The sequence below is a fragment of the Panthera onca genome, chromosome A2, assembly GCF_046562875.1.
Source record: "Panthera onca isolate mPanOnc1 chromosome A2, mPanOnc1 haplotype 2, whole genome shotgun sequence".
Taxonomy (NCBI): Eukaryota; Metazoa; Chordata; class Mammalia; order Carnivora; family Felidae; genus Panthera; species Panthera onca.
Genome location: NC_138340.1, coordinates 6,531,076 through 6,819,433, shown reverse-complemented (window position 1 = coordinate 6,819,433; position 288,358 = coordinate 6,531,076). Strand labels below are relative to the sequence as shown.

The window sequence follows — 288,358 nt, the reverse complement described above, 5'->3', positions numbered from 1 at the left end:
GGGCAGGGTCTGGCATTATTGGAGGCACTCAAAATAAAAGAAAATTATTATTTAATCATGCACATATTGAGCAATTGTGTTTATGCCTCCTATATCTCGGATAAGATGCTGGGTGCAAAAATGAACAGACATACAGTCTCTGCTCTCATGTCTTAGGAGGGCAAGGTCTGTGTCTTTTCACATCTTTGTCCCACCACTCAGCCCAATCAATAATTGTTGATGGAATTGGTAGAATAAATGAGTGAATGAATGGGAAAGTGAATAAAAGTGATATGGTCACAGGTATACTTCATGAGAATTTATCTGGCAGTGACTTCAGGATGGTTTGGAAGATGGAGAATGGATGCATAAGGACTAACTAAGAACCAGAACTTGGATTAAGGCAACCCAGAACTAATGGAAGCCTTGATTTACTCTCAAGTAATGGCAGGAGGAGGAGGTAGATGGAAAACGACTAGAAGAATGGAACGTTCAACTTCTGGAAGATGTGGTGGCTCATTGATGAATTGGCTTTGGCAGTGGAAGCAATGAGGGAGGAAGAGTCAGTTTCGGTCACAGTTGTCTAGAAGGACGGTGATTTCATTCACAGAAAGAGAGGCTCTAGCAGAAAATAGACTTTATTTTTTTTATCTAATGAACTTGCCATGCAGGATGGAAAAGAAAGGGCTATCACTGCTTATTATAACCATTCTATTCTGTGTCAGACACTGTAGATAATTTTATGTGCATGTCTCATTTAATCCTCGACCATTACCATCATTCCCTTTTGACAGAGACAGTGAGGTTTTAGTGGTTAGGCAATTCACTCAAGGTCACTTAGCTACCAGGTGGTGAGCCCAGGAACCATCTAGGTGTTTCTCTTTTCAAAGTCCTTCCTTTACATATCAGGTGACGCTGCCTGATGTTGACTGAGACCATACTGTGATGCTGAGCACTGCTTTGGTCACTTATCATGGGCTACCTCACTTCAGCTTCTAAGAAAACTCAGAGGTGGATATTATTTCTCCCAAGTGTATAAAGATACAGAAAAAGAAGATTAGAGAAGTTACTAGTCACTTGGTTTAGAAGCCAGGGTTTTAATTCTAGTCCATCTGGATCCAATTATCTGCATGCTTCCCATCATTCCACTCTACATTCATGCAAATTTTCCAGATGAGTTGGCAGGCAGCAACTCAGGTCTGGGTGTTGGAAGCCTGGAGTTTTAAGTCTGAGAATCACCTCTGAAAACTAGCAGACCCTCTACAAAGAAAGTTTTGAAAACTTGGATCCTAACTTGGAGCTGAGGACGTTTTATGAAAACCCTGAAATAGTATGCGAAGTAATGTCAAGGTATATATTTTCGGGGGTGGCGGGTGGGGGAAGGCCTATAGTTTAGCAGAATCTCCAGAGGATCGTGGGACCAAAACTGTTAAGGAAAAGAGAGCCAAAGTGAGAACACTTAAGATCTACCCCCTCAGCAAATTTCAAGTATATAATATGGTATTGGTGCACATTAGATACCCAAATCTTACTCATCTTCTGCCTGTAAGCTTATACCATTTGACCAGTAGCTCCCCAGTTCCCCAAGCCCCTGGGAACTAACCACCATTCTACTGGCTGTTTCTATGAGTTTGACTTTTTAAAAAATTCCCCATATAAGTGAGATCATACAATATTTGTCTTTCTCTGGCTGGAATATTTCCACCTAGCATAAAGTCCTCTGGGTTCATCCATGTTGTCACAAATGACAAGATTTCCTTTGTTCTTGTGGCTGAATTTTATGTATATCCTACAGCTTCTCTATTCAGTCCCCATTGATGGACACTTAGGTTGTTTCCACATCTTGGCTATTGTGAATAATGCTACAATGAACCTGGGAGAGCAGATATCCATTTGAGATACTGATTTGGTTTCCTTCAGATACATACCCAGAAGAAGGATTGCTGGATCATATGATAGTTCTGTCTTAATTTTTTTGATTTTTTATTTATTTTTGAGAGACAGAGTGCAAGTGGGGGAGGAGAAAGACAAAGGGGGACAGAGGATCCAAAGCAGGCTCTGCACTGACAGCAGCAAGCCCAAAGCGGGGCTCAAACTCATGAACCATGAGATCATAATCTGAGCCAAAGTCAACCAACTAAGCCACCCAGGTGCCCCTCTATCTTAATGTTTTGAGGAACCTCCACACTCTTTTCCAAAGTGGCCACACCAATGTACCCTTCTACAAAAAGTGTACAAGGATTCCCTTTACTCCATATCATCACCAACAGTTATTATATATTGTCTTTTTGGTAAAAGCCATCTAAAAGGTGTGAGGTGATATCTCATTGTGATTTTTATTTGTGTTTCCCTGATATTGAACACCTTTTCATGTACCTGTTGGACATTTGTATCTCTTCTTTAGGGAAATGTCTATTCAGTTTCTTTTCCCATTTTAATCAGATTATTTGTATTTTTGCTATTGAGTGGTGTAAGTTCCTTACATATTTTGGATATATCCTCCATCAAATATATGGTTTGCAGATATTATCCCCCATTCCATAGGTTGGCTTTTCCTTTGGTTGATTGTTTCCTTTTGCTATAGTCTTGCCTGTTGATTTTTGCTTTTGTTTCCTATGCTTTTGGTGTCATTTATTTTTAAAAAAAATTGCTAAAACCAATATCAAGGAGCTTTTCCCCATGGTTCTCTTCTAGGAGTTTTATGGGTTCAGATCTTATATTTATGTCTTCAGTGCATTTTGAGTTATTTTTTGTGAGTGGTGTAAGATAGGAGTCTGCGTTCATTCTTTTGCATGTGAATATTCAGTTCCCACAACACCATTTATTGAAGAGAACATCCTTTCTCCATTGTGTGTTCTGGGCACCCTTGTAAAAAATCAGTTCACCGTCTGTGTATAGATTAATTTCTGACTCTTTATTCTATTCCACTGATCTCTATGTCTGTTTTTATGCTGGTACCATACTGTTTCGATTACTAGAGCTTTGTAATACAGTTGAAGTCAGGAAATGTGATGCCTCCAGCTTTGTTCTTTCTCAGGATTGCTTTGTGGTTTTTTTGCGGGCGGGGGGTCTTTTGTGGTTGCATACAAACTTTAGGATTGTGTCCTTTATTTCTGTGAAAAATGCCACTGGAATTTTGATAGTGATTGTATTGAATCTGTAGCTCACTTTGAGTAGAATGAACAATTTCACAATATTAATTATTACAATTGGTGAACACAGGGTATCTTTCCATGTATTTGTGTCTTCTCCAATTTCCTTCATCAGTGCTTTATAGTTTTTTGTATATAGATCTTCCACCTTTTTGGTTAAATTTATTCCTAAGTGTTTTACTTGTTTTGGATGCTATTGTAAATGGGATTGTTTTAATTATTTCTTTTTCAGATAGTTCATTGTTAGTGTATAGAAATGCAACTAATTTTTGTGTATTTATTTCATATCCTGCAACTTTACTGACTCATTTATTAGTTCCAACAGTGTGTGTGTGTGTTTGTGTGTGTGTGTGTGTGTGTGTGTGTGTGTGTGGTTTTTTAGGAATTTCTATATATAAGATCATATGCATGATTTTTTTTCCTTATTTTATTGAATTATCTTTCTATAGCTCATTGAGCTTCCTTAAGACATCTATTTTTAATTCTTTATCAGGCAGATCATAGATCTACATTTCTTTGGTGTCACTTACTAGAAAATTATTGTGTACCTTTGGTTGTGTCATGTTTTGTTGATTTTTAATGTTCCCTGAAATCATGCATTGATGCTTTTCACATATGAAGAAGCAGTTACCTCCTCCAATCTTTAAAGACTGGCTTTGGGAGAAAAATCTCTCTTTTAACCCTCCCAGGGATTCTTAGGCTCTTCAATGGATTCTTAGACTTTTTCAATAAATACACCTGCTTCACACTTCTTGTTTCCTACAGTGGGTGGAGGGGACATTCTTAAGATTGTTTGCCTTCTCTTGATTCTGAAAAGCCAGGCCAGGGGCTGACAGCCTTCATTTTATTTTCCTTAGAGCGGTGCCCTGAAATGCCCAAGTTTGTGTGCTTTCTCTCAGTTCCTCAGAGTTGGACTGGTTTTCTACACTTGCCCACTAGCCCTCTGCAAGTGCCCATACTTGCTGCCCTTGGAGGCATACATGCACAGGGAGCCAGCCATGGCTTGGTTGGTGTTCCTGGGTGAGGCACACATAGCACTGGGAGTACCTGCTGGAGACTTGGGAGGGTCAACAGGTGAGAGGCATTCCCAGTGGTGTGTGGGCTGGCTTCCTGATGGAATCTGTGGAATCATTAGCAGGATCTGTGTCCCTTCAATGCATTCCAAGCCCTCCCTGCTCTGCTCCCAGCCTCTCCCTTCCCTCAGTCATGAAGCTCACCTCAGTGTTCTGTATGGGGTGAGAAAAAGGTGGGTCTCTTTGTCAGCATCCTGTACAGCTGGGGGTGCTCAGACATTCACTCACACACTCTCACTTTCCCCCATGGGAAAAATCAAGGGCTGAGGGTATTTCCTTGGCACTGAGCTGTGCTGCCTTGAGGGATGTGTGATATTGCTGAAGTGAAGCTTTCCTTCTTACCCCCTTCAAAGTGCCAAACCTCAGGTTGATTTTGCTCCAGTTGTGTGCTGGAACTTCCCCGCTGGACCCCGAACTCGTACACACATACTCTCGTTGATGGGTAATCGTCAGACTTGGTGTTCTTTGTGGGGGATAGAAAACCATTCTGACATCACCCAGAAAATGGTCATTAAAGGGATACAGGATTATGAACTGAGCACATATGATTATGTAATCTGTCCAGGTGTGTAAGTCTTCTCTTATGACTTTCAATAGTTTTAAAGTTTCAAGCTTTCTTTTCTACATTGTGCTTTTAAGAACATGAATTTACCTCTACGTACTGGTTTAGCTGCATCTCCTTTGATGAGGTAGGTTTTTTTAGTATAGTTGATACACAGTGTTATGTTAGTGTCAGGTACACAACATAGGGATTCAACTTCTCTAGACATTATGTTATTCTCACCACTGGTGTAGCCACCATCTGTCACCATACGATGCTGTTACATCATTGACTGTATTCCCTATGCTGTGCCTTTTATTCCTGTGATTTAATTCATTCCATAACTGGAAGCTAGTATCTCCCGCTCCCATTCACCCATTTTGCTGATTCCCCCCACCCTTCCCTCTGGCAACCATCAGTTTGTTCTCTGTGTTTAGAGTTCTGATTTTGCTTTTTGTTTGTTCATTTGTCTTTTTTTTTAATTTTTAAAAATTTTATTTATTTTTGAGAGAGAGAGAGAGAGAGAGAGAGACAGAGTGTGAGAGGGGCAGAGAGAGCTAGAAGGAGACACAGAATCCAAAGCAGGCTCCAAGGGTCTGAGCTGTCAGCACAGAGCCCGACGTGGGGTTTGAACCCACGAACTGTGAGATCATGACCTGAGCCAAAGTCGGACACTCAACTGACTGAACCACCCAGGCGCCCCTGTTCATTTGTCTTTTTTAAGATTTCACACATGAGTGAAATCATATGGCATTTGTCTTTGTTTGACTTATTTCACTTAGCATGATACACCCTAGGTCCGCCCATATTGTTGCAAATGGCAAGATCTCATCCTTTTAAAAGGCTGTGTAATATTCCATTGTGTGTATCTATATTTATATGGATATAGATAGTTAGGTTTTTAAAAAAAACTATAAATATTACTGGTTTCAATGGTGATGTCTTCTTTGATGCATACATTATTTTAAAATGTGCTTTTAATATTTCCAAACATGTAGGAAGAAGTTGATTATCTGTTATTAGTGATTTCTAACTTTATTACATTATGATAATTGAACAGGCTCTGTTTGATATGTATTCTCTGCTATTAAGATTTGCTTTATGGCCTAGTTTTTACAGATATATGTCCTTGAAAATGTGGATTCTCTAATAATTTAATGTAGTGCTCAAATCAAGCTGGTTAATTGCATTGTTCAAATTTTCTATACCCTTACCAAAATTTTACCCCCCTAGTCTATCAATTACTAAAAAAGATATGACAAAATATCTTAATATGATATGATTTATCATTTTTTCCTTACATTTCTGTTAGCTTTTTTCTTTATATATTGTAAGTCTATGCTATTAAGTGTATATTAGGAGTTATTTGGGTTTTTTTTTTTTCCTTTTCTGGTGAATTGTTCCTTTTATTATTATATAATGACTTTATCTCTTTTAATGTCTTTGCCTTAAGTACATCTTATCAGTAAACTACTCATCTTCATTTGGGTTAGTATTTCTTCATATACTTGTATTATTCCTTTATAGCCAACCTTTCTGTGTCATTACAGTTTAGGTATATCTCTTGTACACATGAGATAATAGAATTTTGTTCCTTTGTCCAATTTGGGATTTTCTGTTTTTAAAGATTAGTTAAAGCCATTTAAACATTTATGCATTGACTGATGAATGGATAAAGAAGATATATATATACACAGTGGCATACATATACAATGAAATATTACTCGGTGATCAAAAAGAATGAAATCTTGCCATTTGCAACAATGTGGCTGGAACTTGAATGTATTATGCTAAGTGAAATAAGTCAGTCAGAGAAAGACAAATATCATATGATTTATGTGAGTTTAAAAAACAAAACAGATGAACATAGGGGAAGGGAATGAAAAATAAACAAAGATAAAAACAGAGGGAGGCAAACCATAGGAGCTTCTTGAATATAGAGAATGAACTGAGGGTTGCTGAAGGGGAGTTTGAGGGGGATGGGCTAAGTGGGTGATGGGCATTAAGGAGGGTACCTGTTGGGATGAGCACTGGCTGTTATACATAAGTGATGAATCACTAGGTTCTACTCCTGAAACCAACACTATACTGTATGTTAACTGACTTGAATTTTTTTTTAAAAAGCACTCAGTTTTTATGCACACACACACACACACACACACACACACACACACAGCCATTTAACACTTGTAATTACTTATATATTTTGTGATTTTTTTTTTTTTACTTCTTTATATTTCCTTTCCTGACTTAAAGTAGTTTGATCAAAATCTCTTCAATTCTGTTGTGTCCCTACTATAACTTACAAATTATAAATTCTGTATCCATTATTTTAGTGGTTACACCGAAACTTAAATCATGTAGAAAGTCCAAAATACTCAATATTTCTCTTTTCCTGCAACTCAATACAGAACCTTTCAACTGTTATTTTAATTCCTCCTCTTGAGTATATGTAATCGTTACCTAATATCTTACTCCATCTTTTTCATACATTTTCTTCTTCCTTTTTTCTTCTCTTCCTCCTCCTCCTCCTCCTCCTCCTCCTCCTCCTCCTCCTTCCTCTTATTATGATTTTAAATATTTTTAAGTTTATTTATTTATTTTTGAGAGAGAGAGAGCACAAGCAGGAGAGGGGCAGACACACACACACACACACACACACACACACACACACACAGAATCTGAAACAGGCTCCAGGTTCTGAGCTGTCAGCACAGAGCCTGACACAGGGCTCGAACCCACAAACCACGAGATCATGACCTGAGCTGAGGTTGGATGCTTAACTGACTGAGCCACCCAGGCATCCCTTATTATTATCTTAAAATTCAACATTTTATTTTTTCTGCATATAAACAAATTGCTTGGCTGTTCATTGCTTCCTGGATATTGCTTATTTTTAATTCAATTTGTTTTATCCTGAAGTAAATCCCTTAGTAGTTTTTTCAGTAAGTTTTCATGTATGGTATACTCTTAATCTTTCTCTGAAATGGGAATATCCATGGGAGGGTCCTACTACCAAACCTTGACATATGAGTTGCCGTAAACTTTTCATCAACGGTTCAAGATGTAACATGTTATACGTAGTCTGGATGGGAAATTGGTTGCAATCTCATGTGATCTTCCAGAATCATTTCTGTAGTATGCATGTAACTTCCCCTTTCAACACCTCCAGAGAAATGATACCCATGGAACCAAGGAACCAAACCAGTGCATTCGAATTCATCCTCCTGGGGCTTTCAGAAACTCCAGAGCAGGAGACCCTCCTCTTCGCTCTGTTCCTCTGCATGTATGTGGTCATGGCCATGGGAAACCTTTCAATCATCCTGGCAATCAGCTCAGACTCCCACCTCCACACCCCCATGTACTTCTTCTTAGCTAACCTATCTTTGGTTGATTTCTGCCTGGCCACCAACACAGTCCCCAAGATGCTGGTGAACATCCAAATCAGGAGCAAGTCAATCTCCTATGCCTGCTGCCTGACCCAGATGTACTTTTTCCATTTCTTTGGCATCATGGACAGTGTCCTGATTGCCGTGATGGCTTATGACAGGTTTGTGGCTATATGTCACCCCTTACACTATACCGCCATCATGAGCCCACGCCTCTGTGGCCTGCTGGCAGGTGGCCCATGGGTGTTTTCCTGCTTCATCTCCCTCACTCATATCCTCCTGATGGCTCGTCTGGTTTTCTGTGGGAACAATGAGCTACCTCACTACTTCTGTGACCTCACTCCCCTTCTCAGGCTTTCTTGCACTGACACGTCTGTGAACAAGATCTTTGTGCTCATTGTGGCTGGGCTGGTGATAGCCACACCTTTTATCTGCATCCTGGCCTCCTATGCTCGCATCATTGTGGCCATCATGAAAGTCCCTTCTGCAGGAGGCAGGAAGAAAGCCTTTTCCACCTGCAGCTCCCACCTCTCTGTGGTTGCTCTCTTCTATGGGACCACCATCGGGGTCTATCTGTGTCCCTCCTCTGTCCGCACAGCTGTGAAGGAGAAAGCCTCTGCTGTGATGTACACTACAGTCACCCCCATGCTGAACCCCTTTATCTATAGCTTGAGGAACAGAGATCTGAAGGGGGCCCTGAGGAAGCTTGTCAACAGAAAGATCACTTCATCTTCCTGACCACAAGGACACCTGGAAACTTCCAGGAAGTAGGATCTCAACATCTAGGGTCTTGGACACAAGTATGGAATTGCACAGTTTGGGAAAACAGCCACTTTGGATTTTGAATTGCAGAACTTTAAAAGGAAATCTCAAGATGGCCCTATTCCTATGTTCTCAATTACTGGGACCAGTAAGAGTCCTTTTGGATATGTCTGATGTTGCCTTCCCAGGAAGATCAGTCTAGCCCTACCAGTTTGGATTTGTCCTGATTCAAAATCAAGTTAGCTCTCCACAGATATTTAAGTATGTATTCTGGACTTGATGTAGGTGCTGGCCATGGAGTGGTGGAGTTTATAGTTGCATGTGGGAGAAGATACTGGGCACTAACTCTAATAGAATGAAATACACACATGAGGGCAAGGATAGGACAGAGTAGGAACACCCAACAGAGTCTGGAAGGGGGAATCAGGGAAGGTTTCCTAGGAGAGATGATTCTGCACCTCAAAGGATAAGATGATGTTTTTCAGGAAAATATGAGGAGAAAGAGTATCAGAAAAAGGAAAAAAAAAACCCAGTATGTGAAAAGATCAGAGAGCAAGAGAAAGAGAGAGAAAGATACATTTTTGAAGTGAAAAACCAGTTACGGTGAATGACTTGGGTCATGCCAGATCGAGGACTTTGGGACCAACTCAAGAGTTTTGCTTTTTCCAGAGAACCAGGCAGTTAATTGACTTCCAGGGACCAAAGTCAGGGAGCATGTGAATGAATCATGCACCCCCCTGCCCTTCACTCCTATTCTGTCTTCTGGAGGAAAAAGATGGCATGAGCTAGATAAAAGTTGTACAAGTCACAAGGGAAAAAATTCAGACCATGCATTAAGGAGATGAGGAATGGTATAAGGCTTTCAAAGAGAAAAATGCCAATCAATTGAATCATGATTGTCTAAGCCAGAAGGAAGCTAAGGCATATCTCCATCACCATATATATGCCTGCGGAATGCGTATGAGTGGTAACACTGCTTACAACAGAAGTGAGAGCTAGGTTTCTAGTTTTCCTTGTATCTCATTATCATGTTTCTTTGCACTATCTCATTTCCCCATTCTATAGCCCCTATGAAAGCAATATGTCTCATTTATGTCTATTGTGAAGTAGTTCTAGTCTTTATACGGAGATTACAACAAAAATGGAACGAGCAGTGACTTTGGGCTCTATTTCTGGGCTGACTGAGCAGTGAATGGGGCCAACATTTTTCAAGTGGTGCTAAAGAGCTGACATTATCTTAAGTGGAATGACTTTGAATAATCACACATCTAGTTTGCTTATGTTACTTTCCTTCCAAGAGAATTACATTAGACTTTCTCTGTTGAACAAACAGACCACCAGACCTGGCCCTGTTGTAGGCTGGAAAGATGATGCTTTCTGGGAATACTGTGGTGAAGAAAACTCAGAACTTAAGGCTATTGGAGTTTGCATTGGGCAACCCATCATTCTGGTCAGGGATTTTCTGGAATAACCAAAAACTAGGTGATGGCTGAACCACAGCTCTCTTTCCTTGTAGATCCCCTCCCTCCTCCTGCCATATGCATGCAAGTGGTTACAGTGATGGTTGGGAGAACGGATGCAAAGGGGAATGCCTGGTGCCAATAAAAACGTCTTAAGGTTCTGTCAGCCAAACTACCTCTGTCTTGTTTTATGTTAAAAAGTTAAGGCCTCACCTCCAGGAGAGATTTATCCTGGTAGTCCTGACAATATCAACTTCCAACATTTCCTGGCATCAACATGTGTTTAATTAATTCATTCAACAAATATTTACCAAGTGGCCTTTGTACCAGCTGTTATTCTAAGCACTGGCAATAGAGCAGTAAGCAAGACAGAAAAAAAAAAAAGCCATTTCCTATGACTGCAAGGTTTAGTACAAAGGAGATTTTTAAGGAGTGGAACTGTTCTGTATCCTGATATCAGAGCAATGGCTTTGAAGGTATGAAAAACTTTAAATAGTGTTCTATTTCCCCAGACCCCACAAATCTATACATGGGATGAAATTCCAAGAACCGTGCACCAGAAAAAAAGTTAATTTTACCAAAATGATTTTTTAAATAAAATTAAACACTAGAAAACAAAGCAACCATTCCCATTTCAGCAGAGAAAACAATAAACAAAGAAATAATCAATGTGCCAGATAATTACCAATGCTGAGAAGGACTTCAGAGGTATAATGGAGGGTATATGACAGAGACAGATGAGGGGGTATTTTAATATGGGCATTTCTGAGGGCATTCTGTCTCTGTGAAGATGACTTCTGAGCTTAGACCTGAATCAGGCCAAGAAGAATGTATTCCTATAAAGAAGGTGGGAATAGTGTGTCAGAAGAGGGGAACTGGACACACAAAGTCAGGAACAAGTTGGTATTTAGTTTTAAGGAGATGTTTATGTTTTAAAAATGTATCTAGATTTGTCTAAACAAATTAGATTTTCAGGAACAAAATCCTACAAGCATCATATAACTTGGCTTCAAACAACCAACAGTTATTATCCTGTGATTTCTGTGGGTCAGGAAATTGGGAGTGGCTTAGCTCAGTGACTTGGCTCAGGGTCTCTGATAGGGCAGTAGCCACAATGTCAGTGGGGACTGTGGTCCTGTCCTGTCTTGACTGGATCAGGGGATCTGGTTCCACCGTCACTCTGAGTGGATCTCCATTCCTTACTGATCAAAGACAGCAGTTCCTGGACATTTGGATCTCTCCATAGTGGAGTGAGAGAGAGAGAGAAACAGAGAGGGAGAGACTGAAAGGGAGACAGAAAGAGACTGAGAGGTAGAGAGAGACAGGCAGAGAGACAGAGAAGGAGAGAGAAACTGAGGGAAGGGGAGAGGGAAGGAGGGAGAGACAGAGAAAGAGGGGAAGAAAGAGGGAGGGAGCAGCAGGGAGAAGCAATAGGGAAGGAGAGAGGGAGGGGTGGAGGGAGCAAGAATGAGGGACGATGAGTAAGAAGGAGTACAATACGAACAAGATGGAAGTCACAGTCTCCATAACCTAATGCAGAATGACTTCTTATCATTTTTGCTGTATTGCATGTGTTGGAAGTAAGTTGTGCATCCAGCCCACATTTGAGGAGAGGGTATTACACAGGCGTGAATGCCACGGGGCAGGAGTCTTTGGGACCCTAGCCATCTTAGAGGCTGCCTGACACACCAACATCCTCTCAGCTCCTGCCTTTCCAGGCGATCTGTCCACAGTCCAGTTCATGGGATGTTGATGAACTTCTCAAAGGTGGGTGTTGCCCCCGTCTGGGCACTGAAATCATGCAGTTCCAATGTAAGACACACGGGGGCAGCAGAGACACCCAGCTGGTGCCTCATCCTCCCACCTGGGCAAGAACTGAATTTTACAGGGAGCCTCTCTGTACCAGGCACAGACCTCCTGCTAATCCTGGTTCCTGACCCCACCTCAGCCCCGTCACCACAGGGAAGCCACAAACCCGCGGCTTCCTGAAGGCATCCCAAGTCAGGGTGCATTAGGAGAGTGGCCTTAGTTGGGGCGCCTGGGTGGCGCAGTCGGTTAAGCGTCCGACTTCAACCAGGTCACGATCTCGTGGTCCGTGAGTTCGAGCCCCGCGTCAGGCTCTGGGCTGACGGCTCGGAGCCTGGAGCCTGTTTCCGATTCTGTGTCTCCCTCTCTCTCTGCCCCTCCCCCGTTCATGCTCTGTCTCTCTCTGTCCCAAAAATAAATTAAAAACGTTGAAAAAAAAATTAAAAAAAAAAAAAAAAAAAAGGAGAGTGGCCTTAGTTGTTTCAAATTCCCCATCCATCCCACCCCCAGGACTCACTGAATCTTTGCTCTCTTTTCCCACCCCACCCAGGAGTGAGGCTGTCTGGGGCCCAAAAGGGAGGGGGAAGGTCCACAGGCCTTTGTTCTTTCTGAGGCAGGGAGAGAAAGACAGAGGTGCTGGGGGGAGAGAGAGAGAAAGGTCCCGCAACTGTGATTAAAAATAAAACAAGAAAAACAGCATGTGTGTATGGAGTCCCAAGTTCAAAGGCAGACTTGGGACAGGTGGGATGTAGGTCTACTTCACCTGAGGGGCAGGATCAAGGCGGGATTAGAGAAGAAGGCCAAGGGGTAGGCAGAGAGACAATATTGACAGAACAATTGGAAGTTTAGGACGCTCAACATTCCCTTCGCAGATATCCCTTGGGTGCCTATGATGTCCCTAGCAAGTCTCAGGCCTGGGGATACAATGGATTAATTGGTGGCCTGCCAATCTCTGCCCTTCAGGAGCTAGCATTCTAGTATCAGAGTCCATGAATAGAATTAATAAGCACATCAAGGAAGATGGGAGATCACATTTATTTGAAGAACAGAGTATGGGTAAAAGTGGAGGGGTATATTATAGTTTTCTTTTTAACAGCTTTATTGAGATATAATTCATATATCATACATTTACCCATTTCAATGGTGAAAACGAAAAAAACAAAGTATGTAATTCAGTGATTTTCAAGGTTCACAATCAATTTTAAAACATTAAAAAAATTTTTTTTTTTTAAAAAGGTGGGTGGGGGGTACCTGGGTGGCTTGGTCGGTTAAGCGTCTGACTCCAGCTCAGGTCATGATCTCGTGGTTCGTGATTTCCAGCTCCGTGTCAGGCTCTGTGCTGACAGCTCAGCTCACTTTCCATCTTCTGTCCCCCCCCCCGCCCCTCCCCCACTCTCTCTCTCAAAGATATATAAACATTAAACATTTTTTTTAACATTTTCATCACCCCAAAAGAACCATCATACTTAATCACAGTCCTCATACCCCATTTCACCCCTACTCCTTAACCCCCAGCCCTAAACAACCACTAATGTATTTTTCGTCTCGACAGCTTTGCTGATTCTGGACATTTTGCATACCGGAATGTAGAGTGTGTGGTCTATGTGACTGGCTCCTGTCACCAAGCGTAGTTTTCAAGGCTCATCAGTGTCGGAGCATAGATCAATACTTTATTCCTTTAGGTGGCCAAGTAATATTCCCTCATATTGGATGTATGGGCAGAGACACCACATTTTGTTTATGCATTCATCAATTGTTTCCACTTTTTGGCCGTTATGAATAATGCTGCTACCAGCTTTCGTGTACGAGTTTCACACAGACAGGATTGGAGGGTTTTTCATTATTTTTTCTATTGAGATATAATTGACTTACAACATTATATCAGTTTCAGGTGTACCACACGTTACAATATTTTTAGATACTGCAAAATGATCGCTACAATCAGTCTAGTTAACATCTGTCAGCTCACAGAGTTACAAAACATTTTTTTCTTTAAAAAAACTTTTTTTAATGTTCATTTATTTTTGAGAGAGAGAGAGAGAGAGACAGAGAGTAAGCAGGGGAGGGGCAGAGAGAGAAGGAGACACAGAATCCAAAGCAGGCTCCAGGCTCTGAGCTGTCAGCACAGGGCCCAACGCAGGGCTCGAACTCACGGACCATGAGATTGTGACCTGAGCCAAAGTCGGATGCTCAAACACTGAGCCACCCAGGTGCCCCCCTAAAACCTTTTTTAATGTTTATTTATTTTGGGAAGAGAGTGGGAGTGTGAGTGGGGGAGGGACACAGAGAGAGAGGGAGACACAGAATCAGGAGCAGGTTCTGAGTTGTGAGCACAGAACCTGCTGCAGGACTCAAACTCATGAACCAAAGCATGAGGTCATGACCTGAGCTGAAGTCTGACAGAAGCTAAACCGACTGAACCACCCAGGTGCCCCCACAGGACTCTAGTTGAAACTAAGTAGTTAGGGAAGGCCTCACTGAGAAGGTGGCATTCAATTACTCACTGCAAAGGTGAAGGGTGGGCCCATTTGGATGGGCACAGGGACAGCCAGCTCAAAGGCCCTGAGGTGACAGCAGGCTGGCCCGTTCTAGGAGTCACTGCGTATAGAGATTGGACCATGTTAACACAGTTAAATAATGGGTCAGTGGAGGTTCCACCCTGGGGTCAGAGCCAGCTGGGTGGGGCGGAGTGAAAGCTGCAAGACCTGTGCTTTAGAAAGTGAATCTGGTACCGAGCCCCCTCCCTGACCTGAGCTCCCCGCAGGGAGTTGGAAACAGCTCACCACTCCCCCGCCCCCACCCTCTTCAAAGCCTGAGCTGTAAAGGCCTCCTTCCCTATGGAAACCCCCTCCCCAGCAGAATGCAGGTCTCAGGTGTCATTAACACCGGATTTGTTGAACAAGTTGAATGAGATCAGATTTCCCTGGTAGGCCTGACGTCATTGAGGGAGGGATCCCACAGTCTGTCCTGCTGGTTTCTGTCCCCAGTGCCCCACAGACCTAAAGAACAGTCAGTATTCACTGTTGACAGGCTTTCACTTGCTACCTTGGGGTCAGGGAAGGGGCTGAGGCTTCCTCAAAGTCCATGAATAGGTTTCAACTATCAGGAGAGGGTTAGAGAACAAACTGAGGGTTGCTGGAGGGGAGGTGGGTGGGGGGATGGGCTAAATGGGTGATGGGCATTAGGAGGGCGCTTGTTGGGATGAGCCCTGGGTGTCCTATGCAAGTGATGAATCACTGTATGTTAACTAACTTGAATTTAAATAAATTTTAAACAAATTTTTAACGTTTATTTATTTTTGAGAGACAGAGCATGAGCAGGGGAGGGGCAGAGAGAGAGGGAGACACAGAATCCAAAGCAGGCTCTAGGCTCTGAGCTGTCAGCACAGAGCCTGATGCGAGGCTTGAACGCACGAACCGTGAGATCATGACCTGAGCTGAAGTCGGACGCTTACCTGACAGCCCCCCAGACACCCACCCCTTAAATAAATTAATTAAAAAGAAAAAAAAAAGAGGTTTTGGCAAACCTAAGGAATGTCCTCCAGGGACAAAAGGTGCAGGAAAGGGAAGAAGCTTTTCCTTTAGAACAGAGCTGATCAGCAGTAAGGTGTGCAGCCCCCTCCCCAGGCTTTGGGAGGGAAGGACAGTGGGACAGTGGGGAGGGGTGTGTGGAGAGTGTCCCAGACCCTACTGAGAATCAGACAGTGGCAACCAGGAGCCTCCTCCCTGGAGAAATGCACGTCCGTAGAACTTGTGACATTTCAGTGGTTCAGGGCAGACTCTGGGCTTCAGCTGCCTGAACTAAAATCCCAGAACAGCTCCTTGCTAGCCGGGTCACCTTGGGCAAAGTCCTTACCTCTGTATGCTTTGGTTTTCCCTCTATAAAATGGGGAAATGGTGATAATCTTTTCTGCCTCATTGGAGTATTAGATGATTAAACACGACAAGGCATGTGGAGGGTTTAGGGCAGCATACAGCGACCAAAAGTACTCAATTATCATTATTATTACTGATGAACCCCCTCTGTCAGTTTTCTAGGAGTACATGTTGCTGCTTATGTCCGTAAAGATGCACAGGTTTGGGGAGGGCGATTCAGAAAATCTGTGGTTATTCCCTTATTTGGCCTCAGGCTGATTTCCACAGAGACCAGTGGTGAATCTAACAGGTGCCTGGAAGCAGGAAGTTAGGGGACACCTTAAGGGCAGCAGGAGGTTGTGGTTTGTGGGCTTTGGGGATGAGGGCGAAGATTCTAGAGTGGACCCCCTTCCTCAAAAGCCTTGGGAACCTAAAGTCTCCAGCAAATACCATGTGGTTAATGAATTTTCTCCTCTTGTGGGAATAAAATCCAGCAAGACTAATTGGTAATGTCTGTCTGGGCCTGAGCAAATGAAAAGTGTGGTGTGTGAGACAGGCCTCATTCATTCCTTTACAGAGCACCGATGAGGTCCCGGAGAATGTGCTAGGGGTAAACAGGGCCCTGTTGGGAGCGGTGCCCATGGCCTGTGCAGTAGGGGTCCCTCAGCCCAGCCTGAATGCGGTGGGGGGTCCCGGGGGAGAGGAGGCAGAGAAGGCTTTCTGGAAAGATTGTCCCCTGAGCTGGGTTAGCCAGCTGAAACGGGGAGGGGCGGGCACACGGAAAGGGCATTTCGGGCGACGGTGCACGCGGAGGCCAGAAATGGCACTGGCTTTGCCTGGGAAGCTGGTAAAAATGCCAATAGACTCTACAAGACAGGTGACTTAGAAATTTCTAAATATGTTAATTTAGCTTTAAACCTGCAAAGAACATAGGTGCATAGGTGCTTGTTGGTTTTGCTCTCTGCAAAGTGTAAGCCTCAGGAGGACAGGAACGCTGTCTTGCTTCCTCCTGTAACACCAGCAGGGAGAGCTGGACCCAGGCCAGGGGTGCTGGTAAAGGCTTAACAGCTAGTTCTTGGGGCATTGGGGAGGGATCCTGATTTCTAGTTCCTGTGGTTTAGATATTACTGTCCCTGGCTGATTTCGCATGACCATTGTGACACCACTGAATGTGGGGTTGGAAACGGCGATGCAGGAGCATGGAATTCGCACCATAAAGGTCCAATATAGACTTAACATCAGGGTCATATAACAGCAACATGTAGTAACGACATACAGTGGCAAAATGTGGGAAGTGATGAGTTTTGAGTATTTATTTATTACTTTTGTTTTTAATAGACTATATTTCATTATAAGTTTATATAATATATTTTTTAATGATGCCTCTATTTAAAAACTTCACTCACAGGGACACCCGTGTGGCTCCGTTGGTGAAGCATCCGACTCTTGCTTTCAGCTCAGGTCATGATCTCACCGTGGTCAGATCATGCCCAGCGTTGGGCTCTGTGGTAGGCATGGAGCCTGCTTAGGATTCTCTCCCTCTCTCTCTCATTCTGCCTCTCCACCCCCCCTCTCAAAAAATCAAAAAATAAGACGCCTGGGTGGCTCAGTTGGTTAAGCATCTGACTTTGGCTCAGGTCATGATCTCACGGTTTGTGAGTTCAAGCCCTGCTTTAGGTGAGCACGGTTTTTCTCTCTCTCCCTCCCTCTTTCTCTCTCTGCCGCTCATGGGACTCTCTCTCTCTCTCTCTGCAGCTTGCTCACTTGCGCCTTCTCTCTCTCAAAAATAAAATAATATAATAATACAAAATGAATTAAAATCTTCACTCACAAAACTGACAATTCGATAATCGCTCTTATGAGCTGGGATGAGCTGTCTCCAGAACACCAGCTCATAGCAGATGTTTGATAAATATTTGTTGAAAGGATGAATTAATTCACCAAAGTAGTGCATGCTTGCTGAGAAACATCCAGACGATACTGAGGCATGTTTAGGAAGAAGTGAAAGCCTTCCCTTCCTCATGTACTGGGGTGGCCACAACACTTTGTTGTGGATCTTCCTGGATGTTTTCTATTCACAGACATATACATAAAGGTCAGTGGATGATGTTCACTTTGTTTTATTCCAGTGGATTCTTTTTTTTTATTTTAATTTTTTTAACATTTATTTATTTTTGAGACAGAGAGAGACAGAGCATGAACGGGGGAGGGTCAGAGAGAGGGAGACACAGAATCTGAAACAGGCTCCAGGCTCTGAGCTGTCAGCCCAGAGCCCAATGTGGGGCTCGAACCCATGGACCATGAGATCATGACCTGAACCGAAGTCGGACGCTTAACCGACTGAGCCACCCAGGTGCCCCTTGTTCCAGTGGATTCTTATCAAACATGTGGGTTTCCTCTCCCCCTTTTAATTCTATTTTTATTATTATTTTTTTTATTTTTAAGCATTTGTTGTTTCTTTAACAACGCACCCTGGAAATTATTCTGGTTAGCCCACCACCATCTACCTGTCTTCATATTTGCTGCTTCCAGAATCTTCCACCGGGTGGATCAGAGCTCTGCTGACTAGTTGCGTGCAGCCTCTGCACCCTTGAAATGCGACTACTAGGCTGCAGAACTGAACTTATAATTTTGTTTAATTTTAACTTAAATTTGAAAACCGAGACTCTCAATTCAGTGATTGGAAAACCTCAAAGTACATTTGGAAACAAGTTGGGTATCGGCATCTGCTTTTTTAGCTGTAAATTTCATGAAGCTTAAATACAGATCAAGTAATTTTGATGAAAACTTAGCATGGGAATTGAGGTGTCCTATACATGTAAAATACCACTGGATTTTGAAGAACTGAGTGTGAAAAAAATGTAAAATATCTCAATAATTTATGTTGATTATAGTTGAAACAGTAATATTTTTCATTGAGTTCAATAAAACTCAAGGACTTAAAGATAAAATTAATTTTATCTGCTTCTTTTTATTTTTCAAGGTATGGCTACCATACCCATGAGTTGCCAATAAAACTCAAGGACTTAAAATTAATTTTATCTGTTTCTTTTTATTTTTCAAGGTATGGCTACCGTACCCATGAGATGCCAGTAACACCTTCTCCTCCAGTTGTGACAACCAGAAGTGTCTCCAGGCACTGCCAGGTATCCCCTCCAGACATTGCCAGATGTTTCCAGAAATTACCCAAAATTGCACATGCATGTGCACACACACACAAACTCACACACAGAAACTCACACCATTGCGATCCATTGCTCTAGGCTTAGTTCATCAAACTCTTGACTTCTGTGGTAGGAATGATCTTTACCTTGCAGATAAGAAATTGAGGCTCAGGGGGGTTCAGTGACTTGCCCAAAGTCACACAGCAGGATTGGAACCCAGGCCTTCCTGCCCTAGTCCACAGCCCTGAGTATGGCCCTGGACACTGCACCCCACTTTGCTGTCACTAGAGCAGCTCTCCAGAGTGAGTGTCATATACCAAATTCTCTGGGCACCCGCCTGGCCCTCTGAGGCACCAGCATTCACTGGCCATGTGCCTATGAGCTCTGAGCATCAGTTTCCTTATGTGCAAAATGAGCTCGCACTAAGCCCTGCCTTCCCTTGGTGCGATAAGAATCAAATTATATTCCTAGGAATAAGGGCAGGAAGGGCAGAGTTCAAGGTTTCTCACTTACTCCTGCTTATATTTACTGAAACACACTCACAGAACAGGCCTGCTATGTACAGGCCAGTCCTAACTGTTTTACATAGCTTCCCTTTGAGGCGCTATCTTTCCCATCCTTATCGGCAGGCTCAGAGAAGTTGAGTAACTCACCCAAGGTCACACAGGTATCAAGGAGCCAAGTCAGGATTTGAACTCTGGCACTACCTCCAGAACCTTCGCTCTTAACCACTGGGCTTACCTGGGGGCCGGTGTGTGTGGCAAACATATCAGCATCTGGGGACACAGACCCAAACCTGGAGAATCCGTTCTCTCTTAGCCTGACCCTGGGGTCCCGGTTCTGCTGGACCCAGACCCGGATCCATTTATATCTTGAGGAGCTGAGCAGGGTCAGACCCCCTCCCCTGCCCTCCTCGGCATTTCCCTGGTCACATGGGAGGAGACAAAGGAGCTTAAGGACAATGGGGCAGCTCAGTTACTAAAGCCACTTCTGGGCAGGGTTCCTGCATTCCCCAGGTGGGGAGAGGGAACTGGAGGACCCAGGAGCCAAGATCCCTGCTCAGATCTTCTGGGCTCTGGGTCTGGGTCTGGTTTGGCTACAAAACTTACCCATGTTGAGGGATACTGGGTGCCCCGAACCCCAGGGGGCTGCATTTGAAAAAAGGAACCTGGTAGGCAATTTGTAATCCAAAGGAATCAAGTGCCTCCTCTGGGTGGTCCTCCCTGACCACCCCCCTCGCCCCCCATGTCAACTCCATTTTCACTGAATATTTCCACCCATCCCTCCATGTATTTATTCACTCAGCAACCGCATTGTATATTGCTAGGTGCTGAGATGAGCAATGTGGCAGAGCCCCGTCCCCCTTAGATCTTGCTCCCATGACACCATGTCTGTGTGTATCTCCCTCTCACTCCATGTTCTGCAGCCACTCTGGCCTCAGGCACATTCCCACCACAGGGCCTTTGCACTTCCTGCTCCCAGCAATGCTCTCCCCCAGGCATTTTATGCGTTTGCATCTTTCTCTGTATGTATCATACCCTCAGCTGCCATCCCAGATCACCCTGTCTAAAATTCCCCTCTGCAGCCCTCCCGCTTCGATGAATCACTGTCTCCTCCCCCAGGAGGGGGATTCCACCAGCCATTGGCCCAACAGAACCCCCATTCTGAACTCTTCCTCCTCCCCTCTGCCCACCTCATCCATCACCCCCTCCACCCCCCCCACCCCCACCCCGCCAGGTCCTCTCTGTCTCACCCACCTAGCTCTGTTCCCTGCCCTCTGTCCCCACCACTGTGATTCAAATGACACTTCCCGGACTTAACTCCAGCAGCCCCTCACTGGATTTCCTTTTCCAAACCTTTTTCTAGAATCCCAACCTCACCCTGCTACTGCTCTGTTCAAAAGTCCTCTCAGCACCTGTCCAGAGCCTTTGGAACAAAATACAAGTCTTCTGCCCAGTGTACTGGCCCTTCCTGATCAGGCTCCAGGTGAGAATTCTGCAGAGCCCAGCTGTCAGGAGACTCTCTGATCCCTGTGCCCATTCTAGCCCTGACCCTCGCTGGCTGGCTTAGCAGCACGAGTTAGTCTGCACGTTTCAGACAGAGCTTCACGGCAGCCTGCTAGTATCCCCATTTTATTGGTGGGGAGGCTGAGGTTTACAAAAGATCGAGCTGCCTGAGATAACGCAGGCCCTCTACACCTTCTATTCTGTTCTGGCAGGAAAGGAGGACACAGGACTGCGATGAAGTGCACGTTCTCTGGCAGCCTGCGTTCAGAGCAGCTGTGTGACTTTGGCAAGTAACTCAACCTCTCTGTTCTTAAAATGGGGTCTTCAGTTACACAGGTTTGGAAAATGCTAGATTTAATAGGATCGCTCATGAGAGCCGACTCATTCTTTAGGGCTGGAACCCACAGTGCCTGGGACCCACGATACCTTCAATGGCCCACAAAAATGTTTTCATCTTGTAAAATCAGAAGGGAGGGGCGCCTGGGTGGCTCAGTCAGTTGAGCATCTGACTTCGGCTCAGGTCATGATCTCGCGGTCCGTGAGTTCGAGCCCCGCGTCGGGCTCTGTGCTGACAGCTCAGAGCCTGGAGCCTGCTTCAGATTCTGTGTCTCCTTCTCTCTCTGCCCCTCCCCCGCTCATGCTCTGTCTCTCTCTCTCTCTGTGTCAAAAATAAATAAACATAAAAAAAATCAGAAGGGAGAAAAAGATACTGCGAATGACATTTACCTTTATACCAAAGCAGTTGAAAGATATAATTAAAAAAAATATTTTGTTATTGGAGGAGGAGGCTGAAAGGCAGAAGCTCCTGTGGCCCCTGAAAGTCATGATGTTGGGTATGGGGACTGCACCAGAGAGTCACTGCCTGGGGCAGCCTTTTCTGACCCCCCCGAGGCGAGCCTGTGACCTCCCCCTGCCTCCCTTGCCCATGGGTCCCTGTCTTCCTGGGAAACACACAGGCTGAACCAAGGGCCCAGGGAGCCAATGGGGGCCTGGGAACAGACAAAGGGGCCCTTCCCAGCCCCACCCAGACTCAGAGGGATTAGGCCAGCTGGGCATATGATACCTGCGGGAGCTCAGCCACCTGGCCGCTGGGCCCCGGAGTAGGGGTACTGGTCATGTCAGTGGGCTTGGCTTGGAGGCTGCACCAAGGACAAGGAGTGGCCCCCACACTTTCCTGATGCCTTGAATGGCTGGCCCATGGCAGGGCCCCCCTGGAGGCCAGCATTGGCTCCTGGTACTGCTGGCACTCAGATCCCTGCTGCCCACAGGTAAGGGCCTCTCCTGATCCTGATCCACAGGAAAGAGGGGACATGGGAGCAGAAGGGCCCGGGGCTCATTCTCAGGCAGCCCTGAGTGTCAGTGGCTCTGGTCTCCCTTTGCTGTCTGGTCTCTGCCCAACCTCTTCCTCTCTCATGTTTCCAAACACCTCACCAAGAGACCACTCTCCCTCCCTTTCTCCCCTTACTCTCCTGCTCTCTACCTGTCATTGTATTCCACCATTACTTATTTACTTGTTTGTCTATCTCCCCCTCTAGCCTGTGAGCCCCATGAGGGCGGTGACACTGTTCTGTTCACTGATTTGCCCCCAGTGCCTGGAATGTTGCCTGCACATAGTAGGCCCTTCATAAATATTCATCTCATAACCTAGTTTAGTCTGGCTGGAGGTGGGAAGCATGGTGGCCGAAGGCTTGGGTTGGGCGTTGAACCCACCTTCACCATTCACTGGCTGTGTTTCCTGAAGCCACTTGACTTAGCCCGTCTGGGACTCAGTTTTTCCATCTGTAAAACAGACATGATGGTGAGAACAGCACAGTTTGTAGGGCATGTTAGGAGGACTCAATGGGGTCATGGAGACAATATCTGGCATGGTGAAAGGTCAGTGAGTAGAAGCAGTACTATTGTGAAGGGGAAAGGGCATGCATGGGTGGAGAGGGGGCTTGGGGCTTGAGGCTTGAGGAGAAACAGCCCGTAGGATTTATGATCACACATGGAGCTTAGAGATTCGGTTTATCTGATGACTCCATTCTACTGAGGAGAAAACTGAGGTTTAGGGAGGTCAGAATTTGCCCAGAACCACACAGCAGGAGAGGCGGGGCCAGGTCACCCAGTTACTCAATGGACATTTGCCTGCTGAGTCCCTGCTGTGCACCTTTGCAGGCTCTAAGGACACAGCCAGCCCATGACCCTCACAACAAGGGCAGGTCGGAAAGATAAGGGTTTTGGAAGTTGTCAGAGTTTCCTGGGGCCTTCATAGCAAAGTGCCACAGTTTAGGCAGTTGAAACCACAGAAACTTACTGTCTCATAGTTCTGGAGGCCAGAAGCCTGAGATCAAGGTGTTGGCAAAGCCGGTTCCTTCTTAAGGGCCTCAGAGGGAGAATCTGTGCTAGGGCTTCTAGCTTTGGGTCGTTGGCAGGCAATCTTCGGCATTCTCTGGTTTCTGGAAGTCTCCCTCCAACCTCTGCCTTCAGCTTTTTACTTTTTAAGTTTTTTTTAATGTTTATTTATTTTTGGGAGAGAGACAGACACAGAGATGGAGACAGAGAGACAGAGTGTGAACAGGGGAGGAGCAGAGGTATGCTGAGTGTGGGGTGGGTGGGGAGCCTTCCCCAAGGAGGAGGGGTTTCTGGTGAGCCCTAGAAGAAGGCTTGGTTGGCAGACAGCCTCTTTCACTGGCCCAGCCAGAGGCAGGTGCTAGGGATCCCAGTCCTGGGGGGTGAGATTTAAGTCAAAGGAGTCTGCCCACCCACCACCCCCAGGACCCACATTTGCAGACAGAGAGATGAAGTGAGGGAGAGAAGGACTCTCTTTACTCCAGTGGTTCTCAGACTGGAGGGCATGAGAGCCACCAGAGGGCTTTTTATTTTTTTAATGTTTATTTTATTTTTGAGAGACAGAGAAAGACAGAGTGTGAACGGGGGAGGGACAGAGAGAGGGAGACACAGAATTCAAAGCAGGCTTCAGGCTCTGAGCTGTCAGCACAGAACCCGATGCAGGGCTCGAACTCGTGAACCGTGTGATCATGACCTGAGCCAAAGTCAGACACTTAAACCTACTGAGCCACCCAGGCACCCCACCCTAGAGGGCTTATGAAAACACGGTTTCTGGGACAGTAGGTCCAGAGAGGGGTGGCATGGTTTACAAAGAATTAGCCCTCTACTTCACATCCATTCAGATGACTACTCTAAAAATAAATATATACATTATAAAAAAAAAAAAAAAAGTGTTCCTAAGGAGAATCTGGAGTCCTCGTGCTGATGAGAATGTAAAATAAGGTGGCCACTATGGAAAATGGTATGGTGGTTCCTCAAAATATTAAAACTAGAATTACCATATGATCCTGCAGTTCTTTCTTTTTTAATTTTTTTAAGTTTATTTATTTATTTTGAGAGAGGCAGAGACAGAGACAGCATAATCAGAGAAGGGGCGGGGGGGTGGGGAGAGAGAGAGAGAGAGAGAGAGAGAGAGAGAGAGAGAGAGAGAGAATCCCAAGCAGGTTCCACACGTCAGCACAGAGCCCAACGTGGGGCTCAAACTCATGAAACTGTGAGATCATGACCTAAGCCGAAATCAAGACTGATGCTTAACTGACTGAGCCACCCAGACACCCCTGATCCTGCAGTTCTGATTCTGCAGACAGTGAAAGTTTTACTTCTTCCTTACCAATTTGGATACCTTTTATTTCTTTTTCTTGTCTGATTGCTGTGGCTTGGACTTCCAGTACTATGTTAAATAAAAGTTATGAGACTGGATGATGTCTTTCAGTTTTTTACTGTTGAGTATGCTAGCTGTAGGTTTTTCATATATGGACTTTATTGTGTTGAGATATGTGCCCCCTAAACCTAATTTGTTGAACGTTTTGTCGCAAATGGATATACTTTGTCAAATGCTTTTTCTGCATCTATTGAGATGATCATATGGCTTTTATCTTTTCTCTTGTTAATGTGATGCGTCATGTTGATTGATTTGCAAATATCGAACCACCCTTGCATCCCTGGAATAAATCCCACTTGATCATGGTGAATTTTTTTTTTTCATGTATCATTGGATTCAAGTGCTAATATTTTGTTGAGGATGTTTGCATCTATGTTCATCAGAGAGATTGGCCTATAGTTGTCTCTTTTTTTGTAATGTCTTTTTCTGGTTTGGGTATTTGGGTAATGCTGGCCTTGTAGAATGAATTTGGAAGCTTGCTTTCCTGTTTTATTTTTTTGGAATAGTTTGAGAAAATAGGTATTAACTCTTCTTTAAATGTTTGGTATAATTCATCTGTGAAGGCATTGGGTCCTGGACTTTTGTTTGTTGTGAGTTTTTTGATTACTGATTCAATTTCATTGTTAGTAATTGGTCGGTGAAAATTTTCTATTTCTTCCTGATTCCATTTTGGAAGGTTATATGTTTCTAGGAATTTATCCATTTCTTCCAGGCTGTCCAATTTGTTGGCATATAATATTTCATAATATTCTTGGGGCACCTGGATGGCTAAGTCAGTTAAGCATCTAACTTCTGCTTAGGTTGTGGTTAGTGGTTAGTGAGTGGTTAGTGAGGTTGAGCCCCGTGTTGGACTCTGTGCCGACAGCTCAGAGCCTGGATCCTGCCTCAGTTTCTGTGTGTGTATGTCTCTCTGCCCCTCCCCCTATCATACTCTGTCCCTCTCTCAAAGAATAAATAAACATTAAAAAGGTATATATATTCTCAGGGTACCTGGGTGGCTCAGTTGGTTAAGCGTCTGACTTCAGCTCAGGTCATGATCTCGCGGTCTGTGAGTTCGAGCCCGTGTCAGGCTCTGTGCTGACAGCTCAGAGCCTGAAACCTGCTTCAGATTCTGTGTCTCCCTCTCTCTCTGCCCCTCCCCTGCTCATGCCCTGTCTCTGTCTCTCTCTCAAAGAATAAACATTAAAAAAAATTCTCTTACAATCTTTTATATTTCTGTGGTGTCAGTTGTTATTTTTTCCTTTTTCCTTTTTGATTTTGAGTTCTCTTTCTCTCTCTTTTTTTAATTTACAAAAATTTTTTTAATGAGACTGGCTAAAGATTTATCAATTTTGTTGATCTTTTGAAAGAACCAGCTCCTGGTTTCATGGATCCGTCCTATTGTTTTTTTAGTCTCTATTTCATTTATTTATTTTTCCAATCTTTATTTATTTCCTTCCTTCTATTGGCTCTGGGTTTTGCTTGTTTTTCTTTTTCTGGTTCCTTTAGGAACTAAATACTACAATACTACAAAGCTATAATATTACAAAGCTGTAGTAATCAAGACAGTATGGTCCTGGCATAAAAATAGACACATAGATCAATGGAACAGAACAGAGAGTCCAGAAATAAGCCTATGCTTTTAGGGCCAGTTAATCTATGAAAAAGGAGGCAAGAATGTATAATGGGAAAAAGACAATCTCTTCAGCCAATGGTGCTGGGAAAACTGGACAACGATATGCAAATAATGAAACTTTGCTGTGTGTGATGATATGGACAGAGCTAGAGGGTATTATGCTAAGTGAAATAAGTCAGTCAGGGAAAGACAAATACCATATGATTTCACTCATATGTAGAATTTAAGAAACAACACAAATGAACAAAGAAAGCAAGAGACAAACAAACAACAACAACAACAACAACAACAACAACAACAACAACAACAAAACAGACCTGGGGCGCCTGGGTGGCTCAATGGGTTGGGCATCCGACTTCCGCTCAGGCCATGATCTCACAGTCCATGAGTTCGAGCCCCGCGTTGGGCCCTGTGCTGACAGCTCAGAGCCTGGAGCCTGCTTCGGATTCTGTGTGTGTGTGTGTCTCTCTCTGCCCCTCCCCCGCTCATGCTCTGTCTCTCTCAGTCTCAAAAATGAATAAATGTTAAAAAATTAAAAAAAAAAAAAACCAGACCCTTAAATACAGAGACAAAACAGGTAGTTGCCAGAGGAGAGGTGTGGTGGGGGGATGAGTGAAGTAGGTGATGGGGATTCAGAGTGCACTTAACTTACTGTGATGATCGCTGGGGAATGTATAGAAGCGTTGAATCACTATATTGTACACCTGAAACTAATATAACACTGTATGTTAATTGCACTTGAATTTTTTTTTTTAAAAAGGAGGGAAATGCTAACATGTGCTGCAACATGGATGGACCTTGAAGACACTGTGCTCAGGGAGATAAGACAGACAACAGGACAGGTACTATAGGAATGTACTGGGGCACCTGGGTGGCTCAGTTAGTTGAGCATATGGCTGAGGTCGTGATCTCATGGTTCGTGGGTTCAAGCCCCGTGTTGGGCTCTGTGTTGACAGCTCGGAGCCTGGAGCCTGCTTCAGATTCTGTGTGTCACTCTCTCTTTGCCCCTCCCTGCTTTCTCTCTGTCTCTGTCTCTCAAAAATAAACAAACATTTAAAAAAAAAATTTTAAAAGGAATGTACTTATATGAAGACCCTACAAGGGCAACATTCATAGAGACAGAAAGTAGATGCTGGGAGCCAGGGGCTGGGCCGGGGGGATGGGGAGTCAATACTTAATGGGGGCAGAGTTTCAGTTTGGAATGACAAAAAAGTTCTAGAGATGTGGATGGTCGTGGTGTTTGTACAACTATATGAATGTGTTTAACACCATTGGACTGGACACTCCAACGTGGTTAAGGTAACAAATTTGATGTCATGTGTATTCTACCAGAATTGCTGTTAAAAAAGGAATTAGTCCGGTGTCTCCCATATTGGCCAAAACTAAGTGTCAGCTTTTGTTGAGAATGTGGACATCATTCCATTGTTATTAATACTGGAGTTTGAAATGGTGCTAACCCAGTAAGCACAAGCAATCCTAAAAGCATGGTGGTATTATGATTAACTAAAACTGTTTGCTTTGTGCTGGGATTTGTGCTAAGCCTTTTGGCCCGTTAGTCTTGCCAATGACCCTCAGAAACAGGTGTTATCATACATAACTCTGACTTACCAAAGGGGAAACACGGACACAGAGCAGTTGAATGCCTTGTCCAGACCCGCACAGGATTTGAACACAGCATTGATGTCAGAGCCCACTACGTTGCTATGAAATTATAACAAACTGGGCCATCCTGGCCGGCTATATAGCTTAGAAAAAAGTAGGAAGTGACATGCAGATTTTGGGGAAATATAATTCTAAAAACCCCATTAAATCATAAGCATTAAACCAGAATGTGCTGCACTTAACAGGCAATCAGCTCAGAGATTGAATGCCTGGCAGAAAGGAACTCTACCTTTCTACGGAGCCAAAACATGCAACTATTACCCAGATGGTTTCAAGAAAAACGATAATTAGTCCTCAAGCCAGAAGACTTGAAATACCATTTATTACACCATAGGTCATCTGAGATTCACCCTGGTAATTGGGGTGACCATCTACACTCCCTGACTCTATCCACAAGAAGGCCAAACTTCTATCTTAATGACAGGACGTGATTTTGAAATTTGGAGCAGGGTACCCGCTGAAGTTAGTCTCCTACCCTCCCACAAAGACTGGGAGACAGGGAGATTTAAGCCTCTTATTTATTTATTTTTTTTAATTTCTTAATGTTTATTATTTTTAAAATTTTTTAATGTTTTTATTTATTGTTGAGAGAGAGAGAGAGAGAGAGAAAGAGAGCATAAGTGGGGAAGGGGTAGAGAGAGAGGGAGACAAAGAATCCAAAGCAGGCTTCAGGCTCAGAGCTGTCAGCACAGAGCCCAATGCGGGGCTTGAACTTGTGAACTGCGAGATCATGACCTGAGCTGAAGTCAGACACCCAACCGACTGAGCCACCCAGGTGCCCCTAATGTTTGTTTATTTATTTATTTTTTTTTTTTTTAATTTTTTTTTAACGTTTATTTATTTTTGAGACAGAGAGAGACAGAGCATGAACGGGGGAAGGGCAGAGAGAGAGGGAGACACAGAATCTGAAACAGGCTCCAGGCTCTGAGCTGTCAGCACAGAGCCTGACGCGGGGCTCGAACTCACAGACCGTGAGATCATGACCTGAGCCGAAGTCAGACGCTTAACCGACCGAGCCACCCAGGCGCCCCTGTTTGTTTATTTTTGAGAGAAAGAGACAGAGCAAGAATATGGGAGGGTCAGAGAGAGAGAGGGAGGGAAACACAGAATCTGAAACAGGCTCCAGGCTCTGAGCTGTCAGCACAGAGCCTGACGCAGGGCTCAAACTCACAGACCGTGAGATCATGACCTGAACTGAAGTCAGACACTTAACTGAGTGAGCCACCCAGATGCCCCTTAAGCCGCTTTTTTTTTTTTAATGCTTTGTTTATTTTTGAGAGAGAGAAACAGAGAGTGAGCAGGGGAGGGGCAGAGAGAGAAGGAGACACAGAACTAGAAGCAGGCTCCAGGCTCTGAGCTGTCAGCACAGTGTCCAATGCAGGGCTCAAACTCACGGACTGTGAGATCATGACCTGAGCCAAAGTTGGATGCTTAACAGACTGAACCACCTAACTGCTCCAAGCCTCTTATTTTTAATTTTTATTTGCCCTGACACAGATAAATCCAGGATATGATGTCAAAGGAATGTAACACAGAAGCAGAGAGAGGGGCGCTTTGCCTTGTTTTTGTCACCCAGGGGACTGCAAAAGAATTCACAGGAATTAGGTCTTACAGGAACAAGAGTGAAAAGGGCCTGGGGTGAGGGCAACTGGAGCCTGAAAGGCACCTGGGATGCTTGTAGACCACGTCCCACTTTCATGGTTATGCCCCCAGGCTCTTGTCCTCCAGATAAAATGCTAACTTCTCACCATGTGTGTCCTATAATCGGGTCCATTCTGCTCTTCTGCCCCTCAGCTCCTTCCTGCAGCTACATCTGGAGAAGTTTGGGCCACGGGGCCTTTGCACTTGCTGCCCATTCTGCCTGAGTGCTCTCTGTCGTTCTCCCCGAGGCTGGTGTAGCTTATCAGAAAAATAATACAGGAAAATACCCTGTTTTAGAGTCTTCAGAGCATTTAAATATCTGAAATTACCTTGTTTGCTTAATGATTCTGTTTCCTGCACTAGACTCTACGTTCAGTGACAGTGGTGAGCTGCAGGGTGGTAAAGAGTGCTGGTCTGAGGCCACACAGCTGAGGTTCAGATCCTAGCTCTGCTGCGTGACTTGAGGCCTCCCTGAGCCTCCACCAATGGGGAAAACCAAAGAGCTTCAAGAAGGATTAAATAAACAACTGCTAGGACATGTAGGTGACACAGAATAGGGACCACAAAGGGGTTTGCTGTTTTTGTTGTTATGATAGTAATAATATTCGTCTACAGGAGCTTCCCCCTTATCCGCGGTTCTGCTTCCCGAGTTCCTGGTGGGCAACCATGGTGGGGAAGCAGATGATCCCCCTTCTGAGGAATGGTCGGGAGGCCAGTGTCTGTTGTGGCCTGCCCCCTGCCCCCGCCCGCCCCCCACCTCTGCATCTCATCAGTATGCATTTTATCATTTCCCATCATCACAGGAAGAAGGGTGAATATAGCACAATAAGATACTTTGAGAAAGAGACCACATTCCCATAACTTTCATTACAGTATATTAGAATTGCTCTGTTTTATTAATGTTGTTGTTAATCTCTTCCCGGGCCTCACTGATAAATTAAACTTTATCATCGGTACGTGCATCCGGGAAAGCACACAACACGTACAGGGTTCGGTTCTACCTGCGATTTTCATGTCAGGCATCCACTGGGGGTTTGGGGACAGGTCTTTCCCACCCCCCCCCCACACCCCCCTTCGCCCCCCCCACCAGATAAGGGGGGACTCCTGTCATCTTTAGCTTCTAGCATAGAATTTAGCACACATTAGACACTTGGGCACTTTTATTGGATGGGTGGACAGGTGGTGGGCAGGTTTCTGAGCGAAGGATGGTACTAAGCCCTTTCCACACTCCTGATGTGGTTTCTATCAGGGAGCCTTGGGTGGAGAGGGGATGGGGATGGGGGGGGGGCTGCCCTGGGCTGGGCTTCTCATACCCCTAGCTCCCAACCTCCCCACTTCAGAGTTCAAAGGTCAGATCAAACAAATGGAGAGAAACACTGTCAGGAAGGGAAATCTCGTGTGTCTTTGAGGAGGTGAAATCTTGAAAACCAAGTTTGCTCTTCAAGGAGCCCCCGCTGACTCAGCTCTCTGCTGCCTGAGAGAGAGAGAGAGAGAGAGAGAGCGAGCGCGCGCGCGCGCGCGTGCGCGCGCACAGCCCTTGGCTCGCAGCCAGAAAATTACCATCATAAAGCTTCTATTTGTGCTAGCCCTTTTTATTCCCCATAGATTTTGGAAGGAAGAGAAGGCTCCCTACGGTGCAAAGCGTTGCAGGGGGAAGAGGGGACCCCCCCATTTGTGTCAGTTCTATCGTTTTTTCCCAGGGCTGCTTTTGTGGTCTGGCAGCAGGAAATTATGCGGGAGGTTGCCTGCAGCTCTGCAAGCCTCGTGACCCCGATCCTGTTTGGTTAGGATTAAAGAGTGTCAGGACTCCTCGGCTCAAGCCTTGGGAAGACGTGCCAAGAAGTCATTTATCTCCTTCAGGCCTCTAGGTGTGTCGGGGCTCACAAATCATCGAGAATGAAGAAGGGACGACCGCAAATAGGGGCTTGTGGTCTTTCCCTTCGGGTGACAGATAGGCGTGACAAGTATAAAAGGGGAGAGATAGAGACAGAGACACAGAAAGATACTGAGAGAGAGAGAGAAAGAGAGAGAGAGAGAGAAAGAGAGAGAGAAGCGAGCTACCTGTTTCCCTGCATTTCTGTCCCATTCATCAAGTGCCCACTTAGTCACAAAATGTGGCACAGAGACAGGCAGCAAGTGGACCAAGATATTTAGATCAGTGGCTCTCAAGCCCGACTGCATATCTGAATGCTCTGGAAGCTTTAAAACACAATCCTGTGTCAGCACGGCGCCCCACGCTGGTATTTTTCTTTAAAAAAAAAAAGCTTCAGCAGATTTTTAACTCACAGAGGGGTCAAGACCCATTGATATACATCAGAGGTTTCCAAATGATGACCTAGGGCTTGACTCAGGCCTAAGGAGGTGTTTGTATTGCTACACAGTGTCTTAAAAATATTTGTATTTATCATCAATATTTTATTTATTTTAATTTTTTTAATGTTTATTTATTTTTGACAGAGAGAGAGAGAGAGAGCGCATGAGCCGGGGAGGGGCAGAGAGTGAAGGAGACATAGAATCTGAACCAGGCTCCAGGCTCTGAGCTGTCAGCACAGAGCCCAACGCAGGGCTGGAACTCACAAACCGCAAGATCATGACCTGAGCCAAAGTTGGATGTTAAACTGACTGAGCCACTCAGGCGCCCCTGGGATCAGAATTTCTATTTGTGTAGTTTTGTAGTTGAAAACAAGGCTCAGAAGGATTTGACAACTTGCCCATGGAAATGCAGCCAGTAGGTGATAGAGGGGAGCTTAGGGGTTTAAGTCTGGGGGGTCCATACCACTCTTTGGTAGGCTGAAGTGTTTTCAAGGAAGGAGAGAGGAGTAGGGGAGAGCATTTGGGCATGGCTAAGGGGAGGCGGATGATCCAGGGTGAAGGGAGAGACAGGACAGGAGACAAAGATTGGAACAGAAGCCCTTTTTCATTCTACAAACATTTATTGAGCACTTACTGTGTGCTAGGCACTGCAATGGGGATGCAGTGTTGAGCAAAATGGACATTATCCTTGCCTTCTTAGAGTTGATGTTCCAGAGGAGAAGGGGCCAAGAAACAAGTGAGGATATGTATCATGTCTGAGGGTACTAAGTGCTATGGAAAGAAGAGAAGAGAGAGAGTAGGTGACGGGGGTGGCATGGGGGTAGGGGTGGTCCTTGAAGAAGTGACATCTGAGCAGATGAATGACTGAGGGGACAGTGGGACCATATAGATATTTGGTGAAAGGATTTTCCAGGCAGTGGGACAGACAGTGCAAGGGCCCTGAGGCAGGCGTGAGTTTGAAACAGCACAGAGATCAGAGTGACTGACTGCAGGGGAGAGAAGGGATTAGGGGAGGGACATGAGGTGGGGTGGGGGGACATACAAACAGGTCCTCATCAGGACTTTGGCTTTTTCTCTGACATAAATGCAGGGCCATAGTGCTTTGGCTGATCGTGCTCCGTTCTTATTTTTAGCAACCTCCTTCTGGCTGCTGCTGCGTGACAAACAGACCAGCAAGAGGAAGGGGAGGAAGGCAGGGAGGCCGGTCGGAGGCTACTGCCTCATCCGGGAGAAAGGTGATTGCAGGAGACTAGGTGTGTGGTGAGAAGCCGTCCACTTGTGGGTGGATGTTAAAGACCTTGAAGGGTGTACTAACAGACTGGCTTTTGGGAAAGGGGGCAAATGCGTCACAATTCAGGGATTCAGGTGGTTGAGAATGGAAATCAACAGTGCCTCGAATTAGTATTTACAGAAAGGTATAGGGTGAAAACCCACAGTACAGAAAAGGAACAGCTCATGCTCTGTATCACTTTCACAGAAGTAGGGAAAAGGCTTTGCTCTGGGGAGATGGGAAATGGCCTAAGTCTGGGTCACATGGTCCGACAGCCTTTTGGACTGAGAGAGGGAAAGTTCTGGGGCCAGGTCAGTGTGGTGGGTGAAGAGCTGGGGCATTCTGGACCGTCTAGGGTGTGTGGGGTCGGGGAGGGGTCGGGTTAAGAACCACAACCACAGCTGCCCTTCATCAAGCGCTAATTAGGGTTGGGCCATTCATGGAAGGATGTCAGGAAGACATTAGCTCATTTAATGCTACCCCCGAGCAGTATGGGAGCCACACTCATTTCCATCTTCCAGATGAGTAAACTGAGTCAGGGCACGTAGGAAGTGCACCCAAGTTAACAGCCTCTTTCTGGCTCAACAAAACAGATATGAATCTGGAGCGATGGAGGTGGGGGGCAGGGGAACAGACAGTAAACAAAGATGCAAATAGATAACGTCCGGTGCAAGTCAGGGATGTGGAAGGAAAGAGAAGCGGGTGGTGAGTGATGGAACAGACCTGGAATGAAAGCAGAGGAACCACAGAGTCACGGGATTTCTGACACTTCCTGCCTGAAGGTCTGCAGCCGGCAGGTGCTAGCTCCTGGCAGGAGGTAAGGACAGACCTGGTCCTTAGGGTGAGTGCTGCTTCACACCCAGTAGAGAACAGAGTGGAAAGATCCTTTCCTTCTGGCAGTGACCCAGTGCTCTCGGCTTGCTGGGGGCCGGTCCCTCTCTTGCCAGCTCACCTGGTACCCCTCGCTCCCCCCGATGGCCCTCGTGTTCTTTCTGGGCTGCCCCTGAGGTTTGGGTCCACTGGCGAGAGCCGCAGCGTCTGCCCTGGCAGCCTCCAGCTTCCAGTGGCCGCTCTGCACTCGCTGGTCCAAACTGAGAGGCACCAGAAGCGTAAAGCAAAGGCTTAGTTAAAAAAAAAAAATAGAATGAAGGAATGTAAAACTTCTCGCTGATATATTTTTTAATGTTGTTTATAAGGCAAAATGATAATGTTTGGGGGGCATTGCATGTGATACAATACAGCATTAGAATTAACATCTTCTAGGGGCGCCTGGGTGGCTCAGTCGGCTAAGGGTCAGAGTTCAGCTGAGGTCATGATCTCACGGTTCGTGGGTTCGAGCCCCCCGTTGGGCTCTGTGCTGACAGCTCGGAGCCTAGAGCTGCTTTGGATTCTGTGTCTCCCTCTCTCTCTGACCCTCCCCCATTCTCTCTCTCTCTCTCTCTCTCTTTCTCTCTCAAAAATAAAAAAAAAAAATCAAAAAAATTTTTAAAAAAGAATTAACATCTGTTTCTTTTTCTTTTAAAAAAACGTAGCTAACAGTGACAAAGACTCTCTCCTTGACCAAATTGTTGTCAGACTCTTCTCATCAAGGCCTTGACCTTGGCCTTCTGCGTCCACTCTGTCCTTGATCAAGCCTGCCTACCCCAGTCTGAGCAAGAACACGGCTAAGTCAGCTTATGGAGAATCCCCCCATCCTTCACATCTTATCAGCTTCCTCATCCTTCGATGTGCAAATCCTTGACCTGACTTTAGTGGCAGAGTGGGTCAATTTAGTGAGAATCCCCAGCTCTGATGTCTGTTTTTAGTCATGTTCCATGCACAGACCCCTCACCCTGCCCCTTGGCTGTAAATCCCCACTTGCTCTGTTCTATGCTGAGTTGATGTCAGTCTCCCTCCCTTGCTGTGATTCCCCTACTGCAATGGTCTTGACTTAAGTCTTCCTCACCATTTCAACAAATGTCAGAATATTTTGTCCTTTAACCATAGAGAATTTAAAAATCATCTACATGGCTTGCATTTGTGGCTCGCATTATATTCCTAGCGAGCAGCGCTGCTCTGGGATTTGGCACAGAATCCTCCCCTCCTACCTCCGGGGTGATTTTCCTACACCTCCTGGACCTCCTTTCATTGCTGACTATGAGCTTGTGTTTCTTCCTTCCATCCATCAGTCTACCTCTGCAGTCTGCTCAGCATCCCTAGCTAAAGTTAATGGCTGGCACACTGAGTTTTGAAGCATTGCTCATTTATTCATTCATTCTGCCAGTGTTAAAAAAAAAAACAAAACATTTAATGACCTGAGAGTATGGAAAGGAAGACGTTATTCAAAGGGGTGGGGGACTATCAAGGTAGGTATAGGGACCATCATAGTGGGATTTCCCAGTTGAGGAGAGAGATTGGGCTCAACTTTGAAAACTTTACACATAGAGTTGGCATTTACAGAAATCAGTCTCTCAGTTCTTAGGTTTGCATGAAATTTTCTATTTTCTATCCTCAGGTTCCATTTCAGATTGAAATTCTTTCACGACTTCCAAATGGAGAAGTCAAGCGTATAGTTTGGTACAGGAGAATGGAGCTCAGTGGAGACTCGGTAGCAGAGCTTAGGGCTAAAGCCCCTCCCTGGCCCACCAGACGTGTGCACCCTGCCCTGAGCCCCATCTCCCTTCATCTGTCATCCTGGCTCGCTCCAGCCACAGTGTCACCTTTCTGTTTAACACAAAAATGTGATATAATGTCCATAATGGCTTTTTTTTTTTTCTGGCTCAGGATCTAGTGAAAGATCATGCATTTCATTCAATTGTCATGCCAATTTATTCTCCTTTAATCTAGAATAGCGTTCAGCCTTTGACTTTCATGATATTGACATTTTTGAGAGATCAGGACACTTGCTTTGTAGAACGCTCCTCAATGTAGGTTGGTCTAATGTTTCTTCATGATGAGATTCAGGGTATGCATTTTGGTGGGTACCATAGAAGCAATGCTGTGTCCTCCTCAGTGCATCATATCAGGAGGCACGGGATATTGGTTTATTCCATTCCTGGTGATATTAATTTGGACTTCCTGGTTAAGGTGATATCAGCCTAGTTTCTCCACTGTCAATTTACTATTTTCCTCTTTGTAATCATGAGTAATTTATGGGGAGACTCTCCGAAACTATGTCTTGTACCTCATTAAATCTTTACCCACTGGTTTTAGCACCTGTATTAATCAAAGTTCTCCAGAAAAACAGAATCAACATATCCATATATATTGAGACAGAGAGAAATTAATTTTAAGTAATTTGCTTATGTGATTATTGAAGCTGACCAGCCCCAAGATCTGCAGGGTGAGTAGGCAAGCTGGAGACCTAGAAGAATCAGTGATGTAGATTGCAGTCTGAGCCTGAAAGCATGAGAACCATAAGAACCAGGAGACTCTGGGGTATAGTTCCAGTATGAAAGCCAGCAGGCTTGAGATCCAGGAAGAACCAGTGTTTCAGCTTGAGGCTGAAGGCAGGAATGTCCCAGTCCAAAGGTAGTCAGGCAGGAGGAATTGTGTCTTAGTTGGGGGAGTGTCAGCCTTTTTGTTCTATTCAGGCCTTTGACTGATTGGATGCAGCACCCCCACATTAAGGAGAGCAATCTGCTTTACTCAGTCCACCATTTCAAGTGTTAATCTCATCCAAAACACCCTCACAGGATAATGTTTGACCAAAGGCTTGTGCTCCCTGCAGCCCAGTCAAATTGACATGTGCACTTAACCATCACAGCATCCATTGGTGATTCCTGCTGAATCAGTTATTCCCATGATGGTTGCAAAATGTTGATTTTCTAGCTCTGTCATTACTTCAACATTTATTCACTGGCATGCTGCTATAAGGGCAGCTTTTTCCTCCCTCATTGAGTTATTTGTTTATGTAGATGCCCAAATTATCCCAGGCTTGGCCAGTGGGGGGAGCTTTTTTGTCCTATCGTGGTACCCTATTTATCTCTGAGCATCTTCCTTATTTTCTGGTACAAGATATTCCAGACTTTTTATATATTTTCCAAGAGAGAAATCTTTGTTTTCTTCAGTGATGTTTATTTTTCAATTTAATTTGATTTTCTTTAGAGAGAGGGTGCAAGTGAGTGAGGCTGGAGAGAGAGAGAATTCCATGAGGGGCAGAGGGAGAGAGAGAGAGAGAAGTGGGGCTCACCTGAGGCAGGGCTCATGCTCACCCAAAGCGGGGCTTGTGCTCACCCAATGTGAGACTCGAACTCACGAACCATGAGATCATGACCTGAGCCAAAATCAGATGCTTAACAGACTGAGCCACCCAGGCACCCTTCAGTGATGTTTAAATGTTTAAAACAGGGCCTGGTACACAGTGTGTGGCTACTCAGTGTGTGTTGGTTGAAGAATGAATGAATGAATGAATGAATGGTCCCTGGCTAGGGCTTGAGAGGCATCAGGACACTCCCTGCTTGTCTACACTCTTGGTGTATATTTATGTATATTTGTTTCTTCACTAAGGTCTAGATGTATCAATGGGTAGCTAAGGGTGTGTGTGGGTGTATCTATGAATTGGTATGTGTCGATATGTACACTTCTGTATGTCTTTGTGGTTAAATCTGTGGGCAGGTCAGTTGGTAAGTGGTGCTACTGTCTTTCAATTTGGGGATCAGTTCCTGGTGCTGCATGTTTGTGGGTATATGTTCAGGGAGCTGTGGGTGCTTGTATATAGGATCTGCTGGAAAAATGTTTTGATTAAGGGGACTGAATGTCTGCACATACATTTGAGAGTGAAGAGTTGTTTATTTTTTCTTATTTTTTTCTCGGAATTTATGTTTTATTAAAATTTTTTTTAATGTTTATTTATTTTTGAAAGAGAGAGACAGAACGTGAGCGGGGGAGGAGCAGAGAGGGGGAGACATGGAATCCGAAGCAGGCTCCAGGCTCTGAGCTGTCAGCACAGAGCCCAACATGGGGCTCGAACTCACAAAACTTGAGATCATGACCTGAGCTGAAGTCGGATGCTTAACTGATGGAGCCACCCGGGTGCCCAAAAAACTTGTTTATTTTTAAAACTGAGATATAATTGACATACACCATGATTTTAGTTTCACATGTACAACATAATGACTCAATATTTGTATATATTGCAAAATGATTGCCAATAAGTCTAGGTAACATCCGTAATGAAACATAGTCACACGTTTTTCTGTGATGAGAACTTTTAAGATCTAGTCTCAGCACCTTTCAAATATACAATACAGTACTGTTAACTGTAGTCACCATGCTGGACATTATGTCCCCAGGACTTATTTAGTTAAGGGGAAGTTTGTACCTTTTGACCTGCTTTACCCACTTTGCCCTCCCCCGAACCCCTACCTCTGGCAACCAGCAGGCTGTTTGCTGTACTTATGAGCTTGTTTTCTCTTGTTTTTGGATTCCACGTATAAATGAGATCATACAGTATTTCTCTTTCTTTGTCTGACTTATTTCACTTCGCATTATACCCTCTAGATCCATCCATGTTGTTGCAAATGGCAAGATGCCATTCTTTTTTATGGCTGAGTAATATTCCATTGTATACATATACCACATCTTCCTTATCCATTTACCCACCAGTGGACACTTAGATTGCTTCTGTCTCTCGGCTGTTGTAAATAAGGCTGCAATAAACATGGGGGTGCAGATATCTTTTCGAGTTAGTGTTTTTGTGTCCTTTGGATAAATACCCAGAAATGGAATTGTTGGCTCAGAGGGTAGTCCGATTTTTTTTTTTTGAGGGACCCCCACACTGTTTTGCATCGTGGCTGCACCAGTTTGCATTCCCAGCAACAGTGCACCAGGAGAACCTGTTTACTTTTGCTTGTTGGCATCATTACTGCTATCTATTGCTATGTTTTTTTAAAAAATGTGGCAGCTTAAAACGACAACCACCTTTGGCTGAAGTGAGAAGTCTATGTGTCCACGTTGTGTTGACTGAATCTGCGGTCGTGTAAAGGCTGGGCTGGGCCATGCCTTCAGGATGAGAGCATCTGAGTGAGAGCGTTGCTGTCCCCTTGGTGTGGCTTTCCCCAGCAGGGCGGATCGTGGGATCGAGCCCCACGTCAGGTTCTGGGCCACCGAGCATGGAGCCTGCTTGGGATTCTCTTTCTCTCTTCCTCTGCCCAGCTCCCCACTTGCTCTCTCTCTCTCACTCTCAAACACAAATAAATAAACTTTGAAAAAAAAAAGTCGCAGGACCACGCCCAGATTCAAAGGGTGGCGAAATAACCTCCACCTGTTAACAGAAGGAGAGGTTTGCGGCCGCCCCACCCACAGAGGTTCTTGCCGTGACCACACTTCACGAAAGTGACGATGCTTCCTTGATGTCCTCTTACACCCAGTCCACGCCCAAATGTCCTGGTCATCTCTGATAGGTACCCCCCCCCCCCCCAGTTTCTTTTTAAAATTTTGACTCCTGTAGTTAACATACTAGTTTAAATATTAGTTTCAGGTGCACAATTTAGTGATTCAACACTTCCATTCATCACCCGGTGCTCATCACAAATGCACTCCTTAATCCTCATCCCCTATCTTTTTTTTTGAAAGAGAGAGAGAGAAGAGGTGCAGAGAGAGAGGGAGACAGAGAATCGCAAGCAGGCTCCATGCTGTGAATGCAGAGCCTGATGCAGGGCTCGAACTCACAAACTGCGAAGACATGACCTGAGCTGAAATGAAGAGTTGGACACTTAACTGACTGAGCCACCCAGGTGCCCCAATCTTCATCCTCTATTTAACCCATCCCCCCACCCACCTCCCCTCTGGTTACTATCAGTTACTCTGTAGTTAAGAGTCGGCTTCTTGGTTTGCCTCTTTTTTCCACACCATGATCATTTGTTTGGTTCTTAAATTCTACATATGAGTGAAATCATACGCTATTTGTCCTTCTCTGACTTGTTTCACTTAGCACACTACTCTGTAGGTCCAGCCATGTTGTTGCAAATGGTAAGATTTCTTTCTTTTTTATGGCTGAGTAAAGAAAAAAAACCTTGCCATCTGCAACAATGGGATGGAAGAACACACACACACACACACACACCACATCTTCTTTATCCATTCATCAGTCTATAGACACTTGGGTTGCTATTGTAAGTAATGATGCTATAAACATACGTGTGCATGTATCCCCTTGAATTAATATTTTTGTACTTGTTGGGTAAATACCCAGTAGTGCAATTGCTGGATTGTAGAATAGTTCTATTTTTAACTTTCTGAGGAATCTCCATGTTGTTTTCCACAGTGGCTGCACCAGTTTGCATTCCCACCAACGGTGCAAGAGGGTTCCCATTTCTCCACATCCTCTCCAGCATCTATAGTGTCCTGATTTGTTCATTTTAGCCACTCTGACAGGTGTGAGGTGACATCTCATTATAGTTTTGATTTGCATTTCCCTGATGATGAGTGAGTTGAGCATTTTTTCATGTATCAGTTGGCCATCTGGATGTCGTTTTTGGAGAAGTGTCTCTTTATGTTTCCTGACCATTTTTTTTTAATTGGGTTATTTGCTTTTGGGGTGTTGAGATTTATAAGTTCTTTATATATTTTGGATACTAGCTCTCTATCAGATATGCCATTTGCAAATGTCTTCTCCCATTCCATAGGCTGCCTTTTAGTTTTGTTGATTGTGTCCTTCGCTGTGCAGAAGTTTTTATTTTGATGAGGTCCCAATAGTTCGTGTTTGCTTTTGTTTCCCTTGCCTCCAGAGATATATCTAGAAAAATGTTGTTATGGCCAATGTCAGAGACATTACTGCCTATGCTCTCTTCTAGGATTTTGATGGTTTCTTGTCTTCATCCATGGAAGACCATCCAAAATGGTCTTTCATCCATTTTGAGTTTATTTTTGTGTATGGTGTAAGAAAGTTGTCTAGTTTCATTCTTCCGCACGTCGCTGTCCAGTTTTCCCAACACCATTTGTTGAAGAGATTGTCTTTTTTGCACTGGATATTCTTTCCTGCTTTGTTGAAGATTAATTGACTATATAGTTGTGCGTCCATTTCTGGGTTCTCTATTCTGTTCCACTGATCTATGTGTTTGTTTTTGTGCCAATACCATACTGTCTTGATGATTACAGCTTAAAGTCCGGAATTGTGAAGCCTCCTGTTTTGCCTTTGTTTTTCAAGATTGCTTTGGCTACATGGGGCCTTTTGTGGTTCCATATACGTTTCGGGGTTGTTTGTTCTAGCTCTGTGAAGAATGCTGGTGTTATTTTGATAGGGATCTCATTAAATGTGTTGATTGCTTTGGGTAGTATAGACATTTTAACGATATTTGCTTTTCCAATCCATGAGCATGGAATGGTTTTTTTTTTTTTTTTTCCATTTCTTCATGTTGTCTTGCATTTCTTTCATCAGTGTTTTATAATTTTCAGAATACAGGTGTTTCACCTCCTTGGTTAGGTTCATTCCTAGGTATCTTATTATTTTGGGTGCCACTGTAAATGAGATCATTTTCTTAATTTCTCTTCCTATTGCTTCATTATTAGTGTGTAGAAATGCAACAGCTTTCTGCACGTTGATTTTGTGCCCTGTGACTTTACAGTTGGTTTCTTTGAATAGAGGAACACAAGGTCCACACATCCGGTGGGTGTTTTTCCTGGGTCTTTACTGTGTTACAGACCTGGGGTGACTGTGGTCTGTGAGGTAGCCTGAATACTTACGAAGAGTCCTGCGGGTCTGTTTCTGATTGTGTGTTTCCCGGGAAAGGACGCAGTTGTAGAGGCAGATAACAGTGGCAGTATGTTTCTAGGTGGGTGGGGCAGGGTGGTCAGTGGGTTTGCGTGAAGATCCTGTTGAGGTATGTGAATGAGCTCCCATGTCCCTGAGGGAGCATGCCAGTGAGGGGTGAGGACCCGAGAGTGGCCGAGTCTGGGTGTGTACTGCCTGTTTGGAGTGGGTGAGTCTGGGTGTGGATTGTCTCTAACCGCAGGTCAGTTTGCTTTAGTGACAGGTGAGTGTGGCTTTAAACAGAAGGTATCTAGAGGCAAAGACAGTTGACATTTCTCTTCCAGTTTTTTCTGGGGAGGCTAGTAGTTGAGGTCCCAGGAAAGGTCCTGAGTCTCAGTGACTCTGGCCAGCTGAGGACCCTTCTGCTTGGGACAGGTGTTCCGGGAAGCTGGGTGCTGACCTTGGCTCTATCCCCAGGGCCAGCCACACTCAGAGAGAGACACACACAGAGAGAGAAAGAGAGAGAGCTTTGTTTGCTTTAAACCCAATCATCCGCAAACGCAATTGTGTTTTGTTCCATACCTCACTGTTTCTTCCACCGGGTGCTCACAAATCTTTCCCTCTTGGTGTGTTATGGGGCTCAACATGAGGACGACCGAGATCCGCCCTGGATGGAAATCTGTAGGGGAAAAGACAGACAAGCCCAAACGTGTTGTTCGACTTCAGCCTTTCTCTGTCCAGGGCAGACAGTCTTGGTATCTTGGTGCAAGGGTTCCTTCCTTGAGACGGAGGGTGGGGGCTGGTCTCTGCCCCTCAGGTACTCCCTTTCCCGCAGACTTCACCACTGATATATGAGGGATGTTGGGGCCAGGACAGTAGCTAAGTGCCCTGACTTTGCAGCCACATGCTTCGGATTCAAATCTGACTCAGCTACTCACTAGCTGTGTTACAACAGACATGTTACTTAACCTCTCTGTGCCTTGATTTGCTTCTGTGTAAAATGAGAGTGATTATAGTATGATACTGTCCGATAGAAATATATTGCGGGGCGCCTGGGTGGCTCAGTCGGTTAAGCGTCCAACTTCAGCTCAGGTCATGATCTCACGGCTTCGTGAGTTCAACCCCCCACATAGGGCTCTCTGCTGTCAGCAAAGAGCTCACTTCAGATCCTTTGTCCCCTCTCTCTGCCCCTCCCCCACTCACATTCTTTCTCTCTTCAAAAATAACCTTAAAAAAAAAAAAAAATATATATATATATATATATATATATATATATATATATATATATATGTATATAGTGAGCCTGTGGCCCTTAAGTGTTTGGAGATCAGGGAAGGGGGAGCCTTTTGTAGTGGCAAAGATTGAAGAATTTAGGCAAGAGGCGAGGTCAGGGTTTCAGCCCCGATTGGACTGATTTTAAAGCCCGAACCTAATTCTCTGAGAGGCCGGGAGGGAAAAGGCAGATGCACCCCTCCCCCACAGAAGGGACAACCCCGCCAAGCTCCCCAAGTAACTGGAAGGGGGTCCTCTATGACACCCGCCCCAGCCTGGGGCCCGCTACCCGGGGGAGAAAGGCCTGGGCGCTGCGGCTGTTGGTGACTCTGATTTTGCTACGTCTCAGTCACCATGAGCCTCCCCTTTCTCTCCACACCCTGGAAGCCTTCGGGTTTGTGGTTCTTCCCTTTCCTGGGCTTTACGGCTTTACGGAGCTACAATGGACCTATAACATTGTGTAAATTTAAGGTGCACATGTGCTAATTTGATACAGGATGTGCTGCAAAACCGTAAAGGCCCAGCCTCAGCCAGCACCTCCATCACGCCGCGTGGGGCCGTTTCTCTTCTGCGGTGAGGTCACTTGAGACCTACTCTAGCCAGAAAAAAAAAAAAAAACAACAAAAAAACCCCCCAAAAAACCAAAAACCAAAAAACAAATGATCTGATTGAAAAGGGGGCAAAGAAGCTGAATGGACATTTTTCCAAAGAGCACATACGGATGGCCAAGGCACGTGAAAAGTTGCTGGACGTAACTCATCGACAGGGAAATGCGAATCACAACCACAATGAGGGGTCACCTCACACCCTACAGCTAAGTGTTGGGAGGATGCATGTGACCCTCAGGGGACATTATCTGTCCCCATTCCTTCTGCTTTCTCAAGAACCTGGACCCTGGAGAGGGGGCATTATCTTGTCCCAGGAACTGTACTTCCAAAGTTAGTTTCTTTTGAAGTTTATTTAATTTGAGAGAGAGAGAGCACAAGCGGGGGAAGGGACAGAGAGAGAGCGGAGAGAGAGAATCCCAAGCAGGCTCTGCACTCTCAGCACAGAGCCCGACGTAGGGCTCAAACTCACAAGCCACAAGATCATGACCTGAGCCCAAGACGGACGCTTAACCGACTGAGCCACCCAGGCGTCCCCAAAGTTTAATGTTTAAAAAGGCTCCTACTTCAAATTGGGTTTTACAGCTTCTCAGTGTCTGTAAAACCCAGTAACTTCCCAGGCCTGTGTGTGAGTTGCTTATCTCCCGGGGAGGAAAGTGGTGGGATGGTCGCCTGGTAGGAAGGGGCCACGGCAGGGGGATGGAGGCGTTGTTCTAGAATAGGTCCTTTCTTTCTGGGCCCCCACACCTGTGCTTGCTCCCCGCAGGGCTGTGCCAGCCCCGAGCCAGGTGGGTGGCTGTCCTGTCTGGGAAATCCTTTTCCTCTGGTTGCAGGGAAGTAAGTCTCGCTGACTTTGAGACGTGGGCCCCAGATCCGTTCCTCACAAGGCCGCATGTCTCCTGCCTGGAGGGCCTCCTGTTTCTGCAACTCTTACGCCTTCCCGGGGATGTGAACATGCAAGAAACAGCGTGCTGACACAGTGTTGTGTGCCCCTGGCACGTCTTCCCCAAGCTTCGGTTTCCTTCCCTGTGAGGTGTCCCTGGGTAATGCCCATCTACCTCTCTGGGCGGTTGTGACGATTATTATAATTAAGTGATAAGAATAACCTCTGCCCAGCTTCTGCTCTCCAGCATCAGAAGGCTGTTTAAAATTTTTATTTATTTTTATTTGCTTATTTTTTAGTGTTTGTTTTAGTTTTGAGAGAGGGAAAGACCGAGTGTGAGCTGGGGGAGGGGCAGAGAGAGAGGGAGACACAGAATCCGAAGCAGGCTCCAGGCTCTGAGCTGTCAGCACAGAGCCCGATGCGGGGCTTGAACTCGTGAACCGTGAGATCATGACCTGAGCCGAAGTCGGACGCTTAACTGACTGAGCCACCCGGGTGCCCCACAGACTCTGCCTTTTAGTAAGTGATTCCCAAGTGGATTCAAGTTTGAGAAGCACTCCCGTTAATGTTAACCAATACTGATAAGAGTTGTCATAAAGGGTGGGAGCCAGCACGATCAGTGCACGCTGGCGATCCAGTAAATGATAAATGATAGGGCCACGGTGTTCCGTGTGTATGATTGCAGCTTCCAGAACGGGGCTGATCCTGGGCTAGCCGTTTGTTTGCAGGGATCTTTTGCAACCAGGGGTTATTTGTTACTCGGGGACTGTTCACAGAGGAATGCTTCTTCCAAAATACATTTGCGGCTCAGAATGTTCTAAGTTACCAAAGAGGTAACACGGGCTCTCCCCCATCTCTGTGTTCTTTATACATTTCAAGAGAGCCAGTGCACCCTGGCTGGGGTTCTCCTGGTCTGGCCCCACCCGAGCCCTTCCTGGCAGTCCTGCCCAGCTGCCTCTGTGGTCACTTGAGATTAGCAGCCTGTCATGGTGTTACCTGAGCCCGCTGACACCCACAGGTGTGGCCAGGAGACCATGAAGAACCATAGGGCATGATGGTCACTAGACCAAGCGGACGGCGGGAGGGATTCCTCCTGGCAGGCGGGATGTGCCCCCCAGCCTCTGCGAGGGGTAGAGGAAGTGCAGGCTGACCCCCGCCCGCCCAGCCAGCAAGAGCTGGGCAGGCTTGTGGTGCCAGACGTGAGGACACGTGGCTCTAGATCCCACTCTTACTTTGTTTTCTAACTCAAAGCATCAAGCAGATGTGTCGCCTTTGCAACAACTTCATTCACTCAGTCACACAATTGGCAAGTATTTATTGAGCACCTGCTTTGTGGCCATGCTCGTGCTGAGTGTGAAGGGTACGCAGCAGGCAATGCAGTTAAGGTCTCTGCTCTCACAGAGGCAGAACATCTAGAAGGTTACAAAAAAGCGAACAGAGGTCCGGGTGAGCAAGGGGCTGGAGGCAAGTACAGGTAAGGTGGTCACTTAAGAGGTGACATGTGAGCTAAGACTGAAAGGGTGAGAGGGATCCTGCAGGAGGAAGGGCATTTCAGGCAGAAGGAACAGCCTCTGCGGAAGCCGTTCTTGGGAGAGAATATGTGTGGCATGTCCGGGGGCTTTAAGAAGGCTGGAGTGGCTGGGGTGTGCGAACCAGGAATCAGAAGAGGTCAGCAAGGTAGGCAGCGGCCAGCTTGGGTGGGGCGTTTGTCTCAGGCATCTGTTGGTACGTGACAAATTACCCCACCTCCAAACTTAAAGGCTTGAAACATTTGTTACCCCAGTTTCTGTGGGTCAGGGATCTGGGTGCAGCTTAGCTCCTCCATCGGGCTCCCACAGGCTGTAGTCAGGGTATCATCTCAAGCTCACCGTTGGCAAGATTCAGTTCCTTGTAGCTGTTGGATTAGGGACCCTCAGTTTCTTGCTGGCTTTTGGCAGGAGACCACCCTCAGTTCCTCACCCCACGGTCCTCTCCCACATGGCCATTTGCTTCATCAAACATGCAAGCAAGAAAGGCAGCAGAGAGGGTATGACAAGAGAGAAGCCATAATCTTGTGTAACCGAATCACCAAAGGGCCTGCTGTCACACTGGCCATATCCTGTTCATCAGAACGGACTCGTTAAGTGCAGCCCACACCCAAGGGGCTCCACAGGACGTGAGGGGGGCCATTGACAGCCACCGTTGATAGCTGCCTACCGCAACTTCCTCAGCCAGTGTGTGGCATTTGGATCTTAATCTGGGTGCAGTGAACTGAATAGACGCTCACATGTACTATTTTGCAATCTGCCTCTGGTTGAAGAAAAAGCAAGAGATTGCATGTTGGAAGAGACAAGACTTTGTAGCTCTAGCAGTCAGAAGGAAGTTATCAACAGAGGGAAGTTGTCATGAATGATCATGAGAGTTCGGATTACTCATGCGAGTTGAAGAACGTAGTGAGCTCACCATCACTGGAGGCATGCAAGGAGAGGCTGCAAGTCTCCACGTGGGGAATGTTGCAGTGGGGCCTTATAGGTAAGGAAAACCCAGGCATTTTCACGTAATTAAAATCTGTCCCCGTGGCACCATCGAGAAGACCACTCTTGGGAAGTTCCTTCCTGAAAGAAAACAGTATAGTACTGAATCCCTCAGTGATCACCTGAGAGGCCTCAACCTGAGGTTTGTGCCCCTTACCCCCACCCTTGCATATCGGGGCTCAAGGTCCCCTCAAAGATTCCCTCCCAGACGTGTCACTGTGGCCACCTCCTTGGAGGAAGGTCCTTGGAGCAGGACACAGCTGCAGCAGGACATCTCAGCTGCAGGATCGTGGGTGCTTTTCTTGGCCCATTCATGTATGCTAACAAACACTCAGTGAAATACACTGTGGGGAGTGCACGTGTGCAGGCTCTGGGCTTGGACCTGCCCGGGTTCAAATCCCACGTTGGCCTCTGTTTCACTGAATGAGCAAGTTGAATGATTGCTCTGGGCTGTGGTTTCCACATCTGTGAAAAGGGCAAAATAGCCCGTGACTCTGAGATTTTTGCTGTGAGGTTTAAAGAAATGAAACAGGATCCTGCTGGTAAATGCTCAAAAAGGGTGCTGGTGGCGATGGGGACAAGGGCTGCTGGCCTATCTGTTGGTTCATCTATGCACATAGCCCCCTCCCCCCGCCCCCCGACTGGTGCTGTGAAGTCCGTCCCGACCAGCCCATGATGTACGAGTTTCCTATGGCCACTGTACCAAGTCACCACAAACTTAGTGATGGGCAGAATCGGTTCCTTGCCTCTTCCAGCTTCTAGAAAGTTGTCCACACTCCTTGGCTCACGGGCCCACCCTCGGTCTTCAAACCAACAAGTGGAGCGGCTTCAGATCTGCCTCTGACTCTGCTTCCCTCATCACATCTCCTTGGACTCTGACCCTCCTGTGTCCCTCTTAGAAGGACTCTGTGATGACAGAGGCCACCGGGTCATCCAGGAGTACCTCCCCATCTCTACCTCCTTAAAACTCAAGTACATCTTCAAAGTCCCTTTTGCCACCTAAGGTCACGTTCACGGGTCTGGGAATCAGGATGTAGACATCTTGGGGAGGTCATTATTCTGGGTCCACCTGGGTCCATGGCTTCTGGGCCCTACCACCTGTCTCTCCAGATTCTCCCTGGGCCTTTCTCCCCCGGAAGGGAACTTCTGTCCCAGCTCACTCTGGCCTCTGGTCTGGCACGCCATACTGTCTGCCTACCCGCCCCTCTGCCCTCCTTTTGTCCATTACTCACCCTTCAGGTCTCCACCCCCACCCCCGGGTTTCAGCAAGCCCCAGGCTAGATTAAGTCCCCACCTTGCAGGTCACCGGACGTCACAGTGGCAAGCACCCTATTCCTTCTTGCCTGCCTCCTTCAGTCACTCTAAAGTCCCCCTAGCAGTGGGGCTGTGGATCTTGGTCCCTGCTACCCACTCCTACCTGCCCAGTACCTGGCACATGGAGGCTCCTGGCAAAAACCTGTCAGGTGTTTTTTTGTTCGTTTGTTTTTCATTTTATCTTATTTTCATTCCAGTGCAGTTACCAGCCAGGGTTATATTAGGTTCAGGTGTACAAGATAGTGATTCCACACTTGCACACATCACCCAGCGCTCATCATGACAAGTGCACACCTTCATCCCCATCACTTATTTCGCCCATCCCCCCACCTCCCTCTGGGAACCATCAGCTTGTTCTCATAGTTGAGAGTCTGTTCCTTGCTTTGTCTCTCTCTTTTCCCCTTTGCTCATTTGGCTTGTATCTTACATTCCACATATGATTGAGATCATATAGCATTTGTCTTTCTCTGACTTATTTCACTTAGCATTGTCCTCTCTAGCTCCGTCCATGCTGGTGCATCTGTAGAGGAATGGATAAAGAAGATGTGGTGTATGTATACAATAGAATGTTATTCAGCTGTAAAGAAAACCTGTCAGTTTGAATTTAATCTTCGCCCCCTGCCCTCTTCGCCCCGCTTCCTTGTTGCTATTTACAGGTGTATTCCTTTCCTAGGCTTCCTTGTTGCCCTGCTTCCTTGTTGCTATTTACAGGTGTATTCCTTTTGTAGGGCTGGCTTGTAACAAAGTGTCACAAGCTGAGCATCTTCAACAAGAGAAATGTATCACGCTTCTGGAGGGTAGAAGTCCCCTGTCAGTACCCATGTGTTGACAGGGTTGATTTCTTCCCAGAGCTTTGGGAGAATTCATTCCCCCCACCAAGGGATTGCAGAAGGTGTTTTGTCTCACTCATGCTCCCAGATAAGCACGCTTAATGTCATCTCTTGGTGTCGCTTGCTTGTTAAGGGGCACAAGACATCACATTTCAGCCTCAATAGCAATGTGGTGAGGTAGGTGCTGTCATTGCCTGTATGAGATGCACAGGAAGAGAGGTCATTGTCCAATATGACCTGACAAGTGGTGGAACCGTGATTTGAATCCTGTGTCCGACTCGAGAGCTGGTACCTGTAAACTCACCTCGATAAATCACCACTGCAAGTTGATGGGAGAGAAAGCAGGTTCAGAGGGAGAAAAGGCACAGCTAGGCCAGAGGTGAATCTGAACCCACAGCCTTACAGACTCCTATTTTGTCCTTTTTTAAGGAATTAGAACTTAGGCACATCGACAGCACAAATTGAAGTGTACATCCCAAGGCATTGTTTTCCATCATCTTGTTATGGAAAATGTCAAAAATACAGCAAACTTGAAAGAATGTTGCTGTGGACTCTTTAATACCCAGTGTGTAGATTCTTTTTTTTTTTTTAATTTTTTTTTAACGTTTATTTATTTTTAAGACAGAGAGAGACAGAGCATGAGTGGGGGAGGGGCAGAGAGAGAGGGAGACACAGAATCTGAAGCAGGCTCCAGGCTCTGAGCCGTCAGCACAGAGCCTGATGTGGGGCTCGAACTCACGGACCATGAGATCATGACCTGAGCTGAAGTTGGACGCTTAACCGACCAAGCCACCCAGGCGCCCCCCCCCCCCCCCCACTGTGTAGATTCTACATTCACATTTTGTCTTGTTTGCTTTATCTCATATCCATCCATCTTTCTATCCACCTTATCTAACCATCTTATTTTTTATGCATTCCAAGGAAGCCGTATTATCAGTACCCTTCCTCCATAAATAGTTCACCATGCAGAGAACTAACTAAAGTTTAGTATTTGTGTGTAGATCTTTATCTTTAAAAAAATTTTTTTTAAATGTTTATTAATCTTTGACAGAGAGAGAGAGAGACAGGCCACGAGTGGGGGAGGGGCAGAGAGAAAGGGAGACAGATTCTGAAGCAGGCTTCAGGCTCCATCTGAGCCATCAGCCCAGAGCCCAACGCGGGGCTCGAACTCACGGACCGCGAGATCATGACCCGAGCCGAAGTCGGACGCTCAACCGACTGAGCCCCCCAGGCACCCCTAGATCTTTATCTTTTGATACAAAATTTACATCAGTGAAATGTACAGATTTCAGGTATTTTTTTAAGTTTTTATTTTCATTTCATTATAGTTAACATACAGTGTTAGTTTCAGGTGTACAGTATAGTGATTCAGCATTTCCACATAGTACCCCATGCTCATTACAACAAGTGTTCTCCTTAATCCCCATCACCTATTTAACCCATCCCTCCCACTCCCCTCCCCTCCAGTAATCGTCAGTTCCCTATAATTAAGAGTCTGCTTCTTGATTTGCCTCTTCCCTCCCACCCCCCTTTAATCGTTTGTTTTGTTTCTTAAATTCCACATATGGGTGAAATCATAGTATTTGTCTTTCTCTGATTTATTTCACTTAGCATAGTACTCTCGAGCTCCACCCATGTCCTTGCAGATGGCAAGATTTCATTCTTTTTATGGCTATGATTAATATTCCATTGTATATATATACCACCTCACCTCTTCCTTATCCATTCGTCAGTCAACGGACAGACACTTGGGCTATTTCCATATCTTGGCTACTGTAAATAATGCTGCTATAAACGTGGGAGTGCATGTATCCCTTTGAATCGGTATTTTTGTATTCTTTGGGTAAATACCCAGTAGTGTAATTGCTGGGTCCTAGGGTAGTTCTGTTTCTAATTTTTTGAGGAACTTCCATATCGTTTTCCTCAGTGGCTGCACCAGTGTGCGTTCCCACCAACAGCGCATGAGGGTTTCTTTTTCTCCACGTCCTAACACTTGTTTCTTGTGTTGTTGACTTTTGCCATTCCGACAGGTATGAGGTGGTATCTCATGGTAGTTTTGGTTTGTATTTGCCTGATAATGAGTGATGTTGAGCATCTTTTCATGTGTTTGTTGGCCATCTGGATGTCCTCTTTGAAGAAATGTCCATTTAGGGGCACCTGGGTGGCTCCATCGGTTGAGCATCTGACTTCGGCTGAGGTCATGATCTCGCGGTCTGTGAGTTTGAGCCCCTCGTGGGGCTCTGTGCTGACAGCTCAGGGCCTAGAGGCTGCTTCGGATTCTGGGTCTCCCTCTCTCTCTGCCCCTCCCCCACTCTGGCTCTGTCTCTTCCTCTCTGTCAACAGTAAATAAACATTTTTTTAAAAATTAAAAAAAAAGAAATGTCTATTTGTAACTTCTGCCCATTTATTTTTAATGTTTATTTTAGTAATGTTTATTTTAGGGAGAGAGAGAGAGAGAGAGAGAGGGAGGGAGACAGAGTGTGAGTGGGGGAGGGGCAAAGAGAGAGGGAGACACAGAATCCAAAGCAGGCTCCAGGCTCTGAGCTCTCAGCACACAGCCCGATGCGGGGCTTAAACTCATGAACCACGAGATCATGACCTGAGCCGAAGTTAGACGCTTAACTGACTGAGCCACCCAGGCATCTCTCTTCTGCCAATTTTTTAATTGGGTTATTTGTTTTTGGGTATTGAGTTGTATAAGTTCTTTATGTATTTTAGATACTAATCCTTTATTGGATATGCCATTTGCAACTATCTTTTCCCATTATGCGGTTGTCTTTTAGTATTGTTGATTGTTTCCTTCACTGTGCAGAAGTTTTTATTTTGCTGCAGTCCCAATAGTTTATTTTTGCTTTTATTTCCCTTGCCTCAGGAGTCCTATCTAGAATCAAGGATAATGTGCTAAGTTTGGACAAATGCAACCCAAACTGCTATCGAGATATAGAACATCAGCATCACCTTAAAAAGATATAGAATATTACCTTCCCTTTTTCTTTTCTATGGAGGTACAATTTATACCCAATAAAGCCCAAAAATCTTAAGTGGATAACTCAATGAATTTTTATGTGAACTGTAAGCTTTTAACCACTGAGCTGTAGAAGTCGTGACTATGTCTCTTCTTGATTTTGTCTTTGGGCCGGATTCTTTGGCATTGATATAAATCTGTGGTTCTCAATTAGGAGCGATTTTGCCCCCACAGGAAAGTTGGCAGTATCTGGAGATATTTCACTTGGCACCACTGTGGGGGGAGGGAGAGGGGAGAGGGTTGCTACTGGCATCTGTGGGAGGAGGTCAGGAATGTAGCATTTCCTACAGTCCATAAGACAGTCTTCCACGGCTGAGGATTATCCATCCCCAAATGTCAGTAATGCCAAAGTGGAGAAACCCTGATAATAATAGACCTCACATCCATCTATCTGTCCTCCACAATCACCCAGATCTGTTTTGGATTTGAGATGGAATCAGCTTAGACTCCATCACGGGGGTCCTATGAACCATATACAAAGAACTACCCACTGAGGTCAGAAGGAGGATGAAGCACCAAAGGGGTATAGAAAACACAGGGCAAACTGAAGGTTGATGGGAGTGGAGGGTGGGGGGGCGCGGAGAAAATGAGCGATGGGCACTGAGGAGGGCACTTGTTGGGATGAGCACTGGGTGTCGTATGTAAGTGGTGAATCACAGGACTCTACTCCTGAAGCCAAGACTACACTGTGTATGTTGTATATTCGCCAACTTGACAATAAATTATTGAAAAGAAAAACACAGAGCAGGTGCAGTGGATAGGTAGAAATTTATTTGCTTTTCCAGCCACATCTGTCTCATTCATCTCTTTATCCCCAGTGCTTAGTGTCTGGTGAGTGGTCAAAAAAATGAATGAATCAGTCAGCAAACTTTTGTTTGTTTGTCTGTTTTTGTTTTGCAAATCTCCTGCGTGTATCTGATATATGGTATTCATGAATCTGGGAGCTGTAAGAGATAGAAACACAGATAGAAGATCATGTGGTCAGTCTCTCTCCCAGAGGAAGATACAGAGCGGTGGGGGTGGGGAGTAAGCATTCTGTCTGTGGGAAGCAGGGGTGCTTCATGGATCACGGTCATGTAAGCAAAGCCTCTGAAGGAATGTGTCAGGTGAAGACTGGGAGGCCATCCTGGCAGAGGGAACAGCCATGAAGAGAAGCCATGTCAGACGTGGTGGGGAAGGATGGGTTTTTGGCAAGGCAGAAGGGCTGGTGTATGGGGAAATTGAATAGGGCCAGGTCTTAGAGCAAGGTGGGCCCGGGAGCCAGGTTGCAGAGTTTGGACTTGATCCTGAGGGCGATGAGAAGCCTCCAAAGAATTTAGACCAGAAGCGGGGCATGGCCAGTTTGCATTTTTGAAAGGTCACTGTGTAGTTGGGTGGAGGGAAACCCAGGGACGGGGGCATAGGATGAGTAAAGAGAGTGTTTCGAAAAGTCAGAGAAGACAAGGGGTTGAACTAAGGTGGGGTGGCTGGCAGAGAGTCAAGAATTATGTAGAAGTTTCCGCAGTAGGAAGGGAGGGGTCCGGGACAGCGTTTCACAGAGTGTGCCCCCAGAAGGCTGGTTCCAAGGCTGCCGTGACCTCGCATAGCTAAACTAAATGGAACAGGATTCCCTGCTCAGCCCCAGTGAGGAAATCTTAGCACTTTAATTCCTTTTTTTAATTCAACAAATGTTTGAGGGCCTGTTGTGTACCACTCATGGGGATACAGCCATGACTAAGGCAGACCCAGCCCCTGCCCACCAGGGGAAATAGAGGCAAGTGAACGCATGAATGATAAAATAGAGACTCAGAAAGCTGGCATGTGCTAAGGAGTAAATAAGGAGGATGGCCAGGTGGTGAGCGACGGAGAGGGCAGGGCAGTTTGGGGTGGTGAGGGCAGACTTCTCTGAGTGGAGGCTTGAGGAATGAGATGGAGCCAGTTGTGTAGGAAGCCAGGCAGAGGGAAGAAAGAGCATGTGCCAAGGCCCTGAGGTGGGCAAAGCTATCACGTGTGCAAGTTCCAGCACCGAGGCCGGTGTGGTAGAGCAGAGCAGAGAGAGGGGAACATCCAGAGGTGGCTGGAGCCAGACCCCAGGGCTTGGAGGTCACAGTGAGAAATTCACACTTTGCTCCAGCTGCAGTGTGAGGGCCTTGGACGGCTTTGAACACGTGAGCTGTAGAGAAGGATTTGGAGGGAACAGGAAGGCAGGCAACCAGCCCAGTGAGCAGGGCGCTGTCACTGTCCATGTGAGAAAAATAGTATTCAGACAGGCCTCAATTCAGCACCGCACTCTGCCGATCGTAGTTTTGAAATTTTAAGTTAATTTTTTTTATTTAAAAAAATTGCTTTTAATGTTTATTTTTTAGAGAGAGAGAGACAGAGACAGAGACAGCGTGAGCGGGGGAGGGTCAGAGAGAGAGGGAGACACAGACTATGAAGCAGGCTCCAGGCTCTGAGCTGTCAGCACAGAGCCCGATGCGAGGCTCGAACTCACAAACCGTGAGATCGTGACCTGAGCCGAAGTCAGACGTTCAACCTACTGAGCCACCCAGGCGCCCCCACATCTTCTTTATCCATTCATCTATGGATAGACTGTGTTGTTTGGCTATTGTCAGTACAGCTGCTACAAACATAGGGGTTCATGCATCCCTTTTTGTACTGTCCTGACCGCCATACTGTTTTCCACAATGGCTGCACCAAAGTACGTTCCCACCAACAGAGCACAAGGGTTCCCCTTTCTCTCCATCCTCACCAATAGCTGTTATCTTCTTTTTGATAGCAGTCATCCTAGCAGGTGTGAGGAGATATCTCATTGTGGTTTTGATTGGCGTTTCCCTGATGATTAGTGATGTTGAACACCCTTTCGCGCACCTGTTGGCCATTTGGGTGTCCTGTTTGAGATTATCTCTCACTTTTGATGCCAAATGTCCCCTGGGTGGGAGACAGAACTGGCCCCGACTGAGAGCTGCTGCTCTAGAAGTTTCCCTTGTGCCCCTTTTCCAGGCATTATTCCCATCCCCAGAAAATTATTTTGATTTCTACCCCCATCCATTAACTTTGCCTGTTCTTGAACATGTCGTGAATGGAAATGTATAGTGCCTCACTGCACGGTCTTGTACGAGTTATATGGTGTCTTTGTGCCTCAGTTTCTTCCTGTGTGCAATGGGTCAATGACCACATCACTTCATGGAGACACCATGAGAACCAAATGAACCATCGGGGTCCATGAAAGACAGGGCTCAGAGAAAACATTGCACAAATGCTACTTGTTAAATGCTGTGATTTAATGTTAGCACCCTTAGTTCCTGGCACCCTTCTTCCTGGTTCCCTGATGCCTGGCATACAGTAGGCGGCTAGTAAACATTATTAATATCGTTGTCATTGCCTTCTAAGCTGGATAATCTGGCATTCTTCTGCACAGAAACTCCCTTCTCAAACTTCCCTGATACCTTCTTCTGAGCTTCCTTTTTTATGATATTTGTCTGGGGAAGTTCTCCCTTGTCCTAGAAACCCACTCTTCCCTCTGGTTCAGTGGTGACACTGTGGGTTTCTTCGCTCACTTCTCTGACTGACGACCCTGTCTCTGCCACTAGCTTCCTTCCCTCTTTCCCCGGCCAGTCCAGCTACAGCGGGAGACAGAGGCCGTTTTGCTTCGTCTCTCATACTGCCTTTCTCTCCACGCACCCATGGAAAGGTGGGCAGAACTCTGGGAGAGGAGAGCACCCAGAGGCCGGCCCTGTCCATCCCTAATCTCCAAGCGGTCCTGCTGACATATCTACACACCCTCAGGGGCAGAGAAGGGCACATAAGTTCCACCCCTTCCCTGTCATTGGTGCAGGAACCACCCAGCTGGGCAAGACAGAAAAAAGAGAGGTGAAGGCATTTATAGTAAAGATGATTAAGATTCAGCAATTCAGGGGCACCTGGGTGGCTCCGTGGGTTAAGCGTCCGACTTCGGCTCAGGTCATGATCTCGCGGTTTGTGAGTTCAAGCCCCGCATCGGGCTCTGTGCCGACGGCGCGGAGCCTGGAGCCTGCTTCGGATTGATTCTGTGTCTCCCTCTCTCTCTGACCTTCCCCCGCTCATGTTCTGTCTCTCTCTCTCAAAAATAAGTGAAAATATTTTAAAATTAAAAAAAAAAAAAGTACACGCACAAGCCTGAGCTGTTCCAAGCCTACACACAAATTTTCCATTAACGGAACTGAGGATTGGTCTTTTAAATTAAGATGAAATGAAATGAAAGGTCAGTTCCTCATTTGAACTGGCCACCTTTCAGGTGCTCAAGAACCCCCTGTGGCTCACCGTGGGTGGCCCTATCGGGCAGCACAGGCATAGCACCTGAACATTATCCCAGAAGCTTCTGCTGGATGACAGAGCAGCCTTAGACCAGGGTTTCTTATCAGTGGCACTATTGAGATTTGGGACCAGATAATTCGTTGTCGAGGGGGCTGTCCTGGGCACCATACGGTATCAGCCAGCATCCCTGTCCTCTCCCTGCTGGAGAGGACTCCCCTCTCTAGTGTCATGACAACCAGAAATGCCAAATGTCCTCTGGGGGAAAAAAATCACCCCTGGACAAGAAGCACTGCTCTAGATCAAAGCTGAGTTCAAATCCTAGCTCTGCTCTGTGCTACAGCTCAGTGACTTGGGGTAAACCCCCAAGACTTGGTGTTTTCATGGAGCCATGGAACCATAAATAGCAACCCCTTTACAGAATGGCTGTGAGGGTGAAACCCAGCCTTAGTGTCCTGCTGGTGACTGGAAGCCATGCCGAGCACATAGCTGGGTGTGACGCATTAACCCCCGTGTGCCCCCCCCGGACCTTGATGGTGCTTGGGAATGCTCGTCGTCACATCCCAGAGAAAGAAAATTTGAACTGCTTAAATGAGAAGAGTTTGGGGGAATCCAGGGGTCTGGGGTGTGGTCCCAGCTCTGTCACAAATCTGGTGCTTTGGGGTGCCATCTCCCCCTCGAGGTGTGTGGGGGGGGGTTTATACAGTGATCCCCTTCCAACAGGACCCACTGGCTGGGCCTCTGTTTCTCTGTGATTGTTTTCTTAAAGAAGGTGCTTAAGTAGAGAACCCAGGTGGTTTCCTGCTTCCCCCTTCCTGCTGCCTCCAGTCTTTGCTAACACTGTGTCTTTTCTCCGGAACACTCCCTTCCCCTCTCCCTACCCTGTCTGGCCTAGCTGACTCCAGCTTATTCTTCAGGTCTTGGTGTAGGCGGCACTTCCTCCAGGAAGACTTCCCTGATTTCTTGCCCCTTCTGAGACGGGTGTCTCTTGCCAACCTCTATGCTTCTGCCATTCCAGCTTGATCACCTGCACTTGTGTGTGTCCATCGTGGCCACACTGCGTGCCCAGAGTGGAGTTGGGGCTCAGGGTGCACCTGTCCTAGAAGTACGTGAATGGGAGCTGGACGAGAAGACAGGAGCGTAAGGTTAGCAGAAAGTCACATGGAGCATGGAAGGATCTGGGGGTTTCTGATGAGTCTGTCCCGGCCACAGGTCCATGGAATTTGGTGCCGGATACAAGATGCAGGAGAGATGTGAGGCCCCGTAGGGCGTCCACTGCTCACCACCTTCACACCAGGCACCGACATGTGCCTTCCCCTCCATGAGAAGATAAATTCACCCATCAGGCTGTGAGAGGCTTGAGGGGTGGGGTCTCCCGAGTTCGACACAAAGGAGGAGTGGGAGCGGGGGGCACTGACAAAAGGAGTATGGTACCTAAGGAGGGCTGCCCTGGCCGTCGGTGCTGGGCAGGTGGCAGGGGAGAGGCAGTTTCTGGCACGGCTGTTGTACAGCCTGAGCCCTCAGCCTGGGGGTGATAAGAAGCCTGTGGACGCTGTGGGCTTTTCAAGGAGGAGGCAGAATTCCAAATCCCCCACCTGCCTCCCACGCCAGCTCCTCAGGCCCCCGGCAGGGACAGCTGCAGGGCTCGGCTCCTGTGCGGGTCCTCGGGGAGTGCGGGACTGCAGACCCCGTGATGGCCACGTGGGGCAGAGCAGGGGGAGGGGGCAGGGGTGGTATGGATGGAAGAGGCCCAGCCCTCGGCCCCCCTGGCAGCCGGGGAGTTCCCGCGTGGGAACGCAATCTCTCCTCTCCACTCCCACACATTCCAAAATGCTCCGAGCCAGCCGTGCCTCCCCCGGGGAGGGTCCACCCAGCTCCAGTCTGCTGGTACCAGGTCCTGAGCAGGAAGGTGTCCCGTAGACGCCCGGGGCTTCAGAGAGTACGGCAGGTCCATGCCTCGGTCCCTGCCCTCCTTAAGCCACGTGGACCCACGGACAGCAGACTCGGGAGCCAGGCTTGGCTGGGGGGGCGGGGGTCCCCTCCTGCCCCTCCTCACAGAGGGTGTCGGTCTGCAGGTGTTAGTCACTACGCGGGCACCAGATAATGCCAGCCGACCTTTGCCAGCAGCGAACCACTCTTCCCCCAGGGCAGGCCCTGCCCCTCTCGGGCAGCTCAGCAAGGCGTGTCCTCAGCACCCTCCCAGGAGCCGGGCCCGGCCGGCCGGGGTGAGCTCAGTCACCGGGACCTGTTCAGGCGGTGAGGAGCACAGCCCGGGGCGGCCAGGCAGGAGCATGGGCTGGGAGGGCCCGGCACTCTGGGGGTGCCAGCGCAGGCACCTGCTGGTTCTGGCCGTCAGCCTCCTCCTCACCCGCGGGCCAGGTAAGCTGGGCTGGGCTGGGGCCAGTAGAGGACAGAGCAGACGTGACACGTGCCTCAGGCTTCCAAGCCCCTCGCGGTCGGCGGAGGTCTTCTGCTTTCTGGCAAAGGCCCAAGTCACAGCTGGCCAGATGAGGCTGCGTGTTCCGAACTGACAGGCGAGTTCACCGAATCCCTGTGCCACGAATTCGATATCTGCCAGGCTCCGTGTGGAGACGGCCAGCCGTCCATTCCTTCATTCACGGGCTCGCTCACACCCTCACTGGCTGGTTCTGTAGACACCCGTGCCTGGCTCTCAGGTGGGAGATGACCCAGTCACAGCTTTGGGCTTCCAGAAGCTCCGGGCTGCTGGGCAAGGCGGGCAGCTGCCCAGTCATTAGGGGTGCACGGTTGAGCAGGAGCACTGAGGGCAGGGAGTTTCCCTAAACTGCAGGGTGGCATTGGGGTCGGCAGGGATTTCTCTGGGCACGATCAGTGGGAGAGAGGGAAGGGCAGGGAGAACTGCATGTGCAAAGGCCAGGAGGCAGGAAGCTGCCAGGTGTGTTTGGGTTAGTCCGGTGTGATGTGAGTGTATTTGGGCTGCATGATAGGGGGATGCGCAGGGGAGGGGTGGAAGCCGGAAGGCAGCCTGTGAGGTTTCGGGGAGCTGTGTTCTTCGATCCCAAGGGGTCTTTGCAGGCCTGTTGGTCATTTTGGAGGATTAGCTTGGGCCCTTGCTGCCTCGAGGAAGCCCACCGGCCTGAGGGAAAGGCAGGGGTCCAGCTTGGTGTGCTTGCATGCTGTGGGGGGAGGCCAGACTCTCTCCTCTACAGAGAGAAGCTCCAAGATTCTCCACATGTGGCCCCTGGGCTGTCCAGACCCCTGGACTGTTTTACACCAGCTGCTTCCTTGGGCAGGCAGCCTGGGCTTTCTAGCCAAACCTCTGGTGTGCAAGACATCCAGAGGCTGGTAAAAGGGGGCATCTGCCCTCTGCCAGGTGCCTAAGTAGCTGTTCCTTTACTCGTCCCAGGAGAAAGGACCGTCCTCAACATTTAGCTGGGAAACACAGGCCACCAGGGCCAAAGGGCAGTCGAGAGGGCCTTCCCCATCCTAGAAGGGCATGAGACCCTGGCAGCCTGGGAGCCAGCCCGCCCTTCCCTCACCCAGGCCAGGCTGCAGCTCCCTGAACAGGTGGGGAAGGCTCCCCAGCCCCCCAGCCCTGAGTCACCGAGGCCGGCTCTGGCCCCAGGGAAGAGCTTTGTGGTTAGACGTCATTGTGAGGCATCCACACAATGACCTGAATGGTGGGCGGGTTTGTACGGGACAATCCCACCACCTCCGATGGGGCGTGTCCCCCTGAGCTGTCCCCAAAGCACGTAGCCACAAACAGAGGCTGTTTAACAGCTTTTGTCCCCAAGGTTCACTCTGGGTCTGATGCAGGGGGCTGTTGGAGCTGGGTAGACTCCTGCTCCTGTCCCAGGGAGTACTGGTCACCTGGACTATGGGTTGACATCCCTCCCCACTGCCCCATCATTTCCATAGTACCTGGGACACATCTCATGGCAGGGATTCCCCTGGAATCAATGCAGACACCCTCCAGGACTTTTGACTTAAATGCCGGAAAGGACTCCCTTAATCCCTGGGCAGAGGTGAAAAGAAATCTAAATCTAGCACTTGACAGGCTTTGTGTTCTTGGGCCAGACACTTACCCTCTCTGAGTTTCCAACTCCTCAAAGAGTGATTTTTTTTTTTTTTTTTACAAACTCCAGAGCTGGAGGAAAAGCATTCCTCACTCACCTCTCCCTCTACGTTGGACCCCATCCATATTCTTCCTGTGCTCTCTCCCACCTTGCCCCTGGGGCTGAGACACCCCAAGATCCCACAGGACCTTAGTGACCATCATCTTGTATTGTGCACATCCTGTGTGCCAGGGTTTTACCTGCATTATCTCGATTGAGCCTGCGTGGGTGAGAACAGGACCACCGCTACCTCCCATTTGATGGAAGAGGAGACAGGCTCAGAGAGGTTAAGCCTTTTGTTTAAAGCCACACAGCAACGGTCCAGATCTCAGTGTCTGGATGATTCCTAAGCCCTGACTTCACCCTCTGCCTGGGAAGAGGGTTGACAAAGATCACTCGTGTCCTGGGAGTTTCCCGGCACATGGGTACCTCCCCCAGAGGAGATGAGCGGTTCTCCTCTGCTGACCCCTCCCAGCAGGGCTCCCCAAGGGCCAGCACAGCATAGAACATACAACGCTCTCTCTGTGCTCTGCTGAATGCCTTCCTGGGTCCCTGGACAGTGGCCAGAGGGTATTTGGAACTCAGATGTGGGCCCCTGAGTCTAACCCACTCTGGCCAGAATTTCAGCTCATTTTTCACCACTTATGACTCATCTCCCAGAAAAGAGGAAAGATTTGTTCATGTTTCCCCATGGATCCAGGCAGGTGGGGCAGCCCCGGGCTTCTTCATGTCCAGCTTGTCACTGGATGTTCCTGGGGCTTCTCCCAGGTGGCCAGTCTGAGCAGGTGAATGAGCCCCTCCCACCTTCTGGGAGAGTCAAGGCCAGACACAGTGGCTTACACAGGGCCCCCCACCCACTCTTGACGGTAGATTCAGTGGTCCAGGTTACCCTCCCCATTTCACAGATGAGGGCACAGAAGCTCAGAAGAAGGTCCCGCATGTGGCCGGTGGGGGGTGGGGGGGTGGTGACAGCTGTGCCTGGAAGCCAGGGTGTCTGACTCCAAGAACCACACTCTGCGTCACCTGCCACTATTTAGATCTGGCTTCTGGATGTGGCTACCAGCCTGGGTACCGGCCTCATCTTCTGGCTCCCTGCTCAGACCTCAGAGCTGTCCCCAGAGGCCTTAGTGCATCACAGGACAAGGGTTGCGGGGCCATGAATGCTGAGTCAGGAGGACACATCCCAGGAGGGCGACCAGCCAGCCATCTGGTTTGCCAGAGACTGAGGGTGTTCCTGGGATGTGAATCTTTAAGTGTTAAAATTGAGAAAGTCCAGGGCAAACCCCGACAAGTTGGTCACTGTCCGTCCTGGCCCCTCTCCTGTACTCACTCTGTTCCTGGCACATCTCCTCTGCCTCACTCATGAAGATTGGCTTCCCTGAGGACAGGCAGGAGGGAGAAAGCTTGGCCCTTATCCCTCTTCCTCTGACCCTCCTGACTGCCAGTCTACCTTCTCTGTCCACATCCGCACTGGGTCCCGGAGGCAGTGGTGCCAGTGGGTCTCAGCCTGGACCTGGCCATCAGCTCTGGCACACACAGGCAAGTTCCCTGCTGCTGGGGCATCTGGTGGGATGTCCCCTTGGTGGGAACCAGTGTAGACAAGAAAAGGGAGTTTGAGGCTGGAACTCTATCTGGGTTCTTCATGCTGCCCGCCACTCCTTGACCCTGGGCGATGGGTCTTCCCCATCCCAGAGTCTAATTTGTCCCCTATATTTGAGTGGCAAAGATGCCACATAGCAGGGCAGTTAGCAGTACAGACACTGGTGCCAGACGGCCTGGGATCAAATCCTGCCTCTGCCACTTCCTGGACAAGTGAGGTAGCCTCTCGGAGCCCCCAGACTTGCATCTGGAATGTGAGAATAAATGTGTGATTGAGTAGATGTGAAATCTAGATTAAGTTAGATGATGCCTCCAAAATAGTGGTTCTCACCACAGTGTGATGTTGGCCCTCTGGGGACATTGGCAATGTCCGGAGATATTTTTGGGTGGACAACCAAGAGGGCATGGGCTACTGACATCTGGTGAGTAAAGGCCAGGGATGCGGCTAAACATCCTGTTCTAGCTCCTTCCAGTCCATCCTTTTTGCAGGAAGACTGCTCAGTGCCTACTGTCCTCTGTGCTGGGCTTGTCGCGCTGGGGGCTGTGCCTCCTTGGGAATACTGGTCCCATCCACTTCTGTCAAGTCTTCTGGGATCATTTGTACCAGTTTCTGGCTTCTGAGATCTGCCACTGAGACCTCTCTGTGCTCCAGTCCCCCAACCTGCCTCCATCTCTTTAATTGCTTATAAGATGGTAACCTGACCTACTCGGTCCTAAGGGTTCCTTGCCTTCTAGGTCCAGCAAGCTTTCACAATCCTGATCTTTACTCTGTTTTGAGACTTCATTCCTTACCAATTGGAGGACAGAAAGCCTGTGTAGTCTCAGCTTTTGGACTTTATACCAGAACCTTCTCAAAAAGAACTCTCCGGAGAAAGAGTGAGCTGATGAATGTACCTTTGATCCTTATACCTTCTGTTGCCTCATGTAGAGACCATAATGCAAAGCTCAATTGAAGGAGGGAGTGGAGGGGTAGCTGGTGACACTCAGGTATTGGAGAGAGCTGTGTGTACCGCGGACTATGAGAAGAAATGATCTTGGGGCGCCTGGGTGACTCAGTCGGTTAAGCGTCCGACTTCAGCTCGGATCATGATCTCATGGTCCATGAGTTTGAGCCCCGTGTCGGGCTCTGTGCTGACAGCTCAGAGCCTGGAGCCTGCTTCGGATTCTGCATCTCCTTCTCTCTCTGCCCCTCTCCTGCTCATGCTCTGTCTCTCTTTCTCTCTCAAAATTAAACGTTAAAAATTTTTTTTTAAAAGTTTCTTCAGGTTGAGGGCTTAGTCCTATCAGACTGCCCCCCTGCCTGCTCCCCCACACCAGATGCCAGTTGCAAAGCCCAGGCTGTTAGCTGTCCTTCTGACCAACCTGCTACAAATCAGAGGTTCCAGTGACCCCCTCCAACTCAGGATGCCAAATGCAAGACCAGGTGGCTGCTTGTACTTCTGACCAACTGACTGTAAATGAGAAGTTCCCACAACCCCCTCCTTGGGTTCCATTAATTGGCTAGTGCTGCTCACAGAGCTCAGAGAAACCATTTACTTACTAGGTTACTGGTTTTTTATATAAGGATATAATTCGGGAACAGCCAGATGGAAGAGACACAGAAGGCAAGGGGTGGGGAAGGCTCAGACCTTCCATGCCTTCTGCAGGGGACCACTCTCCCATCCCCGTGTGCTCATCAACCCAGAGGCTCTCCCAGCCTGCCCTTTGGAGGCTTTATGACACAGAAATGATTAAATCACTGGCCATTGGTTGTTGAACTCAACCTCTAAACCCTCTCCCTCACCCTTTGAAAGTTCCAACCCCCTAATCACCTGGTTGGTGCTCTTCCCCAGCCCTCATCTGCCGCCATCATTAGGTGTGGTCCCAAACTCACCTCATTAGCACAACAAAAGACACCTTTATAGATCCCTTCACTTGGGCAATTCCAAGGGTTTTAGGAGCTTTTTGCCAGAAACAAGAACAAAGATCAAATATATACATTTCTTATTACAAATCACAATATCCCAGCTTCAGAGAAGACCTTCCAGAGGAGGAGATGATTGAACTGTTTTTAAAAGTCACTTTATAGAAGAAAAAATAAATGAGCAGTGATATTTATTCTCCTTCTCAGACTTCCCTGAAAATTCCAGTGGAAGTAATGTGGGCTCATTGTAGAACACTTAGAAAATTCAGTAAAGAGAAAACACGAGGTTGAACTGAATCTTTTTTTTTTTTTTTTTAGCTTTTTATTTGAGAAAGAGAGTGTGAGTGGGGGAGAGGGACAGAGAGAGAGGAGAGAGAGAAATCCCAAGCAGGCTCCACACTGTCAGCATAGAACCCAACATGAACTCAATCCCACAAACTGTGAGATCATGACTTGAGCTGAGATTAAGAGTCCAACGCTTAACCAATTGAGCCACCCAGGCACCCCTGGACCCCAGCCTCTTGACCATTGACGTCCAGTATTCTTTGCAGTGGGGCTGGCCTGTCTTATGGGGCTGGTAGCCGCGTCCCTAGCCTCTGTCCACTAGGTGGCACCAGAGCACCACTCATCGTAACAAACCAAACTTGTGGTCCCTTTCTGGAATATTCCCGGGGGCGGGGGCATCAGACCAGGTTGAGAACCAGCGCCAGAGGGAGAGACAAAGTGGATCGTTAAGGACATGACAGGCAAACGAATAAGATTCGAAGGAGGGGACTGATAGGGTCAGATTTTTATTTTAGGGAAATTCCTGTGGTTGCCACATCCTTTCAGAAAGGCTGCCCGATTTCCCGCAACCTCCCACGTGCACAGGGGTCATCTGGACCTAAGTGTGTCCGGCACAAGTGCAGAGATCCCAGTTACATCGCCCACCAGAAAAAACTGCAGGGAGCCCAGTGGAGGATGCCAGCAGCCGGCTTGGCCCTCCGAGGGCACATCTTAGACCCGCGTCCGAAAGGCAGATGCTGACGCATCCCTGCTTGGCCCCATGGGCCTCCTTGGGTCCAGTGCTCCTACCTTGTCCTGTAACACAGCAGGCGATAGTGCTGAAACCACCCAGGACACGCACGTTACCAGTTTATTACGTAAGGTTTCCGCAGCTGTGGCTACCGTGGACAAAAGTGCCCTGTCTTTTACTTCCCCAGCCGAGACCGCGACCAGTGTCTCTGCTCCTGGAAGAGAGACCAGTCTGACTATCACCACAGCCTCCAGCCCTGACAGCAGGGTGACAGGTGGGGCTCCGGTGTCCTCATCTGACCCAGAGGGGGAGCTCAGAAGCACGGCTGCCGGTGGGAACTCTGAGCCCTCCAGGGCACCCCTCTCCAGCACCCCAACAGCCGCGTCACAGACCCAGACAGGCTCCGTTCAGGACGCGAGCGAATCCCAGCGCACACGCTGGACAGAGACAGATCCTGGGGGGTCCTCAAGCATTGTGGTAACCTCTGTCAGCCCTTCCCCCACTTCGGAAGTCGCTGCAAAGAGCAGCCCCTCCAAAGGAACTTCACCCCAAGAAACCTCGACAGACACACTCTTCACAGAAGCCACAGGCGGCCCAGCCAACGATCAGCTGACTGTCGCCAGTGGGGTGGGAAACAGCAGCACCAGGAGGAGTTGGACCACAGCCCACCTCCCCACAGAACATACGGCTTCATCTGAGACACTCACGGGTTTGAGTCAGACCATGAGAAGTGCCCCAGTCACTCCAGCTGAGGTGGGGGCGGCTGGTAATCCAAGTACTCTGGGAGCCACACGCTTGCCCTCCAAGACGGTCTCTTCTACTTATCCCGAGACGTCATCTAGAGAGACTCCAGATTCTGGGGGGCAGAGGAGCCCAGGACTGCCTCGGTCCAACACGGAACATCACTTTGCCTCCCCTGAGCTTGGTTCTGAGGGAGACACCACGCTAACCCCCAGTGTTTCCCTGCTGTCACCTGCTTCAGATCTGGGTGATAAAGTGCCAGGCTCCAGCACATCCTCAGTGCAGACAGTTACCTCTTCCATGACCACGGGGATCCCAGGGAGCCCAGAGAGGACGGAGCCCAACTCAGCTGTCACATTTCCCATAACGGCAAGTAATCCAGTGGCAAGTGCTGGGAGGGTCAGAAGTGCCACCTCTGCCCTGGCCCGTCCATCTCCCTCAGGGGAAGAGACAGCAGGGAGCGTGCTCCCCCTCAGTGCCTCCCCCGAGACCCCAGACCCGCCCAGCCTCCCCGCAGCCAGGACTTCGGCTTCAGAACCGTCGGGTGGCCCTGGAACCCTCAGCATCACCAGTGTGTCCGGAATGAAGACTTCATTTTCTCCATCCCCCTCCTCTGCCTCAGAAGAGACCAACACCCTTTTATTTACTACTGGAGAGGATTCAAAGAAACCTTTAAATCCATCTGTGTCTCCACCTGAGATCTCTGTTTCCAGAGACAAGACCACCTTGGCCTTCACCTCTGTGCCCACGCAAGCCCTCTCAGCCGTGGACTCCTGGGCTACACGCTCAGGTGAGTACCACTCATCCCATATAGCGAATGCCTTCAGGACCACAAACAGCACCTCCATTGCACCGTCAGCCAACGCCACTCTTCCTAAAACTTCTCGGTTGACGAGGACCCCTGCTTTTATTTCTGCAGCCGCCGTGTCACACACCAACACTGCACTTCACAGCAATGCTTGGCCGGAGACCAGTCCCAAATTTGCAACAAGGTCGCCTCCGGCACGAAGCACTGTGTCAGCGACTGCCCCTCTTCTTTCTGCGGCCGGCGTGGTTCCTGGATTCAGTTCCCTAAAAACCAGCTCCGTGGAAGGAGTGTCTGTGTGGCAGCCTTCAACAGACAACCCAAGAGGTCCAGCCACCGTTCCTTCTGGACCTTCTACCAGGATGCAGCCCACAGAGAGAAATGGTGGGGAAAGGAAGTCGGGAACAACCCACCCACCCATTGGAACCGCATCTCCACCTGAGACATCCACACATGCCTCCCTGGCCAAGGAAAGCCGTTGGGTCTCAACGAGTGCATCTCAGTCCACTGGTGCTTCCAGCTCAAGGACTGTACGAAGGACAAGCCACTTGGCTGGACCCTTGTCTGGGGCCCCCTATGATTTGTCCTCTGGGGGGCTTACAGTTTCTGGGGATGAAACCAGCCCACCTCTGGCTCCAGAAACAACTGCAGTTCACTCGCCTGATAACTCGTCTTCATCTGCTGCTTCTGTTGCCCCAGTCCCAGTGGCCACCACATTTTTAGCCCAGAAGGTCACCGCAAGCACTGTAGCCGGCACAGCTGAGGCTAGCAAATGGGACATGCCCATATCTTCTAGGACTTCCTCATCACTTAGCAACTCCCCAGCCAGTGCAGACACAGGGAGGGGCGTCTCTGTTCCCCTGGCTACTCCATCGTCAGCCCCGTCAGTGGAGCCTTCAGAAGAGAGCGTCGCTACCTCTGGCACCCGCCCAGAACCAACAGACTCATCCGGCGTCCTCCTCAGAGAGGTGCAAACCAGTCCAGAGCATCACATGCCCCTTGTCTCACCCTCGGTGAAGGCCACCATGGCTGTATCAATAGCAAAAATGGAGACTGATGAAATCTCTTACTCTTCTGGGTCACCACCTGTGATGTCACTTCCCGGAAAAATCAGCACCAGTGGTACCCGGGCCTCTGCCACATACATCCCCCGCCCGGATCCCATGGTGACACGTTCAGCTCAGGTCTCTTCATCCCATTTGGTGAAGGAGCTCAGAACCACAGACACTTATGCAAGAACAGAGTCCACCAGCCCAGCTGCTCATGCTGGAAGTCCTCAAATCCCAAGGACACCCAGTCCCACTAGCCCAGACACGATGGCAGGGGCCAGCACAGACACAGCTGAACGCTTCACTGGATCCCAGGGCACAGATCTGGCAGAAAAATCCCCTGGATTCGGGACACGGTCAACCCTAGGGCCAGTGTCTGTCGTCGCCTCTGCCTCCCCTCCCTCTGGAAGCAGCACGTTGGAACTGACCTCTGATGCCTCAGGTGAGTCCTTGACCCTGAGCACCAGTAATGAGAGCACAATCACTTCTTGGCTCCGGGCTCTCAGTACGTCTCTCCCCATGGTAACGTGGCTGAGTACCAGCTCAACAGAGGAAAGCACCTTAAATGCTCCTGATGCTTCAAGTCCAAGTTCATCCAAGACATTTGCTACATTTACACCTTCTGTACCTTCCCAGGAACTTGCAGATCCAGGGGTAGACACCACTGTTCTCCAAAATACAGATTCGACCACCGTAGGCACGAGTGGGGACTTAACTCCTCCCACAGCCACAGCCTCCCACCAGCTCAGCATGAGTCCGTCCGCCTCGTTGATTCATTCACCCTCAGATACTACAACCGTAGCTATCACAGCCTCAGGGATGAGGGACAGCACCGATGTGTCCTCTTCCAGATTTCCAGGCCTCTCCAGCACAGAAGCCGGGCAGAGCTCATCTCGGCCCCTCCCCATTACCTCTCCATCGACAGAGCCCACATCCCCAGCAGCACTGACCACTTCAACACCCAAGAGAAGACTCACATCAGAGGCAACAAGACCAGCCGGCTCCGTGTCTCAAGACGAGACGAGCTCACCCCCAAGGCAGACTGCAGAGGTTCAGAGTCTTGCTGCCATGGTTAGCTCTGTGGAAACCAGCAGGGGGGTCGCTCAGACGTCTGACCGTGGAAAAACCACAGTCAATCTGAGAACAAGTTTAGTTGCCCAGTGGAATTCATCTCTGCCTTTAACACACAGCACTGTGGGGGTCCCGGCTTCGTCTGAGGCCACCACTCCTGAAAGGCAACGTGGCCCCTGGTCAGAATCATCAGTGACCACAGAGAGAGTTGGGCCAGAACCCTCTTCTTCAGTCTCCTCTGTGTCCCCTGAGGTGACCACTGCCTTGGACTCTGCCCCCACAATGCCGGAAACTGTGGGCTCCACCTCATCCGTCCCTAAGTTTAGGGAAATAACTACTGAGAAGGCATCAGCTTCCTCCCTGGCCTCTGTACTGCTGGGTGGAAGCTCTCCCCCATCTCCCCCAGAGGCCACATCTTCCGTGGGCACTGGGGAGGGCACAGGGACAAGTCCACTCATGTCACGGGCCAGCTCATCTTCCAGAAGGGAAATCGACTCCTCTTCTTACTCATCCCCCAGCATCAGCCACAGTGCTGATTCTTTTGATCCATCCGCCAGAGGAGTGACCGGGGCCTCTCCCCTAGACCCCACAGCCTCGAGCTGGATCTCCTCATCAGCACTTACTGACTTTCAGGCACAGACAAGCCAAACTTCTCCCAAGACTCTTTCCTCCTCAGGGCCAGAGCACACCAGCCTGGGAGAGGAGACTGGCCTGGCCAGGACCTCATCAGGAACATTTACCTCTTCTGAAGCCAAGGGAGAGCCCTCCTGGACATCTGTCTCTGTACCGTCAGAGGCTCCACCTGACAGAGGTGAGACTTCTGGGTCAGACCATCTGTTCCTGATCTGGATAGCTTGCCCCCATCCATGAGTAAGGACCTGCTCTTTCTGCCCTCTTGGAAATGGCTTTGTTCTCCTTGGTTTGGTCACTGAAGATGGTAAGAAATCTCCTCCCCTTTTTTTAACAGGATATTTGACTTGTCTTGCATCAGGATTCCGGCTTCAGGGAAATGTCCAATTGGCTAGGGGGCCACTAGAGCCCCTGGGTCTGGTTTTCTACCGGTAGTATGGGGTTGCCCTTCTATAGTGTGCAGTGTAGACTTCCTGATGAATCTCACATTTTTTAAAAACTTTTTTTTAATTGAGGTAAAATATACAGTTCAGTGGCATTAAGCACATTCACACTGTTGTGTAACCATCCCCATCATCCATCTCCAGAACTTTATCTTCCCCAACGGACACTTTATTCCCATTAAACACTAACTCCTCTTTTTCCCCTTCTCCTAGCATCTGAAATCACCATTCTACTTCTGTCTCTGTGAATCTGACTATTCTAGGTACCTTATATAAGTGGGATCATGTAATATTTGTCCTTTTGTGTCTGGCTTATTTCACTTGGCATAATGTTTTCAAGGGTCATCCATGTGGTAGCTCGTATCACAATTTCTTTCCTTTTTTTAATGTTTATTATTATTTTTTTTTTAAGGGAGACAGAGACAGAGCATGAGCAGGGGAGGGGCAGAGAGAGAAGGAGACACAGAATCTGAAGCAGACTCCAGGCTCTGAACTGTCAGCACAGAGCCCAGTGTGGGCCCTAAACTCATGAACTGTGAGATCATGACCTGAGCCGAAGTTGGCCGCTTAACCAACTGAGCCACCCAGGCGCCCCTCTTTCCTTTTTAAGGCTGAATAATAGTTCATTGTAGATATATAGCGCCTTTTGCTTATTCATACATAGATGGACATTTGGGCTTTCTCCATGTTTTGCCCATTGTGAATCAGGCTGCTGTGAACATTAGCGTACAAATATCTATTTGAGTCCTTTTGATTCTTTGGGGAAAAATACCTAGTAATGGAATTGCTACATAATATGGTAGAATACTAAATTCTTATGTTTAGATTTTGAAACTTCTTCTTGAGGTCACCTGTTCTCACCCAGATAAGAATCAGCCCATCATGACTAAGCTTCCCTAGGTATCTCTGATTGATGGTCCATCTCAATAAGACTAGTGGGAGGGCGCCTGGGTGGCTCAGTCGGTTAAGCGTCTGACTTTGGCTCAGGTCATGATCTCACAGTCTGTGAGTTTGAGCGCCGCATCAGGCTCTGTGCTGACAGCTTGGAGCCTGGAGCCTACTTCAGATTCTGTGTCTCCCTCTCTCTCTGACCCTCCCCCGTTCATGCTCTGTCTCTCTCTGTCTCAAAAGTAAATAAACATTAAAAAAAAATTAAAAAAAAAAAGACTAGTGGGAATAGAAGTATGTGGCTTCTGTGTCTGTTTTGTCTCCCTGAGATGACTGATCACATCGCCTTGGTCATCACTGGTTATAAAACAAGCAGGTTCCTATCAGGAATCTGACAGCCTTTCCTGACACTATCTGGCATATGCCCTCCTCTGTGTCCTATTAGGATATCTGACTTGAAGTCACCTGGACAGTCATCTGCCTCACTCTTTCACAAGCCCATTTTTTATGGACTAGACCAGCACTTTGATGTGATGTCCGTGATCCCAGACTTTATGTGGATTCTGTTGATTATGGGACTAGAGAGAGAAGAGGCTCAATTATTGCCCATTAATATCTTATTTCATCGTGCTTGTTCACGGCACAATTCTCACGCAGAGCTGGTGTTCCAGTCCCCCAAATCTGTGTTCTCCTGTCTCTAGCCTTTGAATAACATTTCCTTATAAATAAATGTCTTTGTTTCCAAACTGGGCACATATTAGTTTTTCTCAGGTGCTTTCCCTCTAAACTGACCAGTATCCATCCAACCCACCTGTCTCTCCTACAGGCACTGATGGGACTGTGGTGTCCGTTACTCACTTCCCCACATATGAAAGTTCCTCATGGCTGAACAGTGACCCTTCAACACCTGTGACAGTGGTTGATTCTGCAGGTATGACAGCTGCTGCTAAACTTTGTCTCTCTAGGAACCATGTTTTCTATTCTCTGGTAAGTTGTGTTTCTGCTAGAACTAGCCTGAGATGTTGGTACCACCTGGATTTCTCCTAAAAAATGTAGATCTCTTGGCCCTATTTCTCCAATATGGGACTTAAATATCTCCAAGGACACAAGAGACCATTCAATGTTCAGGACGTTTCATTAGTAGATGGCTCTTACTGAAAGAGGTCCAGAGCTAGCATGATAAGGATTGGTCAGGGGTGGTTGATAGTTCCTGGAATGAGCCCTACATGAGAAAAAGCCACTATCTTGGAGGATGTGATACCATGAGCAAGTCAACTCTGTGTCCTGGAGGTTTTCCTGAAAAGGAAATGGTTCTCTCTTGTCAGGTAGAAGCGATAGAGGTTTAGAGACTGACCTATCATTTTATAATCTAATCTTCCCTGCCCTTAGATTCTCTTTAAAGGCCAAATAGGAGTTTCCAAAATAAGAAATAATAAGATAATATACATATTAAATTATGCCCTAAATCTTTAGAGATAATATCCAGTAATCCAGGGCTTCAGGCGGGGAAGCAGGGACCACAGGCACTTGGTAAATAAGGGTCAGATATGGGGAAGGAGCAGTAGATATAGAAAAGGAAGGACAGACTCTCCCCCATTGGCCAGAAACAGGATTTGTTAAATGTTCTCTCCGAGCAAACTCAAAGAGATCAATCTAATAATCATAGAAACCTTACCATAATCACTAATACTTCCTAAAATCATGAGTACACGTTTTAGCAATGGAGGGCTTGGAGGGACAACTACACTGTATCATGTCACAGCTTCTCCTGGTGGCCAGCAGATGACCACTATGTTTGCTGAGACTTTAGGAATGAGTCAGACTGCTGAAAACCCTGAACTGACAACTCTACATTTCCATTGCTTCTTCTGAGAAGCCAATCACACAGCCTGATGTAAATGGTCCCTTTCTCTGCCTGGCCCTGTATATACCTTGATCTTGACAACTAGTGCATATCCATCATCTGCAACTATTACCAGGTCAACTTCTCAGAGAGACACAAGTTCTCAGGAACTCATTCTGGAGCCCAAAACCAGCCCATCCATCTCAGTATAAGCCTTCTCTTCAGGGTCCAGGACAGGTAAGGTCAAGCATCTTTGGGTGGTCAGCAGCACAGGAGTGGTCATCATGTCCTTACCAGCACCAGTCCTTACCAGCACCAGTCCTTACCAGCATGGAAGGCAAGCAGAGCCCTCCCTCAACTCTTCCTACAGCATTCACAATGTCAGGGCATAAGTACCCAGTAGCAGTGACCCCTCCTGAAGGAAATCTGACTCTAAGTACAAGTTCCAAGGGACAGAACTTGAAGTCTCCTACACTAGAGATGACAGTGTAAACCATTTTCTGAAGTGAGACACCACTGACCACTGAGATGACGGGGTCACTCACTGGGTCTAGTGAAAACCAGATTGCTGGTGGGTGTGAGCACAGAAATTGGGAGGAGTTCTCCAAGTTGGATCAGTACCTCAGTGGAGACACTGGCTGCTTCTGAGACCACTACAGACACAGAGGGAATTCATCCTTTTACAGTTTTACTGGTAGACTCTGTCTGGGCAACCAGTTCTGGGGCTGGTCATGTTCTCCTGTTCCTACCCACTCAGAATCACACAATGTCACGCCACCAATGGTTACAGCCTTCATTCCAGAGGCAACCAACCTTTAGACTTCAGCCTCCATTCTTCCTAAAACTGCAAGGACTGGGGAAGAATCTGGTTCCTCACAGACTCTTGGACTGAGGGACACTGGTATTTCTCAGGATTCTAGCACAGCCACAGACACAAAAGCATGATCTTTTCCCAAATGTTCAGTGATGCTACTACTGAAATCACTGGGACTTGAGTTTGCTTCCCAGTAAACTGTACCTATCCCAGGCTTTACTCAGTCAGTAGGTGACACTGGCATCCCCAGAAGAACCAACATCAACCGTTGTCTTGCCTCACATGGCTGATTCTTTACACATGACCTTCAACACACCAACAAGCCCATCTAGGACTGCAGCAAAGAGCACTCTTACTCTGGACACCACGACCACAGCCTCCTGGGAAGGAACCCCTCTGCTGAGACTCAGTTTTTCACTCTCAGAGATGACTACTCCTATGAGCAGAGGGCTAGAGGCTCCATCATAGACAAGACCTTCTTTTTTGGAGGTCTTGGAGGATCTGGAGAAAAGACCAAATCCCTGTCCCCTCTGGTACTTATTCTAAGCTCAACTTCAGCTTCTTATGTTTCTTCCAAGGCAGAGAAATCCAGAACCCCTAATTCTTCTTCACTTGCCTCTGGACTGACACTGTCTACATTATTCACCAACATTCAATTCCAGAAAACCACAGTTTTCCCAGGCACTGGCTCCCCAGAATATCCTTGGTGCCTGAGCATTACTGTGGGAGAATACAGGACCCTTAAGGTGATCTCTGTGGCCAGGCCACCAAAGGCCACCACATATGGTGCAGTTGTGACTCTAGCCACTGAGGAGAGCTCCTCTGATGTAGAGCCCAGCTCAGCTCCATGTGTAATACCTGTATCCCATTTACAAGTAAGAACCTAGTTCCTGACTTCTCTTGCACTGGGCATTCTGAGATTTGGTGGATACTATTCAAAAAGGTAAAGAGAGGATTCCTGCTGAGAATGTCCATCTGGTTACACATATCTAGTAGGATCATTCTACTTTCTCTATGTAACTAGTGACGCTTTTAGCATCCTTGAGTCCAAATTCAGTTCCTTCCAGTCTGAGCCTACCTTTACCCTCCCCAGATATGAAGTCTGCATGATGATAGTTATAAAAGAATGATAAAGGGAAATAAGAAAGTGCATAACCAAGACATATTATTTGCATATGTTTGCTAATCTGATATAATAATTTATGATATAATCCTTATTTTACTTATGGAGAGTCTAAAACATGGGAGAGAAAAATCAACCAATGGTGCATTCACATAGGTGCTAGAGACAGACTACTGCCAAATGCTTTTGCTTGAGTCCAATCAATTCAGCAGTCCCACCATCAACAGGAAACTCTTCTATAATTATGATGTAAGACACTTTATCAGTTTGATTTCGTGCCAAGAGAGTCAGTCCTCACCATGTGCCTTCTCAGAGACAGATGAGGACATGCTGAGTCAGTGCCTAGTGAGAGCATTTCTTGTGTGTTCCTATCTTGAAGGAAAGCTAGGCTGACGTGTCAATCCTCTTTTCCTTCAGGCCCTCAGGAGCCTCTGACAACCACCACTGGGGAGCTGAGTGAGGGGATGTATGGAGGCACCACGTGGTCAACGGGTGACCCCATGTCTCTGGTGACTGTAGGCAGCCTGGGTATGTATGATCCTCTGTGTACATTATGCTTAAGATTGGTCTTTGGACTAAAATAATTGATTTCCTGAGTCCCAGGTTCTGGTACATAATCAAAACTTTCTGCTGTTGTACCCAGAGGCTATTGGTAATATTTTAAGTGGAGATTTATTGACTTCTAATGACTTACTTCTCCTTAGTAATTTATATGTTCAAGAGCCAGTAATTTCAGCTTTAGGAACAGATATAATGTCTCTACAAAACAGCTGACCAATTGTGAAGGGCCTTCCTAATTCAGATACCATCACTAAGGTCAGGGATTGCCAAGAACAGGGAAAGGTAGACCTGAGATGCCATTGGTTTATTCTATGGGACAATTCATAATTACAAAATGATTATAACGCTGTCCACTGTTACAATGTTCTGCAGGTGAGAGGAGGTGTCCATTTAAGGTGCTAGGTGGATGAATACAGCTGTCCTGATTCCTGAAAGCAATACTTTGACGTGTCTTTCTATGCTGGAAGGTGGAAAGGTTCTTCATTTCACCTAATTAGAAGTGAAAGAATAAGAAAATATATAGGAAGTAAGGTGCCTTAATCTACCTCTTCCCTTAACCTGTTAAAAACCAAGCCACAGAAATTTTCATTAGAATCACAGTTTTGAGGTCTAGGGGATAAAGACAGATATTAGACTAAAAGAGATTGATTGAGAAGGCTGGACCAAGGTGGAAAAATGGAGAGGGAGAGTTTTTATCCACCAAAAGTTGGGAGAGTTTTTCTCTATTCCTGGGTAGAATCTTTACCCTCCACTAAGACATGAGATGTGGTATATAGATCTGCATGGAGGCCACACTGATATAAAAACCTAAGATGCCAGAGGGAGCTCTGAGAGCCAGTAGACCAAGCTCATGTACCCAACATTAGGCACAGGGTTGGACAATATGATTCCTGCCATCTAGAGGAACATATTATGTGCAGATTTGTAAGGAGAGAGGAAGGAGAATCAAAATCAGAAGAGCCCCATTTTTACCTCCTTGCAAACTTCCTAACTGAAGAGCTGTTTCAGTCACAGGCCTGCCCACAAGAAGCCCAGGAACATCTGAAGATATCCTAAATCCAAGCTCCAAGGAGCCCAGCAGCAGCCACAAGACCAGGATCACCGTGGGAACTTCTCTTAGGGAGACTCCAAAAGAGACTGCTCCTGTGGATACCACAGTGGGACTGGCCACCCTTCAGTCCCTGAACACAGGGAGTGTCAGCACCAAACTCCTTCCCTTGCCCACAGGAAACACGATGACAGCAGAATCATCCACAGAAATGGCAGTAGTTACAAATAACATCTCACACTCCACACATCCAGCTGAGGCCTGGGCTAGTACTTATTCTGGGACACCAGAAGAGACAAGCCAGTCAAGAGGAAAAATGTCCTCTTTCCACCCAGAATCAACTTCTGTAGGTGCCACAGGGAAGGTTCAGCAAGTCAGCTCAGGCTTGACTTCAAAGACAACTGAAATGGACTTGTCCACACGGTTTGGCTCCACCGAGGGGACTGCAGTGGGCACTCATTTCCCCTTGAGCACATCTTTCACTGGTCTTCAAGACTCTGCAACAAGTTCAGTTATCTCCAAGGTAGCCACAGGCTCAGTGGCAGATAAATCTGAACTTAAAACCATGCCGTGGGTCAGCACCGTGGTCATTCCTTCCACGGCCTTCAGTACAAAGGCAATGGCAGTTGAACGACAGACAGGTGGATCTGTGGGAAAGGCTTATTCATCTGGCCCGTGGCCAAAGCAGATACCTGGGAGTGACCCAATGTCAAGTGCCTCCCCTGTGAAGCCAGACACAGCTACCACCACCCTCACAACCCACATTCCTCCAACAGGACCTTGGACTTCTGACAGGTCAGAAGGCTCAGCCACTATCAGCCTCACCAGTATGGCAAAAGAGACAACTGGTTCCTCTATATCTGCTACTTCCCCTTTGGTGGGGCCCAATTCTAAGTCCATCACTGGACTGGAGACCACTGAAATGGCATCTCCACCTGGGGTCCCTTCTGTGACATCATATCCGACAGAACTAACAAGCAAGGGTGGGGCTCTCCCTGTGGTGATCATAACCTCCAGCCCCAGGGGAGCAAGGTCAGTTTCAACTATAATGACTAGCCCAGAGAGGAAGTCCAGGGCCACAGGCAGCACTCAAGCACCAGGGACCTCTCCATGGACTGTCACAGACACAGCTGTCCAGTCACATGTCACTGGTTTGCCCAAAGTCAGTTCTACAGGGAGGACACTTTCCTCCTCAGCAGTGGCTACTGGAACAGCTGAACAACAAACAAGTGTATCTGTGGGTGCGGCTTATTCATCTGCTATCACACGGTCAGACAAGACAACTGGGAGTGATCTGATTCATGGTGCATCTCTAGAAGCCACAGACACATTGCATCTCACCTCCAGAGAACAAACCACATCGGCAACTCTGACCTTTAAAAGCCAAGCCATCACCAGCCCTACCAATGATGCTTCAGGAGGAAAAATGAACTCTTCACCATCTGGTGTATTTCCTTCAATGGGGTCTAAGATGCTGGTGGCCGTCACAAGTGTAACGACTAGTGAGGCTGCCTCTATGACTGAGCAACTGTCACAGACCTCATTTCCTGTAGAAGCAAGCATGATGAGTACGACCACAGCCCCCCCTCCACGTGTCATCACCACTATCACCACTATGGGAACCAACCCAGTCCTGACTACCACGTCCAACCCAGAGAGGAGAGAGAGCACCATGGACAGCACCCTGGCTACAGAGACCAGCACATCTGCCATGGAACATCCTTCCACCTGGTCATCCACAACTGCTTCTGCCCCAACATCAGGCTCCTGGGCTATGAAAGACATAACTTCAATTTTGAAAGTCACAGGTTCTCCCAAAACAACTTCTGCAATGGGCACAACTTCATCCTTAGCATCAAGCACGGAATCAGGCTCTTTATCTACTCCCCATGGCATTATGACTGTTACTGGAACCAGCCCAGCCAGCCCATCTTCTCATGCTTCAGCTGAGGATATGAGGTCCACAAATATGAGAACATTGATTCCTTCAGACACAACTGCATCTATGCCCATTTCAACTTCTGGTATCGAGAAGATGAACACCTCACTTCCTGACATTGTAGACACAAGTTGGACTACCAGTAAAAGAAATACGGAAGTTCTGCCTGATTCAATGGCTTTCACTGACCATCCAAATACAAACACTGACCCCAATATCCTCCTATCCGTTTCACTGCCTGATTCTCTGCCCACACATGACTGGACTACTGGGAAACCTGTGTCACCAGCCACAACCACTACCTCCACTCCTCAAGGGGACACAACTCAAAAATTCAATGTAATGAACACGATCAGACCAACTACCTCATACATACCATTCTTTACAAGGGAAACAGGTATAGCCCCTTCGCTAGGTTACACTCCTACAAATGAAGAGAGAAGAACAGAGAAATACACCAATGACAAAATATCTACCCCAACACTTCCTCAGTCCATGAGGTCATCAGATACCACCAGGGGCCGTATAATGAAAGTTGTGACAAATGGTGAAAAACTAACCATGAGTGAACAGAATGGTACTACTAGGACTACATCTGAGGGCACACTAGCCTTGGGTACCTCAGCCATAGCATCAAGGGCAGAGATGCACTCGGCTGCGACTCAGGGTTCTAGACACTCAGAGACGACCACTAGCATGGACAGACATTCAGAGGACATGTCACACCCAAGCCCTTCCTCTGAGCAGGACATCAGCTCTCCATCTTCCCTGGTGCCTTTATCTTCCATGACCTCATCCTCTACAGTGTCCCCCACACTGCCAACTAGTAATCCTCCTTCTCTTGCACCTGTCACATCACCTCTCACCCATGGCCTGCTGAGAACCCACAGCACTTGGGACACAAGCTTGGAAGGTGTGATCAGTTCACCCTCGGGTCTGAGTAAAACCTCAGTAGACATTCAGGCCTCATCTGAAGACTCTACTGATACAGAGGCCACTCACTTTCCCCAAAACACAGCAGTGCCCTACGTAGGGACCCTCAGTTCTGCATGGGAATCTAACCGCTTGGCCCCAGCAGGCTTACAGCCAGCCACGGGCACATCTCAAGTCAAGACCTCCTCCATTGGTGGGGATGCCATGGCTTCCACAAAAGGGTCGGGCCTCTCTGGAACCACGGAGACTGAGACACCATCAAAGATGTCCCTGGCCCCGGACCCATGGGAAACCAACACGTTCCGGCACACCAGCTCAGCCACGGAGGAAATCACTGTCCCTTCCAAGGTGTCCACTGGTACTAATACTGAGGCCACCAGGACAGACGTCATGTTCTTTAGCAGGGCATCCACCCCGGGCCCTGTTCAGCGCACAATGTCACCAGACTTCCCCACAGAATTCAACACCAGGCTCTCTCTTTCCCCCATCATGACAGAATCTGAACCTATAACCATGGACACTATAAACATTCCCTTAGAGACTATACCGCAAGGAACACTAGTCTGGGATACATCAGCCACAGCATCAGGGGCACAGACACACTCAGCCATGACTCAGGGTTCTCCACGACCAGAGATGACCACTAGCGGGGACAGAGGTCCTGAAGATGAGTCACCCGCCAGCTCTTACTCTGAGCAGGACATCAGCTCTCCATCTTCCCTGGTGCCTTCTTTACAAGTTATGTCCTTGACTTCTGCAGTATCCCCCACACTGCCAGCCAGTAGTTTTTTTCCTTCAGACTCTGTCGCCGCACCTCTCACCACTGGCCAGCCGAGGACCCACATCACATGGGGTACGAGCTCGGAAGGTGTGACCAGTTCACCCTCAGGTCTGAGTCAGACCTCACTCGATGTATGGGCCCCATCTGAAGTCTCTACCACTACAGAAGCTATTCACCCTTCTGAAAACACAGCAGTGACCCACATGGGGACCCTCAGTACTGCATGGGAAGCCCACTCCTCAGCCCCAGCTGTCTCAGAGACAGCCACTGGCACATCTCCGATTGAGACCTCCCCCACTGGTGGGACCACAGTGGCTGTCACACCAATGCCTGGCTTCTCTGGAACCACGGAGACTGAGACACAGCCAAAGTCCTCCCTGGCCCCGCAACCACAGGAAACCGTCACATCCCAGCACACCGCCTCAGCTACAGAGGAAATTACCGTCCCTTCCAAAGTGTCCACTGGTACTATGTCTGAGGTCTCCAGGACAGTGTTCATCTCCCTGAGTGGAACTTCCATCCCTGTCCCTACTCGGGCCACAGTGTCACCAGGCATCCCCATGGGAATCAACACCAGGCTCTCTACCTCACCAGTCATGGCAGAATCTTCACCTATAGCCATGGCCACTGAAACCATTCCCCCGGAAGCTATATCCCAGGGCATGGTAGCCTGGGGCACATTAGCGACAGCCTTGGAGCCTCATACGCTCTCGGCTGTGACTCAGGGTTCTCCACCTTCAGACGTGACCACTAGCATGGACAGGCAATCTGAGGGTGTGTCACTCACAAGCCCTTCTTCTGAGCAGGACGTCAGCTCTCCATCTTCCTTGGTGCCTTTACATGCCATGACCTCGTCCTCTGCAGTGTCCTCCGCTCTCCCAGCCAGTAGTCCTTTTCCTTCTGACTCTGTCACCTCACCTCTCACCGCTGGCCTGCCGAGGACCCACATCACATGGGGTACGAGCTCAGAAGGTGTAACTAGTTCACCCTCAGGTCTCAGTCAAACCTCAGTCGATGTATGGACCCCATCTGAAGTCTCTACCACTGCGGAAGCTATTCACCCTTCTGGAAACACAGCAGTGACCCACAAGGGGACCCTCAGTTCCACATGGGAATCCCGCTCCTCGGCCCCAGCTGGCTCAGAGATAGCCACAAGAATGTCTCCGATCAAGACCTCCTCCCCCGATGGGGATGCCACAGCTTCCACACCAACGCCTGGCCTCTCTGGAACCACGGAGCCTGAGACACAGTCACAGTCGTCCATGGCCCCAGAACCACAGGAAACTGGCACATTCCCCCATACTATCTCAGCCACAGAGGACATGAGCATCTCTTCCAAGGTCTCCACTGAGTCTAGTGCTGGGGCCTCCAGGACAGACGTCATGTTCTCTAGCCAGACATCCACCCCTGGCCCTGTTCAGCTCACAATGTCACCAGACATCCTCACAGAAATCAACACCACGCTCTCTACCTCCCCTGTCAAGGCAGAATCTGAACCTATAACCATGGCCACGGAAACCGTTCCCCCAGGGACTACATCCCAAGGCACACTAGCCTGGGACACATCAGACACAGCATCGGGGGCACAGACACACTCAGCCGTGACTCAAGGTTCTCCACGCTCGGAGATGACCACTAGCGGGGACAGAGTTTCTGAAGATGAGTCACCTGCCAGCCCTTCCTCTGAGCAGGACATCAGCTCTCCATCTTCCCTGCTGCCTTCTTTACAAGTTATGTCCTTGACTTCTGCAGTGTCCCCCACACTGCCAGCCAGTAGTCCTTTTCCTTCTGACTCTGTCACCTCACCTCTCACCACTGGCCTGCCGTGGACCCACATCACATGGGGTACGAGCTCGGAAGGTGTGAACAGTTCACCCTCAGGCCTGAGTCAGACCTCAGTGGAGACATGGGCCACGCCTGAAGCCTCTACCACTACAAATACAATGCCCCCTTCTGAAAACACAGCAGTGTCCCAGGTGGGGACCCTCGGTACCTCAAGGGAATCCCACTCCTCGGCCCCAGCTGGCTCAGAATCAGCCACAGGCACATCTCTAGTCAAGACCTCCTCCCTCGATGGGGACATCAAGGCTTCCACTCCAGTGCCTGACCTGTCTGCAACCACGGAGGTAAAGGCACAGTCAATGTCGTCCCAGGCCCCAGAACCACGGGAAACTGGAACATCCCCCCATACCAGCTCAGCCCCAGAGGAAATCACCGTCCTTTCTGAGCTGTCCACTGGTAATAGTGCTGAGGCCTCTAGGACAGCTGTCATCTCCCCTAGCAGGACATCCATCCCTGGACCTGGTCGGCCAACGTTGTCACCAGACATCCCCACGGGTATCAACAACAGGCTCTCTATCTCACCTGTCATCGCAGAATCCTCACCCATATCCATCGCCACCAAAACAGTTCCCCGACCGACTACATCCCAAGGCAGTATAGCCTGGGACTCATCAGCCACGGCTTCGTGGGCAGAGATGCACTCAGTTGTGACCCAGAGTTCTCCACACTCAGATGGGACTACTAGCGTGGACAGGGCTTCTGAGGATATGTCACGCAGAAGCCCTTCCACTGAGCAGGACATCAGGTCTCCATCTTCCCTGGAGCCTTTCCATGCCATGACCTCGGCCTCTGCAGTGTCCCCCACATTACCAGCCACTAGCCCTTCTCCTCCTGCTTCTGTCACCTCACCTCTCACCCTCAGCCTCTTGAGGACATGGGGCATGAGCTCGGAAAGCGTGACCAGTTCAAACTCAGGACCGAGCAGCATCTCAGTGGAGATCCAGGCCACATCTGAAGCCTCCTCCACTACAGAGGCCATTCACCCTCCCAAAACCACAGCAGTGACCCACATGGGGACCCTCAGTACTGCATGGGAAGCCCACTCCTCAGCCCCAGCTGTCTCAGAGACAGCCACTGGCACATCTCCGATTGAGACCTCCCCCACTGGTGGGACCACAGTGGCTGTCACACCAATGCCTGGCTTCTCTGGAACCACGGAGACTGAGACACAGCCAAAGTCCTCCCTGGCCCCGCAACCACGGGAAACCGTCACATCCCAGCACACCACCTCAGCTACAGAGGAAATTACCGTCCCTTCCAAAGTGTCCACTGGTACTATGTCTGAGGTCTCCAGGACAGTGTTCATCTCCCTGAGTGGAACTTCCATCCCTGTCCCTACTCGGGCCACAGTGTCACCAGGCATCCCCATGGGAATCAACACCAGGCTCTCTACCTCACCAGTCATGGCAGAATCTTCACCTATAGCCATGGCCACTGAAACCATTCCCCCGGAAGCTATATCCCAGGGCATGGTAGCCTGGGGCACATTAGCGACAGCCTTGGAGCCTCATACGCTCTCGGCTGTGACTCAGGGTTCTCCACCTTCAGACGTGACCACTAGCATGGACAGGCAATCTGAGGGTGTGTCACTCACAAGCCCTTCTTCTGAGCAGGACGTCAGCTCTCCATCTTCCTTGGTGCCTTTACATGCCATGACCTCGTCCTCTGCAGTGTCCTCCGCTCTCCCAGCCAGTAGTCCTTTTCCTTCTGACTCTGTCACCTCACCTCTCACCGCTGGCCTGCCGAGGACCCACATCACATGGGGTACGAGCTCAGAAGGTGTAACTAGTTCACCCTCAGGTCTCAGTCAAACCTCAGTCGATGTATGGACCCCATCTGAAGTCTCTACCACTGCGGAAGCTATTCACCCTTCTGGAAACACAGCAGTGACCCACAAGGGGACCCTCAGTTCCACATGGGAATCCCGCTCCTCGGCCCCAGCTGGCTCAGAGATAGCCACAAGAATGTCTCCGATCAAGACCTCCTCCCCCGATGGGGATGCCACAGCTTCCACACCAACGCCTGGCCTCTCTGGAACCACGGAGCCTGAGACACAGTCACAGTCGTCCATGGCCCCAGAACCACAGGAAACTGGCACATTCCCCCATACTATCTCAGCCACAGAGGACATGAGCATCTCTTCCAAGGTCTCCACTGAGTCTAGTGCTGGGGCCTCCAGGACAGACGTCATGTTCTCTAGCCAGACATCCACCCCTGGCCCTGTTCAGCTCACAATGTCACCAGACATCCTCACAGAAATCAACACCACGCTCTCTACCTCCCCTGTCAAGGCAGAATCTGAACCTATAACCATGGCCACGGAAACCGTTCCCCCAGGGACTACATCCCAAGGCACACTAGCCTGGGACACATCAGACACAGCATCGGGGGCACAGACACACTCAGCCGTGACTCAAGGTTCTCCACGCTCGGAGATGACCACTAGCGGGGACAGAGTTTCTGAAGATGAGTCACCTGCCAGCCCTTCCTCTGAGCAGGACATCAGCTCTCCATCTTCCCTGCTGCCTTCTTTACAAGTTATGTCCTTGACTTCTGCAGTGTCCCCCACACTGCCAGCCAGTAGTCCTTTTCCTTCTGACTCTGTCACCTCACCTCTCACCACTGGCCTGCCGTGGACCCACATCACATGGGGTACGAGCTCGGAAGGTGTGAACAGTTCACCCTCAGGCCTGAGTCAGACCTCAGTGGAGACATGGGCCACGCCTGAAGCCTCTACCACTACAAATACAATGCCCCCTTCTGAAAACACAGCAGTGTCCCAGGTGGGGACCCTCGGTACCTCAAGGGAATCCCACTCCTCGGCCCCAGCTGGCTCAGAATCAGCCACAGGCACATCTCTAGTCAAGACCTCCTCCCTCGATGGGGACATCAAGGCTTCCACTCCAGTGCCTGACCTGTCTGCAACCACGGAGGTAAAGGCACAGTCAATGTCGTCCCAGGCCCCAGAACCACGGGAAACTGGAACATCCCCCCATACCAGCTCAGCCCCAGAGGAAATCACCGTCCTTTCTGAGCTGTCCACTGGTAATAGTGCTGAGGCCTCTAGGACAGCTGTCATCTCCCCTAGCAGGACATCCATCCCTGGACCTGGTCGGCCAACGTTGTCACCAGACATCCCCACGGGTATCAACAACAGGCTCTCTATCTCACCTGTCATCGCAGAATCCTCACCCATATCCATCGCCACCAAAACAGTTCCCCGACCGACTACATCCCAAGGCAGTATAGCCTGGGACTCATCAGCCACGGCTTCGTGGGCAGAGATGCACTCAGTTGTGACCCAGAGTTCTCCACACTCAGATGGGACTACTAGCGTGGACAGGGCTTCTGAGGATATGACACGCAGAAGCCCTTCCACTGAGCAGGACATCAGGTCTCCATCTTCCCTGGAGCCTTTCCATGCCATGACCTCGGCCTCTGCAGTGTCCCCCACATTACCAGCCACTAGCCCTTCTCCTCCTGCTTCTGTCACCTCACCTCTCACCCTCAGCCTCTTGAGGACATGGGGCATGAGCTCGGAAAGCGTGACCAGTTCAAACTCAGGACCGAGCAGCATCTCAGTGGAGATCCAGGCCACATCTGAAGCCTCCTCCACTACAGAGGCCATTCACCCTCCCAAAACCACAGCAGTGACCCACATGGGGACCCTCAGTACTGCATGGGAAGCCCACTCCTCAGCCCCAGCTGTCTCAGAGACAGCCACTGGCACATCTCCGATTGAGACCTCCCCCACTGGTGGGACCACAGTGGCTGTCACACCAATGCCTGGCTTCTCTGGAACCACGGAGACTGAGACACAGTCAAAGTCGTCCATGGTTCCAGAACCATGGGAAACTGGCACATCCCCCTATACCAGCTCAGCCTCAGAGGACATCAGCATTTCTTCCGAGGTCTCCACTGGGACTAGTGCTGATGCCTCCAGGACAGACATCATATTCCCCAGCAGGACATCCACCCCTGGCCTTGTTCAACTCACGATGTCACCAGACTTCCCCGCAGAAATCAACACAAGGCTCTCTACCTCCCCTGTCATCGTGGAATCTGAACCTATAACCATGGCCACTGAAACTGTTCCCCCAGGGGCTATATCCCAGGACACAGTAGCTTGGGACACATCAGCCACAGCATCGGGGGCACAGACACACTCAGCTATGACTCAGGGTTCTCCTCGCTCAGAGATGACTACTAGTGTGGACAGAGGTTCTGAAGATGAATCACCCACCATCCTGTCCTCTGAGCAGGACATCAGCTCTCCATCTTCCCTGGTGCCTTTCCCTGCCATGACCTGGTCTTCTGCAGTGTCCTCCACACTGCCAACCAGTAATCCTTCTCCTGCTCCTGTCACCTCACCTCTCGCCCCTGGCCTGCTGACCCACAGCATGTGGGGCATGAGTTCAGAAGGTGTGACCAGTTCATCTTCAGTTCTTACCAGCACACTAGTGAATATCCAGACCATTTCTGAAGCCTCTACCACTACAGAGGCCAGTCGCCTTCCTGAAAACACAGCAGCGACCCACGTGGGGACCCTAACTTCTGCAAGGGAATCATACTCCTCGGACTCAGCTGGGTCAGAGACAACCATAGGCACATCTCCAGTTGAGACCTCCTCCTTTGATGTGGATGCCACAGCTTCCACAACGATGCCTGGCCTGTTGGGAACCACAGAGACTGAGATACAGTCAACATCATCCCTGGCCCCAGAACCACGGGCAACCATCATGTCCCAGAACACCAGCTCAACACCAGAGGAAATCACTGTCCCTTCCAAGGTGTCCACTGGTCCTAATGCTGAGGTGCCCAGGGTACCCATCATGTCCCCGAGCAAAACATCCATCCCTGGCCTTGTTCAGCCCACGAAGTCACCACACTTCTCTACAGGAATCACCACCAGGCTCTCTACCTCATCCATCATGGCAGAATCTGCACCTATAAACTTGGCCACTGAAACTGTTCCCCTGGGGGCTACATCCCAGGGCACAGTAGCCTGGGGCACTTCAGCCACAGCATTAGGGGCACAGACACACTCAGCTGTGACTCAGGGTTCTCCACATTCAGTGGTGACCTCTAGTGTGGACAGAGGTTCTGAGGGTGAGTCACGAGTAAGCCCTTCCTCTGAGAGAGACATCAGCTCTCCATCTTCCCTAGTGTCTTTACCTGCCATGACCTCATCCTCTGGAGTGTCCCTCACGCTGCCACCTAGGAGTTTTTCTCCTGTTCCTGTCACCTCACCTCTCACCCCTGGCCTGCTAAAGATCCCCAGCACATGGAGCACAAGCTCGGAAGGTGTGATCAGTTCACCTTCAGATGTGAGTCAGACCTCAGTGGAGATATGGGCCATGCCTGAAGCCTCTACCACTACAAGGTCTATCCACCTTCCCGAAAACCCAGCAGTAACCCATGTGGGGACCCTCAGTTATGCACTGGAATCGCACTCCTCAGCCCCAGCTGGCTCAGAGCCAGGCACAGGGACGTCTCCAATTGAGACCTCCTCCCTCCCTGGGGATGCCACAGCTTCCACACCAATGCCTGGCCTCTCTGGGACCACAGAGACTGAGGCACAGTCAATGTCACCCCTGACCCCAGAAACATGGGAAACGGTCATGTCCTGGCATACTAGTTCAGCTCCAGAGCCTATCAGCATCCTCTCTGAGGTGTCCACTGGGACTACCACTGAGGCATTCAAGACAGATGTCATTTCTTCTAGCAGGACATCCATCCCTTTCCCTGTTCAGACAACAATGTCATCAGACATTGCCACGGAAGTCAACACCAGGCTCTCTACCTCCCCTGTCATGGCGGAATCTGAACCTATAACCATGGCCACTGAAACCATTCCCCCAGGGGCTACATCCCAGGACACAGTAGCCTGGGACACATCAGCCACAACATTAGGGGCACCGACACACTTGGCTGTGACTCAGGGTTTTCCACATTCAGTGGTGACCTCTAGTGTGGACAGAGGTTTTGAGGGTGAGTCACCCACCAGCCCTTCCTCTGAGCAGGACATCAGCTCTCCATCTTCCCTGGTGCCTTTACATGCTATGACCTCAGCCTCTGCAGTGTCCCCCACACTGCCAGCCAGTAGGCCTTCTCCTCTTGCTCCTGTCACCTCACCACCTCTCACCACTGGCCTGCCAACAATCCACAGCACGTGGGGCACGAGCACACAAGGTATGATCAGTTCACCCTCAGTTCTGACCAGCACGTTAGTGGACACTTGGGCCACATCTGAAGCCTCTACCCCTACAGAGGCCATTCACCCTCCTGAATACACAGCAGTCACCCATGTGGCAACCCTCCGTTCTGCCCAGGAATCCCACTCCTCATCCCCAGCCTCATCAGAACCAGCCACAGGAACATCTCCAATCGAGACCTCCTCCATCGGTCAGGACACCACGGCTTCCACACCAATGCCTGGCCTCTTGGGAACCACAGAGGAGACAGTGTCATCATCATCCCTGGCCCCAGAACTGTGGGAATTGGACTCCATTCGGCACACCAGCTCAGCCACGGAGGAAATCACCGTCCCCCCTGGGGTGTCCACAGGTTCTAGTGCTGAGGCCTCCAGGACAGACGTCATCTCCCACAGCAGGACATCCATCCCTGTCCCTTCTCAGCCCACAATGTCCCCTGACATCCCCATGGAAATCAACACCAGGCTCTCTACCTCCCTCATTGAGGCAGAATCTGCACATATAATCATGGCCACCAGAACAGTTCCACCAGGAGCTACCTCCCAGGGCACACTAGCCTGGTCCACATCAGCCTCAGCCGGGTGGTCTCATATACACTCAGCAATAACTCAGGGTTCTCCACGCTCAGAGGTGACCACTAGCATGGAAAGAGTTTCTGAGAATGAGTCACACACAAGCCCTTCCTCTGAGCAAGACATCAATTCTCCATCTTCCCTGGTGCCTTTTCATGCCATGACCTCAACTTCTGCAGTGCCCCCCACGCTGCCAGCCACTGGTCCTTCTCTGGTTCCTGTCACCTCACCTCTCACCCCTGGCCTGATGAGGACCCCCAGCACGTGGGGCATGAGCTCAGAAGGGGTGACCAGTTCACCCTCAGGTCTGACCAGCATCTCAGTGGTGGAAACTCGGGCCACGTCCGAATACTCTACTGCTACAGAGGCCATTTCCCATGCCGAAAACACAGCGATGACTCACACGGGATCCCTCAGTTCCACATGGGAATCCCACTCCTCGGCCCCAAATGGCTCAGAGCCAGCCACAGGAATGTCTCCAGTCGAGACCTCCTCCCTCAGTGGGGACACCCTGGCTTCCACACAAATGCCTGGCCTCTCTGGAACCACGGAGACTGAGATACAGTCAGCGTCGTCCCTGGCCCTGGAACCACGGGAAACCAGCACATCCCGGCACATCAGCTCAGCCACAGAGGAAATCACCGTCCCTCCTGAGGTGTCCACGGGTACTAGTCCTGAGGCCACCAGGACAACCATCATGTCCCCCAGCAGGACATCCATCCCTGGCCCTGGTCAGGCCACAGTGTCACCAGACATCCCCACACAAATCAAAACCAGGCTCTCTACCTCCCCTGTCAAGGCAGAATCTGAACCTATAACCATGACCACTGAAACTGTCCCCCTGGGTGCTACACCCCAAGGCACACTAGCCTGGGACACATCAGCCACAGCATCGGGGGCACAGACACACTTGGTTGTGACTCAGGGTTCTCCACGCTCAGAGATGACTGCTAGCATGGACACAGGTTCTGAGGATGCGTCACCCATCAGCCCTTCCTCTGAGCAAGACATCAGCTCTCCATCTTCCTTGGTGCCTTTACCTGCCATGTCCTCGATTTCTGCAGTGTCCCCCACACTGTCAGCCACTAGCCCTTCTCCACCTGATCATGTCACCTCATCTTTCACCCCTGCCCTGCTGACGATCCCCGGTACATGGGACATGAGCTTGGAAGGTGTGACCAGTTCACCCTCAGGTCTAAGCAGCACATTAGTGGACATCCGGACCCCATCTGAAGCCTCTTCCACTATAGAGGCCATTTACCTTCCTGAAAACACAGCAGTGACCCACGTGGGGACCCTCAGTTCTGTAGGGGATTCCCACTCCTCTGCCCCAGCTGGCTCAGAGACAGCCACAGGCACGTCTCCAGTTGAGACTTCTTCCCTCCGTGGGGATGCCACAGCCTCCATGCCAATGCCTGGCTTCTCTGGAACCACAGAGACTGCGACATTGTCAATGTCATCTCTGGCCCTGGAACCATGGGAAACTGGCATGTATCCCCACACCAGCTCAGCTCCGGAGGAAAGCACTGTCCCTTCCAAGGTGTCCACTGGTATTAGTCCTGAGGCCTCCAGGACAGCCGTCATCTCCCCTAAGGGAACATCCATCCCTGTCCCTATTTGGCCCACAATTTCAAAAGACTTCACCTTGAGAATCAACACCAAGCTCTCTACCTCCCCCGTCGTGGCAGAAGCTGCACCTAAAACCATGGCGACTGAAACTGTTCCCCTGGGGGCTACATCCCAGGGCACATTTCCTTGGAACACATCAGCCACAGCCTCAGGGGCTCATATGCACTCGGGTATGACCCAGGATTCTACAGGAGCAGAGATGACCACTAGTGCAGACAGAGGTTCTGAGGATGAGTCACGTACCAGCCCATCCTCTGAGCAGGACATCAGCTCTCCATTTCCCCTGGTGCCTTCCCATGCCATGACCTCAGCTTCTTCAGTGTCCAACACACTGCCAACCAGTAGTCCTTTTCCTTCTGACTCTGTCACCTCACCTCTCACCACTGGCCTGCTGAGGTCCCACAGCACATGGGGTATGAGCTCAGAAAGTGTGACCAGTTCACCTTCAGGTCTGAGTCAGACCTCAGTGGAAATACAGGCCACGTCTGAAGCCTCTACCACTGCCAAGTCCATTCACCCTCCTGAAAACACAGCAGTGACCCACGTGGGGACCCTCAGTACTGCATGGGAAGTCCACTCCTCAGCCCCAGCTGGCTCAATAACAGCCCCACGCATGTCTCCAATTGAGACCTTCTCCGTTGATGGAGACACCATGGCTCCCACACCAATGTCTGGCCTCTCTGGAACCATGGAGACTGACACACAGTCAATGTCGCCTCTCGCCCCGGAAATGAGGGAAACCATCATGTCCCAGCCCACCAGCTCACCCCCAGAGGACATCAGCATCCCTTCTGAGGTCTTCACTGGGACCAGTGCTGAGGCCTCCAGGACAGACATCATGTCCCCCAGCAGGACATCTGTGCCTGGCCCTGTTCTGCCCACAATGTCACCAGACATCCCTATGGAATTCAACACTGGGCTTTCTACCTCTTCCCCTAGTGTTGATATTGGAAAAGTCACCATCATCACCAAGAAAGGTACTCTATGGCTATATCATAGGATACCCTTACCTTGGACACATTAACTACAGTTGGTGGCTGAGTGACTCACATTTTAGTGGGTGAGAGAGGATCCATAGCACGCAGATTGTTGCAAGGATACATTAAGCAAGAGTTTCTTTTCTTTTCTTTTTTTTCTTTTCTTTTCTTTTTTCTTTTCTTTTCTTTTCTTTTTTCTTTTTTTTCTTTTCTTTTCTCTCTTTTCTTTCCTTTTCTTTCTTTCTTTCTTTCTTTCTTTCTTTCTTTCTTTCTTTCTTTCTTTCTTATAAACCCTGCTTTTGCTTTTTTGGTAGTGTTCCATGCTTCACCCTTCCTTTCTTTAGATTCTTTCACAATAACTGATATTAGAAAATTATTTCCTATTCCTCCCACCTCACCTCACATTTCTAGCTCTGACAGAGTTTTATTAGTCATAGTCTTGGGATCTTTAATCATTTTATCTCCATTATTGAAGAGCACCTCCTTTGAAACAATGGCCACCCTTGACATTACTGTAAATTAAAAGAATATAAGTTTCTTTTCACAACTATAGTTGTAATTAACGTGTAGACTAGCTTTTCTACAATGTGGCACCTTTCTCTGTCCTAACGAGCCTTGCAGAACCTCTTATCCAATGGGCATTATCTGTTCCATGGAGGAGACTAATATTTCCACTCCAATACTGATCTTTGGCCCCAGAACATTGAGGCAGGGCCACTTTCCCATCTCTCTCCTGGACTGCAGGAGACATTCATAGCCCTAGACTCTAGTTTATAGTCACCTTTAAACACACCTTTATCTCCTCTGTCCACTAATGTTTTTCTGTTTTGTTTTATTTTAGAGACAGAGAGGGAGAGAGAGAAAGAGAGAGTATGCACAAGATCAGGGGCTAGGGGCAGAGGAAGAGAGAGAGAGAATCTCAAGCAGACTCCACCCTTGTCACGGAGCCTGACATGGGGCTCGATCCCACAGCCCTGGGATCGTGACCTGGGCTGAAATCATGAGTCAGACACTCAACTGACTGACCCACCCAGGTGCCCCTCTCCACTCATACTTTCAAGGGTTCCAAGCCTGAAGTCACTGGGAAAATATGAGTTTTGGACCAGCCTTCATCTTGGCAGTGTGATGGAATTCAAGTCGATCTCTCTCTCTTACGCATCTCTCTCTTTCGCAGGGCCTGCCAGTGTAACCTCCTTCCCAGAACCCAAGCTTTCTGTGTCCGTATCAGAAAGGACTCATCACCTGAGCACAGTAATGCTGTCTTCAGCTGAGACCCTTTCAGCTGACACATTGGCACCTTCTCCGTCAGCAGCTACATCTGGAGTCCCAGGTGCCAGCTCAGCCGCCTTCTCAGCCAGTCCATTATTTTGGACGCAACCAGGCCCTAGAGATGCTCTGTCCACTGTGGCAGACAGTCTACCTTCAACAGTTTCAACGCCTTTCGCCTCTTCAGCCTCCACTACCACAGATGTTTCAACCAGCCCAGTCCCCCAGGGGAGCACTTCCTCAACAGCTACCCCACACACGGTGGCCACCAACACTGGGACAGAGGGTAGCACTGCTGAAGGACCCTTGGTTGTGGCCAGTACTTTGGAGACATGGACCAAGCCAGTCAGGACATCTTTATCATCCAGTGTGGATACCAGAATGACAGAGCAGATTCACTTAGGAACAGAGACGAGGGCTTCTCAACTTCCTCCACACTCAACACAGCTGACAAGTAAGGACCCACTGATCCTGTACTCCCATTATTAGGGGCTCATAGGAAATGGCTCTTTTCCTGAGAGGTATAAAGGAGTTATTAGGAGTTTATTACTGCACAGAAATTCCTTCAGCAAACATTTGTTGATCTATCCTCAGTTCTAGGCACTGGAGAAGCAAATATAAATAAGCAAGTCATTGGATGACTCCAGTACCATGATAGATGTTTTAACATTACTATGATTATGACAACGATAATGCTAATAACAATAGATTTTTATTTCTTTAATGCTTATTTATTTTTGAGAGAGAGACACACACACAAGCAGGGGCAAGCAGGGGAGAGGCAGAGAGAGGGGGAGACACAGAATCTGAAACAGGCTCCAGGCTCTAAGCCGTCAGCACAGAGCCCAATGCAAGGCTTGAACCCACGAACTGTGAGATCATGACTTGAGCCGAAGTCAGACACTCAACCAACTGAGCCACCCAGGCACTCCAGTAACAATAGATTTTCCTAGGGCACTTATTCTATGTCAAGGCACTGTTTTATTAAGTTACATAATCCTCAGGCACCTGAGTGGGTTCAGTTGGTTAAGCATCCGACTTTGGCTCAGGTCATGATCTCGCAGTTCGTGGGTTCCAGCCCATGTCAGGCTCTGTGCTGACAGCTCAGAGCCTGGAGCCTGCTTTAGATTCTGTGTCTCCTTCTCTTTCTGCCCCTCCCCCACTCTCTCTCTCTCTCTCTCTCTCTCTCTCAAATAAATATAAACATTAAAAAAAATTTTAAGTTATTTAATCCTCATTCCAACACACTTTTTTTAAAGAAAAGATGATTATAAGCTCATTTTACAGATGAGTAAACCAAGGCACAGAAGGTTAAGTGATTTGCTCAAGATCACAAAGCTAATAAGTAGTAAGAACTCAGACTATATGGCACTAGGAATCTATGCTTTTAATTATTAGGCTAAGCAGCAGTGGTCAGGAGGGAGTAGAAAAAGAAAGAGATTCTGGCATCACAGAAGCTATAGGAGGGGAGAGTTTTAGGAAGGAAAATTGTCAGTCCCATCAGATGCTTGATAGTCAAGTTGAAATGAGGTGAGTCCTTTGACAACGTGTGGGCCCTCAGGGACTCTAATGAAGGGAGTATGAGCGAGTTGAATAGAACTAGCAAAACAGCTAAATTACACATAGATATAGGCTCAATATCCCCCTTTGAAATGATTATGTTTTTATATTAAGGACAGAGTCAAACACAAGGGAAAAGTGAAGAAATTGGTGAGCAAATAAAAGATGATGGAACAAAGTATGTATGGGATGTGGGAAGGACTTGGGGCCTAGGAAGAGGTACACCCCCTCCAAGAGATCTGAAGATGAGGAAAGGAACCTCTTGGGGATTCCATTCCTCTGAAAAGTTGAATTTGGCCCCAACTTTTGTTTGGGAGACAGGTGCGCTAACCACTTTAGCACCTGCTTTGATGGACAACATCTATAGGAGGATGACTTGGTTACCTCTCAATTCACAATAAAATTGATTGGTACATTGACAGGTATTGATCCGGGTCTTAAAACATGGCTCAGTAGTTGAGTCATGGGTGTTCAGGAAGCAAGGGATGAGCAGGATGGTAAGAAGGTAGAAGGGTGGTTGGGGGAATAGGAGGATCAAAGGAAGAATGGGAAAATGGATAAATGAAAGAAGGAAGGATGGATGGGTACATATAGCAATGGTAGAAGGAAAGATGGACAAATCTATGGGTGGATGAATGGGCAAATGGACAGGGCTGGTCACTCGTGGCATATAGCCCTGGCTCAAGTCCTGGACTTGAGAAGAATTGAGTTATATAGTCAATGAAGTGGATTCATTTGAACAGTGCTCTCTCTCTGGATGAGATGAATTAACCCAGGTTTCTTCTCCACCCTCACCCACAGGGACTGATGGCGTCGTGGAGCGTATTACAAAGATACCCAATGAAGCAGCCCATGGAGGTGTCACAGGACCAGTCCATGTACATGTGGCACCCACATCATCTGCCAGTCCTACAGGTAGGTTCACCTTTGCTTACTTCCCTGTAATCCCACTTGTGACCTTGTTTCCTCTTCCAGAGAGATGAGATGTTTCTTAAGAGAAAGAATAATGTGGGGTGGTCATGGGCTTCCCTGTCTTAGCTGGATCTTTGTCTAATTGTTACCAGGTGGATGTTACCACTTTTCTTTTCCTCATAACATGCATAGTGAGTTTAGTTCAAGGGTGGATATGCCAATCCCACAAATATGACCCAGTTTAACTTAATTCTGAAAATGCGTATTGATCACTCTCTCTGTGTTAGAGACTGTGCTATAAGCTGAGGATGTGCAGATGAGAATCCTTGGGCATGGTATCCTCAGAGCTCTCAGACCCCCGGGGAAACAACAAAGGAACAAAATTCCTGTGATGCAAATGTAAACGTATGCAATGAAGATGTATTTGAACTATAGAAGGAAGGCTTCATGGGGGGGATAATATTTGAACTGGGTTTGAAGGGATGACTAGGGATTTACCAGAAAGACAAAGGGAGTTGATGAAGACATTCTGGATGGAGGGAACAGCCAGCCACATGCAAAAGCACAGAGAGGGGTAAAACTGGAAATATCTTGGAGGAACAAATAATTCACCTTTGCTAAAGTGTGAGGTAGAAGAATGGAGTGGTGGGAAATGATCCTGGAGACAGCAACAGAAAACAATATTCAGGAAACCTTCTAAGGCTTGGTAATGCTTGGATACCCTTTAACAAAAAGACAAAGAATTTTGTGGCAAAAAAAAAAAAAAAGTTTGGCGAATATGTTGCTCCTTCCTAAAGAACGATAGCATGCATAAATATATTAAAGGCTCTGAGAAATTCTACTGTAAAGAAATTCGTTTGGCTTTATTCAACCTAAGGTTTTACACCATTATTGACTGTGGAATCTTTCCCTCTAAAAGGCACCTGTTAACATTTCTCAGTATTATTGTTCTGTCTGAGAGTTTAAGAGGTGCAGGTGTATATGGCAAGGGGTCCTCCTCATTGTGTGGTTAAAAGGTAAAGCTCCCCATACCCATTAAGCTGTTCCTGAGATTTTTGGAGACCAGTCTATTTTACCAGTACATTTTGGAGTCTTTTTCCAAGATGCAGGCTTTGGACAGAGTCACTTCTACCCCCCAGTCAGGTTATTAGTCTTATCTTGTGACCAGGCATCTTTGATTGGGTTCCCCCAGAAGCAAACTTGAGTTAAGGATATGGGACAGGTGGTTTGTCACAGGTGGGGGATGGTCCCAAGAAGCACTGGAGAAGACCAGGAAGGGAAGTCAACGCAAGGTGCATTCATGATCAGGCCACAGCTACAGGCCACAGTGTCGGTCCCACTGGGGAACTCTGGGAGACAGCCTAGAACATCTCAGTGTTGTCTAATCTGAGGAATGAAGCAGCTGGGGCTTTTGTCAGCCAACTTTCTTCTGTCATTGGCTGTGGGATGCTTGACCCTGCGGTTATAACCCTCAGCACTTCCAGCCTGCCCTGCACCCCAACACACACAGGCTGAGTGAACGCCCTTAGGTGTGGAGTCACAGAGGCTGCATCAGGATCCCATCGGGGTCACTGTATAGGGTATAAGTGGGGCATTGACAGGATTGACTATGTCAGGTCACCAAGAAATGAATCACTGGGTTTCATTCAGGTGGTGACCAGTATTTAGATGGCAAAGCTTCTGAGGAATAGCTAACCGTATTCACTGACTGCTTTCAAAATAGAGTGGGGTTTCTCAGCCTCAGTCCCATCGGGCAAACAATTACTTGCAGGCTGTCCTGTGCACTGTGGGATGTTTAGCAGCATCCTTGGCCTCTACTCACCACATGCCAGTAGCACCCTCCACATATACACAGTAGCGATGACCAAAAAGGTCTCCTGACATCGCCAAGTATCCCCTGGGAGCAAAATCACCCCAGGTTTGAGAACCACTGAACCAGAGGACTCTTGTTTAACCTCTCCGGATGGACATTTTCTCCTTACGTCCTTCTCTTTTCATCCTGGCTCCCACAGGATCTTGAACTTCAGTTAGGGAATCATAGATTTCAGTGCTGGAGAGTGCTGGTTTAGCACTCAGGCAGAACGATGTTCAAATTTCCACACCAGTGGCCAGCAGCTGTGTGACCTTGGTAAATGATGAGCTCTGAGTTTCTGTCTTTCTCTTCTACAAAACTGCAAGAACAATATAATGTATATTAAGTGCTCTGATGAGGATCAAAGAGATAAAGCACGCTAGGTGCTTGGCAATTGTCCCTCCCCACCCCCCTCCTCATCAACACCAAATACATATAAAGCATTTTAGTATATCCACTCCCAGAAATGTGGGGTTTTTTTTAGATGGTCTTAGTAAAAGAGGGACATGGCTCCCCATCAGAGTCCAAATCCCTTTTATTTTGTTCCTGGACTAAGTCAATGGGCTTTGTGGTCTTTATGGAGAAGCCTCCCAATGGTCCTCCATCCTTCCCTCGGACCATTTTTTGAGGCCCCAGTCAGTAGCTGCTGTCTCGGCCAATGCAACTTTACTCGTCATCAGAATCTGAATTCCAGTCACCTTGGCCAGCTTTGGTCTAGCATGGTTCCTGGCAAATTCCGACTCAGCAAACATTTATTTTGTAGTGGAAATACAAAAAGTAGTAAAAATAGCAGTAATAACCCCAGTGAGGTAATAGTAGCCGAAGTAATGGTAATAATAAATAGGAGTTAACAGCAGTGATAGCAGGTAGTAGCAGTATTTGAGCCAGGCACCATGCTTGGTGAATTTTTATCAGCATTCTGAGATGGCCACTGTACTTATACCTACTTTACAGATGACAATATGGAAGTCCAGCAAGGTTTGGTAACACATCCATTTAGTGGGGGAGTCGGAATCTGAGTGCAGGACCACCTTCTAACGGAGCCCAAGCTCTTAAGCACAATGATATCTGATCTCTCTCAAGCCAGAGAAGACATCTCTCTTTGCATACCTCCATCTATGTATCCATTCATTCACTCGCTCATTTATTCAGCAAATATTTGTGGGCACCTACTGTATGCCAAGCAGTCTTCTGGCTACGAATAGCTCTTACCAAGCCAACCATGAGGAGTGCCACTGTGCCGATTCAGACATTAGGATAAGGAAATATCGACAAGGGAAAGATGAATTCTGACATGGATTTGTAAAGGTAGGTTCATGCTAGGGTTTGAAGAAGGGCAGAACGTAAGGAATCTGATGAATAATGGATGAGGCAGACAAGAGAAACAGCCTTAAGAAAACGCTCGGGGGCCGGAGAGTACAGAAAATGTTTGGGAACAAGGAGTGGTTAAGAATTCATGGAGTTACAGTGCCACATGAGAAAGGGAAGGTGCAGGGATGCCTCTGACAATTCCTTCTCCCGTTCCAGAAGCATATACCCCAGGCAGACACATTTCTCTCCGTTTCCTCATGTGGAGAAAAAAAATAGCTGGTGGCAGTCCAGTAAGCGGCCATTATTTTGTGCAAACTATGTGTCCATCCCCCAATTCACAGGACTACCAACAGACTGGATGGAGAGAGCAGAGACCACAGCTCTGAAGACCACCTCTACAGCAACTCTGACCACTACTGTCTCTACCCCCGCTTCGGGAACATGGACTCTCCTCAGGACATCAGGCAAGGTGACCAGCACAAGCACAAGAGGAACGATCATTTCAACCCCAGATATTTCCTCTGATGTTCTACAGATGACCGCCTCGTTGGCCACCATACCTGGAGCAGAGACCAGCACAGAGGTTCCCAGGACAACCCCGTCTGTTTTCAGTAGAGGCTCACAGACTACACCCTCACTGGTCCCTAGTTCTGATGCAGAGAACGGTCCAGCTTCTCCAACTCTGGCTGTTTCCCTTGGTGAGCCAGAGACCACAACCTCACGAGCCTTTCATTCTGCAGAGACCAGCTTGACTGGTTCCAGGGCAACCTTGAGTGTTTCCCGCAGCGAATCAGACAGCACACCCCCAACAGCTACTGGTTCTGGGGAAAAAGTCAGTTTAGCAGTTCCAACTCTGACTGTCTTTCCTGGTGTACCAGAAATGGTGACCTCACTGGTAACTAGTCCTGGGGCAGAGATGAGCACAGTTATTTCAACTCTGACTGACTCCCAAGATGAACCAGAGACCAACACCTCATGGGTCACCCAACCTGGGGCACTGAGCGGTTCATCTATTCCAGTTCCAAGTATCCTTCCTGGTGAGCCAGGGCTGGTTACCTCAATGGATACTAGTTCTGGAGCAGAGACCAGCCCAACTGATCAAACTACGACTACTTCTCCTGGTGAGCCAAATGCAGCAGCCTCATTGGTTACCCATCCTGGGGCACAGACCAGTTCAGCCATTCTAACTCCAGCCATTTCCCCTGGTGTATCAGGAGTGGGAATCTCACCAGTTACCAGTTCTGGAGCAGAGACCAATACAACTTTTACAACTCTGACTGATTCTCCACATGAACCAGAGACAACAGCCTCATGGGTCACCCCTCCTGGGACAGAAGCCATTTCCACTGTTGCAACTTCAACTGTTTCCCCTGGTGAGCCAGATGCAACGGCCTTGTGGGTTCATTCCACAGAGAATAGCACACCTGTTTCCAGAATAACTCCAAATTTTTCCCAAAGTGAATTAGACACCATACTCTCAATGGCCACCACTCCTAGGGTAGAAGCCAGTTCAGCCATTCCAACAGTGACTGTCTCATCTGGTGTACCAGCTACAGTGACCTCCCAGACCACTAGTTCTTGGACAGACACCAGTACAACCTCTTCGACTCTGACTGAATCCCTGCATGGATCAGACACAACAGTCTCCTTGGTCACCCATCCTGCAGTGTCCAACCCAACAGTTCCCAGGACAACCCCCAGTGTTTCCCATAGTGAATCATATAGCAAACCCTCAACAGCCACCAGCCTTGAGACAGAAGCCAGTTCACCTGTTCCAACTACACCTATCTCCCCTGACGTACCAGATATGGTGACCTCACAGGCCACTAGCTCTGGGACAGATGCCAGTATGGTTACTTCACCTCTGACTCTTTCTCCTGGAGAACCAGCGAACACAGTCTCATGGGTTAATCATCCTGGAGCACAGACCAGTTCTTCCATCCCAACTCTGACTGTCTCCCCTGGTGTATCAGGAGTGGGGACCTCACTGGTCACTAATTCTGAGGCAGAGACCAGTACGATTTTTCCAACTCTGACTGATTACCCACATGAATCAGAGACAGCCTTACGAGTCACCCATTCCTCAGAGACCAGCACACCTGTTTCCAGAATAACTCCAAATTTCTCCCATAGTGAATCAGGTACCACACTCTCAACAGCCACCACTCCCGGGGCAGAAGTCAGTTCATTTTCAGCTACAACTATCTCACCAGGCATACCAAGGTTGGTGACCTTAGTGGTTACCAGTTCTGGAGTAGAGACGAGTACAACTTTTTCAACTCTGGGTGATTCTCTGCATGAACTGGAGGCCACAGCCTCATGGGTCACCTTTTCGGAGAAAGAAGCCAGTTCAGCTATTCCAACTCTGCCTACTTCTTACCCTGAGGAGCCAGATACAGCAGTCTCATTGGTCACCCATCCTGCAGAGACCAGCTCAACTATTCCCAAGGCAACACCCAATTTTTCTTACAGTGAATCAGATACCATACATTCAATAGCTACCAGTTCTGGGGCACAGACAAGTTCAGCCATTCCAACTCTGACCATCTCCCCTGGTGTACCAGAGGTAGAAATCTCACTGGCCACAAGTTCTGGGCCAGAGACAAGTACAACTTTTACAACTCTGACTCTTTCTCCAGGTCAAATGGAGACCACAGGCTCATGGGTCACCCATTCTGAGACAGAGTTCAGTTCAGCTGTTCCAACTCTGCCTGCTTCCCCTGGGGAGCCAGATACAGTAGTCTCATTGGTCACCCATCCTGCAGAGACCAGCCCAACAGTTTCCAAGACAACTCCCAATGTTTCCCATAGTGAATTGTATACCACATACACAATGGCCCCCAGCCATGGGGCAGAAGCCAGTTCAGCTGTTCCAACTCCAACTGTCCCCCCTGGTGTACCAGATATGGTGACCTCACAGGTCACTAGTTCTGAGAAAGATGCCAGTACAGTCATTCCCACTCTGAATCTTTCTCCTGGTGAGCCAGGGACCACAGCCTCAACAATCATTTATTCTGAGATCCAGACCAGCTCAGCCATTCCAGCTCCAACTGTCTCCTCTACTGTGCCAGAGCTGGTGACCTCACTGGTCACCAGTTCTGGGGTGGAAGTCAGTACAGTGTTTACAACTCTGACTGATTCCCCACAAAAGGCAGAGATGACAGCCTCGTGGGTCACCCATTCTGGGACAGAAACCAGTTCAGCCGTTCCAACCCTGACTATTTCTCCTAAGGAGACAAATACAACAGTCTCATCAGTCACTCATTCTGAAGAAACTAGTCCAACTGTCCCCAAAACAACTCCAGTTTTTTCCAAAGGTGAACCAGACACCACACAGTCAATAGCCACCAGCCGTGGGGAAGAAACCAGTTCAGTGGTTCCAACTCCAACTGTCTCCCTTGGTGCACCAGATATGGTGACCTCTCACGTTCCTACTTCTGAGACAGATGCCAATATGACTATTCCAAGTCTGACTCTTTCTCCTGGTGAACCAGCAACCACAGGCTTATTGGTCACCCACCCCAGTGCAAAGACAAGTACACATTTTCCTGGTTCAACTGCTTTTCCTCATTTACCAGAGACCATAGCCTCACTCTCTGTCCAACCTGAGCTGGAGATGAGTACAGCTCCTCCAGTTCGGACTGTTTCCCTCGGTCTACCAGAGACAACATCCTTCACCACATCCATGACGGAGACCAGCAGAGTTGATCTGGGTCCAACAGTCTCACCTGGTGTTCCTGTAGAAACAGCCTCACTCTCCACCCATCTTGGCACAGACATCACAACTATTTCAACATCAACTCTTTCCCCTGTGTTATTGAAGACCACAGGCTTATTGGCCACCAGCCCTGCATCAGAGGCCAGCACAGGTGGCCCAACTTTGACTGCTGGTGTTCTTGGGCCTGTCAGTATCCCTGAAACCACTGGTGAGTCTCATACCTTAACTTCCTGGAGCACAGAACCCTCACCACCTGTGACCTCAGTTGAACTCCTGGAATTGTCCAAGACTGTGACAGGGGACACTGTGACCTTGATAGCATCAGAGACCCCAACACCACCTAAAACCAGTCACAGAGACGGATCGAGTCCAACTGCTATCTTGAAAACCACAACTCCTGAGACCACTAATTTAGCTGCCACAGGCTCAGGCCCCATCATGGCGGAGACCGCAGCCACCTTCAATACATCTGTGGCAAGTCCCTTTGTCCCTGAGACCTCACCTGGGATGTCCACCTTGACCTCTCTGAGTGTGACTTCAGAAACAAGTAAGAATGACTTTTTTTTTACGGTGGTAAAATGTGTATATAATATAGAATTGGCTATTTTAACCATTTTAGATGCATAATTCAGTGGCATTAATTTCATTCGCAGTATTATATGAATATTGTCCTTTTTCCAAAACCTTTAATCACTCCCAATGGAATCTGTGTCCCCATTAGCATTAGCTTTCTTTCCCCACTCCCCTCAGCCCCTGGTAACTCTAATCCACTTCTGTGTTCTTGAATTAGTCTACTTTAGATATCTCATGTATGTGGAATCACACAGTGTATTTGATTTTTTGTGTCTGACTTATTTCACTGAGCACAGTGTCTTCATGGTTCGTCCATGTTGCAGTGTGCACCAGAACCTCATTCCTGTTTATGGATGGATGACATTCCATTGTATGGATGGACCACATTTTATCTGTCCATTCGTGTATTGATGGACACTCATGCTGTTTCTACCTTTTGGCTACCGTGGATAGTGCAACTATGCACATGGGTATGCACAGATCTGTTTGAGTCCATTTCCAGTTCTTTGGAGTATGGTCGTGTGGTGTGCTAATTCGTTAGAGCAATAGCAGTGAGGTATCACACACCGGCTGCCTCGAATGGTAGAAATTTATCAGGTCTGGAGGCTGGAGGGGAACCCCAGGAGAATGCATAGAACGTGAACTTTGGAGTCCTCCTCTCTGGGGAGCGGGTTAGGGAGCTGGGATATGTATCCGCCAACCCCCATCAATCATTGCTAGCAGGATGCTCCCTGGGGCCTGTTCATTCCCTTGCAACAAAGAGATACAGGTGCTATTGCATGCTGAAACGGTAAGAGCCAAGGGGAAGTGGCAGGAGGGTGACCAGCTTGGTTTTCCCAAGTCTATATCACTTTTCCAGCTGGAAGTCAGCATCCCAGGAACCCAGATGGTCCTGGAAAAACTGGGATGGTCGGTCACCCTATGTGGGAGGGTCTTAAATGGTGACATGATGTGTTCTCAAAAAGGACAGCTTAGGCCAAGCCCCGGCTAGGTGCTGGAGTTAAGGTGTGTCCTCAGAGCCTCACCTCCCACCCCCAGCCCAGGCCTGACTTGGGACTGACCTCATTTTACTCTCTCCACCACCACAGCTGCAGCCCCTTTCTTGATGCCTTTTACTGTCAACTTCACCATCACCAGCCTGCACTACACCGAGGACATGGGGAACTCAGGCTCTGAGATATTCAATGCCACTGAGAGACACCTGCAGCACCTGGTGAGAGCCCCCCACCAATGCTCATCTCATCCCAAGACCTCCACACCCTGCCATCTTGGCCCCTCCGGCTCATCACTCTCTCATTTTTTCCCAGCTCAGGACTCTGTTCGAAAACAGCAGTGTTGGTTCCCTCTATGATGGCTGCAGGCTGACCTTGTTCAGGTGAGTCTTCTTCTAAAGCACCTACAGATACCCCGATTCTCTCCCTTCTTGGTCCTTCACGTCTCAGTCAACCACAGCCTTGGGCCTTTGCCAAGAGACAGTATATCATAGTGAATCCAAAGTTTCTAGGTTTGAACCCTTGATCTCTCACTTGTTAACTGTGTGACCTTGGGCAAGTTGCATAACCTCTCTGTGCTCCTACAACCAAGTGTTATAGACTAAAGCCATCCTAAATGAGCTCCACCCACCACACCTGCCCCCATCTCCCCATGAGATGGGGGCATCAATAAGATGATATTGCCCATACAACATGCCACCGAGAATCTACGTGAGGTACATGTTTTCGTTCATCTCATCTTTACGACACGATTATTATCCCACGTTGCAGAAGAGAACACTGAGGCTCAGAGTAGTCAAGTACTTGAGAGGAGCCAGGATTTGAACCCAGAGGTCCCAGTTCTTGAGTCCCTCCCTTTAACCACGATACAGCAGTGTTCAAGGTCATTGGGCTCAACAACCTATATCCTTAAAAGTACTCAGAACTCCAAAGAGCCTTTGGGCTTGGGGGTTGTATCTGCCAGTATTTACTGGATCCAAAATTAAGACAAACACTATATTAATACGTTCATTTATTTAAAATAACAAACCTATTATGTGTTAACACAAATAACATTATTTTTATGAATAATAGCCATGTTTCCCCTCTCCCCTCGCCCCCCCAAAAAAGCATAACAAGAAGAGGACCATTGTTTACATTTTTGTAGATATTTTTAATGCTTGTTTTAGTAAAAGACAGTAGGCTGTCTGCTTCTGCATTTTTAAAAGTTTATTTATTTATTTTAGTAATTGGTACACCCAACACAGGGCTTGAATCCATGACCCCGAGATCAAGAGTCATATACTCTTCTGATAAAGCCAGCCAGGCCCTCCTCTGCTTCTGCATTTAATCTTTTACAATATTTCATCTCATAGCCTCTGGAAAAAAAATTTCATTGTGTACTCCTAAGAGAATAAAAGTGAAAATAACGTCTTGGTATGAATATGAAAATATTTTTACTTGGTGGGCTTCCTGTAAGGGTTTAGGAAGCCCAGGAGTCCCTGAGCCACACTTTGAGAACCACTGCCCTACCCTAGATGAGCATCAAATGGGAATGCTTTGACTAGCGTGGGTAATAGTGAGAACTCCCAGACAAGGAAGAGAGGGGATCTCTCTTCTTGTAAAGCCCCCAGTCTGGATGAATCACTATAGATGCAGCTTAAATTCAGGACAAAAGTATTTTTGAACCACATTGCCCCTTATTACCTCTTATGTCATTTTCTCTGTTTTTGTTTTCCTCAAAATTTGGTTGTCTGCTCCAAAGGTGTTCCCAAGGGGTTGGCCTCAGCCTTGGGGTTCACCAACTTGAAACAAAGTCTTCCCTTCAGGCTCCATGATGACTGTTAAGACAGAGTCACAGCCAGACACAAAGGTGACTCACTCACCTCCTCCAAGGTCTTCAGTCATGCTGCCTGGGTTCAGGATTCTCATTTCCTCCCTGGGAGCTCCACACCCCCAATCCCATGGCCCAAGCAGGACTCCGCTCTTACTGGAGGGGATGTCACCTGTACTTACCTTCTTGAGTGGACAGGGACTGTACTGGCTCCTGGTAGTTGAAACAATGAGCATGAACCAATAAGGAAAAGATTGGGGAGCAAAAGCAGAAGACTAGGTATGGAGCAGCCCTGGAGAACAGTACATTTCAGAAGGTGAGGTGGTCCCCATATGAGACAGAAAAAGATGTGTTTGAGAAAGTAGATGAAACCCAGAGAAGAGTGCTAACATAAACATCAAGGGGTACAATTGAAGGAAGGAGCTGTCAAGAGTAGCCAACTCTCAAGTGTCTTTGCATGTCCCTATTCCTGTGCCCTTCCTTCCGCAGGGCTGAGAAGGATGGGACAAGCACCAGGATAGATGCAGTCTGTACCTACCGCCCAGATCCCACCGGCTTCAGGCTGGACAGAGAGCAGCTCTACCAGGAGCTAAGCCAGCAGACCCATGGCATCACTCAGCTGGGCCCCTACACCCTGGACAGGAACAGTCTCTGTGTCAATGGTGAGAACCTCTATGGCTGTTGGGGTCTCCTCCCGAGTCCCAGATGGGGTCTCCTTGCAGTGCAATTTCTCAGTACCCAGGTTCATAGTTCTGGGCCAACCTAGAATTTCCATGGGGGAATTCTCTTTCCTCAGAACACCTACAGAGCTTTCTTCCCTCCCTCTCCACCTCCCTCCCTTCTTTCCTTCTTTCCTTTCCTCCTTTCTTCTTCTTCTTCTTCTTCTTCTTCTTCTTCTTCTTCTTCTTTTTATAAAACTAGTATTTAATAACCTGTCATTTTAAATACTAGAAACTTTGGGGTGCCAGGGTGGCTCAGTCGGTTGGGCATCTGACTTCAGCTCAGGTCATGATCTCACGGTTCATGAGTTTGAGCCTCGTGTCAGGCTTTGTGCTGACAGCTCAGAGCCTGGAGCCTCCTTTGGATCTGTGTCTCCCTCTCTCTCTGACCCTCCCGCCCCCCTCTCTCTCAAAAGCAAATAAACATTAAAAATTTTTTTTAACATTAGAAACTTTGAGAACAAAACGTTTTTTTTTTTTCTTTTGGAAAATTCTTAGGACCTGCACTTGCCTTTTTCTCATCACATTATTTATAATACAGAGCACATCTTTTTCTGTACCAGGGTGAACTGTCATATCGCTTTCTAAGTTTCCATCAGATTCTAGCATTTTTCCCTGTGTGCTTTCAGTGTGGTAATTTATCTCTGAAAATTTCATTAATGTGAACTTTTGTCTGTGGATGTTACCTCCTTTAGATATTCTCACCTTTTCTGTCACAGCTTTTCTTGTGAATGCTGATAAATCTGTCACCACTACAGTCTTCTGGTTGCATAAACGGAGCCTCTCCAATATCAGCAGCGTGAACATCCATGTTCGTTTAATTCTTCTCTAAATCCTACTATTATTTGTTTTTATGCTTTTAATTTAAGTTTTTATTAAAAAAATTTTTTTAAGTTTATTTATTTTTGAGAAGGAGAGACCGAGTATGATCAGGGGAGGGATGGAGAGAGAGGGAGACACAGAATCCGAAGCAGGCTTCAGGCTCCGAGCTGTCAGTACGGAGCCCGATGAGGGGCTTGAACCCAGGAACCACAAGATCATGACCTGGGCCAAAGTCGGACGCTTAGCCGACTGAGCCAGCCAGGTGCCCCTAATTTAAGTTTTTATTTTAATTCCAGTTAGTTAACATTACAGTGTTACATTCGTTTCAGATGTACAGTGTAGTAATTCAAACTTACAACACCTTATGCTCACAGAACAACTTCCAAGGTCTGGAAATAAAGGCTCTCTCCATAGTCTCTCATTGCAGTGACCTTTCACAGAAACCCAACGTCAGAGAAGGAAGAGAACAAAGCAAGCCCGCAGTGGCTGCTGACGTTAACTCCTCCCCAACAGGCAATGAGTTCCCAAAGTGGGGACTGATCCACTTTTTTCTCTTTGTTATAACAGCTTGTGGCCCTTTACTCATCCTCCAGGGCCCAGGCAGAACTACAACCCACCTGAGAAGCAAACAATAAAGCTGTTAGCAATGTTTTTAGCAATAAATCCCTCTGCATCAACGTTCTTAGCAACAAAACCCACAGTAACGCCTGCACTAAAGGCTAATATTTATTGAGGGATGCCTGTGATCTGGAACATTGTGTGTATTGTGTCTTACTAATCCTGTCCAACACTCTGTGAGGCATTACGTACATTTTACAGAGGAGCAAACAAGGATCAAGGAAGGACATCTATTTATCCCAAGACCAGAAACCTTATATAAATGGTAACATCATGACGCAAACCCTAAATTGGCTCTAAGGCCCCCAGAAGGGACCCCAACTACAAGGCTACACTGCAGACTAACCCAGTTAGAACAAGCCTCAAATCTCAGGATGGGAAGGCATATCAAGGAGCCTCTAACACAACAATTTAAACTAAAGCTCAATCATGTCCCCTGTGGATTGCCTTTGACATTTTCTTTCTATCTGGATTAAAATCTGTATTGTATTTCAATAGTCTTTGAGAGTTACTTAAAGCTGTAGTTGACAGTGTGGGTTTGGGTGATTTACAGGTCTTTCTTTAAGTGCTGGTCCTGTTTTTTTGCTCCCCCTATGGCCCTGAAGTGTCTGTTTTTAGCATGGAATTTTTAAAACCCTCACCTAAGCTTATTGTAAAGGTCAACTGGGATAAAACCTGAGTAATGTAAGTAAAGCACAGGGCTCCCTCTACTGGGTCCGGTCTCAGAGAAGAGTTTCATTTCAAGAAACCTAGTCAGACCATCAGATATAAAATAAGTCTAAGTTTTACTTGCATTGCTTACCAAGCCTCAGAGAGGATCCAATCTATGACCCAGAACCATACTTATTCAAACCCTCTTTTCCCCACTCCCTCTTATTCTCCAACTTGATGCTTTTTGGTTGACTCCCCAGTCTGTCTGTCTATCTCACTCTCTCCCTCGTTCAACATTACAGAAATCCAGGAACTGTGTCAAAAATCAAGCTGTTTCTGAAAACCGGAGAAGTAGGAAAAACTCAGAGATCAAGGACAAAGTTATATTTAATTGGTGGAGAAAACACAAATAAGGCTGGAAACACATAAAGCTGTTGTTCCTATGACTCATCTGATGAGGTTGCTGTTGCTTCTGGCACCTCATGAAACCCCCACAAGGTGGGGGGTATTTTGATTATTATGGTCTTTGTGGTTAATGATACAGAGGATGACACAGTCCTGAGCATTGGAGTACCAGGCAGCTAACTCATAAAGAGCAGCCATCGTTATCTTTGATGAGTCTCAGAGAAAGCACTGGAGAAGGGTCTGTGTCCATGTTTCAAGTCCTATCCTCACCCTTTTCTCCACCTCCTCCCATTGACTTCCTCTTCCTCTCTGGCTCTCTCTGCAGGTTATAACCATCAGTACTGGACCCCCACCACCAGCAGTAAGTCACAAGGGCCCAGATGTCCCTGCGTCCCTGGGACACTTCTTCCCTGCACCCATTCCCAAGGGAGAGTACCCACGTATCCCACTCCCAGATTCTCAGCCCCAGAGCAGCTCCAGACCACCAATTAGAGACACAAGTTCCCATCAACAGCCCTGTCCTCTTACTGCTTCATGATTTATGTTGATGTTGTGTTTTCTTTCAGCTCTGGTGACCTCCACATTTTCTCCAGGGCCATCGATATCTCTGCCTCCCACCCCCAGCTCTACAGGTAGGAGTCTGATCTCTGAGTCCCATGAAACTTCAACTCCCATTCTGGCTGATCTCCAGCCTGTCTCCTGTGCTCCTCCATCTCTGGCCATACCAGCCTTGTTTCTGTTTCAGGGACCAAACATCCTCCCATCCTCAGTGCCTTTCCTCTTATGTAATGGGAACTCAGCTCTGTTCCTGATTTCCCGTTGTCCTCCAGATTCAGCTCAGCTGGCTTTTGCTCAGACTTCCTCCTATAAAGTAGCATCATGTCCCCATATCCCACACACAGGTGGGATCTAATCTCTACCTCTATGATCGTTTCCTTCATGGAAATTACTACCGTTTGGCTTTCTTGACTTCTCAAGAAATTTGTGGCCCATGATCTGAGCACAAAAGGTCTTGGTGCCTCCTCTTGCCACCAAAATGTCTGTGACAGGTCAGCCTTTGGGGACACTCTGGGATGAGAAGATTGAGGTTTCCTTTTGAGCTGACAGGACACATCTAACATGGAGGTCCTCCCTTGGCTGGCCGAGGAGGGAGGTATCCCAGATGGGATATCTCAGGCCTCACCTACGGGACACTATGGACAGAGAGATGGCACTAGTCCCTTCCCCCTAATGTATAGCTCAGGCCTATAATTGTGATGGGTCTCCTCTCTCTCCTTCCCTCCGGCTGCAGTTGTGGGCCCAGCCCTGGTGCCATTCACCCTCAACTTCACCATCACCAACCTGCTCTGCACCCCAGACATGAGGCACCCAGGCTCCATGAAGTTCAACTCCACTGAGAGGGCCCTGAATCGCCTGGTAAGAGCCCAACAATGCCTCCCCTGGCCTGCCTTGTCCTTACCCCACCCAGTCACCTCAGCCCCTCATGCTCACCTCTCTCTCCTTCCTCCCCAGCTTGGTCCCTTGTTCAAGAACACCAGTATTGGCCCACGGTACTCTGGCTGCAGACTGACCTTGCTCAGGTGAGACTCCCCTCCCTCACAACGGTTACAGGCAAGTTCACCTGGCGGTGAGGACCTAAACATGGCAACTAGAAGATGCATAAATGGCTTCGAATGGAATTCCAAGAATTCAGATGGAAGGCATCCCCTCTGGCTGAGTGTATCGGAGAGGGCTTCCTGAAAGAGGTGGCTGTCCAATAAAGGTCTTAAATTACTTGGATAAGAAGAGCCATGGAGCATTCACACTCACTGGTCAGAAATGAAATGAGGTACCTCAGGCCATGCCCTGTGACAGGTGCTAAGTGCACCTAGAGATTGAGTCATGGACTCTTCCCTCAAGGTACCCACAGTATGGAGAGGACAGCAGCCATATAAACTTAAACATAATAGTAACAGGGTTAGTACAATGATAAAGCACTACATGGAAGCCATAGGAGCCTGGAGGATGGACTTTTAGCTGAATGTGGGGGAGTTGAGTAGAAGCAGTCTGGCGAAGGTGATGCCTGAGCTGAATGAGCATTAGCCAAAAGAATTGCCAGAAGACATTTTGGCAGAAGTATTTCAAGGGTTGGCATATCTCAGATCAGGCGGGGATTCATGGAGTTTTAAGCAGAGCCTTGATGTAATGTCATTTATTTTAAGTAGTACACAGGTAGATATGGGTATGGGAAAATTTGATGTGATAATGGGACAGGAGGTGGGGAAATCAGTGAGATGTTGGGCTCACCTAGATGTTGCCTGGATGGGGGGACCAAGGACAGGGGAGGTCCAGGATGCCTCCCACATGTTTGGTTCTGGCCCCAATTATGGGAACATGGCAGAAGGAGGAGACTCTGTGTTTTTAGGGGGAATTAATAAACTTAATCTGGGACAAATGGAATATAATAAGTCTGAAGGACATCCTTGGGGCTGTTGGTGACATGGCACAGAGCTCAGGAGAGGGGTCTTGGCCAGAGAGTAAGATTGGATCTCATGAGAATAAAGCTGATAGCTGAACCAATGAGTATGAACCATATGACTCAAGAAGAATGAGGCCAAAAGAATAGAAGTTGGCTGAGGCTGAAGCCTTGGAGATTAACCACTTTAAGGAGTAGGAAGATACCTAGATGAGAAGGTCCCAGAAAAGAATGTGTGTGAGAAACCAGACAAGACCCGGTAAAGAGAAATGTCATAAGGCCAAGGCTGGGGGTGGGACAGGCTGAAGGCAAGAGGTGAACAAAGTATGTAACTCTCCCACATCTCAGGATGTCCCTATTCCTACGTCCCTACCGCCCTAGGACTGAGAAGGGTGGAACAGCAACAGGAGTGGACGTGATCTGCACTTATCATCCTGACCCCATGGGCCCTGGGCTGAACAGAGAAGAATTGTACCAGGAGCTGAGTCAGCTGACCCACGGTGTCACCTGGCTGGGCACCTACACCCTGGACAGAGACAGTCTCTATGTCAATGGTGAGTGTCTGTGCTGTAGTTGGTATCTCCCAGCCCCATGTTTCTCTCTACCAGTGCTCCTCAACTGGGGCGATTCTGCTCTCCATGGGACATTTGGCATGTCTGGAGATATTTCACATCATACCTGGAATGGTACTAATGACATCTAGTAGGTAGAGGCCAGGGTGCTGCTAAACATCCTACAGTGCACAGAGCAGCCCTCCACCATGAAGAATTATCTAGACCAAAATGTCAATAATGCTGAGTTTGAGAAATTGCTGTATACAAATTGATGGTTCCAATGCAAACCTAGCATTTCCTTGGAGACTCATTTTTGAATGCCTAACGCATCATGGGAAGCTGATTTCCTTTCCCTTTTCACCTCCTGGAATAACATTTTTCTTCCTCATTTTCACTGCTTCCCATAAGAGACCAACATGCAGACTCTAGGAAAAGAAGTGGGTGATAAAGAACTCTGTGGTTAAATTTTCCAAATGGGCAGCAGGTGACCATTTCAGCCTTCACCCCATTTCATTCTCTCACAATGATGACCAATTTACTAAGTGCCCACAGACCAGTCAGTATGACACAGTCTTCATGAGATAACATCACATTTAGCAAATAGTCCATGAATAATATCTACTTACACAACACCATTAGCAACAATGCCCCTAACAGCAATGCTAATGCTGAGAATAATAAGTACAATAGCGGCTCTTATCAAAAGGTTCTTATGTGCCAGGAATTGTGATAAAGTCTTTTATAGGTATTATCTCACATTGATCTTACTCACAACCCTGTGAGTTGTTACAGTCATTTTTATGGAGACAGCCATCATGCTTTCAGACAGGAAGTCATTTCCCTGAGATAATCCAGCCATCATGCCTGACAGGGTCAAGACTCAAACAAACTGGAGATTGAATCTAAACTCCAAGTTCCTAACTACAAGACAACACCACAGACCATCCAGATAGAGAAAGCCTCAAATCTCAGGATAGGAAGGGGCATAACTGATCTCTAGCCTAACAATCTAACCTAATGCTTGGTTAGTTATGTCCCCTCTATATCAACTTGGATATTTCCTTAAAACGGTGGTTGACAGTGATTGGCAAGGGACAGATCTCTGTTTTATGTGATGCTGGGCAAGCCATGCAACCTGTCTAGGCTTTAATGTCCCATTTACAGAATGGAATAAACATATATACCATGCAGGATTTTCCTGATGGTCAAATGAGATAGTTCACAGGAATAACCCAAGTAAATCATGGGGCTCCTCTGGGTCCAAAATGACTCCCACCCCTCACAGAACATCCAAGGAGATGATCATGACCCAGAGAAACACTGATGAAAAATTCTCTTCTCCCCAATTCCTTTCAGACTCCAATTTTTATGCCATCCATCTGACCTCCAAGTCTCTTCTCACGTTCATTATCCTAGCCCATTCCCAAAGTTTCTCTAATATTCCAAACCACATGTACATTCCCTCTCCTCCATCTTGCTTGCTTCCACAGACCGCTCTCTCTAATGGCCACAATTTTGTCACTTAAACACCACCCCCCTCCCCAGAAACTAAGCTAGAAAGATAAAGTCGTACTATCATAAAATTTTGTGAAGGGAGAGAAGCTGAGAGAGCAATGATAAAGTTGTGGATAAGCCTTGGAACACTCTTGTTTGTAATTACATTACCTTGTAATGTACTGTTTAGTATTATTTCTGGTGCATAGTATATTCCCAGTAAGCAGGGGCAGTTATTATTATTGTATTTTTATTTTGGCAATAATAATGGGAACGATGTTCATCACTATTTTCAAGGGATAAGCCACATGAGGGCACTGAATGAAATGTAGGAGCCATTATTGTTCATTTATAAATCACAGCAAGTTTGCTAATGAATTTCATCTCTGGGTCTACTGTCTACCCCTTCCTTAGCTCTTACCCATTATAACAGTCCTTTACTCCTTTCTACAGGTTATAACCACCGGTACTGGAACCCTACCACCAGCAGTGAGTATTCAAGACCGAAATTTCAATGCCCACTGGACCCTTATTCCCCAAAACACATTTTTCTGGAGGGAAGCTGCCAATTCTCCTTCCCTAAGTGTCTAGCTACAGACTCAGAAGAGCCCCTAACCCACCCAGGGTCTTGCCCTGAGTCAAGACAGAAGACCAAATTCTAATGAATAGCTTTAGTCCCCCATTCATTCAGGATGGGACTTCATAATTTTTCGCCTGTTCTTTTTTTTCTCAGCTCCAGTGACTTCTACATTCTCTCCAGAATCTTCCACATCTCAGCCCCCCATCCTCAGCTCTACAGGTAGGAGCCTACTCTCTGGGACCCATAAAACTTCAACTCCACACAGTCTGGTTCCTGTAGACCATCCACCCTCAGAATGTCCTACTCACTCCCTCCCTCACTCTCCAAACTTTGGCCACATCAGACACTGTCTGTTCTCTAGTGTCCTAACCTCTGGACTTTATATCAGCTCTTCCTGGAGATCCACTACACCTGGAACCTCATTGCTTTTCAGATCCCAGCGCAATCTCACCTTCTTTGAAAGACCTTCCTAGACCCTCTTATAGGAAGTAGCACATCTGAATACACACCTGGACCACAGGTTTTCACTATCCACAACCATGAGTATTTTCTGATGGAATTTACTGCTATTTGCTTTATTCAGTATTTATGTATCTGTCACCTTGGAGCTGAGCACCTAGTCTGCACTCACTTTATACTGATTGACTGGTTGAATGAATGAATGTAGCAATCTTGCGTATGTCCACATTTGTGGATTTTATTCGAATGTCCAGAAAATCATTCAGGATCCTAGTCCTGGACTTGGTTCTTGCTCTGTTTCCTCATCTGACCCAGATGTGGGTCTAAGGGCTCTTGAGTCCCCAGGAACCTGAAACAAGGTCTTGATTTATGTCGGGAAACTTGTCTTACTCCAACCCTTAAGATTTATTTTAAAATTTGAGTCTATAGGTAGTTTTCACACTTATGTCATGACCAAGACAGGGCATCCCTGACCTTTAATCCTGCCGTGTGCATCTACAGTTATGGGATACAAGCCGGTGAGCTATAATTTGAATCCTGCCTTCTGGAATTCTGGGTTTTATGAGTCAAGACACTGCAAACTTTGCTCAAGCTTTAGACAGAATGCACATTCTCCACTCCCTACTGTTCACCCTGATCAACTCAACCATTTCTGTAACAGGCTTAGCTCCTACAAGCTTGGCATGTGCTACAGACCAAGTCATTCCATGACTGATGACGTCATTTTTTCTGTAGATGCATTCAAGATTTCTTCTTCATCTTTGGTATTCAGAAGTTTGATAATGATGTATCGGAACATGGTTTTTCTTTGAGTTTCTACTATTGGGGATTTTTGAAGCTTCCTGAATCTGAAAATGTATGTTTTCAAGAAATTGGGGCAAGTTTTAGCTCTGATTGCTTTTTTTCCCCCAGTTATGCCAGTACCATTTATTTAAAAAATTTCCTTTCTCCATTAAATTATACAGGTGCCCTGGTTGAAAATCAATTCACCATAAATGTGAGGCTTTGCTTCTAGACTTTCAATGATATCCCATTGATCTACCTGTCCTTCTTCATGCAGTACGTCACTTCTTGATTACCGTAGCTTCGTCTACTGTAGGTTTTCTTTTCTTTTTGTTGTTTATTTGGATTCCAGTTAACATACAGTGTGGGAGTACTTTCAGGTGTACAATTTAGTGATTCGGCACTTCATACAACACCCGGAGCTCATCTCAGCAAGTGCCCTCCCTAATCCCCATCACCCATTTAACCCATCTCCCCGCCCACCTCCCCTCTGCCAGCCATCAGTCTGTTCTCTATAGTTAAGAGTCTGTTCCTGCCTGGTCTCGTTCTCTCTCTCTCTCTCTTTCTCTCTCTCTCTTTTTCCCTTTCGCTCATTTGTGTTGTTTCTTAAATGGTACGTATGAGTGAAATCATATGGTATTTGTCTTTCTCTGACTTATTTTGCTTAGCATGATATACTCTAGCTCCATCCGTGTTGTTGCAAATGGCAAGATTTCATTCTTTTTTTTCAGTTTTTAAACATTTTTATTTATTTTTGAGAGAGAGAGACAGAGTGTCAGTGGGGGAGGAGCAGAGAGAGAAGGAGACACAGAATCTGAAGCAGGCTGCGGGCTCTGAGCTGTCAGCATAGAATTCTAATATTCTGTGAATAATATTCACCTATTGTGAATAATGCTGCTATAAGCATGGCTGTACAAACAGAAAGATATCTACTTTTGAGTTAAAAAGGTATTGTAGGGGCGCCTGGATGGCTCAGTCGGTTGGGCAGCCGACTACAGCTCAGGTCATGATCTCGCAGTCTGTGAATTCGAGCCCCGCATCGGGCTTTATGCTGACAGCTCAGAGCCTGGAGCCTGCTTCGGATACTGTGTCTCCTTCTCTCTGCTCCTTCCCTGTTTGCTCTCTGTCTCTGTCTCTCTCAAAAATAATAAACATTAAAAATTTTTTTTAATTAAAAAAAAAAGGTATTGTAGCTGTGCTGTTCATTTGTGGGACTTGGGCAAAATTTACTTTCTCTGAGCCTCAGTTTCCCAGACTGTAAAATGGAACTGGTAATACTTGACTCTGAGGATTGTGGTTAGGGTAAGCTGAGACGCCAGAAATGAAATGCCCAGTACAAAGGCTGGCCCCCAATTGGTGCTCCTCAGATGAAACCTGTAAACGGTACTGTCACCCAGTTCAGACTTCTGGCATTCGATTCTTCACACCCTAACCCCAGAATGACCATACAGTGTTTTTGTGTTTGTGTTTGTTTTTGTCTTATGGGACACTTTTGACAAAGAGAGGGAGGGTTCTAATTAATATTTACATGCAAGCCACATGACTGTTCAGGGAAAACTAGGAGATGTGGTCAGTCCATGTAAAATCCACTCTTCAAAGACAGTTTAGTGAAACTGAGACAGGAGTCACTCTCAGGGGGAATAGACAGGCCCACTCAGCGGTTGCAAGTTCTCTCGTGGTGACGTCAGAAGACAATGGGAGACCTCCACCCCAGGGGGCAGCAGAGTGATTTCGCTTCTTTTCCTCCTACCCAAATGTCCACCAGCTGTTTTTCTTTAGACACACTGGGCTGAAGAGTTGAGGTTCTTTTTCCAGCTAAAATAATCCATCCAGGTTGGAGGCCAAGTGTGGCTGGATGCAAGGGTGACACAGATACGGTGGCCACCCTTGGATCTGCCACCTACAGCCATCCCCACCAGAGAGTCATAATGGAGCCCCTCTCGCCCTTTCTGGCTGCAGGTGTGAGCCTGTCTCTGGTGCCCTTCACCCTCAACTTCACCATCACCAACCTGCGCTACACAGAGGGCATGGGGCCCCCAGGATCTGAGATATTCAACTCTGTAGAGAGGATCTTGAATCGTCTGGTGAGAGCCCCTCCAATGCATGCCCTCCAGTGCCTACTTTTGTCCTTCCCAGCCCCTCAGACCATCCTCTTACTTCCATGTCTTTCATCCCCAGCTCAAACCCTTGTTCCAGAACAGCAGCATTGGGCCCCTCTATTATGGCTGCAGATTGACCTTGCTCAGGTGAGAACTCCAGAGTTCACATGCAGGCCATGTGCAGGGGGCAGAGGGACCATGAGCTGGACCATCATCCCAGAACAGCTGACCACCAACTGCCAGTCTGTCTCACATTGCATTCCTAACCAGAAAATGCAGAATCCTCTTGGACTGCCCTTCCCAGGTGACAAGGTTGAACTTTTCCGAAAGATCTTTCTTCTGGAACTCATCAAGAAAACAATTGGTCAGTCATGCTGGCTTTATCACAATGGAGCCATAGTTTTCAACCAAGAATGATTTCCCTCCCAGGGGATATTTGGCAATGTCTGGAGACATTTTTTGTTGTCAAAACTCAAGGGTAGGAGTTGCTACTGACATCTAGTGAGTGAGGCCAGGGATGCTGCTAAATATCCTACAATGCAGAGGATGGTCTCTCAGGGCCATGAACGATCTGACTCGAAATGTGCACGGTGCCAAGGTTGAGAAACCTTGCTCTAGGGGGTGCATAATTCTCTCTCCTGCTTATGTCACATTTTTGATAATGATTGGCCTGCCTATAACACCTAGCCAGCAGTGACCAAATCCTGCTTTCTGACCTCTCAGAGGTGGACTTGGGATCACTGAGTAGTAAAGTACAGTGGTTATATAGTGGGTTTTTTTAAGTTTATTTATTTATTTTGAGAGAGGCAGAGACAGAGATAGCATGAGAAGAAAAGGTGGGGTGGGGGAGACAGAGAGAGAGAGGAAATCCCAAGTGGGCTCCACACTGTGACCACAGAGCCCAACACGAGGCTCAAACTCCTGAAACCATGAGATCATGACCTGAGCCGAAACCAACTTAGCCACCCAGGTGCCCCTATGCAGTTTTATTTAGAGTCTGACAGGCCTACCTCTCCTACTTCAAGGCTGTGTGACCTGAACAAGTTACTTAACATCTCTGTGCCTCTACCTTCTCACCTGTCAGCTGAAGTATCTCAATTTGCTTTCTTGTACAACAAAGTTAGCCCATGATTCTGCTGGAAGATTCTCCTGCCTGGGTTGGCTCAGCTGATGTCAGATGAGGCTCATTCCTGTGTCTGCAGTCAGCTGCTGTCTGGGATACCTTCGTTCTCCTCCACATTGTCTCATCCTCCAGAAGGCTAGCTTGGGCTCATTCACACGCTCAGAGTTCCGAGAGCAGCAAGAAATGGCAAGCCCTATTGCACACCTGCCTTCCAAGCCATTGCTGGTATCACATTTGTGAACGTGCATTGGCCAGTTCCAGTTCTATGGCCAAGCCCAGATTCAAGAGATGGAATCTCTTTGCTTCTTTTTTTTTTCTTAATGTTTATTTATTTTTGACAGAGACAGAGATAGAGTGTGATCAGGGAAGGGGCAGAGAGAGAGGGAGACACAGAATCTGAAGCAGCAGGCTCCAGGGTCTGAGCTGTCAGCACAGAGCCCAATGCGGGGCTTGAACTCCATGAGATCAAACCGCAAGATCATGACCTGAGCTGAAGTCAGACACTTAACTGACTGAGCCACCCAGGCACCCCGAAACAGACTCCACTTCTGACTGAAGGAAAGAATTTGTGGTCATTTGTGTGAGCATAGTGAGGATTAAAATGAGAGGTGCTTAGTTAGCAAAAGAACTAACATATAAAGAACACACAGTAAATTATTCGTAACCTTGCCTAGACCTAGGTACTGAGAATAACTCTAGCATGTGGGAGCCCCCACATGTGCACTTGGCTCACCTTACTCTTTGTGTGAGATCTCCCAATCACTGACCTTTTGTCTGAGGATGGAATGCCCTCAGCTCTAAAGACACCACTGTCCTCCAGCCACAATGCTATGTCTTCCCCTTTCCGCTGGCCTTGAGATTTCTCTGGCTCTCAGATACCACACAGCCTCATGCCCCTCTCCACCCAAGGCTGCCTGCTGACCTCACTGTTTCTTTGAAAAGGCTCAGTCTCTCTCACTGCAAGGTCCATTCACACCAAGAACTTTGGCCCTATTAATGCCTAATAAAAATGGCTGTCTTCTACTGAGCATTTACTAGTGCTAAGTGCTGTAGGGTCTGTCCTATTACCTCATTTGATGGGTGAAAAAAACAATGAGCTACAGACAGGTTGAGAGACTTACTCAGAGTCAGCCAGCAACTGAGCAGCAGAGCTGGGGTTTAAGCAATTTGACATTGCCTTTTCTTACCTTGTCTAAGTCCTCTCCATCATGCATCTGTTGTTAGCATCTGTTTCAAGAATAAAACCCAGTGATTCATCACTTACATACAACACCCAGTGCTCATCCCAACAAGCGCCCTCCTTAATGCCCATCACCCATTTAGCCTATCCCCCACCCACCTCCCTCCAGCAGCCCTCAGTTTGTTCTCTGTATTTAAGAGTCTCTGGAGGCGCCTGGGTGGCTCAGTCGGTTAAGCGGATGACTTCAGCTCAGGTCGTGATCTCACAGTCCGTGAGTTCAAGCCCCATGTGAGGCTCTGTGCTGATAGCTCAGAGCCTGGAGCCTGCTTCAGATTCTGTGTCTCCCTCTCTCTCTGCCCCTCCCCTGCTCATGCTCTGTCTCTCTGTGTCTCAAAAATAAATAAAAACATTTTTTAAAAAGTCTCTTATGGTTTGCCTCCCTCCCTGTTTTTATCTTATTTTTGCTCTCTTTCCCCTATGTTCATCTGTTTTGTTACTTAACTTCCACATATGAGTGAAATCATATGATATTTGTTTTTCTCTGACTGACTTGTTTCACTTAGAATAATATACTCTAGCTCCGTTTTAAAGCTCAGCACAAGGCATCAGTATTTGGAGATGCTGCATATCCTCTGTGCTCAAGGACCTTGGTTGTCCTAATCATTTCCAACCCTCCTCCAGCACCAAGGCTGTTCCAGGTTGTCCACCAGCCCTTCTGCTTTCTCTGTCCCCTCCTTCAGTAGGGCTTTCCCGGGCTCCTACCTCGAGTCCCCACCTCCCCTTTCCCGTGTCTTTCCCTGCCCAGGCCTGAGAAAAAGGGAACAGCCACTGGAGTTGATGCTGTCTGTACTCACCATCCTGACCCCATGGGCCCTAAGCTAGACAGAGAGAAGTTGTACTGGGAGCTGAGCCATCAGACCCATGGTGTCACCCAGCTGGGCTCCTTCACCCTGGATAAGAACAGCCTCTATGTCAATGGTGAGCAACCTTTTTTGTAACCACAAGTTGAAGCTAAGGATCTGCCCCCCACCGCCCGCCCGCAAGGGATGTGAACTCTCCAGTTCATCATAGAACCCACCCTATGTGTTATTCTCCGCCTGCGTGATATCCCTTAATGAGTCAAGGACCCCCATAGGCCCTCCAGTTTGCAAATCCTTTTTTTCTCTTTGCAGCCCTGCATTTCAGGGCTGTGATTTATATACTTGTCTGGGCCACAAAGTCTTTATCCAGACTGATAAAAGAGGATATCTCTCTGGCTGAAGTCAATGGCTATTCAAAGATCTGGCCATCTCTGTTCCTGTCAATGTCTATCTCAAAATCCCCTCTGGAGCCTGAAAAGCACAGTTGACAACCCCATTTCTAGAAATGTTGGTGTATTTGTCTTCCCAAATAAATTGCAAGCTCATGAAGACAGGGGACTGGGTCTCTGATTTCTCAGCCTTTTAGAAACAAGGTAAAGTTACCCCTGAATCACAATTGCTGAACTGCATAGACTTGAAGTCTTAGTTGGGGGTAGGGACTGGTGGGCTTTGGGCTATATCATGGACCTCCCTTTCCTGCTTGCATCCCAGTTCTGTCTCCTTTTCTCATTTCAGGTTACACCCACTGGACCTCAGCCCCCACACCCAGTGGTGAGTACCCACAGCCCTGATGACTACATGCTGTGGACCCCTGGTGGACAGCCACTGATCCCCTGCCCCAGGGCCTGGGGAAGAGAAGTGGCTAGGAGACCTGACGGTCTTACCCAGTTCCTCCTACATTCAGTGGCTCTAGCTGGACAGGAAAGATGCCCTACTCTGAGTCCCCTTCTTACTCCAGACTATTCATCCTTAGCTCCTGTGACCCCTGTGCACTTCCCAGGGACCTCGATGGTGCCAGCCCACTTCTCCAGCTCCACAGGTAGGTGACTTCTCTCTCCAGCTCCCTGTGAGGAGTCTCAAATCTATATCTGGAAGTTATCAAGAAAAACCCTGGAGCTACCATGGGCTCCCCTGCTCTGCTCTGACCTCCTCAAGAGCAGAGAACGTGTCCTCATCTGTCCAGCTGCATTGGCCTTAGACAATTGACCAGCCCTCTCAGTGCCTCAGTGCCCTCATCAGCCAAGTAAGAATAATCATGCCTCATAAGGTCGTTGTGAAGGTTGAATGAAAATGTATGGAAGCACACAGCACAGGGACTACCAGAGAATTTAATACGATGGACATCACTGGGCACATGACCTGTGCCAGGCGGAGGGGAGAAGATGCTGAGCCAGGTGTGGTCCCTCCCCTCACCAAGTTGACAGTGTACTAAGACTGGAATTGAATGTGCAGTTACAATTGATAATAATTGTAAAAGATAACCATGGGGCCCCTGGGTGACTGTCAGTGAAGCATCCAACTCTTTTTTTTTTTTTTAAGTTTATTTATTTTGAGAGAGAGAGAGAGAGAGAGTGTGTGAATAAGCATGAGCCGGGGAGGGGCAGAGAGAGAGAATCCCAAGCAGTCTCTATGGTGTCAGCACAGAGCTCTTGGGCCACCTGGGTAGCTTAGTCAGTTGAGTATCCAACTCTTGGTTTCAGCTCAGGTCATGATTTCACAATTCATGAGTTCAAGCCCCACATTGGGCTCTGTGCCGCCAGTGCAGAGCCTGCTTGGGATACTCTCTCTCCCTCTCTCTCTCTGCCCCTCCCCTGCTCACGCTCACTCTCTCTCTGTCTCAAAATAAATAAATAAACGTGAAAAAAATTTAAGATAACCATGTTATTCAGCACATAAACATGCCACACTCTGTACTTCTGCTTCTTAGTTTTATTTTTCATTTTTTTGATAGGAAAAATATTTTCATTTATTTATTTATTTTAATATAATTTATCGACAAATTGATTTTCATACGACACCCAGTACTCATCCCAACAGGTGCCCTCCTCAATGCCCATCACCCACTTTCCCCTCTCCCCCACCCCTCATCAACCCTCAGTTTGTTCTCAGTATCCAAGTGTCTCTTACAGTTTGCCTCCCTCCCTCTCTGTAACTATGTTTTTTCCCCCTTCCCCTCCCCCATGGTCTTCTGTTAAGTTTCTCAAGATCCACATATGAGTGAAAACATATGGCATCTGTCTTTCTCTGACTGACTTGTTTCACTTAGCATAATATCTTCCAGTTCCATATTCACGGAAAATTGCAAAATATAGTAGAGTTCCCTGTATGCTTCATTCAATTTCTCCTCAGTGGTTACACCTTCTGTAACTACAGTATAATATCAAAACCAAGAAATTAATTATGAAAATCTATAGACCTCAGATTTTACTAGTTTTACATGGATTTCTGTGTGTGTGTGTGTGTGTGTGTGTGTGTGTGTGTGTGGTTTTATGCCATTCTATTACATAGGCAGATTTTCATAAGCACTGCTACAATCAAGGCTCAAAACAGTTCTATCACTGCAAAGGTGTTTTACAGGCATACCCACCCAGCATCACTCTGGCAACCACTAATCTGTTTCTCATCTCTTTAATGTTATTATTTTGGGAACGTATTAATAGCATAATACAGCATGCAATCATTGGGGATTGGCTTTTTTTTTAATATTTTAAAATTTTGTTTATTTTTGAGAGAGAAAGAGACAGAGCATGAGCGGGGAAGGGGCAGAGAGAGAGAGAGGGAGACACAGAATCCAATGCAGGCTCCAGGCTTTCAGCCGTCACCACAGAGCCCAACACAGGGCTCGAACCCACAAACTATGAGATCATGACCTGAGCTGAATGAGGCACCCAGGTGCCCCTCAATGACATTGAGTTTTAATGACAACAGAACAGGGGTGTCTGGGTGCCTCAGTCAGTTAAGCGCCCAACTTCAGCTCAGGTCATGATCTCACGGTTGGTGGGTTCGAGCCCCGCATCGGGCTCTGTGCTGACAGCTCATAGCCTCGAGCCTGCTTCAGATTCTGTGTCTCCCTCTCTCTCTGCCCCTCCCCTGCTCATTCTGTCTCTCTCTCTATCTCTCTCTGAAAAATAAATAAACATTAAAAAAATTGTTTTTAAAGACAACCGAAAGAAGCTGGTTTTGCCTTCTTGCTTTAAATATACTTTTGAATGAGGATATACTTGAGAGGACTTATTCATAAAATGTCTTATTAAATGAGTTAATTGGGGGAAAAATTGTTAGCTGACAAATTGTTCCTCAGGCAAATTTTCAAACGTGGCATTGAAGGCTGAACCTACCTGGGAGGGTCTCCAAAGGTGCCCTGGTAGGAGAAAGAAGCTGGCTGGAGCCAAGACAGTCTTAGGGTCCTTAGTTCTTGGTTCATCACCTGGTCTCATGTTCGTCCAACCCAGCCTAGGGGTTTTGAGGGATTTGGGCGTTGAGCAAAGAAAAAGATATGACCAGTAGATGGCAGTAGCGCACACAAACGTGAATGGGCAGCACGGGTTTGCCTGCCGGGGAGGAACCTCCGAGGGGACATCTTTAAGAGGTTAGGGCATGAGGATCCAAATAGAACATACCACTGCCTCCGCTCCCCACCCCCACTCCATCCCCAGCCTCAGATGAACAGAGAACGATACCCAAAAAACATCCCAGGTGAGGGTAGTCTCTCCCTGGCATCTCCAAGATGATAGAGTCCTCTGAGCAGGCTAGGGTCGTGTGTCCCAGTGGCCCATTGCCTTACAGCTGGTCCAGACCCGACTCAGTGCATAGCCTCTTCTCCTCCTTCCCCACTGCAGCTGCTGGTCCTGCCCCAGTGCCCTTCACCCTGAACTTTACCATCATCAACCTGCACTACACGAAGGACATGCAGCCGAGCTCGGCAAAGTTTAACTCCACAGGGTCAGCTCTACAACGCCTGGTGAGAACCCCCTGAAACCCATCCCTCTCTTCCAACGTCCTCCCCACCCTCTTTGAGTCTCCTTCCTATACTTCTGGAGGATACGGACGGCTGGAGGGGAAGAAAGTTTCTAGGTTCAAAACTTGGATCTGCCATGGAGAAGTGATGTGCCTTCGGAGTAGTGATCTTACCTTCTGGTACCATTTCTTCCTCTGTAAAACTAAGATCATAAAAGCATTGATCCCAAAGGGTTCTTCTGAGAATTAAGTGTTGTATCGAGATGACTGGGGAGCTGCTGTTTTATTTTTGAATATGGTGTTTTAAAATGACGGTTGCTTTTACGTCTATTTTTCATTCACCTTCTTCCTCCTTCCCAGCTCAAGCCCTTGTTTGCCAACAGCAGCATTGGTCCGCTCTACATTGGCTGCAGAGTGACCACACTAAGGTGAGACCTCTTCTTTTTTTTTTTTTTAATTTTTAAAAACATTGTTTTAATGTTTATTTATTTTTGAGAGGGACAGGGACAGAATGCGAGTGGGTTAGGGGCAGAGAGAGGGAGACACAGTATCTGAAGCAGGCTCCAGGCTCCGAGCTGTCAGCACAGAGCCCCATATGGAGCTCGAACCCACGAACTGTGAGATCATGACCTGAGCCAAAGTCGGACTGAGCCACCGAGGCGCCCCTGAAAACACTTCTTTGTCTTGCCTTAGGAGGCATAGTAAGGGATGGGCTGGTTGGGCTGGCCAGGACCTGGCCTGGGGAGGGAAGTAGGTGCCAAGGGCACAAAATTTAAGGAGGTGCTCCCCCTCAGGTGCTCACCCTGTGTCTGCACAGCCCCTGAGAGCAGCACTCCCTTAAATGTTGCATCCAGGCACCTTGCGTGTCTCACACAGTTCCCAGCTCTGGTGCCAGCCCTCTCTAGGTCATCTTAAATCCAATCCAATCATCAAACTTGCAAGGTCCGAACAGGTCACACTCAGACAAGAAATGGCATGCCAGCACGGCAAGCATCGGACGTTTCTTTTTTCTAAGAACCTTCTTGGAAGTCCAAGGACTATTCTTTTGGAATCCAGGTGACGGTTAATGTGCAAAGAAACATAACATCAGTGGATAGGAGATGGGGCCACTCTGGCTTACATGTTCCATGTCCCAAAAGGTAACCAGTATCTCTTGTAACAGTCCTGACACGTTAAGAGGTTTACCACGCCTAAGGAAGCCCAAAGCGATAGCTTCCATCAGGTATTGTTGTCCATTTTCGGCCCTCCCAGAAAAGATGCAGGCCGTCAACAAGGGGTCATTGTCACCATAAGCAGCATCACCGGTAAACACGAGTGACATTGCACCTTTAACAAGTTTCTAGGAGACCAGAGCTAGAAGCAGCTTGGCTCCAGGTCACTTCCATCCTGTTGAGGTGCAAGGGACACTCTGTCCGTCCCCAGTAATCTGGCAGTGCTACCTGCCCTTCAGGGTTAATTTTTCCTGCTTCCTTTGCCAGGGAGCTGGGAATACAAGAGGCAGGTGGACAGTGGGTAGGGGGTCTTTGCTAGGCAGCATCTCATGCTCAGGTGCTCAGGCCCAAAAGTTGGGTTAGATCAACTGCTCAGAGCAGAATCCAGTGCTCAGAGCTGCTATCCAGTGCTAGGGACTGTAAATGCTTGGTTCTGTGAATATTTGTTAAACAATTAAACAGTTAATTAAAGAGTTATCTGGCACCAAAGCTAGATATTAGTATCATTTCCAAACCCCATGACATTCTGAAATGATATTTTTAAATGTTTTTATTTATTTTTGAGAGGGAGAGAGAGAGAGAGAGAGAGAGAGAGAGAGAGAAAGAGAGAGAGAGAGCACGAGCCCAAGTGGGGGAGGGGCAGAGAGAGAGGGAGACCCAGAATTTGAAGCAGGCTCCAGGCTCCAAGCTGTGAGCACAGAGCCCGATGCGGGACTTGAACTCACGAACCATGAGATCATGACCTGAGCGGAAGTTGAGTGCTTAACCAGCTGAGCCGCCCAGGTACCCCCCAAACACCATGACATTCTAACAAAAGGGTTAGAGCATTATCCACACTGCAAAGATGGGAGAACCGAGTTAGACCCACTTATGTGGATTATTCAACAAGTGACGGAGCCAAGGTTTGAACCGATGGTCATCTGACTCTAAAACACCCACTCTGGTCCTTTGTTGTGTAAAGATGCCCCTTCTCTTACGATCAGCTCCTGTCTGGACAACAAAAAACAGGGAAGCAGGCATTCACATACAGGCGGGCTGATAGAATGATGTCCTGCCCGGGATGCCTCTCTGTCGCATACCCATGCCCAGGTCCTTCTCTCCCCAGGCCTGAAAGGGGTGGAACAGCCACTGGAGTTGACGCTGTCTGCACCTACCGACCTGGCCCTTCGGGTCTCCAGCTGGACAGGGAGCGCCTCTACTGGGAACTGAGCCGCCAGACCCATGGTGTCACCCAGCTCGGTTCCTACATCCTGGACAGGGACCGTCTCTATGTCAACGGTGAGCATCTGGTGGTGACAGGGGTCTCCTCCTGTACCCCAGATGGATTATTCTGTTGGTGCCCTGAGCTCTGGACAGAGGATACATCTCTGTCTGCCTCTAGACGCTTCTGTCCTCATTCTTCTTTTCCTTGTGAGATCCTCCTTCCCCACCAAGGGCTACATCATACACAGGGAGGTGGAGAGTCAGAGAAAGGTTATAGGAGGCACTACCCACTGTCTGGAAGGGACAAGACCTCCTGATGGAATCGGTCCTTCCAGCAGTGGCCCAGCCCCTTCATCCTTTGCTTAAACTTTTCAAACATCCCACCTCTCTCTTATCCACTCTCTGCAGGTTACACCAGATCACCACTGACCCCCATCCCCAGTGGTAAGTGCTCAAACCCTACATGGCTCTATGCCCCCACACCTTGTGGGAACAGCTGCTCCCTCTACCCTAGCCAGGGACTCATGGAGGAAGGAAGCCTTGAGGGGCCTGGTCACCCCCATACCCCTACCTCTACCTTCTGTGACTCGGGCTGGGTATCAAGGTCCCCTGTCTTCGGCATCTCCAAGGTTATAAGGCTGCATCTTTCTTATTTATACTGTTTGCTTCTCAGTTCCTGTGATTTCTACACCCTCAGGAACCTCAGTAGCTCCAATCTCCTTCTCCAGCTCTACAGGTAAGAGCCTTTTCTCCATGTCTCCTTCCTTCCCACCCACGTGCCTCTGTGCTTAGCAATGAGAAGGGCAAAAGGTATGTGCAGGCAGGTCACAACAAGGGGACAGTGTGGGGAGGATGATTTTTGGGGACCATGCCTTTGTAACAGACCAGTCCAACTCCATCCCTAGGTTTGGAGAGCTCTGTAACTCTAGGTTTTCAATCCCAGGCTAAAGCAGTGACTCCTTTTAATCCACTCTGCTTTCTGTGAAGGTGTTGTGTCAGCTAGGTTTTACTGCATAACAAATGACCCTCAAATTTACTGGATTAAAACAATCACATACTGCTCTGCTCTCTAGTATATAGGTCAGCTGGACAGTTCCTTGGGTCTGAACCAGGCTCCCTTATGTGTCTGTAGTCACCTGCCCGTAAGCTAGGTGACTCTGCTTCTGGAAGATAACTGACGGATGGCTGGGGTGCCTCAGTTCCCTTCATGTGGACTCTCATCATCCCATAGACTAGCTGTGGCTTCCTCATATGGTGATCACAGACTTCCTAGAAGCAAGAGAGGCCATCCCATTGGCCACAGCAAGTCACGGCCAAAAGTCAAGAAATAGGCTCTTGGCAGAAGGGGCTGCCACACCACACTGCAAGGGTGTAGAATCTGTGGTCACTTTTACAATCTACCTCAGGTGACCTGCCAGGGACCAACCTGTGACCGTGTTGGCCTTAGGGGACCCATGGGGGGTCGGTTAGTGAGATTAGATGCAGTGGTACATTCTGGAACAACTCTCAAAGCTTTACCTCCTGCTAGAGTAGAATGGAAATAGTCATGGGCAAATCCAGGACTAATTCCCAAAGGGCAGAGACGAAAGCAGAGAAAGCAGATGTAAGTAGCAACAGCAACAATGTCTACAAAGCAGTGACAGCACCATTCACAGCTTGTTTGTCACATCATGCAGACTCTGCTTTACGTGTATGATCTTCGACCCCAGCGGATGGACACTGCTCTTTCTCTGTTTGAGAGAGGCATAGACTGGTTCTTGCGGGGCTGAGTGTTTTTCTGAGGTCACACAGCCAGCAGATGGGCAGGACTCCTATTTAAGTCATTCAAGCTCTAGAATTTGGGCTTCTGTCCTAAAATAGCTGTGTGGCTTTGGGGAAGTGACTTAACTTCTCTGAAACTTGTTTTCATCCTCTGTCAACTGGGACTAAGTAAAAGGATTCACTTCCAGGGTTTGTTTGAAGACTACATGAGATACTGGATAGAAAGTTCTTAGCATAGAGGAAGCTCTTACCAAACATCAGCTCTCATGATTGCTGTTATTTTTGTTGTGATTATTAACATCATTACTATTAGTAGAATAACAAAATAAAGTCTCCCATTTGGGGAGGAGATATTCTGAGCTCTTGAACTAGATGTGAATATACTGGGCACCAGGGATGTGGATCCAGACTCTACCCCACCATCCCTAAATCCAGCTTAGACAGTGGCTCAGGGCATGACTTTTCTCCCAACCTCACTGCAGTCTCCGGCCCTGACCTGGTTCCATTCACCCTCAACTTCACCATCACCAACCTGCGCTACACAGAGAACATGCAGCTTATGGGTTCAGCCAAGTTCAACGAAATAGAGAAGGTCTTGCAGAGCCTGGTGAGAGCCCCGCCCACCTCATTCCTTTACCACTTGCTGATGCCCGCCTACCCACTGACCCCAGCCCCACCTACCTCTCCCATGTCCCGCCTACCTCCCCCATGCCCCACCCACCTCTCCCTGTCCCCCAACGGCTGCCATCCCCACCCAACTTGCCCCAGCCCTGCCCTCGTCAAGCTCAGACCTTCCGCTCACCTCCCTCTCCTTCAACAGCTCAGACCCTTATTCAAGAACACCAGTGTCGGCCCCCTCTACTCTGGCTGCAGACTGACCTCGCTCAGGTGGGACCCCCAGAGAAGATGGCCCAGTGAGGCACAGTGGAGATTCTTACCATGGTCCTCCAGGGCTCACTCCTCACTTTGGCCTCAGCCCTTTCCAGCTCCCAGCCTGGGATAACCACTGTCCCTTGGGCTGCTGGCCCCCAGGCCCTGCTCCAGACCTTCCCATCCTCCTGAGTCTCAAATCTCCCATGCAATATTTAATGGGAACAAAATGACAGATCATAGCAGCTGGAAAGTTGCTGGAACCGAATTCCTTCATAAAGGACCCATCCCTGATCCTTCACAAAGGCTATGATCCCCAGTCTACCATGTCCACACTACATGCAAATATTTCTGAAGGCTGACACACAGCAAATACTTAGTCAGACATTGGAGTTCTTGGTGTATGGTCACTACTGACATTCTGGGCCAGAGAGTCCTTGTCATGGCTGGCTGTCCTCTGCACTGTAGGCTAGTTAGCAGCATCTTGACTACTCGATAGATGCCTATAGTATCCCCACCCCAAAGTAGTGACGACCAAATCTGTCACCAGGCATTGCCAAATGGCTCCTGATCCAGAGCGTCCCAGGTTAGAGTCACTGGGCGAGATGCTTCCTGTCCATCATCTCCCTGGACTCTCTTAATGTCACTACTATTACCCCTATGTTATAGATGGGAAATCATCAAGGCACAAAAAAGCTAAGGAGCCTTCTCAGAGCCAGTGGCTGTCAAGTGGTGGGGCCAGGACTCAAGCCCAGCCTCCTCAGAGTCCATACCTGTTCCCACTAAGCTTCTTTGCTTCTTTTCTTTGGGAAGAACCATGGGTTCCCTTCCCTTCCCCATAATCCCAGCCTTCAATTCCCTGCTCCCTTCCAGTGCAGACATGTGCAACTCAGCCCCCCTTCACTGAGTGATGGGGCTTCTGAGCATGAGGGGGCCCTCTCCATTCCGAGGTCCCCTGGAGGGTTCAGCCTTGGTGGGCATCTCCCCAGGATATCTCCATGGCTCCAAAAATAGAATTTGAGAAAGGATTCCCTCCCTGCGGTGCTAAGATAGAGCAGGATGGAATGAGGCCCTCTTTCTTGGGGTCTAGCCCAGGGTACTGATGCACCCACAGCAGAAGTGCCCTCCTACCACTGCCCTGGCATTCTACAAATTTTCTTTGCATTCACAAGCATTGCTTGAGCACCTACTGTGTCCAAGCTCCATGCTGAGCTCTGAAATCTCCATGGAGGCCAAAGCATTGACTCTGCCATCAAAAAGAGGGTACCACGTTAATTATATGCAAACACATGCAAACATATGCACACAAATTAATTATATGTAATTATTATATGTGAATTATGTGATTAATGATATAAAAACACATAACTTAATGGTGAATAAAACAATAGTGGCAGATACTCCCCTAGCACTTAGGGATGTACCAGATACCGTTGTAAGCCTTATACTTACAACAACAGACTTAATCCTCACGAGACATACCTGGGTACCATGATTACACCCATTTTATAGATGAGAAACTGAGGCCCGGAGAGACTGTTGCAGTGCCGAGAGATGGGAAGTGTAGTGGGTCCAGGAGGAACTGAAGTGGCAGCTCATACCTGGAGAGGAGGACTCGGTGGCCAGGAGACATGGCTCCGGGCCAGGAGGAGTGGTTCAGGGAGAGGGAGCCACAGCTGAGAACCTAAGGTAGCCAGCATGCAGAGCAGACATTCTCACCCACAAGGGGGGAGGCGCGGGGTGGCCGTGAATGCCGTGATGTGTATGTTGGGACGGCACAGTGGGGCTTCATCCACAGGCAGTAGGGAGCCGGAAGGATTTCAGCAGATTCCCGACAAAGGCAGATTCCCATTTTAAGTGAGACTCGGCAGTGTGATGATGGTGCATCATAAAACACAGAGGGGCCCGGTCTCAGGAGGCGGCCCCGAAAGGAACCATTTTCAGCATGTGGAGCAAATTCCCTCAGTGGTGGATGACGAGCATCTCGGGGCCTGTCGACAGGAACCGCACCGCTTCCTGGCTTTCGCCATGGTGCCCCCATAATGGTAGCCCTCAGGGACCCTCTGCAGATGGATCTTAACCTTCTGCACCGCTGTGTCCTGCCCTCCCCAGGCCCGAGAAGGCTGGAGCAGCCACCAGGGTGAACACAATCTGCTCCTACCGCCCCGACCCTGCGGGCCGCGGGCTGGATAGAGAGAAGCTGTTCTGGGAGCTGAGCCGGCTGACCCGTGGTATCACCTGGCTGGGCCCCTACACCCTGGAGCAGGACAGTCTCTGTGTCAGTGGTGAGTAGCGGCCACCTGCCCTTGGCTGAGCTGTCAACCTCACGTTTCCCGCCCCCCCCCCAACCCCCAGGGCTTCTTTAGTCCTGCTTCACCTCAACACCTCCCCTCTCTCTCGCCCTCTGTCCGCAGGCTACACCCACCAGACACCAGTAACCGCCCCCAGTGGTGAGTACTCAGGGGTCTTCAGGAGCTCTACCCCCCCCCCCACCACCAGGGAAGGAGGCTGCTGCGGGCACCTACAGCTGTCAGGGAGGGAAGAGATCAGGGACACAGGCTGGGAAGTCATTGCAGTAAGACTCAGCTGTGCGTCACCTCTGTGCTGTTGGCTGGACACAGAGAAATGGCCACCACGTGGGGGTGGTCGGGCGGAGGGAAGGAAGTACCTGAACATGGGCTCGAGTAAATAAGAATGTCAGGTGGTAAACTGTCTCCTGCAAATCGCGCCCACCTTCGCCTGCATCATGTGATGGTCTCGTGTCCACACCGGTGGTTCTGAGATTAGGTCCCCAAGGACCCTCAGCCCTTGCTACAGTCCCCAGTGAGACGGCTGCTATTCCCAGGCCCTCGCGTATCCATCCCGGGCCTGACAGCCTGGCCTCTCCTCTCCCTCCCCTGCTGCAGCCACGGGACATCCCCTTGTGCCTTTCACCCTCAACTTCACTATCACCAACGTACACTACGCTGAGGACATGCAGCCTCCTGGATCCTTGAAATTTAACACCACGGAGAGGTCCCTGCAGCGCCAGGTGAGAGCCGCGCCCACCTCACCCTGCCAGCCCCGCCCACCTAGTCTCCATCCTGCATTCTGGTGCCAGCCCCGCCCACTCCTGCCCCATCCTCCGGGAGCTAGCCCCTCCCACCTCATTCTTGCCCCGCCCACCGATACCCATCCTGCCCCTGCATCACAGATCATCTATGTTTTTTAAATTTTTTTTTACATTTATCTATTTTTGAGAGACAGAGAGACGGAGCACAAGTGGGGGAGGGGCAGAGAGAGAAGGAGACACAGAATTCGAAGAAGGCTCCAGGCTCTGAGCTGTCAGCACAGAGCCCGACGCGGGGCTGGAACTCACGGGAGCCGTGAGATCATGACCTGAGCCGAAGTAGGACGCTCAACTGACTGAGCCACCCAGGTGCCCCACAGGTCATCTATTAAGTTTCCTTGCCCTCACCCACAGCTCGGACCCTTGTTCCAGAACACCAGTGTGGGCCCCCTGTACTCAGGCTGCAGACTGACCTTGCTCAGGTGAGACCTTACAGTCCCTGGCCAGGGCTGCCTTAAGCGCTTTCAGACCCTAGGAGTTCCCTCTGCTTCCTTCCTTCCCTCTCTGCCCTCAGCAGAGGTGGAATTCAGGAGGCACTGGCTCCAGGATCAAGGCCTCTTCTGATTGTAACCGCCTCCCTCCCCCCCCCCCCCAAACTGTTCCCAGATTCTGCAGAGCCCCTCAGTAGGATGGGGACCCTAGTCTGGTCATCCTTCTGAATTTCCTCCTGCCTCGATTTGACCAAAGAGGGTACTTCCTTGAGGTTTTCAGTTCTATCCCCAGGATTCCTCTCAAGACAAGCATGCCTTTTCCACTTGCTCTAATCCCCACTTCCAGCTCTCCGCCTGTCTCAAGTAGAAGCCCTCCCGTCCCCATGCCATGAGGCTGCAGGTTTCAGACTTGCGATTTAATAAAAATCCTCCCACCCATTGACAGTATGCATGGTCCCAGGCTGGCCAGAGGTGGGTCCCAGCCTCCTCGCTTCCCCTGGCTCCTTCCTGTCCCGCCCCAGGGGTCCCAGGAGCCCTGCCTGGGGACTGCATCAATTGTTACCTCTACCTGCCCTCCCCAGGCCCGAGAAGGATGGGGCAGCCACTGGAGTGGATGCCGTCTGCACCCACCGCCCTGACCCTACGGGCCCTGGGCTGGACAGAGAGAGGCTGTACCAGGAGCTGAGCCAGCTGACCCGTGGTGTCACCAGGCTGGGTCCCTACACCCTGGATCCCAACAGTCTCTACATCAATGGTGAGGGGCTGCCACCCATGTCTGCACTTCTCCAGGCCCCACATCCTCCTCTCCATCCATTCCTCCCTTTCCCTCACTCCTCCCCCCCTCACCCTTTCTCCCTCCACCTGTGCAGGTTTCACCCACCAGACGCGGGCCACCACCCCCAGCAGTGAGTATTCAGAGGCTTCAGAAGTCCCTGCAACCACGTGAGGCCCTGCCCTTAGAACAGAAAAGGCCAGGAGCCCACCGCCTGCCCTCCACACCCCTGCTCCACCCCAGCCTCGGGTGAATGGGGATCCATGCCCATTAAAGCCCCAGACATAGGCCCCCGGTCCCTGGCATCTGCAGGATGACGAGGTCCCCACCCCAAGCACCTGTCTCCTCCCAGTTTCCGGGATGACAGACTCTCCATCCGTGGTGCGGGCTGTGCCAGGCTGTGGGTCTCCTGCTCCCTGTGGGTTCTGCAGCAGCAGGCGCTACATGAGTTCAGACTTCCCCTGGGGCTCACATTTCCTGTGCTTTGGGCAAGGTTTTGGTCTCTCCGGAGATGTCTTCCCGATTGTCTTCCTTGTGAGGAATCATGGCTGGGATGGTCCAGCTGCCTCACAGCCAAGTTGCCCCTTCACGCAGGACCTCTCCGTTCCCCTCCTCCTCATCTTGCTTTCTCTTTGCAGGTCACACCCAACCGGCTTCAGCCACCACCCCCAACAGTGAGTATTTCTGACCTCGTGTGCCTGTGACCACCACCCTTCCCCTAAAGATGGGGACTGCTCAGTCAGCCAGGCCTTCCCTCCTGTTCCTCCCCTTCTGGACGGGAAGTCCAGAGGACATGTATGGAAATGCGGGCCGAGCTGGAGGTGACAGGAGCCGCCTCTCCCCCCAACACAACTGAGGACGATGCCCTGATGTCTCTCTGATGGGCAGAGAGACAAGGACACGATTTATCACAGGAGCCACCACTGTTACCACCATTCCCACACCGATGGAGCACACCTCTGATAGCATCCCTTGTGGTTTTCTCCCTCCGCTGCTGTCATCTCCACGTCCTTCTCTAGCTCCAACCCTCAAGCCCTCAAGTAGGAAGGTCCTACTGGTACCAAAATCATTTCTACGAAATCCTTCATTCAAGATCACTTCTTCTCTCGTTGCTTATTCAGCTTCCCCAAGGAAACTCATCCATTCTCATGGGTTTCAGGGAGCATCTAGCTTCTGTGGGTCCAGCTGCTCAGAATCCAAATCTCAAGTCTAGCCCACTCCATGATGCAGCTTCTGATGCTTGGTCCACCCACCCACCTCCTGGACATCACCGGGGCCCTTGGTCTCTGACTCTGAAGTCACAGTCTCCTCCCAAGCTTGCTCCCTTTCCTTATTACCGAAGGCAGGGACATGGGTGTCAACCTTGGCCCTCCCTCTCATTCACCTCCCACATCCATCCATCCATCACCAAATCATCTCTTCTCCCTTTGTAATATCTTGCAAGTCCTTTCTCTGTATCTGTGTCACTCAGCCTTGATTCAGGCCATGGGCATTTTTTTTTGCCAGGCCTAATGCAGTAGCCTCTTCTCTGGCCTCCTACAGTCCTCTGCACAGCGGCTGCAGCGTCCCTCCCTCTGTCCACATAATTGCTGTCTTGTTGATGATCTTTGAATGACTCCACCTTATCTACATGTCCAAACCCTGAGCTGCATAGTCACTGCCCCCCCTTTCTGGGCTCCCAGGACCCCTCCAGTCTCACATCTATACTTCCTCATGGCCACAATGAAAGCATTCAAGTCCCTTGAGTACAACTACCCTGTCCTCCTGCTGGGCTTGTGTCCAGAGGCTGATTCTTCCGCTTGAGTGCTCTTCCTCTTGCTCAGCTGACTCTTACTCATGCTCTTGGTCACATCTGAAGTGATGCTTCCTCCTGGAAGCTGTCCTCAGTCATTTGTTGGATACCCCTCTGGAAATGTACAGCCTCCGGGCTCCCCTGCAGCATGATGGTCTGGCCACTCTCCTGGCTTCAATATTAGCAGCCTATGCCCCACCTTGGACCCGCAGAGCCCAGCACAGAGCCTCACACACATGAGACACCCGGTACACGCTCACTGAACGAAATGAGTGAAGAATTCCATGTTCTCTCCTTCCGCCTCTGCAGTCCATGGCTGTAGTTAGGTCCTCTGCCAGTACTCTACCGTTAGAGCTCCAAGCAACCTTGGCCCTTACCGTGGTCCAAGCTGGACATTTTTCTCTTCCTCCTTCACTGCAGCCACTGGCCCCGCTCTGGTGTCCTTCACCCTGAACTTCACCATCACCAACCTGCACTACACTGAGGACATGGGGCACCCCAGTTCCTTGAAGTTCAACTCCACCAAGAGGATCCTCCAGCACCAGGTGAGAGCCGCTCGATGACCACCGTCAGCGCCACCAATGCCCGCCCGCCTAGCCCTTCAGCCCTTCTGCTCACCCTCCTCTCTCTCCCCACCAGCTCAAGCTCCTGCTCAGTAAGACCAGTGTCGGCCCCCTCTACGCTGGCTGCACACTTGCCTCGCTCAGGTGAGACCCCCGGGTGGAAGGATGTGTTGGGTCCAGTGGATCCTCACGCGCTGGCCAGCAGGGCTCAGTTCCTGGGCATGCCTTTGGCACAGCTGGCCTCCAGCACCCATCACAACACTTTCATGCCTTCTTCATGCCCCCGGAGTAGGAACGCTCAAGACCTAGAAGTGAGGCATCGTGCTTACACTTACAAAATCCAGACGATCATCTGTTTTAGATGAAAGCTTTCCTCTTGGAAGAACCACTAGATCTTGTCTGCCAATTCCAATTAAGGTGTTTTCTGTTCTTAGTTGTGAGGGGGTCATCTCCAACAAGAGACACTTAGGAGAGCCCCTCTGGCCTTCAGAGCCAGCCCTTTTATACCCTCTCCGCCTCCTGCCTTCTACCTTCTTGCTGTCCCCATCCAGAAGGACCCCTCCAACAGTATTCAACATCCCCGTGTCCTTCTTTCCCCAGGCTTGAGAAGGGTGGGACAGCCACTGGAGTGGACATCGTCTGCACCGTCCACTCTGACCCTGCGGGCCCCGGGCTGGACAGAGAGCGGCTATACTGGGAGCTGAGCCGTGAGACCCATGGCATCACCCGGCTGGGGCCCTTCACCCTGGACAGGGACAGCCTCTGTGTCAACGGTGAGGGGCTGTGCTCCCACGAGGGTCTCTTTCCCAGCCAGAGTTTGTGTTTCTCTAAAGGAAGCTGTGGCCCATCTCCTTCCCCTCTGCTTTGGGTTCATTCCAATGATGGTACCATGGGCTCCAGCCACCTCCGATCCCACTATTTGGACACCTCCTCCCTAAGCATCCCTCTTCTGCCTCTCCCTCTCTGCTTTTCCCACAAAGGCCCCTAAATCCTACCTTTCCCTTACTCCTTTATGCTCACCCCAACTCCCACTCAGCTCCTCTGGCCTTCTCTCTGCAGGTTACACCTATGGAGCCACAGCCCCAACTACCACTGGTGAGTATTCCTTGCCCTGGCTTCCTGGGTCTCATCCCCACTTTGGGATTGGGGAGCAGCTGTTGTCCTTTACCACCTGTCCTTGATGAGGAAAACAACTGGAAAGGACCCTCATTCATCCCTTCTCTCCCTGGGATCTGGTGGAGAGTCCCAGCCCAGGGCTAGAGCATCTTACACACAAGTCTGTCCCCCCACTATTCTGACCCCCACATGTTTTTCACTCAGATTCTCCTAAAGCTGCCCTGGTACTCTTTCTTTCTTTCTTTCTTTCTTTCTTTCTTTCTTTTTCTTTCTTTCTTTCTTTCTTTCTTTCTTTCTTTCTCTCTTTCTTTTTCTTTCTTTCTTTCTTTCTTTCTTTCTTTCTTTCTTTCTTTCTTTCTCTTAACGTTTATTTATTTATTTTGAGAGAGAATGCACAAGCAGAGGAGGGGCAGAGAGAGAGGAGAGAGAATCCCAAGCAGGCTCCTTGCCGTCAGTGCAGAGCCTGACTCGAGACTTGATCCCACAACCTTGAGTCGTGACCTGAGCCAAAATCAAGAGCCAGATGCTTAGCCAACCGAGCCACACAGGCACTCCCCGGGTTCTCTTCTCTTATCCTTTTATTCACCTCTCTGTTCATTGTTCTGAGTGTCTTGACATCAGAGTTGTGCAGTTGTTGGATTTTCAGTGAACACGTACTGAGGCTGGCTGCCTTGCAGGCACCGTGCTAAATTGCATACTGAATTAGTCAGCTCTGGCTGCCAAAGCAGCCACCACAGGCTGGGTGGCTCAGAGCACAGAAGTGTATTTTCTCGCAGCTAGAACCTGGGGGGTGCCAGCAGGGCTGGGTTCTCTGGGGCCTCTCTCCTTGGCATGTGGATGGTGACCTCTTACTGCCTCTTGGCATGGTCACTCCTTTGCACACATGTTCCCCATGTCCCTCTGTGTCCCAATCTCCTCTTCTTATACAGATAGCAGCCAGATTGGATTAGGGCCCACCCCAACAGCCTCCTTTTAACTTAATTACCTCTCTAAAGACCCTGTCTCCAAATACAATCATGTACTGAGGTCCTGGAGATTGGAGCTTCTCAAATTTCGGTGGTTGGGGGGAGACTCAATTCATCCCAAAGCACATGCACCTTATCCTTTCATTCTTGCTACAAGCATGTGACTTAGCTCCAATTTACAGATGAGTAAACCCAAGCCCAGAGAGGCTGCCAAGTCACACAGCAAATAAATAATAGAACCAGGAGTTCCTTGACTCCAAAAACTCACAGTCTCATTCATCTCTCAGTTAATTTTTTTACCATGACACACTGATTTTTGGTGCACACTTGTCTTGTTCAAGTTCATGGGCCAAACTCCCATTGCATCCCCAGCAAACCCTGGAATGAGGGCCTTGTAGCTTTTTCAAGAGTTAAATGCCCTTGCATCCGAGGTGTGTTTTTACAACCCTTGCAAACTCTTCATGGGTCCATCTCTGGTCTTTTACACCACACTATCCTCATTTGCTCCTTCCAACATCAGCAGGGTTCTGGGCTCCTCAGGTCCAATGAGAACCATATTTCCCCAAATGATAGGAGGAAAAATAAGTTAAATTCATTCAATTGGCTGTGGTTTGTTTATCAGTATCCAGTCCTTGGAATAGATTCAGAAGCATTATAGTCTTTTTTTTTTTTTTCAACGTTTTTTATTTATTTTGGGACAGAGAGAGACAGAGCATGAACGGGGGAGGGGCAGAGAGAGAGGGAGACACAGAATCGGAAACAGGCTCCAGGCTCCGAGCCATCAGCCCAGAGCCCGACACGGGGCTCGAACTCACGGACCGCGAGATCGTGACCTGGCTGAAGTCGGACGCTTAACCGACTGCGCCACCCAGGCGCCCCAAGAAGCATTATAGTCTTAATTCAATGTACATGGAGGGAAGGCAAGATGGATGGGTGGAGGGATGGATGGAAGGAAGAAGTGATGAACAGAAGGAGGGAAGGAGAGAAGATGGATGAGCAGATGGAAGGAAGAAAAGATGAGTGGAAGGGGAAAAGGAGGGAGGAACCATGTCTAAATAGATGGAAAAAATAGATGTGGAAGGAAGCAAATATGGATAGATAGAAGGAAGAAAAAGGGTGGAGGAAGGAAGCAAGGAAAGGTAGGTAGGTGGAAGAAAGTGAGGATACAAGGAAAGACAGACAGAAGGATGCATAATGCATAGAAGGTATGAATGGGAAGAAGGAAAGACTAGGAGTGATGAAGGAAGGAATGATGTATGCAAGGATGGTGGCTGGCTGGCTGGTTGGATGGGTGGATGTCATGGGTGCACAGATGGATGAGTGAGTTGATGGAGAGATGGAGGATGGATGGATAGAGAGATAGATGGATGGATGGATGGGTGAATTGATAGATGGAATATGGAGGATGGATGGATGGAGACATGGATAGATAAATTCATGGATGGATGTCATGGGTGCATAGATGGATGGATGGATGTCATGGGTGCATGGATGGAGGGAGGAAAGGAGGGAGGGATGGGTGGATGAATGGATGATGGAGAATGTATGAGTGGAGAGATAGATGGATGGATGTCATGGATGCATGGATAGATGCATGAGTGGGTAGATGAAGAGATGGAAGAAGGATGAATGGGTGGAGAGATGGATGGGTGCATAGACAGATGGCAGATGAAAGGAAAGAATGGATAGAGGGAGGAAGAACCAAAGATGGATAGAAGGAAGGAAGGAAGGAAGGAAGGAAGGGTGAATGCATGGATGAATAGAAAGTTGGAAGGAAAGAAGAAAGGAAGGATGGAAGGAAGGATAGACAGAAGGAAGCTTGGAAGGAGTGATGAACAGAAGAGAAGGAGGAAAGAAGGGAGGTCAGCTTTTCTTGCAGAGGTTTGTCCTAAACAGTTGACCCTGTGCTGCTCCCTGCTTATCTAGTCTGGAGTCAAACCACCAGGCCTCTGTTCTTACTTGCATCATATATTTATTTATTATACTTCTCCTGGGGTCTATGCAGGTCACCCCCACTATTGAACACTGGGCCAGCTGCATGTGTCTAGGCAAAAGCATGTGTATTATCAGGGAGTTCATGAGCAAGGACTCTGGGGTCGGAGAACCTGGGTCCAAACCCTGACTTTCCCTCCCTCCAGTCATGTAACCCTGAGCAGGAGATCATTTCTGTGCTGTGGTTCTCCTTTGTTTAGTGTGGAGAAGTCTAGTGCCCAGCTCATATTCATCTGGGTAAAAACTCCACTTGCAGTGAGTGATCAGGAAGTATTTGCTTATTTGTCTTCTATAATAAACACTCAAATAGGTGTTTACTCTGTGCCCAGCACTGTGCTTAAGCACTTTACAAAATTCGACTTGTTCAAACCTCATAACAACTTTTGAAGTAGGAATCATTATTATCTTACAGATGAGTAAATTGAGGTGCAGAGAGATTGGTTACAGCTGCTAGTTGTTTTTTTTTTTTTTTACACAATGCCTAGAAGATTGGCATACCTGGGTGTTATAGAGAGACAGAGAGAGACAGACAGAGAGAGAGGAAAAGAGAGACAGAGGCACGGAGAGATAAAGAGATAGAGATGGGGGAACAGAAAGAAAGTGAAGGAACATGTCTGGGGTTATCCTTGGTCCCACATCAGCATGGTAAGCTGGAGCCTTTCCTTCTGGGAAAGAACAAAGCCACCATCATTTCCACAGAACCCTCCCCTCCTGCACCTGGGTGGAAACACCATCTCCAGCCCCCAGATCATTAAGCCTGTCCTTCCTTGCTGCTGGAGTTGTCTCCATTAAAACGTGGCCCTCGGGTTTCCTGGGAGGAGGACAAGAGGCCCTTGGAAGGCCCACTGTGGGTGGATGTTGGGCACCCGACCTCCCACAAGCCTTGGCTCTCTCTGCACTTACCACAGCTGGGGAGGCCCGTGAGGAGCTGTTCACACTGAACTTCACCATCGACAACCTGCGCTACTCAGCAGACATGGGCCGCCCCGGCTCCCTCAAGTTCAACATCACAGATACCCTCATGCAGCACCTGGTGAGAGCACTTCTTCTGCCTCTGTGCCTCCATGACCCCCTCTAGGGGCTGTTGCCACCTCTGACCACACTGGCTCTCTCCTTCCTCTCCAGCTGGGCCCATTGTTCCAGAAGAGCAGTCTGGGTACCCGATATACAGGCTGCAAGGTCACCTCACTAAGGTGAGAATCCCCCACCCACCATGGCCCACCGCCAAAGGACAAGGACTGTGGGGGCCACTCCCGGTTGTGGTGGACTGTCTGGGAGGGTCCTTTTTGGCATCATTTTTTTTTTAATATAATTATTGTCAAATTGGCTAACATACAGTATGTAAGGTGTGCTCTTGGTTTTGGGGGTAGATTCCCGTGGTTCATAGCTTCCATGCAACACCCAGTGCTCATCCCATCAAGTGCCCTCCTCAATGCCCACCACCCATTTTCCCCTCTCCCCTACCCCCATCCACTTTCAGTTTATTCTCTGTATTTAAGAGTCTCTTATGGTTCGACATCCATTTTCTGATATTACGTTGTTGTAATTGTCATAAAATATCTATAGACATAAAACTAGCCATTCTAACCATTTTCAAGCATACATTTCAGTGGCATCTGTTACATGCATGATGTTGTCACCCTTCCCCACCATCTAGTTCTGAAACTCTTCATCACTCTGTACCCATTGGGCAATTACTCGCACTTTTCTGGGTCAGTGTGTGTTCTCTTGGCGTTTATGAAGCCCTTCTCTATCTGTATTTTCATTCCACTGCCATTGGTGGTGTGGCTCCTCTGAGGCAAGTGGTGGGTCCCACAGTGATGGGCAGACACTGCCCCTGTGCTCATCTAGTGGATAAAGCAGAAAATAAGTAGAAGGAGAGATATCTAAAGTGGTTTCAAATGCAGTAAGGTGATGAGCATAATACATAAGAGATGGGAAAACAGCTTTACCTGGGGTACTCCAGCTCTTTGTGGTGGTGATTTCTCAGCTGGGTCCCAACTGGAAACAAGGATTTGGCCCTGAAAACTGTTCCAGGCAGAGGAAACAGCATGGGCAAAGGTCCTCAGGTAGGAATGAGCTTGGCATGCTCGGTGAACAGCAAGGAGGCCAATGTGGCTGGAGCAGAGAGAGAGCAAGGGGCAGAGAGAAAGGAGGTGAATTTCCAGACATTTGGATTAGACTTTCCAGAGTCTTGTCAGGAGTTGTTGTTTTTTTTTAATTGTGGTAAAGTACACATACCATAAAATTACCATCTGAACCATTTTTAAGTGTCCAACTCAGTAGTGTTAAGTGTATTCATATTGTTGTGCAACCAATCTCCAGAACTTGTAAAACTGAAACTCTATACCCATTAAACAGAAGCTCTCAGCTTCCCTCTACCCCCAGATATTAACAATCGCCATTCTACTTTCTGTCTCTATGAATTTGACTACTCTGGGTACGTCATACAAGAGGAATCATATGATATCTGTCCTTTCATGTGTGGTTTATTTCACTGACCACAAAGTCCTCAAGGTCCATCCACGTTGTAGCAGGTGTCAGAATTTCCTTCCCTTTTAAAGCTGAATAATATCCCACTGTATGGATATGTCATATTTTGTTTATCCATTCATCAGGACGCTGGTTTTTACATGAACAGGCAATGTGAGAGGTACTAGGGGTTCAGTACAACAATGAGCTAGACTGTCGTCCTATTTCCTGACCTCATGGAGGCCACTGTCTGGAGGGAACAGGAACAAATAATAGATGCTCACACTGAGGGCAACCAGGCCTGTGATGGGGGAAGCATGAGGTACTGTGGCAGCCAGAACCCTCTCCTGACCCAGCCTGGGAGGGTTTTTGGAGAAGGAGGAGGTATCTAAGTTGGGACCTGAAAGATGACCGGAAGTTACCCAGGTAAGGAGAGACAGGGAGAAACCTCCAGACAGAAGCCACAGCATGTGCAAAGATCCTGGGGTGAGAGAATGTGGCCAGGTGGAGAAAGTGTGAATGGTTCAACAAGGCTGGAACACAGGATATGAGGTGTGTGGTGACCTCGGGTAGAGAGATGCCACGTGGGCTACAGTCCCCAAGCATCAACCTCTCCTTCCTCAGGTCCATGAAGAATGGCGCCAAGACGAGGGTGAACATCCTCTGCACCTACCGGCAGCACCCCAGCAGCCCGGGTCTACTTGCGAAACAGGTGTTCCATGAACTGAGCAGGCAGACCCGTGGCATCACCCGGCTGGGCCCCTATTCACTGGACAAGGACAGCCTCTACCTCAATGGTGAGTTGTTCTTCACCCACCTCACTGCTTCTGCTTCCCCATCTCTGGAAACGTTTCTATTAACCACAGGTCAGTTCTCTAGCGGAAACCTTGGGACAAACTCAGGCATGAACCTCAACTCCACACTGACCCCCATCCTCCTACAGTCATTCTGCAAGGCTGTCCTTGATCACACCTATTTTACAGATGTAGAAATGGAGGCTCTGAAAGATTAAGTAATTTGTCCAAGTGGGTGTAGCTGGAGAGGGGTGAAGCCAGGCATGAGCCCCAGCAGTCAGCGTCCAGTGCCTTTAACTCCTAGAAGAGTCTTTTGGGAGAGACATGGGGAAAGAAAATCCCACATCTGTCTCCCCTACCACCTTCTCACCCTTGACCATGGATGGTCTACTCTTCTGGGTGGGACCCCAATGCCGGAACTAAGGTGGGTGCTCTGAACATCTGTGGGGCCCGAGCTTTGGACACACTGGACATCAGCCTAGCATCCAGGAAGGGACAGTGCTTAAGAGGGTGAGCCTTCTCTGGGGTTCTAAGAGGCAGAGCATGGCTGTAGTGAAGTTCATTGGAGTAACTCAGCTTCTCTCCTCTCTGTTTCCAACTTGGGAATGGAGTTTGGCAACTCACACTTTCTTGTCACCATTGCCACGTCAGGTGAGCAGGGGGGACATCCTGGTCCTTTATGATGCCCATTTTAGCAAAGAGGGAGCTGGTACAGAGAAAGGAAGGGACCTGCCCATGCCCGCAGTAGGTTTGTGGCCAGTCTGGGTCTTGGTGTTCCGAGTTCATATCTCTTCCCTTCGCCTTGGCCGTTGCAGAGGCCAGGGTAGGATGTTTCCTCCTGGAAACGGCACAAGTTATGTGCTTCTTCTTGCTCACTTGGTCAGTATTTGCGAGCATCTGCTAGAAGCTAGGCACTGTGCCTGGCACCAGGGACACAGACAGGAGGCATGTGCAACCTGTCCTAAGATAAGCTCCAGAGGTGCAGAGACATTTTGTTCGGTGCTGTATTCCCCAAATGTGATGGAACTTGGTACATAGTAGGTTCTCAATAAATATTTGTTGGATGGAGGGATAGATTGGAGGGAGGATGGAAGGGCAGAGGGTGGGATGAATGGGTATGTGGGGGAATGAGTGTGTGAACATGAATGTGGTGAGAGTCTCATGGGGGCATGCTGGAGAGGTGGACAGGGAAGGGTTGTTTCTAACCGGAAGATCAGGAAATCCTTAATGGTAGAGATGACATTGGAGTCTGGTCTTAGAAGATGCATAGATGGCCACCTGGTACATAGAAAGAGAGGCATCCAGCTGGAGCACCACATGGACAAAGACATGGAATGTCTGGGATTGTTCTGTCCCCTCCCCTTATGTGTGACATTTCTGTTTCCAGGTTATAACGAGCGTGGTCCAGATGAGCCTCCCACAAGTATGTATCTTTGCACCTCATACCCATCTTGAGCCAAGCTTTTCTCCTCACTAACAAAGGGAGCTTGCCCAGTATTGGCTTCATAAACTTTCCACACACATCTGGGTTGGAGAAAGAAATTTGAGCAAGCATTTCCTATAGGGATGGGGGTTGAGGTCAGATAATGACCTTGTAGTTCGTGCCTCCTGGAAACAAAATCTACAAGGGCCACAAAAGGGGCGTCAATATCAAGCTGCAAATCGTGGTGGCCACTTAGTGGTTTGGCCAAATTTTCCCATTCACTTAGCCAATGGTCCCTTCATCTATCTTTTAACCCATCCATTCTTCCATTCTCCCAGTTATCCTTCTCTTAGACTCTTCCTTCCCTCCTTCCTTCCCTTCTTCTTTTCTTCCTTCCTTCAATCTTTCTTTCCTTCCTTCTTTCCTTTTGTCCATCAATCCATTAATCCATCATCCTTCCTTTCCTTCTTCCTTCTATTCTCTCATCCACCCATCCTTCCATCTCTCCTTCCCCCCTTCATCCATCCTTCATTCGTTCTGTCCTTCATTCATTCTTCCATCTATACATCTTTCATTCTTTCCTTCCTTTCATCCATTCATCCGTCCATTCATCCTTTCTTCCTTTTCCCTGCTTCCCCCATCCCTCATTCATTCTATCCTTCATGTATTCTTCTACCCTTCCTCCATTCTTTCCTTCCTTCCTTCCTTCCTTTCTTCTTTCCTTCCATCCATCCATCCATCCATCCATCCATCCTCTGCCTGTTCACTTTTTGTCCTTTCTGCCTTCTGTCCTTCCATCCATCTCTCTTACTTTCCTTCCTTGTGTTTATTCTTGCTTTCCCTTTTACCCTTCATTTGTTCATTCTTCCTCTGTCCATCCAGGTATGCCATCTGTCTGTCCACCTTTCTTCCCATTCGTCTCTCTGCCTTCTTTGCTTAGTCTCTCTCTTGTTCACCTACCCTTACTCTCTTGGGTTCATTTCATTCATGGGCTCTCTCACCCCTCTGCTCACACAATTCTTCCTTCCCTTGCTCTCATTTATGGCACACCTGTGAACTCGTGTCTTGGGACCACCATTGCTGGAGTCCAGACAAATGTGGGGAGTTTCTCCCACTCTGTGGGGAGCTCTGTCCCCTCCTGATAACTGCCCTTTCCACAGCTCCTGAGGCAGCCACCACATTCCTGCCTAGTTCATCATCATCTGTGCAACCAGAAGCCACCACAGGTATTTAGGGAATCCTTTTTCTTCCTAAGAGAAACTTTACAGCCCTCCACCTCTACCAGCCAGTTGTAACACAGGGGCTGAGAAGCCAGAGTGTAAAATTCTGGTTTAGGACAGTCATGCCAATCCAAAGATTCTACTGACAATTCAATCTAATGCATACCTTCATGGACCCCCCAGTATTGTGAGATCAACAGACCATTATAACAGTGTGAAATGTTTTGGGGAGAGGGATCTAACATAATTTGGAAGGTAAGGAATTTCTGGAGAAATTTGCACCCAAACTGATTCTTTAAGAATGAGTAGGAGTCATCCAGGCAAATAGGGGATGAAGAGTTTTCCTGGTGTAGGGAATCTGATGAGCAAAGGCTCAGTGGCCGGAAACAGCATAGTATATGGAGAGAATTGAGAGGGATTTAGTTTGCATGAACCATGAACCTTAACCTGGAATAGATGGAGAAGTGAAGCTGAAACACTGGCAAAAACCAGATTGGGAGGGACATTGAGTGCCAGGTCAAGAAGCTTGAACTTAGCACTGAAGGCCAAAGGAAGCCATGGGAAGTGGTGACTATACTGAGATTTTCACTTAAGAAAATTCTTCTAGGGTCTAGTCAGTTAAGTGTCCAACTCTTGATTTGAGATCAGGATATGATCTCACAGTTTAGGAGATCAAGCCCTTCATCAGGCTCTGTGCTGATAGCACAGAGTCTGCTTAGGATTCTCTCTCCCTCTCTCTCTGCCCCTCCCCCATGCTTTCTCTCTCTTTCTCTCTCTCTCTCTCTCTCTCTCTCTCTCAAAATAAACAAGCAGTTTAAAAAAATTTCTGGGACACCTGCATGGTTCAGTCCATTAAACATCCAACTTTGGCTCAGGTCATGATCTTGTGGTTCATGAGTTCAGGCCCCATGTCAGGCTCTGTGCTGACAGCTCAGAGCCTGGAGCCCGCTTCAGATTCTGCATCTCCCTCTCTTTCTCTGCTCCTCCCCTGCTCATGATCTGTCTTTCTGTCTGTCTCTCTAAAAAATAAACATTAAAAAATAAATTAAAAATTAAAAAATTAAAAAATTTTTCCGCTAGAGTTCAGTGCAGAGAACATTCTTTAGATGGGGCATCCAGCAAGTCTGCTAGGATGTTGGTCCAGGTGAGAGAGGATAAGACTTGATCTGGGACAGGATAGAGAGAGGGTGTGTGAGGACCATTCTGTAAGTAGAAATGGTGTTACTTGGAGGGGAGAGAGAAGGAGCTAAGCAACGTGCTGGTTTTGGCTTGGGTGACCACATGGCGGGTGGTGGTGACACTGGAAGAGAAGATGACAGAGTAGGACGAATGCAGAATTTTGATTTGGTCTCAGGCCAGCTGTCAGTAGTCACCGTCTCTCCCCCTCCTTCTCGTAGCTATGGGACACAACCTGAAGACCTTTACACTGAACTTGACCATCTCCAACCTCCAGTATTCAACAGACATGAGCCACAGCTCAGCTACATTCAACTCCACCAAGAGGACCCTGCAGCACCTGGTGGGACCCTGCTCCTAGCAGCTCCTAGTGGGATAAATCCCAGCCAGCCCCTCCTGCTCATCCTCCTCTTCCTTCCTCCCCAGCTTGGATCCTTGTTCCAGAAGAGCAGCCTGGGCCCCTTCTATTCAGGTTGCAGACTAATCTCCCTCAGGTAGGACTTCCTCCTGAGCATTTGCCAGTAGTGACCATTTTGGTGACCAACCCTTTCAGTCTTCCCACTGACCTCCCATTTGCCCTTCCCTCCTTTTGGCCCCCATACTGAGGTTTCAGAACCTCTCTTTAAGAGTTCCCACATCCCTCTCTCCCCAGGCCTGAGAAGGATGGGGTAGCCACTCATGTTAACGCCATCTGCACCTATCACCATGACCCCATGGGCTACAGGCTGGACCGAGAACAGCTTTACTGGGAGCTAAGCCAGCTGACCCATGGTGTCACCCAGATGGGCATCTATACCCTGGTCAGGGACAGCCTCCTCGTCAATGGTGAGTGATTTATAGCAATCATTATTTGTCTCTGTTCTATTTTATTTCTTCCTTAACAAGTCAGCCCAAGCTCTGATTGAAGGACACCCTCCCCAAACTCTCCATGGAGAGAGTCTCTCCTGTTATTTCAGGTAAAAAGAGTGAAATTCTTTGACCAAATTAATATAAATAATTTTAATTTGCACTCCAAATGTCTGACTCGTAGATCTCTTGGGACAGTATTTCTTCTATACAAGGTTCCTCCATGCCAGTGGTTCTCACCTGGGGGTAATTCTGCCCCTCAGGAGACACTTGGCAATGTCCGGAGACATTTTGATCGCCACAACTGGGGGAGAGTGGTACTGGCACCTAGTGGCTCGAGGCTAGGGGTGTTACTAATGTCCTCCAGTGATCAGGGATCCTCACTGCCAAGAGTTACATAGCTCCGAATATCAGTAGTTCTGAGAATGAGAAACCCTGCTCTACATGGGCCTCTGGTCCCTAGATGGGCACCAACTTATCACACGTTATCACAATTATTTAATTGTGTAAGAGTTATTTAAATGTAAGAGTTACATAGCTCCGAATATCAGTAGTTCTGAGAATGAGAAACCCTGCTCTACATGGGCCTCTGGTCCCTAGACGGGCACCAACTTATCACACGTTATCACAATTATTTAATTATCCAACTCTATGAAATTAAGGTCTCGTAGTCTGGCGATATACCCTCAGTTCTTTATGTGTCAGTACATTGTCATCCCCAATGAGTGAGTAAATGAGTGAACAAATGGGAGATGAGTATCTCAGCCCCCATATTGGGGGATCCACTGTAGTTCACATTTACGCATTCAACAGATGCATAGACAATACCATTCTGTCCCAAGCCATGTGCTGGATACAGAGATGGAACTCGCAGGTTCTCTCCCTGAAAACTAATAATCAAGAGAATGAATGTTATCTAGGGACACACAAACAAGGCAGGGACACTGTTATTAACAGGGTGCCGTGGAAGCACACAGGAGGAGCAAGTCAAGGAGGGCTTCTTGGAAGAGGATATTATGTACCCAGCACTGTAGTAGGTATGGGGACATGGCAAGAACAAGACAGATGGGTCCCTGCTCTCCTGGAGTCTCATCTCATCGAGGTCCTGAAACATGAGTAGGAGATTTCCAGAAAAAGAGGATTGAAAATATTCCAGGAAGCCAGAACTGCCTAAGCACAAGCAGAAAAGCTCAGCTCAGGAGAATCACTGGAAAATTCCAGTTTTCCCCCTCTTTGGGGTGACTTTCCACTAGGAACCCCCTGGCATGTGGGCCTGAATTTGGCTGATTCTGACAGCAGTCATCAGGCCTCTCTCTGTTTGAAAGGGTAAGAGTCTCCACCTCTCTTCTCTTCCTATCATTGGCTCCAGGCTACGCACCCCAGAATTTATCTATTCAGAATGAGTATCAGCTGAATTTCCGCATCCTCAACTGGAACCTCAGCAACTCAGACCCTGCATCCTTGGAGTACACAACCCTGCTGAGAGACATCCAGGACAAGGTGACATCTCTCTCATCTTTCCTGTCTCTCCTTGCCCTCCCCTCCCCCCCCCCCACCATTCCTCTGTCTGACTCACATCCATTAAGTGTTTCAACTCCTCACTTTACCTAATGTGTTCTGGGTTCTCTCAGTTTCCAAAGGTGGTGCTCTGATTGCCTTCTCCCCTTCCCAGATGGGCACACTAAGGCTCAGAAAGGGGAGTGGTGTGCCCAAGATCACACAGTGAGTTAAGGGGCAGAGCCAGGATTTGAACTCACGTCTCCTTTGTCCCAAAGCCTGTGTTCCTTCCATGACTCCAGGAGCTCCTGCCAGCCCCAGGTGATCTCCATCTTACCCTTTATTCTAGGTCACCAAACTCTACAGAGGCAGCCAGCTACAAGACATTTTCCGCTCCTGCCTGGTCACCAACTTGACGTAAGTTGAGGAGGTTGGCAGCACTGGCTGAGCTGGCAGCTTGTGGCTCTGAGCTACCATCCTGGCATACTCCTTGAGCTGGAAGTCAGTGGCATGGTGCCCATGCTCTCCCACGTCCCTGTCAGTTAATCCTACCATCTCCTTTCATAGGTCTTCGGTTGGTGGGGGGGGGTGGGAGGCAGGAAAAGGATTAACTTCCCGGGACCACCAACTCCATTAGCCACCACCTTCTCCTTTCTGGATGCTTTCAACAAATATCAGCCCAATAATAACATTTCCTATGGCCACACACCATCTATGACCATCTCCATTGTTCAGAGGGGAAGCTGAGGCTCAGAGAAACAGTGAACAGCCCAAGAATTGCCCAAGTTGGATTTTAACCCAAGTCTCCGAGGGATGGGTAGAGGAACTGAGACATCTACACTGGGGAGCAGGACAATCATGGGACACAGTGCCAACATTGAGTGTTTCCAAACTTCAGTTCCTTTGGCTTTAAGATGGGGATAATTATAATAATACCTTCCACTGGGGTGATGGTGAGGGAATGTGTATTCACTTCCTAGAGGTGCTCAATAGATGTTCGTTAATTTTATAGTTATTTGTTCTATTCCCAACTCCTAGAAACCTTGTATTTTTGGTCAGGGTCTCTTCTCTAGCCTGAGGGAAGAGGAAGCCAGGTAATTTCTTACTTCTTGCCTGTAGGTCTTTGGCTGTATAAAACGGGAACTCAGGAGACACTACTGGTGTTGGGTGCTGGCTAAGTTCCATGGTCTCTGTCCCTAGGTTGGACTCCATGTTGGTCACCATCAAGGCTCTGTTCTCGTCCAATGTGGACCCCAGTATGGTGAAGCAAGTCTTTCTAGACAAGACCCTGAATGTCTCATCCCACTGGCTTGGTGCCACCTATCAGCTGGCGGATTTGCATGTGACAGGTGTGAGATTGTGGGGTTGGTTTCATGGCTTGAAGAAATGGGGCTTTGAGGAGGAATGGGGCTTCTCTGTAGCAGTGGAATGGATGGAGGCTCTGGAGGGGAAAGGGGGTCTTTCTGGAGGCCCATGTTGATGGACCATGGCAACGGGTCATCCCAACAGGAGGAGGAAAGAAAACATGCAGCAACTGCACCCAAGGGGACAGTCATTTTTACATGTAGATATTTCTAACCCAAAGTGTGGAGTATCCTGCGTGTCCTTCTTAGGCCCTCCAGTTATGAGTCATGTACTGATTGACTGAAGGACTCATTCATGCATTCATTCAACGAATATGTCATGAAAGTAAATAGATGCTGATGATTCACTGTGCTAACTGCTGTAACCAGGTAATTTAAAGAGCCTGTGGGCACTCACAAGGAGAGACACATGGCCCATCTTGGAAAGTTTTCTGGAGGAAGTTATTGAAAAACTGAGATGTGATGGCGAACATAGCCTAGCCAATGGGAAGAGGTGGGGAGTTGAGCTAGCTGTGTTTATAACCTAGAAGATAAAATATTTGGGGAGACTGTAAGGAGTTTGGCGTCACTAGAGCAAACACTTTGGCATGAGAGAAGTGATAGGTAAGGCTATAGATGCAGGCGGGGACTTTCTTGGGTATTGGGATGGTTTGCAGAAGAACACAACACAGAGTTCTGCTTTAGAAAGCTCATCTTCTGAGTTCTGTGTAGAGAGTGGATTGGGAGGGGGAGAAAACCAGAGGCAGCAAGACACATTAGGAACCTAGGTCAACAAAGGGGTATGACAGATGTCCCCTGAGGTGATCGGCACCTACACTTGCCATCTGTGCGCCAGAGAAGCCCAGTCTCATCTTCCCCACATGCTAGTGAGCTCTCATAATGCTTAAGGAAGGGTTGGATGGATAGACAGATCAATGGATTCAAAGTGGCCAGGTAGATGGAGATCTTATGTATCCCACCTTTCAGAATCCAACTCAGGTCACATTGCCAAGAATAATTAGACTAGCTGGAATGACTTCTTTGCTTAAATCTTCACCTGTTGGGGACCTCTATACCTTCTTTTTATTATAGAAGTGGAGTCAACAGCTCATCTACCAACAGACAAACCAACAAGCAGTCCCACCTCTCAGCACTTCCAGCTGAATTTCACTGTCACCAACCTACTCTATTCCCAAGACTTATCCCAGCCCAACACCACCAAACACCAGCGGAACAAGAGAAGTATCGAGAATGCGGTGAGAATGGGTTTGTGTCCCATGTAGAGACAGACTGATGGGTAGTCAGAGGGTGATTTTTTGTGACAATTCATCCAGACAGGTTCTTTTGCCCATTTACAAATAAAGAAACAGGCACAGAGAGGTTCAGTAGCTACTCTAGGATCATATAGCTAAGTCACACCCTGGAATGGGATGTCCTTTGGTGCACATACCTGGGCTAGTATTTGTTGAGATAATAAAAAGTAGATGGGGAAGTATGCTCAGTGGCTAAAAATTCTCTGATGCCACTGGGCCTGGAATTCTGACCAAGGGAACATCACCCTGTTTTTCAGCTCAACCAGCTCTTCCGAAACAGCAGCATGAAGAGTTATTTCTCTGACTGTCAAGTTTTAGCATTCAGGTGAGTTCCAACTCGGGACCTAATCACTCTGGAGACTCCCGCGGTCCTTTAAGTAAAAGTATCCCCATGTCATGGTCTCAGTTTCTAGTTCTTATGGAAGATAGCCCTACGAGCATAAAACTGTTACCTAAAAACCAGCTTGTTCCTAAACCAATGACGCCAACTGGCTTAGAAACTCAAGAGAGCCAGTGTAGACCTCAGTAGACATGGAGGTGGCTGGTGCTGGGAGCCATGGAATATGGAGTGTAGCATCAATGAATGCCTTAAGAAATCAGCTGCTGGAGGGGCACCTGGGTGGCTCAGTTAAGCATCCGACTTCAGCTCAGGTCATGATCTCACAGTTCGTGAGCTCAAGCCCCATATCAGGCTCTGTGCTGACAGCTCAGAGCCTGGAGCCTGCTTCGAATTCTGTGTCTCCCTCTCTCTCTGCTCTTCCCCTGCTCAGGCTCTGTCTCTCTCTCCTTCAAAAATAATTAAAACATTAAAAAGAATTTTTTTTTAAGAAATCATCCGTTGGAGTCGGGATCCATAGAAGATGGGGGTGGGTAGAACCAGATGACTTAGAATCCAGCAGTCTAACCGGGTTACTCAGTAGTATAGCCACTAATCACATGAGGCAATCGAAATTGTTTATACATCTCTTGAGATATGATTCATCTATAAAATGCACCCTTTTGAAGTATACAGTTTAGTGGTATATTTATAGAGTGGTACAACCATCCCACTCTCTAATGGTAGGATGTTTAAAAAAAAAAAAGTCCCGTCCCCATTAGCAGCTGCTACCTATTCTTCCCTCAGCCCCATCCCCTAGCAAACAATAATCTACTTTCTGTCTCTCTGGATTTGCCTATTCTGAACATTCCATTTAAATGGATCAATACACTATGTGGTCTTCTGTGACTGACTTCTTTCACTGAGCATCCTGTTTTCAGGGTTGATCCATGTTGTAGCATGGATAGGTACTCTATTCCTTCCTCTGTGACTGAACAATGTTCTGTTGTATGGATATGCCACTTTTCATTTATCCATCCATTCACTGATGGACATTGGGTTGTCTCCCCCTTTGCCTATTATGAATAATGACCCTGGACCCTATTACGAATAATGAAAAACTTGTGTAAGTCTTTGCATCAGTTTGAGTTTGAAGTTCTTTTGGGCATATACATAGGACTGGTCTTGTAGGGTCATGTGTTAATTTCATGTTAACTTTTGAGGAACTACTGAACTGTTTGCCCAAGAGGCTCTACCATTTGCCATCCCCACAAGCAATGTATGAGGGTTCCAAATTATCCAGGTCTTCACCAACAATTGTTATTATCCTTTTTTTACTCTAATCATCCTAGTGGATGTGAAGTGGTATCTCACTGTGGTTTTGATTTGCATTTTCCTAGTGATTAGTGACGTGGAGCAATTTTTCATGTACTATGGGTCATTTCTGTACCTTCTTTGCAGAAATGTCTATTCAGGTCCTTTACCCAGTTTTGCATTGATTTTCTTTCTAATTGTTGAGTTATAATTGTTCTTTGTGTGTTCTGGATACTACACCCTTATCAGACATATGATTTGCAAATATGTTCTTCCATTTTAGTAGGTTGCCTTTTCACCTTCTAAGTACTACCCTTTGAAACACAATCATTCTTAATTTTGATGACTCTCAATTTATCAATGTTTTCTTTGGTTGTTTGTGATTTTAGTCCCATATCCAAAAAACCATTGTCTAATCCAAATTCACAGAGATTTATTTACACCTAGGTTTTCTTCTAAGGATTGTATCATTATCTCTTACATTTAGGCATTTGATTTATTTTGAATTAATTTTTGTATATGTTGTGAGGTACGGGTCCAATTTCATTCTTTTGTATGTGGATATCTAGTTGTCTTAGTACCATATGTTAAAATTTTTTTTAACATTTATTCATTTTTGAGAACAGAGAGAGACAGAATGCGAGCGGGGGAGGGGCAGAGAGAGGGAGACACAGAATCCAAAGCAGGCTCCAGGCTCTGAGCTGTCAGCACAGAGCCCGAGGTGGGGCTCGAACCCACAAACCTTGAGATTATGACCTGAGCCGAAGTTAGGCACTCAACCGACTGAGCCACCCAGGTGCCCCATCAGTACCATTTGTTAAATAGACTATTCATTCCCTATTATCTTGGCAACCTTGTTGAAAATCAATGTCCATGATTGCATGAGTTTTTTATGGATTCTGAATTCTATCCCACTGATCTATATGTCTATCCTTATACTAGTGGCAACTGTTTTTATTACTGTAGCTTGGTATAAGTTTTGAAATTGGGAAATCGAGTTCTCCAACTTTGTACTTTCTCCATATTGATTTACCTATTTGAGGTCCCTTGCAACCCCATATGGGTTTTAGAATCAGCTTATTAATTTCTGTAAAAGAGTCAGCTGGGATTCTGATAGGGATTGCATTTTATCTGTAGATCAGTTTGGGGAGTATTGACATTTCAACAATAATAAATCCTCAGTCTATGAACATGGGATACGTTTCCATGTGTTTAGGTATTTTAAAATTTCTTTCAACATGTTTTATAGTTTTCAATGTACAAATCTCACAATGTTTTTGTTAAATTTATTCCTACATGTTTTGTATTTTGTTCTTTGATGCTGTTATAAATGGAATTGTTTTATTTCATTTTTAAGAATGTTAATTGCTAGGGGCGCCTGAGTGGCTCAGTTCATTGAGCATCTGACTTGGGCTTGGGTCATGATCTCACAGCTCATGGGTTGTGCTGATGGCTTGGAGCCTGGGGCCTGCTTTGGATTCTGTGTCTCCCTCTCTCTGTGCCCTCCCCCACTCACTCTGTCTCTCTCTCAAAAATAAATAAACATTAAAAATTTTTTTTAAAGAATGTTAATTGCTAGTGTATATAAATACAATGATTTTTGTACATTGGTCTCATATCCTACATTCATGCTGAACTAATAGTTTTCAGCTATGTGTGTCTGTGTCTGTGAGTGTGTATTAGGATTTTCTATATTTAATAACATGTCATCTGCAAATAGAGATAATTCTACATCTTTCCTTTCCATCTGAATTTTTATCATTTCTTTTTCTTGCCTGATTATTTTATTAGAATTACATCTATTAAAATGTAAATAGGACATGAAATGAAGGAAGACAACACTGTCTTGTCCCCAATCTTAGGGGAAAACTTTCAGTCTTTCACCATTGAGTATGATTTTATCTGTGAGTTTTTCACAGATGCTATTTTTCAGGTTGAGCAACTTTACTTTCTATTCCTAGTTTGTTGTTGTTGTTGTTTTTTTAATCATAAAGGATGTTGTATTTTCTCATATTCTCCTTTTGGATGTGTTTGAGATTGGGTGGCATTTGTCCTTTATTAATATGCTCTATTTCACTGACAATTTTTTAAGATATTAAGCTAGCCTTTTAGCTAGAGGTGAGAGATTAAGGCCTACTCAAATATTTCCTAGGTATTCACACAACCCCACACACTTGTGACTTTCTAGATCCCCACAAACATATTGGAGCTTTTCAAAACCCCTCAGGGACATCTCATTCCCTACTTCTTAAAAACTTTTTGGCTCACCTCTTGCCTGCCTCAACTGTTACTGCTTCCTCAGGCAGCTGCCATGTTAAACAATAATCACTGATTGTTTTGGGCAAGTGCCCTGAGAATAGGCTTCCCTGACCGAAAAAGTTCGGAATCAAATAAAGTCAAATCTTGAAAATGGGGCTTTCTAAAAGGAATCTCCAGACAGGTCAAATATTGAAAAGTCAGTGGGAATGGGTTGTTTTGGGGAATTCCAAACACATTATGGCTACTAGGCTGCTGGTTTTCACAGCTACCATGGTTCTCATACTGCTGGTTTTCAAAGCGTCTAGGGATATTGTGAGAGCAGCCTGGAAATAATGCAAGTTCCAATGCCATGTAGCTTGCTCCTTTTACCAAGATTCAGCCATTTTTTTCCTCAACTAAATGATCCTCAGATTATTGCAAACCTTCGGTTAATGAAAAGGTTGATTTTGGCCATTCTTGCCAGTATTCTCAATGATTTTATGCAGTTTTGGAAGTCCTTAGTCCAAATGTTTCAAATGTGTTCTCCCCGTGGCTATTTATTTATTAATTCATTAAATTAAATTAAATGAGATATTCAGTTACTCACCCATAGTACCATACTTTAAGTGTTCAACAGCAACATGGGTCTAATAATGACTGTATTTTGATATTTAGGCACAAATGTTTGTATCATTGCAGAAAGTCCTTTTGGACATGACTTCCTTCTAGAAGCAGGGTAGAATTCAAGATACCCTTGTTCATCCCTTTTGCCCTTCCAGGTCTGTCCCCGACAGCAACCACACTGGGGTGGACTCCATCTGTAACTTTTCACCATTGGCTCGGAGACTGGACAAAATTACCATCTATGAGGAGTTCTTGAGGCTGACCCGAAATGGTACCCAGCTGCAGAATTTTACCCTGGACAGAAACAGTGTCCTTGTGGATGGTAAGGCATCCTGGTCATTGGGGCAGGAGTGGAGGGTTCCAACTTCCACACATGGGGCTCTTCCTGGGAATCTGGAGACCTGAACTTTTTCTGGAGCATTGAACTTTTTTTAGGCTGCCAGGAAATGGCATAGTCTCCCAGGCTTTATCCACCATCGAAGGAGACGAAAGGACACCCTGTGGGATATTGGAGATACTTGCTCTCTCGGAGATAGCTCTGTGACTTCAGGCTGGTCACTTCCCTTCTCTGGAATTCTGTCTCTCATCTCTGTACTGAAGTCACTTGGCAAGACAGTCAGTAAGGGCCTCTGGCTCCAAGCTGTGTGTGAGCCAGCCTTGACAGACATAGGGGATGGACCTCTTTTCTTCCTGACAGGCTGTATAAAAACAGCCAATGGACCTGACATGGCCCACGGGCTGTCATTTGCCAAGTTTTGCTCTAGATCAGCACCATGCAGAACTTTCTGCAATGATGGATTGTTCTATATGTGTGCTGTCTAGTACAGCAGACATATGTGACCATTGAGTACTTGAAGTCTGGCTAATGTGACTGGCTTTTACAGTTACCGAGTTTTAATGTTACCAAGATACCATATTTTTAATTTTATTTAATTAAAATTATTTTTTTATTTTAGTTAACATACAGTGCAGTATTGGTTTCAGAAGTAGAATTCAGTGATTCATCACTTACATACAATAGCCAGTCCTTATTACAAGTGCCCTTCTTAATAGCCATTACCCATCTAACTTATCTCCCAGCCACCTCCCTCCTTCAACCCTCAGTTTGTTCTCTCTCATTAAGAGTCTCTTGTGGTTTGTTGGAAAAAAGAAAAAAAAGAAAAATTAAAATTATTTTTAAGAAGCCACTTGTAGCTGCTCCATATTGGACAGCACATCTATAAGAAATTGGCTAGGGAGAGGGTGTATACTAGGGGGGCCTGAAACCTGCCCCCATGCCCAGTGGGTACTATGTGTCCCTACCCTCATGGGGTTTATGTTGCAGTTGGCAATAACAAGAATAGGCAATTGAAAATTATAAATTATTTAATGTGAAATAATTCATACTTGGGAGTGGTGATCAGAGAAGCCTTCCTGGAGGAAATTACACTGAAGGTGAATCCTGGAAAGTGGGTATAAAGCAACTTGGTAAAGGAGAAGGGGGTGAATGTGTTTGTAGGCAGAGAAGAGAGCATTTGGGAATTTACAAATTTAGAGAGATCCCTTGGGCTTACCAACTAGGATGACCCATTCTCCCCCAAACTATCATAAGATGGCTCAGCCCAATTTCGGTCCTCCTTGTCCACTGGTATGAATTTGATTTAATTAATTACACCCCTGTAGTGTGATAATAGCCTTGGATTAGGTAGCCTTTTTAGAGAAAAATGGGTCAACATCATAATTCCTACTTCAACATTTCAGTGAAAATATGAAGCAAGGGTGGTGAGTGCTGATAATTTATACATTGGATGAAATAATGTTTTAATCGGGTGAGATATGCATTGTTAAACCTAGGTGATGTATGTTCATGATATTCTATGTTTCTGTGCATTTGAAAAGTTTTATTTAAAAAGCATAAAACAAACTCACGTGCATTCTCCATTTCATTCACTTCCAGGGTATTCTCCCAACAGAAATGATGTCTTGACTGAGAATTCAGGTAAGCCTCAAAGAAGCTCCAACCCAGATTGGGGAGGGAATGTCTTGATGCTGTACCTGGTCAAAGAGACCCATGTACCCAGAGTCATAGATGATGATGAAAGGTGGCCAAGGCATGTCAGGGACTGTTAGGCACAACGCAGGGATGCCAGGAGCCCTGGGAAATGACAGGAGGAGGCTAACACCAGCCCTTGTCTCCCCAGACCTCCCCTTCTGGGCCATCATCCTCATTTGCTTGGCGGGACTCCTGGTACTCATCACATGCCTAATCTGCTGTTTCCTGGTAAGTAAGGAAGGGTTGCTTGTCTTTTTATCATTGGGTTGTAAGAATTCTTTATATTTTATAAATACATGTTATTTGCTGGGGATATGTTTTGTGATTTTTTTCTCCCAGTCTGTGTGTGGCTTGCTTTTTCCTTTTTTTTTTTTTTAATGTTTTTTTATTATTTATTCTTGAGAGAGTTAAAGAGACAGAGCACGAGTGGAGGAGGAGCAGGGAGAGGGAGACACAGAATCTGAAGCAGACTCCAGAGTCTGAGCTGCCAGCACAGGGCCCAATGTGGGGCTCAAAGTCATGAACCACAGGACCTGACCTGAACTGAAGTTGGACACTTAACCAAATGAGCCACCCAGGCACCCCAACTTTTTCCTTCTTTAAAACAACATTAGTCATTAGGGAAATGTAAATGAAAGTCATAATGAGGTATTGTGACACACAAGGGTGGCTAAAATTAAAAAGACTGACTATAATAATTGTTGGTGAAGATGAGGAACAACCGGAACTCTCAAATAGTGAGAAATAGCTTGGATGCATCTTTAAAGGTCACGTACACCTGCCCAGCCTTTCCACTCCTAGGAATTCATGCAAGAAAAATAATAAAATATCCTTTGGATAGGGGCGCCTGGGTGGCTCAGTTGGTTGAGCGTCTGACTTCAGCTCAGGTCACGATCTCGTGGTCTATGAGTTCGAGCCCCGCGTTGGGCTCTGGGCTGATGGCTCAGAGCCTGGAGCCTACTTAGCAGCACTCTCAACAATAGCCAAATTATGGAAAGAGCCTAAATGTCCATCAACTGATGAATGGATAAAGAAATTGTGGTTTATATACACAATGGAATACTACGTGGCAATGAGAAAAAAATGAAATATGGCCTTTTGTAGCAACGTGGATGCAACTGGAGAGTGTGATGCTAAGTGAAATAAGCCATACAGAGAAAGACAGATACCATATGGTTTCACTCTTATGTGGATCCTGAGAAACTTAACAGAAACCCATGGGGGAGGGGAAGGAAAAAAAAAAAGAGGTTAGAGTGGGAGAGAGCTAAAGCATAAGAGACTGTTAAAAACTGAGAACAAACTGAGGGTTTATGGGGGGTGGGAGGGAGGGGAGGGTGGGAGATGGGTATTGAGGAGGGCACCTTTTGGGATGAGCACTGGGTGTTGTATGGAAACCAATTTGACAATAAATTTCATATATTAAAATAAATAAATAAATAAAAATAAAAATAAAATATCCAAAATTCCAAAAAAAAAAAAAATCCTTTGGATAAATACCTAGTAGTACAATTGCTGGGTTATAGGGTAGTTCTATTTTTTTTTTTTTAGTAACCTCCATACTGTTTTCCAGAGTGGCTGCACCAGTTTGCATTCCCACCAGTCATGCAAAAGTGTTCCCCTTTCTCCACATCCTTGCCAACATCTGTTGTTTTCTGAATTGTTAATTTTAGCCACTCTGACAGGTGTGAGATGGTATCTCATTGTGGTTTTGATTTGTATTTCCCTGATGATGAGTGACATTCAACATCTTTTCATGTGTCTGTTAGCCATCTGGATTTCTTCTTTCAAAAAGTGTCTGTTCATGTCTTTTGCCCATTTCTTCACTGGGTTATTTGTTTTTTGGGGTGCTGTGTTGGTAAGTTCTTTATAGATTTTGGTTACTAACCCTTTATCCAATATGTCATTTGCAAATATCTTCTTCTATTCCATTGGTTGCCTTTTAGTTTTGTTGATTATTTCCTTTACTGTGCAGAAAATAATAAAAGAAAAGAAAAGAAAAGAAAATCTATACCAAGTCATGTACACAAATGTTCATAGTAACTTTTATTTTACTAGCCAAAAACTGAAAACAACCCAGAAGTCCATCAACAGGTGAATAGACAAACAAACCGTGATCTATCACCTGATGGAATATTACTCAGCAATAAAAAGGAATGAATTATAAATACATGCACTGACATGTATAAATCTCAAAATAATAATGTGGAGGGAAAGAAGCCAGATAACAATGAATACATAGTTTATGATCCTGTTTATAAGCAAATTGTTGAATGTAAGCTAATCTATAGGGATATCAATCAGATCAGGGGTTGCCTGGGAATGAGAATGTGCTTGCAAATGGCAAGAAAGGAGTGATTACAGAGGGGCTCGAAGACACTTTTGGGGATGAGGAGCACTCCTTGTCTTGATTGTGGTGATGGTTCAAATTATAATCAAAACTTATCAAATCATTTGCTCTACATGTATGCGTTCATTGTACATCAGTTATACCTGAATTAAGCTAGAGGAGGTGTGTGTGGAAGGAGAAGAAGGGAGAGGGGGTGAATGAGTGAGATGGAGAGAGGGAGGGAGAGGGTATGAATGGGATATCAGACAAAATGGTAGAAAGACAAAGTTAAAGGGAAGAGAGAAGATGAGAAAGAGATAAAAGAGAGACAAAGCAGGGCGCCTGGGTGGCTCAGTCGGTTAAGCATCTTACTTTGGTTCAGGTCATGATCTTGTGGTCCGTGAGTTCGAGCCCCGTGTCAGGCTCTGTGCTGACCGCTCAGAGCCTGGAGCCTGTTTCTGGTTCTGTGTCTCCCTCTCTCTCTGACCCTCCCCCATTCATGCTCTGTCTCTCTCTGTCTCAAAAATAAACGTTAAAAAAATTTTTTTTAAAAGAGAGACAAAGCAGTGGCACCTGGGTGGCTCACTCGGTTAAGTGTCCAACTCTTGATTTTGGCTCAGGTCTTGGTCTCGTGCTTCATGGGTTCCAGCCCCACATCGGGCTCTGTACTGACAGTGAGAGCCTACTTGGGATTCTCTCTCTCCCTCTCTCTCTGCTCCGCCCACTCATTCTGTCTCTCTCTCAAAAATAAATAAATGAACTTAAAATTTGTTTAAAAAAAGAGGGACAAGGGAAAGGAAAAGAAGGAGTAAGAGAAAATTATGTCGAGAGAGATATAGGAGGCAAGCCTCTGTGGCTTTGGCCATCTCCGTCCCCGGAGTCCCATGTAGCAGATCAGACCATTCTCATGCCCTCTCCTTGCCCTTGCAGGTCACCATCCACCTGCGGAAGAAGGAGGGAGACTACGAGGTTCAGCAACAGAGCCTGGGCTATTACCTGCCACACCTAGACCTGAAGTTGCAGTGAGCTCTGCCTGCGGCTCCAAGGGAGCTTGGCTGGAATAGAAATAAACCACATTGGTCAGACACAGCCTCTGAGCCCTTCTTGACTTGGCCCCTAACTAGTTCCCAGGGGACAAAGATGAAAGGTTTCCCCTTTCACTAAGTCCTCAAAGGGCAACTGCAACCCTGTCTTTTGGTTTTATGCCATTTTGTCCCTCAAGGGCACTAGAACTGGCAAAAAAAAAAAAAAAAAAAAAAAAATTCACAGACACTGTCATTGTATAAAATCAACATCCCACCTCAGTGTGAGGTTTCTCTTCCTAGAAACCTGGGAGCACACCTCCCCTTGCCTCTGTGCCAGCCATCACTGCCATCTCTGTTCCTCCATCTTGCCCCACCCCCAAAGTTCCCCTTACACCGCCTCATTCCCTGAAGCTCAGGTGCACCAGGACTTCCATACCAGTCTACCTCAGGGGCTCCTCTCCCATCATGGGTCCCCCATGATGGGAAATGGTCCAAGAAGGAAACGAGCGAGTCATAAATGACTCCATGATCAACTTTGGGACTTGGAGCTGGGATCACTAGGTATCCAGAAAGCCTCAGTCCCCAGAGTAATACCAAGACTGGAGAGAGATACTGGGTCTGCTTTGGATCTAAAGACAAATAAAGCTCATTGGGGAAAAAAATCTAAAGACAAAGCCAGACAGTCTTTCTTCATCCAACAAGATAGAGCAGGGGCTCCCCAGGAAGCAGCCTAGAGTGACGCAGGGTCAGGGAGCTATGCTGTCCTGCCTTGGGTTCGTGGGAACAGATGGCCCAATCTCTACGCAGTTTGCAGACGATCACGGCTGAAGACACAAGGGCTGAGAAGTAACAGTGATACCACCATTCGTACTTACTTGGTGTGAGGTTCACATCCTCAGTCCCAAGCAGTCTCTGAGAATGTCTTCTCTGGAGATTATAATAATAATAACAAGAGTATTGTTACTGACTACTTAATATCTACTAAGCAACATGACTGGCAAGCTCTGCGTGCACGATCTCACTTAAACTCACCATCCTTGACAGCTGCACTCCCATTTTATAGCTAATGATATGGACACTTGGAAAGACTAAGCAGCGAGGAAGGAAAAAATTACTAAGAACCTAAATTAAACACTTCACCACACTATCTTTCAAAGAAAAAGATAAAAGCACTTTCTGAAATACAGACAGACTCAACGTTGACCTGCCACAGGCCTTCAGTGATAGAACCAGTAGAGAATGTTCATCAGGAAGCAGAAATGTGAACCCAGAAAAATGTAACAAGAGTCATGAGGAAAGGAGAGAAAATCAGTGTATCTAAATCAGTTATTTTTTTAAATTTTTTAATGTTTATTTTTGAGAAAGAGAGAGAGAGAGAGAGAGACATAGCATGAGTGGGGGAGGGGCAGACAGTGAGGGAGACATAGAATCTGAAGCAGGCTCCAGGCTCTAAGCTGTCGGCACAGAGCCCGACACAGGTCTCGAACTCACAAGCAGCAAGATCATGACCTGGGCCGAAGTCAGATGCTCAACTGACTGAGCCCCCACCCAGGTCCCTCAAGATTCAATCTTAAAATAACTCCTTTTTAGGGAAGATAGAAATACTACAAATATTCTGTTATTTTCTATCAATTCATTCTCAGAAATTGATGAGTCCATGAGACAAAATAAGTAATGATGGAAGGGATTTGAATATTGCCACAGGTTAGTTGGGCAGACAATTAAATCCCAACAAGCAGTGGCTCACTGATAGAGTAAAGATGCTGAGAACAGTCCCTCTTGACATCATGATCCCCAAAATGGCACATCAATTTTCATGGATCAAATTTTCAACACGTACAGGTATTTAAAAAATGGGAAGTCTCTTATTTCTTCTTTCTGTTGACCTCTGAGTTCACATGCAACAAAGAACAGAAAAATAGAGACCTACAGACATATCTTCTTTGAGAGCATAGATATAACAGCTTTAATGAAATATTATGTTGGAATTTGTTGGAATATTACACAAAATTAACTAGGCAGGTTTTACTCTGTGAGGCCAAAACACTAAATAATCCCGTGACTTTGATAACTCGGTTGACTTGAAAATACAAATAAATGACACAGTAAAGAAAGTAAAGGAAGACAAGAGTACAATACAGAAAGGAAAGATCTCCTTTCTCCCCTCACCGGAAACCCAATCTCGCAGCTCAAAAAAAATCGCTGTCTCCATTGTGTCACACAATACAATTTAATACAAGGAAAGTATTGGTACATACTTAAGTTTCAGGGGCTCAGAGCACGAAGACACAATGGACACTGCAAAGAGACATTAATAAAGTGCTGTGCTGCATTCCATCTACACAGGGCTCTCCTTTTCTTCGTGGTGTTTTTCGAGATGTCCTTCTTGGCCCCTCACTTTTTCTGCCTCGCTAGCGAGTCTGTCTATAGCCAGTGCTGTAGCCAGCCTTTCTCTTGCCGCCTTCACTTTCTTTTCTTGTTTCTTGATATCCTCCTCAGTCACCAGAAATTGTTTGCACGTGAGCTGCGGGATACCCAGACCAGCTTCTGGAATCATCTTGGCCAAATCCGAAGAGCTGGCAAGGATGGGCATGGGGCTCGAGTTCGGGCCACCTGCAAGAACACCTGGCAGATAGCCACCTGTGCACTGAGGTGCGAGTTTTTGCAAGGCTTTGGCAAGGTCCAAAGTGCTTAATGGTTCCCCTGTGCTGCTGCAGGCCTGGAGACCTTGCAGTCTCTTTTGCCAGCACACCTGTTGGGGCTTGTCCAAGGTTCCCTCCCAGTGATGGCATCTGACCTCGTTGCCAGGATGGGCTGTGATTCTGGTAACTGGCGTCTTAAATACATAACTGGACATCCTCAAAGGGATTGAGACACTTAAGCGAGACTTCAGTTTGGATTGGTTTCCACAATCATGTTGCTTCCTCTGTGAAGTCTTGACCATCATACTTCTTTTCCTTTTGCCCTATAAAAATAAGTCATGATATTGGATTAAAATGATAAATGAGGCCTGCCTTCTTAGGAGCATTCTATTTGGTATCTTGTACATCCACCTTCCTTCTCTACCTTTGGGGATAGGTCTGACTTGTGTCCTGGGACATCATCAAATAAATTTGTGTCAGAACCAGAAAGTTCAAGGTTAAAACTCAGGATCTACTCCAGATCGTTTCTCCTCCATGGTTTTGTAAGATGCTCTCTGTTACGATTTATTCTCACTTGTGCTTGTCACTCTCAACCACACAATTCCTGGCCCTCCCTCTCTGGACACACAGTTACTTAGTCTTTCTCTAAGTCTCCAACCCCACCATCCTTCTGTGTTATGTGACTATTCATTTGGTCACCCATGGACCTCTTTGTTTTCATAGCTCCTTCAGAGCTTAAACCAATAATGAAATTATCATCTGCCCCATTCTTAGCAACTCGCTCCTATATCCCAGACATTTACGTCAACTGAAATGGTCATGACCAAAAATAAATAATTCAGAAAACATATTCACCCACCATAAATTCCTCATTTTCAGTTTTCACTCAAACACTCATACAATAGTTACCTGTCCCTCAAGATCGGAAGTGATGCCAGATCACCGTATCTTCACCTTACTTTCTCCCCTATCCCTATCACTCCTGGATTCCATGGTCTATGATCTCAATAATTCCCTTGGAATAATCCAGAATTCTTTAACACTTGTCATATCTGCCTTATAAAACTTCGAATCTGAAAGACCCTGTTTATCTGCTATGCTAGATACTGCTGGTCTTATAACTACTGAGAAGAGCACACATATTTTGGTACCACTATAAATCCAAAATCACCTGCCTCCCCTGCGAAGCATCCGTAATGTCTGGAAATTTTACTTTATTTTCATGTGTTGGCATTTTTATTCCCTGTTTTTTCACAAGGCTTGTTTCAAACATTCCCTACTTTTCTTTCTGCTTCATACCTATTTAAGATCCCCTAACTTGCCTGATATTTCGATAAGGCTCTTTCTATTCCTTCCCCTTTGTTGTGAGCTGCTGAGAAAAGGCCCTCTACATCATGTGCCTCTGGAGCCTCATCTTCAAGAAACTTCTCAGACTACCCCCACCCTTGTGTGTGCCCTCACCATTCTGTGGGTTTTGCCTTGGTAAGGTCACAATGACTCCTTTGTTACTAGACCCAGTAGGAACTTTTCAGTGTTCATATGACATGATCTTTAAGTGGAAAACTTTTAAGTATGTTTGCAGCAACTTACATACGGGACTCCTATTTCACAGCTGTGAGTCATTTACAATGTAAATATAGAGCAGGTACATCCAATAAAACTCAATTTACAAACCGAGGTTGTGTTGTGAGTGGAAAGTGCAAACTGGATTTCTGATAGCACACAAAAATACGTCAACTATCTCTATTAATTTCTACACTGATTGCATGCACAGATGAAAATATCTTGGCGATAATGTTTTAAAATATGCTATTAAGATTAGTTTCACGTGTTTATTTTTAGCTTTTTAAAGGTGGCTGCTAAATAAAAATTTCAAGTCCGTAGTAAAGAGTGCTTAACGGTCCTACTGACAGCACTTTTTAAGCCATGTGTAAAAATAAAGCCCAGAGCAAAATATCTGGGAAAAATTTTCCCAAGGAGAGGGGTCTACCTTGACCCCACAGCAAGATGCAGAACACACACACACACACACACCGAAGCAGACATCGGCCCCAGAATACCACCACTATTTCTCAAATGCCATGAGGTTTCCCTCCCACACAGTCCAAACTGGACTTGATCTCAAGAGAGACGTTGGAAGTTTACATAATTTACCAATTAGGAAGAGCCAAACCAGAGACTAAGCGTCAAGACTTTTTGTGACTTGTCCATCCTTGGCTTCTCTTATAAATTCAATAGGTTTGGAAATATTTTTCAGGGAGGGTCATTTTTAAAAACACACAGTAAATGTAAATAATAATTACTGTAGCCAATACTTGAAAATAAGAGGCTAGAATGCGAATATCATTAATATCAAATCACTACTGGGTTTGTGAGTCAGGGAACAGACAAGATTGGATTGACTTGGGCTCATTAGGCTGATGCTGATTGCGTTTGTTGACACAGAGAAGAAAACTTATAGTGTGCACAGTTAGCAGGGTCCAAGAAGCCCCAGTAATTCCTGGGTAGAATCAGAGAAGAGGACACAGGACAGAACAGGTATCTTAGGGTGTGATTTTGCTTGGGAATATCAGTAGGATGCTGTGTGTGACATAGGTGATGCATTCATCAATGTTGCTCGTTCATTTACCCATCGTTTGTTATTGAGTACTTTCTACATACATCAAGGCACTTGTTCCTGCCCTCTCGAGCTTACAGTCAGTGCCAGAAGAATTTATAAATGTTATGTATGATATACAGATATAGCACTTGAGATATGGCAGGTGTTCCAAGCATTTTTCAAACATTAACTCCTTTAATGGTCTCTATGACCTTACAAAGTAGGTACACGTGTTATCATGCCAGTGACAGATGGAGAAACTGAGACACAGATAAGGCAAGCCACTTGCCCAAGGTTGAAGATGTAGTAAACGGTAGAGCTGGAACCCAGGCCTGTCCTGAGAGGTATTCTGTGCCATGTCCCCTTCTTGTAATTCTCATCTCTGAGTTTATATATCAGACACACGGGCCACACGCCCACAGGTGTTGCAAATATTATCTTATATATCCCTGGTGATGTCAACAGGAAGTAGTTACCAGCATGAACCCCATCGTTGTTTGTTTGTTTTTTTTTAAGTTTATTTATTTTTGAGAGACAGACAGAGCGTGAGCTGGGGAGGAGCAGAGAGAGAGGGAGACACAGAATTGGAAGCAGGCCCCAGGCTCTGGGTAAGGCAGGAAATGAGGGGAAGGGATGCCTTCCTGGGCAGGAGCAGGCTGTTAGGTATAGGAAACCTGGCAATCCATCAGGTTCATACCCCAGGTCATGGCTGGCAGGATGGAAAGGTGAGTTCTCCATACCAAGCACCTCTACCCACATGTTCATCCCAACTCTCAAGGTGCCATCTTGTTCCCTCCCTGGCTGGAAGGTCTATGCAGATGCTTCTCTGTGTTGGGTCTTGGGAGCAGAACTGGTGGGCCCCATTTCCTCCTGTGGTGGTGTTCACGCAGGACACTGAAACCTCCTTCCAGTAAAAGCTTTCAGGATTAAAATAGGTACCAGTGGAAACAGGCATTCAGGTTTTATCTCCTAAATCTCTATCACATTTTTAGGCTTTTGAACAGTAAACCACTCAGATACATTATATGTTTACTCATTCAGATCTTAGAAAACAAACTGTTTTACTTCTATCAAGAGATTTTCTCCTCTCCTTTTAAGAGTCCCTGTCTACAATTACCCTCGGCCATCAAGACTCACAGATAAGTGCTCTGTCTTGGATTAAGGGCTGTCCTCAAGGATTTTCCTACTAAATTTAGCCATGTTATCCATCTTTGAGTACATGGCAAGCATATCTTCTATTGCTTCAGTCACTCCTCTAGCCTGGAAAGCTCATTTCCTAAGAACTTTTCAGCCCACCCTTCATTTACTTTCCATGTTTTTTTTTTTTTAATTTTTTTTTTAACGTTTATTTATTTTTGAGACAGAGAGAGACAGAGCATGAACGGGGGAGGGTCAGAGAGAGGGAGACACAGAATCTGAAACAGGCTCCAGGCTCTGAGCTGTCAGCACAGAGCCCGACGCGGGGCTCGAACTCACGGACCGCGAGATCATGACCTGAGCCGAAGTCGGCCGCTCAACCGACTGAGCCACCCAGGCGCCCCCTCCATGTTTTGTTTCATCAACTGACAGTATAAACATTCATATTCGGGTAAAATATCTAAGTTATGCACGCTTTATCTATAAACTATTTAGAAAAGTTTTTAAATTTAAATTTTAGCTTCAAAACTTTTTTCTGAACTCAGACATTAGCCACATTTTAAAAGACATAAATATATTCTCCTTAAACAATTTTAATCATTTTACAACTTATTTGAATGCTAACTTTATCAAATACTAAACTTCCATATATACAAGGGATTGTTTCTGGAACCTCCATATCCCTCTTCAATTTGATGGGGTTTTTCCTCCCACAACAAACTTTAGAGAATCTTTTGGTGTATTATTTTTCCATATCCTCCTTTGTGGTTCATACCCCCCACCCCCAGAAAAGTTCTTCTCTTTGAAATATTTTGCTTCCTTGTGAATTTGAGAACATCTCCACCATCCAAAAGTTATATTATGGTTCTATTCTAACTTTATTACATTGAATCAAATATTTGGGGTGAAAATGAGCTCTTTACAATATTGTGACCATTGATAAATACAGTATATTTGTATTTAATCATTGATTTTATTTCCTTTTTAATATTTTATCATTTTTTAAATTATCCATCACATTTGTTTTAGAATGTATAGATGTTATTATTGTCATTATTACCTTATTTCTGATTGCTTTGAGTTTATTTTCCTCTTTAAAATTTCTTGAGGGGCGCCTGGGTGGCTAAGTCAGTTGCGCGTCCGACTTCAGCTCAGGTCATGATCTCACAGTCCGGGAGTTCAAGCCCCGCGTCGGGCTCTGTGCTGACAGCTCAGAGCCTGGAGCCTGCTTCGGATTCTGCACCTCCCTCTCTCTCTGCCTCTCCCCCACTCACACTCTGTCTCTGTCTCAAAAATAAATAAAAACATTTTTAAAAATTAAAACAAAAAAAATTTAAAATGAAATTTCTTGAGGTGGGAGCCTAGATTATTGATTTCAGACATTTCCTCTTTCCTTTTTTCCCCCTAATGTTTACCCATTTTTGAGAAAGAGAGAGAGAGCACGAACAGGAGAGGGGCAGAGAGAGAGGAGGACAGAAGATCCGAAATGGGCTCTGCCCTGACAGCAGAGAGCCTGATGTAGGGCTCAAACCCAGGAACCATGGGACCATGACCTGAGCTGAAGTCAGATGTTCAACAGACTGAGCCTCCCAGATGCCCCACACCACATTTTCTTTATTCTTTCATCCAACAATGTACAATTAGGTTGTTCCAACTTTGGCTATTGCAAAAACTGCTGCAGTGTGTTTTCTCAAATGTTTTCCTGGAACTTAGTGAGATTGAAAAAATCTTTTTCTTATATACATCAGCTAATGTCATGAATTACTTTCCTAAATTTCTAGAGTTTAAATATTTGCCACTTTATAGATAAATCTTGCCTAATTGTGATTTGTGTTGATATTAGTTCATTAATAATTTAAGAGTTTTCTCATCACATATTTTTCCATAACAGCTTTCTGTGTGTGTGTTCAGGGAGCTTGCGTATGATATGGGGATTCCCTAATTCTTGAATATGTAGTAGCGTTTTCTAGTAAACTTTTAGGATAGGAAGTGTCTTCCTAGGTCTGAGGCAGAGAGCAGAAAAATAATGTGATTGCTCTACTTAACTATATTCAAAGAAAACTGTAGTTTTATTTAATCATTAAAAATCTTTTTTAATGTTTATCTTTGAGAGAGACAGAGTCAGAATGCAAGTGGGTTAGGGGCAGAGAGAGAGGGAGACACAGAAGCAGAAGCAGGCTCTAGGCTCTGAGCTGTCAGCACAGAGCCCGACGCGGGGCTTGAACTCACGAGCCGCGAGATCATGACCTGAGCCGAAGTCGGACGCTCAACCGACTGAGTCACCCAGGCACCCCTTATTAAATCATTTTTTACATACTCATTGTTTATTTGTTAGAATGGCACATATTATTTTATTAGTGAAAAGAGAATTCAATAAATAATTTTAAAATAAGACGCTATTGAGAACTTCTAAGAAATATGAAAATTTTAGCAATTTGCTACCATCAATTTCTTCATTTGTTAAATGGTGAGAGAGATAATAGCATCTTCCTTACAGATTTGCTGTGAAAATACTCAGGAGTGATGTACCTAAAATGCTTATCAGGTACATTGGAAAGTAATGCTCTCTTCATTTTTCCACAAGGATGATTATAGCTTTTTTTTTAATGCTTGAAGATTGAAGTTTTCAAAATACATTCTATTGTTGCAAAGTGAATCATTTTTATAAATTCTCCTTACAGTTTGATGACCACTTTGAAATACAAATTTAGGCTTCTGGCCTTGTGTGCATGTGTGTGTGTCTGGCTATATGCCTATGTCTTAAATAATACTTAAAGCCTTGTAATGAAAAGCTACCCTCCTCATTCTTTTCTGACTCCCAGAAACAACTTCTTTAGTTTTCTGGTTGTACCTCTGTATTTCTAAATGAGCTCCTTATACAGTGGTTTCATTTTTCAGCTTTTGACTTTTTCTAATTACTTATCTGAAAAATAGCATGTAGTTCTCTTACATATCTTAGGACACAATCCCCTTGTCCGATACAATTATTTAATGAATTAATACAAACCAAAATTCAACGTCTGTTGTTTTATCACATAAATGTTTAGCACTTTATGACATGTGAATCCTATCCATTGATATGCCATGTAGGATAATATGAAGACATTTCTTGTTTTTTCTTTTGACCTTAAATTTTTTTTAAAGTTCATTCATTTTTGAGAGACAGAGTGCAAGCGGGGAAGGGGCAGAGAGAGAGGGAAACACAGAATCTGAAGCAGGCTCCAGGCTCTACGCTGTCAGCACAGAGCCCAACGCAGGACTCTAGAACCCACCGTCCGTGAGATTGTGAGATCATGACCTGAGCTGAAGACAGACCCTTAACCGCCTGAGCCACCAAAACATCCCAATCTTTTGACGTTTTAAATGGTAAAATTCTCATTTCCTTTTCTTTTTTTCCTATCAATTCATCACTGGTTTATCCCTCTTCACCAGAAATTTAAGTCTCTTTTCAGTAGATCCAGATGCATGAGACGGTTTATCCATTTCTGTTGTTGCTTGGGGACATCCCTATTAGGCTTGAGCATATTACCTACGTGTTGGCGTTATTACTGAGGATGACCATTATACACAATGCTTGCTAGCTAAAATGTAACACGGGGATTTCTGGTCTACTGCACGTAGGCTTGGGAGGGGCGTGGGTCTCTTGGAATGTCCTGGGCCTGCGTAACCGGCCAGGGCCAGCCTTCCCAGGTGTTTTTGCAGTCCTTGCGGAATTCCGGAATTCCGTTATCTATACATTGTATACAAAGTTTAACAAAACAGTAGGACACATAACCCTTGCTGCTTATCTCTGATTTGATTTGTCTCTTGGGATTGTTCACCTTCAAGTCGTGCATCTTTTTAGCATGCCTGAAATGTTACACGCCCTCTGTACACAACAAGCCAGCCGAGATTTGTGATTGGCCTGACTCTGCAATAAATGAGAATACAAGTGAGGCGAACAGGATCTTGGTCTTCGTCTGCGAACGTTGACCTCCATGCCTTCTCCTCTTCCTTAGCAAACCGTGGAGTAATCTTTCATCCATCGGCGCAGGGTTTGCTGGCCATTCCCAGCATATATGCATATACACACTATATCTATAAAAATGGAAGAGAAGAGGACGTCTATCTCTGGGCAAAGGACTGAGAGACCGTGCTGGGAGTGAGGGTATTTTACTGCCTTGTGAATGTATGACCTAGTACCCTCCCTGTCCCCTCAAAATTCTTAAAATGGCGCTAAGGTAAGTTGTAGAGAAACGAATATACGTATGGTCTCATTTTTAAATAAACACAGCAAACATGTACAAAAAATTAAAAGCCCTAAATATGGGCACGTCGTTCTACAGCGTTATGTGAGGCTGTGTGAACCTGCAGAAAGGACTGCAGAAAAGTTGTTTCTTGGGCAGCCTCCTGCTAGTACGGTCTAGGCACCCACGGGAAGCCCCGCCTCCAGCCCCGCCCCTGGAACTGATTTCCTCCCACTGTCCCGCCCACCCGCCGAGCCTATTCCAGCCACACCCCTGCCCCGGGAATTGGTTTCCCTCGGCTACAACCCCGCCCACAGCCACGCCCCGGAACCAGTCTCCGCCCACCTCCCCGCCCGCCGTCACCCCGTTCCCGCCCACAGCCCCACCCACGGACCTGAACTCGGCCCGTCTGCCTGGCGCCGCCCACAGCCCGCCCCTAGGACTGGTCTCCGTCCCTGGTGCTGACGCAGCCCAGGGCCGTGGGGCCCTCCCTCAGAGAGCTAGAAACCCTCGCCCCAGGCTGGGGTGCGCGGCCGCGGCCCCCGCCCGCCCCCACCCGGAGCCCCTAAACGCCCGTCTCCGCCGCGGCTCGACAGAGACCGGAACTGGGGCGAGAGGCGGCCAGCCCGAGACCGGAAGCGGAAGCGTGGGGCGCTGCCGTGGAAGGAGCCTGCGGGGCTGGCTGCGTGGGGTGCGCCGTCTTCTTCGCGCGGGACCGGCTTCACGTGGTATGTTTGGCCTCAGCGCAACGGGCCGGACTCGGTGCGCGGCGGGCAGTCCGGAGGGTCCGGTAGGCGCCCAGGGAGGGGCGAGGGCCGCGGGCATTCCCGGTCACGGGCTCTGGCGTCCCCGCGTCCCCCCGTGTGTAACCGGAGCCCCGTTTCCTCCCTGGGCTGTTGCCTCCGGTCAGTCCCAGGCTGCGGTTCCTCCCGACTCCGGGCGCCGCTGCCTCCTCCTTTGAGGGGTGATTTCCACCTCCCCCAGAGGACTTTCAGCAATGTCTGGAGGCATTGTTTGGGTTGTACAAATGGGGGTGTGGGGAGGCCAGGGATGCTGCTGAGCATCCCACAGTGCACGGAACAGCCCCCCACAGCGAAGCGTTATCAACAGTGCCGGGGTCGGGAGATCTGCTCTAGGGCCTTAAAAGCTCTGAAGTCCTGATCAAAGTCAGCTGAGTCGCTTCTCGGCGCCCTTAAGTAACAAGCCCGTGTTTAAAGTGTCTGGAGTCACCGTAAAATCTTGATCCAGCCAGATGAGTTGAGCAAGTCACATGCACACCCAGCATGACACTGCTTTCTCCCACTTGGGGTGCAGATGGCTACGTGGAAATCAGGTAAATCCAGTCACGGCCAACGTTGACACTTTAAGTAAATGAAAACGAAACAAAGATGAATGGGTGGTCTTTCTATCCAAGAACGATTACTTCCTATCAAAAGGCCTCAAAAGCGGTCTTCGTGCCTTCTCCCCGCCCCCCCCCCCCCCAGTCTGTGTTAAAACCAGCTTCGAGATCCCACCAGCCTTGAAGTGTGCCATCCTCCCTGATCCGTGGGTTTCTGTGTGACCAGGTGAGCACCGCAAGGACCTTGTCACAACAGGTGCCAGCAACCTCCGCTATGCAGAGGAGAGCTCTTAGTGGGTTTTCATGCTGCTCTGGTTGTAAACGCAAAGAGCCACTAAGAGGGAGGGTATCCTAAGAAAAATTATTTGTCTGTTTGATAGATTACGTTCAAAGGAAGGATACTGAGGTGCGTGTGGTTATGTGTGTGGAAATAAGGCAGTAAATGCACTTATATGCAAATAAGTACACATTAAACAAATATGTAAATGAGTGTAACCGTAGAGAAATGCAGACTTTCTTGCATTCCATAATACTAGAAATTTCAGGATTTTATATAGAAACATAAATATATACATTTTTTACATGTACATTAAGGTTACAAGACATCCCACTAAAGATAAGCAGGACTACTCAGCCACAGTCCTTAGACCCATTCGGTTTGACCTCTCAAGCCCTACAAATCCTCCACAGAGGTTCAAAATATAGGCACATGGTGGGGTGGGGGGGAGTGCTTAGGACTTCTTTCTGTTAGTAATTAATTTAAAACCGAATTGACCGGCAACAAGATGTATTTTGAAGAAGTGATTTTCATTTCTTTATTTACTTAATGAGATTTACAATTATTTGGGGGAATATACAGCAACTTGTAGGTCGCAGGTTAGGGCACTAGTTTCCACAAAGATTACCCTCTCTACCTTGCCTTTTGGTGGACAAGGAATTAACTTTATTTCTTCAAACTTCTCTGAGATAACAGTCTGGCGATTCGCATCGTAGAGGATTCTGTTAAGTAATCTGTTTAATTGTTAGGTTTTACTAATTACATGTATGTGTGCGTGTCCCTTTTTTGTTCTCGCTTTCCTGTAATGTTCTGGAGGGGGGATGTTTATTTGTCACGCAGTAGGTATCCTTTGAGTGCACAGTTTATGGCGACCAACCATCCTTGTGTATTGGAGAGTAAGAGGATTGCCAGGACATAGGACGTTTAGTGTTCAAACCGGGACAGTTCTGGGCAAACCAGGATGGCTCAGCATCCCCGGGAGCCAGGCCCTGAGCCAGATGCATAGAGACCTGGGAGAACCAAGACCTTTTTCCATGTCCATGGAATTTACATTCTAATAGAGAATCGTGATTTTAAGTAATTAATGACCGGAGTGATGTGGGAGCTTGGCACAGAGGCCTCAGTGGCGGAAACAGGGAAGCCTTCTGGAGAAGGACGGATATTTACCTGGAGAGCTGAGGTTGGGGTCAGGTTGAACTAGCTGTAGGGTTAGCTGGAGCGAGCATGTGGGAGTGTTTTCAAGAGAGCGTTTCAGGCCAAGGGAACCGCATGAAGATAACCCCTGAGGCAGGAGAGAGCCTTGTGTGCTCCACGAGCTGGGAGGACAGGAATGGCTGGGCCGAGACAACAAAGTTGGGGGGCAGGGGGTGAGCCAGCCCAGAGCAGGGTAGGCTGGACCAGATCAGGTATTAGATTAGACTCTGTTCTAGGACCAGTGGAAAGACACTAGAGATGTGAACCCTGGGAGGATGTGAGTCACAGCTGGTCTATGCATGTGGGTTAAAATGGACTTCGGATTAAGAAGGAAGACTTGATGGGGCACCTGGGTGGCTCAGTCTTCAGGTTAAGCATTTGACTTCGGCTCAGGTCATGATCTTGCGGTTTGTGGGTTCGAGCCCTGCATCAGGCTCTGTGCTGACAGCTCAGAGCCTAGAGCCTGCTTCAGGTTCTGTGTCTCTCTCTTCTCTCTCTCTGCGCCTCCCCTGCTAGTACTCTCTCTCTCTCAAAAATAAATAAACATTAAAAAAAATTTTTTTTCAAAGAAGGAAGACTTAAGAGGCAAGACAGGGAGTGGTAAGAAGAAGTTTAGGAATAAGATGATTGTTCCCTAGGCTTGATGATGGTTGTGGAGAAAGAAAGAAATGGGAAGAAGAGACCCAGGAGCGTAGAACTGAGAAAATGTACGATGCTTTCATTCATGCTTGTATTTTGTGTGATGGGACAGGGCACGTACTATGCCCCTAGTTCCTGTCCATGCAAACCTGCAGGCTTCCCCTCACCCGAGTCCATGCTTTGCCCCCACTTTGCCACCCACAGGCCCCCTCCTCCGCATCCTGAAAGCAGTTGGGCCTGAGTGTGTCCACAGCTGCCCTGTCCATGGTGGTAGCCACTAGTCACCTGGAGCTATTTTAATTAAAACAATGGGAAGAGTTCCTTTTCTCGGTCCTACTGGCCACGTTTCAAGTGCTCAGTAGCCACACGTGGCTTGTGGCTGCCAACTGGACGGAGCAGAATTAGAGGACATTTATGTCATCACTGAAAGTCCCGTTGGGCAGCACTGATAAGTGACCCCTCATCCAGCACTGACATACATCCAGGAGCAGGAGTCACTGAATCTGTAAACTGAGCAGAGACCCCTCCTGCCTTCTTGTGAGGTTTCACCTGCCAGGAGACCTTGATGGGGGGACTCGGAGCCTAAAAGTGCCCCAGGCACCTTCTCAGTCTGCTTTTCCGCTTGGGGCCCTGGGGGTGGCTGGATCCCAGCCCTCTGACTCCTCAGCTCAGTGACTGGAACTCATCCTAACTGCAGATTGGTTCTCCGGTTGAGAGAAAGGAGACATCCTCCACCTGCAGAAGGTAAGGAGGGTCCACGGCAGTTGTCTGGGTCTGTTGGACTCACACCAAGCCTTAGGGAAGGTTTGGTGTGAGAGGCTGTATTCGTTTACTGGGGCTGCTCTCACCACTTGCCGGTACTTAGTGGCTTAAAGCAGCACAGATTTCACCTGCCGTTCTGGAAGTCAGAAGTCCGAAATGGGTCAGCAGGGCTGCATTCCTTCTGGAGGTTCTAGGGGAGACTCGGTGTCCATGTGTTTTCCATCTCGTAAAGGCCTCCTGCATTCCGTGGCTTGTGGTTCCTTCCTTCACTTAAAGCCAGTGGGTAGCATCCTCAGATCTCTCTCTCTCTCTCTCTCTCTCTCTCTCTCTCTCTCTCTCTCTGACTCCTGCTTGCATCACCAACACCTTCTTCTCTGACCTGACCTTCTTACCTCCCTCTGGTAAGGACTCTTGTGATGACATTGGGCTCACCTGGATACTCTCCCCATCGCAGGATCCTTACTTTAATCACATCTGCACAATCCCTTTTGCTATGGAAACTCACATATTCACAGATTCTGAGGAGTAGAATACGGACACCTTTGGGGCACGGGCATTAATCTGTCTGCACCCAGGCCTGGGAGGCAAAAATGCCCCGCAGCTCTTTCTTTCCACCCGGCCCAACCAGACTCTTAGTGGCCAAGGTTCCCCTCCCTGCTCATACAGACCTTTATCGCTTGTATCTTTTGGGTACAGGGAAGGCACACAGAGAGACCTCAGGAAGCTGGTTTTATGGAGTGACATTTGATTCCCTAACTCCAGAGAAAAGAGGTATTCATTCCCTTTTTATAAAAAGGAAACATTCCATATACACTGCTTTGAACATTGATTTTTTTTCCCCACTTACATTTATTGGAGGGGCACCTGGGTAACACAGTCGGCTGAGTGCCGACTCTTGATTTTGGCTCAGGTATTATGTCACGGTTCATGGGATCGAGCCCCAAGCTCCATGTTGTCAGCACAGAGCCTGCTTGGGGTTCTCTATCTCCCTCTCTCCACACCACTCCCTGCCGCCCCACCCCCCCCCGCCAATAAATAAATAAACTTAAATTTTTTTTTTAAATATTGGAGATAAGAATCTCTATCAATACCTAGGGATCATCTCTTTCTTTTTTGGCTGCATGTTTCTTCATTCTGTGGATATTCCGTAGTTTATTGCACTAATTCCCTATTGATGCTCAGTTTTATTGTTTCCAGTCCTTTGATGTTACACGTAAGGCCATTGTGAATAATCACAGCCTGCCTTTTAGTATTTGTGTATCCTTGAGATCGGTTCCTAGGAATGTGATTGGCAGGGAAAGGGTAAATGATTTTGCATTTTGCATCAAATTGACAATTTTCCTTCCGTAGGAATTGGGCCCCAGTCGCGTATGAAAGTGCCTTTTCAGACATCCTTGCCAATAAAAGATGTGGTCCACCAGGTCTTTGTCGATCTGGCAGATTAAAAATGGTGTCATCGTAGCTACAGTCTCCCATCTCTGTGGTTATGAAGATCAATGGTGATTCTGTCAAGGGTGGCGTCCTTGAAATGGTAGTGGTGGAAGCCAGAGTGTCCTGGGTTGAGGAGCCAGTGGGACGTGAGAAAATGAGACAGAGTGAAACACTTTCCCTGGGCTCACGGAGAGAGACTGGTACCAGAATGAAGACTGCCCTTACGATAGATTTATTTCACTACTAAAAACACTGCATGGGGTTTGAATGAGGCAGCGCCGTCTGCGCAAAGTGAGGGTGTGTGTATCTGTTGCCACCTAACCGATTGTCCCAAACCTCGGTGACTTAAAACGATGATGATCCTGTATCAGATCTCATGGTCTTTGTGGTTCAGGAGTTCAGGACCGCTTCGCTAGAAGGTTCTGGCTCAGGGACTTTCCTGAGTTCCTAGCGGGCTATCAGCCGGGCTGCAGCCATCTGGAGCCTGGACTGGTGCCGAGGCTTCAAGGCCAAGGCGGTTCGCTCCCAGGCGGGCACGTCAGTGGTGCTGCTGGAGGGAGGCCTCGGTTCCTCCCCAAGTTGGTCCCTCCATGGGGCTTCCCCCGGAGCAAGCGGTGCGAGAGACCAAGCGACGCTGCAGTGCCTTGGAGCAGCCAGCCTGGGAAGTCGCCCCCAAGGCACTCTTGTGACCCGGGTCAGCCCGACGCGGGCGGGTGTGGACACCAGGAGGCTTGGGTCATGGGGGCCAGTCAGGAAGCTGGTTGCCGTGGAGGGCGGAGGGGAGGGTGTGCGAGGGGTAAAGAGATGAGAGGCCTGATGGTGGGGAGCCGCACGGACTTACAGGATGTCCTGCAGGGTCAAGTCTGTTTGCATGTTGGTGACCGTGCTTCCCCAGAGGAGGCGGCATGACAGCCCTACCGCGGGGAGGTGCCCCGGACGCTGCCATGGAGCCGGCAGGTCATTGGAACCGGGCCGGGCGCAGCTCTGCTGGGCAGGGGCGCGGGCAGGGTGTGTGGATGAGGAATGTGTGAGTGAGGGGTGATGAAATCCAGGGGGGAAGCGTGAGATGAGAACAGGACGTGCCTGAGGCCTGATGAAGTAGCGGGGGCGGGGGAGAGTCCTCTGTGTGGTGAAAGAACACGTGTAAGGGGTGCCGGGGTGGCTCAGTCAGTTGAGCGTCTAACTCTCCATTTCGGCTCAGGTCACGATCTCACAGTTCGCAGGATCGAGCCCTGCATTGGGCTCTGCGCTGGGTGTGGATGCTGCTGGAGATTCTCTGTCTCCCTCTGCACCCCCGCCCCCAACTCACACTTGCCCTCTTTCTCTCTCTCTAAAAAAACAAACAAACAACAACAACAAAAAAAACACACGTAGGGAAAGAAAACATGAACAAGGACAAGGTTTGGGAGGCTGGATTCAGAGAGACCTTTCTCAGCTATTGTTTTAGGTGGCACAATAGTGTCAGGTGATGACAGGGTCGAGGGTGGCGCCCAAGGTGGAAGGGGACGAACTCGTTACACCGAGGGGTCGTCCTCACGCACCCTGACGTCACCCGTCATCTGAGGGCGGTGGGGCTGGGGGAGGCAGACTAGTATCAGCCGTCATCATCTCCAGTAACTAAAGGGTCGGACCTGGGAATGTGTTTGTGACAGCCACCTGCATGGGAAGAATGTGCCCTGAGACTCAGGGAAGCTGGGGATTTAGGTGGGGCGGCGGAGGCGTGTCCCGGTCGAACCGTTAGGACCCAAGAGGACGAGCTCTGGCTTCGCCAGCCCTGGTTCATCACCTGCTAAGTAAAGACCCAATACTGGGGACCCCACCTGCATGTTGAAGGAGGGCACAACGGGCAGGCTAAGATGGGTTGGTCCGCGGAAGCCCGCGGTGGGAGAGAGGCTGTGAAGGCTTCCTGTTGTCCCGTTTCCACCAGGGCCCGGCCTGAGCGCGCTGTGCCGACCAGAGGAGGAGCGTCCGGGGAAATTCCTGTCTGAGTCACAGGATGGCGGCCGTGGTTCTGCCCCCCACTTGTGGTAAGTCGGGGGGCCCTCAGAGTCCAGGCGTAAAGGCCCCTGCACCACGGAGCGGGAAAGGAGGGGCCGAGCGGTGAGGCCGGAGCGGAGCCAGATGCCCGGGGGTCACCGGTCCCCGATGTGGTTCTTGGGATTTGGGATTTTGGTGGTTTGAGTGTCTGTGGAGATGTCACCTGTGTGGTGAGTATGGGAGAGCCTCTGAACCGTATCTCTGATTCTTTCTATAAACTTGGAAAAATAACAGTGGTGTCCCTTGAACTTCAGTTTCTTCATCTGTGAAATGGGACTAATAATCTCTTCCTCCAGGTCAGTAAGACCCTTGGCCCTATTTCCTGGCCCTGGGTCCTGGGTGAGACCGGCCACTCTGACACGTGTCCTGTGAAAGCTGTGTGTGTGTGTGTGTCCACCCACACTGTGTGGGGTGGTCATGGGTGTGGCCGTGCGTGTGCGTGTCGGGGTGTGGTCACGTGCAGGTAGGTGGGGAAGCCCCCAGACTGGCGAGTGCTGGCATACAGAGCCGTCCTGGGCTCTCCTGACTCCTTTCTTCTTCTCCAGCTCAGCCTTCCCTGTACTCAGCCTCTCCTCGGAACGGACGCACGGAGGAGGAAGGGTTGGCTAAGGGCTTCCTGACAGGCTGGTTACCGGTGAGTCACTACTCTTTTTTCCAAGTCATTGTTCCTTTGACCAGAAGCTGAATTTGTTCTCCTCCAGTGACCCGGAGCCTCTTGGCCAAACCAGGTGTCCAGAGGGCCCCGGGTCTCCGGGCATCTGATGGAGGGTCAGGGGCCCCCCAGGCAATGTCGTGTTGGTCAACGTTTTCTACGTTGCCGAGGTTCCTCCAGGGTCACCGTCTCCATCACGTTCCGCAGAGAGGTTTTTAGGGGAGACTGAGGAAGACCTGACTGTGTCCTCAACTCAAGTACTTGGTGTCAGCTGTGGGGGAATCGCTCACCCATTTACCAGGTGTTTCTCTGATCTCCGCCATGTCCCCGGCCTATACTCAGCCCTGCAGATGGAGGGAGATCAGCTTGCAGGACTCCACAGTCTCACTGGAATAAGAGAATCACCTCTGTGTTAGGGGCACGTTCACCGTGGGAGCGGGCATAAGCAGACAGGGAGGAGCACCGCAGGCTGAGCCCAGAAGCGGTTGAGAGCAGAGCTCAGAACCCCGCCCACACATCTTGCGCTTTGGGTTCCCGGCCCCCGGTCCCATCGTCCTCTGCCCTTTTCCTGGCCACTTGGTGGGGATGGTCCTTGCCTAAGCCGTGATGTTTGTGACGGTTCAGCACTCGGTGACCTTCGAGGATGTGGCCGTGGAGTTCACCCAGGAGGAGTGGGCCCTGCTGGACCCTTCTCAGAGAACACTGTACAGAGACGTGATGCAGGAGAACTGCAGGAACCTGGCCTCGCTCGGTAAGCCTGACCTCATCCCTGCGTTTACTTAGTCCCGTAACGAGACTTTGTTTGTCGTAGACTCTGGGTCTAGAGTTCTTTCTCGTCCAGCAAGAGAGCGGGACACAGGATTAAAAATGCGAGAGAGATGGCTCATGTCCAGGAGAAGCCAAGAGCCCTGATTAAGGGTCCTTGCTCCATTTTTATTAGGATCAGAAGGCTTACAAACGTGGCAATGGACGTGCACAAGGAGACCGTGAATCTGTGAACATTAACTCATGGGCGTGAGGGAAACGGGGTCTTGAAGATATGCGGGGTTAGGGGTTTGGGTTGATACAAAACAAAGTCCTGGCACCTGGCTGAAGGTTGTTTACAGCAGATGTGAGGCCCCACCTCTGTTTACCTAAACTTGCCGAGGGGGACAAGACAGACAGAGCATGCTACCTCAGGGTCACCAAGGCACCTTTCTTTTGCTAATTAGCTCCGCTCTGGGCAACTTGGCCCAGCACTGGTCTAAAGTCCTGTTTTCCTGTTTTTACCCTTCCTTCCAGTGAAAGCAGCTTTCTGCTACAGTACTACCTTGGGGGGCGCTTCCGCCCTGAACATATAATCTTGTTTACCTCATACACCTTTGGTCTATCCTGGAGCCTTTGCCCCGCCCTCTCTATACCTATTTACCTAATCTTGTTTACCCAAACTTGGGTGTGAACATCCTATGGCTTTCTAATTCTTTCTGCCTTGTTAACCCATCGGTGCAAGCCCAGGGAATTCCTAAGCTTATTCCCCACAATATTCCCCACATTATTGTCCTTTTTTTTATTTTAAATTGAGGTGACATTCACATAACATAAAAGTCACTGTTTTAATTATTAAAAACTCCTTTAATGTTTGTTTATTTTTGAGAGAGAGAGAGAGACAGAGTGTGAGTGGGGGAGGGGCAGAGAGAGACACACACACAGAATCAGGCTCTGTGTCAGGCCCCAGGTTCTGAGCTGTCAGCACAGAGCCCGATGCGGGGCTGGAACTCACAGAACTGTGAGATCGTGACCTGAGCCAAGGACACTCAACCTACTGAGCTACCCAGGCGCCCCTGTTTTAGCTATTTTTTTTTTTTAATTTTTAAGTGTTTATTTATTTTACAGAGATTGAGAGACAGAACACAAGCAGGGGAGGGGCAGAGAGAAAGGGAGACACAGAATCCGAAGCAGGCTCCAGGCTCCGAGCTGTCAGCACAGAGCCCGACCCAGGGCTCGAACTCACAAACCGTGAGATCATGACCTGAACCGAAGTCAGATGCTTAACCGACTGAGCCACCCAGGAGCCCCTGTTTTAGCTGTTTCTAAGTGCACAATTCAGTAACTTTTGACATAGTAGTATTGTTGTGCAACCATCAACGCTATCTAATGTCAGAACATTGTCATCACCCCTCACCCCCTCCCCGGGAAGTGGCCAGGACCTGTTACCTTCCCCACAGCCCCCTGCTGCCAACCACCCATTTGCCTTCCATTTCTCTGGGTTTGCCTGCTCAGAACATTTCCTGCCAGCGGCATTGTGATCTCTTTGATCTGGCTCCTTTCAGGCAGCGGAATTAATGTTCGAAGGTCTAGCAGTGTTGCACCATTTTGTGGATTGGCCACGTCTTTAAAATTCACTCATGGGTTGATACACATTTGGGTGGTTTCCATTTACTGGCTGTTACAAACCTTGCTGCTGAGAATATTGGTGCACGGTTTGTGCAAACATGCGCTTTCGGCTTTCTTGGGTATGTGTCGGAGCGGAATGCTGGGTCATATATCAGTAGGTTTAGCTTTTTGAGGAACTGCTGAACTGTCTTCCCCAGGAGCTGCGCCAAGGTGGGAGGGTTCCGATTGCCCCACATCTGCCCCAACGTTTGTGCCTCTGATGGTAGCCGTCTTCACGGTTATGAGGCAGTATTTCTTTTCGTTGTCGCCCTGATTTGCGTTTCCCTCATGACTGATGACATTGAGCACTTTTTCATGTGTCGGCTGTTCTGGATCTTCTGTGGAGAACGTCTGTTCAAGTCCTTGGCCCGGTTTGAAATTCGGTTGCTTGTCTTTGTTCTTGGATTATACACATTCATTATATGTCGTGAATACTGGTCCCTTGTCCAGAATATGATTCGGAAATAATTTCTCCCAGTTGGTGGCGTATTTTCATTTTCTTGATAGTGTCCTTTGACACACAACAGTTTTAATTTTTTTTAAGTTTGTGTTTGAATTCCAGTTAGTTAACATACAGTGTAATATTAGTTTCAGGTGTACAGTGTATTGATTCAACACTTTCATACCACACCCGGTACTCATCACGACAAGTGTGCCTCTTAATCCCCATCCAAACCGCCCCCCGACCCACAACACACGTGCTCACCACCCTTCTGGTAACCATGAGTTTGTTCTCTGTGGTTAAGAGTCTGTTTCTTGGTTTTCCCCTCTTTCTCTCCTTGTCTCTTTTTTTCCTTTTGCTCATTTGTTTTGTTTCTTAAATTCCACGTGTGAGTAAAATCATGTTTTTCCAAAGAAGACATCCAGATGGCCAACAGACCCACGAAAAGATGCTCAGCGTCACTCACCATCAGGGAAATACAAGTCAGAACCATGATGACACACCACCTCACACCTGTCAGAATGGCTGAAACCAACGACACAAGAAACAACAGGTGTTGGGGAGGATGTGGAGAAAGGGGACCCTCGTGCGCTGATGGTGGGAAGGCAAAGTGGCGCAGCCCCCCTGGAAAACAGTTCGGAGGTTCCTTAAAAATAGAACTACCCCATAATCCAGCAATTGCTCTACTAAGCATTTACCCAGAGGATAAAAAAAAAATACTGATTTCGAAGGAGCACACACACCCCAATGTTTACAGCAGCACTATCTACAATTGCCAACTTACGGAAACAGCCCAAATGTCCAGGGACAGATGAATGGATGAAAAAGATGTGTGTGTGTGCGTGTGTGTCTACATACACACACGCGCGTGTAGACACACACGCGCGTGCGCGCGCACACACACACACACACACACACACACACACACACACAATGGAATATTACTCAGCCATAAAGAAGAATGAAATCTTGCCACTTGTAACGAAGTGGATGGAGCTAGAGAGTATTATGCTAAGTGAACTAAGTCAGAGAGAGTTTTAATTTTTATGAAGTCCAATTTATCTCCTTTTTTTTTTTCTTTTTTTGCTTGTCCTTTGCTATCATACCTCAAAAATTCTTGCCAAATCCACCAAGGCTATGAACATTTACCCCTGTGTTTTCTTCCAGGAATTTTCTAGTTCTCTTCAATTAGGTCTTTGGTCCTTTTGGAGATAATTTTTTATGTGGCTTCATTCTTTTATCTCTGTTTACCCAGTTGCCCAGCATTGCTGTAGAAGACTATTCTTTCCCCCAGTGAATTGTTTTGCTGCCCTGTCCAAAGTTGTGTGACCACAGACTTTACGAGTTTACACTCACTCAGTTCTCGTCCATTGATCTCTGCATCTCTCCTTGTGCAAGTACTGTAGTGTGTTCTTTACTATTGCTTTGAAGTAAGCTTTGATGTCAGGAGGTGTGAGAATTCCTAATTCGTTCTTTCTCAAGACTGTTTTGTCTGTTCAGCATCCCTTGCAAATCCATGTGAGTTTAAGGATCAGTTTGTCCAGGAGCGCCTGGGTGGCTCAGTCGGTTGAGCGTCCGACTTCAGCTTGGGTCATGATCTCACACTCTGTGAGTTCGAGCCCCGCGTCGGGCTCTATGCTGACAGCTCAGAGCCTGGGGCCTGTTTCAGATTCTGTGTCTCCCTCTCTCTCTGACCCTCCCCTGTTCATGCTCTGTCTCTCTCTGTCTCAAAAATAAATAAACATTAAAAAAAAAATTAAAAAAAAAAAAGGATCAGTTTGTCCATTTTGCAAATAAAAGCTGTTGGAATTTTGGTAACAATTGCACTGAATCTGTCGATTGCTTTGGTTGTATGGAAGCTATGAACCACGGGAATCTACCCCCAAAACCAAGAGCACACTTACATACTGTATGTTAGCCAACTTGACAATAAATTATATTTAAAAAAATTTACAATTCTGTTGTAATTGGTCTGTAATTGTTACATCTTCTAGATAATTTGACCTTTTAATCACTAAATAAGATCATTCTTTGTGTCTTGTAGCAGATTTTGTCTTAAAGTCTATTTTGCCTGAAATTAACATAGCTACACTCTCTTTTGCCTGCTGTTTACATGGAATCTATTTTTCCATCTATTGACTTTCAACCTCTTAGTATGTTTGTTTGTTTGTTTTTGCTTACCTTTTTTTTGTATATTAAATATAATTTATTGTCAAATTGGTTTCCATACCACACCCAGTGCTCATCCCAACAGGTGCCCTCCTCAATGCCCATCACCCACTTTCCCCTCCCTCCCACCCCCCATCAACCCTCAGTTTATTCTCAGTTTTTAAGAGTCTCTTATGGTTTTCCTCCCTCCCTCTCTTTTTTCTCCCTTCCCCTCCCCCATGGTCTTCTGTTAACTTTCTGAGGATCCACATATGAGTGAAAACATACGGTATCTGTCTTTATCTGCCTGACTTATTTCACTTAACATAATATCCTCCGGTTCCATCCATGTTGCTGCAAATGGCCAGATTTCATTCTTTATCGTTGCCAAGTAGTATTCCATTGTATGTATAAACCACATCTTCTTTATCCATTTGTCAGTTGATGGACATTTAGGCTCTTTCCATAATTTGGCTGTTGTTGAAAGTGCTGCTATAAACATGTGGTACATGTGCCCCTATGCATCAGCACTCCTGTATCCCTTGGGTAAATTCCTAGCAGTGCTATTGCTGGGTCATAGGGTAGTTCTATTTTTAATTTTTTGAGGAACCTTCACACTGTTTTCCAGAGCAGCTGCACCAGTTTGCATTCCCACCAGCAGTGCAAGAGGGTTCCCGTTTCTCCACATCCTCTCCAGCATCTATAGTCTCCTGATTTATTCATTTTAGCCACTCTGATGGGTGTGAGGTGATATCTGAGTGTGGTTTTGATTTGTATTTCCCTGATGAGGAGTGACGTTGAGCATTTTTTCATGTGCCTATTGGCCATCTGGATAGTCTTCTTTAGAAATGTCTATTCATGTCTTCTCATTTCTTCACTGGATTATTTGTTTTTTGGGTGTGGAGTTTGGTGAGTTCTTTATAGATTTTGGATACTAGCCCTTCGTCTGATATGTCATTTGCAAATATCTTTTACCATTCCGTTGGTTGCCTTTTAGTTTTGTTGATTGTTTCCTTTGTGGTGCAGAAGCAAATTACTTATTACTTATTACTTATTACTTTGGCTACTCAGGGGCTTTTGTAGTTCCATACAGGTTTTAGGATTGCTTGTTTTAGCTTTGAGAAGATAGCTGGTGCAATTTTGATTGTAATTGCATTGAATGTGTAGATTGCTTTGGGTAGTATTGACATTTTAACAATATTCTTCCAATCTATGAGCATGGAATGTTTTTCCATTTCTTTGTATCTTCTTCAATTTCCTTCATAAGCATTCTATAGTTTTCAGCACACAGATCTTTTACATCTTTGGTTAGGTTTATTCCTAGATATTTTATGGTCCTTGGTACAATTGTGAATGGGATCAGTTTCTTTATTTGTCTTTCTGTTGCTTCATCATTGGTGTATAAAAATGAAACCGATTTCTGTACATTAATTTTGTACCATGCAACTTTGCTGAATTCATGTATCAGTTCTAGCAGACTTTTGGTGGAGTCTGTCAGGTTTTCCATGTATAATATCATGTCACCTGCAAAAAGTGAAAACTTGATTTCATCTTTGCCAATTTTGATGCCTTTGATTTCCTTTTGTTGTCTGATTGCAGATGCTAGAACTTCCAACACTATGTTAAACAACAGCGGTGAGAGTGGACATCCCTGTCGTGTTCCTGATCTCAGGGGGAAGGCTCTCAGTTTTTCCCCATTGAGGCTGATATTAGCTGTGGGCCTTTCATAAATGGCTTTTATGATATTTAAGTATGTTCCTTCTATCCCGACTTTCTCAAGGGTTTTTATTAAGAAAGTATGCTGAATTTTGTCAAATGCTTTTTCTGCATCGATTGACAGGATCATATGGTTCTTTTCTTTTATTAATGTGATGTATCACATTGCTTGATTTGCTAATGTTGAACCAGCCCTGCATCCCAGGAATGAATCCCACTTGATTGTGGTGAATAATTCTTTCTATATGCTGTTGAATTCGATTTGCTAGTATCTTGTTGAGAAGTTTTGCATCCATATTCATCAGGGATATTGGCCTGTAGTTCTTTCTTGTTTTTTGCTGGGTCTCTGTCTGGTTTGAAATCAAAGTAATGCTAGCTTCATAGAATGAGTCTGGAAGCTTTTCTTCCCTTTCTATTTCTTGGAACAGCTTGAGAAGGATAGGTATTATCTCTGCTTTAAACGTCTGGTAGAACTCCCCAGGGAAGCCATCTGGTCCTGGACTCTTATTTGTTGGGAGATTTTTGATAACTGATTCAATTTCTTCGCTGGTTATGGGTCTGTTCAAGCTTTCTATTTCCTCCTGATTGAGTTTTGGAAGTGTGTGGGTGTTTAGGAATTTGTCCATTTCTTCCAGGTTGTCCAGTTTGTTGGCATATAATTTTTCATAGTATTCCCTGATAATTGCTTGTATTTCTGACGGATTGGTTGTAATAATTCCATTTTCATTCATGATTTTATCTATTTGGGTCCTCTCTCTTTTCTTTTTGAGAAGCCTGGCTTAAGGTTTATCAATTCTGTTTATTTTTTTAAAAAACCAACTCTTGGTTTCATTGATCTGCTCTACTGCTTTTTTGGATTCTATATTGTTTATTTCTGCTCTGCTCTTTATTATTTCTCTTCCTCTGCTGGGTTTGGGGTGTCTTTGCTGGTCTGCTTCTGGTTCCTTTAGGTGTGTTGTTAGATTTTGTATTTGGGATTTTTCTTGTTTCTTGAGATAGGCCTGGATTGCAATGTATTTTCCTCTCAGGACTGCCTTTGCTGCATCCCAAAGCATTTGGATTGTTGTATTTTCATTTTCATTTGTTTCCATATATTTTTTTTTTATTTCTTCTCTAACTGCCTGGTTGACCCATTCATTATTTAGTAGGATGTTCTTTAACCTCTTTGCCTTTGGAGGTTTTTCAGACTTTTTCCTGTGGTTGATTTCAAGTTTCATAGCATTGTTATCTGAAAGTATGGTATGCATCATGCATGGTATGATCTCAGTTTTTTATACTTATTAAGGACTGTCTGTAACCTAGTATGTGATCTATCTTGGATAGATGCAGAGTTCTAAATATATCTGTCAAGTCCATATGATCCAATGTTTGATTCAGGGCCCTTGTTTCTGTATTGATCCTGTGTCTAGCTGATCTATGCATTGTTGTAAGTGGAGTATTAAAGTCCCCTGCAATTACCACATTCTTATCAATAAGGTTCCTTATGTTTGTGATTGTTTTATATATTTGGGGGCTCCTGTATTTGGCGTATAAACATGTATAATTGTTAGCTCTTTCTGATGGATAGACCCTGTAATTATTATATAATGCCCTTCTTCATCTCTTGTTACAGCCTTTAATTTAAAGTCTCGTTTGTCTAAGTATGGCTACTCCAGCTTTCTTTTGACTTCCAGTAGCATGATAGATAGTTCTCCATCCCCTTACTTTCAATCTGAAGGTGTCCTCAGGTCTAAAATAAGTCTCTTGTAGACCGCAAATAGATGGGTCTTGTTTTTTATCCATTCTGATACCCTATGTCTTTTGGTTGGAGCATTTAGTCCATTTACATTGAGTGTTATTATAGAAAGATATGTGTTTAGAGTCATTGTGATGTCTGTAGGCTTCATGCTTGTAGTGGTGTCTCTGGTACTTTGTGGTCCTTGCAACATTTCACTCACAGAGTCCCCGTGAGGATCTCTTGTAGGGCTGGTTTAGTGGTGATGAAGTCCTTCAGTTTTTGTTTGTTTGGGAAAACCTGTATCTCTCCTATTCTGAATGACAGGCTTGCTGGGTAAAGGATTCTTGGCTGCATATTTTTTTCTGTTCATCACATTGAAGATGTCCTGCCGTTCCTTTCTGGCCTGCCAAGTTTCAGTAGAGAGGTCTGCCACTACCCTTATGTGTCTGTCTACCTTTGTATGTTAGGACCCGTTTATTCCTAGCTGCTTTCAGAATTCTCTCTTTATCCTTGTGTTTTGCCAGTCTCACTATGGTATGTCGTGCAGATGATCAATTCAAGTTACGTCTGAAGGGAGTTCCCTGTGCCTCTTGCATTTTAATGCCTTTTTCCTTCTCCAGGTCAGGGAAGTTCTCAGCTATGATTTGTTCAAGTACTCCTTCAGCTCCTGTCTCTCTCTTCTTCTTCTGGAATTCCTGTGATATGGATATTGTTCCGTTTGATTGCATCACTTAATTCCCTAACTCTCCCCTCATACTCATGGATTTTTTTTATCTTTTTCTCAGCTTCCTCTTTTTCCATAATTTTATCTTCTAATTCACCTATTCTCCCCTCTGCCTCTTCAATCTGTGCTTTGGCTGTCTTCATTTTATTTTGCACCTCACTTACAACATTTTTTGTTCCTCATGACTATTTCTTAGTCCCTTGATCTCTCTAGCAATAGATTCTCTGCTGTCCTCTATGCTTTTTTCAAGCCTAGCAATTAGTTTTATGACTATTCTCAACTCTTGCTCAGTTATATTGCTTAAGTTGGTTTTGATCAATTTGTTAGCTGTCACTCCTTCCTGGAATTTCTTTTGTGGAGAATTCTTCCGTTTCATCATTTTGGCTAGTTTTCTGTCCCTGATGAGTTTTAAAAGCTTGCTGTGTGCTTTGTACCTGCAAGCACCGCTATATTAAAGGGAGGGTGGTGGGGGGTCATACACTGTCCAGGGCCTGGCCCTTCAGGAGGTGTTTTTTGGAGAGTGTTACTTGCTCTCTCTTGTTGTGACTTTGGTTATTTTATTTCCCTACTCGTAGTGATGTTTTGGACCCTCTCCAGGTGTGCTTTGATTTGTTCCTTGGAATAGCCCTGGAAAGGAAAACAGGAGACAAAAACATGTAAACACACAAATAAACCAAAAGAAAAAACCCAAAACACCGACTACAAGTAAAGAACAGGGTGGAGGCGGTGCTGACAGAAGAGCAGATACAAAGAGAAATGACAGGAGCGGAGGAGAAAGAAAAAATAAACATTGACTAGGCAGAGAGACTAAAAGGCTTAATCCATAGAGAAAGGAAAATAAAGAAGGAGGCGGGGAAAATGAAACAAAGATAAAGTTACCCAGACAGAGAAACTATACAGCTCGATTATTCCAGAGAGAGAGAAAGGAGTGTAAAGAAGAAGAAGGAGGTGTAGAACATGTATCAAGACAATGGATTAAATATATCTGTTTAGACAGACCAATAACCAGAGTAACCAGCCTAGGGAAGGAAAGAGATAAGGAGCAGAAGTGGGAGGGAGAATATATCTCTCTCTCCAGAATTGACCTAGAGTTAATCCAGGCAATGCTGCATCACTTGTGGGGAGTAGCTGTCCACAGGGTCTGTGCCCCTCGGTGGAGACGCAGTTACCCAGTGCAAAGGGGCGTGGCTTGGCGTCATCTGGACCCACCTCCACTGTGGGCCCACCTTGGTGCTGGGGGGCGGCAATGGTGATTCCCCCAGTCTCTTCTCCACAGACCCCGACCGGTGGACTCAGTTTGAGTCTTCCTCACTGTGTCGCGGGTGCAGACGGGACGGTCCTTCTCGCTCCACCAACTCCGCTGACCCTGCGCTTGGCTAAGATTCACAGTCCCGTTCCCATGCGCTCCGGCACTGGGGAAGTGCCTCTCAGTGCAGCCCAATAGGTGGTCCCGGCTGGCTTTGTGCCACCGCACTTCAAGGAGGACTTCCATCTCCTACTGCAGACTGCGTCGGTGACCTCGCCACTGAGCCCCGGGGGTGGTGGACACAGGCAGGCTTTGTTCTGTCCCACCGCACTCTGGAGAAGTGGCCGCTTTCTCCCACTGCAGCCTGCGCCCCTGACCTACCACCGAACCCAGGGCTGGCTCCCCTCCTCCCCAGGTGCGTGAACAGGGAGCCGGCCCCAGTCCGAAGAAAGTCCTGCCGTCAGAGATGGGATCCCTCTGAGTCTCAGTACGAGGTCATTTTCCTGTGCAGATACAGTCCTACAGTTCCCTAGCCATTCTCTTCCCTTTGTCTCTCCGCAGAAGGGGACCCCTCCCCTCTGTGCCTACCCACCCTGTTCTATCTCCCCCAGTTCACAGTCACCCACCTATCCTTTCTCACGTTGTCCCATTTTCTTCCTGGTAGATTCAGTCTCTTTTCCTCCCAGACTCTTGGGGTTCAGAGTCCTTTGGCTTCAGCACTTCTTTGAGAGAGGCGGGAAGTAAGGATCCCTCTACTTCTCTGCCATGTTGACCCCTCCCTACCTCCCTCTTAGTGTGTTTAGATGTAAGTTGAGTCTCTTACGGAGAGCATATAATTGGATATTCTTTATCTGTTCTGCCCAAATCTGCCTTTTAGTTGGACAGATTAATCCATTAACATTTAAGGTTATTATTGATAAAGACCTACTTATGCCATTTTGTTATTTTCTACATGTTTTCTATCATTTTTGTTCCTCAATTCTTTCGTTGTGTGTGTGTGTGTGTGTGTGTGTGTTAAATGTTTTCTCATGGACCATTTTGATTCCCTGTCATTTCTTTTTATTTATTTGTTTTAATGGTTGTCCTGGGGATTACAGTTAACATTTTATTTTTTTTTAATTTTTATTTAATTTTTTAATTTAGATCCAAGTTAGCATATAGTGCAACAATGATTTCAGGAGTAGATTCCTTAATGCCACTTACCCATTTAGCCCATCCCCCTCCCACAACCCCTCCAGTAACCCTCAGTTTGTTCTCGATATCTAAGAGTCTCTTATGGTTTGTCCCCTTTCCTGTTTTTATATTATTTTTGCTTCCCTTCCCTTATGTTCATCTGTTCTGTGTCTTAAAGTCCTCATATGTGTGAAGTCATATGATATTTGTCTTTCTCTAATTTCGCTTAGCATACTACCCTCTAATTCCATCCACGTAGTTGCAAATGGCAAGATTTCATTTTTTGATTGCCGAGTAATATTCCATTTTTTATATATATATATATATATATATATATATATATATATATGTGTGTGTGTGTGTGTGTGTGTGTGTGTGTGTGTTATAATGTGATATATACATATACATATACACCACATCTTTATCCATTCATCCATCGATGGACATTTGGGCTCTTTCCATGCTTTGGCTATTGTTGATAGTGCTGCTATAAAGATGGGGGTGCGTGTGTCCCTTCGAAATAGCACACCTGTATCCCTTGGATAGATACCTAGTAGTGCAATTGCTGGGTCATAGGGTAGTTCTATTTTTAATTTTGGGGGGAACCTCCAGACTGTTTTCCAGAGTGGCTGCACCAATTTGCATTCCCACCAGCAGTGCAGAAGAGATCCTCTTTCTCCACATCCTTGCCAACATCTGTTGTTGCCTAAGTTGTTAATGTTAGCCATTCTGACAGGTGTGAGGTGGTATCTCATTGTGGTTTTGATTTCTATTTCCCTGATGATGAGTCATGTTGAGCATTTTTTCAGGTGTCGGTTGGCCATCTGGATGTCTTCTTTGGAAAAGTGTCTCTTCATGTCTTTTGCCCATTTCTTCACTGGATTATTTGTTTTTTGGGTGCTGAGTTTGAGAAGTTGTTTATAGATTTTGGATACTAACTCTTTATCGGATATGTCATTTGCAGCTGTCTTCTCCCATTCTGTCGGTTGCCTTTTAGTTTTGCCGATTGTTTCCTTCGCTGTGCAGGAGCTTTTCATTTTGATTAGGTCCCAGTAGTTCATTTTTGCTTTTGTTTCCCTTGCCTCTGGAGACATGTTGAGTAAGAAGTTGCTGTGGCCAAGATCAAAGAGGTTTTTGCCTGCTTTCTCCTCAGATTTTGATGCCTTCCTGTCTTCCATTTAGGTCTTTCATCCATTTTGAGTTTATTTTTGTGTCTGGTGTGAGAAAGTGGTCCAGTTTCATTTTTCTGCCTGTCGCTGTCTAGTTTTCCCAGCACCACTTGCTGAAGCGACTGTCTTTATTCCATTGGATATTCTTTCCTGCTTTGTCAAGGATTAGTTGGCCATACGTTTGTGGGTCCATTTCTGGGTTCTCTATTCTGTTCCATTTATCTGAGTGTCTGTTCTTATGCCAGTGCCATACTTTCTTGATGATGACAGCTTGTAATACAGCTTAAAGTCCGGCAATTAACATTTTAATTCATAGCAGCCTATTTTGATTTAATACCAACTTTGTTTTGATAGTATATAAAATTTTTGCTCTTATGTACCTGCGCACACACACACCTGCTTTCTTTTGTTTTGCCACAAATTACACCTTTATACCTTGTGTGCCCATTAACATAGATTTACAATTACTGGTGTAGGCATTTATCTTTTAAATCATATAAGAGTTTCAAACCAAAAAGATAAGCATTATAAACCAAAAATAGCCAATTACTATTGGCCTGTGTATTTTCAATTATCAGGTTATTTCTTTATGTGGATTTGCATTAATATCCATTATCCTTTCATTTCAGCCTGAAAGTCTCCCATTAGCATTTCTTGTAGGGCAGATGTGCTCGTGAGCTCTGTGCCTCTCAGTGTAACCTTATACTTGGGGTTTCTTAAGCTTCTTGGCTGTGTACATTTGTGTCTTTGTCAAATTTGGGGAAATTTTTGCCCGTATTTCTTCAAATATTCTTTCTACCTCATTCTCTTCTCCACTTAAGGAATTCCCATGATGTGTATATTGGTATGTTTGATGGGATCCCACAGGTCTCTTGGGCTCTGTTCTTATTTTTTTTCCTTCTTTTTTCTTTCTGTTCTTCCAGGGAGGTTATGTAAATCATCCTGTCTTCATGGTTATTGATTCTTCTGCCTGCTCACATCTGCTGTTGAACTCTCCTTGTGAACTTTTCATTTCAGTTATTGTACTTTTCAGCTCCAAAATTTCTGTGTAGTTTCTCTTTGTAATTTCTGTCTCTTTCACATGGGTTCTAGTTCATCAGAATTGTCACGGTTTTCTTTAGGTCTTTGAGCATACTTAAAAGAGTTGACTTAAATCCTTTGAGGGGCGCCTGGGTGGCCCAGTTGATTGAGCGTCTGACTTCAGTTCAGGTCATGATCTCTTGGTTCACGAGTTTGAGCCCCACATCGGGCTCATTGTAGTCAGCCTGTCAGTGCGGAGCCCAGTTCGGCTCTTTCTGCTTACACTCTCGCTCTCAAAAACTAAATAAAAAATTTAAATTCTTTGACTAGTGAGTCTGATGTTTGGGCTTCCTTCGGAGCAGTTTCTACTCATTTTTTTTCTTGCAGTGGGCCATACATTTGTTTCTTTGCCTGCCTCATACTTTTAGTGTTAAAACTGGGCATTTGGAACATTATTGTACAGCAATTCTGGAATCCAATTTCTCTCCACCAGAATTTGTTATCGTTGCTGTTGAATGTATGTTTAGTGATACCTGTATACTAATTTTGTAATCTGTATTTGTCACGTGTGGTCCCTGAAGACTGTTACGTTAGTTTCGTGGTTAGCTAGTGGTTGGTCAGAGGTTTTCTTGGGGGCCTGGAACAAAAAGTAAAACACCTGTAGTCTCTGCAGATGTGTTCTGTGTGGGTGTCCAGGGCCTACCTTCAAAATCAGCAGGCAATTGGCAACTCTCCATAATCTTTACTTTCTGCTTGTGCAGAACCTGAAGGTCAGCCAGAATTGAGGACTTAATGCAATTTCAGGTCTTTTCTGACCATGTGCCTAACCCTGGCTTTCTAGATTCAAAGAAATATGAGGGAAATTTTTTAAAAATTCCCCCAAACATCTTATTCCATAGTTTTCCTCCCAGGCTTCTTGGTTAGTTTTTTGTTTTCCTCTACTATTTCACTTGCCTCTGGTGGTGATGGCTGAGATATTTGCCTTTAAATGTGTTCAGCACATGCCTCGTGGGTAGACAGCTCAGCCCCTGGAGAGTGGGATTAGATAAATAAAGGCAATATGGAAACCAATTTGACAATAAATTTCATATATTGAAAAAAAAAAAGTAAAAGAAAAAGTTTATAAAGTAAAAAAAAATAATTAAAAATTTAAAAAAAAAGATAAAGGCAAGCCAGAAAAGTCAAATCAGACAACCACGGATCTTTGACAATAAATAGGTCCCCCCTGCTCCCTGCAGTACTAGGAATGTGGGCTGTCATCTGCAAGGTCACAGCCAAAGCAGTGAATAGATTAGACAGGGGTCAGTTAAAATGTCAGCTGGTTGTTGTCCTTGATTAAACATTTTCCAGTTGCTGTAAACTTTTGATAAGTTTCCAAAGTTCTGATAAAGTTGGTTCTGATGGTGTTCCCCAGTTTAGTCACTGTTTTTGTGGAGTTATGGACTTTTGGTTTAACAGCCCTTAATTTTCACTGTTGTCACTTCTCACAAGTCTTTCCGAGGCACTTCGATGTTCCTGGGTCTGTGCTGGGTTTAGGAATGTAGTGATGAATGAGACAGACGTGGTCCCCACCCTCCTGGAGCTTTCTGTCTGATGCCTTCCCTGTGAACTGAATAGCTGTTCCTTACCCTGACTTTATATTCTCTGTGGTTAAAAGCTTTAGAGCTTTTGAAGTATGTTATGTAAACTTGGACATGGACTTTGGGACTGTTTATATCCTGTCACCTGGACATTGAGGATGCTTGAATTTTTGTTTCTGGAGAGTTACTATACCCATTAGAATTTATGCGTGGTTACTCCACTGTTGCAGACGTCATAGTGGCTCATCTTCAGAATTGTTGGCTCCAGTTTCATGGAGTTGCTTGTCACCTGCACAGTCCCCCTACATCATGCGTCTTTTCTCCACAAATAGGGTGTCATGTTGATAAACCCAGTCTGACCTCCCAGCTGGAGCAAGAAGACAAAGTGATGACACAGGAGCGAGGAATTCTTCCCGGCACCTGTCCAGGTGAGCACCAGGTGGACAGGCGGATAGGAGTCTTCTTAAGGAATAGGTCTGGCCAGTGATTTGGGGCATGGGAATAGTACATTCAGGAAACGTCAATCAGGAACGTTTGTAACATGTCCTTTTTTCTGGCAGAGATGGTCAAGAACATTTGGTATGAGCTTCTTCGTGTATGTTCCTTCTTTTTACCTTTCTGTTCAACATCTCATGCGTTACCTTGGACTCAGAGGGGGGAAAAAAGACGTATCTCTTTTCCTTTGAAGTGTACTTAACATATAGTGTTATATCAGTTTCAGGTGCACAACGTAGTGATTTGATAAGTTTATAAGTTATACTGTGCTCACCACAAGTGTAGCTGCTGTCTGTCATCGGACAATGCTAATACATTTCTTTTCAAGTTTAAATCTCATAGGAGCACTTTATCCAATTCCTTCCTACTTTGCATTCCTGATAATCCCTTCTTTTGTAAATCTCTGATCAGTCTTAATCTTTCTAGAATCCTTTAATACCTATAGTTTTCATACTCACATCCCTTTCATGGCAAACTTCCTCAAAAACCCTGATCCCTCAGAGTCTGCCTTTACTCATGTATGTACTTTACTATTCCTTTCCTCCATCAACTTAAATTTCTTTTCAATTTGTTTCAGGTTTGGAGACTGTACTTAAAGCCAAATGGTTAACTCCTAAGAAGCACGTTTTTAGAAAAGAACATTCCAATGGTATTAAAGCGGTAAGACTAACCTGGCTGATTTCTGGTTTTTTACAGTAGGAAAGTAAGTTAGAAAAGTCACAAAGTAAACAGTCATAGTATCATTTACAGATGAGGAAATTTTGTCTCTGGAGAGATACTGTGAAAAGTTGTGAATTTGGAGAAAACCATAAGTTAGCTCCAAACTTGTTTCCTCACTGGGAGTTTCCACTTGTAAATATTTCCTTAAACGTGACTACGATATTGACCGTTGAAATATAAAGTGGTCTTAAGTTTATCAGAAGATGCTCTGTGAATATGATAAGGATTTGTGGCAAAGCATCCTTCTTTTTTAACTTCTAACAGCTCAAACTTGGCAGAAGCCACATACAAGCACTGAAAATAGCCAAAATGTCAATTGTAATAATGTAACAGAATTCCTGAAAAAGAGAATTCCTATGACATAAAATTCATTAAATATTAAAAATACTATAAATGATAGTTATCATTCATCTCTTAACAGGAAAGAAATCATCTTGGAGTGAAAGTCAATGAATGTAATCAGTGCTTTAAAGTCTTCAGCACAAAATCTAACCTCACTCAGCACAAGAGAATTCATACTGGAGAAAAACCCTATGACTGTAATCAGTGTGGCAAGTCCTTCAGCAGTAGATCCTACCTGACCATTCACAAGAGGATACACAATGGGGAGAAGCCCTATGAATGCACGGACTGTGGCAAAGCCTTCAATGATCCCTCATCCCTGAGGCTGCACGTGAGAATTCACACTGGAGAAAAACCCTACGAATGTAATCAGTGTTTCCACGTCTTCCGCACCAGTTGTAACCTCAAAAGCCACAAGAGAATTCATACGAGAGAGAATCACCATGAGTGTAATCAATGTGGCAAGGCCTTCAGCACGAGGTCCTCCCTCACCGGGCATAATAGTATTCATACGGGGGAGAAACCTTATGAGTGCCACGACTGTGGGAAAGCCTTCAGGAAGAGCTCCTATCTGACCCAGCACATGAGAACTCATACTGGAGAAAAACCCTATGAGTGTGATCAGTGTGGAAAATCCTTCAGCAGTAGCTTTTCTCTTACTGTGCACAAGAGAATTCACACTGGGGAGAAACCCTATGAATGCAGTAACTGTGGGAAAGCATTCAATAATCTCTCTGCTGTTAAGAAACACGTGAGGACTCACACTGGAGAGAAACCCTACGAATGTAATCATTGTGGGAAATCTTTCACCACTAACTCTTACCTTTCTGTGCACAAAAGAATTCATAATAGGTGGATATGAGTACAGTAATTAGGAAAGCGTTCATTGATCTCTTAACCCTCAGACAACTGAAGGTAACTCACTAGATGGGTGAGTTATCTGCTGCTGCCTAAAAAATTTCCCTCCAAAACACAGTGGCTTCAAACCTCATACATTTATTATAATTTCTGTAGGTCGGGAATCTGGAAGCGTCCTAGCTGTGTAGTCCTGGCGCAGAATCTGTCCTGAGGTGAGATCAAGATGTCTGCTGGAGCCACAATCATCGGAGTCTTTACCGATACAGAATCTGCTTCCAGAATGGCTCACTCACACGTCTAGCAAGTTAATGCCAGTTGTTGGCAGAGAATCTTCATTACTTCACTCTCCAGAGGGCCAAGTATCTTCACGACGTAGCATCAGGTTCCTCCCAAAGCATTTGATCTACAGGAGAGCTAATGCAGAAGCCACATTGTCTTTTTTGACCCATCCTCAGGAGGACATACTATCATTTCTTCCGTACTGTATTGCTTACAGAGTGGGAAGAAACAACACAGGGTATATATATAAGGAGACAGATCATAAGGAACCATCTGAGGAGTTTCCATGAAATCAGTGAAGAAAAGCCTTTAGCAGACTCTCATTCTGTCGATCTATTGTATATGAAGTAGCCCTCGGTAACTTATGTCAATTCCCTCTGGAGAGAAGCCTCACGAGTGCAATCTTTGTGGTAAGCTTTCAGCTCAAAGTCACCCTAATGTGCACAAAAGATTATGTGTGGAGAGAAACCTGAGGAGCGCAGTAGCTACAGGAAAGCCTTCAGTGATATCTCTAGGGAGTCACATAACAGTTCACACCAGGGGAAAAAACCTCATGACTATCCTCAGAATGCAAAAGCCTTCAGCGACACTCATCCCATAGAGCACATGTGAGAAATCACTACAGAGGAATCCTAAAAGGAATGTGGGAAACCCTTGAGCACAAGCGTTTGCGTTACTGAGCGAAAGATGGGGAGAGATTCCGAATACAATTACTGTGGGAAAGCCTCTAATGTTCTCTTAGTTTTTAAGAGGCACGAGGGTTTATTCTGGAGAGAAATTCCCTTCGACTGTCATCAGTACTGGAAAGTCATTTTTCCACATTCCTTAGGAAACTGAGAATTCACTGCAAAGACACTTGTGAATATAAAGACTGAGGGAATACCTTTGATGATACCTCTTACGTTAGGAAAAATAGGAAGTTTTCTTTGGAGGCAAAAGTTGTGAGTGTATCAGTTTGGAAAAAATCTTTCAGTGATTCTTTGTTGGTTTGTGAGAACTCCCATTGTAGGGAAACCCTAGAAAAGTGATGCCTCAGCTCTTTACTGAGGGGCCACAAAATAAGTTAAACTGGGAATGGAAATTATCAATTTGAGTGTGGGTTTACCTTTATCTCATCCTAAGATCGGGCCACTAGTTCATTAATTTTCAGTCTTTTTGTTTTAGTATAAACACGTCTATAGCCATACCTAAAATAAACCTTAAATTATGTTCCATAGTTTTGTATGTAACATGTTAACTCTAATTTACTCTTTAAAAACATCAGTACATAGCATATCCAAAAAGACATTTCTGAATATCTCCTGAGTGAATTAGTTTATCATTAGTGGAAATTAGACCGTATTTACTATATACTTTTTCTAGTTTAATGGCATTTTTGTCAGGTAAGCGGACTTTACGATGCTGATTGTTTTTTATCTTTCTCCTCTAGTATGGCATTTTGTTTAGCTTCTTTCCCAATGCCCATCGTCCCCCACTCATTTATGTAAAAAATGTTTTCGTTGTCATTCAAGTTGTCAATGAGCAGGATTAAAAATGCGCAACTTATAAGGCTTCTCTGAGGCCCAGAGAGGTATTGCCTGGCTCTGCTGACCATAAGGAGTAGGTAGAAGTCACTGGGGAGAACACCATCCGGCTCGTTCCCCACCTGTATCCTGTTCATCTTACCCGTACTTTCTCTTGAAAGTCGACTCAAGGCCAAGAGTCGGAAGCGCTCTATTTTGATCATGATGCCAGACACCATAGTGCAGCACAAAATGACAGTGACATGGGCTCCCCCGGACCTCTGATTGGCGGTCTCAGCTCTGGACTGCTTATGCCCAGACTACTCCTTACATGATTAAAAGTAACCTCTAACTGGTTGAAGCCAAAGTCTTTTTCTCGGGGGGTTTGTTTTTGAGGTGGTGTTCTGTTCATGTCCAGCCGAATGCAATATCTAACTAGGAAACCTATTAGTTGGTCCCATTTGATAAGTGTTCCATATTTCTTTGAAAATAATGTATATTCTCTAAGTTTTCGATGTAGACTATGTGCCCATTAACTCAAGTTAATTGTGTTTTCAGATATAGTATGTACATTCAGGTTTTTGTCCTCAAACTTATTTAGTGGTAGATGTCTATTAAAGTCCTCTTCTAAGGATATGGATTAACGGGTTTTGGTTTTTTTTTGTCATTTCTGTCATTTTTTTCTTTATATATTTGGATGTATAACTAAATACATTCAGGATTAGTTTTTTTTCCTTGTGAATTGTTCCTTTTTATGTAGGGGTCATTTTTTTTATAATGAAATATTTCAGTACATTAATAAATGACTAAACATTTATGTAGCCCTTCCTATAGCTGAGGCACTTTTCTGAATGTCTTATGAAAATACGAACTTATTGAGTACTCAGTATAAGCTTAAGAAGTATGTACTATTATTATTCCCATTTTACAGATGAGAAAACTAACATGATATACTGGTAACTTGCCTGAACTCACTGGCTAGTAAATAGTAGAGCCCAGGTTTGAACCCCATCTGTGCTCTTAACCACTAATCTATCTACTGAGTATATTCTATATGCCAGGCCCTGTTTGAGACACTGGTGTTTATAGCAATGCATGAAATGTACGTTTTGCTATTGAAGCACTTACATTCTAATGGGGGAAGACAGATTATAGAAAAATCAATAAGAGTTGCTATTTTAAGTGTTGATCAGAAAAACATGATAAAATAGTTAAGGGGGGATTGGGATCTTACCATTGTATATAAAATAGGAAGGGAAGGCCTCTTAGCCAAGAGACACTTGAGCAGAGACCTTAACAAGTTGGGACAGTGAGTCAAAGTGTGTGGCAAGAGCAGGCTTTTCATGCAACGTCCCGCCGCAGAGCAGCCAACGGAGATGAGCGTAGAACGAGCTGGGGGTGTAGTGAGGGTGTGATAGAGGATGATGTGGTCAGAGATGTGGTAGATCTTGATCTTGTTGGATTTTATTGTCCCATTAGGGCTTTTTCTTATACTTTGAATGAGCTGGCATGCCAGTCAGAGTCCCAGCAGGAAGCAACTGACACAGACTAGGACACTTCAAGGAGAGTTTTCATAAAGAGGCTACTCACAGAGTTGTGGACAGGATGGAGGAAAACCACAAGAAGTCGTTGGTACCCAGTAGCGGGTAAGGCCAGGGTTCTATTAACATCCCTACCCCTGAAAGGATAAGAGAAGGGGACAATTACTGAAATCCACAGACAAGAGAGGAAAGAACTGCATTCCAGGAGCTGGGGGGAGGGGGTCGGGGGTAGCATCCAGCTCCACGTTCTGCAAGAAATAGCCAGAGCTAGACGTCCCCTTCTTTCATCCTTCTGATTTCATGCCTAGGGTCCCCATTGACCAAACCCAACCAAAGGCCACAAGGCAAGGAATCCCACTGATGTAGTTCATATTGATTAATGTTACTAGACTCAAAGGTAGAGAAAGTGGGTCCACTGGGGCAAATGGAAGCTATCCAGAACTTTTCACCCCGTTTGCTTCTCAGAATCTACTTTTGTCAGTCACCTGCGTAGAAAGTTCACATACCTGAATTGTAGCAGCCGCTGTACCATCTGGGTATTGTCAAAGCACTGATGCTCCCACCCATAGTCTAGAACAGTTGCCTTCACACGTGTTCTTCATATAAGGTAGGTCAGGGGACTCTTGGGAGGAAATCACAAAAATAATTAACCTAAAAGCCCGAGTTACCAGAGGGCTTTTTACCAGCAAAGTAAGGGTCCCATGGAGCTTTATGACTGCATAGGTAACCCTATGCCAGCTGACGTGGGGCTTCTGTTACACAGTAAGGGCAGAGGACATTTGGCACTCAGGCAATCCTTTGGCATGTCTCTTACCCCAGGTTTTTGTTTGTTTTTGATAAATAAATGTAGCAGCTGTAGCCTGAGAAGGGCCTGTTGGCCAGATGTTCAGACTCCTCAGGGCTGAGGATCCAGACCAGCCCTCCAAGTCCAGCAGAGGTCGTAGTCACGGGTGAAGGGAATCGAGGATGGGATGGTAGAAGTGTGGCGATTAAGTATCCGTTGCAGCACCGCGAAAAGCTGCTGTCGAGAGCGATCTGTAATTTGTTCACCGATCTTCCTCTTGTAAGTTTCTCCAAGCAAGAGGACTAACCAGAATCCCGTGTGCGTTCACTTCCAAGAAGCAAGTGCCTCTGAGTGGCCTGAGTGTTGCGCCATAATGGAGACGGTGGAATAGTTCTCAGATCCTTCTTTCAGGACTCTTTAAGGCACTCATGCCCCCAGCTGCTGGAAGTGTTCTAATGGCTTGTGCCGCCATGCTCTCAGGAATTCTCTTGGGCCAAAGGAAAGTACCACACCTAAGGCTAAGTCCGCCCCCGCCCCGGGGTAGCCCACTTCCAATGACTGGTTCCTACGGGGAGTGCAAATGCCCAGATTCCTTTGCCTCGATTTGTGATACCCTGAAAGGCCACCTCAGCCCTGGAACTCCCCGTGAGATCAACTGTCATCTCCGTTTTGACCTTATCAGAGTTCAGTCTCTTGTCCTGCCCAATCTTGGTTCTCTCCTTTAGAGATGGTTACCTCAAGCAAGTGACAAACTTCTTGTCCCAAAGTTTTATTTCTTCATCTGTCAAATAGAAATGATAGAAGGCCTACTTTGTAGACTTGTATTAAGTATTCAATTAGTTAACATATGTAAAGCATTTATGGGGCTTCTAGTGTATATATATAGGAAACATTATTTTACCTTTTATTATAACCTAATTGAAACATCATAGGAATGTATTGAGCAAAATAAGCCACACACACAAAAAAAGAGTAAATATTATATGAGACTCTAAATTCCAAGAATAGCAAAAAAAAAAAAAAAAAAATCTGTGATAGGAAAAAAAAATCAGAATGGTGGTTGTATCTAAACACACTGAGATGTGACAGGAAGGAACTTCATGGAGGAGAATGTTCTATATCTCAATTGGAGTGTAGGTTACATAAGTATATGCAATTGTCAAAATGTATTGAATGATACACTCAAGATACGTACATTGAACTGTATGCAACTCCTGCCTCAATTTGATTTATTTTGCTAAGTGAAAGAAGCCAGACATGAAAAGCCATTTCTTGTATGATTACATTGTAGGACATTTAGTAAAAGGCAAAACTGTAGGGAAGGACAACAAATCAGTGGTTTTCAGGGACAAGGAGTAAGAGAGAGGGGGGAATGACCACAAAGGGGCAACTGAAAGGAATTTGGGAGTGATGGAATTGTTCTCTCGTGGCTGTGTTGATGGACACAGCTCTAGACGCTTGCCAAAACCCATAGAACTAGACAGCATAAAGAGTGACTATTACTGTCGGTTAAAAAAATCCACCAGGTAGCAGAGGGAATGCAAAATAGAATAAACTATAATACAGGAGCCTAACTATACAAATGAATAACAAAATCACAAGGAAGAAAACCAAATTTACTCTGGAAAACTGTATATTTTGACAAGAGATGTAAGGCTGACTATGAAAAGAACTGTCTGGAAACCCTCTGGTTGAAAATGGGTTTCTTACAATGGTGTGGATTAGCGATTGTGAAACTACTTTATGTGTGTACTAGAGTTGAACAAGTAAATATGTGGTAGATTATGAAAGCCAGTTTCTTACTCTCAAAGAGATAGGTTGCAAACAAGGAAAGAGAGAAGGCTAGAATAAACACAGTGGCGTTGGAGTGGATTGGAATTGGAGGTATCAGTATGAATTCATGCTTTTTGATAGGTGGATGGATAGGTGTTTGTGTGCGCGCACACGCATGTGCATAGGATAGTACACTTACATGTATTTTCAAGGCCTATCAGCTCAGGAGGCCTAGTAGCAATGAGAATATCTATCACCCACTGAGATCTTGGTTTCTAGAGTAATATTCTTAAAAAAAAAAAAAAAAAAACAAAAACAAAAAAAAGCGCTCTTTGGAGAAATAGGGGGCTGTCACAGGGAATATAGAACCTGATCCTAAAATGTCTGAATTTCTTTTCATGGAACATAAAGGTTGACAAAGAAGAAGCCCCAAAAATCTGCCTAAAAATTCCCCTCAGGTCTTTAAATAACACCTAAGCTGTTCATGTACAGAGAAAGACTGTAGGAGGCTTAGAAGAGAGTAGCTAGAGAAAGCTGAAGATTGTGCAGAAAATTCAGAGATCATACATGCCAGTAGTCGGAGGTTGGTTTTTGGACCCATCTGGAGTGGAATGATGAGAGAAGAAAAGAGAGAAAGAGGAGAAGGAAAGGGAAGATGAGGGGAGAGGAAGGGAAGGGAAAGGAAAGGAAAAGAGAAAAGAGGGAGGAAGAAAGGAAAAGAAACAGGGAGGGAGGGAAGGAAAGAGAAAAAGAGGGAAAAAAAGAAAGGTTTTTAATTATGCCCCTACAAATGTCACACCCTGACAGTAAGTACCATGCACTACAAGTAAGGACTGCATCTTAGAAGTCAGTGCAAAACTGAAATACATCTGTGCTTTTAGAGGCTAAAATCTAGACTTCAGAGGCTCAAGGTGGCCCATTAGTACCATAACTGCCTGCCATAACGAAACCTAATCTTTAGAGGAAGGTACCATAATTAAGAACCTCTACCAAGTATATTGTTCACAAGATCCAGCAAACAAGAGCAATAGACACGCAAAGTCTGCAGGAAGATGTTGTCAATTAAGAATATAGAAATCTAGGGGCACCTGGGTGGCTCAGTCGGTTAAACGTCTGACTTCAGCTCAGGTCATGATCTCACAGTTTGTGAGTTCGAGCCCCGCATTGGGCTCTGTGCTGACAGCTCCGAGCCTGGATTCTGTGTCTCCCCCTCTCATTCTGCCCCTCCCCTACTCTCACTCTGTCTCTGTCTCTGTCTCTCTCTCTCTCAAAAATAAACATTAAAAAAAGAAGAAGAATATAGAAATCCATAGGAGCAGGCCCAGAGACCAGATATTGGAGTTAGCAGACAAGGACTTCAAAACAACTATGAATAATGTTTTTTAAAAACGGAGAAAACGTGGAAAAATTGTAGAAAAAGAAAGACAAGCTGCAAATCTTCAAACCAACTGAAGAAAGGACATGTTGCCTTCAAAGGAGCAACAGTAAGACTGACGATTTTTCAAAAGAAACTATGGAAGCAAAAAAATAACATCCAACATCCAAAGGGTTGAATGGGGGGGGGGGGGGTAGGGTATTAACCACGAATGTAAAACTCAATGACCTAAGAAAAATATTCTTTGAAAATGCAGAAAATGGAAGACGTGTTCCAACGGCGGGGGGGGGGGGGGGGGGGGTGTTAAAAAAGCAAAAGCTGAAATAACGGCAGAACTGCACCTCAAGAAAAACTAAAGAGAGTTTTCAGGTGAAGGGAAATCAGTTCACGTGAAGACAAATAACTCCAAGAATCAAGATCAGCAGGAGACAAAATGTAAGTAAATATAAATGTATGTTGACTGTGTAAAACAACCCTGTATAGTTTCACAACTTTTATGTAAGCCTAAAGTTTTTCAAAATAAAATACTTTTAAAACACATTGAACTGATTGCCCAAAGCTAGAGATGATGTAAGCCGCTGCAAGAGAGCTCCCAGTCCGCCCCCACAAGACCAGACATTATGGGAACCCCAGCAAGTGCTGCTCACGGTCGACATCCCAGGCAAGACGACAGACGCCCTAGCCGAGGACCACCAGTTCCATCCCAGGACTAGAGACAACGGGACCTCAGATACCAACTGTCATTACCCAAACACAAATGACGGGGTCTGAGCAAGCAAGCCCCCCCCCCAGTCCCCTCAAAACTAGGAACGAGAGGAACTCCAAGTACCCCCTTCAGTAGCTTTAATTCTAGAAGCGATGGCAGCCCCAGCAGTGACTCCTTCAGCTGCTCAACACTAGACAGTGGGGATCCCCAGTCCACTGACCGCCCCCCCCCCAGTCTCTACCAACAGTACAGGCAAGGCGAGACCCAGAAAGTGACTCTTCTTGTTCTACCCCCAAACTGGATAAGAATGACCTATATAAAGACTCCCCTAGTCCCCATCACTAGAGATACATGGAATCCCATGCAAATATCCCCCTGATCCTCTCCTCACATTAGAGACCATGGAACCTCTTCATGGCCCCTCCCTGTCGCACCAACACTTGAAAAATGGGATCCCCAGGCAGGCAGTGACCTCACAGTCCCCTGGCACCAGACACAATAGGAGCCCCAGCCTCATACTTCCCAGTTACCTCCAGCATCATGAGGGTTTCATCTGATGATACAAGTCTCAACAAGTGATTCCCCCATATCCCTCCAAGATTCGTGATGATGGAAATCCCAAAAAGCAACTTGTAATCCCCACACACGAAAGGAGACAGGAGCCCCAGCAAATGCCTCACCATTCTCACTCAGCACGAGTCACAGCTTGCCTCCCTTGACTCCCCCAGACCAGGTAGACGAATATCCCCAGCAAAGAGCAACCCGTCTCCCCCAAGGGAAGCAATACCAGTTTCAACAGGCAAGACTCCAGGTTCTCCAACACAGGTGTCAGGCAGTCCCAGAAAACTACATCTATTCCCACGGTCACAAAATAAAGTTGATGGAAGGGTCAGCAAGCAGCACCCTCAACCGAATGAGGAGGGAAGCCCACAGTGTAAATCCCTCAAGTCCCCCCAGCATGAGATGACTGCCCCTGTGCGGACCCTCCTTTATCCCAAGCACAGAATCATCTGAGCCCCAGCAGGTAACTTCTCAGCCTCTTCGTGCAATACAGAGATCTCTGTCCCCAAGTTATAGTGGATAGGTAGAGCCCCATCAAACCAAATGTCCCTCATCTTAGGGAATGTTGAGGACCCGTCTCAGAACAAGGAAGACAATCAGGGCACCTGGGTCGCTCAGTTGGTTAAGTGTCCGACTCTTGATTTCAGCTCGGGTCATGACATCACAGTCATGCGATTGAACCCTGCATAAAGCTTCATACTCAGTGTGGAGCCTGCTAGGTCTGTCTCTCTCTCTCTCTCTCTCTCTCTCTCTCTCTCTCTCTTCTCTCTGCCTCCCTCCCTCCCTCCTCCCATATCCCCTCCTTTCTCTCTCTCTCCCTCCCTCCTTCTTTCCCTCCCTCTCCCTCTGCTCCTCTCCCCTTCTCTTTCTCCCTCTTTCCCTCCCACTCCCTCTCTACCCTTCTCTCTCTCTCTCTCATAATCAATAAACATTAAAAAGAAGAAGAAGGAAGGCAATCGTAGTCCTGATAAGCCAGCAGAGACCCCAAGCTCTCATTATCCAAGAGACAGGAGCTCAGGAAGCAAAACTTCCTCCAACATTTCCTGCCCTAGCGGACCCATTCCCAGCTGACCCTCAGATCATCTCCGCAAAAAGGCACTAGTGAATGAGAAAGGCTGGAGCTGGGGTCAAGGCTGAGAGGGATAGAGAGGGGAGAGGAGTAAAAGAAGTAAAGGAAGAAAGGAGACCTTCTAAGTTGGTCCAATGCCACGAGTGAATTCATGAGCTCCAAACAGCTACAATGACCAGAAACCAGGCTCTCAGGAGAAAAATGAGCAGAACAAAGAAATTCTGGGCTGACGAAGAGAAGTGGCCTAGAGGAGAGGTGGGTGCATCTGCTAGCCTCCAAGATGGCCACCAAGGGTCCTTGCACTTGGTACCCATGCCCTGTGCGGTCTCCTCCCACACTGAATCAGACGTGACCCAAGTGAGCAACACAACGGTACAGAAGTGACAGTATGTCATATCTGGGGCTATGTCCTAAAACACAGTGGAGCTCCCTCCTTAGTCTCCTAGGTTGCTTCCTCTATGGGAGAAGCCATCGGCCATCCCATGAAGGTACCCAAGCAACCCCAGGGAGATATCCACGTGAGAAGAACCAACTCAGTGGCAAAGAGCTAGCCATTCACCAAGCTGCGTTGAAAGATCTCCCAGCCCTGATTTTTGAACTCTGTGTGCTAAAATGTTTGGGGATGAAGTTTACTGCTGTCTGCAACCTACTTCAACATGTTTTTTTTTTTTTTTAATTTTTGTTAATGTTTATTTTTGAGAGAGAGAGAGAGAGACAGAGTGTGATCTGGGGAGGGGCAGAGAGAGAAGGAGACACAGAATCCGAAGCAGGCTCCAGGCTCCAAGCTGTCAGCACACAGCCCGATGTGGGGCTCGAACCGTGAGATCATGACCTGAGCCAAAGTCAAATGTTTAACCAACTGAGCCACCCAGGCGCCCACCCCTGCCTTTTTTTTTTTTAATGGTGGATCGATGGATGAGAGAGGAATGAAAGTAGCAAAGCACGTATAGAAAAATGCTGTAGAATCTAGGGGTGGATATTAGTTCATTAGGACCGCCTAAACAAAACACCACAGACTGGGGGACTTAAGCAACAGAAATTTACTTTCCCACAGTTCTGGAAGTCCAAGCTCAAGATGCCAGCAAAGTTGGCTTCTTCTGAGGCTTCTCTCCTTGGCTTGCAGATGACCACCCTCTTGCTGCCTCTCTGTGTGGTGGTCATCCCTCTGAGTGTGTGTGCTCCTGCCATCTCTTGGTCCATATGTTTTAATCTCCTCTCCTCATAAGGACACCCTAATGGCCTCATTTAACCTTAATTCTTGAAAGGCTCAACCTCAGAATATGGTCATGTGAGGAGGTGCCAGTGATTTGGGCTTCAACATGTGAACGTGAGGGGACAGAATTCAGCCCACAACACGAATGTTCACTGTAAAACTCTTTCAAATTATCCCCATACTTGAAATTTTTTCATAATAAATTGGGCGCAGGTGATGTGCTAAGTCACTAAAGGAAAAATGGATTGTTTTAAAAAATCATGTCAGGGGGACCTGGGGAAGATGGCGGCGTAGGAGGACGCTGGGCTCACCACGTCCTGCTGATCACTTAGATTCCAGCTACACCTGCCTAAATAACCCAGAAAACTGCCAGAAGACTAGCAGAACAGAGTCTCCAGAGCCAAGCGCAGACGAGAGGCCCACAGAAGAGGGGCCCTTCCCGAAGTGGATCACCGAAGGAGAAGCGAGCTGAGCCTGCCCCTCCCGCCCCCGTGCACCTTGCCGATCCACCCCAGCTAATACACCAGATCCCCAGCACCACAAGCCTGGCAGTGTGCAAGTAGCCCAGACGGGCCATGCCACCCCACGGTGAATCCCACCCCTAGGAGAGGGGAAGAGAAGTCACACCAGTCTGACTATGGCCCCAGCGGTGGGCTGGGGGCAGACATCAGGCCTGACTGTGGCCCTGCCCACCAACGCGAGTTATTCAAGACAGCACAGGGGAAGTGCCCTGCAGTTCCGCACCATTCCAGGGACTATCCAAAATGACCAAATGGAAGAATTCCCCTCAAAAGAATCTCCAGGAAATAACAACAGCTAACGGACTGATCAAAAAGGATTTAAACAATATAACAGAAAGTGAATTTAGAATAATAGTCATAAAATTAATCTCTGGGCATGAAAACAGTACAGAGGACAGCAGAGAATCTATTGCTACAGAGATCAAGTGTCTAAGGAATAGTCAGGAGGAGCTAAAAAATGCTATAAACGAGCTGCAAAATAAAATGGAAACAACCATGTCTCGGATTGAAGAGGCAGAGGAGAGAATAGGTGAATGAGAAGATAAAATTATGGAAAAAGAGGAAGCTGAGAAAAAGAGAGATAAAAAGAATCCAGGAGTATGAGGGGAAAATTAGAGAACTAAGTGATGTACTAAAGAGAAATAATCTACGCATAATTGGTATTCCAGAGGAGGAAGAGAGAGGGAAAGGTGCTGAAGGTGTACTTGAAGAAATAATAGCTGAGAACTTCCCTGATCTGGGGAAGGAAAATGGCATTGAAATCCAAGAGGCACAGAGAACTCCCTTCAGACATAACTTGAATCGATCTTCTGCACGACATATCATAGTGAAACTGGCAAAATACAAGGATAAAGAGAAAATTCTGAAAGCAACAAGGGATAAACACGCTCTAACATATAAAGGGAAACCTATAAGACTCATGACCGATCTCTCTACTGAAACTTGGCAGGCCAGAAAGGAATGGCAGGAGATCTTCAATGTGATGAACAGAAAAAATATGCAGCTGAGAATCCTTTATCCAGCAAGTCTGTCATTCAGAATAGAAGGAGAGACAAAGGTCTTCCCAAACAAACAAAAACTGAAGGAATTCATCACCACTAAACCAGCCCTACAAGAGATCCTAAGAGGGATCCTGTGAGACAAAGTACCAGAGACATCGCTACAAACATAAAACATACAGACATCACAATGACTCTAAACCCATATCTTTCTATAATAACACTGAATGTAAATGGACTAAATGCGCCAACCAAAAGTCATAGGGTATCACAATGGATAAAAAACAAGACCCATCTATTTGCTGTCTACAAGAGACTCATTTTAGACCTGAGTACACCTTCAGATTGAGAGTGAGGGGATGGAGAACTATTTATCATGCTACTGGAAGTCAAAAGAAAGCTGGAGTAGCCATACTTAGACAAACTAGACTTTAAATTAAAGGCGGTAACAAGAGATGAAGAAGGGCATTATATAATAATTACAGGGTCTATCCATCAGGAAGAGCTAACAATTATAAATGTCTATGCACCAAATACAGGAGCCCCCAAATATATAAAACAATTACTCATAAACATAAGCAACCTTATTGATAAGAATGTGGTAATTGCAGGGGACTTTAACACTCCACTTACAGAAATGGATAGATCATCTAGGCACACAGTCAATAAAGAAACAAGGGCCCTGAATGATACATTGGATCAGATGGACTTGACAGATACATTTAGAACTCTGCATCCCAAAGCAACAGAATATACTGTCTTCTCGAGTGCACATGGAACATTCTCCAAGATAGATCACATACTGGGTCACAAAACAGCCCTTCATAAGTGTACAAGAATTGAAATCATACCATGCATACTTTCAGACCTCAATGCTATGAAACTTGAAATCAACCATAGGAAAAAGTCTGGAAACCCTCCAAAAGCATGGGGGTTAAAGAACACCCTACTAAAGAATGAGTGGGTCAACCAGGCAATTAGAGAAGAAATTTAAAAATATATGGAAACAAATGAAAATGAAAATACAACAATCCAAATGCTTTGGGATGCAGCAAAGGCAGTCCTGAGAGGAAAATACATTGCAATCCTCAGGCCTATCTCAAGAAACAAGAAAAATCCCAAATACAAAATCTAACAGCACACCTAAAGGAAATAGAAGCAGAACAGCAAAGACAGCCTAAACCCAGCAGAAGAAGAGAAATAATAAAGAGCAGAGCAGAAATAAACAATATAGAATCTAAAAAAACTGTAGAGCAGATCAACAAAACCAAGAGTTGGTTTTTGAAAAAATAAACAAAATTGATAAACCTCTAGCCAGGCTTCTCAAAAAGAAAAGAGATAGGACCCAAATAGATAAAATCACGAATGAAAATGGAATTATTACAACCAATCCCTCAGAAATACAAGCAATTATCAGGGAATACTATGAAAAATTATATGCCAACAAACCAGACAACCTGGAAGAAATGGACAAATTCCTAAACACCCACACACTTCCAAAACTCAATCAGGAGGAAATAGAAAGCTTGAACAGACCCATAACCAGCGAAGAAATTGAATCAGTTATCAAAAATCTCCCAACAAATGAGAGTCCAGGGCCAGATGGCTTCCCTGGGGAGTTCTACCAGAAGTTTAAAGCAGAAATAATACCTATCCTTCTCAAGCTGTTCCAAAAAATAGAAAGGGAAGGAAAACTTCCAGACTCATTCTATGAAGCCAGCATTACTTTGATTCACAAACCAGACAGAGACCCAGCAAAAAAAGAGAACTACAGGCCAATATCCCTGATGAATATGGATGCAAAACTTCTCAACAAGATACTAGCAAATCGAATTCAACAGCATATAAAAAGAATTATTCACCACAATCAAGTGGGATTCATTCCTGGGCTGCAGGGCTGGTTCAACATTCGCAAATCAATCAACGTGATACATCACATTAACAAAAAAAAAGAGAAGAACCATATGATCCTGTCAATTGATGCAGAAAAGGCGTAACAAAATTCAGCATCGTTTCTTAATAAAAACCCTTGAGAAAGTCGGGATAGAAGGAACATACTTAAAGATCGTAAAAGCCATTTATGAAAAGCCCACAGCTAATATCATCCTCAATGGGGAAAAACTGAGAGATTTCCCTGAGATCAGGAACATGACAGGGATGTCCACTTTCACCGCTGTTGTTTAACATAGTGTTGGAAGTTCTAGCATCAGCAATCAGACAACAAAATGAAATCAAAGGCATCAAAATTGGCAAAGATGAAGTCAAGCTTTCACTTTTTGCAGATGACATGATATTATACATGGAAAATCCAATAGACTCCACCAAAAGTCTGCTAGAACTGATACATGAATTCAGCAAAGTTGCAGAATACAAGAGCAATGTACAGAAATCAGTTGCATTCTTATACACTAATAATGAAGCAACAGAAAGACAAATAAAGAAACTGATCCCATTCACAATTGCACCAAGAAGCATAAAATACCTAGGAATAAACCTAACCAAAGATGTAAAAGATCTGTATGCTGAAAACTATAGAAAGCTTATGAAGGAAATTGAAGAAGATACAAAGAAATGGAAAAACATCCCGTGCTCATGGATTGGAAGAATAAATATTGTCAAAATGTCAATACTACCCAAAGCAATCTACACATTCAATGCAATCCCAATCAAAATTGCACCAGCATTCTTCTCGAAACTAGAACAAGCAATCCTAAAATTCATATGGAACCACAAAAGGCCCCGAATAGCCAAAGTAATTTTGAAGAAGACCAAAGCAGGAGGCATCACAATCTCAGACTTTAGCCTCTACTACAAAGCTGTAATCATCAAGACAGCATGGTACTGGCACAAAAACAGACACATAGACCAATGGAACAGAATAGAAACCCCAGAACTAGACCCACAAACGTATGGCCAATTAATCTTTGACAAAGCAGGAAAGAACATCCAACAGAAAACAGTCTCTTCAACAAATGTTGCTGGGAGAACTGGACAGCAACATGCAGAAGATTGAAACTAGACCACTTTCTCACACCATTCACAAAAATAAATGCAAAATGGATGCAGGACCTGAATGTGAGACAGGAAACCATCAAAACCCTAGAGGAGAAAGCAAGAAAACACCTCTCTGACCTCAGCCGTAGCAATTTCTTACTTGACACATCCCCAAAGGCAAGGGAATTAAAGGCAAAAATGAACTACTGGGACCTTATGGAGATAAAAAGCTTCTGCACAGCAAAGGAAACAACCAACAAAACTAAAAGGCAACCAACGGAATGGGAAAAGATATTTGCAAATGACATATCAGACAAAGGGCTAGTATCCAAAATCTATAAAGAGCTCACCAAACTCCACAGCCGAGAAACAAATAACCCAGGGAAGAAATGGGCAGAAAACATGAATAGACACTTCTCTAAAGAAGACATCCGGATGGCCAACAGGCACATGAAAAGATGCTCAACGTCGCTCCTCATCAGGGAAATACAAATCAAAACCACATTCAGATATCACCCCACGCCAGTCAGAGTGGCCAAAATGAACAAATCAGGAGACTATAGATGCTGGAGAGGATGTGGAGAAACGGGAACCCTCTTGCACTGTTGGTGGGAATGCAAATTGGTGCAGCCACTCTGCAAAACAGTGTGGAGGTTCCTCAAAAAATTAAAAGTAGACCTACCCTATGACCCAGCAATAGCACTGCTAGGAAGTTACCCAAGGGATACAGGGTAACAGCACTCTCAACAGCACTCTCAACAATAGCCACACTCTCAACAATAGCCACACTCTCAACAATAGCCACATTATCGAAAGAGCCTAAATGTCCATCAACTGATGAATGGATAAAGAAATTGTGGTTTATATACACAATGGAGTACTACATGGCAATGAGAAAGAACGAAATATGGCCCTTTGTAGCAACGTGGATGCAACTGGAGAGTGTGATGCTAAGTGAAATAAGCCATACAGAGAAAGACAGATACCATATGGTTTCACTCTTATGTGGATCCTGAGAAACTTAACAGAAACCCATGGAGGAGGGGAAGGAAAAAAAAAAAAAAAAAGAGGTTAGAGTGGGAGAGAGCCAAAGCATAAGAGACTCTTAAAAACTGAGAACAAACTGAGGGTTGGTGGGGGGTGGGAGGGAGGAGAGGGTGGATGATGGGTATTGAGGAGGGCACCTTTTGAGATGAGCATTGGGTGTTGTATGGAAACCAATTTGACAATAAATTTCATATATTGAAAAAAAATAAAAATAAAGTAAAAAATCATGTCAGAACCACTAGTTGGTCTGTGAAATGAGCATTTGATTTGATTTGATGTGAAAATGGGAAGCGATTAAAGTCCTAGAAGAAACCAAGGCATAAATATTTTATATATAATCTCAAAGGAGAGATGGTCTTTTTAAACTATACATAAAACAAGAAGAAACAAAAATTAATACATTTGATTTCATTTTTAAAAATCTGCATGGCAACAACTTGAGGCCAAAAAAAAAAAAAAAAAGGAAAATGTTGGCAACTCATCACCAAGAGCTAATTTATTAATATTAGCGATCTTACCAAACCAAAGAAAAAGACCAAGAATCCATTGGAGAAATAGGTAAATGCTGGAACAGAGCTCACAGAAAATGCAGAACAGTCTCAACAGACGAGATGATTCCCAACAACCCTTCAAAAGAAAACTACGAAGTAAAATACGGAGATTCCTCTTTTCATTTTTCAAGTTCATTATGTTACTAGCCAGGATGTGGGAAGTGGCGCTCCCACACCTCTATCTATGGCTGGGCCTTGAATCTGAACGACATCTGCCTACAGACACAGGAACCCGACCCGACAGTGACAGTCCGCCAGAGCCCAGGGTGGCGGGGAGAGGCGGAAAGAGCCGAACCGTGGCCGGAAACCGGAATGCAGAGGCGAGGCCGGGAGAGCCCGACGGAAGGAGCGGAATGGAGGAGCGGGAGAGGCGGCGAGGCGGCGTTATAGGAAAGGAGCCCAAGGCGGGCGGAAGGAGCCGAGCCGGGGCCTCACGGGGAAGAACAGACAGGTCGCGGGGGAGCAGAAAGGGGAGAGGCTGGCGGCACAGGAGCGCGAGGCCGAGGCGAGGGTGGCGGAGAACGGGGTGGCTGTGCCGGGCGGGAGGAGCCCTGGAGGCCGGTCCCCGGGCCTTCCTGGGGCGTCGCGCGCAGGGGTCCCGGATGCCGTCCTCCCGCTGCCCTTCTCTCTGCTGCTGCCCTTCGATCCGACGCCGCAGCGTGTTCTCCGCCCGCTACGAGGACGCGCGGACCCCGCCCGGCCTGACCCCTCCGGGCTCGATCACCCCGTGGGGTCTGACGCTGATGTCCGTCGATGAGACTGTTGCCCCCCGGGTGCAGCGTCTGGCCCGCCCTGCGCCCGCGACCCAGCCCCTGGGGAAAGCCAGCCGGGGTGCCAGGGGCCCCACGCCAGCCGGCCGGGAGGTCTGGGAGGAGACCCCGGGCCCGAGACAGATTGTGGTCCCACTCCTGACCGTCTGTCCACTTCCAACACCAACGCCGTCTTCGGCGAGGTGGCCGTTACCTGTCCCAGCTTCTGTCTCTTAGGGCCCTTGCTGCGGGCTTCGTCAGCGTTTGCATTGAGCAGAGCTGGTGTTTTAACCCTTGGCCTTGGCTTGGTATTCTCAGTCCCGGCACTACGGACATTTGGGGCTGGGTGACTGCTTTGTAGGATGTTTGAGAATACTGGCCTCCACCGGCTAGAGGCCAGGACCAATCCTCTTCCGCCTAACTTGGAGACAAAGACAAATTGGGTCCTCTTCCTTCAACTCTTTGACAAGGACAAATGTCTTCGGTCATTGGCAAATGTCCACTGGGGTACAAATTTGTTCTCTCGTGGCCACCAATGACCTAGACAAGCTATTTTCTGAGCTACATACCGAGGTTTTACGCTTAGAATAGTTTTATTTGTTTTTTAGCATTTATTTTTGGGAGACAGAGCACGAGCAGGGGAGGGACAAAGAGAGAGGGAGAGACAGAATCTTAAAGCAGGCTCCAGATTCTGAGCTGTCAGCACAGAGCCCAAGGTGGGGCTCAAACCTAGGAACTCTGAGATCATGACCTGAGCCAAAGTTCAAGGCCATCCAGGTGCCCCTGCTTAGAATCATCTTAAAGTCCTATCTTGAGGGGCGCCTGGGTGGCTCAGTCGCTCAGTGGGTTGGGTGGCAGACCTGCTCGGGTCATGATGTCACAGCTCCTGAGTTCGAGCCCCACATCGGGCTCCGTGCTGACAGCTCAGAGCCAGGAGCCTGCTTCGGATTCTGTATCTGCCCCTTCCCTGTTCATGCTCTCTCGCTCTCTCAAATAAACTTTTTTTTTTTTTTTTTTTTAATAAAGTCCTATCTTGGGCAACTGCAGTCCTTCATTGTTCACCCCTCTCTCTTCTAGCACAGCTCTTGCTCCTGGATCTTGGCCCAGTGGTGCCCCCATGTGCACACCCTCATCAGATGCCGCAGCTTTGCCCTGGGAGACGGGAGTTAAGTAGAGATCCAGGCCTTATCCTCTTTTCAGATTTCAAGAGACAACACTTTCATCAACTGCTGTTTTTCACAACAGCCTCCACCAAAGTCCACAGCTAGAGGCAAGAATTTAATTTCCCTGGAAAGCACGCAGTGGGCAAGGGGAGAGTTGGTGGGTCCCTAAACAGCTTCCTTTCTGCTTCCTCAGCCATAATTCCAGCTCCGGCCCACCGGCAGGCTGCAGCAAATTCCCGCCTCACAAAAACTATCTCCATAGCCTCTCATCCTGCAGCTGGTTCTCTGGTCTTTTTCATTACTTCTCACGATAGTTTCCTTCCACAGGCGTTCCTGGCTTTATCTTTGGAGAGGCATCCAGATGCCGGTTAATTTGCCAGCTTGTGGCTCCGAATTGTAGGCAACTTCCTATCCTACCTGCTTTTTAAAAAATACGTTCAAACAGTTGAAATGTTAACTCAAATTTATACTAAAATTTATGTTTCTACTATGGAAGGTTGAAGGCATAAAGAACAGTATAAGAGCTCCGTGTAATAAATGACAGGATAATATAACTTGAATATCACTATTTGCAACTACAAATGATACTGGATCCATGGAAGATAAGAGTGCTTGTTAACTTCAAAAATAGATTCTTCCCAGATAACAGTTGCCTGCTGATGGATGGTCACAAAACCACCTTAGAATGCATCTTTCTGTAAAACAGAACATGAACCCGATCAAGACTTCATTTCCAACTATTATTTCCCTTAGAACAACAGATGCCAGACTGAAATGTTAAGTGAAACCGTGGAATTGCAATGAACAAAATGAAAACTGTGTAAAACTCTGCAAGACATACAATCCCATTCCTTCTAGAAATAGTTAACATACTCCTCCTCCTCCTCCTCCTCCTCCTCCTCCTCCTCATCATCCCTCTCCACCCCTACCCCAACAAGCTATGGAGATTGAAGAGACTTCACATACAGATCAATCAGTTGCAAACTGTGGATTTTACAAAGATCCTTAATCAAATAAAATGTAAAAACCAGGGAACAAACAAGACAAATGGGGAAACTATTTAAAAAAAAATAATAATATATAATAATAATAATAATAATAATAATAAATAATAATAATAATAAATAATAATAATAATAATAAAAGTGCTGTAAGCTGTGTGAAGAAGTGAATCGCTTGAAATGCCCATTTTGTAGTGTATGCACACTCTTTTTGGCTGCATTTGGGGACAGGATTTCATGCGTGTAAGGGCATACATAGTCCATGAACTATTCCAGGACACAAGTACCTGTGATCAAATGTGGAATGCATCTTTCAGTCCTCCTCCATTTATTCCCTTCCAAACTTTAATATATATTTTGGTGTGTAGCATCTAAAACTTTTATCATTCCTAATTTAAATGTACACAAGTGCCTATTTTTTTAGGCACTATTAACTTATTTTTATTCTCTTTTCTAAGGTGACAGAAGACAGGTGATGGATGGATGGATGGATGGATGGATAGACAGATGCTAGATATACATAAGATGGTAGATAGATGTTCCTTGTATAGTTTTTTATATTTTACATTTTCTTTATACAATCTTGTAAACCTTTTTATATCATTTAGTTTTTCTAATGTTTCTAGAACATTTAATTTTATGCATGCATAGTCATTTATTAAGCATTTCTATATTATTGAGATATTGTTTCTGATTATTTGCTTATTTTGTGTAATATCGCAATGAAAATCCTCCTGCACGAATATTTCTTTGAATTGCTGAGGTTTTCCTTAGGAGACGTTCTATATATATATATATAATTATATATATATATATATATATATATATATATATATATATATAATTATATATATTTTATATATATATTATATATAAAATATATATATATAATTATATATATATATAATTTATTGTCAAATTGGTTTCCATACAACACCCAGTGCTCATCCCAACAGGTGCCCTCCTCATTGCCCATCACCCACTTTCCCCTCCCTCCCACCCCCCATCAACCCTCAGTTTATTCTCAGTTTTTAAGAGTCTCTTATGGTTTGCCTCCCTCCCTAGCTTTTTTTTTCCTTCCCCTCCCCCATGGTCTTCTGTTAAGTTTCTCAGGATCCACATAAGAGTGAAACCATACAGTATCTGTCTTTATCTGCCTGACTTATTTCACTTAACATAATACCCTCCAGTTCTATCCACATTGCTGTAAATGGCCAGATTTCATTCTTTCTCGTTGCCAAGTGGTATTCCATTGTATATGTAAACCACATCTTCTTTTTTTTTCAATACATGAAGTTTATTGTCAAACTGGTTTCCATACAACACCCAGTGCTCATCCCAAAATGTGCCCTCCTCAATACCCATCACCCACCCTCCCCTCCCTCCCACCCCCCATCAACCCTCAGTTTGTTCTCAGTTTTTAAGAGTCTCTTATGCTTTGGCTCTCTCCCACTCTAACCTCTTTTTTTTTTTTTCCTTCCCCTCCCCCATGGGTTTCTGTTAAGTTTCTCAGGATTCACATAAGAGTGAAAACGTATGGTATCTGTCTTTCTCTGTATGGCTTATTTCACTTAGCATAACACTCTCCAGTTCCATCCACGTTGCTACAAAAGGCCATATTTTGTTCTTTCTCATTGCCATGTAGTACTCCATTGTGTATATAAACCACAATTTCTTTATCCATTCATCAGTTGATGGACATTTAGGCTCTTTCCATAATTTGGCTATTGTTGAGAGTGCTGCTATGCACATTGGGGTACAAGTGCCCCTATGCATCAGTACTCCTGTATCCCTTGGGTAAATTCCTAGCAGTGCTATTGCTGGGTCATAGGGTAGGTCTACTTTTAATTTTTTGAGGAACCTCCACACTGTTTTGCAGAGTGGCTGCACCAATTTGCATTCCCACCAACAGTGCAAGAGGGTTCCCGTTTCTCCACATCCTCTCCAGTATCTATAGTCTCCTGATTTGTTCATTTTGGCCACTCTGACTGGCGTGGGGTGATATCTGGGTGTGGTTTTGATTTGTATTTCCCTGATGAGGAGCGACGTTGAGCATCTTTTCATGTGCCTGTTGGCCATCCGGATGTCTTCTTTAGAGAAGTGTCTATTCATGTTTTCTGCCCATCTCTTCCCTGGGTTATTTGTGTTTCGGGTGTGGAGTTTGGTGTGCTCTTTATAGATTTTGGGTACTAGCCCTTTGTCTGATATGTCATTTGCAAATATTTTTTCCCATTCCGTTGGTTGCCTTTTAGTTTTGTTGGTTGTTTCCTTTGCTGAAACCCATCTTCTTTATCCATTCATCAGTTGATGGACATTTAGGCTCTTTCCATAATTTGACTATTGTTGAAAGTGCTGCTATAAACATGTGGTACATGTGCCCCTATGCATCAGCACTCCTGTATCCCTTGGGTAAATTCCTAGCAGTGCTATTGCTGGGTCATAGGGTAGTTCTATTTTTAATTTTTTGAGGAACCTTCACACTGTTTTCCAGAGCGGCTGCACCAGTTTGCATTCCCACCAGCAGTGCAAGAGGGTTCCCGTTTCTCCACATCCTCTCCAGCATCTGTAGTCTCCTGATTTATTCATTTTAGCCACTCTGATGGGTGTGAGGTGATAGCTCAGTGTGGTTTTGATTTGTATTTCCCTGATGAGGAGTGACGTTGAGCATCTTTTCATGTGCCTGTTGGCCATCTGGATGTCTTCTTTAGAAAAGTGCCTATTCATGTCTTCTGCCCATTTCTTCACTGATTTTTTTTGGGGGGGGGTGTGGAGTTTGGTGAGTTCTTTATAGATTTTGGTTACTAGCCCTTGTCTGATATGTCTGTCATTTGCAAATATCTTTTCCCATTCCATCGATTGCCTTTTAGTTTTGTTGACTGTTTCCTTTGCTGTGCAGAAGCTTTTCATATTCATGAGGTCCCAATAGTTCATGTTTGCTTTTAATTCCCTTGCCTTTGGAGATGTGTCAAGTAAGAAATTGCTGCAGCTGAGGTCAGAGAGGTTTTTCCTGCTTTCCCCTCTAGGGTTTTGATGGTTTCCTGTCTCACATTCAGGTCCTGCATCCATTTTGCATTTATTTTTGTGAATGGTGTAAGAAAGTGGTCTAGTTTCATTCTGCTGCATGTTGCTGTCTAGTTCTCCCAGCACCATTTGATAAAGAGACTGTCTTTTTTCCATTGGGTATTCTTTCCTGCTTTGTCAAAGATTAGTTGGCCATACAATTGTGGGTCCAATTCTGGAGTCTCTATTCTATTCCATTGGTCTATGTGTCTGTTTTTGTGCCAATACCATGCTGTCTTGATGATTACAGCTTTGTAGTAGAAGCTAAAGTCTGGGATTGTGATGCCTCCCGCTTTGGTTTTCGTCTTCAATATTACTTTGGCTATTTGGGGTCTTTTGTGGTTCTATACAAATTTTAGGATTGCTTGTACTAGCTTCAAGAAGAATGCTGGTGCAATTTTGATTGGAATTGCGTTGAATGTGTAGATTGCTTTGGGTAGTATTGACATTTTAACAATATTCTTCCAATCCATGAGCACGGAATGTTTTTCCATTTCTTTGTATCTTCTTCAATTTTCTTCATAAGCTTTCTATAGTTTTCAGCATACAGATCTTTTACATCTTTGGTTAGGTTTATTCCTAGGTATTTTATGGTCCTTGGTGCAATTGTGAATGGGATCAGTTTCTTTATTTGTCTTACTGTTGCTTCATTATTAATATATAAGAATGCAACTGATTTCTGTACATTAATTTCCTATCTTGTGACTTTGCTGAATTCATGTATCAGTTCTAGCAGACTTATGGTGGAGTCTATCGGGTTTTCCATGTACAATATCATGTCACCTGCAAAAAGTGAAAACTTGACTTCATCATTGCCAATTTTGATGCCTTTGATTTCATTTTGTTGTCTGATTGCTGATGCTAGAACTTCCAACAGTATGTTGGTGAGAGTGGACATCCCTGTCATGTTCCTGATCTCAGGGAAAAAGCTCTCAGTTTTTCCCCATTGAGGATGATATTAGCTGTGGGCTTTTCATAAATGGCTTTTATGATATTTAAGTATGTTCCTTCTATCCCAACTTTCTCGAGGATTTTTATTAGGAAACGATGCTGAATTTTGTCAAATGCTTTTTTCTGCATCGATTGACAGGATCACATGGTTCTTTTCTTTTATTAATGTGATGTGTCACATTGATTGATTTGCTAATGTTGAACCAGCCCTGCAGCCCAGGAATGAATCCCACTTGATCGTGGTGAATAATTCTTTTTGTATGCTGTTGAATTCGATTTGCTAGTATCTTGTTGAGAAGTTTTGCATCCATATTTGTCAGGGATATTGGCCTGTAGTTCTCTTTTTTTGCTGGGTCTCTGTCTGGTTTGGGAATCAAAGTAATGCTGGCTTCATAGAATGAGTCTGGAAGTTTTCCTTCCCTTTCTATTTTTTGGAACAGCTTGAGAAGAATAGGTATTATCTCTGTTTAAATGTCTGGTAGAACTCCCCAGGGAAGCCATCTGGTCCTGGACTCTCATTTGTTGGGAGATTTTTGATAACTGATTCAATTTCTTCGCTGGGTATGGGTCTATTCAAGTTTTCTATTTCTTCCTGTTTGAGTTTTGGGAGTGTGTGGGTACTTAGGAATTTGTCCATTTCTTCCAGGTTGTCCAGTTTGTTGGCATATAATTTTTCATAGTATTCCCTGATAATTGCTTGTATTTCTGAGGGATTGGTTGTAATCATTCCATTTTCATTCATGATTTTATCTATTTGGGTCCTCTCTCTTTTCTTTTTGAGAAGCCTGGCTAGAGGTTTATCAATTTTATTTTTTTTAAAAACCAACTCTTGGTTTCATTGATCTGCTCTACTGCTTTTTTGGATTCTATATTATTTCTGCTCTGCTCTTTATTATTTCTCTTCCTCTGCTGGGTTTGGGGTGTCTTTGCTGGTCTGCTTCTGGTTCCTTTAGGTGTGCTGTTAGATTTTGTATTTGGGATTTTTCTTGTTTCTTGAGATAGGCCTGGATTACAATGTATTTTCCTCTCAGGATTGCCTTTGCTGCATCCCAAAGCGTTTGGATTGTTGTATTTTCATTTTCATTTGTTTCCATATATTTTTTTTATTTCTTCTCTAATTGCCTGGTTGACCCATTCATTCTTTAGTAGGATGTTCTTTAACCTCCATGCTTTTGGAGGGTTTCCAGACTTTTTCCTGTGGTTGATTTCAAGTTTCATAGCATTGTGATCTGCAAGTGTGCATGGTATGATCTCAATTCTTTTATACTTATTAAGGGCTGTTTTGTGACCCAGTATGTGATCTTTCTTGGAGAATGTTCCATGCACACTTGAGAAGAAAGTATATTCTGTTGCTTTGGGATGCAGAGTTCTAAATATATCTTTCAAGTCCATGTGATCCAATGTTTCAGTCAGGGCCCTTGTTTCTTTATTGATCCTGTGTCTGGCTGATCTATCCATTGTTGTAAGTGGGGTATTAAAGTCCCCTGCAATTACCACATTCTTATCAATAAGGTTGCTTATGTTTGTGAGTAATTGTTTTATATATTTGGGGGCTCCCATATTTGGCATGTAGACATGTATAATTGTTAGCTCTTCCTGATGGATAGACCCTGTAATTATTATATAATGCCCTTCTTCATCTCTTGTTACCGCCTTTAATTTAAAGTCTCGTTTGTCTAAGTATGGCTACTCCAGCTTTCTTTTGACTTCCCGTAGCATGATACATAGTTCTCCATCCCCTCACTTTCAATCTGAAGGTGTCCTCAGGTCTAAAATGAGTCTCTTGTAGACAGCCAATAGACGGGTCTTGTTTTGTATCCATTCTGATACCCTATGTCTTTTGGTTGGAGCATTTAGTCCATTTACATTGTGTTGTTATTGAAAGATACGGGTTTAGAGTCATTGTGATGTCTGTAGGCTTCATGCTTGTAGTGGTGTCTCTGGTACTTTGTGGTCCTTGCAACATTTCACTCACAGAGTCCCCGTGAGGATCTCTTGTAGGGCTGGTTTAGTGGTGATGAAGTCCTTCAGTTTTTGTTTGTTTGGGAAAACCTGTATCTCTCCTATTCTGAATGACAGGCTTGCTGGGTAAAGGATTCTTGGCTGCTTATTTTTTTCTGTTCACCACATTGAAGATGTCCTGCCATTCCTTTCTGGCCTGCCAAGTTTCAGTAGATAGGCCTGCTACTACCTTTATGTGTCTGTCTACCTTTGTATGTTAGGGCCTGTTTATCCCTAGCTGCTTTCAGAATTCTCTCTTTATCCTTGTGTTTTTCCAGTTTCACTATGATATGTCATGCAGAAGACCAATTCAAGTTATGTCTGAAGGGAGTTCTCTGTGCCTCTTGGATTTCAATGCCTGTTTCCTTCCCCAGATCAGGGAAGTTCTCGGCTATGATTTGTTCAAGTACACCTTCAGCCGCTTTCTCTCTCTCTTCTTCTTCTGGAATTCCTATGATATGGATCCGTTTGATTGCATCACTTAGTTCTCTAATTCTCCCCTCATACTCCTGGATTTTTTTTATCTTTTTCTCAGTTTCCTCTTTTTCCATAATTTTATCATCTAATTCACCTATTTGTTCCTCTGCCTCTTCAATCCGTGCTATGGCCACCTCCATTTTATTCTGCACCTTATTTATAGCATTTTTTATTTCCTCATGACTATTTCTTAGTCCCTTGATCTCTGTAGCAATAGATTCTCTGCTGTCCTCTATGCTTTTTTCAAGCCCAGCGATTAATTTTATGACGATTATTCTAAATTCTTGTTCCATTATATTGCTTAAATCATTTTTAATCAATTCATTAGCTGTCACTACTTCCTGGAGTTTCTTTTGAGAAGTCTTCTGTTTTGTCATTTTGGGTAGTCCCTGCAGTGGCTCCAAGCTGCAGGGCACTTCCCCTGTGCTGTCTGGAGTAACATGTGTTGGTGGGCGGGGCCACAGTCAGACCCGATGTCTGCCCCCAGCCCACCACTGGGGCCACAGTCAAACTGGTGTGTACCTTATCTTCCCCTCTCCCAGGTGCAGGACTCACTGTGGAGTGGTGTGGCCCCTGTCTGGGCTACTTGCACACTGCCAGGCTTGTGGTGCTGCTTCAATGGGATCTGGTGTATTAGCTGGGGTGGATCTGCAAGGTGCACAGGGGTGGAAGGGGCAGGCTTAGCTCACTTTGCTGTTGGTGGTCCCCTGCCAGAGGGGCCCTGCAGCACCAGGAGGGAGGCAGACCCGTCGGAGGGATGGATCCACAGAAGCACAGCTTTGGGCGTTTGTGCAGTGTAAGTAAGTTTGGTGATGGGAACTGGTTCCCTTTGGAATTTTGGCTGGGGGATGGGAGAGGGAGATGGCACTGGCCAGCACCTTTGTTCCTCGCCGAGCTGAGCTCTGTCGAACTGGGCTCAGCAACTCTCCCTCCCGGTGTCCTCTCACCCTCCCTGCTCTCTGAGAGCAGAGCTGTTGACTTTTAACATTCCAGGTGTTAAGTCCTGCTGGCTGTCATAACTCATGCAGTCTGGACCCTCCACTTTTGCAAGCCAGACTCAGGGGCTCTGCCTTGCCCGGCGGGCTGCCCCTCCATGGCCCCGGCTCCCTCCCGCCAGTCCGTGTAGCGCGCACTGCCTCTCCGCCCTTCCTACCCTCTTTCCATGGGCCTCTTGTCTATGTTTGGCTCTGGAGAGTCCGTTCTGCTAGTCTTCTGGCGGTTTTCTGGGTTATTTAGGCAGATGTGGGTGGAATCTAAGTGATCAGCAGGACGAGGTGAGCCCAGAGTCCTCCTACACGGCCATCTTCCTCCATACAAATTTTAACATTATTTGTTCTAGTTCAGTGGAAAGTGCTATTGGTATTTTGATAGGGATTATGTTATCTTTGTAGATGGATTTGGGTAGTAGGGACATCTTAACTATTAATTCTTTGAAACTATGAGCAAAATTTACCTTTCCATTTGTGTCATTTTTAGTTTCTTTCATCAGTATCTTATAGTTTTCATAATATATGTCTTTCAACTCCTTGGTTAAATTACTCCTAGATGTTATTCCTTTTGGTGCAATTATAAATGCGATGGTTTTCTTAATTTCCTTTTCCAATACTTTGTTGTTAGTGTATACAATATAAAAGATTTCTCTATGATAATTTTGTATTCTGCAACTTTCCTGAATTCATTTATCAGTTCTAATTCTGGTAGAAACATTGGGGTTTTCTATATATAGTATCATGTCATCTGCAATACTGACAGTTTTCTTCATTGCCAATTTCGATGTCTTTTATTTTTCTTATCTGCTTCAGCTAGGATTTTCAATACTGTGTTGAATAAAAATGGTGAGAGTGAACTTTTCTTGTCTCGTTCCTGTTCTTAGGGGAAAAGCTTTCAGTTTTTCACCATTGAGTACGATTTTAGCTGTGGGTTTTTCATATGTGGCTTTTACTATGTTGTGGTATATTCTTTCTAAACCCTCTTTGTTGAGAGCTTCTATCAGGAATGGATATTGTATTTTCTGAAATGCTTTTTCTGCATCTATAGTTTTTACATCATACAGTTTTTATCTTTTCTCTTGTTAATGTGATGTATCACATTGATTTGTGAATATTGAACCACACTTGCATCTCTGAAATAGATCCCACTTGATTGTAGTGAATGATTTTTTTAATGTGTTGTTGAATTTGGTTTGCTAATGCTTTGTTGAGGATTTTTACATCTATTTTCATCAGAGATCCTGGCCTGCAGTTTTCCCTTTTTGTAGTGTCTTCATCTGGTTTTAGTATCAGGGTAATGCTGATCACATAGAATGGGTTGGAAATTTTCCTTCCTCTTCTATTTTTGGAATAGTTTGAGAAGAATAGGTATCAACGCCTTTAAATGTTTGGTAGAATTCACCTGTGAAGCCATCTGACCCTGGACTTTTGTTTGTTGGAAGTTTTTTTTATTACAAATTCAATTTTATTACTCTTAATGTTTCAAATTTTCTATTTATTCCTGATTTAACTTTGGAAGATTGAATGTTTCTAGGAATTTATCTATTTCTAGGTTGTCCAATTGTTAACATACAAATTTTTATAGTATTTTCTTATACTCCTTACTTATGTGATGATTGTTATTTCTCTTCCTTCATTTCTGATTTTAAGTCCTCTTTTTTCTCATTGAATTTGGCTAGAGGTTTTGTTTATCTTTTCAAAGAACCAGCTCTTGGTTTCATTGATCTTTTCGACTAAGTCGCTATTTCATTTATTTCTGCTCTGTTATTACTTCCTTCCTTTTACTAGTTTTGTTCTTAGTTCTTCTTTTTCAGCTCCTTTAGGCATCAGGTTAGGTTGAGATTTTTACTTCTTGAGGCAGATTTGTGTCATTGTAAACTTCCCTCTTAGAACTACTTTTGCTGTGCCCCCAAAAGTTTGGATCACTGCTTTTTCCTTTGTTTCCAGATACTTTAAAATTTTCCTCTTTGGTATCTTTGAACCATTCATTGGTTGTTCAGTATCATGTTGGTTAGCCTCATGTGTTTGTGTTCTTCCCGGATTTTTTCTTATAACTGATTTCTAGTTTTATACCACTGTGGTTGGAAAATATGCATGATATGATTTCAGTATTCCTAAATTTATTCAGACTTGTTTTGTGGCTTAACAGGTGATCTATACCAGAGAATGTTCCATGTGCACTTGGACAGGTATTACTGTCCATTTCTTTTTTATTTTATTTTATTTTATTTTTTTAATTTTTTTTTCAACGTTTTTTATTTATTTTTGGGACAGAGAGAGACAGAGCATGAACGGGGGAGGGGCAGAGAGAGAGGGAGACACAGAATCGGAAACAGGCTCCAGGCTCCGAGCCATCAGCCCAGAACCTGACGCGGGGCTCGAACTCACGGACCGCGAGATCGTGACCTGGCTGAAGTCGGACGCTTAACCGACTGCGCCACCCAGGCGCCCCCATTTCTTTTTTAAATGTTTGTTAATAGTTGCATAACATATTTAAGTGCTTTCATATTGGGTGCATAAATATTTACAATTGCTTTATCCTCGTGTTTGATGGTTGCCTTTATCATTATGTAGTGCCTCTTGCTAGAGTCTTTCTTTTAAAGTCTATTTCGTCCAATAGGAGTATTAGTTCCCCAACTTTCTTTTCACTCCCATTTGTATGGTTTATATTTTTTCCATTCCCATCACTTTCAATTTGCATGTATCCATCTCTTGTAGGTAGCATATAGATGGGTCTTGCTTTTATATTCATTGAGTTACCCTATGTCTTGATTGGAGCATTTAGTGCACTTACATTCAGAGTAGTTATTGATAGGTATGTACTTATTGTCATTTTGTTATTTGTTTTATAGATTATGTAGTTCTTCTCTATTCTTTCCTTGCTCTCTTCCCTTGTGGTTTGATGGCTTTCTTTAGTGTTATGCTTGGATTACTTTCTCTTTATTTTTGTGTATTTATTGTGGTTTTTTTTAATTATAGGTTCTGATTTACGGTTACCCTTAGATTTGTATGCAACATCTTATGCATGTAACAGTCTGTGTTAAGTTGATGGTTAAGTTTGAACCCTTTCTAAAAGCACTTAATTTTTTACTCAGCCTGTTTATATATATGGTGTCATATTTTGCATCCTTTTGTGTGGGGGATAAGTTTAGGAATCCCCCAGGTTTACACCAATGGGTTAACAAGGCATAAAGAAATAAAAAGTCACAAAATGCTCACACCCGAGTTTGGGTAAATCAGATTGGCACCCTAATAGGGGGGGTGCAAAGGGACCCTGAGAATAGGGAGGTGCAAAGTTACCATAATGGGGAGGTGAAAGGTACCCTAAAATAGAGAGGGGGTGAAGAGCCCCCGGAATAGAGAGGGAGGGGCAAAGGCCTAAAATAGGAATGAATGCAAAGGTGCCCAATATATAGGAATATGAAATGAACAAGATTAGATATTCAGGGTGGAAGCACCCCCACTTCAGTACTATAGCAGAAAGCTGCTTTCACAGGAAGAAAGGACCAAGTTAGGTGAGCAGGTAAGTTGGTCTATAGACCCGCTGTGCTGCAGGTGAAGCAGCCCAGAGCAGAGATGGTTAACAAAAGAAAAGGTTCCTTGTCAACCCTGAGGTTACTCACCCTACCTGTCTCATCCCCTAGGTAGCTAAGGTAAACAGAGGTGCTGCCTCATGTCCGCTGTAAACAACCTTCCTCCTGACTGCCAGGCACCCAGATTTTGTTTTGTATTAACCCAAACCCCTAACCCCAAATTCCTCAAGACCCCCTTTCCCTCACATTAATGTTCACGGTTAATGTTCACAGATTCATCATCTCTTCGTGCACATCTATTGCCATGTTTGTAAGCCTTCTGATCCTAATAAAAATGGGGCAAGGACCCTTATTCGGGGCTCTTGTCTTTTCCCGGACATTCGCCATCTCTCATCGGTCATCCTGCATCCTGTTCTCTTGCTAGACAAGAGAGAACTTTAGACCCAGAGTCTATGACAGATGGTGACCCCGACGTGACAGAGGAAAAGGGGACTACAGGCCGACGTGGATGAGGAGCCAACGTGGCCAGGCGGTGTGACACAAGGATTGCAGGACGCCACAGAATGATCAAGGAGCGCCAAGGGAAAAAAAAAAACGCACTGGGTACAGTCTCTACCTGACGAGGTAAGCGATAAAGCAAAACTGTATTAGTGTCCACTGCCATGGAACTTTTTTGAGAGATCTATCATGGGAAACTCTCTAGCCCTGGAACAAAAGCACTATATTCGAATTCTTCAGTCCCCAGGAGAGACAGCAGGGATGACTCTAAATTATAAGGATCTCCTTAGATTATTGCTGGCTGTCCAACAAAATTGCCCTTAGTTCCCAGAACAAGGAACTTATGATCTTGACATGTGGGAACGAGTAGGGAAAACATTGAAGGCCAGGCATTCTGAGGGGGCTAGTGTCCCCCCTCAGGTAATCCTCACCTGGTCCATCCACACTGCCCTTCTCCCCTGGAGCTCGGTGCATGTGAAGACGTAGGAGTTATCTAAAAAGGAGGAGAAACCTCGGTCTCCCTATAATCTGGCTGTGTCTCTAGCACCTTTACAGCCAAAAGATACTCCCCCTCCCCCAAGAGGATGGGACAACATGGAGCCTCAAAAAACCTCATCAACCGGCTCTGATAAGGTCCTTACCCCAATGCAAAAATGCCTTAAAGAAGCCCATAAGGCCGATGAGCTCCAGCCGTTTCCCGTTGTCAGGCAAAATGGACGGCATGTCCATGAAAGCCTGGCCTTCCAAATAGTAAAGGAATTGCAGAAAGCAGTTCGGCCATACGGCCTCCACTGCCCTTTTACGATCAGTATCTTGGAAACCATTTGAGGCACTTATTCCATGTGTGCCTGGGACTGGGGCTCTCGCATGAAAATCACCGCGACCCCGGCCCAATATGCTGTCTTTGCTCGGGAATTTCATGATGTTTGCGTCACTCATGCTGTGCAGAACATGACGCTGCTATTCCAGTGACTTCTGAACAGTTATCTAGCCCAGGGTAATATGTCCAACCAAGGCAGTAACCTCCACTCCCGATCATTGTCAGCGAGCAATGCACTGATATCGTGTGACGTGGTTTTCATTAAATCTCCATTTCAGGAAAATCATCAGGGTCCTTTACTAATGTCCGACAAGGGGCCCGCTGAAAACTATATGGATGTTATCAATCGCCTCCAAGAGGCTATTCAAAGACAGCTTGATAATATGGAAGCAACCGAAACAAACTTCTCTCCCTGGCTGTTGAGAATGCTAATGACGATTGCAAAAGAGTTCTTAAGTTCAACCCAAAGCAGCCCCACAGCCACTATCAGTGAATATGTTAAAGCCTGTCAAAACGTGAGAACTGAATCCCACAAAACAAAGTTACTTGCCCTGGCCCTTAGACAATCTGATCCAACCTGTTTCGGCCGTGGAAAAGTGGGACACTTCAAAAAGGACTGTCCCTTTGTAAAAGCTCCCCAACCCTCCCGCTTGCTGGGATTGTGCTCTCGATGCAAAAAAGGAAATCAATGGGCAATGCCTGTAGATCCGAATTTGATAAAGAGGGCTGTCCCCTCAGTTCAGAAAACTCCCAAGTGGGTGCCCCCCTCCACACCCAGGACAACAAAGAGAGGGGATGGCTCCTTTCTGCTCACAAGAAAAGTCACCCTCCCCCCACCAAGGCATGGGCTACCCAGGATCCGTGGGATCCCTACGTGCCACCACCAGAGGAAGCACAGGGTTCGATTTAGAATCCCAGGAGACCATCAGGCGTAATCAGCTTGAGCATGTATACCTCATCCCTACTGGCATATTTGGCCCACTTCCTAAAGGCTACGTTGGTGTCCTTCTTGGAGGATATAGCACTAGTAAAGCCAGACTCCTAGTTCTTCCGGGGGTGACTGATAGTGGCTTTACTGGGGAAATTAAAATTATGGCACAGGCCTCTAGGTTAATCACCATTAACAAAGGGTAGCAACTGGCTCAGCTTCTTATCCTTCCTTCTTGGGTCCCCAGAACGGTGGACAAACCTCAAAAAGAAGGCAGGTTTGGGAGCACCAACTCACCTTTAGAGCAATACAGCCTCGCCAACATTTCTCAAGACAAACCTCTCTTGCAAATAAAAGTCAGAGATAAACTTGTCTCAGGGTCGATTGACACAGGGGCTGATGTAACCGTTATATCCTCCTCCCAATGACCTTCTCACTGGGCCACCACCCCTACAGCCACCCTGGTAGGAGGTGGGGGCACCCAGCCTTCCCAACAAAGCCTCAGCTTATGCAGATCTTTAGGGCCTGATGACCAAATAGCCTACATACAGCCCTACATGACAAATATCCCTATCAATTTGTGGGGAAGAGACTTACTGAGTCAATGGAATATTCAGCTTAAAACAAGTTTTTCCTAGCCACTGCTCAAACTGAGCCCCTCCCATTGAAATGGAAAACTAACAAACCTGTATGGGTTGAGCAGTGGCCAATAAAAGGGGACCGATTGGTTCATCTCCAACAATTAGTGGACGAACAATTAAAAAGTGGGCATACTTGGAATACTCCTTGGTGCCCTTGGAATACTATGTTTTGTGTTCCTAAAAAAAAAAAAAAAACAACCCAAAAAACAATAAATGCAAAAACAAAAACAAAAAAACTGGCAAGTGGCGATTTCTTCATAATCTCAGAGCTATTAATGCAGTATTTGAGCCTTTTGGCCCCTTGCAGCCAGGAACTCCCTCTCCCTCAACGTTGCCTCAAAATTGGCCGATTCTTATCATTGATTTGAAAGATTGCTTTTTCACAATCCCCTTAGCTGAACAAGATAGAGAAAAATTTGCCTTTACTGTTCCTGTTCTCAATCACTGCCGGCCAACACCCTGTTACCATTGGAAGGTCCTCCCCCAAGGGATGCTTAATAGCCCAACTATGTGCCAATTTTATGTTAATGAAGCATTAGAGCCAATTAGGGTGCAGTTTCCTTCTTCGTTTATCACTGTATGGATGATATCCTTTTTTGTGCCCAGCATCAGCGACCTCTAGATGAACTCTTTGTTATCCACTCCCCCCTACTAAACCGACAGGGTTTAAAAATAGCCCCCCCAAAAAATACAAAGGTCGACCCCTTTTTCTTACGTGGGGCTACAAATGTTTAATACTCAAATCCCTCCCCCCCCCCCATCCTTTAGACCATTCCTAATAATGTTCATACTCTTAAGGATGTACAAAAACTGTTGGGCACCATTAACTGGGTTCTTCCTCTCCTAGGTATTACTAATGCCCACCTAACCAACCTCCTAGCGCTGCTTTCTGGTGATCCTAACTTAACATCACCACGCCAGCTCACCCTGGCAGCAAAGAAGGAGCTGGACGATATTCAGTCCATTCTCACCTCTTGTAGCTATGATAGGCAAGATCCCAACCTTCCACTGCAGCTATGTATTCTTAACACTAAGGATTTTTCTACCACATTAATTGGACAAGCCACTGCTAAAAAAAAGTTTTAAAAATAGAATGGTTCTTTATCCTCATTAGTCTTAAACACACTCTCACCCCCTTCATATTCAACATAGCACAATTAATCCCAAAGGGATGTCTAAGATGCTGGGAATTGTTAGGTCAGGATCCTGCAAACATCCACTTGCCAACTGGCAGCACTTTCTTCGACAAGGCCATCTCTCATTCGCTAGAGCTGCAGCTGGCTCTGGCAGACTACGTGGGCAATACTATTTATGGGTTCCCCTCTCACTCTTGGTTTAAGACTCACCAGGAGATTCACATCATTCCTGAGGGAATCACGCTAAAACTGTTACGGAACCAGGCTGGAACGCTGGCGGAAAAACCAAGCAGCACTCGGAGATCTTGATGGATTGGAGATTTATTTTATACCGGCAGGCTCAGAGGAGACTGTTTCTCCAAAGGTCTGAGCCTGGAATGCCAGTGGGGAGGGTGATTTATAACCGACAGCCTCCATATCTGTGGGGGTTTTCGGGCGCAGAGCAAACAGAAGAAGAAGAAACCAGAGGAGGGGTCTCTAAGCTAGAGACCAGAGTTGGTTTTAGTCCAATCAGCCATCTTTGGTGTACTTTATCCACTTCTCCAACAAAACAACCTATTAAGAATGCCCTCACGGTTTTACAGATGCCTCCGGAAAAACTCACAAGGCTTCTTGACTTTGGAGAGTTGAGGAAAACTGGGAACATATTTCTTATACCAGAAATATGGCTCCATCCAGCATGTAGAATTACAAGCCATATTATTAGCGGTAGAAACTTTCCTCTACCCTTTAAACATTACTTCTGATTCTCAATATGCAGTGAGTTTAATGGAAAATTTCCCTTTTCATATTCTTTGCCTCCCTCCAGACCCTGCCTTTGCTATACTTCTCCAAAGTATTCAGTTAGCTCTAATCTGTCGCACCTCCCTCTCTTTTTCATTCACATTGGCTCCCATACGTCCCTTCCTGAGCCCATTGTTGAAGGTAATGCCTTAGTTGACAACATTGTTTCCCAAGAATGTTATCCCCTCTTTGAAGCCAGAGCCTCCCATAATCTTTACCATCAAAACTGGCTCTAAGCAAACAATTTAACCTTACTGTAAATGAGGCCAAACAAATCATTCACTCCTGATCAGACTGTCAATTACTATCCCCTGTTTCCTCCTCAGCAGGAAGGAACCCCAGGGCCTCAAGCCTAATGAGATTTGGCAAACTGATGTTACCGTTTACCCTACATTTGGTAAACATAAATATATCCATACATCTATAGATACTTACTCAAGTGTTATATTTGCCTCAGCTCATACAAAAGAAAACACCAAAGTGGTATTCAACATCTGCGTGCTATTGCAGCCTGGGGTTTCCCCCACACAATTAAGATGAATGATGGCCCAGCCTAGGTCTCCTCTTCATTTCGTGACTTCTGTGCCTTATGGAATATCCGACATATTACAGGTATTCCTTACAACCCACAAGGCCAAGCTATTATAGAACGAGCCCTTAGGACATTAAAAAACATGTTAAAAACAAAAACAAAAAAAGGGGGGAACATAACCATGGCTGTCTACATTACAACCTCAACTTCTCCTCGACCATGCTATGATTACTCTTAATTTCTTAAATCTTGACTCTCAAGGACTGACTGCAGCTGAATGGAATTCTTCAAAACCAGATAAGCCCTCTCACCCTCTGGTGCTGTACAAAACCCCCAAAGGGGGGCCCACATGGTCTGGGCCCACTAGACTTCTCACCTGGGGTAGAGAATATACTTGTGTTCTTTCAGATTCCGGACCTCTGTGGATCCCCTCTCGGTTGGTGAAGCTGTACCAGAGCATGGTGGAGACCCCCAAGACATCTTCCAATGAACCAAGACTTCCAGAGAATGACTCTGAGTGAGCAGCCATGCCCCTCTTCTTCAATATGGAAGAAGCCTCTTCGTGGACTCCCCACCCTGAAGCCACTCTACAAATGCAAGTCCTTCCTCCTGATATAACATGGGGAAGCCTTAAGCACCTGTCTAACCAGGCCGGCACCCTCTTACAGCACAGTGGTATTGCATACACCCCTGACTCGCACCTGATGGCCATGATCTCCATAACTAACAGAAATTTGATGTGGGTAACCCTGGTTATATTCCTTGCCCTCATTTGTCCAGGTCAAGCTCAATATTCATATTGGTCTCATCTCCTTAACCCACCTATATTTGACAGCTTAACACTCCTGTACTGGGATATTCCTATTAGCAATAATGACACTGAGTTCATGGGAGGAGCCAATCTTAACCCGCCCTTCCAAATGGAACAAAACCATTGGCTTTCTATGCCAAGGCCTCAATGGTGGCTTCCTCCAGCACCTCCTATGTGTGTTACTAAACTCAATAACTTATCTGCTTGCCTGAAACTAAAACTCAACTGGCTTTTCCATGTACAGCCCAAAACCTCTACAACAGCAGAAAACCTTACCTTTTTCAAAGCTGCAAGCTTTGATATACCTCAAAAACCAAACATATCTCACACTTCTAATGTTGTGGCTTGCTCTAATCTCAAATATTCAGACCATCCCTGGAACATTACCCCTGGACAACCTGTTATGGAGAAACTGAGCATAACCTTCACTGGGGGCAATTGGACTATTATTGACAGGGGTCCTAGAGGACATCTTGAAACAAAATATTCTAATAAGACCATACCCTTTGGCCAGGCTAGTAGGGAGGATATTCTTTGGAAAAATGGAGGCTTGTCTGGTCCTATAATTTCTGCACATAAAGGGAAATTAAAAGAACCTTGGCTTGCTAACCTTTGGAAGCTAGGTCTTCCCTTCTTCACTCCTACTATTGGCCACAGTGAGATTCATGTAAAACAACGTGCTAACCTAACTTGGACCTCCCTGTACAATGACCAGTTCACATGGACCACTATTTGCGTTCCTTCTCCCTATGTTCTCTTTGCTACCTCCACCTTACAGATCCGACAACTAGGAAATAATTGTAATGTCTACCTCCCGAGGTTGGTTTATGTCCTGTGTAAGTAATGATAACATCACCCAATTAAACATCTCCTCCTTATTAGTACTTAGCACATCTCAGCCTGGTTCCTGTTAATAGCTCTGAACCCTATATGCATCTGTCAGGACTAGGCACGCTTTCCAAGCTTATTTGACACTGGCACTCTGCTGCAAGGCAGAAAAGATTTGTTGGCCTGTTAATCATGGGCATCCTAGAAGGAGCAGGCATTATCACCTCTGCCACTGTAGCTGGAATCAGCCTGCATCATATTATCCAGAGAGCCCATGTCCTTAATAAATTTATGGTGAACACCACCAAAGAACTCATGAGCCAGACTTCCACTGATAAACAAGTCTTGTCCTGCCTCAAAGCTCTTGATGCTGCAGTAGAATTTATTGGAAAGAGACAGGAGGCCTTGTTCCTCCACTCTAAACTGCTCTGTGACCCTAACTACCAGCATATCTGCATGACTGGCATTCCTTATCATCACTCCCAAGCTTGGGATGCTGTCCAGACATACCTTTGCACTGTCTTTTCTTCCAACCTGACTGACAATATAAAAAATTTAGATATGACATTGCACCAACAGCTACAGTATGCAGAGGATCAGCTTAAAAAAGAATGGGCTGATTCCTGGGAAATGTGGCACAACCTAAATCCTTTCTCACTTATGGCTAGCACCCATCTCAAATTCTGGATAACTCTGGGGAGCAGAATCTTTCTACTATGTCTCCTTTTATGTCTTTGCAGAATCACTCTTCAGGCCACCCAAAAGCAAAATAAGGACCAGGAGCTCATCATGATGGTCCTCAAACACAAGACTAAAAGAACCAAGAAAAACAAAAAGGGGGAGCTGTGGTGGATAAGCTTAGGAATCCCCCGTGCTTACACCAATGGGTTAACAAGGCATAAAGAAATGCAAAGTCATAAAATATCCACACCCAAGTTTGGGTAAACCAGATTGGTACCCTAAGAATAGGGGGTGCAAAGGCACCCCGAGAATAGGGAGGCACAAAGGTGCCAGGAATAGGGAGGTGCAAAGGCACCCCAAAATAGAGAGGGGGTGAAGAGCTCCCAGAATAGAGAGGGAGAGGCAAAGGCCTAAAATAGGAATGAATGCAAAGGTGCCCAATACATAGGTATATGAAATGAACAAGATTAGATATTCAGGGTGGAAGCACCCCCAATTTAGTACTATAGCAGAAAGCTGCTTTCACAGGAAGAAAGGACCAAGTTAGGTAAACAGGTAAATTGGCCTATAGACCTGCTGCGCTGCAGGTGAAGCAGCCCAGAGCACAGATGGTTAACAAAAGAAAAGGTGCCTTCTCAACCCTGAGGTTATTTCCCCTGTCTCATCCCCTAGGTAGCTAAGGTAAACAGAGGTGCTGCCTCATGTCCGCTGTAAACAACCTTCCTCCTGACTGCCAGGCACCCAGATTTTGTTTTGTATTAACCCAAGCCCCTAACCACAAATATCCTCAAGACCCCCTTTCCCTCACATCCACAAGTTAACATTCATAGATTCATCGTCTCTTTGTGCACTTCCATCGCCATGTTCCTAAGCCTTCTGATCCTAATAAAAATGGGGCAAGGACCCTTATTCGGGGCTCTTGTCTTTTCCCGGACATTTGCCATCTCTCATCTGTCATCCTGCATCCCGCTCTCTTGCTAGACAAGAGAGAACTTTAGACCCAGAGTCTATGACACTTTTGTGAATTATTTGACTGATATTTATAGATATAATTGAATTTACTGTTTTTGTACTTAAACCTCTGTACTTCTTTTATAATTGATTAATCTACTACTTTTATTATGTTTGCATTTAGCAGTGATTTTTTTTTCCTTTCCTAATTTTCTAACTCCTGATTGTGGCCTGTCTTTCCACTCAAAGAATTCCCTTTATAATTTCTTTTTTTTCTTAAGCTTATTTATTTATATATTTGAGGGAGAGAGAGAAAGAGAGCATGCACATATGTGCAGGGGAGGGGCAGAGAGAGAGAATCCCAAGAAGCTCCATGCAGTCAGCATGGGCCCTAGCATGGGGCTTGATCTCATGAACCATGAGATCATGACCTGAGCCAAAATCAAGAGTCAGACACTTAACCACTAAGCCACCCATGTACCCCTCCTTTAACATTTCTTGTAAGGCTGCTTTAGTGGTCATGAACTCCTTTATCTTTTGTTTGTCTAGGAAATTCTTTATCTCTTCTTCTATTCTGAAAGATAAGCTTGCTGGGTACTCTTTGTTTTATTTTCCTTTTAGCACTTTGAATATATCATGCCACTCCCTTCTAACCTGCAAAGTTTCTGCTGAAAAATCACCTGATAGCCTTATGGGCTTTTCCTTTGTATGTAACTGTTTCTTTTCTCTTGATGCTTTTAAAATTCTCTTTTTATTCTTTTTGCCATTTTAGTTACTATGTGTCTTGGTGTGGACCTCCTTGGGTTGACTTTGTTGGGTGCTCTCTGTGCCTCCTGGATGTGGATGTCCGATTCCTTCCCCAGATTAGGGAAGTTTTCCACTATTATTACTTCAAATGCATTTTCTGCCCCTTTTATCTCTCCTCTCCTTCTAGGATCCTATAATGTGAATGCTGTTACATCTGGTGATGTTGCTGAGTTCCCTTCACCTATTCTCATTTTTTATTATTCATTTTTATTTTTGCTGTTCAGCTTGGTTACTTCCCATTACCCTGTCTTCCAGGTCACTGATCCATTTTTCTGTCTCCTCTAATCTACTATTGATTCCTTCCAATTATTGAATTATTAATCTGTGGCTGCTTTCTTTTTTATTTTTTATTTCTTTTTGAAGACCTCACTGAGATCCTCCACTCTTTTCTCAAGTCCGGGAAGTACCTTTATGACCACTATTCTGAATTTTTATCAGGCATATTGCTCACCTCTGTTTCATTTAGCTCTTTTGTCCTTTTTCTTTCATTTGAGACATATTCCTCTGTCTCATTTTGTCTATCTCTTTATGTTTATTTCTATGCATTAGATAAGTCAGCTATGTATCCTGATCATGAGAGTAGTGGCCTTTTGAAGAAGAGATCCTGGGGTCACCATATCCAGGGGTCACCCTCCTGGGGAGGGTATGGGCAAAATTAAGGGAATACACAAAACACAAGGATGTGGCCCCAGTGGCATGGCCTGATGCCAGATTCCCTGCAGAGTAGTGCCAAACTGGGTTCTCTCGTTCACACCACCCAAGATCTGCTTGTATTTACCTTAGAAGACAAAGTTGAGAGACTGGGTGGGGAAGTATCTAATGACATTGGCCAGAAAGACAGGGATCCCTGCTCGTTGGAGATATGAACCACACAGTTCGGCGGTTTATAATGCCCTTGTATTGCTTATCTGAGGATTTGCTTGCCGGCGTGCTGCACCTGCAGGGGCAGCCTGACCTGCTCAGTAGGCACCGCCACAGTCTTGGAGATGGCCTCAGCCACTCAACCTGCCAGGAAGTTGTTGGCAAAGGACACAGAGGCAGCTGTCATGTTGAAAGGAAAGAGGATGTGGGTGACTGCAGGACTGCAGTAGGAATCAGCTGGGACTCTAGGCTCATTCTTTTTATGGCTGAGTCATATTCTGGTGTGTGTGTGTGTGTGTGTGTGTGTGTGTGTGTGTGTAATATATATACAATGGAATTTTCCATTCTTCTTTATCCATTCATTTACTGATGGACACTTGGATTCCTTCCCTAATTTGGCTATTATAAATAGGGGTGCATATATCTTTTCAAATTAGTGTCTTGGTATTCTTTGGGCAAATACCCAGTAGTGAAATTATTGGGTCATATGGAAATTCTATTTTTACGTATTTTTTAATGGGGGTTTTCCCCAGTTTTGTTGAGAAATAATTGATATACATCACTGTAGAAGTTTAAAGTATACATTGTGAAAGTTTGATTTACATATATTGTGAAATGATTATCACATTGAGTTCAGCTAACATCCATCATATAGATACAATAATTTTTTTTTCCTTGTGAATAGAACTCTTAGGATTTACTCTCTTAACAAATATCTTGGGGCACCTGGATGGCTCAGTCAGTTAAGCGTCTGACTTCGGCTCAGATCATGATCTCATAATCTTTTGTGAGTTCAAGCCCCATGTCAGGCTCTGTGCTGACAGCTCAGAGCCTGGAGCCTGCTTAGGATTCTGTGTTTCCCTCTCTCTACCCTTCCCCCATTTGTGCTCTGTCTCTCTCTTTCAAAAATAAACATCATGAGGTGCCTGGGTGGCTCAGTTGGTTAAGCGTCCAACTTTGGCTCAGGTCATGATCTCACAGTTGCGGAGTTCAAGCCCTGTGTCGGGCTCTGTGCTGACAGCTTGGAGCCTGCTTCGGATTCTGTGTCTCCCTCTCTCCCTGCCCCTCCTATGGTTCACACTCGGTCTCTATCAAAAGTAAGCATTAAAATTTTTTTAAAAATAAACATCTTGTAAAATTTTTTTAAAAAACCAAATATATATAATATAGCAGTGTAAGCTAGAATCCTTGTGTTGTACTTTGCACCTCTAGTACTGACTTATAACTGGAAGTTTGTACCTTCTGACTCCCTTCCTCCAATTCTCCCTCCCTGCACATCCTCTGGCAGCCATATGTCTGATTTCTTCTTCTGTGAGTTGTTTTGTTTCTTTTAAAGATTCCACATGTGAGATTATACAGGATTCTTTTTTTAATTTTTTAAATTTTTTTATCATGACACGTGCACTCTCTAATCCCCATCACCTATTTTCCCCACCCACCCACCCCCCACACACACATCCTCTTTTTGGTAACTATCAGTTTGTTATCTATACTTAGGAATCTGTTTCTTGGTTTGTCTTTTTTTCTTTTGTTCATTTGTTTTGTGTCTTAAATTACACATATAAGTGAGATCATATGGCATTTGTCTTTCTCTGTCTTATTTCACTTAGCATTATGCATTCTAGCTCTATCCGTGGTGTTGCAAATAGAAATACTGCATTCTTTCTTATGGCTGAATAATATTCCATTGTAAATATATACCACATTTTTATCCATTTATCTATCGAACACTTGGGCTGCTTCCATAGTTTGGCTATTGTAAATAATGCTGCAATAAACGAAGGGTACATATATCCCTTTAAATTAGTGCTTTTGTATGTTTGGGTAAATATCCAGCAGTGTGATACTAGATAATAGGGTAGCTCTATTTTTAAGTTTTTGAAGAACTTCCATACTGTTTTCCACAGTGGCTGCACCAGTCTGCATTCCTATCAACAATGCACAAAGTTTCCTTTTTCTCCACATCCTCACCAATACTTGTTTTTTTTTTTTTTTAAGATTGCTTATTTATTTATTTATTTATTTATCTATTTATTTTGAGAGAGCATGAGCGGGGGAGTGGGGCAGAGAGAGAGGGAGAGAGAGAATCCCAAGCAGGCTCCACACTGTCAACATGGAGCCCAACGCAGCGCTCGAGCTCACAAACCATGAGATAATCAAGAGTTGGATGAGCCGAAATCAAGAGTTGGATGCTCAACCAACTGAGCTACCCAGGTCTTCCTCTTTTGTTTTTATTTTAGTCCTTCCATCTGGTGTGAGGTGATGTGTCATTGTGGTTTTGATTTGTAGTTCTCTGATGAGTGATGTTGAGCATCTTTTTGTGTGTCTGTTGGCCAGCTGTTTGTCTTCTGCCCATTTTTTATTGAATTATCTGGTTTTGGGGTATTGAGTTGTGTTCGTAATATATTTTGGATACTAACCCTTTATCGGATATGTCATTTGCAAATATCTCCTCCCATTCAGTAGTGCCTTTGTTTTGTTGATTGTTTCCTTTGCTGTGCAGAAAAGTTATTTTGATGTAGTCCCAGTAGTTTATTTTTGCCTTTATTTCCCTGAACTCAGGGGAGACCTATCTAAAAAAAAAAAATATGTCACTATGGCTGATGTCAAAGAAATTATTGCCTGTGCATTCTTCAAGGATTTTTATAGTTCCAGGTTTCACATTTAGGTCTTTAATCCATTTTGAGTTTATTTTTGTATACGGTGAAAGAAAGTGGTCCAGTTTCATTATTTTGCATGTAGGTGTCCAGTTTTCCCAGCACCATCTGCTGAAGAGACTCTTTCTCATTTTATATTCATTCCTCCTTTGTCAAATATTAATTGATGATATAATAATGAGTTTATTTCCGGGTTTTCTATTCTATTCCATTAATCCAGTATCTTACTATTTTGATTTCTACTGCTTTGTACTATAACTTGAAATCTGGAATTGTGAATTAGTGATGAATCACTAAAGTCTATTCCTGAAATCATTATTACATTATATGTTCACTAACTTAGGTTTAAATTAGAAAAAAGAACCCATTTCTGTTTCCACCAAAAGTATTTCACAGAGGGCTTGGGCCATGGCATACATGGCATCATAGATGAAGTAACTGGAATCAGACATGGTAATTATGTCAATATCTGGCATAAGCTCTAACAAAGAATTTGGTGGGCAGTCTCCAACTTTTCCACATAGTGATCTAGCAAGTGAACAATAAAAAATTTCAAGCGAGAGGCACCTTGCTGGCTCAGTTGGTTAAGCAGCTGACTCTTGATTTTGGCTCAGGTCACAATCCCAGGGTTGTGGAATCAAGCCCCATGTCCATGCTCAGCCTGCTTAAGATCCTCCCTCCCCCGCTCATGCTCTCTCTCTTAAATTTTTTTTTCAAGTCAAAATTTACTGAAGTAAAACCCTTCTAGGTACTGGGAAGGATTAAATGTCTTGAGAAAGTATATAAAAGGAGGGATGTCCCTCTTCTGGTGTGAAATGTGAGAGTTCCACAGAAAGAATACAATATGTGTCTCACACAAGACCTATCCCACTCTGCTACCATCACCCACACCTTCTCCAAGGTTAAATAGGATTCTGCCATCATGCCAAGTGTCATGGAGGTTGCTACATTGCCATAAATTACATTCGTCTCTACTTTATGAGATCATTTGCATAAAATACCCCATTTCATATTGTGGTTAAAGATAGAGGGGGGGAAAGCGAGAAGGAAACATGCAATGAGATAGCTAGAAGGGAGGTCCTCACGCGGATGAGAGAAAGTAAGACTGAAATTCTAACCCCAAAGATCAGCATCCTGGCTGTCCCTTCCCTCCAGTGCAAGGGCATCTACTGAAATGACAAGTGTGAAGTAATCTCTCCCCAAAACTGTTATGGATAGAGGTACCCCATCGAGAAGAGAAAAGAGATAGGAGCTGTGCACCTTATTGAAAAGCTCTGGGGAAACTCTTGTCCTGGGGCTGTGCATCTGACTCCCTCCATCCAGGTGAAAAACAATTAGGAAAAACATGTTGTTCCTCATACCTCTATGATATAATCATGTTATGTGACCAGTATAACTTCCAAGGTGGTGGTGGGAGACAAATCCATCCTGAGACAGAGAGCTCCATAATCCTGTGCCCATAATTCCTGTGCCTAAAAAGAGCTCAGGGTAGTTGTCAGACTACTGCTCTGAAGGATTTGGTAAAGTTTGAACAAGCTGGTGTCTGAATCAACAAAGAACCTTGCAGCATCATTTCATCTGATGCTTTAGCAACAAGATAAAAGATAAGCATCAGTCATTGATAATGACCTGTACCACCCACAGAGGGCACTTTATTTCAAACAAATATTCATTAACTCAATTTTATTTATCTCCTGTCAACAACCTGAACTTACATCCTAAAAAATTGGGGAAAAAAGGCAAACTAAATCCAAAGCTATCAAATGGAAGGAAATAATATAGATTAGAATGGAGATAAATAAAATAGTCAAGAGAAAGCAAAACAGAAAGTCAACAATATTGATTCTTGGAAAAATCAACCAAATTGACAAGACTTTAGTTATTCTGACTAAGGAAAAAAAGGAATGAAGACTCAAATTACTAAGATAAAAAATGAATGTGGGGATGTTACCACTGATTTTGCAGAAGTAAAAAAAAAATTATGAGTAATATAAGCAGTTTATGCCCAGATTGTCCATTTCATCAACGTTGTCCAAACTCCTAGACACACAGCCTACCAAAACCGAATCACAATGAACCAGAAAAATCTGGATAGACCTTTAACTAGCAAGAGGATTGAATTGGTAATCAAAAACTTTTCAACAAAAGAAAAGCCTTGGACCACATGACTTCACTGTTGAATTCTACCAACCATTTACAGAAATGGTTAATATCAACCCTTGTCAAATGCCTCCAAAAAATTAAAGAGGAGAGAACACTTTCTTCCTCGTTCTTCAAAGGCCAGTATCACCCTGATCACAGAGACAGACAAAGACAATACAAGAAAGCTGCAGACCAATATCTCTCATGAATATTAGTGGAAATATCCTCAACAAAACGCTAGCAAACCAAATTCAGCAGCATATTAAAAAGATCATACACCACAGCCAAGGGGGATTTATTGCTGGAATCCAAGGATGATCCAACTTATGAAAATCAATCGATGTAATATACAACATTGACAAAATGATGGGGAAAAAACCCACAGGATCATTTCTATTGATACAGAAAGTGCGTTTTTAAAAAACTCAACACCCTTTCATGATAAAAAACACTCAACATAATAAAGGCCATATATGAAAAGCCCAAGGCTATCATCAGACTCAATGGCAAAAGTCTGAAAGTGTTTTCCTTAACATCAGGAACAAGACAAGGATACCTGCTTTTGCCACTTCTAGTTAACATGATATTGTAAATCCTAACCAAGCAATTATGTGGCAAGAAAAAGAAATAAAAAAGCGTATAAACTGTAAAGGAAGAAGTAAAATTATTCCTGTTCACAGATGACATGATCCCACATGGAGAAACCCCTGAAGATCACACACACACACACACACACACACACACACACACACACTGTGCACTAGTAAATTAATTCAGCAAAGTTGCAAGATACAAAATCAACATACAAAAATTATTTGTTTCTATGCACACAATAATTTTTTTTTAATTTTAAAAATTCTATCCACAGTAGCATCAAAAAGAATAAAGTTCTTAGGAATAAACTTAGCCAAAGAAGCAAGAGTCTTGAACACTGAAAGCTATAAAACATTGCTGAAAAAAAAAAATGAAGTAGACATAAATAAATGAGAAAACATTCCATGTCACGGACTGGAAGACTCTGTATTGTTAAAACCACCCTAGTACCCAAAGTGATCTACGAATTCAATGCAATCCCTATCAAAACTCCAATGGTGTTTTTTACAGAAACGGAAAAATCCATTCTAAAATTCGTATCGAATCTCAAGGGATTCTGCATAGCCACAGCAATCTTGAAAAAGAAGACCAAAACTGGAGGCATCACACTTCCTAATCTCAAAACTTACTACAAAGCTACAGTTATTAAAACAGTGGGGTCCTGGCACATAGATAGACCAGTGGAATCAAATCCAGGGCCCAGAAATAAACCCTGATATACACGGTCAAGTAATTTCCAACAAGGGTACCAAGACCGTTCAATGAGGAAAAGGACAGTTTTCCAACAAATTATACTGGGGAGAGTGGCAAACAGGAGGGGAGGTGAAGTAGGAGCGTTTCCCTGCATTGAGAGGCCAGAGCGGAGTCCGTGAGAAGGCGCCACTCCCTGGGTCCCTGGGGTGACCGGCCCACGTTAAGGCTGCCTGTGAATTTACAGGCAAAGAAAGAATTTTTCTTCGGTACTGGCTGAGGTGACTGATGCTGATTCCCAAAGGGAAAGTGGTTTGCTGCTCTGCAGTGCAGATAAGAAAGCCTAAGTCTAAAGGAAAGTTCTTAAGGCTTTCTTAGTAGCACCATGCCCTGTGATTTAAGTCTCTGGAAAACTACAAGAAACCAGTCCGGGTGGGACTAATGGCCCAGACTCTTCAGGAGTGAGGACTAGGCTCCCTCATCAGGCAGCAAACCACAACCAGCTGAGAACAAAGCAAATATAAAATAGGTAACAAAAGAAGGCATCAATCCCACCAAGGTAATCAGTTGCTAAAATGTGCATTTGTTATATTTCTCCCTTATCCTGGTATGAATAAGTTTGAGTGTGTATTGTGTACATGTATTTAATTTACATGAATGTACGATACAGATAATGCCCCCTCCCTGCAACCATGGGTCTCTTTCGGGTGCCGGCCAGTGCACTATTAGCCAATGGATTTCCAAGGGTGCAACAGACTGTCCCTCCCAGCCATATGGTAGACACAAGACTTTTATAAACTATTCTTACATGCTGGGTCTGCTCTCAGAAGCCTCACGGTCCTGGAGGAAAAACCCTTCTGACACCCGTGCCCTCCTCCCAGCCCTAGATTAGCCCTGGGACCTGGCCCTTCTCTTTCTCTTTCTCTTTGGAGGGGAAATACAGACTTACCAACTATCCTTAAGCAAATCACTTTCCTGGATGGCTGTGCCGTGTCAGGAAGGGTCCGGGATGCCAGGAGCCCAGGTTCATCTTTCCTGCTGGCTATACCCAAAGGCCTCCTGGCAGAGTCCAGCTTGCTGTGTCTCTGGGTAAAGCTTGCAGCCATCACAGAAGCGGCAGATAACCCAGTGGTCTGTCAGTTCATCTGGGCCTTGCTCTTGCTGGGTGTTTCCAAGTGGTGATATTTAAATTGCCAGGTGGTAACCCTTTAGCTCCTGGTTATGGGCTCAGGTGAGGCTGGGCGCAGAGCAGTATGGTTTCCAGCCCAGATTGGAAGCATCTCAGGATTCTAATTGGTAAGGCTGTGTCCACGCTTGTCCACGGATCATCTGTTTGGTGGCCTTCCCCTGCTGGGCCCCCACCTTACCCCCTCACGTCTCACCTTTCAAAGCTCCCAACAGGAAGGCTTCACCCGCCCATGCCATAACCATAGCACGAGCCCATGGAAGGCAACACAGCCGTCCCAGAGGCTACACGCTACAGAGGCTGGGGCCCAGCTGCCCCTTTAGGACAAATTGGTAACAACACGACTGAGTGTATAAACTGGGGACACCTGGGTGGCTCACTCGGTTAAGCGGCAGACTTTGGCTCAGGGCATGATCTCACGGTTCATGGGTTCGACCTCTCTCTCTACTGTCCGAGCAGAGCCCACTTCAGGTCCTCTGTCTCCCCCTCTCTCTGCTCCTCCCCCCTCATTTCTTCTTTCTCTCTCCCTCTCAAAATAAATAAATAAATTTAAAATAAACAAACTGTGATTGCTGAAACCAGTGACCTCAGAACCACACGGGGCCAGAAGTCACCCTTGGCAGCAAAGGGGAGTATGGGGGTCATTCACTGACAAGGATTACGATCCCCTTATCCTTGCAAACCGGAGTTCACCCATGATCCATCAGGCCCCAGCCAGAGAGGCGGGACCATGATGTACCTGATAGGTAGGGCCTTCTAGGGAATTTCTGCCCTAAAAGGAATTGATTAAGAAAGTGTAGGAATGCAAGAAGCCCTAATTCACGGGGGGCCGTGATGTTTAAGGACCGAGGCCCAGCTTTGGCCTTAAAAGCTACATCACAAATCATTTCCTCTGGTAGGAAACAAACGGGAAAAGGAATTCAGAGGTCATGGACAGGGATCCCAGGAGACTCAAATCTAGGTAAAGGGTCAACCAAGAAGCCCCTTGAGGGGGCCCGAGGCTGGAAAGTCCTTCGGGCCCTTGGCTCATTTGCAAGCTCATTTGCAAATGATCTTCCTCTGGCCGTATCCTTTCCACCCGCACATTCCGACTTTTCTATATTGTTTCCCCCACTGATTGCTGATGTGCTTCTAGAGGCTGAACTAGAAAAGTAGACGTTCCTGACGTCTGGTCAAAAGCAACGTCAACAAGAGAAGCAGAAAAAGTTCCTCTGCCTCCAGAGCTGTTGCAAGGCAGTCCCTGTCCTGGTGCAGGGCATGGCCCTGGCAAGTGCTACTTTTGAAAACAACCGCGTTTCAGGGCCCCTGGGCCGTCGGGTCAGTTAAGCGGCAGACTTCGGCTCAGGTCATGACCTCTGGGTTCATGAGTTCGAGCCCCGGGCCCCACATCGGGCTGGTGGCTGTCAGCACAGAGCCTGCCTCGGATCTTCTGTTCCCCCTCTCTGTCCCTCCCCCACTCGCTCATGCTCTCTCTCTCTCTCTCTCTCAAAAATAAACATGTTTTTTTAAAAGACACCCCCGTCTCAGTGGTCGCTGCTCTCCCCGCGGAATTGCCTCCGACCTCGAAATCCTGGGAGTTCTGAGGGTCTGTCTCTGCTCCTGAACCAGGTGAAGGGCCCTGAAAGGAACCTGCCCCCTGGCTCCTGCTCGGCCTCCCCTCTCATCCTCGCTAAGGGGCTCCAGGGCCTGGAACCAGGCCCCCAGTCGCTTCTCAGGCCCCCAGGCGGTAGTGATTTGTAGTCTCCCGGAACAGCTGGGCCTCCCCAACTATTCCAGGGGCAGAGGTCAGGATGCAGACCCAAGGTAGGGGGCCAGAGAGGACCCTTCCCAGGAGGGTCTCTGCTTTCCCCCCGCCACCGTCCCTGCAGTGAGGCCACAGCTGCTGACCTCACTCCTCTCCTCTGAACGCAGCAGCCAAATCCCACCGGAAACAGTCCCCGAGCGGGTCATTCCCCCGCATCCCCACCGCCTCTCCTGTTGCGCTACCGCCAGGGCCCACCAGGGGACAGGCACGCGCAGAGACAGGCCGGGCTCCAGAGAAGCGGAGCAAGACAGGGGCGGGGACATCGCAGCCCAGCCCTCTCCGCCGGGGAGACCGAGGCCTCAGGCTGGAAGGCAATGCTCCCCAAGGGTGTGCTTCCCGACTCGGAGGGGCCTGGCTTCACTCCCCCTGCGGCAGGGCCTGAGGGAGAGGCTGTCTGGCCCAGCCACGGCCTCCTGCAGCTCCGAGTCCGGCAGCCCTGAGCCCCGGCTTCCCGGCTTCCGTGCACTCTCCCCTTACCCCCAACATGGGCAGGATGCCCCAACTCCCAGGACGGGTCGTGAGGAGTTGTGCCAGCCCTCAGAACTCAGGAGGGGATGACACCCTGTGCCATCGCGGGGGAGGGTGCGGGTGACGAGCCCTGTTCTCAGGTGCCCCCCCCCCCCCCCGTGGGCCCTTTCCCGAAACCCTCAGCCTCCTGCCCGCCCCCCCCCCACCCCCCAGGCTCCCAGTGGAGAAGCTAGGAGTCTTAGCAGCCTCCCCGAAAAGCCCCTCCCCTGCCCTCCAGGAACACTTCTCCCTCCAGGCGGCTTTTGGCCAATCCCAGGGTACACGGGTCCTGGCCCTCCCCACCCCAATTCCATCCTGCACCCAGCTCTCCAGGCCCTCCCCCCGTCACTCCCAGTGCAGGCATTCTAGGCTCTGCGCTCCAGGAGCGGCTGAAGAAGGAAGGCCCCTGGACTGGTGGAGGCCCCCCCCCCCCCCCCAGACCCGGGCCCCTCCCCGCAGACACTCTCGCCTCCTGCTGCTCTTCCCCTGGGCTCCCTAGGGTCTGGGGTGGCCAACAGGAGGTCACCTGCAGGGTGGAGGATGGGACCAGTCGGTCCAGTCTCCCCCCCAACATGTCTCCCCCCAGAACCCAGACTGGGGGCTCCGGACATCTGCTGGGGGGGGGGGGGGGGTAGCAGCAGAGGTACCAGGTTAACTCTAGCAGGCTGATTCTGGAACTCTCCCAGCTCCAGCACTCATTAGCGCGTGGGCTTCCGCCAGTGGCCTGGCCTCCCTGAGACTCTCCTCATCTGGAAAGTGTAACGAACCCCTGCCTCGCTGGGTCTCCCGAGGATTCAGTGTCATCTGACCGTCATCGCTGCTCCCACACATTCCTTACCACCCCTGAACTTCATCACCCCCGTGAGGCCTGCCCCACGGGATCATCTCACTTCGTGGCCCCCATGAGGAGGTAGGCATCCAAAGGGGCAGTTAGGTGCTGAGGGGCCCCAGAGGAGAGGTCACCCCCTCTCACAGCTGCAGGCCCTGTCCCGTTGCCTTCGCCTACCCCCGGCCCCACCACTGACGAGGGTTCCCCTCCTCTGGTCTCTTGGTGGGTGTCCAGGCCCCCAGCCAGGCCTAGCCATGGAGGGAGAGGGACTACGTGTCAACTACTTGGTTGAGTGGCTCCCGCTTGCCCCAGCACCCCCACGGGTCTCTAACCCCAGTCAAGGCCCAGGGTCATGCCAAAGGCCTCCCCTCCCTAGGATCTCCTCAGCACATTCCCCTACACAGAACCTTCCTTCATCTACGCAGGAACGGGACCCCCCCAGGCACTGACACAGACTGACAGAGTAGGGGGTGTCCAGAGCAGGGTGGTGACCCTTCACTTCCTCTATACATGGCAAGTTCTGACTTCCCATCAGGAAGGGCCCATTAAGAATCCATCTGTCCCACAGATACTTCTCGTGTGCATTTGGGGCGATATATCTTGGTGGGGCGGGGGGCACGATTCAGCCCATAACAAGAGCTTTACCCCAAGTCGAAAGAGTGTTTGAGTGTTGGAAGCTGAGGCGGGATAGGGGGCAGGGAGGTAGAGCGTACTGGTTGGTGGGCAGCACTCTCTCGCGAAGCCTCCGGCCCTGGAAAGGGAGAACTAAGAGGAAAAAAAAAGAAACAGAAAACAGAAAATCTCTTACCTCCTTTGAAGGAAACAAGGTCAGCGGGAAGAGAGGGAATATGGACGGTCTGGGATGTGGGGGTGCAGGGGGAAGGACAGGAAGGTGATGTGTAGAGCCTCGGTCCATCCATCTACAAACCACCTAGGTACCTTCCATCATAATAATCAAGCAGAAAATAAATAAAAGGCACTTACTGCTGGAAAATGACATCCCTGCTAGGCCCACTGTTCCCACTATATGGGAGAAATGTGTGAAGGGGAGAAAAACCCACCAACGACCACGTCTCCATCCTTGTATACACTGGCTACCATCTCAAAACGCAGCTGGGATCAGCCAAACTGCACACAAAGAGAGGAAACTGCAGGAGTAAGAAAATGAAAAATCAAAGGGGGCATCTCAGAAGCGGCTGCAAAGCCCTGTCTCGTGAGGTGTGGGCCAGGCGTAGAGGTGCGTGTATGATCCGTAACATTAGATGTATGAAAACAGGGGCACCTGGGTGGCTCAGTCAATTAAGTCTCCGATTCTTGGTTCCAGCTCGGGTCACAATCTCGCATTTTGGGAGTTCAAGCCCGGCACCGGGCTCTGCACTGACAGTGTGGATCCCGCTTGGGATTCTCTCTCTCTCTCCTTTCTCTCTGCCTTTCGCCTGCTCAAGTGCTCTCGCTGTCTCTCTCTCTCTCAAAATAAATAAACTTAAAAAAATATGCAAGCCAAATATATATTAATGGAAATACATTACATAAATTAAATACACAGAATACTAGGACCCAAACTGAACACAGTGATTGGAGAAATGGCAAGCTGGAAAATAGTAAGACATGTACCATGAACACAGAAGAGTGAAGAAAGAGAAGAAAATAAGATACGGAGTGGTTGGCACCACTCAAGGAAGTTCCAGAAGGAAACAAGAGAATGAGTGAAAGAATATCCAAATTCAAAAAAAAATAAATAAATTACAGGAGTGACATTTCCAAAACTGGAGCCATCATTTGTTTGTTTCAGTTTTAAGACGCCCAGGGAGTGCTAATTAGAATAAAAATCAATCCACCCACAGGTATATGGTGGTAAATTTGCAGAGTGTTTTTTTCTTCCCCACAGCAACCACAGAGATAAGACAGATTACCTACAAAATGTCAAAGAGTAAGAAAGTTAAAAAAGAAGAAAAAGTTGGCATTGAATTCAGGATGTAGGAAGTTGCCAAAAGCACGTGATTGCCTTATTCAGCCTTGGAGAAATGCATTCCCCAACCGTTTACAAATATTAAAAATAGTGGAAGACGACAGGCATGTGAAGTGTTACCCTTTAATGCCAGAAGTTACACAGGCTGGTGACCTGTCACCCATCTGGCATTCATTCTGTCCCCTCTGCTTGACCCTGAAACAGAGGGACAATGAGACTTACTGAGTGATGAGTACATGGAACTCTCTACTCTTTCCATAACTGCTGGAGTCTATAATTATTTCAACAACAACAAAAATTTAATCTCCATGTATCCCAAAGAAATTCAGATGTACGTTCACACAAAAATATGTACACAAGTGTTTATTGAAAATCTTTATTCTTAATAGCCAAGAAACAACACAATATACTTCAGGGGGTGAATGGTTGAATAGAGTAATATGGTGCATGTACCATTGAACACCACTCAACCACAGAAAGAAACAAACTGTTGATGCATGCAACGACCTAGATCCATCTCCAGAATATTATGTTTAGTGGGGGGTGAAAAAAAAGCCAATTCCAAAAGGTTACATACTGTGTGGTTCAATTTGTATAACACTGTTTAAATGGTAAAATTATGCAGAAGGAAAGCGAGTTAGTGGTTTCCAGGGGTAAAGGACAAAAATGGCCTGAGAGGGGAGGTGGGTGTGTCTACAAAAGGGAAAAAGAAGGGATCTCTGTGGTGATTAAACTCTTCTGTATCAAGGGGGGCCTGGGTGGTTCAGTTGGTCGGGCGTCTGACTTCGGCTCAGGTTATGATCTCACAGTCTGTGAGTTGGAGCCCCACATCGGGCTCTGTGCTGACAGCTCAGAGCCTGGAGCCTGCTTTGGATTCTGTGTCTCCCTCTCTCTCTGCTCCTCCCCTGCGCATGGTCTGTCTCTCTGTGTCTCAAAAGTAAATAAAAACATTTTAAAAAATTTAAAAAAAAACCTCTTCTGTATCTTGACAATGCCCATGCCAATTTTCTAGCTGTGGTATTTGTACTACAGTTTTGCAAGATGTTGCCATTGGGGGAAACCAGGGAAAGGCTCTGCGAGATCTCTCTGTATGATTTCTTACAACTGCAAATGAATCTATAGTTGTCAAAATTTGGAAGTTTAAGTTTAAAGATCTTGTTGTAACATTATGATACAGAGGTCCGAAGGTGTGATTCTAGGTTCGCTTTGATACCTGTTTTTTGTGCCTTTCAAGAGTGTAAAAGGTGCTTCACAAGGGGCTGGAGACCCACACCTGATAGAATGGCTATCATCAAAAAGATAAGGGGTAACAAGTGTTGGCAAGGATGTGGAGGGAAGTGAACCCTTGTGCACTGTTGGTGGGAATGCACATTGGTGCAGCCACGAAGAAAAACTGTGTGGAATTTCCTCCCCAAATTAAAAATTGAACCACCATAATGTCTATTTCTAGGTATATGTCTATTCTAGGTATAATGTCTATTTCTAGCAATCTCATTTCTAGGTATATGTCAAAAGAAAATAAAATCAAGATCTCTAAGAGATATCTATATACCTGTGTTCGTTTTAACATTGTTTACAACAGCCAAGGTATGGAAACAACCAAAACTTCTGTCAATGGACAAATGGATAAAGAAAGTGTGATATATTTAAATGGAATATTATTCAGCCTTAAAAAAAGAAGGAAATCCTGCCATTTGAGACAATGTGGATGAATCTGAAGGACATTATCTAAGTGAAATAAACCAAATGCAGAAAGACAAATGCTGCACAATCTCACTTACACATGGAATCTGAAAAGTATTCAAATTCACAGAAGCAGCATATGATGGTGGTTTTCAGGAGGTGGGAGGAAGGGCAAAGGGGGAGATGTTGATCAAGGGGTACAAGTTTCAGTTATGCAAGATGAACAGATCTGGAGACCTAAAGTTCAGCGCTGTGACTATAGTTAACGATGCTGAATTGCATGTTGGAATTTGCTAAGAAGGTAGATCTTTAGTGTTCTTAACACACAAACACACACACACACACACACACACACACACACACATACACACACACACACACAAGAAGATGGGAAGCAGGTGAGGTGATGAATATGTAAATTAGCTTGACTGTGGTGATTAATCACAATGTATATGTATATCAAATCATCAAGTTAAATACATACAATTTTTAATTGTCAGTTATACTGTAACAAAGCTGGGGGAAAGAAGGGTCTAACATTTTACTTTTTTAAAAAAAATTTTAATGCTTATTTATTTTTGAAAGAGAGAGAGACAGAGCATGAGCAGGGGAGGGGCAGAGAGAGGGAGACACAGAATCGGAAGCAGGCTCCAGGCTCCAAGCTGTCAGCACAGAGCCCGACACGGGGCTTGAACTCAAGAGCTGTGAGATCATGACCTGAGCCGAAGTCAGATGCTCAACCGACTGAGTCACCCAGGCGCCCCTACTTTTGCACATTTTATGAAACATTTGACCATGTGAGCACGCGACGAACTATTTCAGATTTCATTGTATACTTTTTATATCAAATAATTTAAGTTATATCATTAATATTTGCATGAAGTGATTAAACCACATTGTAATACCTCTTTCAGAAGTGCGTCCTAGTCTGTCCCCAGTGAAATTTAACCTCCCTTTTTGGAATGGTAAGAGCACTGCACTTTGCCCTTCGGAGTAGTGGGCTGATTTCCCCTTGCACTATAATTTTGCCCAAAATTGTTTTCACATAAACACTGCCCTTCTGGAGAGCGGACTGCTTCCTCTCCCTTCAGGAGAATTTAACAAAATGTCTTACAGAAGTAGATCTTCTCAAACTTCTAAACGGAATTAATATTTATGTTTAAGCTTAATGATTTATAAAATAAGCAAGCTAATATTTGACCACTCACCTTGCTTACCTAGAAAGATTGCTATTATAAACAAATACTACACATTTGTATTGTTTTGCAAAAAATATGAAGCAATACACCAATTCAGCATGAGAAAGAAAAAGGAAGGGCGCCTGGGTGGCTCCGTCGGTTGAATGTCCGAATTCGGCTCAGGTCACGATCTCACAGCTTGTGGTTTGGGTTCCTGCCCCGTGTTGGGCTCTGTGGGAACAGCTCGGAGCCTGGAGCCTGCTTCAGACTCTGTGTCTCCCTCTCTCTCTGCCCCTCCCCTGCTCACGCTCTCTCTCTCTCTCTCTCTCTCTCTCTCTCTCAAAAATAAATAAACATTAAAAAATTTTTTAAAAGAAAGAAGGAAAGAAAAAGGAACACACAGTAACCTTAATTAGTTGAAACCGTTCATCTCTGAAGACTCATTTCTTCATCTGATGAGTTAATGACTCCAGGTGGCCCCTAGTTACCCTCCAGGTCTGGAGATTTGCTATCCTATTTTTATCAGCAGTTCCCTAAATTTCTAACTTAATCCTGTGATTGTGGATATCCACTACAAAATACATTGAAAATATGAATTTTCATTGAAAAATGAATACTTGAAAATATGTGTGCATTTAGAAATATAATAAATGCACACTGCAAAAATGGTCTCAAATGACTTAACTTTGAATGGTTGGATTATCATGGGTTTTTCTCAATTTCTTCATACTTTCTTGAGTATTTTTTCTTTGCTATTTTGTTGTCACTGAACCACTTTATTTCTCATTTAATTCAGCTCACAAGTTACCTGTAATCTGACACATATTTTGTGATATTTGCTTATGATTCCAATTACCCTCTGGGTTCATCTTCTTTTGTGTAGATCATTTCCCTAGCATAATTTATATAATGGCACTTTCCTGTCATAGAATACTAAACTGTTGAAATTACATCTCTACTCCAGATAAATTAAAAACTCAAGTCTAAGAAATGTATTCACAATTTTCTAGAGGAAAAAAGTGTTTCTTTATTATTATTATTATTATTATTATTATTTTAATGTTTATTTTTGAGAGAGAGCGCGAACAGGGAAGGGGCGGACAGAGAGGGAGACACAGAACCCGAAACAGGCTCCAGGCTCTGAGCTGTCAGCACAGAGCCCGATGCGGGACTCGAACTCGCGATGAAATCATGACCTGAGCCAAAGTTGGATGCCCAACCAACTGAGCCACCCAGGTATTCCAAAAGTGATTCTTTAGATAGTCGTGGGTTTTATAAGATCTAAATTTGACATGAAATCCATAAGCCATTGAGGCAAATATAAGCAAAATTTGATTCCATAAAATCTAAAGACTTCCTTTGCCAGAAAGTCCCATGACAAAATTAATAGGCAAATGACATCTTGGCTAAAAATCTTCTGGTAAACATGAAATGCAAGGATTAATAGACTTGATGTGTTTTTTGGACGCTTACAAATTAACAAGGATGAGTTAAAGTCTCCCAAAGAATGGACAGAGAGGAAATATAACTCACCTGTGAATATATTAAAATACACTTATCCTTGAAGAAATACCTTCAACCATTTGCAAATATTAAAAATAGTGATAATACCCCTTTGTGAAGAAAGTATGGGGACAGGTTCACTAATTTTCATTCCTGATGGGAATCTAGATTTAAACAGTAATTTTGGAAGACAATTTTAGAAATATATTTATCAGAAGTCTTAAACTAAGCATACCCTCTATCAAGGAATTCCTCTCCTAGGGGCTTGTCCAAAGAAAATAATCCAACAAATGAGCAGAAATGGAAGCACACTGATGTTCATTACAACCTATGTATAATACTGAAAAATTTTCAAAACCCCAACTATTGATAGGATGCTGGTTAAAGTAACCATGATAAACTCAAAGGATTCCAGACATTAGAAATTACATATTTATGGGTGCCTGGGTGGCTGAGTCAGTTAAGCATCCGATTCCTGGTTTCAGTTCGGGTCATGATCTCATAGTTCTGTGGATTCCAGCCCCTGATCAAGCTCTGTCCGAGCTGACAGTATGGATCCTGCTTAGGATTCTCCCTCCCTCCCTCTCTCTCTCTCTATCTCAAACAAACTTTGAAAAATTACATATTTATGAATATGGGGGAAAGTTCAGAGTCTGTGAGCAAAAACTAAGTTTAGTTGTTATGCAATATCAATGTGAGATAATGTCTGCTTATACACATAACAGGAAAATTGGCTAGAAGATGCACCATGATGTCAATAGTGAATATCTCTCAGAGATGAACTAACTTATAGTTGACTTCGTTTTCTTTTTTTTTTTCTTTCCTTGTTTATCTGTTTTTCTAGTAGAATGATCACATAATCTTTGTGATGAGGAAAATTGTGTATCGCTTTCTATAACTAGATCATAAACCTTGACATTTCTGATAAAACATGAGGGAGAGATAAAGAAAGGACCACGCATGTCCTGACTTCTGTCAAATAGCAGCTTTATTTTTTTTTTAATTTTTTTTAACGTTTATTTTATTTTTGAGACAGAGAGAGACAGAGCATGAACGGGGGAGGGGCAGAGAGAGAGGGAGACACAGAATCGGAAGCAGGCTCCAGGCTCTGAGCCATCAGCCCAGAGCCCGACGCGGGGCTCGAACTCATGGACCGTGAGATGGTGACCTGAGCTGAAGTCGGACGCTTAACCGACTGAGCCACCCAGGCGCCCCAAATAGCAGCTTTAAAACTATGGGTACAAGTGGAGTCTTGTTTTTCTGGAGTCTAGCTTATTCTCTCCTCTAACAGAAAAAAAGTCTAATATGTAGTTCAAACCTACAGATAAAATACTGATCCTAACAGGCAGTTGTTAGGAAGCCTGTCGTCTTCTTTTATTCTCCTAAACTGCAGGATATGTGTTGTCCATCTGAGTAATCCATGCACCCTTGTTGTAGGCATTGGTGTTGATGATGCTTTTGCTGAAGGTATATTTGTGGTGGTAGTGCTGTAGTGCTGGTGTGTGTGTGTGTGTGTGTGTGTGTGTGTGTGTGTGTGTGTCGGGGTTGGACGTGAAGACTAGAAGAGAGAAGTGTTCTGCAGTGTCTGGGCCACCCTCCTCCCTGTCTACTACAGCACCAAGGGCAAGGTCATGGTCTCCATCTTGGTTTCAAGTTAGGGTTAGGTGGCATCTTTGCCCCAAAGTGCTACATCATTCTCCTAAGATCCACCAAGCACTCTTCAAAAGGTTTAAGGAATAAAATAGGTCCTAGGAGAAACAGGCTTTCTTAGGTTTTATCTCATAAGTCTCCACAACGTATTTTTAGGTCTTTAAACAATAAACCACTCTGGTTTTTCATTCAGAAGTTACAAAACTATTATCTTTATCTCTTTCATCTATTTATCAAGGAGTTCTCTCCTCTGTTTTTAAGAGTCCCTATGTATACCTCCCTCAGCCATCAAAGCTCACAAACAGGAGTCCTACTTTGGATTAACGGCTATCCTCAAAGTTTTTGCTGTTGAATCTAGCTATTTCTTCCACTATTACGTATACAGTAAGCACATTCTCTATGTCTTCTGCCACCTCTTTAGCCTGAAAAATTCATTTCATAATTTAGAAATATTCAGGTCATCTTCCATTGTACCTTCTCTGTTTTTTTTTCACCAAGTGACAGTTACTATAAAGATTCATATTTAGGTAAAATACCTAGGTTATACACAAGTCCCTCCATGTTTTCTTCTGACTTTTAGAGTTTTTAATTTTACCTTTCGAATATAGTTGGAACTTTTTCCTGAATACTTCAGTTAATTTTTACTTTTTATTTGAGAAGAATTTTTTATGTTTACTCATTTTTGAAAGACAGAGAGAGACAGACCACAAGCAGGGGTGGGGCAGAGAGAGAGCAGAACAGAGAGAATCTGAAGCAGCCTCTGGGCTCTGAGCTGTCAGCACAGAGCCCCACGTGGGGCTCAAACCCACTAACCGGGAGATCGTGACCTGAGCCTAAGTCGGAGGCTCAAACGACTGAGCCACCCAGGCGCCCCCAGTTAATTTTTAAATGTGTACTATATTCCCCTCAAATCATTATTAAGTCATCATTTTCCAGCTCATTTGAAATGCTAACTTTACCACATACTAAGATACAAGGATTGTCTCTGCACCCACTGTATTCCTCCCTCAATTGGTTATTTTCATTGGATTTTTTTTCTCCAATAACAAAAGTTAGAGAATGCTTCGGTATATCACTTTTTCCATAGTCCTCTCACGGACTTTGATTTGTCAAAAAAGTCATCTTTCCTTGTCAACTAAGCAAACTAAAGCACCTCTGCCTGAGGCCCGGCCCCCTCCCGCCCCCGCCGCAGCCCACCCCTTCACCCCTTCCCCGAACCCGCCCACCCCTTAACCACGCCTCCTACCCCATCCCCGCCGAAGCCCTCCCCTTCAACCCGCCCCAACCCCGCCACCTCCCCCCTTAACCACGCCTCCTACCCCGTCCCCGCCCAAGTCCTCCCCTTCAACCCGCCCCAACCCCGGAACCGCCCACCCCTTAACCCCGCCCCCAAACCCCGCCCTGCCACAGCCTACCCCGCCCCCCGCCGCCTACCCCTTAACCCTGCCTCCTACCCCGTCTCCGCCGAAGTCCCCCCTTCACCCCGCCCCCAACCCCGCCCCCGCCGCCCACCCCTTCACCGAACCCCGCCCCCGCCCACCCCTTAACCACGCCTCCTACCCCATCCCCGCCGAAGTCCTCGCCTTCAACCCGCCCCAACCCCGCCTCCGCCTCAGGCCACCCCTTAACCACGCCCCAACCCCACCCACAACCCCTCCCTACCACAGCCCACCCCTTACCCCGCCCCCCACCTCTTAACCACACCTCCTACCCCGTCCCCGCCTCAGCCCACCCCTTCACCCCGCCCCTGCCACAGCCCACCCTAACCACGCCCCTAACCACGCCCCCACCGCAGCGCATCCCTTCGCCCTGCCCCCTTGCCCCACCCCACCGCCTCTCACCCCTTAACCACTCCCCCTTACCCCGCCCCCGCCGCAGCCCTCCCCATTACCTCGCTCCTCGCTCCCCGCCTCCGCCCATCCCGGCCCCGTTCCCTCCTCGCCGCCACAGCCCACCGCCCGGAGACCCCGAACGCCCGGGTCTCCCGCCGCTATCCCGAGGCCGGAAGCGGAAGTGCGGCCGGGGAGCAGCCGCGGGTCTGGCACCAGGGCTGCGAGTCCGGTCTTCCCGGCCGGTGCGCGCCGGAACCCGCGTGAGGAGCGGGACTCGATGCGCCGCGGGGATCTTGGGTCCGATCCAGGAGGGAGGGGCTGGGCCTCGGGCAGCCCCGGGTCACGCCGACATCCCTCTGTCCCTCACGCGAGCCCCAGTCCTTCCCTGGAGCCTCAGGCTGTTCCTCAGGTCAGCCTCTAGCTCCGGACACCGCCGTCCCCTACTCCGAAAGCACGGTCCTGTCACCTCCCCTGCGGGCCACTCTACCACCTGCTCCCCCGGACTTCCGGCCACATCTGGGGACTGTGTGATTGTCACGTACGGCATCTAGAGGATACGGGCCGGGGATGCTGCTCACCGCCCTCCAATGCACGGGACCGCCCCCCACTACGGAAACTTAACCGGCCCCAGCCCTGCTCCATCTAGGACCTTAAAATCCCTGAAGTCCCGAATCCACTGTGGAAATTGTTTCAGAGCCAGCTGAGTCACTCATCCGAGGGATCCCTAAGTGACGAGCCCCAGAAGCTTAATCCTGCGGAATGAGTTGAGCAAGGCTGCTTCCTCCCATTCGGGAGCAGATGCTGGATGGGAATCGGGCACATTCAGTCCCGGCCAACAGGCTGGGACCCTCGGGACCCATCTTAAATCAGTTAAAAAAAGTTACATCTTAAATCAGTTAAAAAAAGAAAAAAAAAAATGAATTGTGAATGGGCGGCCTTTCTATCCAACAACTATTACTTCCTATAAAAATGCCTCAAAAGCAATCTTTGTGCCTTTTTTTCCCCCCCAGGCAAGAAAAGCATCTCTCCATTTCAAGTTTGTATTGAAACCAGCCTCAAGGTTCACCTGCCCTCAGGGATCCGTGGATTTCTGTGTGATCAGGTGAGTACCCTGTGGAACTGGTAATAATAGGTCTGGGCAGCCTCCACTGGGCAGGACCCTTCCTGTGCTCAAGCTGTAAACACCAGGAGTCTCTAAGAGTGAAGGTTAAAAAATAAATTACTCGATTTTCTTTTTTTTTTTATAAAAAAAATTTTTTTAACGTTTATTTATTATTGAGAGACAGAGAGAGACAGAGCATGAGCAGGGGAGGGGCAGAGAGACGGGGAGACACAGAATGTGGAGCAGGCTCCAGGCTCTGAGCTGTCAGCACAGAGCCTGACGCGGGGCTCGAACTCACAACCTGTGAGATCATGACCTGAGCCGAAGTCGGAAGCTCAACCGACTGAGCCACCCAGGCGTCCCTAAATTACTCAATTTTCTTATAAAATACTCAAATGTTTAAAATTCTCGTTAAAATTTTTCTTTGCATTTTCTTTGCATCTTTGCAAAACCAAGACGACATGAAAAAGTATATATTATAAAATCTTGTCCTCACGTGTTCTAAAATCCTATTCTTCCCTGAACGACTTACAGGTAATTACTTTTTTTTAGTTTAGTTGTTGTTGTTGTTTTTTTGTTTTTTTTTTTTTTGTTTGTTTTGTTTTTTTTTAGAGTAAGAGAAAGAGGGAGAGAGGGAGGGAGGGAGGGAGAAAAATCCCAAGCAAGCTCGACACTCAGAGCGGAGCCTGATGTGGGGCTCGGTTCCAAAACCCTGGGATCATGACCTGAGCTAAAATCAAGAGTGGGCTGCTCAACCAACTGAGCTCCCCAGGCGCCCTGGTAATTACTTGTCACGGTTTATCATGCATTCTTATCCTTCCAGGTTTTAATTAAGTAAATACAAGCAAATATATTCTTGTTTCCACTTTGCCTCCACAAAACATTGTAGTACTATATGCGTTTTTCTTTATCTTACTTTTTTTCCCCCTTAACATAAACTGGAGATTTTCCATTATTACTGCATACTTTGCTCCTTATCATGGTGAATCATATTAAAAACCAAGATCTAGGGGCACCTAGGCGGCTCAGTCAGTTTAAACGTCTGACTTCAGCTCAGGTCATGATCTAACGGTTCGCGAGTTTGAGGCCCGCGTCGGGCTCTGTGCTGACAGCTCAGAGCCTGGAGCCTGTTTCCGATTCTGTGTGTGTCTCTGCCCTTCCCCCACTCATGCTCTGTCTCTCTGTCAAAAATAAATAAACTTTGGGGCGCCTGGGTGGCTCAGTCGGTTAGGCAGCCGACTTCGGCTCAGGTCATGATCTCGGGGTCCGTGAGTTCGAGCCCCGCGTCGGGCTCTGTGCTGACAGCTCAGAGCCTGGAGCCTGTTTCAGATTCCGTGTCTCCCTCTCTCTGACCCTCCCCCGTTCATGCTCTGTCTCTCTCTGTCTCAAAAATAAATAAACGTTAAAAAAAATTTTAAATAAATAAATAAATAAACTTTAAAAAATTAAAAGTAAATAAAAACCGAGATCTAGACACTGGATGTGCTAAGTGCCCCTGGAGTAGCATTACTTCTAGGACCTTTCTCTGGATATAACTAGGAAATATATGTGTATTGGGGTTTGTTTGTTTGTTTTTAAGATTTTATTTTTAAGTAATCTCTACACCAAACATGGAGCTCGAACTTACAACCTGGAGATCAAGAGTGGCACACTCCACCAACTGAGCCAGCCAGTGCCCAAGACATACATGTTTTTTAAATCATGAGTTTAACATGATATTTCTAATTTAATTTAATTTTGCAGTGTTTTTTTTTTCCCTTAACTTCTTTGATTTTATATTGATCTTTTATGTGTTATACAAAAAATATTGACTCCTAACAACATTGATTTATCTACTTAATGGTATTCTCCTTCACGGTATGTAAAAACTGACACTCGAAAGCATTGCTGTCCATGTCTCTGGAAATACACTCTGAACGTAAACCTCCCAAAATGCAAAACAATATGTACACGTGCGGTTACTCATGGGAGCATTACTTCCAACAGCAAAAGATGCGAAGCAACTCAAATGTCCATCAGTAGTAGGAAACAGGCAGAATTGACGATATACTTTGTTTTAAAGTCATGTGAAGGCTTGACTCATGGTTTTCCAGATTCTGTATGGTCATGCTTCCAACTTGATATGCAGTTAGGTTTGTTTCATTATTTGTTTTCAGTTTTGAGGATTGCAATTGTTTGGGGAGTTTTAAATTTTTTTTTTTTAACGTTTATTGATTTTTGAGAGAGAGCACACATGAGCAGGAGAGGGGCAGAGAGAGGGAGACACAGAATCTGAAACAGGCTTCAGGCTCTGAGCTGTCACTATAGAGCCCGATGTGGGGGTGGATATGTATCTTTCCTGGCCTTTCCCTTTTTATAAAAAGGAACTTTCTAGGGGTGACTGGGTGGCTCAGTCAGTTAAGCACCTGAGTCTTGGTTTCAGCTCAGGTCACAATCTCGTGGTTTGTGGGTTCCAGCCCCGCATTGGGCTGGGTGTGGATCCTGCTTGAGATTCTATGTCTCCCTCTGCACCCCCGCCCCCAACTCACACTTGCCCTCTTTCTCTCTCTCTAAAAAAAATAAATAAGTAAATAAAACACATGTAGGGAAAGAAAACATGAACAAGGACAACGTTTGGGAGGCTGGATTCAGAGAGACCTTTCTCAGCTATTGTTTTAGGTGGCACAATAGTGTCAGGTGATGACAGGGTCGAGGGTGGCGCCCAAGGTGGAAGGGGACAAACTCATAACACCGAGGGTCGTCCTCACGCACCCTGACGTCACCTGTCATCTGAGGGCGGTGGGGCTGGGGGAGGCAAAGACTAGTATCAGCCGTCATCATCTCCAGTAACTAAAGGGTCGGACCTGGGAATGTGTTTGTGACAGCCACCTGCATGGGAAGAATGTGCCCTGAGACTCAGGGAAGCTGGGGATTTAGGTGGGGCGGCGGAGGCGTGTCCCGGTCGAACCGTTAGGACCCAAGAGGACGAGCTCTGGCTTCGCCAGCCCTGGTTCATCACCTGCTAAGTAAAGACCCAATACTGGGGACCCCACCTGCATGTTGAAGGAGGGCACAACGGGCAGGCTAAGATGGGTTGGTCCGCGGAAGCCCGCGGTGGGAGAGAGGCTGTGAAGGCTTCCTGTTGTCCCGTTTCCACCAGGGCCCGGCCTGAGCGCGCTGTGCAGACCAGAGGAGCGTCCGGGTTCTTCCGCTGCCCGTTGTCCGGGGAAATTCCTGTCTGAGTCACACAGGATGGCGGCCGTGGTTCTGCCCCCCACTTGTGGTAAGTCGGGGGGCCCTCAGAGTCCAGGCGTAAAGGCCCCTGCACCACGGAGCGGGAAAGGAGGGGCCAAGCGGTGAGGCCGGAGCGGAGCCAGATGCCCGGGGGTCACCGGTCCCCGATGTGGTTCTTGGGATTTGGGATTTTGGTGGTTCGAGTGTCTGTGGAGATGTCACCTGTGTGGTGAGTATGGGAGAGCCTCTGAACCGTATCTCTGATTCTTTCTGTAAACTTGGAAAAATAACAGTGGTGTCCCTTGAACTTCAGTTTCTTCATCTGTGAAATGGGACTAATAATCTCTTCCTCCAGGTCAGTAAGACCCTTGGCCCTATTTCCTGGCCCTGGGTCCTGGGTGAGACCGGCCACTCTGACACGTGTCCTGTGAAAGCTGTGTGTGTGTGTGTCCACCCACACTGTGTGGGGTGGTCATGGGTGTGGCCGTGCGTGTACGTGTCAGGGTGTGGTCACGTGCAGGTAGGTGGGGAAGCCCCCAGACTGGCGAGTGCTGGCATACAGAGCCGTCCTGGGCTCTCCTGACTCCTTTCTTCTTCTCCAGCTCAGCCTTCCCTGTACTCAGCCTCTCCTCGGAACGGACGCACGGAGGAGGAAGGGTTGGCTAAGGGCTTCCTGACAGGCTGGTTACCGGTGAGTCACTACTCTTTTTTCCAAGTCATTGTTCCTTTGACCAGAAGCTGAATTTGTTCTCCTCCAGTGACCCGGAGCCTCTTGGCCAAACCAGGTGTCCAGAGGGCCCCGGGTCTCCGGGCATCTGATGGAGGGTCAGGGGCCCCCCAGGCAATGTCGTGTTGGTCAACGTTTTCTACGTTGCCGAGGTTCCTCCAGGGTCACCGTCTCCATCACGTTCCGCAGAGAGGTTTTTAGGGGAGACTGAGGAAGACCTGACTGTGTCCTCAACTCAAGTACTTGGTGACAGCTGTGGGGGAATCGCTCACCCATTTACCAGGTGTTTCTCTGATCTCCGCCATGTCCCCGGCCTATACTCAGCCCTGCAGATGGAGGGAGATCAGCTTGCAGGACTCCACAGTCTCACTGGAATAAGAGAATCACCTCTGTGTTAGGGGCACGTTCACCGTGGGAGCGGGCATAAGCAGACAGGGAGGAGCACCGCAGGCTGAGCCCAGAAGCGGTTGAGAGCAGAGCTCAGAACCCCGCCCACACATCTTGCGCTTTGGGTTCCCGGCCCCCGGTCCCATCGTCCTCTGCCCTTTTCCTGGCCACTTGGTGGGGATGGTCCTTGCCTAAGCCGTGATGTTTGTGACGGTTCAGCACTCGGTGACCTTCGAGGATGTGGCCGTGGAGTTCACCCAGGAGGAGTGGGCCCTGCTGGACCCTTCTCAGAGAACACTGTACAGAGACGTGATGCAGGAGAACTGCAGGAACCTGGCCTCGCTCGGTAAGCCTGACCTCATCCCTGCGTTTACTTATGAGTCCCATAACAGGTCTTTTTTTTGGATCCCTGTAACACTCACAGAACAGAAAACGTTTTTAGTGTGCAATTCAGTGATTTTTGGTAATGCCACAGTGTTGTGCAACCATCTCTAACTCCAGAACATTTATTGCACCAAAATAAACCCTGTAATCATTAAGTGGCCACTCCCCTTTCCCACCTACTCCAGCCGCTGGCTACCGCTGATCTACTTTCTGTCTCTATGGTTTTACCTCTTCTGGATATTGCATGTAAATGGAATCCTACAATCCATAGCCTTTTGGATCTGGCTTCTTTGGCTTAGCAGAATGTTTTCAGGGTTCAGCCATGTGGTAGCTTGTATCAGAACGTTATTCCTTTTTCTGGCTGAACATCATTCCGTTGTGTGTGTGGACACTGTTTGTGTCCCCACTCATCAGTCGATGGACATTTGTGTTGCGGCCACCTTTTGGCTATTGTGAAGAGTGCTGTGCTATGAACATTCATGTACATTTTTGCTTGAACACTTGTTTTCAGTTCTCTTGTATGTATACCTAGAAATGGAATTTCTGGGTCATATGGTCATTCTATGATTAACTTTTTGAGGAGCTTCCCACATTTTCTCCATGGTACTGGTGCACAAGTAATGTGGGAATGCTTGGTTTTCATTTGCATTTCCCTAAAGAATAATGACACAGGTCATCTTTTTATGTGCTTGTTAGCCATGTGTATATCTTTTTTGGAAAAAATTTGTATACATGTCCTTTGCCCATCCTGGAGAGTGGAGGGTGGGGTCGTTTGCCTTTTTATTGTGGACTTCTAAGAGTTCCTGATATATTCTGGATGCTAGACCCTTATCAAATACCTGGTTTGCAAATATCTTCACCCCTTCTGTGTATTGTCTTTTCATATTCTTGAAGGATAGTTTTGCTGTGTATAGAATTAATGATGACAGGTTTTTTCTTTCAGCACTTGGAATATGTCATCCTATTGCTTTACGGCCTCTACAATTTCTGACAAGAAATCAGCTGTTGATCTTATCAAAGATGATCCCATGTATGTGAAAAACCAAAAATTCTCTTGCTACTTTCAGGCTACTCTCTTAGTCTTGAGCTTTCAACAGTTTGATTATAATGTGTCTCAGTTTGGTCTCTTTGAATTGATCCTCTTTGGTGTTAAGTTTCTTCAGTGTGTAGATTCATGACTTTCTGCAGTTCAGGGAATATTTTGGCCATTTGCTTTTTAAAACAATGTTTCTGCCTCTCTCTGTGTCCTCTCCTTCAAGAACTCCATTATGCATATGTTGGAAAGTTGGATGTTGTCCCACAGGTTTCTTATGCTCTGCTCTATTTTTGTTTTCTTTTTTCCTCTGTGGGCTTCAAATTGGGCGATCTCAATTGATCTATCTTCAAGTTCACTGATTCTTTTTCCCACCAGATCAAGTCCGCCAATAAATTTCAGTAGTGAATATTTCGTTTCAATTTATTGTACTTTTCAACTCCATAATTTCTGTTTGGTTCCTTTTTACAATTTCTTTCACTATTTCTTGAGAACCCGTTCTCACAGTTTCTTTTAGCTCTTTGTGCATGCTTAAAACAGTTGAAATCTTTGTCCAGTGAGTCTCTTCCTCAGGGACAGTTTCTATTAATTTCCTTTCCCTATAATGGACCATGCTTTTTTGTTTCTTTGCATGCCTCATAAATTGTTGAAAACTCTACGTTTGGAATGTCCTGGCAATTCTGTAAATCAGAGATTCCCACATCCCCATGGTTTGTTGTTGTCACTTGTTGTAGTTGGTGTTGTTTGGTGACATTTTCTGAACGAATTTTGTTATGTCTGTATTTGCCATGTGTGGCCACTGCAATCTCTATTTTGTTAGGCTAATGATCAGTTAGTGTTTTATCAGAGATTTCCTTAAATTCCTGGAACCCCAAACTCCCAGTCTTTGCACACGGTCTCTGTGTATGTAGGAGCATGCCTTTAAAAACCAATCAGGTTACAACCTGGCCTTAGCCTTCACTTCCTGCTTGTACAAAACCTGAAGGCCAGTCAAAGGTGAAGGTTTACTACCTTTTCAGATGTTTTCTGAGCATACACCCAACCCTGGGTATGCACATGGCCTTCCACATTCCTAGGACTACATGGGAGCATTTCAAAGCCCCTTTCCCCCAAAGTATCTTGTTCCCTACTTTTCCTCTGAGACTTTCTGGTTAGTCTTATTCAGCAATTTTCCTTTGCCCCAGGCAGCAGTAGCTAATACATTTAAATGTATTCAGCACATGCCCCAGCCTTCCACCCCCATAGCACTTCAACTCCGGGAGAGTTTGGAGTTAGACAAAATAAAGGCAAGCCCTCTGAGCCAGTCCTTCTGGGAGCCACCAGGAAGGTCAAAATAGACAACCAAAGTTCTCTCAAAATAACATTTGTCCTGGTCTTCCTTCCACTAGTACTAGGAGCACAGCTTATTGTCTTTAAGGTGGCTGCTGAGGGGGGAAGCAGATGGGGCGATGGTCAGCTCAGAGGCCACAGGGCTCTCTTACAGATTCAGCCGTGTTGTCTTAATTAAGCATTCTCCTCATTGCTGGAAGCTTTTGATAACTTTCCAGAGTTCCATCAAAGTTAATTCGAACAGTTTTTACCCCTTTATTTGCTACTTTTTGTGGAGTTCCCTACCCCACCATTTTTGCTGGCATCACCTCGCAGAAGTCTTCCTTAAGCACTTTCATGTTCCTAGGTCTATGCTAAGAGTTAGGCATACAGTGGTGAACCAGATAGAGTGGTCCCTACCGTTGCGGAGCTTACAGTCTAATGCCTTCCCTATGAACTAAAGATATATTCCTGGCCCTAACTTTATATTCTCTGTGCATGAAAGCTTTGGGGCTCTTAAATCTGTATTTCAGCTTGGGCATTAGCCTCTGGGACTCATTATTCCCCCAGACACCCTGGATATTGACTGAGGATGCTTAATTTGTTTTTTCACTATGAAAGAGGAGTTACTCTATTTATTAGAATTTAGGGATCATTACCCCAGTGTTCCTAAAGCTGCACCTGCTTATCCTCAGAAGTATGGGCTTCAGTTCCATGGTGGGGCTCATTTTCCCCTGGAGAGTCCCCCTTCATACTGTGTCTTTCCTTTATGTGTAGGAAATCAAGTTGGTAAGCCTGGTGTGGTCTCCAGATTGGAGCAAAAAGGTAAAGTGGTGACAGAGGAGACTGGAATTCTCCCAGGCAGCTTTCCAGGTGAGCACCAGCTGGATTATGAGTCCTCATGAGGATCATCTCTGGCCTGTGGCTTGGGAATTTGGAGTATTATGTTAGGAAATGCCAATCAGGGAGCTTTGGAAAATCACCCCCCCCCCCTTTTTTTTTTCTGACAAGATCCAAAGCCTTTGGGATAAGCCTCCTTGTGCACCTTCTCTGCTTCCTCTTTAATTCTCTTTTCATCACCTCACACCTTAGCCTCAGAGGAAGAACAAAAGCACGTCTATTTTCCTTATTACATGTGTCACATGAGATCCTTGTTCAGTCCCTTCCCACTTTACATTCCTGACAATTCCTTCCTCTGTCAGCATCAGTCTCAACCTTCCTAGAGTCTTTTTTTTTTTTTTTAATACCTACAATGTTTATACCTGTGACCCTTTCATTGCAAACCTTCTGAAAAACCCTAATCCCTTAGGGTCTGCCTTCACTAATATGTGCATTTTATCTATTATTTTCTCCACAGACTGAAATTTCTTTTCAATTTGTTTCAGATTTGGAGACTCTGCTTAGAGCCAAAGTGTTAACTTCTAAGCAGCATGTTTTCAGACAAGAACAACACAAAGGTGTAAAAATGGTAAGACTGCTGGGGTGCCTGGGTGGCTCAGTCGGTTAAGCATCCGACGCTTGATTTCGGCTCGGGTCATGATCTCACGGTTCGTGAGTTTGAGCCCCACAATGGGCTCTGCTCTGTCAGTGTGGAGCCTGCTTGGGGTTTTCTCTCTCTCCTTCTCTCTATAGTCCTCCCCTGCTTGTACTCTCTCTCTCTCAAAATACATAAATAACTTTTTTTTAAATGGTAAGATTGCCGATTTTCCACAGTAGGAAAATGCCATAAATTAGAAAAACTACAAAGTTCCCAAGAGAGTCATTCTCTAAAGAAAAAGTGGTGCCTCTGGAGAAATACCATGAAACTATTGTGAATTTGGAGAAAAATATAAGTTATCTCCACAACTATTTCTTCCCTGAGCATCTCTGTTTCCATAAATGTGACTCAGATATTGAGGTTTCAAACATAAGCTGGTATTAAGCCTATCAGAAAAATGCTCTCTGAATATGATAAGGCCTATGGCACCACAGCCATGTTTTTTAGCTTCTAATCATTCAAACTAGCAGGAACCCTATACAAATACTCAAAGTAGCAAAAACACCAATTATAATAATGTTATATATGACTGAATTGCTGGGAGAGAGAATTCCTACAATAGTCTTGAATATTTAAAATATTACAGGGGTGCCTGGGTGGCTCAGTCGGTTAAGCGTCTGACTTCAGCTCAGGTCATGATCTTGCAGTTTGTGAGTTCGAGCCCCACGTCAGGCTCTGTGCTGACAGCTCAGAGCCTGGAGGCTGCTTAGGTTTCTGTGTCTCCCTCTCTCTCTGCCCCTCCCCTGCTCACACACTGTCTCTCTCTCTCTCTGCCTCTCAAAAAAATAAACAAACATTAAAAAAACATTACAAATTATGGGTGCCTGGGTGGCTCAGTTGGTTGAGCATCCAGCTTCAGCTCAGGTCATGATCTCATGGTTTGTGAGATCAAGCCCCGCATCGAGCTCACTGATGACAGCACAGAGCCCTCTTCAGATCCTCTGTCTCCCTCTCTCTCTCTCTGCTGCTCTCTCACTCACACTCTGTCTCTCAAAAACAAATAAACATTAAAAGTAATAAAAAATAAAATAAAATAAAATATTACAAATTAGGGGCACCTGGGTGGCTCAGGCAGTTAAGCATCAGACTCTGGATTTCGGCTCAGGTCATGATTTCACAGTTTATGAGTTTGAGCCCTGCATCGGGCTCTGCTGACAGCACAGAGCCTGCTTAGGATCCTCTCTCTCCCTCTCTGCCCCTCCCCCATTTGTTCTCTGTCTCAAAATAAATAAACAAAACTTTAAAAAATAAAATAATACAAGTTATAGTTATCATTCGTCTCTTAACAGGAAAGAAATCATCTCGGAGTGAAAGTCAATGAATGTAATCAGTGCTTTAAAGTCTTCAGCACAAAATCTAACCTCACTCAGCACAAGAGAATTCATACTGGAGAAAAACCCTATGACTGTAATCAGTGTGGCAAGTCCTTCAGCAGTAGATCCTACCTGACCATTCACAAGAGGATACACAATGGGGAGAAGCCCTATGAATGCACGGACTGTGGCAAAGCCTTCAATGATCCCTCATCCCTGAGGCTGCACGTGAGAATTCACACTGGAGAAAAACCCTACGAATGTAATCAGTGTTTCCATGTCTTCCGCACTAGGTGTATCCTCAAAAGGCACAAGGGAGTTCATACCGGGGAGAATCATTATGAGTGTAAGCAGTGTGGGAAGGCCTTCAGCACAAGGTCCTCCCTTACTGTGCATCACAGAATTCATACGGGGGAGAAACCCTATGAGTGCCATGACTGTGGGAAAGCCTTTAGGAAGAGCTCACATCTGACACAGCATGTGAGAACTCATACTGGAGAAAAACCCTATGAGTGTGATCAGTGTGGAAAGTCCTTCAGCAGTAGCTTTTCTCTTACTGTGCACAAGAGAATACATAATGGAGAGAAACCTTATGAATGTAGTGACTGTGGGAAAGCATTTAACAATCTCTCGTCTGTTAAGAAACATGTGAGGACTCACACTGGAGAGAAACCCTACAAATGTAGTCATTGCGGAAAATCTTTCACCACTAACTCTTACCTTTCTGTGCACAAGAGAATTCATAATAGGTAGATAGGAATGCAGTGACTATGGGAAAGAATCCATTGATTTCTCAACCTCAGACATCTTGGCAATTCATACTGGATGCAGAAATTATCTTTGCATAACAAATTAACCCCAAAACGTAGTCCTTTAAAGCAACAAACCTTTATTATCTCACAATTTATGTAGGTCAGGAGTTCAGAAATGGATTAGCTACGTAATTCTAATTCTAGCTCCCTCATGAGGTTGCAATCAATATGCCAACTAGAACTACCATCATCTGAAGTCTTTAGGAATGAAGGGTCCACTTTGAAGGTTGATTATTCACATGCCTGACAAACTAGTGCCAGTTGTTGGCATGGGACCTGCAGTCCCTCACCATGTAGGCCTCTCCACAGTGATGAGTGTCTTTACAATATGGCTGCAGGTTCTCTCCAAATAAAGTGATCCAAAAGAGCCAATGCAGAAGCCATAATGTCTTTTATGACCTAGTCTCAGAAGGATATATTGTCTCTTCATCTATATTGTGTTGGTCACCTGGACCAATCCTGACTCGATGTGGGAGGGAACTACACAAGGTATGCATAAAAGGAGACAGAAACTACTGGGGACCATCTTGGAGCCTGGCCATGACTCAGTGAGGGAAGGCCTTCAGCAGGCCCTCCTTCTAATCTAATCAACATGGAATAATATTCAATAGCCCACATGTTAACTAACTGTGGACAGAAGCCCTATCAAGTGCAGCCTATGTGGTAAAACTCTCACAGAAAAAAATTACCTACTGGGGAGCAACAGGAGGAATGCATTGGCTAAAGGGAAGCCTGTCATGATATCTCCAGTGAGTCACAATTATCACAATAGTATGACAATTCACACTAAGGGAAAGCCCTAGGAATATCACAAAATGGAACCTCTTCAGAAGACACACACCCTTTGAGGCGTGCATAAAGAATCACACTGTAGAGGAACACTGTGTATAAGAAATACGGAATGGAAACCATTGGTACCCTACTCTTCCCTCTCTGTGCCTAGAGAGGTTAATGGGCTATATCCTTGGGCTCATTTGCCTTTGGGCTTCTGTTTGGGTTGGTCAGTGGAGAGCCCAGGTAGGAGATCAGAGGGATGGAGGAGAATGAGTACATACCACACCATTCTGGGTGCTATCCTGGGCCTCTTCTCAGCCCATGTAGTGCAGCCTTCTCCCCTCTTCCCACTATGCTCCAAAACTTCAATAATCACTCCCTCCTCTTTCCTCTCCTTCCTTGTTCTTCTTCCAGTCACTGAATATGCACTAGTACCTTTTGGTTTCCCTGCATCCTGCCTGCAATTGTTCTGGTATAGTGATACACCAAGGTACTAAGAGTATAATGAATGGTCTTTACCATTTCCTACAAGGCCCCAAACAATCAGGATCCACTGTAGATCTGACCACCCCCCCTTCCACCAGTCCGGTTTACTTCCTATACTCTAGTCACACTTGTCTTGCTGTAGCCCCATCACCCCAGCACAGTTCAATATCAGGGTCTCTGTACTACCTAGACTAATATTCCCAACGTAGCTACGTAGCTCACTCTTTCAGTTCACTTAGGTTTCTGCCAAAATGTCTCCTGACTGAAAGGCTTTCATTCCCACTCCATATATAATGAGCAAGTCACCAATTCCCACATTTCTATCTTTATTAGGAGTTCTTTATCTCAGTAGCACTTATCATCTGACTTTCTATATATACTTCTTTATTTGACTAATACTTATTCCCCATCCCAACCCTCACTAAATTATAAACACCATGAAAGCAAGGACTGTGCATTTGATTCATCACCGTAGATCCTGTGCCACAAGCCATGCCTGGTACAAAGGCAGTGTTCTGTTCTATTGCATAGAGATTAAGAGTATGGACTCTGGAGAGAGACCATTTGAGGTCAAGTCTAGACCTTACCACTTAATTGCCTGGTTACCTCAGACAAGTAACAAACATTTTGTGCCCAAGTTTTTTTCATTTGTAAGATGGAAACAATGAGAGTGCTTTGTAAACTTGTACTGAGGATCCAATTAGTTAAAATATGTAAGCACTTGAGAGACTGCCTGGTATATAGGAAACACTATATATGTATCTCGTTTTTTATTGTGAATTAAACTTAATTGAGAATTATACCAAGCAAAACAAGCTGGACACAGAAGAGTAAATACTGTATGATTCTATTTATACAGATTTCTAGAACAGGCAGAATCTAATCTGTGAGGGGGTTTGGGGGGAAGAAGAGTGGTTGCATCTAAATTTGAGGCGGGGAGGTGAGGCAGTAGCTGGGATTGACTGGGAAAGGACAACCAGGAACTTTACAGGTTGAGAAAAATATTCTATGTCTTGGCAGGAGTATAAGTTACACAGATATATGCATTTGTCAAAATGCATTGAACTGTACACTTAAGATTTGTACATTGCATTGCATGTAAATTATACCTCAATTTTAATCAAACTCAATTTGCTAAGTGAAAAAGACAAAAAGCCACATGTATGATTCCATTGTATGACATTCTGGAAAAGACATGACTGTAGGGAAGGACAACAAATCAGGAGTTACTAGGGGTAAGAGGTGGAAATAGGATTACTACAAAGGCACAGCACAAGGGAATTTGGAAATTTTGGAACTACCCAATAGCATGACTGTGTTGATGGATACAAATATCTCTGTATTTTTCAAAACATTACATTACATGTGGAACATTACAGCACAAAGAGTGAATATTATTATAGGTTAGAACAAAATATAGTCACTAGGTAGCAGAGGGAACACAAAATGGAATGCAGACTATGATGAATGCAGCTCACTGTATTACAAATGAATAACCAAACAACACTGAAGGGTGTGGAGAGGAAATCTAACTTACTTAGGAAAAATATATTTTGACCTGATACTGTAAGACTAAAAGCAAAAATAACTGTACACAAATTCTGTACTAGAGTTAATAAATTTGTTTCTCTCAAGGGTACGGGTTAGCAATTCTGAGACCGCTCTATATATATACTAAAGCTGGACAACTAAGTATATATATTATAGGTCATTAAAGATCATTAAAGCCAGTTTCTCATGGTCACTGCCAAAGATAGTACAAGCAAGGAAAGAGAAAGGCTAGAATGGACCTTTTTCTTTCCTTGCTTGTGGTAATGAATTCAAATTGGAGGTATAGCACCTAGATCTTGGGTTTTCTTTCTTTTAACTTAAATTTGAATTCGTTAATATACAGTGGAATATTGGTTTTAGAAGTAGAATTCAGTGATTCATCACTTACATATAACACTCGGTGCTCATCACAAGTGCCCTCCTCAATACCCATCACCCATCCAGCCCATCTCCTACCCGCCTCCCTCCATCAACCCTCAGTTTGTTCTCTATCATTAAGAGTCTTATGGTTTGTTTCCCTTTCTTCTCTTTTCCCTCCCTTCACATGTGTTCATCTATTTTGATTCTTAAATTCCACATATGAGTGAAATCATTTATTCGTCATTCTCTGATTGACTTATTTTACTTCGCATAACACATTCCAGCTCGATCCACATCATTACAAACGATGGCTGAATAATACTCCACTACAAACACACACACACACACACACACACACACACACACACCACCTTCTGTATCCATTCTTCAGTTGATGGACATTTTGACTCTCTCCATAGTTTGGCTATAGTTGATAATGCTACTATAAACACTGGGGTACGTATACCCCATTCAAATCTGTATTTTTTGTATCCTTTGGGTAAATACCTAATAGTGAAATTGCTGGAGTGTAGGGTAGTGCTAGTTTTAGTGTTTTTGAGGAACCTCCACGCTGTTTTCCAGAGTGACTGCACCAGTTTGCATCTCACCAGCAATGCAAGAGGGTTCCCCTTTCTCTGCATCCTCGCCAACACCTGTTGTTCCTCATGTTGTTAATTTTAGCCATTCTGACAGCTGTGAGGTGGCATCTCATCATGGTTTTGATTTGTTTTTCCCCGATGATGAGTGATGTTGAGCATCTTTTATGTGTCTGTTAGCATCTGGATGTCTTTGGAAAAGTGTCTATTCGTGTCTTCTGCCCATTTCTTAACTGGGTTGTTTGGTTTTGGGTGTTGAGTTTGATAAGTTCTTTATAGATTTTGTATACTAATCCTTTATCAGATATGTTGTTTGCAAATATCTTCTCCCATTCCACAGGCTTCCTTTAGAACAGATCAGTGAAACTAAGAGCTGGTTCTTTGAAAGAATAAACAAAATCGATAAACCCTTAGCTAGACTCATCAAAAAGAAAAGACAAAGGAAGCAAACAGATAAAACCATGAGTGAAAGAGGAGAGATCACAACCAATACCATAGAAATATAAACAATTCGTAAGAGAATATTATGAAAAAGGAGACGCCAACATATACATATGTGCAACCTTGAAGACAGGGACAAATTCCTAGAAACTCACAAACTACCAAAACTGAAACAGGAAGATGTAGAAAATTTGAAGAGACCCATAACTAGCAAAGAAATTGAATCAGTAATCAAAAATCTCCCAACAAACAAGAGTCCTGGGCCAGATGGCTTCCCATGGGAATTCTACCAGACATTTAAAAAAAGAGTTAATACCGGGGAGGAGCCAAGATGGCGGAACAGCATGGAAGTTGGTTTTTTGGTGGTTTTTTTTTGCATCTCACATCCATGAAATCAGCCAGACCAACTCTAAACCATTCTGCACATCTAGAAAACTGACTCGAGGATTAACACAACAATCTGCACGACCTGAACCACAGAACTCACCAGGTACATGGCACAGAGAGGTGAACTGGGGAAGAAAGAAGCCACAGAGGGCAGGGAACTGCTTTTGCTTGCGGAGAAGGGACGGAGATGGGGGGAGAATACGGGAAAAGCACCCCCACCCCCAAAACAGCTGGAGAGAAAGTGGAAAAGTGGAAACAGCCACAGGGGCTGAACTAAAAAGGGAGAAAGGAGAGGGTTTAAATGCCAATACGAATCTACAAACAGGGGGAGCGCAGAGTCTGAAACTGTCCAGTTCCATACCTGGGGGTGCTCTGGTGGGAAGGGCGAATCCCCAGGAGCAGAGTGGAGTCCGGGGGGGCTTCGGGCCACACGGGGAGAGGCGGTTCCCCTGCTGGGAGGACAGCCGGTAGAGGCTGTGCGGCCCCCACACAGGCAAAGGTGCCGGCAGACCGGAGAACAACCACATTCGCTGGTGCTGGAACAAGGGCGTTAAGGGGAAACCTGGTGCCAGACGCGTGTCGCGATTTTCCGTAATCTCTGAAATGCTGCTGCTACAGATCATGGGAGCTTTTTCCGGGGCGGGGTGGCGCCCAGCCGCAGTCTCTGGGCATCGGAGGCGGCACAGTCCCACGAACGGTCCTGGGTGCCGCCGGCACCGGCCATTGCTCGGTGAGACCCTCCCCCAGAAGGTGTGAGCGGGACAAAACCGCAGCCCCTCAGAAGCGAGGGGTCGGGAAACAAAGCCGCATCTGCGATAAAACTCAGAAGGGAGGTGCCGCCTGCAGCCTGATGGCTTGCTCACGGACAGGGAAAGAGCGGGGAGTGGATGGAAGCCGAAGACAAAGGACAGGTGCGCGATTGCTGCTCAGGGAGACACAGAATTGCGATACTAGAGCCTGGGTAGATGCCATTTTTCACCCCTCCCACGCATGCGCATACACACCTACGAGCGCCACAATTCACCCCAGTAAACTAAGCAGCGCCACCTAGTGGAGAACGGAGCCGTCACACCAAGCCCTGCCCAACAGGGCCAACCTCACTCTTCAGGAACCACACACAAGTCTCTCCACCTGCTTAGTCTACGGACTATAAAATGCTTCATAGTGACTTTTAGGAGAAAACGATGTAATTTCAATCATATTTTAGTCTGTTCACTGGTCCATCTATTCAGTTTTCTTTTTTTTTTCTTTTCGTTTCTTTTCTTTTTTTTGAATACAGAAAGAAAAAATTTATTTTTATTTTCAATTTTTATTAAAATATTTTTTTGGGGCGCCTGGGTGGCGCAGTCGGTTAAGCGTCCGACTTCAGCCAGGTCACGATCTCGCGGTCCGTGAGTTCGAGCCCCGCGTCAGGCTCTGGGCTGATGGCTCGGAGCCTGGAGCCTGTTTCCGATTCTGTGTCTCCCTCTCTCTCTGCCCCTCCCCCGTTCATGCTCTGTCTCTCTCTCTGTCCCAAAATAAATAAAAAACGTTGAAAAAAAAATTAAAAAAAAAATATTTTCTTTATTTTTTCTACCATATTTTTTACTTTTTTGTAAATTTTCAAATTCTATTTTACTTCCATCATTTCATTTTATTCTATTTTATTGTATTCATTTTCTCAAATTTTCAAACATTTTCCTTTTTTATTTTCTCCCCTTTTTTCTCTAATCTATCAAGCACCTTTCAACAACCAGACCAAAACACACCTAGGATCTAGCATCATTTATTTGATTTGTGTGTGTGTGTGTGTGTGTGTGTTTTGTTTTTAATTTTTAATTTTAATTTGTTTTTACCTTAATTCTTTTTCTTTCTTCAAAATGGCAAAACGAAGGAATTCACCCCAAAAGAAAGAACAGGAAGAAATGACAGACAGGGAATTAATCAACACAGATACAAGCAAGATGTCTGAACCAGAATTTAGAATCACGATAATAAGAATACTAGCTGGGGGTGAAAATAGATTAGAATCCCTCTCTGTGGAGATAAAAGAAGTAAAAGCTAGTCAGGATGAAATAAAAAAAATTCTATAACTGAGCTGCAATCTCCAACGGATGCCACAGCAGCAAAGATAGATGAGGCAGAACAACAAGTCAGTGATATAGAGGACAATCTTACGGAGAATAATGAAGCAGAAAAAAAGAGGGAAACTAAGGCAAAAGAGCACGATTTAAGATTCAGAGAAATCAGTGACTCATTAAAAAGGAACAACATCAGAATCATAGGGGTCCCAGAAGAAGAAGAGAGAGAAATAGGGATAGAAGGGTTATGTGAGCAAATCATAGCAGAAAACTTTCCTAACCTGGGGAAAGACACAGACATCAAAATCCAGGAAGCACAGAGGGCTCCCATATGATTCAACAAAAACCGGCCATCAGCAAGGCATATCATAGTCAAATTCACAAAATACTCAGGCAAGGAAAGAATCATGAAAGCAGCAAGGGGGAAAAAAATGTCCTTAACCTACAAGGGAAGACAAATCAGGTTTGTAGCAGCCCTGTCCACAGAAACTTGGCAGGCCAGAAAACAGTGGCGGGGTATATTCAATGTGCTGAATTGGAAAAATATGGAGCCAAGAATTCTTTATCCAGCAAGGCTATCATTTGAAATAGTAGGAGAGATTAAAAGTTTCCCAAACAAAAATTAAAGGAATTCATGACCACTACATGAGCCCTGCAAGAAATTTTAAGGGGGACTCTCTGAGGGGAGAAAAGACAAACAAAGAAAAAGAGTTAATACCTTTACTCTCAAACTGTTCCAAAAAAAAAAAAAAAAGAAAGAAATGGAAGGAAAGCTTCCAAACTCATTCTACGAAGCCAGCATTACCTTGATTCCAAAACTAGACAAAGGCCTCACTCAAAAGGAGAATTACAGGCCAATATCCCTGATGAACCTGGATGCAGAAATTCTCCACAAGATACTAGCAAATCAAATTCAAGTACATTAAAAGAATTATTCACCATCATCAAGCAGGAGTTATTCGTGGGCTGGAGGACTGGTTCAATATTCACAAGTCAATCAACATGGTAGATCTTGGTTTTTAAATACCGTTCTCAAAAATGGGGTGGGGGAAGGGTTGTAACCAGGGCTCCCTGGGAAAGTGGTTAATTCTAGGGCTAGGGCAGAGAAAATACAAGATGGTCATGGAATGTCTTGTGGTGCCATAAAGTAAGGAAAGCCTCAAAAAGTGCCGGGTGCATGTTGAAAGAACACAGGTGCTAACCTTAATGCTCTTTTAATGGAAAGGAAAGAGTCCCAGAAAAGTCCACAAAATCTGCCTAAAAATTTCCCTCAGGTCTTTGAATAACACCTAACCTGCACCTATGCAGAAGTCACTAGGAGGATTAGCAGAGAATAGCTACTGAAAGGTGAGGGTTTGCACGAAAAGTTTCAGAAGACACACATTCTAAGAATTGAAGGTTGGTTTTTGGACTTATCCATAGTGGAGTGACCTTGGGAAAAACCTGTTTTCAACCAATACCCTTGAAATTCCACACCATGATATGTATCATGCACTAAGAGGAAGAGTTACACCTTAGGAGTAAGTGAAAAATTTAAATAGACCTGCCCTTATAAAATTTAAAACCTACCCTTCATGGGATCAAGGTGATTAGCCCTATAACTGTCTGCCATTACAAAACTTAATAGTCAGAAGAATAATCAAGAGCATCTACAAAGTGTCATTAACAATATCCAGCAAACAATAAAAAATTACTAGACATGCAAAGAAATAGGAGAAGTTACAAATTGTGAAAATATAAATCAATAGAGGCTGATCCAGAAACAATCCAGGTACTGGAGTCAGCAGACAAGGACTGTTGTTTCAAAATAACTATGAAAAATACATTTTTAAAAAATGAAGGAAACATGGCCAAATTGTAGAAAATTGAAAGCAAACTGCAAAGCTTCAAAGCAACCAAAGAAAAGGGCCACATTACTTTCAAGAGAGCAATAATAAGTCTAATAATGACTTTTTAAAGGAAACTACAGAAACAGAAAGACAGTAAATGACATCTAAACGGTTATGTTGAGGGGCACTTGGGTGGCTCGGTTGGTTAAGTGTCTGACTCTTGATTTCAGCTCAGGTCATGATCCCAGGGTCATGAGATTGATCTCTGCATTGGGCTCCATGCTGGGCAAGGAACCTGCTTGGGATTCTCTCTGTCCCTCTCTCTGCCCCTCTCCCACTTGTCTCTCTCAAAATAATAATAAAAATAAACTTTAAAATAATAAAAATAAACTTCAATCATAAAAACAAATAGGTTTTAAAAAACTTCTCGGCCTAAAATTGTATAACTTGACAAAACGTTCCTCAAAAGTGGAGATGAAATGAAATGTTTTCCAACAGGGTTTTTTAAAGAGCTGAAAGAACTAATCACCAACAGAACTATACTGTTGACATAGTATAGACACACTAAAGTGAGTTCTTCAAGCTGAAGGGAAATTTTTCCACATGGAGACACATAACTCCAGGAATGCATGAAGACCAATAGGAAACATACATGTGAGTAAATATAAATGACTACTGATGTATTTTTTTAAAATCAATACAGTTTTGTAACTTTCTTAGAAATTTAAATTTTTTTCTAAATAAAAAGGTTTTAAAAAATGTTGAGCTGAGCCCCCCAAAACTAGAGATGAGAGAAGGCACAGCAAGTGATCCTTCAGTCTGTCCTCCAAGACTAGAGCTTATGGGACCCCCAGCAAGTGATGCTCACAGTCTGTGTCCAACAGTCAAGCTGACAGAAGTCCTAAGCAAGAGACTCCCAGCCTCCTCCAACACTAGAGACAGCAGAACCTCAAAGCGTAATCCCCAACCCACCCCTAAGCACAAAAGATGAGGTCTGAACAAGCAACACCCCAAGTTAGAGATGATGGAAACTCCAACAAGCACCCCAGTCCCTTCCAATTCTAGAAATGACAGCAGGCCCAGAAGGGACTCCTTCAGCTTCCCTGCAACAGTAGAGAACGGGGAGCCCAATCCCAATGACCCACTCAGTCTATACCAACAAGACAGAGAAGGGGAGTCCCAGAAAGTGACTTGTGATAAGTGAAGCTATATCCAATGACCCCAAAACTAGAGACAATAGGATCTCCATCCGGTGACCCCTTCCCAGATCTCCATACGAGAAACAATAGGAATCTGTTACCCCTCAAGTTAACCCAACATCAGAGACCAGGGGAGCTTAGCAAATGACCTCCCATATCCCTCCAATATTAATGATGATAGAAACTCCAAATAGCAACCCTCAATGCCCTATACACTAGAGAAGAAAGGACACCCAGCAAATGCCACACCATTCTCATTCAGCACAGACTCCAGCCCACATCCCTTGTCTTCCCAAAATTAGATCTGAGTATCCCCAGCAGTGACACCCCAATATCCTCCCAAGACAAGCAATAACTAGAATCTCAACAGGTAACCCACCGGGTTCTCCAACATAAGTGACAAAAAGAATACTGTCTCTTTCCCTTGTCCTAAAATAAGAATTGACAGAAACATCGGCAAGCAACACCCTCAATGAAATAAGCAGCCACAAATTAAAAATTAATAAATGTATCTTCATTTTAAAAAGGCTGCATGGCAAAGACAAGAGAGAGAGGAAAATGTTGGAAACATACCATGATGGCTGATTTATTAATATTAAAGAATTCCTACCAAATAATAAGAAAAATATAAATATCCATTAGAGAGATGGGCACACAACTCACAGAAAATACAAATGATTCTCATAAAAAAAGAAAAATACAAAGGAAAATACCAAAATTCCTTTTTTCATTCATCAGAGTGAGAACTTTTTTTTTAATTTTTTTTTTTTTACATTTATTTATTTTTTTGAGAGACATAGACAGAGCACAAGTTGGGGAGGGGCAGAGAGAAAAGGAGACACAGAATCCGAAGCAGGCTCCAGGCACCGAGTTGTCAGCACAGAGCCTGACGCCGGGCTCGAACTCACAAATCGCGAGCTCATGACCTGAGCCGAGGTCTGACGCTCAACCGACTGAGCCACCCAGGCGCCCCCCGCCCCCCGCCCGAGTGAGAACTTTAAGTTTAATAACATCATGTGATGGTCAGGGTGTGGGAAAGTGGCACTCCCATAACACACTAACAGGGAGGTGATTAATTAGCTGGTCATCTCCATGTGGACCTCTCCCCTGGCTGCCTGGGTACCCTCATGGCATGGCTCACGCTCTGTCACCAAGCTCCGCAGAGGGAAGTCCGTGTGAGGCTGAAGCAAGAAAGTAGCTGTCTGCGAGCCAGGAGGAGAGCTCTCCCCAGGATCTGAATCAGCCAGCATCTGGGTCGGGGACTCCCAGCCTCCAGAACTGTGAGAAATAAACCTCTATTGTTTAAACCACCCAGTCTGTGGCATTGTTTATAGTTTATCTATTTTTTGAGAGATAGAGAGAGAGAGCATGAGGGGTAGAGATAGAGGGAGAGAAATAGAGACTCCCAAGAGCAGGCTCCACACTGTCAGCAAAGAGCCGGATGTGGGGGTCGAACTCATGAACCGTGAGATCATGACCTGAGCCGAAATCGAGAGTCAGACACTTCACCTACTGAGTCACCCAGCACCCCTGCGGCATTTTGTTATGATGGCCTGAACAGACTAATACACTCCCTATCCACTTGTCCTCTATTTTGCTTCTAGCACAGATCATTTCTAACACACCATATAGTTTTATTTTCTCATAGTTGGAAATGTAATTAAGAGATTAGAAACAGAACAACACAATAAGCAAGTAGAATGAAGGCAATAATAAAGAGCATAAAGCAACAAAATTTAAAACAAAGATGCCACATAGAGGATTAACAATGATGAAAGTTGACTCTGAAAAACAGATAGTGAAATTGACAAACTGCTGGGGCGCCTGGGTGGCTCAGGCCATTGAGCATCTGACTCTTGGTTTCAGTTCAGGTCACCATCTCATGGTTCATGAGTTCGAGCCCCACGTGGGGCTCCAAACTGACAGTGCGGAGCCTGCTTGGGATTCTCTGCGTCCCTCCCTTTTTGCTCCTCCTCCCCTACCCCTGCGCACATGCACGCACCTTCTCTCTCCCTCCCTCTCAAAAATAAATGAATAGATAAACATTAAAAAAAGAAAGAAAGAAATTGACAAACTTTTAACATGACTGATTAGGGAAGAAAAAAATGCCCCCTCAAAAAAAGAAGAAAGAAGGGAGGGAGAAATGGAAAATGAGACAGAACTGCAAGGATTAAAAAGATGATGAAAGATTATTTTGAACCCCAGTCCCAAATTTGGAAAACTTACACAAAAAGGACAAATTCCTAGAAAAATACAATTTGCCAAATGAGACTCATTCACAAATGAGACTAGATGGCACCAGAATGTTGGTGTTGGAGACTTCCAAGTTTATCCAGGGCTTTGTTTCTGAATATTTAAGGGATATGTGCTGGGACGGCCCAAGGCAGGGGCATCCTGGGTTTGCACATGTAGCATCCTGCACCTGTGGGTCACTCTTTGGGGGGCTGGGGACAGTAGAAGGCACACGCCATCCCTGTGTTCACTGCAACATTATTCACAATAGCCAAGATACTGAAACAATCCAGGTGTCTGTTGATGGGTGAATGGATAAAGAAAATGTGGTATAGATATAAATGGAATATTACTCAGCCATAAAAAGAGTAAAATCTTTCCATTTGCAACAACATAGATGGACCTTGAAGGCATTATGTTAAGTAAGTCAGACAGATAAAGGTAAATAATAGGGCGCCTGGGGCTCAGTCAGTTGAGTGCCTGACTTTGCCCAGGTCATGATCTCACAGTTTGTGGGTTTGAGCCCCACATTGGGCTCACTGCTCTCAGTGCAGAGCCCACGTCAGATCCTCCTCTCTCTCTGCCCCTCCCCTGCTTGCACTCTCTCTTTCTCTCTCTCAAAAATGAATAAACCATTTAAAAATAAATAAAAATATTTTTTAAAAGACAAATATATGATTTTACTTACGTGTGGAATCTAAAGCAAAAACAAAAGCAAAACTCAGTTCCTAGGTACAGAAAACATATCGATGGTTGTCCGAGGCAGGGGGTGAACGGGGTCAAAAGGTACAAACTTCCAGTTATAAATAAGTCATGGGGACGTAACACACAGCAAGGTGACTGGAGTTAAGAATACTGCATCATGCATTTGAAAGTTGCTAAGACCGTAAATCTGAAACGTTCTCATGACAAGAGAAGAAATGTAACTATGTATAGTGATGGATGTTAATTAACTACACTCCTCTCGGAGACAATTTTTGAATACATACAGATATCAAAATAGGTTGTATACCTGAACCTAACATAATGTTATACGTTATATGTACCTCAGTTTTAAAAAGAAAAGAGAAACTAGGAGATACATAGATAGAAATAAATACAGATATAGATGATATAGATATAGACATAGACATAGATCCACAAGGATGCCTTCCACCAGGAGCACGAGCATCGTGATGATGTCAATGCCGGTGACGCGTGTTAGCTAACACTTAAAGACACTCTCTGGGCTACACATGACTCTTCACCTGCCCAATACCTCAGATCGGGTCACTATGCTATTTTATCAGTTTTCTTTTGCTGGGCAATAAATTTAACACCTTAAAAGCACATTCATTCATTATCTCACACTTTCTGTGCGCCGGGAGTCTGGACGTCATTAAGCCGGGTCTCGGAGTCTCTCAGGACTGCAGTCAAGGCGTCTTCCAGCCCACGTTCTCACCTGGAGAAGGATATGCCTCCATGTTCATCCAGGTTGTTGGCAAAGTCAATTTCCTGTGGTTGTAGGACTCACGACACCAGCTTTATACTGGCCTTGGCTGGAGGCCACCCTCAGACCCTAGGGGCAGCCACAGTTCCCTTCACGTGGCCCCTTTCGTAGCTCACAATAGAATGGTTTGCTCTTGGAGGCCTCCGGTAAAATCTCTCACTCCGACCTCCAAATTTATAAATTCTATAAAATTCCGTAAACATGGTCTTGACATTCCATCATCTTCTCCATGGTCAATGAGTTAGAAACAAGTCACGTATGCTGCCCATACTCAGGGTGAGGGGATCCTACAAAGTGGTGGACACCATGAAATGGGAATTATTGGGGGGGGGTCACCCTAAAGTGTGTCCACCACAGTTTTCTCTGACACAACAGGACAGAAAGGAAGATCGGTGATGCTCCTTCAACTCCCTGAAACTCAGGTGCCACATCTGTGAAACAAGGTTGTCCTGAGCATTCTGCCATGTAAGGTCCGCGAAACGACCCCACACGCCACGGCGTTCCCTGGGGGTGGGGGTGGGGGGTGAAAATGCGTATTTACAATAATAAAAAAAAAACAAGTAAAGCTACTAATCTGTATTAAGCTTATACCACATGCTGGGCTCAGTGCTTACTACTTTTTCGGTCTTACCCAATTTAATCTCAGAATGACTCCGCAGTAGAGGTTCTGTGATTATCTTTTTCTAAAAATGAGGAAACTGAGGCTTAGGGAGGCCTGATGAGTTGTCTCAGATGGCCTGGCTAACAACTGGAAAATTCACAAATCCCTGACTTTGAAGCCTTGTTGTGAACCAGTTAGCATCTCCGTACTACCCTTAACCCTGCGAGCTTTGCATTCTTCTTCTGTGGGTTGCTGTTCCGTATTTTTCAGGGCAGCCATGGAGGGACTGTGCTCAGAAACCTCACAAGGTTTTATTCCTCTTTTATTCCTCTTTTATTCCTCCTTAATGCTGGAAAGCCAGATGAACCTGTAGGTCCACCAACCAGAACACAGGGGAACAAAGAACCATTGCTGTGTGAGCTTTGGGACTTCACTGTCCCTCTCTGATTCATTTTCTAAAGCTGCCAATGAGTCTCCCTGAGGTCCTAACATCTCTGGTTGTGGTGGATGGGGGTTCCTGGAGAAAAAGACTCTGAAATCTTTTAGCCTGCCACCATCACACAGATGAGTGAAACCATGTCGAATCGTTCAGCCCAGGCAAGCCATCGGCTGACCCACGGCGTGGATTTCAACACGCGCTGGCCTGGCTCATGGAATGGTGAGAAAGAATAGCGGTTTGTTGTTTTAAGCCGCTTTGTGTGGGAGAGCTTGTCACACAGCAACAAATAGAGATAAACGTTCACATGGGGGAGTTTTATCCGGGATAACTTGGGATCAGTATCTGTAAGGGAGGGGAGTGGGTCTGAGCAAAGGGAAAAATTATACTGCAATGCAGCTGCCACTGACACCTTACCCCATCCAACGGGGAGCACTCTAACCGTGGTGGCGTCTCGGAGCTGTCCCACATTGTACCACTTCGCTAGGGCTGCTGTACCAAAGTACCACGGACCAGGGGGCTGCACAGAAATGCATCTTCCCACAGTTCTGGGGGCTGGAAGTACAAGATCAAGATGTCAGCCAGGCTGGTTCCTCCTGAGGTTGTGAGGGAGAATCTGTCCCTTGCTTGTCTCCTAGGTTCTGATGGTTCAATGGCAATCTCTGGCGTTCCCTGGCTTGTAGATGTGTCGTCCCAGTTTCTGCCTTTATCGTCACATGGCGTTCTCCCTGTGCATCTGTGTCCAGGGAGACCTTTCATAAGGACACCAGTCATATCGGATTGGGGCCCCGCCCTACTCCGGCATGACTCCACCTTAACTGGTTATATCTACAGTGACCCTATGTCCAAATTAAAGTCACATTCTGAGGTACTGGCAGTTAGGATTTGAACATCTCTTTTTTGGATGGGGCGTGGGGGACACAATCAAACCTATAACATGCATCTAGGCACAGGGGCCAGGCCTTGGTGTCCCCACATAAAACAGTCGTTAGATGTGGCTACCCTGAGCGAGGGAGTCTAACTGTGGGCAAAGCAGGTCCCCAAAGCCTAGGCAAGTGCTGGCAGAGGGGCTCAGTTGTGAGCCCCCAGAAGACAATGCCCCCGTCAACTACAATGGAGCCACTACAGCGACCACAGCAGTGTGTTCATCACAGCATGCACTACGTCTACCTCCGTGGATCTAATGTAGTTCTGGTCACAAGGGCTTCTAGAGGCGATTGGGGTGTAAGACTCTGGGTGAGTAACCTTGAGGGCACAATCTCAAGCTGCACGGTCAGCTTCGGGGTTGAAACCGTGCCCCAGGAGATGGGTCAGGAGCACCTAAGGAGGTTAGAGACCAACAGCTAGAAAACGTGGACCTCATCACACATCGTCTAGACCACCTGCTATCACTTCCCCTTTCTGTGGAGTACTTTGGAGATACCAAAGCTTTCATGTGCTTCCTTCCTCTCACCATGCTGGTGGCCACTGGCTCAATCTTTGGCCATATGGCACACACTTGAGGCAGGGATCAGGGTTTCCTGGCCCCGAACCCTGAGCATTTCAACCACTCACATCCCCAGTCCAACCCAGAGCCCAGCTGGAGCTCCTTCTCTGGTTGCAAGATTGTGGCCTAGAAAGCCTACCAAAAGATGTGCTTCTCCTCAGCTTTGCTAGGTTCTCACCGAAGGCCGGAAGTCTTGCATGGATGGACAGATGGATGGACAGATGGATAGATAGATGGCTGAATGGACAAACAGGTGGATGGATAAACAGATGGGTGTACAAACGGGTGGTTGAATGGATAGAAGGAAGGAAGGAAAGGCAGAAAGATGACTTCATGGACGGATGGATGGATGGATGGAGTCAGACTGGGACCAGAGGACCCACCCGGCCAACACACAGAACTGTGAGAAATAAGTGTTTGCTGTTTCAAGCTACAAAGTTTTTAGGATATTTGTTACAAGCAACAACTAACGTGAAGTCATGTGACTCACTCAAAGTCACATACGGAGCTGAAGGCAGGGAGTCTGTCTCCTTGCCCACTACGCTCCGTGTATAGCTCATGCAAGGCTGTTCAAAATCCTCTTTCAATCTGTGGTCCCCCACTGACCACCCAACCTAGGGGCACTTCCATCCTGTCAGGATGACATTAAAAGTATTCAGTATATACATGGTGAAATAGAGCAAGACCCCGGAGGTCCCCTGGTATCCCTGGAGTGAACCCCTTAGTGCTTGCGTCATGGGAAAGTCTGAGGATCTTTAGGATAGCAGTTACCAACCGTTA

The 288,358-nt window shown here is 46.1% G+C and overlaps 5 protein-coding genes and 2 long non-coding RNA genes across 17 annotated transcripts; 4 read left to right on the top strand and 3 right to left on the bottom strand.

The window, feature by feature from the left end:
• The first annotated feature begins 7,598 nt into the window (after window positions 1–7,598).
• On the top strand, window positions 7,599–9,011 carry LOC132674238 (olfactory receptor 1M1). Its single transcript, XM_078443456.2, has one exon. It carries the CDS (start codon window positions 7,775–7,777, stop codon window positions 8,870–8,872), a length of 1,098 nt encoding a protein of 365 aa, XP_078299582.2. The 5' UTR covers window positions 7,599–7,774; the 3' UTR covers window positions 8,873–9,011.
• Window positions 9,012–65,465: 56,454 nt separating this feature from the next.
• On the top strand, window positions 65,466–69,931 carry LOC132678147 (mucin-16-like). The gene has a single exon (XM_060630139.2). The coding sequence runs from the start codon at window positions 66,119–66,121 to the stop codon at window positions 69,929–69,931; it is 3,813 nt and encodes a 1,270-aa protein (XP_060486122.2). The 5' UTR covers window positions 65,466–66,118.
• Window positions 69,932–75,652: 5,721 nt separating this feature from the next.
• LOC132678148 (uncharacterized) lies at window positions 75,653–77,333 on the bottom strand. The gene is made up of 2 exons (XR_009609497.2): window positions 77,237–77,333; window positions 75,653–75,852 (listed from the first exon to the last, which is right to left on the bottom strand). It is a non-coding gene; the product is annotated as an uncharacterized LOC132678148 (long non-coding RNA).
• Window positions 77,334–77,437: 104 nt separating this feature from the next.
• On the top strand, window positions 77,438–161,863 carry MUC16 (mucin 16, cell surface associated). The gene is made up of 54 exons (XM_078443432.2): window positions 77,438–91,299; window positions 92,474–93,019; window positions 94,927–95,040; window positions 98,542–102,465; window positions 103,580–103,704; window positions 103,799–103,866; window positions 105,786–105,958; window positions 108,837–108,872; window positions 109,078–109,143; window positions 109,803–109,927; window positions 110,024–110,091; window positions 111,348–111,520; window positions 113,468–113,503; window positions 113,748–113,813; window positions 116,796–116,920; window positions 117,015–117,082; window positions 120,044–120,216; window positions 120,834–120,869; window positions 121,072–121,137; window positions 123,938–124,059; window positions 124,416–124,483; window positions 126,372–126,544; window positions 126,878–126,913; window positions 127,143–127,205; window positions 128,713–128,837; window positions 129,051–129,118; window positions 131,213–131,385; window positions 131,515–131,550; window positions 132,007–132,131; window positions 132,564–132,631; window positions 133,222–133,394; window positions 133,510–133,545; window positions 134,051–134,086; window positions 135,625–135,749; window positions 135,844–135,911; window positions 136,368–136,540; window positions 136,827–136,862; window positions 140,749–140,873; window positions 140,966–141,033; window positions 142,937–143,109; window positions 144,494–144,529; window positions 145,690–145,755; window positions 147,147–147,268; window positions 147,352–147,419; window positions 147,578–147,750; window positions 149,141–149,271; window positions 149,618–149,685; window positions 150,469–150,617; window positions 151,704–151,867; window positions 152,182–152,249; window positions 156,572–156,738; window positions 158,353–158,394; window positions 158,597–158,676; window positions 161,705–161,863. The coding sequence occupies exons 1-54, from the start codon at window positions 77,460–77,462 to the stop codon at window positions 161,798–161,800; spliced, it is 23,328 nt and encodes a 7,775-aa protein (XP_078299558.2). The 5' UTR covers window positions 77,438–77,459; the 3' UTR covers window positions 161,801–161,863.
• A 2,147-nt stretch (window positions 161,864–164,010) lies between these two features.
• Window positions 164,011–165,891, bottom strand: LOC132676755 (methyl-CpG-binding domain protein 3-like 1). 2 transcript variants are annotated; one of them, XM_060628765.3, is made up of 2 exons: window positions 165,764–165,891; window positions 164,011–164,764 (listed from the first exon to the last, which is right to left on the bottom strand). In XM_060628765.3, the coding sequence occupies exon 2, from the start codon at window positions 164,744–164,746 to the stop codon at window positions 164,138–164,140; it is 609 nt and encodes a 202-aa protein (XP_060484748.3). In that variant the 5' UTR covers window positions 164,747–164,764; window positions 165,764–165,891; the 3' UTR covers window positions 164,011–164,137. The 2 variants fall into 2 exon arrangements, with proteins under 2 accessions (XP_060484748.3, XP_060484749.3); XM_060628766.3 differs by lacking the exon at window positions 165,764–165,891 and adding an exon at window positions 165,351–165,730.
• A 6,908-nt stretch (window positions 165,892–172,799) lies between these two features.
• On the top strand, window positions 172,800–272,023 carry LOC132677336 (uncharacterized). 9 transcript variants are annotated; one of them, XM_078443445.2, is made up of 10 exons: window positions 178,644–179,838; window positions 179,973–180,072; window positions 180,628–180,716; window positions 181,359–181,485; window positions 264,077–264,199; window positions 264,753–264,841; window positions 265,484–265,610; window positions 268,767–268,862; window positions 269,375–269,457; window positions 270,816–272,023. In XM_078443445.2, exons 2-10 carry the CDS (start codon window positions 180,042–180,044, stop codon window positions 271,590–271,592), a joined length of 1,542 nt encoding a protein of 513 aa, XP_078299571.2. In that variant the 5' UTR covers window positions 178,644–179,838; window positions 179,973–180,041; the 3' UTR covers window positions 271,593–272,023. The 9 variants fall into 9 exon arrangements, 8 of the variants coding, with proteins under 8 accessions (XP_081647665.1, XP_078299577.2, XP_078299573.1 ...); XM_081791539.1 differs by lacking the exons at window positions 178,644–179,838; window positions 180,628–180,716; window positions 181,359–181,485 and adding an exon at window positions 172,800–173,131 and having other exon boundaries at window positions 179,973–180,018; window positions 264,120–264,199; XR_013554323.2 differs by lacking the exons at window positions 178,644–179,838; window positions 264,077–264,199; window positions 264,753–264,841; ... (2 more) ...; window positions 269,375–269,457; window positions 270,816–272,023 and adding exons at window positions 172,809–173,131; window positions 196,414–196,509; window positions 197,154–197,236; window positions 197,718–198,569; window positions 198,653–200,911.
• Window positions 189,839–206,647, bottom strand: LOC144615747 (uncharacterized). Of its 2 annotated transcripts, XR_013554325.2 has the most exons (5): window positions 206,398–206,646; window positions 202,633–203,383; window positions 202,325–202,440; window positions 201,868–201,955; window positions 189,839–190,520 (listed from the first exon to the last, which is right to left on the bottom strand). It is a non-coding gene; the product is annotated as an uncharacterized LOC144615747 (long non-coding RNA). The 2 variants fall into 2 exon arrangements; XR_013554324.2 differs by having other exon boundaries at window positions 202,325–203,383; window positions 206,398–206,647.
• Window positions 272,024–288,358: the final 16,335 nt, after the last annotated feature.

Excerpts from the sequence above, each read along its gene's own strand:
- LOC132674238 (XM_078443456.2), top strand. The coding sequence starts at position 7,775 with ATGAGTTGCCGTAAACTTTTCATCAACGGTTCAAGATGTAACATGTTA.
- LOC132678147 (XM_060630139.2), top strand. The coding sequence starts at position 66,119 with ATGAGAAGTGCCCCAGTCACTCCAGCTGAGGTGGGGGCGGCTGGTAAT.
- MUC16 (XM_078443432.2), top strand. The coding sequence starts at position 77,460 with ATGACTAGCCCAGAGAGGAAGTCCAGGGCCACAGGCAGCACTCAAGCA. Across the intron at positions 131,386-131,514 it reads GGACAGTCTCTGTGTCAGTG|GCTACACCCACCAGACACCA; the intron begins GTGAGTAGCGGC and ends CTCTGTCCGCAG. Across the intron at positions 149,686-150,468 it reads TGCCTGGTCACCAACTTGAC|GTTGGACTCCATGTTGGTCA; the intron begins GTAAGTTGAGGA and ends CTCTGTCCCTAG.
- LOC132676755 (XM_060628765.3), bottom strand. The coding sequence starts at position 164,746 with ATGATGGTCAAGACTTCACAGAGGAAGCAACATGATTGTGGAAACCAA.
- LOC132677336 (XM_078443445.2), top strand. The coding sequence starts at position 180,042 with ATGGCGGCCGTGGTTCTGCCCCCCACTTGTG. Across the intron at positions 180,717-181,358 it reads TCCTGACAGGCTGGTTACCG|CACTCGGTGACCTTCGAGGA; the intron begins GTGAGTCACTAC and ends GTGACGGTTCAG. Across the intron at positions 265,611-268,766 it reads CAGGAACCTGGCCTCGCTCG|GAAATCAAGTTGGTAAGCCT; the intron begins GTAAGCCTGACC and ends CTTTATGTGTAG.